At 42.2% G+C, this 288358-nt stretch overlaps 2 protein-coding genes across 3 annotated transcripts; one reads left to right on the forward strand and one right to left on the reverse strand.

Moving 5' to 3' along the window:
• Positions 1-24995: 24995 nt before the first annotated feature.
• Positions 24996-215898, reverse strand: LAMA3 (laminin subunit alpha 3). Its single transcript, XM_074944500.1, has 78 exons — positions 215581-215898; positions 201883-202035; positions 176490-176607; positions 175524-175642; positions 172596-172766; positions 169042-169139; positions 162269-162384; positions 153703-153821; positions 151471-151561; positions 150041-150172; positions 146944-147006; positions 145509-145547; positions 145230-145367; positions 144239-144373; positions 135585-135719; positions 133170-133307; positions 130075-130121; positions 124831-124930; positions 122774-122826; positions 122362-122467; positions 120474-120573; positions 119681-119837; positions 116587-116725; positions 114771-114913; positions 112847-112947; positions 112581-112734; positions 110802-110962; positions 108051-108159; positions 105871-105968; positions 103198-103366; positions 102172-102298; positions 101953-102092; positions 100503-100618; positions 99770-99981; positions 98729-98933; positions 94659-94803; positions 92850-92990; positions 90841-91005; positions 87732-87833; positions 86597-86680; positions 83383-83613; positions 78784-78897; positions 74425-74534; positions 71453-71533; positions 69626-69732; positions 64716-64766; positions 64174-64325; positions 63505-63615; positions 63288-63399; positions 62580-62747; positions 58959-59155; positions 56074-56190; positions 55640-55794; positions 53906-54047; positions 53305-53404; positions 49986-50102; positions 49721-49900; positions 48470-48612; positions 47124-47300; positions 45522-45673; positions 45260-45410; positions 44857-44990; positions 44189-44336; positions 42069-42191; positions 39245-39369; positions 38783-38903; positions 36459-36599; positions 35161-35291; positions 34016-34150; positions 32175-32319; positions 31716-31885; positions 30722-30911; positions 29879-30019; positions 28837-28996; positions 28464-28594; positions 27573-27666; positions 27069-27188; positions 24996-26136 (listed from the first exon to the last, which is right to left on the reverse strand). Exons 1-78 carry the CDS (start codon positions 215887-215889, stop codon positions 25991-25993), a joined length of 10371 nt encoding a protein of 3456 aa, XP_074800601.1. The 5' UTR covers positions 215890-215898; the 3' UTR covers positions 24996-25990.
• A 20041-nt stretch (positions 215899-235939) lies between these two features.
• Positions 235940-275902, forward strand: ANKRD29 (ankyrin repeat domain 29). 2 transcript variants are annotated; one of them, XM_074943118.1, is made up of 10 exons: positions 235940-236537; positions 247618-247728; positions 249819-249917; positions 252641-252739; positions 258660-258758; positions 261779-261877; positions 268437-268535; positions 269299-269394; positions 270675-270773; positions 273729-275902. In XM_074943118.1, the coding sequence occupies exons 1-10, from the start codon at positions 236529-236531 to the stop codon at positions 273810-273812; spliced, it is 894 nt and encodes a 297-aa protein (XP_074799219.1). In that variant the 5' UTR covers positions 235940-236528; the 3' UTR covers positions 273813-275902. The 2 variants fall into 2 exon arrangements, with proteins under 2 accessions (XP_074799219.1, XP_074799218.1); XM_074943117.1 differs by having other exon boundaries at positions 235940-236307.
• The last annotated feature ends 12456 nt before the right edge of the window (positions 275903-288358 follow it).

Raw genomic sequence — 288358 nt, forward strand, 5'->3', positions numbered from 1 at the left:
CCCCAAAGCTCGTCTCTCTCAGCTACAGCCGATAGTCCCATAAAAGGTATTACCTCACCCACCTTGTCCCTCCACAATCCCCCCCCTCGCACAGCTGGGGGCGGCAGGCTTGTATTCCATCAGGCCGCTTGCAGGTACAACACTGCAATTGTACTGGTCACACAGCGATTTTTAAGCCTTTTCACCTGGTAATGCACAGGACAATGTCTCGTGGACCAGCTCCCTTCCAAACACCCGAAATCCCCCTTCCCGGAAAACTTCTTCAAAATATCAATTCTGTGGACTCCAGTGCACAGGCCGGGTGGGAGGGGTAGGGAAATGGAGCAGGAGTCCCATGTGCATGGTAGGAGGGAGTTTGTGCCTGGAGCTTTTCTGAGTTTCCTTCCTCACCCTTTGCATTTTCTCAACTCCTTCTCCCAGCATGCCCCCTCTTCACTGCATTGGTGCACCTAGCACATGCAGCAGCTTGAGTGCTCTCCCGCTGCACAGCCAGCGGAGGAGCTATTAATAGTTCCGAGTCCTTGTGCAGAATCCTCTGTTTCCCTCGTGTGAGGCATAGTGTGTGTCTCAGGCTGCAGCAGCTGAGCCCCCAGAGCTGTGTAGCGGGGAAGTTCAGCCTTTCCTTTTTCTGCATTGCAGCTTTCCCTTTTCAGTGCATTTTTTAATTTTTTTTTAAAGTGATTTTAGTGCTCGTGAAAGAGGGTGAATTCACTGCCTTAGAGACTGAAGGTCTGTAGTTTTTCCTAGAGCAATGCCTTGCAGCTCTCCCTATGCCATTCTGCCAATGGGCACCATTCATGAGTTTAAACCCCACCGCTTACCAGGGGTGCTGGAACAATTTTTATAGTAGGGGTGCTGAGAGCCATTAACCCAAACTGTAAACCTCGTATATAATAGAAACCACTTCAAGCCAGGGGGTGCAGCAGCATCCCTGGTTCCAGCACCTATGCCCCTCAGCAGTGTATCAGTGGTAATGGGAACTTCCCCCGGAAGTTGACTGTGAAGCCCATGCCAGAGCAGCCCCTTTTTTAGTTTAATTTAAAGCCAGATCACGCAGATCATTAAGTGAACTATGGACAAGTGTACCACCATAAAGGTATCAATCCTAACCCCCAAATTTACAATTTAACACACAATTAAGTGCACCCCCCCCCCTTAAACAAGAGACTGTTCTTCCTGGATTCAGTTTTGTTAAGATACAAGACACCACCATCTTCACAGCCCTGAAACTTGCCAAGAAATTTATGAGTGGAGCAAAATACAGATCTGTTTACCTTCAGGGTAGGTACTACAGCCATAGGTACCGACTCTGGGTCTCCAGGGCCAGAGCGCCCATGGGGGAAAATTAGTGGGTGCTCAGCACCCACCGGCAGCCAAGCTCCCCACCTCCCCTCCCCTCTGCGTGCCACATCCCAGCTCCTCTGCCTACCTCCCAGTGCTTGCAGCTGCCAAACAGCTGTAGCAAGCTCCAGGAGGGAGAGGGGAGGAGCGGGAATGTGGCACACTTAGGGAAGGAGGCAGGGATGGGGCAGGGATTTGGGGAAGGAGTTGAATAGGGACAGAGTTGGGGCAGAGAGGGGCATAACCACTATAAGTCTGTGCCTGTGGGTACAGAATGAGGAAAAGGCAGCTCTACGGTATGCTTTTTGCTTTCCCCTACACCTAGAAGGGATGGGATCGAAGCAGCATCACCACCCCTCAACCTGTGCTCCAACCTGGTGCAAAACACTGACCAAGTTAGAATCACACACTGAGGTGTGATTCTGGGGCAGCCGCTCATTGGAGTCAGTGAGTCCAAGAAGCAATGCAGAAATACATGGCCTGTGGGTTTCCTCAGAGCTACAGATATTGAAGGCTAACCCCTATGCTACTGAGGAGCAAACAGCCACCCCTCTATTTCCCAAGTTCTTGTAGTTTCCCAGCCTTTGTGTGACTAACCCAATAACTTTAGCATAGGGGCCTGTGTTCATCACTGTTGTTCTATGGATCCAATGTGTAAGGAGCTTGGAATCCTTGCAGTTTTGTCTTCCGGCCTAGCTTCTCTGGACCATTTTGGCAGAACTACTACTGCTAATCTATGTTCTGTGACAAATGCTGTTGTTACTACTCAGCAGCTAGTTGCCCATCTTACAGTTATGAAATTAATTACCACTTCAGAAAAGCATAAGTCTATGGAATAGTTTTGCAGCATAAGACTGCATTTCACCTGTTCAAGGAGAAATGTAATCTAAACATCAGTGATCAAGCAATGTGACTTTTGCAGTGAGAGTTTTACTGCCTATCAGCCATAGTTTTATAGTGCCTCTATTATAAACTGCATTTCAGCTCTTTAGTGCAGAGCAGATCAGCAGTGGAGATCAGCAATGCTGCAAGTTGCATTGTGTGTTGCATAGTGATAAGGGCTTTAGCAGATCTGAGGATGGATTAAGGTTAGTTTGATTTACACAGGGCACATGGAATTGCTGATTCAGTTTACAAGATGGGCTGTGGTAATGAGAAAACCTAAATGAACTGAGCAACATATGGAATTTGTACCGGTTAATGTGTCCTTTCCACCCCACCTTCCCCCTAAACCACCACTCATTCTTAATGTCACTTTAGTAGTTCATAATCATATGAAGTGCATTTGTATAGCATTATTCTTTTAAAAAAAAAAAAAAAAGAGTATTAATCCATTGTTCCTCAATACACCTAGTTGTAGCAATGTAGCATTATCCCCTTTCAGAAACAGAAGATACATATCCATAGTTGCCTCATTTTCATCTTACTTAGAAATCTTCAAACAGTACCATGCATTTGAATTAAATTTTATAAATAACTGTCAATGAAATGTTGATTTTTGGGGAAAGGATCTCAGAAAACTGGAAGAGAAATACATTTTATCAGAAGTTGGACTTATTTTTGCATAGCTCAAGTCCTGTGTATCCTGTTTTTGAATCTTGAGGTCAGTCTAATCAATTACTGGAATGTAAGAAAAGTTTATCACAAATGAACTCTAAACAGAACTAAATCTTTGTACTGTGGATGGGAATGGGTCACTAATGAGATAATGAGACACTGGAGCCTTTCACCTCTAAGTCACAAATTCAACTTTAACCCAGTTTGGTAATGGCTGAAAATTACCACCATATGTTGGTTCTTCAAAAGTCTATATGAAATTATATGTTTCCAGTCCAGTTTCTAGTGGCTAGATACCCTTACTGTAATGCCACCATCACAGTTGGCTCTCATTAACATGTATGTTGACAGTCTCAACAGAGACAATCACGGAATGTCCCTGACAATTAAATTACCCTCTTTCCCTTAGAAGAGCTCCCTCCAGTGCAGTATGAAGAAGCCTGCTGCTGCCTGTCCTATACTTGTTTTATAGTTAGACAGATCTTCTGCCTTCCAACTATCAGACCAACATTTTTCAAGATCAGTAAAATTCATGGGGCAAACAAGAATTGTACTCTTTAACTAGCCACAATTTTTACTTTAGCTTCCAGGATAGCTTATTTAAAAAAAAAGGATGCTAGCTACATTATTCATATCCTTTAAGAGCTATGAGACTGATTCACAACTACCATGTGTAGAAGAGAATCAGAGTGGTAGCTTATTATACTCACTTTTTAAATGTCTGTGGTCACTTCAGGGGGAGCTGTATCTGTGGACACCCCTTTAAAGTGACAGGCCTGCACTTGTGGAACCCTTCTGCCAGGTGTTGACAGCAGCAGAAAGGGCTGGGTTCATTTTCTAGGGGCTTTCTTGAAGCCTTAACTAATGCCAGCTTGAGCCACCACCCAAAAACCTAGGAAATTACATTTACCACCATGGGCATCATCACAGTTGCCAGGAGGACTGAGGTTGGGACTATTGTTAAAGCCCATTACCAGGTTGGAGTATTGCCTCAGATAATTGGTTGATTTAATATCTGGGTTTCCTAAGTTTATTCTGTTGTATCCTGCCCTCTCTCTCACACCTTAATAAAGTTCTTTGTTTTAACCCCCTAGACTCAGTGCCTACAATTTGGGAAGTACTGTATATTGCCCAATGTAGCTGGTACATTTTGCCATTTCTCTCCTCTTCACACACAGTTAGTTGACCCGGGTTGGAAAACTCCAAGCAAGCTGGCAGTCCAATACTGCCTGGACTACACTGGGGACTACCATCTAACCCAGCTGAAGTATTTCAGCTTTAATTGCATGGTAGGGAGGTCCACACCAGAGTCTCTTGGGTAGGCTGCTGTTGTCTCTGCAGCATCAACCCAAAGCTGCCTCAGCTCTGCTCCAGCCACTGCTGCCAAGGCAGAATCCCCACTCTGAGTGCAGAAGGTAGGGGGCCTGCAAGGATTTTAAAAGTTAATACGTGCCACTTAAGGCTTGTATTAAACTCCCAAGGTTACAGCTTTTCTCTGACCTTGGCTTGCTAAATGCTGCCACCACCCAAATGCAATCCACACCTTGGACCCAGGAAGGAACACCTGGGAATTCCTCCCTCTGGGGTACCTTCAAGCCCTTTCGCCTGCCGCCCCCCAGGAAAACCTGAGAAAGAAAAAGGAAATTAGCTGTGCTACCAGCTAATCAAACATGCACAAACCTCTTAGGACACCAAAAGCCCAATTCCTTTTTAGAAAGGAAAATTTTATTAAAAACAAAAAGGAAAAAATATGTCTGGAATTTAGGCTCTTGCTAGATTTTAAAATAGCAATTCCAAAAATTAAGCACCCAAAATTAAGCTTTCTTGGGGGGTTCAGCTTAAAGGTCACAAGCAAACAAAAGCATCAGGGGTTAGCACAGAGGAGATCCACAAGCCAAAATAAAAAATAAATCTGATTGTGTCTAACTAAACATTCTCTATCCAAATAATTTCTTCTAGGTATGGAAGGTGAATTTTCATACCTTTTTCAAGCCTTACCTGGCATTTCTGCCAAAGTCTCCTTCTCCGGAGAACAGACAAAGGGAAAGTTTCTTTCCAAATTTTAAAAAGTTCTTCCTTCCCATTGGCTCTTTTGGTCAGGTGCCCACTCCTTTTCTTTTACCTGTGGGCTTGTTAACCTTTTAACAGACCTAGAGAGGGATTTTACAGCTAACTGGCTGTCCATCAAAGGGAGCTACTCCCCTCACATGTATCACAGCTACTCTGCACCGTCTATCACTTTGAAAGTGCCACTGCTACTCTGCATTGTCTGTTGCCTCAGAGCTGCCACCACGGCTCAGTACCATCCACTGCCTCAAAGCCACCCTCAGCTCTGAACCATCTACTGCTTTCTAGCAGTCTCAGCTCAGTTTTTAGAAGGACCAGTACTATCTAGGAAACTTAACTGAGTCCTCACCACAAGAGAGGCACACCCAGCATAAGGTAGAAGATGTTTTCCTTCTTTTCAGCTCTGTCCAAGCTCACTTACCCAAATATGCATGACAGCAGTCTCGGTGAAGGTGGCCCCAGGCATATGCAATGTTGACATCTAGTCCTTGTATTTCCCCCAACAAGATCAGTAACATTTAATTGCCCCCAAACTCAAAGTTTAACTGTATTTTTATGAAAATGCCCCAAACTATCATATTCATTCAATCAATTCCCTTTGCCCTTCAACAGATGTTGGCTGAGAGTCTCCTCCTCCGTGGAACCCCTGCTCATCTGGAATCTTAAGCAGCTCTCTGCCAGTCTTCTCCCATTTCACCAATGGGTGACATTAGAGAGCTCTCTATTCTTTAGAATTTCAGGCCACAGGACTTACATCAATACTTCTCTCAGAAGAGAATTCTACAATTCACTTTACTCTTAAACCAGGTCCCCCTGTCATAATAACTGTTTACCACCCTTGTTTCTTCAGCAGGTCCTACTGGGTTTTGGCACCTATTAGATACTTCCCTCCAGGAGCATGAGCAGTATGAAAATGCAGTGAGAGTCAAAAAACAAAGTATTATTTATTTATCCAAAGGCCTATAGCAATCAGAGCTAAAAGGGTTAAAACCACAGGCTTACATGCATACTATCTTACCTAAGCCTTAGCCTTGCTTTGCAAATTTAATAGGTCACTCTTGTCCCGGGCACTCCCAAGCACTGGGGCTGGTGAGATGGTCTGCACTCCTGCAGCTTCTGTCTGACCCTCAGTCAGCATCTCCACCTCCGCATTCACTGGCCATTTTTATCCATTTCCAGACTCCTTTTTCTGTCCTGGGACACCTGAACTTGGGGTATCAAGTTTATGTATCTCATCAGCCTTCCAGAAGTGGTTTCACCATTTTGTCCATTTAAACACCAACAATTGAGTTAGTCATTATCTGTCTTCTTGGAGATGTGTAAAACTGTGATAGGGTTGAGACTCACCAGTGTGGTGCCTCCTGCTGGTACCTCCTGGAATTAGCTCAGTCCATGTGGAGCACCCTCCACTGGTGATGTCCCATCCATCTCTCACCCTCCATTGGCATCTGGACCCACATTGCTCCTTCTCTTGCATCCTCTTCAGGACACTGCCCTCCAACAGCAACCTCTAGTCCACACTCACCCCCTTCCAGGGAGGTTAATAGCTGTCCACACCCCCAAAGTCTAACCCCTTCCATCAGGCGTTGGGTGCAGTCCACTATGGCCACTTCTAACAGCAGGGTGTAATACAAGCAGGAAGGGGGGAACCCAGGCCCACCCTCTACTCTGGGTCCCAGCTCATGGATCCTCTTGCAGCAGCCTCCCTGTCCTCCTTCACTCCCCTTGTCCACCTCTCCTCCCTGGGCTGCTTTCCCTTTGCACCTTGTGGGCCCTTCTATCAGGGCCTGCAGCCTGGCAGGTACCTGGCTAGAGTTTTTTTTCTGCTCTCTCAGGCCAGGCCCATCTCCTCACTCAGGAGACAGACCTTCCCCCCTTGAAGGTCTAAAAGAGACTGACTGCCTCTCCCCTGGGCAGCCTTTATTTAGGGCCTAGCCTGGCCCTGATTGGCTGCTTCTTGCTTGCCTCTGATTGGCTCCCTGCAGGCCCTCTCTGATTGGCTGCCTATCTGCGCAGCCACTCTGGCCTGCTGTAGCCCAATCTAGCATGGGAGTGGGGCAGCTGCCCCACTGAAAAAACCATCCACGATTGAGTTAATTTTTCCCCCCATGTAACAGACAACATGATAGTAATCACATAAACAGAGGTACACACAGTATTTATAAAAAATAATACAGATATCTCCATGGTCTTCACAACCATACAAGGTACAAGACAGTGTAGAATTAGGCCCCCATTACTTTAAAATCCTTTCAAGTACTTGTCACTCTCGTTTAAAGGTCAAATATAATCCAATTGTTAATTTTGAAAAGAGGTTAGAATTCAGGATACAAATGTCACTTTCAGACTGGCCTGTTAGGGATGTTTTAGTTATGTCAGTAATAGCCAGTGAATTTATAAGTTTGAATATTTTCCTCTTTAGTTTATAAATTCCACTTCGTAAGAATGATATGACAAGCCCAAGTGATTCTAAGGAATAATTGTCATTTGTAGGTGGCTAAAGTCACTTGGTCTTTGGTTTTGTGTCTCATAATATACCACAGACGCATGCAGTAATGAAAGTCACTGTCTATTATGTCTTATCACTTAAATATTTATGAGGTGAGCTTTACATCTGTTATCATTATGTGTTTTTTATAAAGCACAGCAGGCAAATGATAGTACAAAACCACACTAATCTTCATAGCTTGCTCTCCACAATTTCATTTTAATGTGATTTGTCATTTTTAGGGCTAAATCCTGACCTTTGGTGAACACATGAAGCACCTAGTGAAGTCAGTGGAAATACAAAATGTGATCCACAAGTCATTTCACTGTAAGCACTCCTGGCCTATTTTTCAGTGGTCTTCTCAAAGCTCACAGAGAGGAAGAAAGAAAAGCCATTGATGAGCCACAGGAAATGGGTACACTTTCAGAGTTGCCTGACCACTCTTAGATGTTCCTAATCTCTACTACTGGCAACTGGTTCTTTTATTACATGCTGCTACAGGACTAAAAAAATTAAGGCTTTTTCCAGATTTACTGTTGCTCTGGACCCAACATTTACTCAATCATACAAAGAGATGAATTCATGGGTTTACTTGTTGCTGCTTCTAGACTTTCTGGCACTGACTGTTCTGCTTCTGTGTAACAAATAATATTTTTTTTAAAAAGTCCATAATATAAAACAAAATTCATTGTCATATGCACAGTCACACAGTTGCTATTTTGTACTGTAACATATGAAGGTGTGTTATTTCTGCTATTTAAAGAACATTAAATAACGGGTTTTTTCAGAATCAACACCAAACTTATGTGCATAATTCCAGAGAAGACAAAGGAAAAACAAGCATTAAATACAAACAACAGCTCTGTTCAGGCAGCAGCCACATGCTGGCCTAGTTTACCAAAATTACTTGGGAAAACTTCTTCCCACACAGACTCATCTTATCTAAGGTACCATCACAATATTAGAATTTTTAAGACAATTTAAAATGTTTTACTTTCAGAAGGCTGACTTCTCACAGAGCTCAGAATTCCATCTTAGCAGGAGAAAATACCTGCTTAGGCTGCTTCTATCACAAAGGACCCTAAATGCTTAAGTCCAGTTAACAGACTGGCCTTATTTATGAATGGATAAATCTCTTTCTCTCTCTCTTTTCTCATTTGCAAATACACCTGCAAAATCATTTTAAAAGTGCCATAATGCTTGTGATGGAAAATTAATTATCTGTGAAGCTGTAGATAATTATGACAAATATTTCAGCCTTAGTAAACTCTGTCTAAATTCGTGTCTTCAAAATGTGTATGTAGTTTAAAATAATAAAAAATGCTTGTAGGTCATAGCTAATAATGTTCATAACAGAATAAATAACTCATAAGCTCACTCCAACTTAGGGTTATTATGTTTCCACAAGTTTAACAATACTTTTTCAGTACATTTTCACAGTTGTCAAGAAGCTTGATGCATTAATATTATTTGGTAGGGAGTTATTTAAAGATTATTCACACTTTTCCTATCTCACTTTGGGGCTTTAGACATACATAATATCTTAAATACTCAAATGCTTTCATCATTTTGTCCCCCCAACCCTGCTCTACAGAAATAGAAAGGCTGCAAAGAGTGAAATGTCACTGCGTGGGAGATTGTTCTGGGTTTTTTGCTTTAATGTATGTGGTTTAATTTTGAGGTCAGATTTTGGTATTCCCAGCACCTGCTCTTCTTCCTGGTTAGAGAAAGGGGCTGGGAATGTTTTGTTGAAAATGCCTGTGACAAAACCAGTCAGTCAACAAACATAACATAGTTTTCCAGCCTTGCTAGGCTGGGACACTAACACATGCTAGCTTAATTCTTTACATTCAAATTACTCCTTTGTGGACCAAGCTGGGAAGAGGTGGGTGACACAAACTTACCTTTTATTTGGGAGAGGAAAGTCAAATCAATGCGCTTAAGAGCTGCTGTAGCTCACGAAAGCTTATGCTCAAATAAATTTGTTAGTCTCTAAGGTGCCACAAGTGCTCCTTTTCTTTTTTAGAAGGGAGAGAGCAATTGAGAGACTGAGTGGATAGCTATATGGGTTCATAGAGCTATGGAGAATTGACCTTGCTAAAGAGCGGGAGCCTTGAATCCTCTGTAATGGATCTATGGACTTCTACCTCCTTTTCCTAAGATTCCTCAACCAATAGTTCCTCTCCTGGCAGTAGCTAAAAGCACATCCTTTCTCTTTTTTCTGAAATATAGTTGCAGGTGGGAACCCCACTTTAAGATCTAGGGAGGAAGAAAAATTTGGGGGTTAACTTAAGGCACAGGACTTGCAGACAAGAGATTCCAGCACAACTTTCCTATGTGAACTTGGATCAGGCATTGAACTTCTCTGTGCATCAGTTTTTCCCCATCTGTAAAATGGTAATAGTAACTCACATTAACCCAGTGTGGATCTTTATCCCTCTCTAGTGTCAGGTCCACATAAAAGATATTTCTCAGTTATGTTTCTTCCTTCAAACTAATAGATCACATTCTTTAGGTCAAGCAGTAGAGACTCATGCTCTTAGAGCCAGAGGTTCATTCCCCACAAATTACTTGATTAGGGTGTCCTTACAGGATAATAATACTTTCCAACCTCAGAGGTGTGTTGCAAGGCTTCCCTACTCCATGTTTAAATGCTCTAAGAATCTTGGGTGGAGAACACTGTATATAAGTGTAAATTAGTGTTCCTAACTCTTTAAATGTGAACTTCTGAATACTATTTTTATTTATTGTCCCTGCTGCTTTCAGAAATGGTGTGCATGTTTCATATTTTATTACTGAATACATCCCAGTAGTTAAACTCTCTCATGGTGATTCATGACACTTACTTCTGGGAGAAGCCTCCTTCTCCCCACCCATACTTATTTTCAGTTTTACTGTTCTGGTAACCAGACATTACTGAGGTCTGTCAAAAGTGGTAGCCACATTATTTGTCTTAATCAGTGAAATAAGTTGCTACATTTCAAATAAAGTGCATAGGAGATTTGGTTCCTCCATTGGACAGTCCTGTTAACAGTGCATCTCAGTAATCCTGAGCTGACAAAGATGGTGAGCTTGCTCCTTTGCATATGCCGGAATCTGAACTACAAAAATCCTAGATCCTGTCTGTTTTAGTTACTTACATTTTAAGAATGTGATCCTGCCCTCCAGTAAGTGGTGTTCTGTGCATCCTTGAGTATATTTAAAAAATCAGTTCTGGGGCCTGCACCTATAAACACTGTGTGCTGACCTTTCCAAGAAGCAACATGTATTGTTGTATACATCATAAAGCAGAATAAAGTCCTAAAACACTCTGAGAGGCAGGAGATGTCTCTGACTGTCAAAGTTATTGTTTCTAGTTGCTGGATTATCATCTGTGAAACAGTGCTGTGGTCTGAAAAGTTTTGCCACATGTGTGCAGGAAAATAACTGCCTGTGCTATATAATTTAAAGGGGGTGAGGAGAATCATCATTTCCCTTTGTAAGCCCAAAGTGAAGGGCTCTTCCTCTATTAAATCTGTGCATTCAAGCAGGATAATTTTCATGCACAATCAAGTGATAGTAATCGCCAGAGGCGACAGCTGGGTAGTGTTGATCATGCTTAAGTAATCTTTATACCAATGCCTTTCATTCTTTCATCTGCTCTTCTGATATCAAAAACTAAGTGTTTTGATAAAGAGTATTTCACCCAACAGTCCCTGAATTTTGACTATAACTATACAGCAAAGAGTAGGGATAATGTTTCTGTCACTTGATGGTATCATTTTTCCTGATCAAAGATAAGATTTAACAGAGGGTTTAACACATTAGAAAGCTAATGTTTGGTCAACCAGAAAAAATACTTCAGTTCAGAAAATTCTAAGATTAAATTAGACAAAGTAAAGATCTTATCTGCTGTTTTTTGCTGCTGAATGAAATCATCAGACCCATACATTTCAGCTCTATACTTTGGGCTAAACTCTTCCTCAGTTACTCTGTAGCACTGTAGGTGTTAATGAAGGTATGGTTTTTTTCTGCTTGCTGTGCGGTTTTCTAAGCGTCTCTTGACTTTTAAAAAAAGTGACCTTCAATTTTGAGCCCTCAATCAGCTCTGGGTTGAGAATGACAGAATTTATATACCTAACTTCTTAGTTACATCTATAAATAAGACATTTAAATTCTATGCAATGTTGTTGTAGCCATGTCAGTCCCAGGATATTAGACCTGAAGAAGAGCTCTGTGTAAGCTTGAAAGCTTGTCTCTCACCAACAGTAGTTGGTCCAATAAAAGATATTACCTCACTCACCTTGTATGTCACTTTTAAATTCTGTCATTTGAACCAAAGATGAAATTCTTGCTTCATGGAAGTCAATGGCAAAACCCCCATTGGCTTCAAAGGGGTTCAGGATTTCACACTCAGGTTGTAGTACCTGCAAAATGTAAAGGTTGGGTTGAGGATCCTTTGAAAAATTGCCTAAAATAGATTCTGTCACCTGTGAACAGAAGTGATAATGTGCAAGAACTAGTGACTGCGTATGCACAAACACGGGCTTTGTTTTGAAAATGTTGCCCTGTGTATTTATTTTCCTTCTGGTGATATTAGTCTTTCCTACTAGATTTAGCACCTGACTTTTCAAATGAAACTTGGCATTTATAGGCTTCCTTTGAACAGGTTTTCTGAGTTTAGGGCAAAATTTTCAAACGTGTCCACTGATTTTGACCACCTCAGTTGATGGATGCACAACTTAGTACACTAATTGATCAGCTTCTGCCCTCCACAGACACATAGCGTGTCCCAAGATGGGCACTCATCACATGAGGACCCAAACTAATGGACACTTGAAAATGTTGGTCTTTGCTATCAAAAAATGCCAGGACCAGTTCCTAACGATGGAGGGGCATTTCCTGGAGAGAGGTAGAACATAACTTATATTTGGAAGAGAAACACTGCACAGCAGTTAAAGTGAAAGGACAAAGTCAAGATTGTGTGTGTGTGTAATGATAATTACAGGTGGAATTAATAGAATAATCAAATATTATTATTTTATTATCTTAATTAATATACAACATGGTCCATATTCAAATATGGCAGAATAACAATATTAACAACCCTACCCTTTTTGACAATGTCCTTGGATCCTGAATGCTCACAGCACCTTAAGCAGAATATTGCCTTTTCACACCATATGTTGCGTGAATGGTTCAGTATTAACTCGTTAGGTGCTCCATATTATTTCACCAACATCACTCCGTGAGGCTTAGTGCCATAAACCATGAAGACTTCTTAGAGTGGGTAGTGAACTGCACCCATTATGAGTTATACACAGCAATAACTCTGACACTACAGTCAGGAAAGTTATACTTTTATTTGCAGACCATTTTTCCCTAAGTATCTCTTCCATACCTGGAACAGGAAGATCATCTTTTTTCCCCGTGTGCTCTTAATTTTTTTACTCTATGAACATTTTTCTCCATTAAATTCTTTCCTCTTTGTTATCACAAATCATTTTACCCCAAATTAAAAGCACAGTAAAAGAACTAAAAAAGGGCCACCGTGGCTTAACAACCATGTTAAAGGAGCAGTGAGAGACAAAAAGGCATCTTTTAAAAAGTGGAAGTCAAATCCTTGGGAGGTAAATAGAAAGGAGCATAAACGCTGCCAAATTAAATGTAAAAATGTAATAAGAAAAGCCAAAAAGGAGTTTGAAGAACAGCTAGCCAAAAACTCAAAAGGCAACAACAAAATGTTTTTTAAGTGCATCAGAAGCAGGAAACCTGCTAAACAACCAGTGGGGCCCCTGGACGATCGAGATACAATAGGAGCACTTAAAGACGATAAAGTCATCACAGCAAAACTAAATGAATTCTTTGCTTCAGTCTTCATGGCTGAGGATGTTAGGGAAATTCCCAAACCTGAGCCGTCTTTTGCAGGTGACAAATCTGAGGAATTGTCACAGATTAAAGTGTCACTAGAGGAGGTTTTGGAATTAATTGAGAAACTTAACAGCAACAAGTCACCGGGACCAGACGGCATTCACCCAAGAGTTCTGAAAGAACTCAAATGTGAAATTGCGGAACTATTAACTATGGTTTGTAACCTGTCCTTTAAATCAGCTACTGTTCCCAATGACTGGAAGATAGCTAATGTAACGCCAATATTTAAGAAGGGCTCTAGAGGTGATCCTGGCAGTTACAGACCGGTAAGTCTAATGTCAGTACCAAGCAAATTAGTTGAAAAAATAGTAAAGAATAAAATTGTCAGACACATAGAAGAACATAAATTGTTGCGCAAAAGTCAACATGGTTTCTGTAAAGGGAGATCATGTCTTACTAATCTATTAGAGTTCTTTGAGGGGGTCAACAAACGAGTGGACAAGGCGGATCCAGTGGACATAGTGTACTTAGATTTCCAGAAAGCCTTTGACAAGGTCCCTCACCAAAGGCTCTTACGTAAATTAAGTTGTCATGGGATAAGAGGGAAGATCCTTTCATGGACCGAGAACTGGTTAAAAGACAGGGAACAAAGGGTAGGAATAAATGGTAAATTTTCAGAATGGAGAGGGGTAACTAGTGATGTTCCCCAAGGGTCAGTCCTAGGACCAATCCTATTCAACTTATTCATAAATGATCTGGAGAAAGGTGTAAACAGTGAGGTGGCAAAGTTTGCAGATGATACTAAACTGCTTAAGATAGAAGACCAAAGCAGACTGTGAAGAACTTCAAAAAGATCTCACAAAACTAAGTGACTGAGAAACCAAATGGCAAATTAAATTTAATGTGGATAAATGTAAAGTAATGCACATTGTAAAAAATAACCCCAACTATACATACAATATGATGGGGGCTAATTTAGCTACAACTAATCAGGAGAAAGATCTTGGAGTCATCGTGGATAGTTTGCTGAAGACGTCCACGCAGTGTGCAGCAGCAGTCAAAAAAGCAAACAGGATGTTAGGAATCATTAAAAACGGGATAGAGAATAAGACAGAGAATATCTTATTGCCCTTATATAAACCCATGGTACACCTACATCTTGAATACTACGTACAGATGTGGTCTCCTCATCTCAAAAAGATATACTGGCATTAGAAAAGGTTCAGAAAAGGGCAACTAAAATGATAAGGGGTTTGGAATGGGTCCCATATGAGGAGAGATAAAAGAGGCTAGGACTTTTCATCTTGGAAAAGAGGAGACTAAGGGGGGATATGATGGAGGTATATAAAATCATGAGTGGTGTGGAGAAAGTGAATAAGGAAAAGTTATTTACTTGTTCCCATAATATAAGAACTAGGGGCCACCAAATGAAATAAATGGGTAGCAAGTTTAAAACAAATGTAAGCAGAGTCAGGATGAGCTCTACCCTGACATCTGGTGGTGAGTCATGGTGGGTTGTGGAAAAGAACTTCGGGGCTGATCTCATTTGCATAGGCACACCCACCCCGCCTAGATGGTCACTTTGGCTGCTGTAGGAGCCCAGTTTTTCTGTTATTGGGGTAGGAATAAACTGTTATTATCCTGATTACATGAATCAAGGACAGTGGAACTATACTTGGCCTTTTGTTATGATGGAGGGACTCACCATCAACTAAGCAGCACTCGCTAGGCAAGTGTCATGGGTTCCAAAACTTAGTGAAGGGAGAGAGGCTGGGGACAGGTATTAATGCCTGGTGGTATGGGCCCCTGCTGAGGGTCCCATATGCTAATTGTGCTATCTCCTCTCTCTACTGTGGAATATCAGAGCTAGTTTTGATTCCAATAGGAGTCTAGTTACAGGCTGCTAAGCTGAAATCACTTTGGGCCAATGGTGTACCAGTACTGAGGCTCCCCTATTAAAAGCTGAAATCACTAAAGAGCTAAAATTACTAAGAGCTGAAATCACTGAGCATTGTGTTAAGTCGCGGGGGGCCTCGAAGCTATATTGCGGAGCAGTTCGTGGGACAGCTGGAGCAGCTCATGGGATGGCTGGTGGAGCGGAGTGGCTGCCAGAGCAGAGCAACTTGTAGGATGGCTGGTGGAGCAGAGCCCCACAGAGAGGTGGGGCAATTGGCTTTGGACCACGTAAGGTGCCCCTTAACCCCTCCCCCATTTCCACCCAGGTTGGGAGGTAAAACTCTGCAGATAAACTTTTGGACTCTGGGGCTGCACTGACCAGGGACAGAGACTTTTGGGTTGTTGGACTTTTGGGACTTTGGGTGACTTTTGGGTTGCTGGACTCAAGAACCAAAGGCCCAATTTGCTTGGGGTGGGTTTTTGCTCATGGGTTGTGTTATGAATCCTGTTGGTGGTATTTCCCCAACATAATGCCACATTGTTTCTCTCTGTTATTAAAAGGCTTTTGCTACACTCAGACTCTGTGCTTGCGAGAGGGGAAGTATTGCCTCTTAGAGGCACGCAGCGGGGGTGTTATATATTTGTCCCAAGTCACTGGGTGGGGGCTCGAGCCAGTTTTGCATTGTGTTATTGGAATGGAACCCCTAGATACTGAATCCGGCCCTTGTTGCTGCCAACTCTGACGGGCAGAAGGGTTACACAAATAAAAGGAAATTCTTCTTCACTCAGCGCACAGTCAACCTGTGGAACTCCTTGTCTGAGGAGGTTGTGAAGGCTAAGACTATAACCGGGTTTAAAAGAGAACTGGGTAAATTCATGGTGGTTAAGTCCATTAATGGCTATTAGCCAGGATGGGTAAGGAATGGTGTCCCTAACCTCTGTTTGTCCGAGGGTGGAGATGGATGGCAGGAGAGAGATCACTTGATCATTACCTGTTCGGCATCTGGGGCACGTGGCACTGGCCGCTGTCGGTAGATGGGATACTGAGCTGGATGGACCTTTGGTCTGACCCAGTATGGCCACTCTTATGTTCTTACTTTACTCAGTTGCACCTCCTCCAGTCAGCATTCTTCTCTCTCTCTCTCTTCCCCCACTACTTTATTATTTTAATAGCTCTTTCACACAACTGTTGGTTTTTTTAAGAGTTGTAACCACACACATACACATCCTATAATCTCACCATTTTTTAAATTGTATATTTCTTTCTCAGGTGTTTCAGTTTACATTTTCCCTTAGGCTCTCAAGCTTCAAATCCTATAAACAATATAGCAAAAAATAGATCCTACAGTGGTATAATTCCCTGTTTGGAGGGGAGAGAGTGAGAGGGAGTATATGTGCACACATCTGTCCAACCCATCAAATCAGCAATGAGTTTGACAGAGGATCATTTCTGAAGATAATACTGAATTGCTGAGAGAAGGATGCTGGGGAAATACTAGTGTGGACTATGAAAGCCATTTCACCTCTGTGCAGAGCTCTTATTAACATTATGATGAACTATTATATCAGCAGCACAGAGATGCAGGCAGCTAACCACACTACACTTAGGTAAATCAATACAAAAAGACTGAGTAACAAAAACATTCATAATAGGGAGTTTCTGTTATAATTGGAAACAGGATAGCTTTCACTCTGGCATGCCCTTTCTTTTATTGAGATCCACTGACAGCAATGCAGAAAGGTATTTATATAGTCATGTACTAAAGCAGGCTAATTATTTATTATGACTGAATTTTATCCCAAGACTGCGTCCATCTTCAAGGGCTTAGCACAACGGCTTTCCTGATGCTGTCATGGCAGGTGCATTGGGAGCTCAGTTGTGCTGGAGCCAAGAAGGTAGCCCTCATCCCCCTCATTTTGCTCTCTCCTTGCTCTAATTAGGTGGATGCCTAGGAGATCAGGTGGTGGAGGAACCAGAGGCAGGGGAGAGTAGATTAACTGGATAGATCAGAGGCAGAAAGAGGAGAACAAGAGAGAGGAGGAGGAACAGAAGGAGAGAACTGCAGGAGGCTGGAGGCAGAAGAAAAGGAACAAAGGGTAGTGGAGACAGAAGCGAAACTACGTGAAACAGAGTGGGCAGAGGAGGGCTTCTGCATAGATGCACGGTAGGACTTCATGACATTAGTGCTATTATAGAAGGCACCATGGGCATGTGTTGTAGATCCCTGTGATACCAGTGTTAGCATCATGACCTGGGGGGGGGGGAGGGGGGAGGGTGGAAGGTCACATGATTATAGTCACTCCCTTATGCATATAACAGAGTTGAAGCCCACCACATTCAGGGCTTTATTGAGGCCTGTAGACATTATTTGACACATTCTACAAATGCTATGCATTCTACTGAGCTCACTTGTACGTGATGTCGATCAGCACATGCCAATGCAGCCATATACTTTCAAGCAGGCACAGATCTACATGTATCTGCAGAGTAGTTTGCCTTCATTCAGATATGTCAGCATATATCTGAACTTTCAAAGGGTTCCAAATGAAAGAACTAATTCACTTCTCCTAGAAATTAGTCTTAACATTTTTGCCTGGATTTGGTAATGGAATGTGCTTGCTTCAGGGCATCTATACTCAAACTACCCATATGTGTAATAACACTACGGTCGGTGCCCATCAGTATCTTTGGTCAGGGTTTCTTCATAGTTGTTAAAGGACACCGGTGCTTCCAAAGAACCATATACTTCATTTGCATTAACTATTGATCTCCCAACAGACTTTTTGGCACCCATATAAAACATACAACTATTTTCGCACAGGTTTTCAAAAGTACGTTTCTTCCTCATTTTTTATTTTCTTTAGGATTTTTGTACCCAAGTTACTATGAGAAATAAAACCACACTGATAAACTATAGCAATTGGAAGTTATAAATTTGTTAATTACTGTATTGATAATTTGAAAATGATCTAAAACATTGCAAACAGTTGATCTTATACATATTTTTAAATGTTTCAGGCCATGATGAAAACCTCCATGATTTTCTTTACTGTATCTGTTTGGCTTTAATTTAATTACTTGAATTGTTTTGATCCTCACCTACTAAAGTTTTCTGGGAAAGTTATGGTAGCAGTAGTTCTGATTTTAAACCACCAATTAATTTGAGTGGCATATGTAATTTATGTTCGTTCAATTGTCATAATTTAAAGGGCCTACCTAATAGTGCAAGAGAGAGGCAGCAGAAATCAATAAAATACATAAATAAGTCAGATGGAAGTGTTACTAAATATACTGAAGAATTTCATTTCAAACACATTTAGGGATTGCTTAGCAAAGATGCTTGCATAATTGCCAGACTCACAGTTAAAGGCAAATCCATTGCCCAGCTCAGCTCAAGAAGGCAGATGTGAGGTGGGTTGGATGAATAATCCCCATCTTCAAAATAAAGTAGTCATTTCATGGAACCTACCACATTCCAATGGCTATAGTTGCCCTGTAACTTCCTATAGGCCTGCCTTCTCTAGCCTGTCCCTACTAGAGTGACCAGACAGAAAGTGTGAACAATCGGGACAGGGAGTGGGGGGTAATAGGCGCCTATATAAGATAAAGTCCCAAATATTGGGACTGTCCCTATAAAATTGGGACATCTGGTCACCCTAGTCCCTACCCCCCACCACTGCCTGCCCTGGCCCCTGTTGCAGGAGAGCTTTATTGATAGATAAGGTGCCAGTAGATAGCACTCAAGAATACACTGCATATTACTTTGGTTTTGTAGGACCAATACAACTTGTTGTGCATTGCCGGTGGCTTCTTATGTGCAGTTCTTCACTTGCAGCTGATAACAACGCTTATTCCACCTGTACAAAGTCCTGGGCTCTGTCACAAAAGGGATGAGGACCTCCCTTATGTTTCCCACTCCTGTATGTTCAGCAAACTGCACCCATGATTCCATTGCCAGTGGACTGCACAGCAGTGAAGGCAGTGGTAGGATTTGTGAATTTACTTGGTGTGATCGTGATCCAGTTTAGTTATACGCCTTTTAAGTTGAGATGGATCTGAGGTGCAAAATTCAGATCCAGAGCCAAACTTCCCTACAGTTTAAAGGTGCTTGGATTCAGGTTTTTGTTTTGTCCAGACGCAGGGAGACAGGGGTCTGCCATGAAGTTCTGAGCCAGAAATGAATCTTCCCTAGAGGCCAGGGGACAGACTTAGGAACCAAACCAAAGGCCCCGCTCCTATCTTTTCTTTCAATGCAAGTAGTTGATCTGGATGAAGTTATGGTGCTTGGATTTAGGTTGATTACATCACTTGTTATACAAAAAGCACTGTTGTTCTCAGAATTGATTAAAATAAGCAAAGGTTCAGTTCTGCCCTATCAAAGCTGCACCAAGGGGTTTAAGCTTAGTCACACAACATTCTTCATAAACATAAGGAGCTCAGCTTTCAATGTGCCACAGAGGAGATACGTGCTTCAGCTGGTATTCTTAATGGGGACAGAAAAATAGGCAGGAAGAGGTGTGGAAAGCTTTCAAGATGACTAATTGCTGTTTGCAGCTGCAGACAGACGTGTTTTAATTAGCTGGTAGTTGCATGCATGTAAATTTGGTTATCTGTCGTAAGAGGCCAGATGTTTTCTTCCACCATTCAAATTGGAGCAAAGAAGAGAAAGAAGGGTCAGAAAGCAGAAAAAAAATATGGGAAAGTGGCAGCTTCACACCATCCTTCTTCCTCTCCCTCACCCCCATGCTCTGGGATCCCTTCTGAGCGAACACCACTGTGTTGCAGGGGAGTGTCTGGCCACGGAAAAGGTGGAGCCACAGCGAATCGGTTCTGTGCAGCTCCCCTGACAACCTGATGCTGGGAAAACTGGCAGGAATGAATGCTGCTCAGTAACAGGAGGACATGTACAGCGAGGTTGTTGGGGGACACGGGAAGCAGTATAGATGTACAGAATCAGAACCTAATTTTTGCACAGATTCTCTGTGTTGCAAGGTTTGATAGCTGGGCCCCTTGCTGCCTCCAGGTAGCTTGAACTCATTGCCCCGAGAGAGGAGCATGTGTCCGTTGCAGAGTTTTTTAACTACTTTATCCTCTCCATGGGTTTTTCCATGGGAGGCCAAGAGGCCCTTCTGGACTAAACAAAATGTTCTTTATTTTGACTCTTCATAACAAAGTCACTTTATATCTATTCCTCAAAAATATTATTATAGTGTTCTTTCAATTTCCAGAAAAAGAACCAAAATCCTTACCTGTGTAAATCAGCATTGATCTGAGATTCAGGCCCACAATCTCTTTGATGGCATTTCAGGCTACTGTGGGAGGGTTTAACCTTTTCATTCCTTTTTAATTAATTCATGGTGAAGATTAGCAGCAATTTTTCCTGGTGCTTGGTTTTTGGTCTCAATACACAGGGATAGTTTGGAATCACTTTTCCCCCCAAGAATGCCAAAGGGCCATATGTCTCCTTTAGCGCCTGCTTGCGAACAGATGCCTCCTCTAGGAAGAGAATGTGAAGTTACAAGAATTGAACATTCAAAATGTTTCCACTTATGGCCTGATTGTGCTCTCACAGCAATGTAAATCTGAAGTAACTCCACTGAAATCATTGGACCATGGTCTCCGCTAGTGTAAATCAGTGTAGCTGTCAAAGTCTTAACCCTTGGCTGATTTTCACTGGCTGAGGATCTGGCCCCCTGGGTAAGGTAGTGGTCCTGTGGAAAAAAGAGTATGTCATCATGTAATTACAGATTTTTTCCGAATGCCTCGGTACAAGGGAGCTGAATTCAGATTGTCCAGGCAACCTTAATTCTGGCATTTCCTAACTTTCGCGTGCTTTACTTTGCAACTTTAATAATGGACTTTAAATGTAGTTTTTGGGTGTGTATGACAATCTGACCTGGAATGCAGCCTTCAATGAAAGATGGCTGAGTCTTATCGTTCTGTTCTGCATTTGTACAATGGGGTTTTGGTCTATGACTAGGGCTCCTAGGTGCTATGATAATACAAATAAATAATAATAGTCCTAGAAAATGATTTAAGGGCCTGATGATCCCCCTCTCCCTTACACTAGTTTTTTATATTGGTGTATGGGAGAGGAGACTCAGGGTCCTTGACTGTTTTACACAGGTGGAGCGCCTCTGAAATCAGTGGAGTTATTACTGGCTCACAACAGTGTGAGTGAGAGGAGAATTAGGGCCTCGATGGTTATGAGCGCATTTGGGACCTTGCTGGAATGCTGAGAAGACTATTCAGTGTGACGTTTTTCGCTATTATTAATGATTTTTTATTATTTATACAGTACCACAAGTGTACTGGCTTTGCTTTACAGACTGAAAGTGACAGGTCACATGGAGTTTACAGTCTAAATTAGACATACCACAGTGGGGCTATAAGGGAAGACAAACAATGGGTGGAGGTAGGGGGCACAGCTAGTGAATTGATTCAACAGTGAAGCTTATGAGACTGTTACACACACCACATGTTAGTTCCTCCCATATACTGATTTTGTTTGCTTATATCTGAACATCTAAGTACAATCAGGAAGAGGGCAGGGAGGGTGTCAGCAATGGAAGGCTATCCAGGAAGTAATGGGTTTTGAGGGAGGTTTGATGAAGGAGAATGAGACAACTTTGCACACAGGGACGTGGCAGTTCTTACAGAAATAAGGGGTGCTATGGAATTGCTTGTGTGAGACCAGAGATGCATCAAAGTGAGCGGAACTGGCAAATGACGTGCACGTGTGGAGGATCCAGCGATGGTCTGTGGGCAGGGGGAGAGGTGCAGAGAGCCTTAAGGGTGAAGACGAGAGACTGAATTTGATGTGGAAGGAAATAGGAAGCCAGGGCAGGGACTCAAGGTGGGAGGGCAAGACAGGATGCTGGTTAAGAAACCTGATTTTAACAGTAGGGTGTTGGACAGAATTGGGAAGCGGAAGAGGCGGTTGCAGGTTTCAGTGTTCAGAGTAGCAGCCGTGTTAGTCTGTATCCGCAAAACGAAAAGGAGCACTTGTGGCACCTCAGAGACTAACCAATTTATTTGAGCATAAAATAAATGTGTTAGTCTCTAAGGTGCCACAAGTGCTCCTTTTCGTTTTGAGGTTTCAGTGTGATTGTTATATTAGCTGTGTCACATTTGCTTCTCGTTCCATCCTCTTTACTGGGAAGATGGGATGCTGGTATGTTGTTTTACTGGGCGTTGTATTTTCATATTTGCCTCTCCCTAGCCTCCAAGCCAGGTATTGAAGGGCTCTCTACTCAACCTGCTTCTTGTTTCTCTTTTGCCAACAGCAGCCTTTTACTTGTTTAGCCAGTGCATGGGTTTAACCAATGTAAGAATTGTGTTTCTGTAAGAATAGACATATTTGCTATATCGAGACCGTGTTCCACTCTCTTATATATGGCAGTTTTATTTTTCAATACTGTATGTGTAACTGGAAGGAGGATGGGCAGATACCATAGAATAGTTATTTAGAAAATATGTATTATTTTTAAAAAGTATCCATAAAGAGCCTGATTCAAATTCCATTGAATTCAGCAGGTCTTTCCGTTGTCTTCAGTGGACTTTGGATCGGGCCCACACATTGTCCTGGAGAATTGCAGAGGGCTTGGTATGAGTGCCTTGGTAATGTTCATAATTATAATGACATTACTAAACTTGGGCTGGATTGTTATCAAGTACTTGGGGGAGGGATAGCTCAGTGGTTTGAGCATTGGCCTGCTATAAACCCGGGGTTGTGAGTTCAATCCTTGAGGGGGCCATTGGGCGATCTGGGGCAAAAATTGGGGATTGGTCCTGCTTTGAGCAGGGGGTTGGACTAGATGATCTCCTGAGGTCCCTTCCAACCTGGATATTCTATGATACTGCATGTGGCCAACTTTTGATCAGAGAATAGGATTGAATCATTCTTGACTTGTATAAAATAAATACAAATTTGCAGGGGTGTTTTTACACCTAAATGAATTCCTAGCAGAATTTAAACAAAAGTAATTTTTTCAGTACATAATTTCTACTGTTGGTGAGCTGGAGCTATTCAAATGAACAAACCCTCATTTTCGGGAAAGAAGATGGTTTCCATTTGGGAAAGCTCAGAATATTTCATACACAGATCAGGTGTAATGTATGATCTGTAACTCACTGTTTAGTACCTGAATTTCTTCTTGTAATCAGATTTCGAAAAATTACCAGCATAATCTAATCAGAAACAGATTTCTTTGTAAAGTAGGGCTTGCCCAGTGACTGTTGGGATCTAAACTCTAAAGGATTTTCAGCAGGTGTTTATCAGCCCATTTTTTTTCTCTGTGTTTAGGTGCATATATCCAAGCTCTTGATTGTTTTACTTGTTGGCACAAGTTGCCCAGACAATCTTATACTATGGGATGACCAGTCAACTATGGGAACAACATGACTGAAGAAATGATGAAAAACAGAACTGACTTTGCAACACGACAATACATATTAGGGCCAGTCAGCTTTTAAAGTAACACTTACAAATCACTAGAGCTTACTCAATAAATCTTTCTAACTATATTTCCAGTCAGCGCTAGAACTAGCCCTGGTTAAATGAAACCAATTGCCAGGGGACTGGAATTCAAGATCTGCCTTGGTTTGTGATACTAAATCGCAACTATGCAAAACTAGGAATTACTTTGAGGACATTCTATGGCCTGTGCTACACAGGAGGTCAGACTAGATGATCACAATAGTCCCCCCCGCCTTAGAATTTATGAAAAACAAGAGCTTGCCCTTTCTGGGCTGTGGGGAGGAGGATCAGACTGACTCATCACTACTTTGTGACTCAGGGAGACTGTTTGGCAGGGAGCAGGGAGCAGTCTGGCAAGTAGGAATTATGGGAATACTGCTGGGGAATTGTTGGAGAATTTTTCCATATCTTTTATGGTTTTTCCTCTCCTGCACTGGGAAATGTTAATGCCAACTACAGTTGTAAAACAACTGCACTTTTCAATACTTTTGGCTAACTTACCCATTGGAAAGCTACTTGAACGGTGTGGAGACACATCCGATATAAATACCATCTAGCTGCTGCCTGCTCTCTGCTGAAATAGCTTAAGGGTTGTTAGACCACTTCCAGGGGTGTGATACAGGTGGATCCATGCAGCACCATATCCTCGAGTCCCTGTCACAGCTCATCCTCTGTGCAGTTTCCTCACGCTCTGTCCACCCCTCACCCCCCCACTATAGAGCAGCAGAAGTACCCTGGCTATGCTGCTACAGAACCCTCCATATGGGCAAAGAGAGGGCTGGCTTTGCCCCTAACAGAATAGCCACAGAAAAGGAGTGACACACAGATTTGGTATAATGGAGGTTTTTTGGTTTGATTTTCAAACACAAGCATTGAAGCCACAAGATTTTTTATGAAATTAATGCTCAAATCCATAAGGGCCCTCTTGCTAGGCAGCATGTTTTACTACCCATACTGCATGTTGTGCCAAACACACAAACATAGACAGGGTTGCTGAATCTTGGGCAGGAGGCACTGGACACATCGTGGAGATGAACCCCACAGGCTGTGGGAGCTGAGGTTTGTTTCTACTGCTCTCTTATGCCACCTCGTGGCTGACTTTAGGAACAACATAAGAGCTTCCAAAGAGACTCGCCTAGCCTTGGAAGATGCAAAGTGAGTGCAGTTTTCAGACAAAGATAGGGGCTCTACACTGGGGATGGGAAGTGGACTAAAATAGGGTGAAAATGCTGGGCTTGAATGAATGCGGTGATTGAAGCCTTACAACATCTACTCAGCCCAGCCCCATATCCATAATAAAAATGCAAACAGGGTTCTGTGGGGTAAGGGATCCTGGTCAGACAAACTTGAATGTCAAACTAAGGATTTTCTTGGTTTTAGTGTTGCAGTTCGTGCTGTATAAGTGACAGTGTGCTCGGTACTTCAGTGTTAATAATTCGGTCTTGTCTTCATTTCATCAGAAAACAAAAAGAGCATCTACTGGTTCTGAAAGCCACAGGAAAAGTTATCCTAATCAGAAGTGTTTCATATCTAAATTCTGTGGACCAGAAACAATGGGCCCAGTCCCACTTACTCGGGCAAGCTGTCTCCTTGAAGTCAATAGGCTTACTCACATAAACCAAGCAGGATTTGGCCGTGGTGAATAACAAGTTAAGGAAAAAGCTGTGTTAAAAGAATTTAGTCTTTACAACCAAATAAGAATATGGAAGTCTTAAAAAGAGCATATTGCATTTATTGGCCCCAGAACTCTTAACACAGCAACAATCTCCCAGAATTCCACTCTTTAAAGTGCTTCAGACTCCATTTATATTATTATTTTTAACATTAATGTACACTTCAGTATAAACACTGTTCATCAACCCAAAGAAATGTATATATTTTTATAAAATTATTTATATTAGGCCAGATTCTGTAGTCACTCTCACCAGTGTAAACTCAAAATAACTCCTGCTAAGTCAATGGAGTTATTTTAATGCTACACCAGGGAGGATGAAAGCAGCATTTGGCCCACTATGTGTATAAACAATACTATTTTATATTTTGTGTATATATCTCACAAACCCAATGAATTACCCAGGAAAGCAATCAAATTTAATAAGGACTCTAAAAAAGCCAACACTTTTAATTAGCTTTGGCACAGGCCACCCTTCCAGAAGATGCATTAACTTGTAAGCCGTTTTGAACATCATAATAGACAAGAGTAACACAGTGATCAGGGAAGGAGAACCCATATTGCAGTAATTCATACAGTACATCAGAAGACCCAACCCAACGAGGGTACAAATAATTCCCTTATTATGTAATGGCAAAGTTATTTGGCAGGGCATCCAGTCAAGCTGACTGCACCATGAACCTCTGAAATTTTGCTGACAGAGACAGGTTTGTCATTTATTTTAATGTTCTGCAGACAGCCAAGGAACGAGTCCCGAACAGGAAGCCACGGTGTTTCCAAATTTGCTGAAAAGACAAGGAAGAAAGAGCAGCTAAATAATATGAGCTGTTTTGTAAAGCACTGAATACAACAGGCTGGTGGCTTTAAAATGTTCCCTTTGATATCTCTGATTATTGAGAGGATTGGATAGTCTTTGCTTTGAGAATGTAATATGATACCAACATTCCACGTTCAACTAAACTACTTTACTATGGTAAATAAAATAATTTAAAAAATTATTGCACATTTTATCATGTTTTGCTGTTGATATGAACTGGGGGAAACCTTGCTATGGGTTGAGTTAAAACCTCAGTGAGATTGATGGGTGTGAATGCACCCTTCAGTTAACATAACTGGAAGGATACATTCATCTCAAGCCCTCACCTATGACAAAAGGAGTATGTGAACCTTCTCAGGAGTTTTGGACTATATGGGTGGAGTGGCTTTTTGTGAGCATTGTTTTAGTGGGGGGTGGGGGGAGGGGGTTTGGTGGACACATGAAAGTTATATTGGCATAGCTACATAAGTTGAGGTATGAAAAAAACTACTCCCCTGACTGATGTAGCTATGCCAACCTAAGCCCCAGCGTAGACATAGCTATGTCGACTGAAGAGTGCTTCTGTTGAGGTAGTTAATGTTGTTCAGGGAGGTGGTGTTCTCACACAGACAGAAAAATGCCTTCTAATGGCGTAGGCTGCATCTATGCTACAGGGCTATGCCAGCCTGTACTGTACACATAGTGTGTGTGTGAGAGAGAGAGAGAGAGAGAGGAAGCGCGCAAGACCCTGCCTACCTGACAAAAAATGATGAGATAATACAAGTTAAGTCTCCTGTCACCTGAGTGTTTTTTCCCTTATAGGAGATGATATGGCCCGTAGTGTGTTTGATTTTTTTTCTTTCAAAAAAAGAAACAAAACACTAGGAGGAGCAACAAAAAATTAACTTGAAGTAATATTACCTGGAACTCTTCCAAAATACAGCGGATGACCCACGTTAGCAGAAAGTGGGGCAGAGGATCCAATGGTGTAGTTGCTCTTTGCATCCACATCTAGGTGCACAATGTTCTGTTTCTGAGTTACTGTAAGGAATTTGGTAAATCAGTAACTTTGCTCCAGTCAAGCATCCACTAGCCATGACCTACTATTTTAAGAAGTCTTTTTCTTGCAGGAAATGTGATTTATAGGGGAAGTTTTATTTCATTATATTTCCAAGTCAAACTGACATATACCAAAATACCTATGGGGATGAGAAAGCGTTCAACGTAAAAGTCCAAAGGTTCTCTTCCCTACATGCAGTCTTAAATAATTAAAACCTGTTATTGTTCTAAAGAGTGTTCTTAGAAAAAACAGCAATGGAATTATTTAGTGTCTAAAAGGTTAGGCATTAGATTCGGGCTGTGGCAGTCTTTTTTGTTCTTCCCACCCCTTCTAGTTTCAGAAGAGCAGGCAAGAGGATCCAGTACCTGCTATGGAGTGCCACTGTCCATCACATAGAGACTGCTGAGGAGTGACGGATGTCTGGAACTCTGCAGCACCATTATTTCCAGAGGCAGTGAGCTGTAAAACAGTCATTTTTCAAGTTACTAGGGAAAAGAAAGAAGTGACAAAAGAATATCCAACTCTCAACAATTTACTGAACTCACTGACTGGTGCATTTCACCAACACTTTAAAAGGCACAGTCAAAATATTTGGACTCCCAAACAGTCTTCCTTAAAGGAAGGGAGATTCCATTTAAAGAGTCCTAAGAGAGGATAGTGTATACTCTATACACACATAAATCCACCCCCTTGCCTCCTTCCCCAGGTTTCCTTCAACTCCCCTGAGACACCCTTCGCTATTGAACAAGATACTAAAATAGAACTGCTGAGATTCTGCAGTGGGTGTGTGCAGAAAGCTACGGAGAAACTACACAGGGAGCTGCACAGAGCAATCGGTGCTCCATGGTTGCGCTCTTCCTAGCAGCCTGGCAAAGGCTAAGGGAGAAGTGAGGGCACATGGTTCCATGATCCACTGGCCTAAACCCTGGTAGGTTTTTGTAGGAGCAGAGTACCACAAGTGCTCCTTGTCCTGAGGAGAGGAGGGTTCTCTGACACTCCCCTTCACTCTGCACTGACTATCATGGAGCTGCCTGATGGAAGCCTGTGTGCATACAATGGAAGCTGCTCATACTGATGTGGTAGCAAATGTAAGGTTCACGCTCCACAGAGATGGTTATAAGACACTATCATGAAGTTTTTAAATGTATTTTTAATTTGGTTTTCTTTTCTACAAAGTTAGTTTGGTGTTCAAAGTAAGGTGTCTCTCTTCTTAGTTATGGTAATACAGTTCAAACAGAAATAAACCCCACACTCACCTTTCCTGCTTCCATGTAAACAGTTAAATAGTTGCCTTGTTTGTTTCCAGTATGGAGTAGGACGCCTGTTAGGCTTCTCACACGAATGTTAAATATGATCTTAAATTCCAAACCCATCACAAAAGAGTTATCTGCAGGTGTGAGAAGGGGAGGAGGGAGAATAATTAGAACAGCACATTAAAAAGGGGAAAAGTATCACCTATATATATACACACACACACACACACACACACACACACACACACACACACATGACATGGAGCTATATCTGTCTGATATAATAAACTGATAGCTATATGACTATGTCTCTATCGATCTATGTGGATTATATAATAAAGACATAGCTCCACGTAGCGATTGCTACACTACTTACCAATGACGATATATCCCTCTTCATTAAAGAAATATATCCCAGGCTCCAAAGAGCCATCCAAACATGGAGGGACCCCAGTGTTCCGATGAGGAGTATTCATGAGCTTTCCATTCATTTTAAAATTTCTCAGGCAACCTACAAAACTCTTTCTTGGTATATTCTGAAAACATATTTAAAAACATGAATAAATAATAATAAATTAATAATAATATAACAATAGATTAGAGCATGCTGGCTATTATTTTAATAACAGATCAGCCAAGCAGTTCTTTAGCATTGTTTGATGGTAGAAAACCCAAGTATGAAATGCACCTAAAGACTGTCCCTGATACAGTGAAAATGTGTACTATGTCATGAAAGAAATGCCAGTAAGCCATGAAAGAGTCAAGCGTGCCAGAAATGTTGAAATCTTGAAAGGGTTATTGCAAAATCTTATTTGTAGAATAGCTGTTTTCCAATGATACATCCAAATGTTGACAATCTAACAGTCTAATTCTGATTTCAAATACTAAGCACTCACCCACCTCCAAACAGCTATTGTGTAGTGATGCACATACCTAACAGGTCATTTTTAAAGATAACAGAGGTAATGCATACCTAAGATTAGAATCAGGTTCTACATCTATAATCCCTCCTAAAATCACAGTGATTAGTTAAGTGGGAATCCCTCCATCTGGTACTGAATACTACTAAATCTAGTTTAGCTGGAGACACCTTAAGTATCTGCTGAAGTGAATGCTCTAAGGGGAAGGGGTGCTCTTGGAGAAAAGAGGAATTTGACTTTTGCAGGTAAAGAGGAATCAGGAGCAGCACATGGCTGCAATCAATTTATAGAGTAAAATGCTGATAATTTATGTCAAGCTGAAGGCTGGGCACACAGTTGGGGAAGGGGTGTGTGTCTATAACTAGGAATTTGTGGACACTACGTATAGATGGCCTTAGTAATCTAAATCCCTCTCATCATGACTGCCCTTTACAATACTTCAGTGTCTTCATCTGCAGTGCAATGAAAAAAAACCACCCCCAAATCTCCATGATTTACCTGTACTTTCAGGGATGGAAGCCCACCCAGATAGACTGGTGGCTTAGTGCTGAAGGTGGAATTACTTGCCAGTTTTCCTTCCCTGGACCTCAGACCATCAATAATAAGATGGCCATTCTTCCCATCCATATTGAATACCACCTTTGTGGGGGAAAAGCATAATTACCATTAGACACATTGGGTAGAATTTCAAAATCACTTATGTGAGGTAGAAGCACAAGTCCCAATGAAAGTCAATGGAACTTGTGCTCCTAAATCATTTTGGTACTTCTGAAAACTCTAACCATCAAGTTATAGACAGTATAGTCCTAAAATCAGCATGCATTTTTGAGGCTCACTTGAAACTAGCAAAAATAAAAAGAAAGTAGGTGGGCAAAATGCTTTTTCAAATACCTTATCGTTCAAAAACTAGGAGTATTTTGCACAGCATCAGTTATCCAGGTTCCTTGTTTTTCATTACTCCGGTATATAACCAGAGTAATTCCACTGACTTTCTAGATGCCTATGGGCATCAGAATAACGCCTTAAACCATAATGTCCCTATCCTACAGACACATACTACCTACCTTAATGTTCCCTTTTTTGGGGAACTTTCCTAAAGTAATACAAGTATTGTCACAATCCTAACTGCATTAGAACTAGGCCACTGCCATGAGACTTTTGACAATAAGACCTGTCATCCACACGAACCTTCAGCAATATGAACTAGCTCCACAAGGTTGAGGTGAATATACTCCCGGCATTTTAAAATGCTGAGCACTTACGGCTGTGCATATTAAGTGCTGGGTCATGTTTTGCAATGGCTCACACAGTTAATTTTGTCCTAAATGTTGTAATACTTACAGTATGCCACTGCCCATCATTGTATTTTGCTTTGCTTTTGATTTTAATTTTCTTTCCTCCAGCACCAAATGAAAAGACAAAACGTCCCTTTGAAATGTAAAGAGCTATATAAGAGCTCTCAGGCTTATTTCCCACAAAAAAAATCAGTCCTCCCGATGATGCAGTCCGTACGTCTACTGAAAAATGTGACCTTTAGTGGAAAGAGAGGAGCAGAGAAGACATTAAAACGTGGCCTTGTTTTGCTTACTGTCATACCTTTCCATAACCTTTAGAAAGATGCAAGGGGCCTGATTCTGCCAGTATAATACCAGTACATCAAAGTGAAATTACTATTAAGTATTTGAATGCTGATGGTGTACTCAGTACTGTAGAGAATATAAAGTAGACAAGGCCAGTGGGTATCTTCACTGTTTGGTAACCACTGAATTTAATTAAAAATCCTCTCTGAACAGAGGGGCAATATAGTGTGTCCTGAATTCTAGTTTTGGCAAATGAAGAGAAGAAGCAACTTTGACAGACAAGGACACTCTTCTGAAAAACCCGGTCATCAGTCTCCGAGAGTTCCATCCCAGAAACCAGTAACAGAAGCACCCAGTCTGGTCTTAACTGTTAGAATGTAGGGGGAGAGTTTTTGACCTACAAACACAAGTCAATTAATTTGTTAACACAATAGTGGCTTTTGGAATCATAATTATGTGTTACACCGTTCACATTTCTGAATGTGGGCTGAAGTTGACAGATTTAGATTCTTGGATTGTGCCTCAATGTGCACTAAATTCAAGCATCTCATTCCAGGCAACCTGTTCAGCTTTGTTCTGTAGAAACAATGATTGGGAGGAAAAGTTCTCTGTCAAGCCCCTAACAGAACAATCAGGGTGCACCCTATTACTCCCAAAGAGATGCACATTGGGAAATCATAACCCTTAGCACCTAAAGGCTCAAGATTCATTGGAGAATACAGCATTAGAAGTTAAGTGGAGAACTGTCACATTACCTGTCTGTCAGTGATGCCTGGGAAAGTGTATACAGCAAATGACTATTGGGAGTGTTGCCAAACTGATAAGCTCCATTGATGAAATTTAGCTGAGTAGGTAAAGCACAGCTTTTCTGGTCTAGCTGCACTTCGGCACCTGTCAGGGAAGCACGGTACTTTTTCTTCTGTAACTGCAAGGCAGAATTTAAATCTTTAATATGTATAACTGAGATAATAATTCAATATACATATTTCATAGTTCCCATCAGAATCAGTCAACACCCTCCTTCGAATGGCTAAAGAACTGTTATCACTCTGGAGAGTTATATATTGAGCATGGGATATGGAGAAGGGAGAGCTTGTTCCAGATGCTAGATGGAAAAGGAATAACATCAGTTCCTCAGCCCTGCCAGCTCATGTTGGTGGAGCTTAAGCCTGAGAATCAGTGTGGATTGGAGTTTATAGTAAACATAAACATACCTTGAAAATCTTAGAGCTGTTAGGATCTGCTAATTCTTTCAGCAGCATTGGCTGGAGTGACTTGTACAGCCTGCAGGCTCCCACGGATACACCAGTCTTCTCAGTATAATTGATTAGATTTTGAACTTGCGGAAGCTGACCTGTCCTAGAATGGGGAATAAACATGAGGAATGAGAATGAGCGCTATAGGAGACCACCCTTTATCATCTCTATTATTTAATGAAAACCACCATATATTCTAGAGCTGCATTGTTTGGACATATAGCCTTACAAGGTAGATCTACTGTCAGTGACAGTCTGTTCAAGGGACATCTACCAATTTTCACCTGTCACAAGAGTATGATTTATATGAGTGATCCTAAACTCTTGGCACAGGCACATCCAGAATTACTGTTGTAAGAACTCCTATATTTTGTATTAGCATGTGATGTCACCAGGAAAGCCCAACCACTTATACAGTAGGTGGCTTATAGAGTCCAGTGCTGTGCCTCTGGCAGCTTTAGCAGGCCAAGCCTAAATAAAAGTATCAGCTGCTTCCTGGGGGGTTGGGGTGGCGGGGGGAATCCTTGAAGATGTTGCATGACCTACTGGGTGGGAAGTTTGTGAAACATGAAAGGAGTCTGTAGTCTGGAGCTCTTGCCTGAAACATCCCACCTCTGCTACAGTCCTACTGCTGAGGTAAGCCACTGCTGTTGCATCCTCAACTGAATTTAGGAGCCTACCAAAAACTACCTACTTGAAAAAATGCTGTTGCCATTGAGAAAAGGGAGCTGGAATACAGTAACTCTGACAGTGTCACACCTTCTGGACTAGAGTAAGAAGGTTTTGCTGATTAGCGATAGAAGAGGATTGGTCAGGGCAAACCTACAGTCTTGCTAAATCAGCCACACTCCCACTCAACTGGATGCCCAAGTGTGAGGGCTAAAAAACTATCAGTTTGTTACTGTGCAACTCTGCCCTGTTGCCAGAAACACTCTTATACCAATCTTCTTTGTGCAAAGGCTAAATCAATGAGAATAAATGTACACATATGTAGGTCGTAAGGTTTAAGGAATCTCTCCAATTTTGGTAAATCACAGATGGACGGACAGGTTAGTATACATGTTGCACAACTTCACAATGCTAAGGCAAAGATTTAATGAAGATAGATACAAACCAAAAATACAACATAATTTTTGTGAAACCAAACACACTCATGCACATCCAAACACTCAATAGTCAGTAGAAACAAGCAGGCCCCAGCTGGGAGAATACCTGTGATAAGAATTAACTTAATGAAAGAAAACACTTAAGGTGAAATTTCTCTTCTAAACTGGGCTTGCAAAGATGTATTTACCATCAGGTGGATGTGGAGGAAAAAAACTGAGTAACAAATGGGTAACATAAATCAGCAATCAGGTCTTTTTACAAGTACCCCCATTTATTGATGTAATTATTTATTTTGCATATACAAGTGTTTCTTGCTCATGCAATTATCTGGCTGCACATGTATTTTTGATGACTATAATTTAGGCAAAGATGTTTGAAAATTTTGGGCCTTGCAATATACGCATTCCAATATAATGATGCTTTTAAACCAAACTTCTAGTGAAGGAATACAATTCAGAGTGATCTTCCAATATATCAAAAGATCAAACTCCATTAAATCTTATAAAAGTGATGAATTGGCCAAATACAAGAATGTATTTGTTGTGCAACAAGGTTATGCATTCAGCAAGGTTTCATGTGTCTAGAAGAAATGCAGATTAGCGAGAAGCAATTCCAATTACTCATAAAGGAAAACAGGACATTTCTCTCTTTACCCCAATGTCTGCTACTGCAAATATTCCCGAGTTAAGTACCTTTGTATAAAGACATTGGAGATGCAGCCTTCAAAATTATCACCACCCAATTTTATAGGTTGACTTAATTTTCTAGACATTCCTTGAGGTTCAACAACCATTGACACAGGCAGGTCATCAACCAGGAGCCTGACCCTGAAACAAGATGGATACAAATAAGAGTGAAAATTTTAGGAAAAACACACTACCAGCTAAATGAATTTTTTTTAAAGAAAGATCTGACACACACATGCCTTCCAGTTACATTTTAATTCTGAATGCGTTTACAGGCCTGGTCTCCTATCACTTCCATGGGTTTTATACCCGTACTAGTTCACTGACTTAACCATATTTAGAATGGTGCAGTACAGTTCGAATGAGAGCAGAACGTCGCCTTACATTCTTTGGGTGAGATCTTGGCCTCAGTGAAGTCAACAGCACAACTTCCATTGACTTCAGTGGGGCCAGGATTTTACCACTTATGCCAAAAGGAAATGGAGTTTGACAAGTTGGACACTGCTACTACAGAAAAACTCTGAACGTTATCATTAGCCCAAGGCTTTAATACAATCACAGGCTATCTTTCAAACCCCTCTTTTTTAGCCAGCACAAGGTTTTATATAACCCTATAGAGACCAGTGTGTTTTAGAAGTCACCTAATTTTCAGTAAATTAGATAAATTTTAGTAAATTGTCTCGTAATCTATATAGGAGATCAATATTGAGAAAATTAGGAGAGATATTACCCTTCCTCCTCAGGCCTGTAAAGCAGCTACATTAGATAGGCTTGCAATTTACACTCAAAGATGTGAAGACTATGAGTGTGAGAAGCTGTCCAACGCTATGTCTTGCCCAACCACAGAGAAAGACCCTTAGTGCACAGAAAAGCAGATTCAAGCCTTTTGGTTTGAAAGCTCAGACTACCAGTGTTGCTGTGAAGTATAGGAGCTGAACTGGAACTCAGCAGGTATTGACATGCAAATATACAGATCAAGAATCAGCCAATGCTTCAGAATGTCCATATTCACTGCTAGCACAATTCAGAATTTAGTTTTAACTATATACCGTTTTATAACCAAACATCAGGTCAAGAAAACATTCTACAATCTTCTCTTTCTAACCAAGGCTTGCATTCCATTCAAAAACCAAACACAGAACTGGACTTACATGCTGCCATCTTTGATTACTGACACATAATGCACTGAACCATCTTCATATTTCTTGCTGGATTGTTTTTCCTCATCTGTCATCTTTACGACTACAAAGCCGTCTCTCAGAAAGATGGTAAGAATATTAGGCTAAAAAAATAAAATAATCCTATAAAGTTATCATTAAATATAGGCAGCTTCAGGTTTTCCTGATATCACCATGAACCCAATTCCCAATGGTAAGTCAGCGTGGCAGCATGCATTGCTCCCAAGAGTTCTTGGAATCCAACATGGCTCCATGGGAGGAAACCTTCCTTCCCACAAAACTGTTCTGGGCCACCCCAAAAGCTGTACCTCTCCCAGGGTAATCTACCAAATCATACTACTCCAGAACCCCTGCAATTAACACAGCTCCTGGAGAAGGGAAGAGACCTGCCAGCCTACACCAGACTTTGGGTTGCAAAAAAATTAAAACGTTATTTAAACGTTTTTTAACTGACTTTTACCAGAGGTAGGGATTGAACTCCCCACCTACTGAATGCCATTGTTTCCTCCAGAAGCACAAGCACACAGGAATTTCTTCTACACTCTGCCCCTCCAGTGGAGTCACTTCTCTCTGCACTTCATATTAGCAAGCAAGACATTTAATCTCCCTTTACCTAAGTTTACCCACACTATCTGAGTGCTGTGAATAGTCATGGTTGGAAAATGGGAACATTTTAAGGCAGTGGTTCTCAACCAGGGGTACGCGTACCCCTGGGGGTACACAGAGGTCTTCCAGGGGATACATCTACTCACCTAGATATTTGCCTAGTATTACAACAGGCTACATGAAAGGCATTAGCAAAGTCAGTACAAACTAAAATTTCATACAGACATTTACTTGTTTATACTGCTCTATATACTATATCAGTGTTTCTCAACCTGGGGGGTCATGATTTATTTTACAATTATATGGTAAAAATAAGAAAGTAAGCAATTTTTCAGTAATAGTGTGCTGTGATACTTTCGTATCTTTATTTCTGAGTTTGTGAGCTAGTAGTTTTTAAATGAGGTGAAACTTGGGGTACACAAGACAAATCAGCCACCTGTAAAGGTTGAGAACCACTGTTTTAAGGGACAGTTTCCACCACAAAAGGTCTCTTCTTTTCAATGAAAAATTTCAAAACTCAATTTTTTTTTACCAGATCTTATTGTGAGTAGAATTGGGCAGGAAACAGTTTTCCCATTCTGCAAGAAATTGAGAGTTTGAAAAATGTTCCTGTCCCAAACAGACATGAGTTTTCTTATCCAGAAACAAAAATGAATGTTTCATACCCATATATTGTAATTTAATAATGTTCCACTGGTTGCCAACGTATGAAAGCTAAATCCGACTTGGAAATTGCTGGGAAATGGGAAACCCTCAGCATTCAAACCCAGTATTCCATTCCTGGAGAAAGTTGCAGATCTCACAAGCTAAAAGGCAAAGAGATGATGAATTAGGTTTTCATGTATCACTTTTTTTACTGGACTGCCTAAGATAAGTTATCAAATTGGTCTCTCATTCTTTTATTCGAGCTAATATACACATGAACGGACTCTAACTGAAAACATATAACAGACAAATTGAGAGTACGGTACCTGAGTTTCCAAGTACAGAACAAGTATATACACTTTGTTGGTATCCATGGAGTCAATCTTGATTTGAACCAGTGTAAGTAAACTGAGGCCCATTTAGTATAATACACGGCTCTGCTCTGTTTACTGTCTATGTTATCAGAAAAGGCCAGATGATTTTATATTCAAAGACAAAAAGTAGGCAGGCAGGGTCGCCGTCCACATGAATGAACTTTGGCCTGGAATGAATACATTCAGATTTGAATCCCTTTCATTCATCCATTAGGCAGTGAGGCCAAGAGTGCTGTAGTGGCAGCAGACTCAACCTCAGTGGAAAGGGAGGAGGAGGAGTGACAAGAGTCTTTCAACAGGAAGTGACTACCATGATCAAACCAAGTGGCATACACAGAGTTGAAAGGGAGTCCCACCCAGTTGGCTGCAGCAGGAAGAATAGTGAAAAGGGCTCTGGGGATGGATTTGCACGTTTGAAGTTGTGACAGCCCTGGGATGCAGACAAAAACTCAGAGGATCCATCGGGGTAGGAAAAGGAAGTAAGAGATGACTACCTATGCAGACCCCATACACAATATCACCCAATGCGTTCCGCAAAGCAGAGACAGCTACTGGTCCACTAGTCACATTTTTCAAGATCATTTAAGAATAAAAGTACATAACTTGAAAATCTGGAGAAATGCTAAAAGACTAGAAGAGTGCTAACGCTGTGCCAGTATTCAAAAACTGCGAGCGGTATGACCTGAGTAACTATAGACTGGTTAGCCTGACATCAGACCTAGGCAGATCAATGGAAAAGCTGATACAGGATTCAATTGATAAATAATTGAAGGACAGAAATACAATTAAGGACAGTCAATATGATTTTATGGAAACAAAAGTCTGATCAAACAAACCTGATTCCATACTTTGATGAGATTACAAGTTTGATTGATAAAGATAACTGCATAGATGTAATATATTTAGACTTTTGTAAGGCATTTGACTTAGTACGTCTGACATTCTGATTGAAAATTTAGAACTATGCAATATCACAGGTTAAATGGATTAAGAACTGGCTGACATCTCAAAAAGTAATTGTCAAAGGGGAATCATCATTGAGTGGGGTGTTTCTAGTGGGGTTTCTTAAGGTTCAATACTAATAGGCCCAACACTGTTCAACATTTTCATCAATGATCTGGAAGCAAATATAAAAATCACTGCTGATAATATTTGCAGATGACACAAAGATTGGCAGAGTGGTAAATAATCCTGAGGCCAGAACAGTCATACATAGTGACTGGGTAGCTTGGTAAGTTAGACATTCAGGAACCAGGAACACAAGCCATAACTAAAAATGGAGGACTGCATCCTGGAAAGCAGTGATTATGAAAAGGATTTAGGGTTCACAGTAGACAAACAACTAAGCATGACCTCCCAATATGATGCTGTGGCGAAAAGGGCTAATGTGATCCTGGGTTGTATAAACACGGGGGTAGTGAAGAGGGGTAAAGAGGTGTCCACATTTTAAAAAAGATGCTGAAAAGTTGGAGAGGGTGCAGGAAAGAACTGTAAAGATGATTTAAGAGCTTGAGAAAATGCCTTACAGCAAGAGAATAAAAGAGCTCCATCTGTTTAATTTATCAAAAAGAAGATTGAAAGGAGACTTGATTACAGTGTGTAAGTACCTCCACAGGGAGTAAATACTGGGTACTAAAAAGGGCTCCTTAATCTAACAGAGAAAGGTATAACAAGAACCAATGGCTGGAAGTTGAAGTCAGACAAATTCAAATTAGGAATACAGCACAAATTTTTAACAGTGAAGGTAATCCGTCATTGGAACAAACTATCAAGGGAAGTGGTGGATTCTCCATTTCTTGATGTCTTCAAATCAAGACCGGATGTCTTTCTGGAAGTTATGCTTTAGCCAAACACAAGGCTGGGTGAAAGTTAATGGCCTGTGATATACAGGAGGTCAGACTAGATGATTTAACCGTTCCTTCTATGAATCTGTGAACAACAAACATATTAAAAGCAACTTTGCAAATTACCTTCCAGTCATTGGAACACTTCCTACTGACACCAATGGTCTCAGTAAAAGTAACAGATGCAGTGACGGGGTTTTTTACATTCTTCATGCAGCCACGGAATGGAGATGTAGAGATATTAAAGCTGGTTTCAGAGAGAAAAATGTAATTTGTTACCTCAATCACACAATAGTACAACAGTCAGTCAACAGAATGATATGAAATAGAAAAATAAAATAGCAGATTCCAAGATGAATCCTTATTGCACACAAATTTTCACTGTCATGTCCTGTCACCCAATTAACAAAGAGCCAGATGATTTTCCACAACTCACAGATTTTGACATATATTTACACATCACATACAACATACAGAATCTGAGCCCAGTCCTCCAATAGGATACAACCAAAACCTTTTACTGATGTCAGTTGAGTGTGTACCCAACAGAAAGGCTGGGCCTGCTGACTTTTTAAAATAGTAACTCACCGTTCCCGCAGAGAAGATGGAATTCCACCCAGGTAGTATGTGGTGAATTTAAAGACATTGATGTTGGCTTTAATCCCAGGATTAATCGAAACTAACTTCTGTCTCCCAGAAATGTATAATTTAATCTGAAATGGACAGATAGTGAGAATTAGTGCACACAAAATAAACAAGAATAATTTAGCACATCAAAATGTGCAAACATAGCATAATACAAATGGTCTAATTTTGTTCTGATTTACACCAGTTTAAATAAAGAGTAACTGCATTGCTTCAAGTGGATTTACACTACATTTTGTAAGTAACAAATGCTTAAAAGAGGTATGTATGCACATTTTTGCGCATGAGTGGTCTAGCAATGAATAGATATAATCATAGTTAGTACTTAGATTATGCATTTTATTTGCAGATCTCAAAGCACTTTTGAAAGAAGAGTAAGTATCATTATGCCTATTTTACATCAAAAGAGACTGAGGTGATGAAAGGTGACGTGACTTTTCTAAGTTCACACAGTGAATCAGTGGCAGAGAGGGAGCAGAACACAGCTCTCATAACTTCCAGTCCTAGCCAATGGAACCCACACCTTTTAGCAAGTGTGGCACCCAAAGTTGAGTGGCAAAACTGAATACTCACATGGTTTGGAAGGACTCTGACTCATGAAGTTCTGAGCGTGAGTGACTAGTACCATTGAAAATCAGGTGCTAAGTTTCTTAATTAGCAAAAGTGTGTTCTGTTTCATTTTACTAATAAGTTTGGGTCTCTGCAGTTTTTCCAGCTACAATCAGAACTTGAATTAGCCACTCCCTTCTCAGTGCATTTCCACACACACACACACACGCACGAAAGCTGCATGAACTATTCACAGTAAACAAGTTATTCATCAAATTTAGCCCTCTTGTTTGTGAGCAAATTGTCTACAAACAGGTTGTGATTTCTACAAATTAATATGGTGTTTGAAATTCCATTCGTATTCTATGCAAACATATCTCTGCCTACCAATTGCTTACAGCTGGTTCACTGGGAGTACTGCTTTTGGCTTTTATATTTGTAAGTCAAAATTGAGCTGTTTTGATTGGACACATAGGTCACATCTTGACTGGATGAGAGTGACTTTTAGAATTAGGTTTCTGACTTAAGTACTCATGTATATGAATTCAAGATGTGCCTTTTGTGAATGTTCTGCAATATTCTCCTAAAATTTGCTGTTTAGGCATATATTCCTGCCAGTAAACATAGTTGTTAAAATATCCAAGGAAAGCTGAACAAAAAAGGGACACAGACAAGCAAAATCATTTTAAAGTTTGAACGTATGTTCACAAATAATTATTTGTAATATTTCCCGAGCTCTAATTTATACATACATAAACACATACACCATTGTTATTTTTACTTTTCAGTCACATTTTTTTATTGTTGAAATATCTGTCTATTTTAACAGTAGAGTTTAACTATACTTTTGGCCAAAATAATCATCAATAAAGGGATCTGATTATGTGTTTCAAAGCAGATTTCATATAAATAGCTCCACAAAATAGCACAAAATGCTTTTAAGCTGATGAGATAAAAAAAGCGGTTGTATAAAGGTCAGTTAAAAGTTTTTTCTTAAAACTGATCTGATAAAAATACCAAGCTAAACATTAAAATAATGTTGGTATTTGCAATTAATATGATAATCCTTAACTAAAGCAATACTGTCAGGGTTTCCTCCCCACTCTGAACTCTAGGGTACAGATGTGGGGACCCTCATGAAAGACCCCCTAAGCTTATTTTTACCAGCTTAGGTTAAAAACTTCCCCAAGGCACAAATCCTTCCCTTGTCCTTGGACAGTATTACTGCCACCACCAAATGATTTAGACAAAGATTCAGGAAAAGGACCACTTGGAGTTCCTGTTTCCCCAAAATATCCCCCAAAGCCCTTTCACCCCCTTTCCTGGGGAGGCTTGAGAATAATAGACCAACCAATTGCTTTTAATAAAAGTACAGACCAGACCCTTTATGTTTAGGACACTAAAATTAATCAGGTTTTTAAAAGAAGAACTTTATTATAAAGAAAAAAGTAAAAGAAGCACCTCTGTAAAATCAGGATGGAAGGTAATTTTACAGGGTAATAAAAAGATTTTTAAAACATAGAGGATTCCCCTATAGGCTCAACTTCAAAGTTAAAAAAACAGGAATAAACCTCCCTCTTAGCATAGGGAAAATTCACAAGCTAAAACAAAAAATAATCTAACGCATTTTCTTGCTATTAGTTACAATTTTTGTAATTTTAGATGTATTATTTTAGGATCTTGTTAGGAGCTGGTTTACCTGGTTGGTCTCTTTCTTTGTCCCAAGAGGGAACAACAAAGAGAGCACAAACAAAACCTTCCCCCCCCTTCCCCCAGATTGAAAAGCATCTTCTTTTCCCATTGGTTCTTCTGGTCAGGTGCCAACTAGGTTAATTGAACTGATTAATCCCTTATAGGTAAGTGATTCTGTACCTCTGGCCAAGAGGGATTTTATATTACTGCATACATAAAGGTTGTTACCCTTCCCTTTATATTTATGACAAATACACTTGCAAGAGGGCAAGTCGTTTGAGTGGTTATGTGCCAGGAATAGTTTACCCACAGAAATACATGATATTGAGCAGTGTAAAGATTAATTTCCATATGAGCTTCACACATAAGCTAGTGTTTTTCTAGCCTAATCATCTAAAAAGAAAGGCAAAACGTCACAGTCAGAAGAATTTGAAATAGGATGTGTAGCTTCAGCCATTATGATCTATATATTTTCAGAAGTTCATGCTACTTTTAATAAAAGATATCATTTGTTTAAATGACATACTTGCTTATATGTTCCATCATTTACAGCTGCTTTATTGCTTGCTATTTCCTTTGGAGGTTGTGAGTCAAGTTTGTATCTGAACACCAGATGGCCATTTTCAATATTCAAACTAATGAAATGATCCTGCAATAAGAAAAAAAACCACGGTGTAATATATCATATGTATTTTTATTGTCTTGTAAATTATTTTAATAAAGTTAAATAATACTACTACTCTTATACAGCATTTTTCACCAGTAGATCTCAAAGCGCGTTACAAAGGAGGTGTTTACAGATGGAGAAACTGAGGCATGGGGCAGTTAAGTGAGTTGCCCAAGGTCACCTAGCAGGCCTCTGGCAGGGCTAGAAACAGATCAGAGGTCTCCTGAATCCCAATCCAGTGCTCTGTCTTCTGGGCAACACTGCCTCCCAGGACAGTAAATAATAACAAGAAAATTTTTGGCAAAAAATAAAAGATAATATAAAACATTCTAGAATGTACTCTTAATGATAAATATAATTAACTCAAACTCAGGAAAATGAATCAACTCAAAAAAGTACCATCATATCGCTACAAAATTTTGATAGCATCCTTTTTTTATTTCAAAGAAATTGCTATAATAAAATTCGGTAACAAGGCAATGATTTATTATATTAACAAACATACCAAATATGTCTATAGCATTCTTATTAGATAAGTAATACAACAGGCGATATTATCATTAGTTCTAGCACCTAACAGATTACCTGAAGCCTCAAAGTTTATAGGAATCATCACCTGTACTCTAAGTTTCTCCTTGCTCTGTTATCTACCAGAACTAGAGCTGGGCAGAAAAAGGTAACTCCATCTGGTGTGTGGGATTTCAATATTTTGAAATTAGGTTTTGTTCCAGTTTGGAACAAATCTGCAAATTTCAAAATTTTCCAAAGAAATGGAATTCAGCCCCAGAGCTGTGGACCCTGGAAGCCTAGACTCACAGCTGACTGGCAGGTAAGCTGTCAAGAAGGAGCTAGGGCAAACTGCACGAAACCAGGCGGGTTTCCACTGGAACTTTGGCAAAAGAAATGATCTCTGCAAAACTTTCAGATTTTGCAGAATCGGCAAATACTAATGAAAATATGTTTTGTTGGAATTTTTCCAATCAGCTCTAATCACAATACCTAAATCAAAAAAGCACTCATCTCAGATACCAGTATAGGGCCAAATGTTCCTCTCAGTTACACTGGTACAACTCCACTGGAGTCAATGGGTTCAACTGGAGTAACTGGGAGCAGAATTTGGCCTATAATTTTGAAAGGTAGGCACAAATGACTATTACATTTTTTTGAGTTACGAAATTCCCTTTGTCATGTACCAATATCACAAAAATAACTGCTTTGATGAAAAGGAAAAATGTATACAGAGTCCTTTTAAAGGAAGGTTTACATTACCAAAATGTCATTTATCTGTAACATGATGCATAACAACAATGTATTTTTCTTACTCTTTTGGGGGTCTCTTTCAGAGCCATATACAGGGTCAAAGCAGTTAAAACTGCAGCCCATCTATTGCATTTTCATTAATGCTACCATCCTCCATTTCCAACTACCTCTCCTAACCTCAGTGGCTTTGGGAGAAGTGAGATGATTTGATCCTTACAAATTATTCGTCACCTTCTACTTGTATGGGGTATTTCAGGGAAATTACTATTGTAATGTATTGTAATTACATTACAATAGTAATTTCCTCTTGAAAGCAAGACAAAGATTTGACTGGCTCAGGAATAGCCTTTTTTAAAACTTATCAGGTCATCACAACAAAACATTGCCACCAACAATTCTCCCTCTGAGCCTGTTTCTTCTAAGATGGAGATGCCATCATTCAAGTGAGTAATGGGGCAATTCTTCACCATACAGTACCTCACACTCTCTATTTACTGCTATAATCAGCATCTGTTCTTTAAATGTCTGTTTCTAAAATGTGTTATAATTAATATTCAGTAGCAATAAAACATAGGACAGAATTTGCTAATCCATTTCACAGATGGCTATGGTAGTTTTGAGAGCTATTATTCCGAGCACTTTCTCAATTAATTTCAGTTTTCAAATTATTATAAGAAGTATATAGAGTACTCAAAAGTTAGAATCACTCCATTAGTTACCTGGTTTTCTGCAAAAAACACCAAGCCTTCATCTGCAGTAGTTTCAATTTCCTGCTCGTAGAGCAAATTAGGAATATTTGCTTCTCTAGCTGTGACAAGTGCATAGCCTGTGCCTTCAAAATAGTTTTGGTCAGACTCTGCTTTATATCTGTAACAATGAAACATCATAAATCAGAATATATGGGAGCAAATAATTGCTACCACATGGACATAACAAGAACCACAATAAATGTAATTTTTAAAAAAGCCTAAAACAAAATATTCAGTAACAGGGGTGACCAGATTCTAGTAATGCCAAATCCTGACCCCACTGAAGGCAATTTCTCATTAACCTCAGTGGGATTAAGATATGGTTCCTAGAGAAGAAAAATCTTATTTAAAATGTTTTAGTGACCTGATATTTCTTTTTAATGTCATTTTAGGCTATAAAGAAGCCAAACATTGTATGCCGTGGAGCTGAGGTGTTTGAATATGTGTCTGGTTATTAGAATATTTGGGTGGCAGGGTATGTGAACTGAAGTTGCTGTGGGTGTGAATGCTTTAGTAAATGGTAATTTGCCCTGATTTTAAGTGGTCACATCAACAGGAAGTACACTTAATCTTAATTTATCAGTGATAACGTTTTTTCAATTTCTTAATGTAGAACACTTGCTGTGTTTATTTCTTACCTACTGCATGGCTCCACTTCAGTGGTATTGAGATTAAATGTCCTCTTGAAGTTGTACAGGCTAATAACATTCTCATTTAGGTTGTCTAATTCAATGCAGCCTTGGTAACGAGGGTAGTCTAGTGCACTGGGAGGCTGCAAAAAATAAAAGAGCCATAAAAAAAACCAACCAAAACATCAACATCAATTTAATAATGTTTACACAGACATGAAAACAGTAATGCTGTAACTATTAAAATGTATTGCGAATAAATGATATTGTTTAAGCTACATGTTGCCATCCAAGAAGCACTGTAACATGGTATAAATAATCAAAAGTATTAGCTATAGAATACTCAATAGTTAAAAATCCCTATTTATGATGATTAAACACTTTTACAGGCCAGAATGATATTTCTATTTACCTGAAAATCTGGTGCGTATCCTCCCACATAAAAGACAACACTGTTGGGATCCAGATTTAGGAGTGTGTGACTGCTCCCACTGCTACTGTCAAAAGTCTTCTTGTCTGAGGTTGCTGCTTTAACGTAATTCAACTTTGCATACTGGTAAATCCTAAAAGCAAAGGGAAAAAGTAAAGGAATAGCGCATTTTATTAATAAAGTAACATCTAAATATGATACAGAAAAAAGGGATAGAGTGGGTTGTATTTTAAGAGTCTTGTACCTTTCAAACTTCACCCGATCCAAAGTAGCTTCCTCAGTGTTACTCTCAGTCACTGATGGGTCCACTTCTATTTCGGCTTCATTGCCTCCCAGGTTATAAACACAAATGAGACGACCATTTCTCACAGCCATACCAATGTAGTCCTTGGAAGCCTAAAAATAGAAGAGCAAATCAACTATCAATGAATGATTGATGCGAGAGCTGGTAAAATATAGTAGAATTACTTCAGGGACACTACAATGCTTTGAAAGCTATCCTCCTAATGTAGCAATCACTGCATTTAGAAACTTTTTTCAGTTTACTAATTTTGGGATGGATGTTTTGTAGCTTCATTGGCTGCTCTGTTTCAATAATAATAATAATTTCAAATCAATTTAAGAGTCCTATGCACTTGGATTGAATGGAGTCCAAACACAACTCTTACTTTTATTACTATAATAAAAAATATTACTTACCAATAAAAATGCTTTCTACCTTTGTAGTGCCTTCCACATGAGGTTATCAAAACACTATATAATACTAATTACTTTAGTCTCACAATGCCTCTGCGAGATAAGTAAAATGGAAGAAACAATATTAAGTCCAATTGCTCCTATTGAGATCCCTGGGAGCAATAATCTTCCATACAATTACCCTTTTATTTCTCCCATACAGAGTATTTCAATAAACCTCAATCAAAGCCATCATAGGCCAAATGTTCAGAAAGACTAGAATCGTAGAACCATATGGTTAGAAGGCACTGCAAGGATCGTCTAGTCTAACTCCCTGCCAAGATGCAGGATTTGTTGGGTCTAAACTATACAAAACAGATGACTATCAAGCCTCCTTTTAAAAGCCTCCAGTGAAGGAGCTTCCATGACCTTCGTAGGCAGTCTGTTCCATTGTTCTACTGTTTTTACATTTAGGAAGTTTTTCCTGAGATTTAATCAGGAAGATAAAATCCACTGCGGAATAACTGCACTTAAACATGTACCTGCATATCCACCACATTTATAGTGAATGCATGTACAGGTGGGTAACTGAGCATACAAACTGATAGGTGGTACCTATATACGTAGGAAAATTGGGGAATTGTGCTAGGTGTTTGTGCAAATGGGAGTGCATGAGCAAGAATGTATTGTTTTGCATATGCAGGAGAGGGAAAATAAAGAGGAAAGGGACTAAATTTTAAATAAGAGGACCATTTATAAACCCAATTAAGACAAGGTTTGTTATTAGTTATACTGCAGTAACACTCAGAGGCCTGAAACAGGATCAGGGTCCCACAGTGCTAAGGGCAATACAAACACATAGGAAGCCCAAAGCAAACAAACATTTTTACAATGAAGTCCATGGTTACAAGTTAGGGTCACTGCCAAGATTAACTGGTGGCATCCATTATTGGGAAGTAACTTTTAAGGCAGAACAGCAGGATAAGAGAAATAGACATTTGCCCAAACAGTTATGTGTCCAGTGGACGAAAGGGCTATGTTTCTTCCCAATAAATGTATTCCTACACATAAAAAAATTAAGCTAATGGAAGTTATCTACATTGACATCCCTTTATACTCCAAAATGCATTTTCTGTTCTAAGTATTGGAGTAAATCAAAAGAAATACCTACATCCTTATTACCCAGGTACATTACAAACATATCTGAAGTCTGTTTCAAGCCGTCTTGTCTTGGCAGACGTCTTTGGAGAAAAAAAGAAAGGGAAGTATAGCCTCTCAAATCCTCAAGATCACTTGGAGGTCGAACCTCTACCCCAGAACGACCATTGAACCTCATGGGAATAGCAACCTACCAAGAAAAACAAATACAATAGGGTAAACATTTCTACCTTTAAATTAAAAAAGGCATCACCTCCCTAACAACACTGGTTTGTGTCTGTGCTAAGTGACCTATGCCTAACAGCCATGGATTGCTACAACACTGCAAGATCAGACTCTAAACCAACACAATTATAGAGAAGTGTAGGTACTACGCTACTATTACTAATACTTAGTACTTATGCAGCACTTTATATCTTCAGAAATTAACTAATCAGTCCCCACAACACCTTTGTATTGTAATTATTATTCCCATTTTACAGCTGAGGCAACAAAGAGTCCAGGTCAAATGGAGCTGTTAGTGCTCAACACCTCTGAAAATCAGGCCTCTTATTCAGATGCCTACACATGGATACAAATGCCTCACTTTAGGCACTTGGGTTGAAATTTTGGTCTCAATGCTTTGCGCCAGCCCTAGATCTCAGGCCCTTTGCTCAGTTCCCTAGCTTCACTGCCTGTCAGGTACTACAACATGTAGCTAATAAAGATATACAACACCAGTATTCTTGAGAAGTTCTCTTCAGGCCAACATCCGAGCAAAATCTTTTTCAGTGTGGACCACATCTTAATGGAGAGTGTCTCGTGGCCACTTGCCCTGTTATTTGTGATCACATCATCCCGTGGCAATCAATGGGAAAATGATACTATCCAAGTAATGTATATTTAGCTGCCTTTTAGTGCAATATAGAGGTTAGAAACAAACATCAGCAACCCTGTGTGACCTGCCAGCTCTCTGTGGATCGCCAGTGAATCACAGATCAGTTTGAGAACCTCTGTTCCGATCAATAGTGACTGGCTTCAAAGAGCAGCATCCAGCCCTCCTCCACTGGAGAGAAGGTCACCACAACAATGAGCCTTTGAAAGGAGAGGAAATACCAAAATGGGAACTGTAGGGATGATCTTGGCTAGGAGAGGGACCTTGGAGTGGGGCAGAAGGAAAGGTATACTATACTGTTGTATCTAGTTTATTCTGGTGCCCACCACCACAGTATCTAAAGTGCTTGCTAAAGCCAACAGATTAATTTTTATGTAGTATCCTTCATACATCATATAACAAAATATTTTGCAGAGGGGATTGAAAGCATCCTTGTGTACAAAAATCCCTCGTGTCAAGCAATAATGGATGTTTTTGTGACAGACCTTGTTTGCAGCATCTCTGGCCTGCTGAATGAGCTCTCTTATGCGGTTTACATTCTCAGATATGTTGCCTATTGGCATCAGCTGTTGGTTGATGCTCTCAATCTTGTTAAACAGATCCGGGAGCTTGCTTGTTAATTTCTTTACTGTTATTGTGATGAGAGAAAAAAATTATTGGGGGACTGGAAAGGAGGAGAGATACACATGCAAAAAATGTCAACTCTGATAGTCTTATCACAAGTCTCACAATATTTGGTGTTTCCTTAAAATCCCAGCTCCTGGAGAAAACAGATTACATGAGAATCTCAGCTTTCTTTTTTTTTTTTAAACCTAAGTTTTTAACCCTCATGGTTGTGGAGAAAAGCCTGGAAATGTGACACGTGTCTAAAGGCTTAAAAGCCAAATAAAAAGAACTCCAAATTTATTATTTTTAAAAATCTCATGATTTTAAAGCCAATCTCATGGTTTTTGGATGCTAGCGGTTGGCCAAATTTGCTATACATATGGTTAGCTAATGTAATTCTCATTTTGCATACACTGGTGTAAATCAGGAGTAGCTCCATTGACACCAGCAGTTATACCGAAGAAAAACACTTTAAATAAAAGAAAAGGAGTACTTGTGGCACCTTAGAGACTAACCAATTTATTTCAGCATAAGCTTTCGTGAGCTACAGCTCACTTCATCGGATGCATACATCTGTAGCTCACGAAAGCTTATGCTCAAATAAATTGGTTAGTCTCTAAGGTGCCACAAGTACTCCTTTTCTTTTTGCGAATACAGACTAATACGGCTGTTACTCTGAAACTTGTAAATAAGCAGAACATCTGGTCCACTGTGTTTCAAACAATGCAGTTGTGCTTACATAAAATACACCATCCAGAAACTCACAACACTTTTCATTGTTATGGTTTAATTATCCACCTTATCATAACACTATTGTTTTAAAAGCCACCTTCATTCAGACGCACCATCTCTTATTATTATTACATCATTAACAATGGGGTTAATTTCACATACTGTATTTTATTTTATTCCATCAGACTCAGATTCTACAGAGCTAAAAACAAATACAGCATATAAGTTCCTTGGGGTAATGACTATGCCTCTTATGTTTTTACAGCACCTTGCACACAGTGGGTGCCACCAGAAACAAATAATAATAATAATTATCACTATGTCTACCTGGTTACTCTGACAGAAATTTGAGAGGCGTTAAACAACACACATTAGCAAAGAGCAAGCACAGCACCCACCTGAATTGTTTGCTTCCGTCAAAGCCTTATTGAAGTCAGCACTCTGAGTGCTTCCATAGGTGCCCTTTATTTTTTCCACATCTGCTTTAATTGGGTTCAGTTCATCCAGTACATTAGCAGTGATATCATTGGCATTTTTGACCATGTTCTTTGCACTGGTAATGACGCTGTCTATGTCATCTAAAACACACACACAAAAGTCGAAGTAAATACTTTAAACAACAGCAGAATCACATAAAGGAGATGTGCTCGGTAAATGACTGACCTCTATTTATCCCACTGAGATCATTTTGAAAAGAAACAAGGTCCGTCAGCATCCTGTTCTTCTTTCCTTCCACAATACCCAGTCTCTGCTTTATATCTTCAAGAGTTGGATTAATATCTGAAAAACAGTGCACTATGAATCAGCCTGGTAGGTGTTATACAAAGGTGCCCTCGGCCACCTGGTGGAATGGCAGCAGAGCTCTGCACTGTCACATGAGCTTTGGGCAAATACCTTTCCCATCCCTGTTAAACAACTTAGGTAGTAGTGCAGATAGTAACCAGTGGTGAAGAAACCCATTCTGACCCTCAGAATAGGAAAAAATGAGTGATTAAGGCAGCTTAAGAGAAGGGCACAGATTTTGGGGATACATTATTATGCATATTCAATACATTATGATTATATATAATGTATATAATGCACAAATAAAAATACAATGTCCCATTATGATTATGACTAGTGATTATAATACTGCCACAAGGGGACATACCTTAGAAGACTAGTAATGAAGAATGAGAATTGTGAAGATGACATTATAAAAAAAGAACCACTACTGCATTCAGAAAACTGCAAGATCTGGAAGGATAAAGACATTTTGATAAAAACAAAACCCAGCATGTATGGGACAACTGTTGTGTCGATACTGCTGTACGGATTGGAGAGCAAGAGTATGAGGAAAGCCAATGAATGCAAGATTTTGACTGCAGAAATGAACTTGCTGAGGGAAATACTCAGAGCTTCAAGACTGCAGAAAATAAAAAATGAAGAGATAAGAAAATGGCGAGGGCAAGATACATTGGATAGATGTGGTGAAGAATGACATAGACCAAGAGGGTTTAAAGATGAACAAAGCTGTGAAGCTGGTACAAGATAGAAGTGGTGGAAGGACTTCATTCGGCCCCTCTGTCGCTGTTAATATGATGGATGGGAATCAAAGAAGTGAAGAAGCCATGAAAGAAGAGAATGGAAAACAGGAAGAAAGAAGAGAATGGAAAACAGGATGAAATATTATACTATGACCTATATACTATAAGATTGTATGCTTGTGTATCTGCTGGGCCACCTGTAATGAATGTATGTGTGTATATGTGTGTGGACCACTGATCTCTACAGGATGGAACATCAGAACTGCTCAAGTGTGTGTGACCATGTCACCCTCTATTGGCTGCATTCCAGAAAGGGTAAATACTCTACTAAGCATGCACCATTATGAATGTTTCCCAGGTTACTGCTAGCACAGAATATATTTACGGATCAAAATAACAGTGCAGAAAGCCTACCTTTGCTTTTCATTAACAGACCTGTCAATATTGTGCAATTTAAGCTATTCAGGGGTTTGGCAAACAGACGTGCATGGCATAATCCCACAGGCGTGTGTTAAACGTAGGATACCCGATAAAACAAAGGGACAAAAGGCAAGTACAATACATGGACCCCATTTCAGTTAAAGATGCTGAGACGCTTTACTGCAGAATCAGATGTTACATTATAATGGCAAGAAATGGAGACACCTTCCCTCTACCTCTCCCAAGGAGAGAGTAGTTTTTGTTTCCATAAGGGCCCCACTGACAATGGCTGCTGAGCGAGTTAATCAGTGCATTCCCTAGCCTTCCCGACCACACCCTTCCTTAGTTAGTGCTGCCCACATTTAGGAGTGCACAGGCCTCCTGGAGCCCCTCTGCAGTGGCTCTCCCAGTGGAAGTGCCTGGTGAATTTAACTCATACTTTATGTCCCAATCTAAAGGATTTTTTAAAAAAACTTCCGCACACACCCATAATAATACAAGTAGGTGCATGCTTATAGATCAGTGGCAATGGTCAGTGGATTATATCTATTATATATAGCCTTTCTGAGTGACTAGCCCCAAACCTTGCCTTACCTATTTTTCCGGTTTGAATATTTTAAATGTAGGTGTTTTAACCAGATCAAAATGTTCCTACTGTATTAGGATTCTGTTCTTGGAGATGATGCTCAACCTTTCTGAGCCATTCAGAGTACACTAAGCAATACACTAAATAGTCTTTGCAATTTGCATACTTCTCTCTCTTTGACAATCACATCTGTTGCAGAGACAAAAGCCTGTCTTTAAAATACACTAATACCTAGTTCTTGTATAGCGCTGATCATCAGTAGATTCCAAAGCACTTTACAAAGGAGGTCGGTATCATTATCCCCATTCTACAAATGGGGACACTGAGGCGTAGAGAAGTTACAGTGACTTGCCTAAGGTCACCCAGCAAGCCAATGGCAGAGCCAGGAATTGAACCAATATCTCCTGAGCCCTAGTCCAATGTTCTATTCATTAGGCCCCACGGCCTACCCTCCGTCTTTCTGGTCAGCAACCAAATCCTATCAATACCACAATATATTTTACAGTCCTTTTTGTAGCATTCTTGGTTAAAGAGCTCTTATTACAATTTGAAACATGTTTACAGAACTACAATGTCTTGGGATTTCCCAAGAAGTATTAAGAACATTAAAACAGCTCTATTGGGTCAGACTAATGGTCCATGTAGCTCAATATCCTGTCTTCCGACAGCGGCCAATCCCAGACACTTCAGAGGGAATTAACAAACCAGGGCAATTATTGAGTGAAGTATCCCATGACATCCATGTCCAGAATCTGGCAGTCAGAGGCTTAGGAACACCCAGAGAAAACCATTTAAAATGACACTTTAGGAATATATTCAATTTTTAATCTATATATAAGATTTAAATTACACTCTATCTCCAGCTTCTATCAGCAGGAGTATCAGGAAACCAGGTTTATTATAAACAATGTGTTAGTTTGAGGTAACTAACCAAATTTACTTCTAAGACTATAAAGCATATAGAATGTAATGGTACTGGTTTTGCTCGGTTTAGGTGACTCACCCACCCTATGACCACAGATCTTAACTTGAGATAGCTATCTTGATGTAAAAACACACTTATTTTTTTGCAGTGAAGACAGACCCTTCTGCTTTATTAGGAGTCTAAGGCTGAACTGAACAATTTAAGAGCGGGACTGCAGCAAATCTAAGAATAAGGTCTTGTTGTAGAAGAGAACTGCAGGGGAGGGGGCAATGGTAGAATTTGGCATCCCACAGTGTGGACCATAATTGAGTTGAAGAATCCACTCCTCACCCTCTTGCAGAAGGAACTTCTAAACCATAGTATCATGTTCCATTATAATAGGTAAGAATGGAGCTACCCTCTCCTGCTTACAGTTAAGTGTGTGCTACAGAGCTTTGCTAAATCAGAACCATAAACAGTGACTTTTAAATGAGAATTTCTAATACTGTATAAACATTCCTGTTATCATCTTGCTTTTTACAGTACCTTGTAATGTCTTTTGTGTCATCTGTGCTTGATTTAATAGATTGCTGCTTTCAGTGTTCAGTCTCTTGGCTTTTCCTGCTAGGTCTTCCCTCTCCACAGTCTGGTGATAAAGCACAGTACTGTAAGATTAGTTTTATAATTGAACTCAAAGCAGAAAAACAAATCAGAAAGAGTAAAAATTAATAATCTAATCTAGTTTAAACAATAAAAGGAACAAATGTTTCCAACAAAAAGAAGATACCCCTCCCTTCACAGCTAGTGCTACTGGTGAAACCCCGAGTATAACACCGCCCTTTGTCCTTAAAAGCAATGTTTGTTCTTAGTGGAAATCTGTGCCTTCTGTCATCTTCTGGTCTACAACCTATGGACCAATAGTCAGACATGGGTAGCACCTAATTGTGACCCATAATGCACATGCAAAACCAACATCTGAATATGCAGAACAGTAATTGTACCTGCAAATGGATAATTTCTACGTGCAAATATACGCCTTGTATGTGTACAATGAGGCATGCACGAGTTCAACTTCAGTGCCCAGCTAATTATAACGATCACCTGTTTGTAACAAAATTACCATCATTTGACAACATAATGCCCTTACCAGTAAAGCTGAATCAGCTGCATTTACAGCTTTGTTGGCTGCTTCCTCGGCTGCACTGACGGCATTAATAATATTTTCATAGGCAGTAGCAGCTTCCATGGCACAGTTAACCAACTCATCATTGCTAGCGTTTCTCTTAATTCTGTGGAAAACAGGGTGAAAAATACAGCCATGGGCAAAAACTACAGACTAAAAAACAAAGAATGACTTATTTTAAACAGCATTTAATCTAAATATTTGCTAATTAATGCTGATGAAGGAAATGCAAATGTTTTACAACAAAACCGACCAACAGCACATAGTATTTTGACATAAGGGGCCAGGTTCTGGTCTCCAGTAACGCTGCTTTACACCAGTCTGGTGCTGCAAAGCAGCTTGTAAGTGAAGAGGTTTCCTGGCGATTCCAACGGCTCAACATGGCCAGCTCTGTGCCACCCCCATCACAGCCCCCAGTGTAAGGGCATTGGTCAGAGAGCTGCAACCTCCAGTTAATCCCCAGCTGCTGGAACAGCCCTTGGCGGGCCATGGACAGCCTAGCATAAGACAGACTCGCTTCAGGGCTGCTCTGTCTTGCACCGGGAAGCAGCCCAGCAGCCCTGGAACCAGGGAAAGATAAGAGACAAAAACCTTTGTGCTCAATTCACCGTGAGCTGTGCAGTGCCAGGTATCCAAGACTGCCTGGTCGATATTTATGACAACACTGTTTTGTTAACTGACCAAGTTGCACGGACAACTGGAAGTTTTCAAAAGGAGGCTGGATCGCCATCTGTCTTGGGTGGTTTAGACACAACAAAACCTGCATCTTGGCAGGGGGTTAGACTAGATGACCTTTGCAGTCCCTTCTAACCCTATGACTCTATGTTCTATGATTCTAACTAGCCAAAATCTCACAACCAGATTTTTGAGCAAAGTCATTTCCATCCAGATGGCATGTTATGGGGGTTACTTTACCTTTTGGGAGTTTTCTTGTTAGCATTAGGGCTAGGTGAAAGCTATTTGCAAAGAAACAAAATAGAGTTCTGCCCTTTTTTGCTTCTTTAATATATATACACAAGGTCTCAAAAACTTTATTTATTTTAAGGGTCCCTCCCTTCCCTACCTATACTTTACCTTAGAAATATCAAGTATATCAAATATTTTGCTCTGACTTTCCTGGAGGATTTGTTGGAGCACCAGAAAATTAGTGTGAACTTTAACTGTGAGCAATTAAAGGGACAGAGGTGACGATTCTTCCACAAAGAAAACTTTTCTCCCAACTGTATATCAGGCATTGGAGTTAAATATATATCAACAAAATCAAGCAAAAGGGAAAAAAGCATTTTAAAAAGTTTGACTAAAAATGACTAAAATTTCCCTCTTTTCTCAATATTCAGGATTGGCTTCCTTGATGCTCATGATCACTCCATTATTATTTATATGTATTTTGGTGATAGCCCAAGGCCCAATCACAATCAGGCCTGAATTGTGCCAGATACTGCACAAACTCAAGTTCCCAGGACCCTGAAAGAGCCTTTCACGAAAAACAGACCAAGACTTAAGACTTAAATGTCTAAGACAAAAAGCAAGCAGAAAAAAAGAAAACTTTATGCACCAAAAAGCCGCAAAATGAGGGACAAACCCAATTTTTTTCTGCCTTTACAGGTCACCTTAAAGGGGAAGTGAAATTATGCACAGTACATTACAATATAGTATATCATGTACTTGAACTGTTCGTTTACAGAAATTAGAACATACTCAGCCAGTTGTCTTGCCAGATCTTGCAAAAACTTGGCATGCTCCTCTGCCCTCACCACCAGTGGCTCTTTGCTGGCTGATAAGGAAAGGATCTTCAGTTTTTCATTCAAGTCCTTCCTTGCTCCATCTAGTTTGGCAGCTAGATTTTCATATTCCTGTGGTTTTATAAACAGAAATCTTATTTTTACTTGCACATATTACAAAGTGTCTGATAGTCAGCACTTCACCCTTAGTCCTGCATGTGAAGTAATCCCCATTTCCTTGCACAGCTGTGTAGAGCAAGGGAAAAAAGAAAACCCCTTTTCACAGACTGCAGTTCATAGGAGTCAATCACATTATTATCTATCCCATTGTACTTTTACTTCAATTAGAATGATGTAAGTTTTTACTCAGTATTTTTTAAATTTAAAATGTCACATTTTGATTAACTATACCTCTTTGCTCTTCTGAAGTAATCCAAGTATGCTGTTAGTCTGGGACAAGGAAGACCGGGCAGAGTTGAGATGATCCAAGACATCGTTCTGTTGTTTATTCATCACTTCAATTTGTTTCTAATGAAAATTGGAGAGTTGGAAAGTATGTGATCAGTTCAGCTATTAGGGGTGGGGGAAAAATCAAATGATCATCTAGCCAACCTAGTTAGCAGCAGCATTTCCAAAGCTCTCATCGGTGTATTATCAAGGTGCCTTTTGGGGATCTAATGACTTACTAATATTCACAGGTATTTGGGGAAATTTACATTAGCACAGCCCAGTTTGTCAAGCTGAGCGAGGAGCCAACTGGAGCTTTGTTTGCCTATCAGTGTATAGACACAGCTAGAGAAGCCCTAATCAACTCCTCACACTGCCTCAAAGCATTGACATCCTGGGCCTCTCTCCTCTCAGCGCTGGAGGATATAAAAACAAGAAACCCTGGTCCCCTCTCCCAAACTTCTGAAAGACTGAAACCATCTCCACAGTTGGACTCCCTCTTTGGGTCTTATCAGTGAGGGAAAGGGAAGGCTCTCCAGCTTGCCCTCTCTGGAAAGCTCTCAGGGGAGAATGAATGAAGATGCTTGGTTCCAGCATCTCCTGCTCAGTGGAGGGATCAGTGGGGAGAAGAGTCCAGCACAGCCCTACAGCAGCAAGTACAATGGCCCTGAGGTTGTGGCAGGACAATGCACATCATAATCACAGTCACATGGTATTTGTATCCAAGTGTGTGCAAGTCATCCCAATAGTAGGGTCTGCAATCAACCCATCTTCCCCTCTATCTATCATATCAAATTTAATCTTATCACAAATACACAAACATTTCAACTGGCGGCAGAGGCAAAGGCAAAAATGGATTAATGATCTGTGCAGATACATCCATCATTTAAGACAGTCTGTAAATATTTTTAGCTATACTGTTAGAGGTGATGCCCTACCCTGACATGTAATATACTGAACAATTGTAATGTACAGATGACAGTAGTGATTCTACTGTCCAAGAAGTGCTAACAAAATAGCTGAAAACTTAGCTTTGATAAAACAATGCAGTGTCCTTTGAATCAGAAATACTATTTGTTTAAGAGAATACAGGCTATCATATGCATACATTCCTTGCATTAATTCCGTGTCCGACCAGTTCTGTTTATTCATTATAACATCTACAAGAGTTCAGGGACTTATTAAATATGTGAAAAGTCTAATTTAATTTTTGCTGCATTAGGCATTACCACAAACAGTGCTGATGAGCATTTCTGATGAGACAGGATGGCAGGCAGCGCTTATTTATCAATAATTAATAACTAGCACTATTTAGTGATTGTTAGGATATAGATATTCAGGCCTGTCTGTAAAGGCCTGTACTTTAAGAATTTAGGGGTATTCTTATCACTTGGCTAGTTCTAGAAGTATAAAAGAAAGAATCAAAATCACTGTCTGCTGGTGTAAGGGCCTTCTCTTACTGTGACAGTTTGAGGCCCTGTTCTTAGGCTAAGGCCTTTGGCTAAGCAGCAGAGGCAGCCATAAGCTAGGAAGCGACCAGTCACATCCTCACATTCCAAACTAGTCACATTGAAAGAAGGTGCTATTGGGCTGTTAGGAATACAATCCTGTCCTGATAATGCCTATCACCTCCAGAGAAAGGGAAGTGCCTAGAAAATGTAAAAAGGAAACAGCATCCTGTCTGGCAAGAACTCACTTATCAATACTGGGATGTGAAATCCTCACTTCTGTATTGTTTTGTCATTATAGTTCCTACTTTGCTATTGTTTGTCTGTATAATCTCTGTCTGGTTCTGTGATTGTTCCTGTCTGCTGTATAATTAATTTTGCTGGGTGTAAACTAATTAAGGTGGTGGGATATAATTGGTTACATAATCATGTTACAATATGTTAGGATTGGTTAGTTAAATTTCAGGAAAATGATTGGTTAAGGTATAGCTAAGCCGAACTCAAGTTTTACTATATAATCTGTAGTCAATGAGGAAGTGGGGGGGCCTTGGTGGGAGGGGGTGGGTGTGTGTAAAGGGGGAAATGGGAACAGGGAATGAGGGTAAGGAAATTGGAACCATGTTTTGCTAAAGGGGGAAATGGGAACAGGGAATGGGAGTAAGGAAACTGGAATCCTGTTTGGTTAAAGGGAGAAATGGAACAGGGACACAGGTGTAAGGCTCTGTGGTGTCAGAGCTGGGAAGGAGGATACTAAGGAAGGAAACTGGAATCATGCTTGCTGGAAGTTCACCCCAATAAACATCGAATTGTTTGCACCTTTGGACTTCGGGTATTGTTGCTCTCTGTTCATGCGAGAAGAACCAGGGAAGTAAGTGGGTGAAGGAATAAGCCCCCTAACAGTGATTTTCATCCACAGATCTCAAAGCAGGTTAACAACAGTGGATAAGCATCATTATTCCCATTTTACAGGGCAACGGAGGCTCAGAGAGGTTAAGAGACAAGCTAAGAACCATACAACGAGACAGTGACAGAGTCAGGAACTGAGCCTAGAGCTCCTGACTTTTTGTCCTGTGCTCAATTTACTACGCTCACAGAAGACAAAATGAATAATTATAGCTGAAGACGGAAATATTCAGAGCAGAGAGTATCCAGATTCTCATGTATATTAAATCCCCTCTACACCACTTTGGTTATATGAAGAGGCCCTTAAGTGGGAGTACAGGACAGTTGTCACACCCATTTCAAGACCTCTTTGCACTGCCAGAGAGGTGGAAAGAGACATTTGTGCAAATGGGAATCGGGCTCAGAATGAACTGAATTTGGCTTTACAAGAAGGCCAAAGGTAAGACAGAAATATTTCCTCCCATCTAATAAGTCCAGTTTTTTAAAAAGTGCTATTACCTTAATGTCTTCCAAGAGCACTCCATTATCTTTGTTTAAGTTTTCAGCCTGCTTCGTTTGGCCAGTTGCTTCATTGAGAGCTTTACGAAGATCATTGAGTTTGGATTCATATTCGTTTAATGAATCTCTTATCGTTTTAACAATTCCATGGTTTTCTTGTTGGTGCTTTTGTAGCTCATTCCTAACACGCTCCAGCACTGCAAGATTAGAATTGAAAAAAATTAACAGAAGCAAAACAAAATTAACTTTATCCTGCGAGGTTCTGCCTTTCAGATTAAATGGCCCAGGCTTGTGAGATGCTGTGTATCCTTAACATATGTAAAAAGAAAAGGAGTACTTGTGGCACCTTAGAGACTAACCAATTTATCTGAGCATAAGCTTTCGTGAGCTACAGCTCACTTCATCGGATGCATACTGTGGAAAGTACAGAAGACGTTTTTATACACACAAACCATGAAAAAATGGGTGATTATCACTACAAAAGGTTTTCTCTCCCCCCACCCCATTCTCCTGCTGGTAATAGCTTATGTAAAGTGATCACTCTCCTTACAATGTGTATGATAATCAAGGTGGGCCATTTCCAGCACAAATCCAGGTTTTCTCCCCACCCCCCACAACACACACACAAACCCACTCTCCTGTTGGTAATAGCTTATCTAAAGTGATGACTCTCCTTACAATGTGTATGATAATCAAGGTGGGCCATTTCCAGCACAAATCCAGGGTTTAACAAGAACGTCTGAGGAGGGGGGGGGTAGGAAAAAACAAGGGGCAATAGGTTACCTTGCATAATGGCTTAGCCACTCCCAGTCTCTATTCAAGCCTAAGTTAACTGTATCCAATTTGCAAATGAATTCCAATTCAGCAGTCTCTCGCTGGAGTCTGGAGTCTAAAACCTCTCCAACGCATTATCAAGGATCTACAACCTATCCTGAAGGATGACCCAACACTCTCACAAATCTTGGGAGACAGGCCAGTCCTTGCCTACAGACAGCCCCCCAACCTGAAGCGAATACTCACCAGCAACCACATACCACACAACAGAACCACTAACCCAGGAACCTATCCTTGCAACAAAGCCCGTTGCCAACTGTGCCCACATATCTATTCAGGGGACACCATCACAGGGCCTAATAACATCAGCCACACTATCAGAGGCTCGTTCACCTGCACATCTACCAATGTGATATATGCCATCATGTGCCAGTAATACCCCTCTGCCATGTACATTGGTCAAACTGGACAGTCTCTACGTAAAAGAATAAATGGACACAAATCAGATGTCAAGAATTATAACATTCATAAACCAGTCGGAGAACACTTCAATCTCTCTGGTCACACAATTACAGACATGAAAATTGCGATATTACAACCGAAAAACTTCAAATCCAGACTCCAGCGAGAGACTGCTGAATTGGAATTCATTTGCAAATTGGATACAATTAACTTAGGCTTGAATAGAGACTGGGAGTGGCTAAGCCATTATGCAAGGTAACCTATTGCCCCTTGTTTTTTCCTACCCCCCCCCTTCCTCAGACGTTCTTGTTAAACCCTGGATTTGTGCTGGAAATGGCCCACCTTGATTATCATACACATTGTAAGGAGAGTCATCACTTTAGATAAGCTATTACCAACAGGAGAGTGGGTTTGTGTGTGTGTTGGGGGGGGTGGGGGGAAAACCTGGATTTGTGCTGGAAATGGCCCATCTTGATTATCATACACATTGTAAGGAGAGTGATCACTTTACATAAGCTATAACCAGCAGGAGAGTGGGGTGGGGGGAGAGAAAACCTTTTGTAGTGATAATCACCCATTTTTTCATGGTTTGTTTATATAAAAACGTCTTCTGTACTTTCCACAGTATGCGTCCGAGGAAGTGAGCTGTAGCTCACGAAAGCTTATGCTCAGATAAATTGGTTAGTCTCTAAGGTGCCACAAGAACTCCTTTTCTTTTTGCAAATAGAGACTAACACGGCTGTTACTCTGAAACTTAACATATGTAGTTTCAGTGTGTCATCCCATCAGTGATAAATGTGCTGCTTTTGGGATCCAGAATACTATGGATAATTTAACATGACAAATCAGCTTTAAACGAAATATGGTTGAAGGTGAACTTTTGGAAATACTAGATTTTTTTAAAAAACATTAATCTAATTCAGCTTCATCACCAAACAAGGCCAGGGAGAAACTGGGTAAAGCCATCAGCTCCAAAAGTCTAAATCTGTATTTAAGTAATGCTGAAGTTGTGCCACAAACTGGGGCTTTACAATCTACTCTTCCCCAGTGATGGTTAAGTTACATGACTGACTCCTATGTAGCACTGAGATAACATTGTCATGGTTAAGCCAAGCAGCAGGCCAAATTCTCGCCCAAGGTGCATCTGTGGTACAATGTAACCAAGAGCTCTGTAGGGCACCTCAGCAGCCGCTTGTTCCAGTCCTGGAGAGAAAACCCCTCCGAAGGAGACCATGTCTACCTTTCTTCTCCACTGCACCTCCTTCCCAGCAGAGGAGTGTGTGACCCTGCCTTCCCACCTGTTAATTAGAGCAATCTGAAGGATAGTATCAAGGGAGAATGGGCTTTTCCCGATGTCCCAGTAGAGATGGCAGGAGTGGGATGGGAGGTATTCCCACCTTGCAGTGTGACACATGGGATATTATGGGCCACAGACAAGTCAGAAATAGAGCTGTCAGCCATGGAGAGAATGGATCTGTTAGCCAAAGCCTTCCTACCATGGCAGAGGGAAATACGGTCACAGATGGAATTCTCTGCCCGTACTACACAATTTTGGCCTACAACCTTAGATATGTATGTGCAGCATGCTCTGCTCAGATGCACGACATTGTGTATGCCAGACAAATAGATTCCATGGAAATCATTGTGCAGTGAATGACATAAAGAATCCTGCTGAGCTCTACCTCACTCAAGGCCTGATCCAGCATCCACTGAAGGCTATGGGAGACACTCCATTGATTTCAGTGGGGCTTGAATTTGGTTTTACTGCACACATAAAAAAGTTGCCGAAAAAATACATATGAAATTGTATTGTATTATACTATTTCAGAAATAACATATGGTCATACAATGACAGACCATATTATAATATGGAACCACATGAAGAGGACACAAGATGGGTGCAACCTTAACTTTTGTACTTCTTGACCTTTGAGTGCTCAACTATACTGCTTTAATAGTTTCTTAATGTAGATTTTTTTATGGACTATCTGCACACACTATATTGTTTTATATAATTTATATTTACGCTGTTTCTGTGCTTTATAATTAGCTAGTGGATAGATGGATATAGGACTTTTTCATTTAGATTCATTTAGAGATCAAATAATGCATTAGAAAGCAGACATCAGGACATTATTTTGATTTTTCCCCAACTTAACTTCTTTCATGATTACATTAAACATTCTTAACCTCCTTCAGAATCACTATGTTCACTTGTACAAAAGCTGATGACTGAAATACATTGCAAAGGTGCGATCAGATGCTGAAATTCTGTATCACTCCCTGAGCGTCATCATTTGTAGTCTCTTATGTTTCAGACATAAGATTTGAACATTTTAAACTAAGCAGAATAACAAGCTAAGAGCTCAAGAAGGACCCCCTTACAGAGTTGAGCTTCTCTTCTCTCCCTCTCTGCATCTGTTTGCAATTGTACAAAGTTGCGTTTTCGCATCTCTCTCATCATCTGTTCTGCTTCAGCCAGTTCCTTGGCAGCATCCCCCACGAGCAATGTGTTACCTCCTGCATTGGTGCCAGCTATCTGTTCCACAAGCACTGAAAAAAGGAAATATCACATTCAAACAGAGAAGATACTTAGATTTACACAAGGGAGACAAATCCCAGAGCTGCTCTTCTTTTTAAGCACATAAAAGTCCAATCTTGCATTCGTTACTGAGGGCTTGTCTATACAGACACTTAGTCCGTGGCAAGCTGGAATGTAAATCTACCCTCACACTAGCCTGCCATAAACTAAGTGTCTGTGTACACCCAGCTGCTGTGCACTAAAAATTCTGCAATATGCTTTGATCTTCTCCACTTTGAAATGGGAGTAGATTAAAGTGTACTAAGGAACTTCCAGTGAGACCAAACACACTTTAGGTTAATTGCATTAAACTGAAATTAATCAACAGTAATGCCACTGAAGCTAGTAGAATTGTACCAGGTTTGAAGTGTGCCCATTGTATCTAACTTTTTATTTTATAAAGTTGATTTCTGAAATCTTCTCAAATTTCAGAAGTTAATTAAAAACATTGTATGTATGGTGACGAGATTTTGTAAAATAAAACATCACATAACAGTAGAAATCACCCTTACCCTGAATATTGATGATGACAATTTGTATTTTTGAAACCAAATCTTTTCCTTTTTGATTAGTCTGACCAAAATTATTAAATAATGTCTCGGCTTTCCTGTAATTCATTTCAGCCTAACAAGAGGGGGAAAACAGCCAGTTAGAGATAGCAAAGAGCAGACAAATTAATCTTTTGTTATAAAAAGAGATGATTATTTTTACTTTGTTTTAGTAAGTCACCTTTTCTTGTAGAGCATTTACATCCTGATTAAGATTGATCAAGTCTGTCTCCAACTCATCTGCCTTTGAGCCCTGATTTAGAACAGCTGAACGGTACCTGTTCAACAAGATCTAAAAATAAAGAAAAAACGTGTACACAACTGAACCAAATCTACCCCCTAGAGACCGTATGGAACTGGAGAACAAGGACTGTATTTCTTCTAATAAGTTAAAATACACTGGGTCAGATCTTCACCTGGTATAAAGATCAGTATCGCTTCATTAATTTCACAGGTGACCAATTTACACCAGCTGGTCCATTGAATCCAATGTATTCCACCAGCAATGAGGGGATCTCAACTGAAGAAAATTCATTGGGTGGGCAGTGCAGAATATAAACTGCCTGAAAATAGTAGGACTACAGGAGGGTCTGGATGGCATAGCCCACAAAAATGAGTCGGGATGGCCTAGGAGGGGGAAGGGCCACTGATGTTTTTAAGAACCCCAGCTGGACCTCAGAGCAGCCAGCCCACAGTGTAACCCCCAGGGAAGAGTAGCAGTGTATTGTGGTGTCAGAGTTTGTCTACATTTGCTTGCACTCCATGTTGTCACAAACTGACATGAAATTCTGGTGTTCAGATGCTAGTCTACACATCAGCTGAAATCTATTTTTTGTAGAAGGTCACTTACTTTTAACTCCTTGGTGCGTGTTTCCAAATGCCTCATCTGCCCCAGTGTGTGGGTGCTTGCATTGACATTTTGCAGCTGAGATTTAATCAGCTGAAGCTCATCACTCATTTCGCTCAAATCTTTCAGCAAAGTAATTACACAACTATCACAAGCTGAAAGGGAAATACCACAAGCAAAGGAAAACAATGAGAACTGTTGCTCTTTTGTGCAAAGAACATTTCAGTGGCCACAGTGAGTGGAATGGAAGCCCTTTGATTCTTTGTCACTGGACACTACATGCATAACAAATGCAACAGCAAAGGTCACAGTACGGAAAGAGACTAAATCCAGAAATAAGGAGGCCCATCGCACTCTCTTGTCTGGCATTTTCACCCTATAACATTTTTTCCCATCTCTAAGTGCTTGGCTGATCCTTGTTTGAACTGGTTCGTGGTTACTGCCATTATTATTGCCTTTTCTAGTTTGTCATCTTTCAAACAATCATCAGTCCACCACCTAAGCCTGAGGCCAGCAATCTAGAGTGAATGAACATTATTACCTACCATCGCAATCTTCATTGGGATCCACATCTTTTGGATCTTGATTTAAGCATTCTGAAATCAGATAAATATAATCAGTAATATATTCATTTTTGTCTTTGTAAAAAAATAATTTTAAACTTTGCACTCTAGGCCATAAAAAATGTGGGGGCAGACTCTGCAAATCTGTTTTTCAAGGATAAATAATTTGCATGTTACAGGAGCCGAAGAGCTAGATTCATTCAATTGGTGTAGAGCAGTGCTACTCAAAGTGGGGGGTCTGCGCACCGGTGCCAGTCCGCAAGCCAACAGCTGCCAGTCTGCACGCACATTGGAAAAAAAAACTGCCGGTCCCCCACATCAGATAGCTTGAGAAGCACTGGTGTAGAGCATTGTGCAGCGTGCCCAGTTATGGAATGTTTGCCAGTATGTGTTTGGGTTGCGGTGGCACAAGGCTTCTTCAGTCTCAACCATACTAGGAGGCTTGCATGCAAAGTGGGCCGTGGTGCTGAGAAAAGGGACATGGCCAGAAAGGTAAGAGATGTTCTGATTCAGCTCCCTCTGGTGGGGCTCCTATGGAGCACCCTAGAGAATTTAAAGCTGCTCTTCTTCAGTGGAACCCCAGAAGAAGGGGAGTTGTCACACAGCTGCTCTACCTTGGGGGTGCTGCCCCCAGCAATTTGCAAATTCCTGTGCTACAGAAGGGTGAATCTGAATGTACCATATACTTCAAAATGAGAAGTTTTCAATGATCTTTACTAAGACTGTCAGAATAAAGATCCTCTAAACTTGGCATGCTATCAATGCTGGGAAAAGAGTAAAATAGAAATCATTCACTTCTGATGCTGATTTTTAGCCACAGAATTCACCTGACCTTTGTGGGTCTATGCTGAAAAGCAAGTCGGTGAGAATGGCATTGTAGGGCTCCATGTTTATCATTTCACCACTAATTTCTATTAAAAATGTACTAACACTTCAAAAATAAATATATATATTTTATCTAATCATTAGATCTGCAAACTCAACCTAGCATTTGAGAGTCAATGGTGTGCACAGGAATAGCTGACTATGCCTGCAGATGTTACCCAGGAAAACATTTTGTTGATGATTCACAGGTAGGAAGAGAATTCAATTCACCATCTCTTAGCTAAACTGGCTCTTCTATGCTTAATGGGTGTAAAATGTGACAAAAAAATTGTCACAAAGAGAGAAAATATGACACAAATATCAGGGAAAAGATCTGTGGTGTAAGATGATGTCATTTTTACATGGTCACTTTTAAGAGTAGAACCAGGTTATAAGCCCCAGTTCAGGAAAGCAGCATATTTAAATGTTTTCCTGACATAAAGCTTTAGTGATCTGTAAAATCACAAGGCAGCTGTACTTTTATAACACAGCTGTTCACTTAAATCTTGAAGTTTTACCCAACGAAAATAATTCAGGTATTTTCTCCTGGTTGGCATAGGGATATGGTTAAGTTTGTATCTATGCCCTCAATATGCCAGTGCTGGACCTCATGTGAAATTAAAGGGATTTAGAAGTATCCAGGATGCTGATTCATTATTTCCCTTTTTCCTCTCCACAAAAAAAACATGGACCATGATTAAGTTTACATGGTAAAATAGAGGCAATAAATGAGACAAGGGTTCTTTAAACTGATCACTAAGGGTTTACTGTGAGGTGCTAAAGCCATCAACTCCTGTTGAAATTTAAGGGAATTGAGGTCACGCTATATCTTGAAGGAGGCACTTAGGACTGGGCGCCCTGCTGCCAAGAGTCAACAACAACTTTCAATGTGCGACTACAATGTTAAAGTTTGACCAAAACTATTATGAGGTCCTTCTGCTGATAACAGCAGCATGGAACAGTCTAGGATCATAGCCTGGAACTTCAGAATACTCTTGGGAACTGCCTAGCTCTACCTTCTCCTTCACCACTTTCTTCTTAGATCACTGGTAAGTTCAACTGATTGGTAGTGGACACTTCACCAATGCCAGAGGGGAGACAGGAGTCACAAGGGAGTTACTCCAAGAGAAGGATGGAATTTATTCTGAATACAGACACACTTGCACTCCTGCTAGTGTATTATCCAGCCACCACTAGAGATATTCCAAGCAGTCTCCAAGAAGTGCCAATTAAGTATGACTTTTATTACAGTCTCTGGCCCAACTACAGTAGCCAAAAAAAAAGATGAAATTAAAGACTTTTACAGCAAAGTGCAGAATGTCACTCATATGACAACCTGCCAAAACATGCTGTGTTGCTGACCGCAGGGGATTTTCATGCTAATGTAGAGAAAGAGATAGCTGATCAGAATATAACGGCAGAGAGAAACTGAAAACAAACTAAAACAATGAGGAGTCCTTGTGGCACCTTAGAGACATCGCCCACCTTGATTGTACGGGCCTCGTTGGCGCGACAAAAAGTAATTTTCCCTCTATTGATATTCTTGTCAACTGTCGAGAATAGGCCACTTCCACCTTGATTGAATTGGCCTCGATAGCACTGACCCCCCACTTGGTAAGGCAACTCCCACCTTTTCACGTGCTGTCATATATATACTGCTTACTGTATTTTTCACTCCATCCATCTGATGAAGTGGGTTTAGCCCACAAAAGCTTATGCCCAAATAAATTTGTTAGTCTCTAAGGTGCCACAGGACTCCTTGTTGCTTTTGTTGATACAGACTAACATAGCTACCACTCTGAAACCTGAAAACAAACGGACTCACTGAATTCTGGTCTAAGAATTCACTTGTCCTCGCAAACTCTTACTTTGGAATGAGAGCTGGAAAAAGGATAAACGCTCTTCAGATCAGCACCATCAAAAATATAAGCCTAATAAAGTGGCATTACTGTAATGACGAAATGGAAAACCAGCATTAGCTAACAAAAAATTCTACCAGATGCCAACAGCAACTCAGATTACCAGCTGTTTCTGTAATGTCTCCGACCAAAACCAACAGTTAAAGCAGTCATCTCAGCCTTTCAGATAACCTGAGCAACACTGGAGAAAAGCACAGAGAGGGAAAATCAGTAGTCACTGATTTTGATTGGTTTAAAACATTGCTAAAATGTGAGAAGGAAAAGTTGCTTTTGGGAGAAAATGACGTGTGAGTTCATTGACATCAGAGAGAAGTCAATGAGGAATGAAAATAAGGTAGAATCAAAGATCTCATCAAGAACAAAGCCCTACTTTCTCTGAACAGGTACCAGTGTCCCAAAGGACAGAAGTAAATACACTTCAAGAAGGGCTGGAGAGCATAAGATCATATCCTTTAATCCACAATGGTAATGATAAAGCAAACAACATACATAAAAGTGGTAAAATGTTCAAAAACCCCTAAGCAATTTAGGACTCTGAGTCCCATTTTCAAGGTCCTTAGGGAGCTGGAGTTTAAACCTCATTGACCTTCACTGAGACGTAGGTTCCCAAAAACCAGATTTACAAATGTGTTTAATGGCTAAAGATGCAGATAGGCAGAGCCCTGCGCAGATACAAATTTATATCCACGGATATAAATGGGTATCCGTGGAACTGCAGGGCTCTCCCGGGAACCGCAGCAGCGAAAGGAGCAGAACACGGGGCTGCCGCTCCCAGAAGCCAGTGCCCCGCGCCGGCAGCTCCTCTGGCGTGGCTGTACTGCCCCAAACAGGAGATGCAGACAGCTGCGTGGAAGGGATGGGGGCAGGGCTAGGGTCAGGGCTGGAGGTGGTACAGCTGCACGAGAGGAGCTGCCGGTGTGGGGCGCTGTCTCCTGGGAGTGGCGGCCCCATGTTCTGCTCCTTTTGCCGCTGCGGTTCCCGGGAGAGCCCTGAAGTTCAGCAGATACTGATTTATATCTGCGGATATCCGCATCCATGGGTATACATTTGTATTCACTCGGGACTCTACAAATAGGTGCATAGTGGGACACACAAAAATAAGCTAGGCACCTAATTCCCACTGACTTTCAAATACCTTTGTAAATCTGTCCTTTAGGAGCTTATGTCTCATTGACAGTCAGGATCTTAAATCTCACCAAGTGCCAAAGTCACTTAAAAATGGGACTTGGTCACTTTTGAAAATTTGACCCATTATCTATTTTTAAAATGTTGATTTTGAGTATCATGTGCTGTGAAGTTCACAACCACAGTACCAGAAATAGAGTTTCCTCTGTGTGTGGCCATACTGTGCTCTTTCTCATGTTCAGAAAGCAAACATGTGAGGAACAGATGTCCAGGGACAAGTAAGTCCCACCCCTAAGATGCCTTTTGAAGGTTCTTTGTTCTTTGTATTTCTTTTGTGTGTTTTTCTATCTTTTTTAGGGCCAGGTTTTCCTCTCAGCTGTACTAGTGAAACACCATTCAAGGTAGCAGGGATGTCTTCAGTGCAATTACATCAGTGTAGCTGGCAGGAAGATTTGGCCCTCACTTTACCTCTTCTTTAGTTCACTTATAACTCATAAGTACTAAACTAAACTGCACATTGGTTTAAAAAAACAGCCTATTTCCTGAAAGAGACAAACCCCTAAGATACCAGAGGAAGTTGTGTTTGGGTATCTCAGGGCACAGTTTACCCCACGTATGACATAAAACAGCGTTTGATCACAGCATATACACTCTGAAGTTACAACTATTCTGTCCCAGGTACATTTAATGAAGGCAAATTAGGACTGCTCCATGGTGTATGCTTCCTAAGCTTATATACAGCGTGGCAAGATATGGCTTTGAGGTTGGCAAAAGAGGTTCAGTAATGTATTCAACCATCCATTTGGTGTGGGATGGAGAAATAGATAATCAATAGTGTTAAGAATTCAAAATTTAACTGCTATTAAATTTGAACTATATTCCTCATAGGTTTTCCTTTACATTCAGTTGTATCAAAACTCTTCCATTCCTTCATTGAAAGACAGAAATCAGTATTCAACAAATTGTCTGTCTACCCTTACATACCTCCAGTAAGACGATCACAGCTAACCAGTTGACCATTATTATTACAATTACACTTCTGACAGTAACCTCCGTATTTTAGCGGATTCCCAAAATATCCTGGAGCACAGCTAGACAAAATAAATATAGATATGTTATTAAATACTTGAAATTGCTTGAAATCCTTTTCTAAGATATATTTTCATTTAATAAAAACCTAGCCTTCCTTATATACATAAAATTATAAAATTTTACATATAAAATTATAAAAATATATAACATTTTCTGGGAGCTATGCCTGAAAATCATGTTGCCTGGTATTGTGATCCTGTCAGATCTCATGTGTCAAACAGAATCATGCTGAACAGGAAACCTGCAAGTAGGAGCTAAAGGAAATGGTGCCAGTGATTCACAAAGGAGTACCCTTCCTTCTGATTCAGCACCGAATCAAAGCTACAGCATGCTGTTAAGGGACACTATGCAGCTGGAGGTGCTGTCTTTCAGTTGAGACATCACAGTTTCTTGGCTACTTGTAATTAAAGATTCTTTGGCACCATTTATAAGAGATGGGGTGCTAGTCTGTGTGTGCTGGTAAGAGTCTAACTCAGACAATTACTTCTGCAAACTTAAATTCCCCCAGCACTTTAAACTGAATAAGATATTCTTCACTGCCTATTTTAAATTGTTGTGTAGTTTGTGCTACTAAACTATTGCAGTGTTTTAACCGAGAAGTGTCTGCAGTAAGGCACACTGGGCTCATTTAGGATGAAGGGCAATATGTAGATTTAACATGATCACTATCGAGCTACAAACGCTATTCAGAGAAGTGTGCACATTCCTCCCAAATCACTGAACATGAAAGGTGAAGTAAACAAACTAATGCATAAAAAGAAAAGGGAAAATGTTTTTCAACTGGAAACAGAACAAAATAAGTGGGGCTATTACTGTTATTACAAAGAATGTTACATACAATAAGACTATTCATAGTGGTTGACTGCTCCTTTTGATAAAATCAGTATATACCAGTTACATATGCTAAAGACAAATTATTCATTTATTTCTGTTCTCTATATTGTGTACGATAAATTACTCCCAACTGTGCAATTATTACAGTTCCCAGCGCACTATATACACAGACAAAATTAGGGTATGGAACAGCTTCCATATAAGGAGAGATTTAAAAGACTGGAGCTTTACAGCTTGGAAAAGAGATGACTAATGGGGGATCTGATAAAAGTCTATTAAATCTTGATTGGTGTGGAGAAAGTGAATAAGGAAATATTATTTACTCCTTCACATAACAAAAGAACTAGGGGTCACTCAATGAAATTAACAGGCAGCAGGTTTAAAAAAACAAAAGGAAGAGTTTCTTCACACAACGCACAGTCAACCTGTGAAACTCTTTGCCAAGGGATGTTGTGAAGGCCAAAACTATAAGGTTAAGAAAAGAACTAGATAAATTCATGGAGGATAGGTTCATCAATGGCTATTTGCCAAGATGGGCAGGCATGCAACACCACACTCTGAGTGTCCGTGTCCTCTGTTCGCCAGAAGCTGGGAATGGATGACAGAGGATAGATCACTTGACAAGATACAGGGCTAGATGGACCATTGGTTTGACCCCGTATGGCCGTTCTTATGTTCTTCTGACAGATATTTATGTCTATATAGCTAGCTAATTTTACATGCATGCATATTGCACACATAATATATAAATGCATACACAGTATTCTGCAGCAATATGCTTAGGTAAATATTCTAATAAATAAATTAGGTAAATAAATAGGCATGTGTGGAGAGAGACTCTTTTTACGCTCCATTTGAAAAGGCTTTAAAAGACAAGTCACTTACCTTTCACAATGTACTCCAGTATAGCCTTCTTTGCAGAAACACTGAACTTCTTCACCATTTGCCACACAGCCAGTTGCAAAACTGTGAGAAGATAAAAAAATTATTTTCATGAAAGCATAATCAAGATGTTCAGATGAGTTAGAACAGGGGCCAAATAACTTTCAGGAATAAAGGGTAATTGGTGATATAAATAACCAATGATATAGTTTAACAACCACAAGACAAATTACAGCAAATTATCCATTGATGCTTCAAATTCTTCTACTAAATTCACTTCTTGGCTATTTTAAATACACTTCTGCCCTTCTAGATAGAACAAAATAGCTTATTCTGGAAAGGAATGCATACAACAAATCTTCTTAACAATAAGATTGTGAAATAAAACAGGTCTATGCAGATATTATTTTACTAAGCAAGAACCAACAGTTAAGTGCTAAAACAGCTCTTTGTTGATTGTGTAGCTCTTTGTACTTATGCTTAGAAGATTTTCATCTTATTTTAAATGAATTTCAAGGGATAACATCAAAGTTTATTATACATCCAGGTGTATACAAATGTTATCAATGTATTTCACATGAAAAAGAAATTAAACAACCTCACATACAAATTATTTAAAGGTAATGAATGTAAAAGTCAAGGTTAATATGGGATTTCAAAGTAAAATCACAATATTAATTTCTTAGCATGGATAGCACGATTTTCCTATCAAAAAGAAAAAGAAAAAAGCCTCCCAAAGTACTAAAGTTCCCACGTAAACATAGTAATTTCATTGAAGGCTCAACAGTTCTAATATAAAATACTGCCCTTTCCTCCCCCGCACATGGAAATCATCAGAGGGTCTTGTGCTAATGGTTGTTCTTGAAAGGTTAGAGCCCACACATGCTAAATCCACTTTTCCTATAACTGACATTTTTATTTATAATAATTATTTAAAACAACAATTTAAAAGTCAGTGGGGATTGATAATTCTTGCTATAAATTTACCTTTACATTTGAAATGTTTAAAAAGAGTATTAAGGAAGAAGGAACCAATCAGCTATGCAGATGTCCAATGCACCCACAAAACTAACAACTTGCTAGGAATTGCACCTAACACTATTTTCCTTTTTTGCATCGAGATAGTAGAGAGGTGCACAACCCAAAAGGGAGCTCTGGGAGTGATGGTACCTCTTGAGCTCCCTAGTACACAGGGGGAGAACTCATGTTGGACCATGCCTACTCTTTCTGACATACCAAGCTAGCTTCACGGTCCTTTGTAGAGGGACTGCTATTGCTTGGCTGTAGGATGGAGTGTGTGCGATGGACATAGCCTACTAGTGTTCCTTCCATCTTTTGACCATTCACCTGGGCCATAGGCGCCTGGATAAAGTAATCTGGTCTATGAAAGACTGGAATCAAATACCCCTTCCCCCACCCACCCTTCCAAAACTATATATTGCTCTTACTTTGGAGGAAAAGTGGATGACTCCACCAATGCTAGGTGGAACATGCCCTGTGCAGAGAATGGTAGCTATCAGATCAATACGGACATATGAATCGAATGCAGGTTTCATGGTTTTCTCAATTATCTTAGGTTTCAGAGTAGCCGTGTTAGTCTGTATCCGCAAAAAGAAAAGGAGGACTTGTGGCACCTTAGAGACTAACAAATTTATTTGAGCATAAGCTTTCGTGAGCTACAGCTTATTTCATCGGATGCATTCAGTGGATTCACTGATGAAGTGAACTGTAGCTCACGAAAGCTTAATCTCAAATAAATTTGTTAGTCTCTAAGGTGCCACAAGTCCTCCTTTTCTTTTTGTCAATTATCTTAGCACTCTTAAAATGAAAGATGAATAAAAATATGTTCAGCTGACCTCAGGCAAACACCTGCAGAAGAAGCCGATGCCATCAGGAACAGATCCATCAGAGAATTCTCTGATATGTGAAAAGCCTGTCTACTACTTACCAGTGAAAAATCTCTTACTTAAGGCTATCTAGCCTCTGTCTCTGCACCTGGCAAATAATGTGTAATGCTCTTAGCAATGCAGCGCTTAGGTTTTATTAGAGCTATTATTTTTTCTTTACCTGAAGACACATACACTTGCACATTTTAACACTGAGCAATCACCACAAACAGGTGGCTCAAAACAATATGCATTTACAGCCCATTTTACTGCTAATGACTTTAAAAATCTAGTAACCTTCTTAAGATCCCAGCAAATATAATTGTTTCTTACCATTCAGTACTGTTTGCTGAGCTGCAGTGTGGTGAGTATGTTTGCACTTGTATGTATGTTTCATCTGTCAAGCTAGTGGAATCTTTCAAATATAGTCAGACCAACATAAATCCACTTACATGTTTACAAGTTTTAATTATTTTTTCTGAGTGCGGGCTTTGCAGAACACTAAATCTCTCTGCACTCACACAAAGGCTTGTTCCCACATAGCCAATCATCTCCTCTCTGGTTTGGACACCAAATGGGACAGCAAAAATAATATCCATGCCATGTCTCAGGAATATGGCTTCACTAGCACAGAAAGAGAGCATGGATTGCAAAGGAGAAATCCCTGTTGAAAACACATGTGTTTCCAACAGTTAATGGAATACATGAAAGCCCTGGGAAACATTGATATGTATGGGGACAGATGCGGCATATAGCTCATAAACAAAACAGGCCCCACCCCTGAAATTCACTGCATGTGGGTGCACCACTGTGCCTGTGCAGAGCCCCACCGAAGTAAGGGGGTTACCTTATGATTGTGCAGTCACTTGCAGGATCAGGGCTACAGTTAGAATCTTGAACTTATTAAAGAAAACAGAGTGAAATAAGTTACAGCACTTAGTTATTATTGTGTGTATGGCACTAGCGTCTAGATGACCCAACCAAGATTGAGACCCCAAGCACAGAGTAAAACACAGTCTCTACCTACTTACCGTAAATAATTTCCACTCCCCATACCCTTTTTTAACTTGACACTATATTGTACAATACCTGTTTGTGTAAGGACAATGGCACACCCTACAGGAACCTTGACTGGCATCGCCAAAATAACCTTCTTTACAGCGGTCACATTTTTCCCCAGCAGTATTATGTTGACAGCCCTTAAAAATGAAACAAACAAGACAATTAACTGTGGCCTAACTTTGTAGGGTTTATTATCATTACCACTAGGAAATTATAGCTGATCTTTTCCAAACCTCTGAGGGTGTATTTTTTTCACCCACAGTTAAGCATTTATTGCAAAACAGACTAATTAAATACTATTAAACTTATTTTAACAGGATACTCAAAGCAGCAGTGCAGTTGCTTAATGAGCGTTGTCCCTTATGTGTGTATCTGTCTTGATATTTTGAGCGAATCCATTAAAAATTCACTAGGTCTGAATTCAGCTTTAAATTTTGCATGTATATTAAATTTTAATGTATATTATAAAATCTGGGAAATTATGAACAGTTTTAAAAACACACATTTAATTGAGTCCAGACACACCTCCTCCCTAAGTCCCAGGAAATTAATTTTAAAATTAGTCTGCTTAATAGATTCAGTTAAGATTTTAATTTCATGTACTTTTCCCAATATGCATGTAATTTGTATTTCATTTACTAATTGGAATGAACAATTAATTAATAATGAACACTGAGAAAACAAATCTAACTGCCGTAGCCAACTCCTCCATGATAAGACTCCAGGGAATAAAACCTCATTTTAGAGACGTTCTTATTCCCATTAGTGTCAATGAGTCATGTGTGTATTTGGTGGGCAGGCGGGACATTGCTTTTTGCTTCAACTAAAATTCTTATACACAAAATAATTGTTAATTTACAGCTGAAGTTGTTCAAACTCATTTTCTAGCAGCCATAGAAATCCAGGAAATTACCAATAAAGCCAATATTTGCATCCACATTAACCTTCAATCACATACCCTATCATCCAAGCATCATAAGCCTTTAACATACTCGTACTCCTCCACTCCACAGCTATACACCCTTAGTACTCCGATGTACAATCTCATCAGTGCGCATATTCTGTTCCTAACAGTCAAATGCACAACCTGATCTCTGACATCTGGATTAAGATGCCGCTATACCTTTGCCTATAGATAATATCCCATTCCAATGGCCCTATAATCTATTACTTGTACATGACACAGTACAGCGTCACTGATAAGTGGAATAGGTTAGAGGATTTGAGAGGCAAGGCTGAACCAGAACTGTGGGTGGGGCATGGGGTAGGACAGCAGGACTTTTGGGGGCAGGGAGGAGAAGCGGACCTTTGGCTGGGTTCAAACAGATGAAGGGCAGGCTGCAGTTCCATTCTCATGAACCTCCTATGGCTCCGAGCAAAAACTCCTCTAGGCTCTGATTTGCAGCAGAGGGACTCCCCTCCCCACAAGTGACAGCAGGCTCCTTTGCCTTTTCCATCTCTTCTTGCACTCAAGCCCCCCCACGCCTTCTCCACCCAAGCATACACATCTCCATTCATTCCCCCTACCTTCCCACATAGATCCATTCAACCCTATTCCTGCACAAGAGCCCATAACTTGTTTTGTGCTTAAAGGAAAGAATGAAAAATATGGCCTGTTTGTGAGAGGTTATGAGAATGGATGTGTGAAGTTCTACTTTGTGGGGACTGTGGTTGTTTTAATTGGTGGGAACCAAATAAACACAGAGTCAGGGCCAAAATTTTAAAAACACACAGTCAGGACCCATTTTAAAATATGGCCTCCTCAAAAGCTGATGAATATTTTCCTTAAAAAATTACATGGAAAATTTACATGAACAGTTATTGTGGCAAATCTGAAGACTAAATTCAATAGTTAAAATGTGAAAGAGGGATTTTAATGCTGCTGCAGTTCAAATCTCAAACCATGCTTAACTCTGGAGTCACTAATGACCCCCGCTAAATATACATCCTGATTGCTGAGGGCTTGTCTACATGGTGCATTAGTATGCAGCCGGGGTGTGAATTCTAGTGAATGCCAGCATCGTGCACACCGACTGGCCACGTGGAGCCTGCTGGTGCCCACTAAAAGTTCCACAGTGTGCACTGATGCCTGACATCTGAAACAGTGCTAAGTTGATACATGCTGGGGAACTTTCTGGCTATGCCTACCCTACGAGTTGGGGGTGCAATTCCCAGCTCAGGTACACCTACTTGTGCTAGCTCAAGGAGAGCTAGCGTGAGTATAAATAGCAGTGTTGCCATGGTAACACAGGCAGCAGCAGCAGCACGGGGTTCTGGTGAGTTTGTACTCAGCATGGCTAAGTTGTGCCCCCCCTGCGTTTCTATTTAGACTCGCGCTAGCCCTATGCGTACGCAAGCTGGGAATCACACCCCTAGTATGTAACATAGCCATAGCTTTAGTGAACGTTAGTACAGTCCACGTGGCCACTTAGTGTGCATCACGCTGGGTGCACCAGAATTTACACCCCAGCTGGTGCACACTAACGCGGCGTGTAGACACACCCTGCAGTGCGGAAGCCAGGAGAAGTCTATAGAAATGGAGGGAATAAGGTTTCTTGTGGCATGGGGAGCCTTTTATAGATTTCATACATTGATCACATTCAATGGACCATATCATCCCCTTTCATCTAGAAGGTGAAAGGAACAAAAATCCTATTCCAATGGCCCTAAAGCATGATGGACGGAAGCCAAAGCAGCAACGTCCTCATCATCCCTCCCTCAGAATTTAAGGGGGCATAGCCAAGTAGAGGGGAGATGTGACTGGAGTTACAGCTACTCTTTTCAGCAGCATCCTTTAAAACTCCAGAGGAAAGTTCCAGAGGACGATATCAGAAACCCTGTCAGCATTAACTCACAACCTCCCCAACAATCTATTCCTATGAGTGGGAAGAATGGGCAGGCTTTGACAGATAGCTCCTGAGGAAACTGGGCTGTTGATGGAAGAAGAGTTCAGGGAGCACAATGGAGAGTGCACAAATGTTTTGATGTCTGCCCCCTGCTCCCCCTACAAACAGACAAACCCCACCCAATGGAGTCAGAAGCTGGCAACTTTGGGCCTGATCTAAAGCCCACTGAAGTCAATGGATAGACTTCTATCAACTACAATGGGCTTCGGATCAGGCCCTTTGTAAGTGTCCTCTGCACTAAGTTTTCCTGCATGACTTTGCTCATCTTATAGTTTGTCTCTAGGGCAGGGGATGTTTTATCTCAACATATTCATAAGTTAATTGTGCTTGCATCTAAATGACATTTTAGGCTAAAAAAGTGAAGTTTACACTTTTCAGCCTTCTCTTGACCTGATCTACACATCCTCATCTCTATCTTTCTGCTGCAGTGCTTTCCTGTCATGGCCTGTCCTGTCTCTCAATGAAGCACATTGTGAGTCACTCCCTGGAACATGCTGAACTGTCTCATAACTAACATTTAACCAAAAGGATTTGTTGAAACAAAGTCAAAGGGTATTGCATATTGCAAAGGAATGTGCTGTAGGCAGGCAGAATTAATAGCTTACAAAAAATAAACAGGGGAAAATAAATCATGAAAGAGAATTTGTTTACATAAAAGGGGTGCAGTTAAGAATTAGCAAAAATTTTCAAGTTGGAATTTTTCAGAATAAACCATAAAAACTAAGGTTTTATTTAATTGTCAAGAATATAAACTAGAAAAACACAGTAGGCCAAATTTCATGCTCACACAACCACTGGGGTTCCTTGACTTCGGTGGGGTTACTCCAGATTTAAAATGGTTATCTGGGAGCAGAATTCACCCCACTGTACCTACAGTTCAATTGCAGATTTGTAATTCATCTAACTTCTCTCCTCCTAGCCCAATCCTGTCTTTTCCAGTACATATTATATGTGTAATTGTAATCTAAGATTTGTTTTCAAAGTGAGCAAGCAAACAGTGTCTTAGTTTTTCAAGAATGTAATTATTTATTTGAATATGGGGTCGGCTCCTACAAACCCTTATGTGCATAGTGCTACGGACTACCCATGAGAGTAGAAGTTTGCTGGACTGGACTCTATAAAATAACTAAGGCCCTGATCCTGCAAACACTTACCCATGTGCTTAATAGAGGGGACTTGGGTAGCATGGGACAACCAGAGTTGTGGGAAGAGGCACGGGAGAAATGTGGAATGAAGATTGAATGAAACTACTGACCTGTGCAAAGTTAAGCATGTGCAAAGTGTTTGTAGGATTGGGACCTAAATGCATACACAGTAAAAAATTCAGGTAATATAATTCAGTCAAAGAATTGAACCAGTTACACAAGAATCATTTTGTGGCAACAATGAAGAAAGGAATGCTATGTCTTCCACAGTTCAGTAAAGAAATGGATAGTCTGCTTTTCTACATTAGTTTCAACAATATTAATGTTTTACTTACAATACATATTCCAGAACCATCCTGGCATCTATTTGAATTTCCATTGCAATTGCAGGGTACACAGCGTCCTGTAAATAATCCTTTATTCTCACGATAAAACCCAGGGCTACATTCCTATTAAGTATACAGGAAAATATATGTGTAAATAAAAGTGGGGGGAAGAAGGATTCCACAGCCTCCACAGGCTACAAAGATCAATATTTTAAAATCTGTTGGCCACACCCAGAAAACTATAGTAGAAAGTGTTTCCTGATAGGCTTTTTTTGGAGCAAATTGTTACTTTCTTAATCATAATAATTTTAGCTTATAAAGTGGCAAGGGAGCAGATGAAAGGGACTCCAGCTGCATATCAGCTGGTGACCAATCATTTCAAATAATTTTATAAAAATAATGCAGCTTTCAAAGTGGAATGGTATCACACAGGCTTTGGGGGTTGGGTGTGGTAATAAACAAGTGGGTTTGTTTCTACAGAGATATACTGGCCAAACCATAGAATCATGGGGGGAGGGACGAGAGGTAGAGGAAAATACCATTACTCCAGCCCATGAACTGTTAAAGCACTTGGGACCTGATCCTGCAAACACTTACGCATGTCCTCACCTTTATGCCATTGATTTAAATGAGACTACTCACAGTACTTAAATTAACCATGTGCATATGTATTTGCAGGATCAGGGCCTTGCTGAGTAGCTGCACTGCTGCTCCCTACTCTGGCAGTGGTATTGCATCATCCTGACCCTCACAGAAGGCTGCTGAGCAAGACATTTCCTGCGGCTAAGCAAAGGGGTCTAGAATTTGGCCTTTAAACAATGACCACAGAAGATGTTAATGTAGATTTACACCAGAAGGTTCTGGAAGGGCTTCCTATAGGCGCTTCATATGTTACAGTGGTTACATAAAATCTTAGTGCTCAGGTAACTACAGTGTATTCTTTAGAAACACTTCCACTGTGGTAACTTCTATATTAACTTGTCATGATTTCCAAAATTATTCTACCTGGAGCTATATGAAGCCACGTTTAGGCAGAGTGAGACAAGGTTCCAAAATATGCAGCCGTCTGATTTTAAAGTACAGGCTTGTCCTAGGGACCGGTGACACATGAAAAGAATGTTCAGTCACTGAAAGCACGCGAGCAGAATTTATATTGTATGTCAGATCAATCAAAGTCAATTTTAAATAGGGAAACAGAGGAGTTGAACTGGAGAAAGATAATGAAAAGGAAGCAAGAGACAACTGTCAGCAGTATTAGCCTGTACCATTTAGGTGCTAACTAATATGCTGATATCAGATCATTACTGGCATGGGAGCAGAAGCAGGGAGAGTGAAAAGAGCTTTCCCCACTATTTGAGCCTCTTTATTCATGGACCAGCCTTAACTGCAGTACCTGTATTCTTCTGACTGCTCCCTGTGGGGGCCTTCTGGAGTACTAGGCACCCCAGAATGGCGTGGCATGGCCCTTCTCCCCAACCCCTCCTCACTGGGAGCTGAACTGGCTGGCTGTACAGGAGATCACATGCTACATCCTTCTAAGAGGCGGTAGGGGAGTGTGATACCTGGGGCACACCGTGCTTTCCAAAATGCCTCCAGGAGTTACCCCTCAAGCAGTGGAGCTCTGCACAGTCCCCATCAGGCCCAAAACATATTGAATAAAATAAGTGGCACATGAACTACAAATCCTGCAAATTTTTGCTCAGATGAGTTGTGCCACTGAGCTCCATGGGACCACTCACGGGAGTAAGGGTTGGCAGAATCAGGCCATACACTGTAGTCTAGTTGCTTTAGGCATGAGTATTTATGAAAGATTCTGAATGAGAATTAGGAATTTATTAAACATACATTTGGCAGAGAAAAACCTCAGCCCTGCAGCGGCACAAGGATTTTAACAGAATACTGCAATGAAAGTTGTTGATGTTTAAACAATGAGAGTTCACCTATGATCTGTCGGAAATTCCACCCTCGCTTTCAGTGGTATGTGGGATTAATGTAATTAAATGTACATAAGGCCTGATCCTGCACCATTTAAATCAATATGAGTTTTAATATTGACTTCACTGGGAGCAAGGGCTGAACCCATAATTTGCCCCACTCTGACTTTTTTAAGATACATTTTAATAAATGCAGGGACCTATTCTCCCTGAATTTATACATGTAACCTACATTATAGCCAACAGGCAATCAGTTTTCCCGCTTTCTGAGGAGACTAGCCACCTCAATATTTGAAATAGCTCAATCAATAGAAATATAGCTTCACAAGGATTATTTATAACAAGTACCTTACAGGCAAAGCAAAAATGAATACACCTACTTTATTAGTGTATCCACATGCATTTGAACAAATCTATGCTGCTCTTTCCTCTTTCAATTTTTACTCTCTTTACATTTAAAATTTGTAACACTAACATACACACTGGAGTACTGAAGCACTCTGATTTGTGGACAACTGTCACCGCAGCTTCATTTTGCAATATTCACTTCATATGAACAAAAAGCTCTTAACCACTCAAAAGTACACAGAAGCTGTTAGACGCTCTGGCTTTTGTGGACAGTGGTAAACAATTTCTGCCAATAGTACACGGATGATCTTTCTTGTAATGTAATTCAAGGTTAGGAGATTTGCATTCTCATTGTTTGAATTTCAAGAACTGCATAACTCAGCAAGAAAAAGAAAAGAAAGAAAGAAAGAAATTACCTCTTTTGGTTTAAAATCCAAATGAATTTGTTGCTGCTGACCTCTGCCCTGCAGGTGAGGAAATGCTAGCCTCTGTTGTACATCTTGTCCCAAGCAATGCCCCAGAGCTATTAACAAGACAACTAGCCATCCTATGTTCTTCGGCCTCTGTATTTCGGCCGTCATTTTGCTTAGCTCTTAGCTTGGCTGTTCACAGACAGTATTCTTTCACTATTCAAACCTTCTCTTATACTCCACCTTATTGTTCAGCTTCTGACTCAGATAAGAGGCTGTATGCTGCGATGGGCCCCACCTTTAAACTTTATACATGAGTCAGGTTGTACAGCACAAATAACAGTTCCTGAGGTTAAACGACCAGACTGTAACTCCTGTAAGTGAATGTATATCTAACATAAGGTGTGGCAGGCATCACCTTCTCCCTACCTAACGTAGTCAGACAGAGCTAGATGATTAGAACAGGAAATCATAGATTGAGTAATACTGTAAAAACGGGAAGGGCTTATGAGCTACATTAAGTCCGTGGTTCGACTGCTTCCTTTGGGCTATCTATTTTTTTCAATGCAGGGGAGGAAAAACGGATAGGAAATAAAGACAGCACATTGCAGGTGGTAGGGTGGGACTGGGAGAATTTCAGTCTATATTAAATGCAAGCCCGAGTGTGCTGATCAGTTGGATTTCACGTATAGCACAGAGCACGGAGTGTATGAATAATAATTTCTGAAAATATTTTCAAAATGATATTCAGCAAACAATGCCCTATTACTGTGGCCAGGAGACAAAAATGAAAGATCCAGACCAATAATACATAGACCTTGTTCAATCAGTCTCTCAGTTGCTGTTCTGCTCCATTCACTACTCTTTCATGCTCATTTTAAGATGTATTGTTTACAGGTTAGTGTAGTAACTGCTACTTTAACTCTTAAGCATTTTTGAACACGTAACCAATTCTACACATTCTGTGCAATCTGTTCTTTGTTTCTCTCTTCCATATTTCACTCTGTTCCCAAGGGTCTGGGTAGTCAGCCTATTATCATTACCAAGAATGGGACCCAGCTCTCCAGAGTCTCCAGTCAAGGTTTGAAGTTTAAAGCTTCACCTCTACTGTTACTGTACAATATAGTCCACTTAGAGAGGTTCATAGATTTTAAGGCCAAAAGGGATCAATATGGTTATCGAGTACGATCTCCTGTCTAATACATGCCCTAGAATTTAACCTGGTAATTCCTGCATTAAGCCCATAAATTGTTTGAGCTATCTTTTATAGCATACCTCTTAGAAAGACATTCAGTCTTGATGTAAAAATCTCAAGTGATGGAGAATATTAGGTGAGTTCCAATGGATAATTTTCCTCACTATTAAAAATGTACAAATAATTTCTAGTGTGAATTTGTCTCACTTCAGCTTCTAGCCTCTGTATCTCGTTATGCCTTTGTCTGCTAAATTAAAGAGTCCTCTATTATCAGAAATCTTCCCCCCATCTACGTACTTATAGACCATGATCAAGTCAACGCTCAACCTTCTCTTGCATAAGCTAAATTAGATTGATCTTCTTTAGTCTTTCTGTACGTGACAGAAAATATTATCCATATAACACACACACTTTATACATGCATAGTCGCAGCTAAATGGAGCACAAATTCCACAGAAGGTATCTAATTCACCTATTCCTCTTTAGAGTGCCTTTCACACAGTGAAAGGATTTTAAGCCCAGATCCTTAAAGGGAGTTAGGTGCCTAAATACCTCTGAGGATCTGGGCGCTAGCTATCAAAACTGTACATAAACTTAATTATAAAGTGCTTAAAATTAACCAGTACTGCTAACAATTAGTCTTTTTTCTCTAACTAAATCAATACAGTTGTGAGCAACATATCAAGAATGATACAGTGAAGAGGCAAAGAAAATTTCCTACCTGACATGAGTCACCCACATAGTCAGGGGGGCAGGAGCATGTCTCTACATTATATGCAATGCTTCCACTTCCTGTACTTGTGGCTTCTTCCAGCCCAACCTCACCCAGGGTTAACCTCTGAGTCTCCGTGTAGTAAAGTCCTCTGATGTGTAAGCCATCTAGTCTAGACAGGATCATCATCAGTTCTTCTCTAGATACCAGGTTATTGTTGCTCGCATGTCTGAAGTTTCCCTGTACATTAATGATATAAAGTAAATATGGCCCTGGGGTGAGTTAACCTCCAATTAGCTTGGTGGAAACAGACACTGCAACAAAAAGGGAGGACGGTAACAGAAAACAATCACCTAGCACCACTTCCTGCAGTCTCAGGGAAGGGAGAGTGAAACAGACGAAAGGAAAGTGGGTAGCAGGTATGTAAAGAAATGAAGGGTGGGAAAAGGAATGTGGGAACATCGAGAAGGGACATAAGAAACCCATATACACACTTTGTATATTTGCTAGCCAAGCAACTGAGACTATGTATCAGCCCCAATTGACTATAGAAGACCTGTGAGGGAAATCTGGAAGTCAGCTGGAGAGCAGCAGAGAACGAGCATTGGTAGGGATGTCTCCCCCAGGAAGAAAGGAGCTGATTAAGCATTTTTGGTGACTGGGAAATGTCAGTTAGTGATTCAAGGAACAGGAGACGTTTTTGGTGCCTGAAAGCCAACAGCAGAAGGAAATGGCGCCACAGAGAGTTGAAGTAGAGTGAGACTCTGTAGGAAGTGGACCTGTGTAACGAGAGGCCTGGACTTGACATGACTCACAGCCATCTTGTGTATGGATTTAGCATAACTCACAGCCATTTCAGCCACCATCATTTGGAAACAAAACTACAGAGTCAGGGGAATTCAGCTTTGGTGTAGGCAGACAGATAGAAAAGCATTAGCTGCAGATGCAGCCCTACTAACAGGAGATAGATATATATTCACAAAGCCATGAGAATGGGAGAAAATGGACAAACTAACCTTGAGTTTCTGTAGTTTCTTCCTGATAATAAAAAAGTATGAGGTTCTGCTGTTGCAAGTGTATCCCACTAACGAAGCATAAAGATAAGTAGACCTTGAGAAGTTATTACTAACTTTAAAAAATGCAAAAGCTAATGAGTAGACTGTCTTAGGCATGTGAACCCTTGTATAGTGAAAATGATTGGTTAGTGCTTTTTGCAGAGCTATGTTTTAAGTAAAATAATTTAAGGCATAGGTAAGAGAGAGCCTCATTTTAATTATATAATGAGGGTCAGAAAAGAAGCACTTTGGAACTTAATTCAGGTTACACCTCAAGATCAAAGCTGCTAGAACTTTTTAACCCCTGCATGACCAGACCGTGTAGAAGTTGGAGTCCCAGACGACATGACCCTGACTAGCTATCGGGAGACATCTATCTGTTTTACTGGGAGTGGTGAGCATAAGATGCTTGGCATGTGTATTCTGTTGATTTGTTGCTAATTGTTAATAAATACTTGTACATATTTAAGGGTATTCACTGTGTGATGGCTCTTTCATTGGGAAAAGGCCTCACAGACCCATAGACACCCCTGAGTCCACCGGGAATGGGTGTTAGCCCTGAGCCCACAGAGGGGTAGTGCCCTGACCCCACAGAGGGGTAAAGTTGGGTATTCACTGTGTGATGGCTCTTTCATTGGGAAAAGGCCTCACAGACCCATAGACACCCCTGAGTCCACCGGGAATGGGTGTTAGCCCTGAGCCCACAGAGGGGTAGTGCCCTGACCCCACAGAGGGGTAAAGTTGGGTCCCTTATGTCCTGAGTACCCACGATGATGGTTATGGGGTGGGAGCCCTATATTACACCTTCAGTACCCACAAGGGCAGGCAGGGGTGGAGCTGTAAATTGTGTTGGTAACACCTGAGGCAACCGGGGATCTGTCTCAAGAGGAGAGAGCTGAAGACCCAAGTTGGGGCTGCCTCAGTCATCCCAAATCATGGAAAAAATCACTGATTAGCCAAAATAGGGGTCCAGGAAAGAACTCACTCTCTCTAAGAGGAAAATCTCCATGAAAGACTCTTTGTTTTTTAAAGAGTAGGCCTTCCTTAGATGTCCAGTCCCTGGAGAGATTGTTCATTTAGTTCAGGGAGGTTAAATGGCATAAATCCATCACTGGACACAAGTTTAACTCAGTGTGGAATTTGGCCTGCCGAATCCTTATTCTGTTGTTGATACCTGAGCCAGAAAGAACCCAGATTGACTCTCCTGATCCCAGTCTGAGTTCGCAGGGCTGGCAGTTAGGGAGGGGAAAGTATTATTTGTAAACTGAACATTTTTGATCTAGAAACCATTGAGAGACAATATGGAACTTCCTGAGCCAAATTTTAAGTGGTTCCTACCAATATTAATAATATCTTACACTTTCAAGACACTTGTCTTCCCATTTGTCATTCAAGTCTGCGACACATATGTTTATATCCTTTAAAATGATCAACTATTTTGTAAGTCTAACTACTTTGAAGTAACTTTTGCATATATGTTGTCCATATTTTTAGATTATATAGGGAAGAGGTAATGTCATATGAAACAAATAGTAAAACTAAAAAAAAAGATTAAATCTTTTTATTTTATTGATTTTCTCCCAAAAAAATATAGGGGGAGGAGAAAAAAGACAAAAAGAACAAAAAAGTAAAGGAAGGGAAAGGAAAACAAGGAAGGGGGAAAGGGAGGGGGAAGGAGACCAATATCTAGGCTTCCCTCCATTAGGAATTAATCAAAGATTTCTAAAAAGGCAGAACAATTGTGTCTGAGATCCTTCTTTTCCAAAATATTACCAGCTCTTTAGCTGCCAGAACAGCCAAGTCAATGTGCCAAGCTTGTATCCCTGGAGACAGTCTGCTCTTCCAACTAAGCAAAATTACTCTGACTCACTTGGCTACAAAGCACTGCTCTAGAGAACCAAGCTTTCCATGAGTTGGAGGGTTTCCAAGATGATGGGACATAACCCAAAACACTGTTCTGAGAACTAATTTTTAAGGAGATACCCAAAATCATATTAATCCTCCTACCTATTTCTAGCCAAAAGGATTGTATCTTGGGACTGTCCCAAAACATGTGAGCCAGTGTGACTCCAGGAGAACTGCATCTCCAGCAGCCGCCTGTTTTGGCAATGCCGATGTACTGTAACCTACGCGATGAAATCTTAAACTATTCCATTTATATTTCTTACCTCAACTAGCTGCAAACGGCTGTAATACTGTCGGTCCGGCAATGGGTTGTTAGGATCCACATAAACAATTTTCATTTGCTGACCCTGTGTAAGAATAATGCTTTCATGCTGAAAGTTGAATACTTTTAATTTGCCGGTGTTGATATGCAGTATAAGCTGCGGAAGCACAGTAATTCTGTCATTCAGCAGATACAACTTAAGTTACACTACTTTAATGGTATTCACTACGACAACAACAAAAAGATGCACTTTTGGGTGAGCATGGGGAGGGAAGCAAAAACAAAATATGACCCAGAAAGGTTTCTGACCTTCAATCCTGATGCAGTGAGACGGTCACATCAGATATCATTCCAATGCTCTATGCAACGTACTTCTCAGCCAGCACATTAGAAGGTTGGATTAAAATTAAAAATGGGCTGAAGAAGCTGTATTCAGATTCCCATCAAGTTTAAGTTTACGCTTTGGGTTTGGATTTGATAGCACGGAAATCTCATGAGAAGAGATACTCTTGTAAGATTTCAGCTGCATTTGAACCAGAAAAGAAGCTGCCCTCCTAGTTTTGTGCCAGGTTCAGACACAGGGATTTAAGTGACAAATTTAAGGATCTAACTTTGGCCCGTAGCTAGTTAAATTCTAATCTGGTTGACCTGAAGTATATTTCTACCCATTCAGCAAAATCTTATGCTTAACTTTACACAGATGAAAAGTCCCAGTGAAATGAATAGGATTAATCCCACATGTAAAACAAAGCACCCATAGAAGTCTTTCCAAGATCAAGGTCCTTCTTGGTAACAGATGTGCAAGGCTATGATTTATCTTTTTAACAGGTGTATTTTAAGGGGAAAATTCCATTTTATCTTTTTGTTGCATTCAAGTCAGATATGTGTAATAAGAAGTTATCTTAGCAAAACAGATAGATATGATAAAGGCTTTGAACAAAAGTTAATAAGAACACTTGTAGAAATGCAGCATCACGGTAGTATATATTTTTAGAATGCTTTACTAAAGAGCAATCTTTTCCAATAGTACAATTTAGATAACTGAAAAAATAGCACTGTGTTGAGATTTCTTGAAAAATATTAAATGTGAAACAAAGTATTTCCCTGATTTCAAAAAGCAACAATATAATACTTACTGTTAGCTGTACATCAGGTCTTTTATCTAGAAGAATCATGCCTTCACTAGGTAAGCCAAAAGATTTCACTAAGTAACTTAGGTAGCCACCATACGAAGAAAGCTATGATAAAATGTTCAAGATGATAAAGAGTTTACTGCAGTTTTGCTAAATACTAAAATCATTTTGTATTTGTTCTCCCTCCCACCCCACTATGCATTGTAAATAGAGTACTTTCTCTTTGCTCCTCTATTCTAAATGTGCAAATATGCATATATGCATTGCTTGAAAACAAAAACTGGAACGAATAGAACAATCATCACCACCACTTTGGAGTCTCTTATTCTGATAGCCAGTTTATATAACTTGTGTTTAAAGAGTCAACTTGAAAATCATATTTCCATCTGAGGATTTTGGTTCTACCATTGTTGTAAGCAACCATTGAGATGGCAATAATCGAAAGAGATTAGAGATGGTTTTTTCTCTATTTTTGAGCTTGTTTATTCTGTGCATTTGATGGCATTGTGTGTAGTACATTCCATTATTCTCCTGAAAGTCAATTGAACCTTCTCTCTCAAACACTGGCACAATGACATCACCCTCATACAGTGCTCTTGGGGGTGGGGAGAGACGGGCTTGCATACATTTTCCTCCCCAGGATCTTCAGAGGGTTTTATCAATAGCAGCAGCAGTAAAGCTGACAATGAAACTGAAGAGGCAACAGACAACCATATGCGCAGAGAGGAAAGATGGGCAGGGAGAGGCCAGTTTGAGCACGTTTAGTGGTGGTTTTCTCAGGCCAGCCCACCCTACGCTTATAAACATCACACCTCACTAGGAAATCTCAGCTCAGTTCTTCTTATGCAGACAGAGCTCCTACCTATGTTAATGTATGTAAAAAGAGGATAATATTGTAATCAAGAGCAACTGTACAGATTTCAGAGAAGAATTTTGTCCAGATTGTAACACAGGTGTTTTACTGCTTTTTCTACAAAGCTCTGCTCAGTGCAAAACTTTTGGAATCAAACACCCAATTTATTTTGGGTTGCTCTTCAGCAGGAAGGAATTTGCGAGAATTGATGGAAGTTCACGAGAGCTAGATTTTGACTAATAAATCCATTTTAGTTGCCACACAAGTCAAACTTGAACCCTTGTCTCTGGAGATGAGTAATTAGTAAAACAAACTCTTTTGGCTGAAAGGCAAGAGTACCACTATTGCTAAATTGAAATCAGTTTTTTTTTTCAAACGGAGCTAGCAACAACATTTTATCAGCCAATTCCCATTGCACTCCACATTGCCTAATCATACAGTTGTTTGTTTTTGACAAGACATGCAAGATAAAGCAAAACGGCTTTATCAGTTTTAGTCTCTTGTGAGTAAACACACTTTTTATTCTGCACATCACAATATCAAACTATGCATGCCACACACATATCCACTATAAATAAAATGGTTACTTTTTGGTCTGTAGTTTTCCTTCCTTTATGTATAAATATGTATTTTAGTAGGCACTGGCCGTGGTCACTATAGTTAAGGTGAAAAAAGAGTTGGCATTGTAACACTCTGGTTTTACAATCCCACAACTTTCCAAAACATTCACTTTTTTAAGATGAGATTTTCCATCCTTGGTCTCTAGCCAAAGAAGATTTTCTTTTTGGAAAAGAGATGCCTCCAGGAAGTTCTGACTTTGGGGAAAGTGAAAATAAAAATACACTTTTGTTATATTAAAAAAAATATTAACCATGGCATTCACTTCTGAGAGGCATGGATTCTTAACTTGTTTGGTTTCAATGTTAACATTTAGCATAGTATATTTCTTCTCTTCCTTCTTTTTTTTAAAAGTTGTAATTAATACAAAGAGAACCTCACAGAACTAATAAGAAGTACCCTAATCAGATCTGCTATTTATCACCTGTGGTGACATTAACCAGTGTGCAGTGGGCCAGCATGAGGTCTATGCACTACTTAAATCCTCAAAATGGGGCAAAAGTGAATTGCACCCGCCTTGAATATGACAAATATCTGTCCTAGTGGCTTCCCACATGTGATGAGGTGGATGGATTCCACATTGCATCTAACAATCAGAGTACTGAACTTACATGCTGTATAGCCAGCTACCATTATAAACACAACTGGGACTGCAGTTGGACAGAGTTATAGGACACTGAAGCTACAAGCAATCAGCAGCAATGTGTAAACTGATCGACATGATCCCCACGGTGGAATGATGACAAGTTTAATAGAAAGCAAGCTGCTGCTTCCCTTAGGAAGTAGAAAGAGCAGAAAGGAGCTCAAAGAAGCTGATGGTTAAAAGAATAGTGTTCTCATACGATGCTCTGACCTGTCGCAATTAGTTAATAAGCACACAGTTACTAAGTAGGAAACACGGTAATACTTTCACACAGCCATACAATTCAAGTTATTATATCAAACAAACAACAATACATTAATTTAATATTCAGACCACCTGGAACTGTTCACTCCTTTCTTAAATCAGCCCTGACAGCAGGATATCAAGAATAAAGGGGGAAGTTTTCAACAGCAGTTGAACACTTAACTGCCCTTTATGCTTTTGAAAATCTCCCCAAAGATGTTCAGTGAGTCTTAAAAGGTACCATGGGACAGGGGGAGGGATAGCTCAGTGGTTTGAGCATTGGCCTGCTAAACCCAGGGTTGTGAGTTCAATCCTTGAGGGGGCCATTTAGGGATCTGGGGCAAAAATTGGGGATTGGTCCTGCTTTGAGCAGGGGGTTGGACTAGATGACCTCCTGAGGTCCCTTCCAACCCTGATATTCTATGATTCTATGACAGCAGCAAGATATGAGGCTGTGGTTCAGAAATTGCCTCAAGAACACCAGCTCCCAAAAACTAGGAACAGAGTCTACCATAGAGTTCATGTAAACATCTCCCCAACATCCACCAGGATGATTACTCCAGCATTATAACTGACTGCACTTTCAATGCTGTCATCAAAAGCAGAGTGCTGTGATTTCAGGAAGGTCAGAGGAGGGTTAGGAATCCATGGGAAAGAAAACAAACATCACTTAGAAAGATAGAGTGGATTCTACCAATGATCTTGGAAAAAACAGAACAAATATTATCACAACAGCTTAGTTAGGTGTTATTTACCTTCTCTCCCAAGTAGGATTGTGGTGCCACCCAGTATAAACTGTGCACAGAGGTAGGCAACTCTTGAACATCAGCAACTACACTATTGCTGCCTGGATTGAAGGTTACGGGGACATCAATGTTATAGTCAGCTGTCTCCATGCGCCAGTTCCTCATATCAACAAACTAATAACAAAATATAAAAGGGAAATTAGGGCATGTTTAATCATTTATTAAAATCTTTCCAGGTTCAGTGTATAGCGTCATTTATGAGACATACCATATTGATTATACAAGGCACTGAGGATAAAATTCACCCCTCCAGAGACAGACATCACAAAGCCCTATGCAACACTTGTGTCCCACTTAAAATTTGTCTCAAAAGGGGCTTAAGTGGGTCATAAGTAGTGCATAAGCCTACTGTTCGCCTTCTGCACAAGGGTGTTTGATTTATTACTATGGACTAAATTCTGTCCTTGGTTATATGTAAACACAACCCCCACTGAGGTCAATAGAAGCTGCATGTACGCAACCAAGGATAGAATTTGGCCTTATATTTTAAGTCCATAAACTATTTTCCCCCTTTAAATAATAAGTCTAAAAAGGTCTTCCTAACTCATCTACTTCCTGAAACCTCCTGCAAATTTCACTAGTGCTGCACTAACCCTATGTCAAAATCACCAGTGCTTTGTTTAGTCTATTGTTTTAAAAAACTGTTTTTATTTTGCAGTTTTAAACAAAAGCCAGAGCAATAATGTTTTACAGAAGTAGATGTCCTCTGCAGGGATAGTGTCCCATACTACAAAGAAAAACCAACAGATCAAATTATATCATTTGAATAGCAGAGGGAGAATTATTTTACAGCATACTTCAGGTCCTGACTTCCTTTACAGCTTAGCTGGAAGTCTCAACATTAGAATTAATTATTTTTTGCTTGGGGTGAGATAGGTGGCATCTATCATTACACTACAGAGCAGAATGGCTATATGGAATTACAATGGCAAAAATAAAAATTAATGCATGTGTCTCAGAATCACTCACAGAACAATCTGACATCGAAATATCCACAAGCTCAACAACAGGCTTCCGTAGGGACAGCAACCGCAGTCATTGGGTGAAATCCTGACTCCACTGACACCAACGAGAGCTTAGTCATTTGCTCCAGTGGGGCCAGGATTTCACCCATTGTGCTTAAAGAATAAAGTGCCACAATCCAGATAACACCTAGTCCACATCTGAGCCTAAACCAAACCTCCAGATCCAGATTCAGACATTCTCAAAGCTCAGGAATATTTGGATCTGTATTTGAACTTTGAGATGTTTGGATCAAAGAACATTTTTTTCCTGTCTTTTATTAGAAATGTTTCTTGTAATGTCCAATTTAAATATTCCCTTGTTTATTTTCAGGCTGTTTCTCCTTGTTTTCAACGCTTATCAGCCTTAAATAATTCCTCCCATTCATTTATGTTATCACATGAGTATATCCCAATTTCCCTCCTCCTCCCACCTTCTTGTGTCATGTTTTTCCCTATGAAAATGAAGAAGGACAGAGCCTGTTCACATAGAGAGCTCATGTTGAATATTACCACAGACCTCTTGCACACTAGCTAGGTCTCAAATACACCTGTAGTGCGTATTTCCTACAAGCAAGGTATCAAATTAATTGCTTCATTAACTTATTGGAAAAGTGTATTGTAACTAGATATCTCACTTCAACAAAATCTTTGATGGCTGTAGCCACCTAGAACAGAGGACTGGCTTCAGCTCTAGCTGAAACAGAGAGGTAGACAGACCATTTCCCACGGGGCAGCACTTTCAGATTCTGCAGGGGTCTTAAGGAGGTTGCACCATAAGTTGCACTGTTTCTTGCAGAGAAGACATCTCATGGGAAACACAACACTTTTCAGTGGTTTCTAGAGAATATTTCCCATTCTCATGATTCAGTAAAATACAATTTGTCTTTTTGGAAGAAATCTGATAGTTTCTTAATGGGATAGATGCCTGTAACTAAAAATACACACGAAATATACCTTAGTTCTACGATTACTTGTGCTGTGACAGTTGCTAGTAGCTCCAAAACAAAAGCAAGAAGTGCAGCCCTTGGGATGAGAAGGATCCAAATAAAATGATCCTTGACGGCAAATGTCACATTGTCTACCTTCAACATTCTCCTGTTAAAGAACAATTGAAAAAAGTTATTAAAGTTTTCCATGTGTTATTGGTCAACCCGCAAAATACCAGGCACCTAAAACAAAGTTCCTACAGGAACATTTAAATATTTATAAAATATAAGAGAATATAAATGTGAAATTGTTACTTATGGTCAGGGCCGGCTTCAGGCACCAGCAAACCAAGCAGGTGCCTGGGGCGGCAAACGTAAAGGGGCGGCAGGAGGTCGGGCTCTCGGGTGGCAATCCGCCCTCAGCGGCGGCGGGAATTCGGTGGCCGCTCCGTCACCGTGCGTTTCATGCTCGGCGGCAATTCGGCGGCGTGGACACAACTCTTCTTCGGTCGCCGGCAGCAATTCGGCAGCCCTGACATCACTCCGCCTCCATGTTCGGCGGCAAGGGTTTTTTTTTTTTTTTTTTGCCGCTTGGGGCAGCAAAAATGCTGGAGCCGGCCCTGCTTATGGTCTTCTGTAAATGGTATTCCAAATGAAATAGTCTCCTCTTGAAAGGGAACTTCTGTGCCAATAACTTATTCATAGCTTTGTCTCCTGCATGCACAACAGGAAGGTTTCCTTTCTAGCTACTAAATATACAGACCCAATTGAATATCAGCAGTCTGTATGTTGGGTATATATAAAAATACAGTTCACTGCAATTGCACATGGAAAAAACTATGTCATTTTTGAGAAGCCTTTCCACTCGATCTGAATAAAGATCTGCAGTGTAATTACTGTAGCTCACTGTTGAGTAATGAACATTGATCAGCCCCAGTTCTGAATACTACGAGGTGATTTCCTAACCAAAATCCTCAAGCTGGTTCTTCCAAACCTACATCTGAAAGGTCACATATGAAACTTCACATTTATAGAGTTCAGTCTATGCAAATCACAGCAATGGTAAACACCATGCATACACTGGGGCACTGAAATGTCAATCACATCAGTGGTTCTCAAACTAGGGCCACGGCTTGTTCAGGGAAAGCCCCTGGCAGGCCGGGCCGGTTTGTTTACCTGATACGTCTGCAGGTTCGGCCGATCGCAGCTTCCACTGGCCACGGTTTGCCGCTCCAGGCCAATGGGGGCTGCAGGAAGGGTGGCCAGCACATCCCTCAGCCCACGTTGCTTCCCACAACCCCCATTGGCCTGGAGTGGCGAACCACGGCCAGTGGGAGGTGCAATCAGCCGAACCTGCAGACGTGGCAGGTAAACAAACCGGCCCGGCCCACCAAGGCTTTCCCTGAACAAGCGGCAGCCCTAGTTTGAGAACCACTGAATTACATCATATGACCAAAAAAAAAAAAAAAAAAAAAAAAAGCCTGAAGCCTAGTGGATATAAAAAAACCCCAAACTACAGATGCAAAACAGAGATATGTGTATGTACATAGAGTTTCAACACATATGTGCACACATAGCATGTAGTACCTTAATGTACTGCATAAATCTAGGTTTCTCTGTGAAACAGATCAACATTAAATGTATTCTACAAACTTCTTAATTGCAGTTTATTTGCAATCCAGGCAAGTGCTACAATTCATTTTTTATATAACTGTATTTAATTCTTATCTAAGAACTGCAAATAACAAATTCACTTTATTATGCCCATTAAATATGAAACAGCCACTGATATGGAAACTGTTATTTGTGAATGCACAAGTATCTTGATTTATCTGACCTTGCAGAGACAAGCTCCTGTCCGTGGATCACAAACATCTGGCTCTGTTCCATCTCTGTTACAATTACAGGGAATACAATCTGGGAAACTGTAAGAGCCAGGACTGCAGCGATCACATTGTCGCCCTGTTATTCCTGGCCTGCACCTTTACCAACAAAACAAACAGAAACATTTAGGTTTGTTTGTGTAGGAAGAAGTTGTCACAGGGGTGGGAATAAAATAATGCAAAGGATCTGAAGTGATTGTCTGGTCTTTAAACAAAAAGAAAAGGAGTACTTGTGGCACCTTAGAGACCAACCAATTTATTTGAGCATAAGCTTTCATGAGCTACAGCTCACTTCATCGGATGCATAAAGTGGAAAATGCAGTGAGGGTGTTTTATACACACAGACCATGAAAAAATGGGTGTTTATCACTTCAAAAGGTTTTCTCTCTATTTGAGCATAAGCTTTCGTGAGCTACAGCTCACTTCATCGGATGCATAAAGTGGAAAATGCAGTGAGGATGTTTTATACACACAGACCATAAAAAAATGGGTGTTTATCACTTCAAAAGGTTTTTCATGGTCTGTGTGTATAAAACATCCTCACTGCATTTTCCACTTTATGCATCCGATGAAGTGAGCTGTAGCTCACAAAAGCTTATGCTCAAATAAATTGGTTAGTCTCTAAGGTGCCACAAGTACTCCTTTTCTTTTTGCGAATACAGACTAACACGGCTGCTACTCTGAAAACTGGTCTTTAAACACCACTCATGGGGATCAGCTGAAATAGATTACCATTTTTCTCAAAGTGTAAGGAGTATTGCAGTGCCTAACAATGGTCACTCCACCCAGTGGGGGTGGTTTGATTTTCAACACTGCAGGTGTTGAAGTTGGGATTCATGTTCTGAAGCTGTTCAGCATCTGCAGCAGGGAGGTACCACCTTGCGAACACAGGGAGTCTGACACCCGCACGCTGTATCCCAGGCAGGAGTCTGTATTCAGAAGAGCTATAGAGCTGACAGTGAGTGGCCATTTACCAAAGCACCCAGTTGCTAACAACAAGATGGCGTTTCCCAATGAAAAGATTACATAACTTACAGGGCTATAGGATACAGATATTCAGGCCTGTCTGTAAAGGCCTATACTCTAAGAATATAGGTGTATTCTTATCACTTGGCTAGTTATAGAGGTATAAAAGAAAGAATCAAAATCACTGTCTGCTAGCGTAAGAGCCTTCTCTTACTGTGACAGTCTGAGGCCCTGTTCTTAGGCTAAGGCCTTTGGTTAAGCAGCAGAGGCAGCCATAAACTGGGAAGCGAATGGTCACATCCTCACATTCCAACCTAGTCACATTGAAATAAGGTGCTATTGGGCTGTTAGGAATACAATCCTGTCCTGATAATGCCTATCGCCTCCAGAGAAAGGGAAGTGCCTAGAAGATGTAAAAGGAAACTTAGTTTGATAGCATCCTGTCTGGCAAGAACTCACTTATCAATAGCTGGGATGTGAAATGCATCCGATGAAGTGATGTAGCTCACGAAAGCTTATGCTCAAATAAATTTGTTAGTCTCTAAGGTGCCACAAGTACTCCTCCTCATTTCTGTGTTTGTTCTATCACTGTAGTCCCCATTTCCCTATTGTTTGTCTGCATAATCTCTGCTGGTTCTGTGATTGTTCCTGTCAGCTGTATAATTAATTTTGCTGGGTGTAAACTAATTAAGGTGGTGGGATATAATTGGTTAAATAATCATGTTACAATATGTTAGGATTGGTTAGTTAAATTTCAGTAAAATGATTCGCAAAAAGAAAAGGAGTACTTGTGGCACCTTACAGACTAACAAATTTATTTGAGCATAAGCTTTCGTGAGCTACAGCTCACTTCATCGGATGCATTCAGTGAAGTGAGCTGCAGCTCACAAAAGCTTACGCTCAAATAAATTTGTTAGTCTCTAAGGTGCCACAAGTACTCCTTTTCTTTTTGCGAATACAGACTAACACGGCTGCTACTCTGAAACCAGTACAATGATTGGTTAAGGTATAGCTAAGCAGAACTCAAGTTTTACTATATAGTCTGCAGTCAATCAGGAACTGTGTGGGTGGTGGTGGGGAAATGGGAACAGGGAAATTGGAATCATGTTTTGCTAAGGGGGGAAATGGGAACAGGGAATGGGGGCAGGGAAATTGGAATCATGTTCAGCTAAGGGCAGGAATGGGAACAGGGACACAGGTAAGGCTCTGTGGTGTCAGAGCTGGGAAGTGGGACACTAAGGAAGGAAACTGGAATCATGCTTGCTGAAAGTTCACCCCAATAAACATCGAATTGTTTGCACCTTTGGACTTCGGGTATTGTTGCTCTCTGTTCATGCAAGAAGGACCAGGGAAGTAAGTGGGTGAAGGAATAAGCCCCCTAACACTGTAAACCTTGTTTATACAAAATTGTTCACAATTGGCTCAGATACAAAGCCTGAGTAACTTGGCTTTCTCTGCGTGAAGGGTGATATAAGATGAAATCCAACCCCAAAGTCAGGACATGAGATCACAGAGCACCTCCTTTGGTGAAAGCAGCAATTCCCCTCCCATAGCCCCTACTCCAGCTTCTGGAGTGGACCTGCATAGTCTGGTGAGGCCACTGGATCTACAGAAATGTGGATCTTGTGACCTAGCCCCTCATCACCATCTCCTTGCTAGCTTCTTCCCACAGCCTCCCTCTGCAACTCCAGTGCAGGGTTTCAGGAGACCAAAGGCTCTGTACAGGAAAACACTTCCAAAGTCTAAAAATATTAACATCTGCATCTCTAGGTTTTATCTGTACTGGAACTGTGTGTTTAAAATCCCTTGGCAACCGGGGGTGTGTCTTTGGCTCTCAGCACTCACATTTTGAATATGTGGGTACCCAAGCACTGGGAATTTACAACTAATAAATAGTTTTAAAGTGCTGGATTGAATACAATGGGCTGCATTTGATACAGCACATGAGCACAATTAAGCATTTCACCATACACTGGGGGAGGCTTGTCACACTCTAAGTACATTACCCACATATCCTCATAATAGAAAGTAAATTTGCACATAGAATTAGGACTTTGGACTTTGCTGTAATCCACGGAACTGAATATTTTAATCAGCATGTAATGGCTAACTTGGCAGTTTAATAATTAGTGCTTTGCAGAGAGAGAGAGAGAGAGAGAGAGAGAGAGAGAGCTCTGCTATACCATCAAGTATTGCTCATTTACCTTCCTCCATAAAGTACTGCTCATTTAGACAGGACACAGGAGGTTTACGCTGGACATTCGGAAAAACTTCCCAACTGTCAGGGTGGCTAAGCACTGGAATAAATTGCCTAGGGAGGTTGTGGAATCTCCACCATTGGAGATTTTTAAGAGCAAGTTAGACAAACACTTGTCAGGGTTGGCCTAGATAATAATTAATCCGGCCATGAGTGCAGGGGACTGGACTAGATGACCTCTCAAGGTCCTTTCCAGTCTGATGTTTCTGTGGTTCTCATGAGCTTTCACTAACTGTCCAACAAGTGAAAAATATCACCATTATGGACAGATCACAAAGTCTTGGAGGCCATGGGCCTGTCCCTGTGGAAATGTGTGCACCCTTGGGGCCCAGCACACTAATGGGATCACTCCCAAGGGACTGGTTACAGGCTGGGACATAAACCAGACCCTGTGAATCCATGAGAAGAGTATCTAGTAGTTAGAGCACATGTCTGGGAGTCGGAGTTCTGGTTTGTATTCCTGGATTTGACTCGAATTTGCTGTGTGACATTGGGCAAGCCATTAGAAGACACAGAGGGGTTCAATGATTTACTCAAAGTCATATGGCAAGTCAGTGGCAAAAATAGAATTAAAGCTCAGGAGTCCTAATTCCCACTAACCAATTACCAGAGCAAACCAAGTTTGTACCATTTTCTAATCCCAGGATAGCAGCGCATAAATCTCTTTATATCAAAATAACAATACATCCACCCACCCCTGCAAGTATGTAAAAAGACAAGTGAATCAAACCACTCAAGAATTTTCCAATGTACATTTTTAACATTAGTAATAACAAGTTTAACCCAATAATGCAAACTTACTTGCACTGCCCGTTGTTTTTATCACATTCTGGGTTTGCCACATTAACTATTCCTCTGCTTGAGCAGTTGCAGGCTTCACAGCCAACAAGAGGGTGGTAGTTGAAAAATTGTCTTTCACATGCTTCACACTTGGGCTTCACCGTTTGAGGAGGGCAAATACATTGACCAGTTATGTCATCACAAAGACGTCGGCCGCAGTTGCATACTGGGTTGGGGGAAATGTTTTACAGATTAATCATATTCAGTTTAAAGAAATGACTCTCATTCCATTCAAGTCAAAACATATGGGGCCTCATTCTCTTCTCCCTTTCACCAGCTTTACATTGGTATCATTTAACTGACTTCAACAGATACAGCAGCATAAGTGAGAAGAGAAGCAAACTCCTGGAAATTAGCCAGGTAACAACAACTAAGGTTTCAAGGGGTAGCCTGAGACCTTGGGCCTTTTCCACAAAATTGTTCCTCAAATTCAACACAAATATTATTATTTAGTACTTCCCAGCATGATTTGCTACACATTGGGCAAACCACTGTTTTGGTGAGAATGTCACCACTTTATCAATATATTCAGTGTATAATAGAATATCCAGGAAAGGCAGATAGTCAATGTTACTTCATGTAACCAATAAATCTGTCAGTGCTACCAGGTTAATGCTACACCCTGCTTATTCATGAAAGGGTTTGTAGCCATGAGTTGGGAAACAACAGCTGGTAATAAATTAGAAAATATTATTTACTAGGGAGTATAGAGTAAAACATTCAACTCTGGAGGAGTGGCATTTGGGTTCTGTCCAGAAAGGCAATGAGCACACTGGCCCTGATCCAGCAAAGCACTTCAGCGCATGTTTCACTTGAAGCATGTGTGTTTAAAGTGAACGGGACTACTCGTGTTCAAGTGAAGTGCATGATTAAGTGCTGTGCTGGATCAAAGTTACATTAATCAGCACCTTGTAGGATTGAGCCCCATATGCAGAAAATGAAGCTGCAGCACATATTAAATAAGGTCACAAAATACTTCCACTTAGAACAGAATGTACTTACATTTGCAGAACGGAAATCCATAGTACCCAGTTTGGCATCGGCTACACCGACGGCCAATGACGTTAGGTTTGCAACTACATTGTCCCCCTAGAGGGTTACAAGCCGAGCTAGTGGCACCTGCTTTATGGCAACTGCAGGGCAATGCTCCATCGTTGTAAAAAGCCACTAATGACCTTACAGAATCCTTACAGAATGCTGAAGATGTTACTGGGCTAGTGGAAGAAAAATATAAATCATGTAAGAACTGGTCTTAGGAAGTTATAATGACTACATTCTGCACTAGCTTAACGAATTAGGAGACTTATTTCTACTATAGTTCATTTGCATAATAGCAATATCAATGTACACGCATGGACATATGTAAACCAATTCACTAGTACTGAACTGATTTGACATCCATTTTAGTAAATAATTTTTTCAAAGAAAGTATCTTCTGTTCAGAGATACCAAGAAGATAGGCACTTTAGCAAGATAGACAGCACGGCTTTTCCGTTTTTTTGTACAATATGAAATGGTACTCCACCTTTAAATTTGACTAACAGAGTGCAGTCGTGGAAAAATGTAGACCCATATTTTAATACCCTTTGTAAGTTTAATGGCCCAGCATAAGCCATGTAAAACATGCCCATATAGAACTGTGATAGGTATGGTATAAGTGTTTTAATATACAGTAAAATATTAATAATTTACAACTTTTTGTAAAATGTTCAGTGTCTTAGAAAGTGATGCTTACTCAGTATAAAAGCTGTTTCCTCCACACTGGTTGATAAAGTCAAACGACTTGTCCACAGTCCTTTTCTGAAGTAGGCTATGGCTGTAACTGTCTGCTGGAACAACTAAAACGTGTTCCTTAAAACAACAAGAAAACTAAACTGTATATTTCATAGAAAAGCAGAAGAAACGAACCAAGGTGTTTATCTATAGTTAAATACATTTCCAGTATCATCCCTGGATTATTCTACAAGATGCAAACTCCTGTGTAGAAGAAGTTGGTAGGATGGAAAAATCATTGGAACAACTGTTTTCATAAGCTGCGTGTTAAGCTATTTTCAATTATTTCGAATGATGATGGGTTTCTCCTCCCAAATTCATATGAAGACTGTGTTCAAAATTCAGCTGTCTTGAAACAAGACAGTTCTTTAGATTTCTTACACAAATTTCTACATTTCTGAAGCGTGTCCCATGCTTTCTATGGACTGTAGGAGTATATGTCTGAACCTTCGGTATTAGGGGCAGGAAAGCGAAGATGGCTAGGCACAATATTTGTGGAAGCTCAGTATTTCCCCATGAGCATTTTCCTGGGTCAGACCCCAGGCTAATAGATGCCTACTGTATTGTGGAGAAAAATAAACTACCAGTCATATTAAAAGTTAGAAGCAGAACTTGATGATTAAAGTCATGTGCCACAGACAAGCTGTTGTTATTACAGTATTGCAGGAGTATCCCAAAGTCCCAGTTCGGAATGGGGTTTCTTTGTGCTAGGTGCTGTACAAAGACAGGGTGAAATCCTGGCTCCATTAAAGTCAACGGGAGTTTTGCTATTGACTTAATGGAGGCAGGATTTCTCCCTCAGTACAGTACAGTCCCAGCTCCAAACAATTTACAATCTAAGACAAGTTGCAACAAGTGGATTTAACACCGGAGTCAGGAGAGTGAGGATTATACTGACTTGCTCTGGCCCTGATCCTGCAACTGGTAGCTTGTGGGCAGAGGCTGCTGTGCCACGCTGAACCCCACTGATTTCAGTGGGACCACTCACATGCTTAAAAAGTCAGCCACATGCTTAAGCTCCTCCCTATCAGGGCCTAAATGACTGTTTCAAGAGAAGAGGAAGATTAACATCAAAGAGAGACAGATTCAGAGCTTGCTGAAAATTCTGAAATTTGATTAAATTTGTCATCAACATCTTTGATTAAAAAGGGTAAAAAATGTTGTGAATGTTTTCACCCCACTTTTTTATCAGATTTGTAGTTGGTCAACATTTGGACCAAAAGACAAGACAAGACAAGACAAGACAAAAGTGCTCCCTATGTTACAATTAGCTCTTTAAAAAATACAAAATAAATTAAGAAAAACTATTGCATTCACAGTCATCCATTTCCAAGTAAATAGTGAACATGAAAAGCTCTACTATTCAAGAGGTAAAAAGAATACTTTCAAATCTTGAGGTGTAACAAACTTACTACGACCAGTGTTTTTGCATTAGGAATCTTCACAGTAACAGAAACCTCAGGCCCAGGGATATCCAGTTCAATCTGATTTTCTGCAATCACCTGGTCTCGACAGCCAAAAGCATGAGGGCAGAATGAAGCACTGAAGGAACCTAAATGAAATTTTAAAATCTAGTTTGCTAAAATGCTGAGAAAGAAAAAAGAGCTGAATTAATATTAAGCATGGCTCACCTGACCATAGGCGTCCCCCATCCACAAGCACCTGCACAGGAAATGTTGGGTGCGCTGACTGCTGGAAATGTACAACAAATACATATCTGCCCAAACTTGGCACTTTCCCACTCAGAATAAGCTGGTTCTGCAGAAACAAGGACAGCTAAGCTTATGCATTTGTTTTATTCATTCATTTTTACTATGGGCCTGCTCCTACCTGCAATGGGAGTTGAGGGAGCTCAGCATCTCTCAAGAGGGAAAAGCATCTTGCAGGATCTGTCCCTATGTTTGCATACTCATATCTACATAATAAAACAGTAAAGCATGTATCTGTCTATGCCAACAGACCTAGACAATTGTGATGTCAGAGGTAACTCAACCAATCACACCCTTACTCTACCGCTAATTTGCATGCAACAATGTCATTGGTTGTAATAAGTCAGAGAGATGAGGGAGACTGCAGAGATGATGGATTACTTTGTCCAGCTGCCACAGTTCTTCACAGGTTGTTTTGCCACCCCTACAACTCAACACAAACTCCCCAACGCACTCCAGATACCCAAACAAATTAACACAAAATCCTCAAGCACAACCCCCACGCAAATCAACACAACCACCCACAGAACACAACCAACATACACAATAACCCCAAACACACATACCCCCTCACTGCAACACACATCCCTCATTTGTCACACACACAAACCAGCACAAATCCCCCAGCACAACACACACAATCGCCCACCCTCACTCATACTTACTATAAAACTATACACCTGAGCGGCAAAGCCGCAAGACATCACAAGTCTATTTACATTATAAAATATGTTAATTAATGCGCACAACCCAGCAAAACGGTTTTTCATTCGTTTGGTTCTGAGTCCTTTGTTTCTGTTTATGAATATTATCTATCGGACTTCCTCACCCCAAAAGCTTGGCCCTAAAACACCATTTAGCTTTAACTCTCATGTTGTTCTCAGTCTATTTAACATCACTGACAACTTACTTTGTGCCTTAGAAATAATACAGTCAAATGTGATCTACCTGTAATGAGGTCAAGATTACTCCATTAACCCGGTTAACAGAAGGGAAAGGGACACTCAGTGGATTGTACGGTACATTTCTCTGCACTTCTGAAATTTTCCCATTCTTGAGTGCATCCAAAAGCAAGGCCACCGGCGGAGTTTCATACACTGAGGGAATGCATGATGCACTAAAAATAGAATTATAGTAATTATTTATGCAGTAGGGAAGAATTTCTTATGCAAAATAATGAAGTTTTAGGCCTAGTGGTGCAGAACAAGTATGAAATAAAAATTAGTCAGAGTGGTAAAAGTTAATGCAGGGGTGGCCAACCTGAGCCGGAAAAGGAGCCAGAATTTACATTGCCAAAGAACCACAATAATATGTCAGCAGCCCCCCATCAGCTCCCCCTCCCCACACCCAGTGCCTTCCGCCCACCGCAGCCCTGCCGATCAGCGCCTCCCCATCCCTCCCTGTACCTCACGATCAGCTGTTTCGTGGCGTGCAGGAGGCTCTGGGGGGAGGGAGAGGAGTGAGGGCGTGGCAGGCTCAGGGGAGGGGGCGGGAAGGAGTGGAGTGGGGGCAAGGCCTGTGGCAGAGCCAGGGGTTGAGCAGTGAGCACCCCCGGCACATTGAAAAGTTGGTGCCGATAGCTCCAGCCCTGGAGTCGGTGTCTATACAAGGAGCCGCATATTAACTTCTGAAGAGCTGCATGTGACTCTGGAGCCACAGGTTGGCCACCCCTGAATAATGCATTAGAATGAATACACTTAAAAACACATTAATAACTAATGTCACTGTTTTGCATTCTACATAGTTAATATCAATTAAGCAAAATGAAGATGTATGGATTTAAATCACTGAATGGAAGTGTAACTAAATTTACTCAAAACTTCTGTATCATAAACAGCTTACCTGTTAAATGTTTGTTAAACAAGATGCAAAAATACAACCAATGGTTCTGAACACGTACCTAAATTTTAGTGGGTCAGGTTAGTTACAAATTAAAGAATGTAAACTACTAGCAAATATCCTGATCCTAAAAATACTTGCATACGTGCTCAACTTTAAACATGTGAGTAATTCCACTGAAGTCAGTGGGATTACTCACATACTTAAAAGTTACCCACATGTGCAAGTATTTGCAAGATTAGAGCCTAAGTAGGTATATGGAGAACATATCTCCCTAAAAGGGACTCTATAGACAACCCAGAATGTTTAACTATCCATTTCTAGGTGCATTTACTTCTGACCATCTGGATTGAAAAAAATCTTTTTTAAGGCTTCAAGTGAAATTCTAATTGGTAATTTCATTCTAGTCACTCATGGATATTTATTCACTTCTTATAAGCATGAGGCAATCATCAATCTCTGCTCAAGAGAGGCACAGAACTGGAACAGCAGATTTGTTTCCAGTCCAGAACTGAGGTGCATTTGCCAGGCCTGTGTGGGAAATCTCATAAGGCATCTGCTCATCAAATAACTAAACTGAGCCAATGCCGTTAATCTTTCAATTTCATGAACATTAAACCCATTTATAAAATTAAATATGAAGCCAGCTAATAATATATTTAACAACAGAACAAAACTGTAACATAAATTATTTATGCTGGAACTAAAGCAAATATGAAAACATAAAAACAATGTCCTTCCACAAAACCAAAAATAAAGGTATATATTCATCATATCTTCATAGTTGTTTAATTTTATTTTTTCAACCAACCTGAAACCAACCTTTTATTCAGATTCAAGGGTTTCAAAACTATATTGCTGTGAAGTCCAGGATTTCCTATATTCAGTTCTCAGGAACTAGTCCCAGCTATAAAAGACTGATTTTTTTAGGATAAGCAGGGGCTGAAAATGAAATGCTGTGCACCATGTGGAAGCCAAGAAAGATGACGTATTGGACCTTAAAAGCTCTTCATTCTGATTACCATCCTGATTTTTCTCCCATCCACTTCAATTCAAATATTATTTTAGCAGCTACTATCTTGAGAATTATTAGGTTTAGTCAACAATTCTTTCTACCTTCTGAAGACTTGTAAATTACAGTTACACTCACTTTAAGCCCCCTTTGCATTTGTCAACATAGTAGAAAAAGACCTGCGTGTAAAGAAGTCTTGAAATGGCATACATCATTAATATCTAAGTTCATGGGAAGTAGCTGCTAAAATCCTAGCAGAAATGAAGTGGTGAAGAGAAGTTCAGAATGAAACTCATATCAGAATAATGGTCATTTAAGAACATTCCATGATTTGCCCAGGTAGAAACAATGTATTTCTACATCTTGGATATCCAGGATACTGCACTTTATATAATCACATTTCTCCCATGGCACAGCAGCCTCTGCCCACAAGCTACCAGTTGCAGGATCAGGGCCAGAGCAAGGCAGTATAATCCTCACTCTCCTGACTCTGGTGTTAAATCCACTTGTTTAGGTTTAGCATACAGTAGTTTAGCATACAGTAGTTCAGACAGGCTAGGAATCTGCTACTGAGGGTATTAACTAAATCCTAGACTGTCTAGATTAACACAAACTTTTTATCAAATATTACCCTGTAATATCTTGGCCTACAATCATCTCTGAGTCACAGAACAAAGTTTCAGTCATAAAGACATTGAAATACCACTCAATGCATATGTCTGCCTTTTCAACGACTCTTTCATAAAAAAGGAAGGAAGCATGCAAATTACCTTTGATTAAGAAAGCTCCCAAAAGTGGCTATGCAGTGTACTTTAGGATCCACATATTCTAGAGAAAATTCTTCAGCTGATACAATGCAAATTTTGTGCTGCAAAACACACACAATTACAATGTACAATGCCCAGTTAACACTGTGATCTTTTTAGTCAGCTGCAAATAAAGGGGCCAGACCCAAAGAGGAAAGATGATCCAGTAGTTAGGGCACTAGCTATAACACTAGGAGAACCAGGTTCAAGCCTCTGCCCTGTCACAGAACTTCCCTACCTCACAGGAGTGTTGTGAAGATAAATGCATTTTTTAAAAATAGCGAAGTGCTTTGGTATTTACATAGTCCCCATTACTGTAGTATCTAAGAGGAGCAGATCTTCAGCTATGTCCAGAAAGCACACCGCACAAGTTTGGAAGGAAAGGCCATAACTCCCCCATTTGCTGTCTTATGACTTTTTGGACACAGGGTGAAATCCTGGCCCCAGTGAAAAGGGAGAAGCAGCTGCTAAAATGAAGTCAATAGCAAAACTCATTATCAGTGCGTCCAGGACTTCACCCACTGTGTTCAGAGTTAGTCTCCAGGCATATGGTAGAGCAACCTGACTTAATTTCTCCCATAAGAAAAGTGATAAAAATGAACGTGAAAAAAAAATTTATTTGTGCATGAACTACTTAAAAAGGAAGCAAAAAATGCCAAAGGAGCAGCAAAGAAGCCAGCAGCAGCCTACTGTAGAAATATTGGGACAGCCCAGCCTGTATTTTAGCACTTGTGAATGGGAAATACAGACTCTGGAGGGTAGAGAGCTAAAAATTTCTTTCCATATGCAGAGTCAATTGAAGATGCCTGTCCTCAGAGTAAGGAATCATTGGAACCCAGACAGTGGTGGAATGGGGCTAGGCTCAAATAACACTGCAGTGAATAACACCTTTAGGAGGGGGTAATAAAGGGAACTGTTGATAGTTACTCACTGTCTGGATTTGGACAGCTCATTTGACTCACTGTGAAACAAAAGGAAACAGGCTGCAAGAAGCCCTTGGGTTTTTATTTATTGAACTCTGACTGCAAGAAGCCTGTTTGCCTTTGCTATTTGGACCAGCCCTCTGTGCTCCAAAATTGTGTGTTGCTTCTCGAATCTCAATCCTTGGTATATCTGACCTGCCTGAATCTTTAACTCCTAAGCTGCTGGGGCATTAACTGCATGGTACTGGCAGTCAGGAGTGTCCTCCTCACCCCCACACATAAGCACGAATACATTTTTGTCTTCACTTTGAGCACTGGGAAACCACATTTTCTGCAGCTAAAGAAAGTATTCAGAAACATAGGGCAAGTAGTATAGTTTTTTTTTTGTATAGAATTAAAAATAAAATAGATAAAAAGCCTCTGATCTAAGTCAGCCCAACAGGTGGTGGTGGTATTCCACATCTTTAGGATATGAATCTTGTTGACACTACTGAAAGCTAACAGAGATTTCAGACAGTATTTGGTAACACTGAACAATGCCTTGCAACAAGAGGATATAAAGCAACTGGCATCCTATGTTGTATATAACAATCTTAGGCTAGATTCTATTATCATTCCTTGGACATATCCATGGAGCTGCTCTGGATTTACACTGGATTTTCACAGAGAACAGAATCTGGCCCTGTATCTCTAAAATGAGAAACACAGGAAACAACTTAAAAGAAAAGTCAGCCCAGGAAAGAAAAATTATTCATGTGACCAAAAGATGGCAGCAAAGGTTTTCTAATACAAAATTTTTAAAAGCCACTTGTGTTTCAAAAATGAAAGCCTGCACAACCTGAAACTCTGAGGGAGAGCTGGGAAATTCCCATGAAGAATTTCAGAAGTAAAAAAATTAAAAGGTAAGGAGAAAAAAATAAGCTCATTGATAAAGTATGAAAGCTCCTAGATGATACTTCCTTTAATTGTACATACAGGAGACATTTAGGGAAATAAAATAAAGCAGAAGTATGTTGGTGATGCCTTTGCCAAGAAAGGAGAATTTTTTTAACACTTTGAAATTGAGCTTGTATGAATCCTAGCAATCCTCAAACTGTATCCTAATCACCATCCTCAAGCACTTAAAATACACCATTTAAAAAATCATCACAAAGCATATAAAAAAAGGAGAAAAGAGTCTCTTTTTATTTTCTGGGAAAAGTATTACAAGAAGAAACTTACCAGAAGAAAATTTATCACTGATGCCTTAAGATGTAACTTTGCATCAGCTAAAAGGTCATAGACTGCAATGCGATTCATATTATCAACCACAACACTGCGACAAAGGAAGCTGCAGCAGAAAGTAGAATTAAAAATTAGCCTCCTGCCAGTGCCATATTTTGTATTGCACATGCTAGTGCCAACATGTTTATTTTTTCTCCCGGATAATGGACAATGAATACCCTCAGTCACTGATGAAAATGCAGCATCTCAACAGATAGACCAAATAAAGGGGAGGAGCAAGAGAAGTCATGTGTAAAGCAGTGCTTCCACTTTGGCATATTCTATCCATAGCCCCAAGCCCAGATTTTAGTTCAAGTCTCCACTTGAATCATCACTGTATGCAGGCTTTGAAATGGGCAGCAAACATTAGTCATTTTTGGCAGCTTTAGTGCTCTGTAACATGCTAGATAAGCAAGGCCTTTCATTTTATGCTGTTTTTTTTACTGAATAATTCTCTGGGTTTTACAAAAGCTATTATTTGTTTTTTAATGAATTTCACCGTAATTTTGGACAACTGATCTACATGAAAATACTCTTTATGGTAAGAAAATCCAATACATTACATTAGATAGATATGGTTACGTTAATAATCAGTTAGTCTAAATGTAAATACAAGGGTGTCTGTTAAAGCAAGGCAATGTAGTGGAAGATACAAACACACACATACATGCAGGTGTATGTATACATTAGTGCTTGAGTCCTAAAAAAAGAAGTACCAGAACTCCCGGGACCCGGCTTCCGGCTCCAGAAGGAGAGATGGTGGCTTGGTGACCTGAACAGCTCAGGTAACTGCTCTGACTTCCCACCTTCCGAAGCAGGCCCAGAAGTGGATGAGACAGAGGCAGCAGCCTGAGGAGATGACACCTTCTCCTTCTTCACCTCTTCGGCTTTCAGGCCTGCTGTGGGACTGCTCCGGAAGGAGAGATGGTGGCTCGGTTACCTAAACCACCAGGTAACTCAGCCACCATCTCTCCTCCTGAAGCGGGTAGCTAGGTCTGGGGGTTCACCTGGGGTCTGCCCAGGTTACCAACCCACCATCTCTGATTCCAGAGTAGGGAGCCAGAGTCCCGCTGAGGTCCATCCAGGTTACCAAGCTGCCATCTCTCCTACTGGAGTGGGAAGCCAGGGAAGAAGTACTCTTACTTTTCTCCATTTGTTGCTTTTTTTCTGTCCTCCTGTACCCCAGTATTAACCCTGACATGAACTCAGAAAACCATGAAGTCAGTTTTTTTGCACCAATTTTCACCCTTTTTTTAATTTTTGTAATAAACACTGATAAATTCCCAGGAAATTTTAAACAGAATAAAAACCGAAAATGAAGGGCCTTGCAGGTAACAATGTACTTAGTAAACACTCTTTCAGGAGCCAACATTCTTCAGTAGTTAAGAAAGCTGCTGCATTCTACTGCCACACACAGCCTGCAGCATAGAACAGCCACGAACACGCACACAAAGGCTAGCTGATCCTTGATTTTAAGGGGGCGGTTTGTACAGTAAGGTGCTACTCAACAGGAGCAAGTGTGGTGGAATTGGACCCGTACTGATTAACATCAATAGGGCTAGGCTTTGGTGAGTACCTGCTCACACACAGAATCCTACTGAAAGCTTTAAGATCAGCCTTGTGTAGGGCTGATGTGGAGCTGTGCCACCACAGGAGGAGTGCAGGGTTCCTGCCTTGCTGAGGGACAGGAAGAAATGTAATACATCACTTTTTGGAGTGTAGCATATTCCTCCTCCTGTATGCTCACACAGCTCTGCTGGCCAGTAGTTTGGAGCGGGGTGGAGCCAAAGTTTGTAGGGGGAGGGGACATTATCAGGTACACAGTTCCTCCCATACTCCTGTACTTGGAGCTACAATCTATGAGGGTCCTACTCCTATGCAGAAGGCTTCTCAGGGGAGCCCAGGGGGTAGAGAAGGAGCGGGAAGCCTTTGCATAGGACTACGGCACCATCAAGCCCCTATTGCCTGTAACTAGGTATGGTACAATTTATTAAGACGAGCATTAGGGGTTACATCTATGAGTACGTCTACACAGCAGCTGAAAGGGTGCTTCCCAGCTATATAGACAGACATGCACTAGCTCTCCTCGAGCTAGCTCTGAGGACCCAGAGAACTAGAACCTAAGTCTGCAGGGCTCTGGGCGACCAACACTTACACACCACCACCTGGCAGCCTTGTACCAATAGACAACAAAATGCTACCTCGTCACTCTTAATTCAAAAGGCAGCCATTCCTTTACAGTCTGTTGGCTGTACATATTGGCCTAGAATCTGTATTGGCTGTATTAACTTTTCCTGATAAGTTCTACAGGGGCAGTGCAGCCTTAATTTCACATGGAGAGATGATGCATATATGGAGGATGTGTGGCTCATGGGACTCTGTGCTTAATAATTCATAAAGATTTATAACTAAATTTCAAGATGCAACATTTTATGTGAAGATACAGTGCCAAGTTAGCTGAAGTAATAGTAATATTAAATGCACATATGCCACGGTATGGAGCATGGTATAAAAACCTAGATGAAGAGAAGGAATATAAACTGCACAATTCAAATGTACAGATCAGATAATAACTTAAAAACCCTAGAAAATAAAACAAACTATACACTATAATTTACATGTATTACAAAGAAATCTTTGATTAAAAAGTATAAAATTCCATTCCACCTGATAATTTAACCATTCTATAATTATTTCTGAAATCCCTACCTGTATTTACAGCTGTATATGTTCACTCTGGCCTTCAGGACAGGCCCAGGACTGTTCACTATCACTTCAGCAGTGTATAATTGATCATCTTCATTAGCATATTCAAGAACTACCACATAGCGACCGACTTGGGGAATGTTCAGTCTCAGTTGTAAATCAACCTATTGGAGATTCAACAAGAAAATAAGCTTAGCATCATTGGGAAAAAAATCAGTCAATTTATATATTAATTTTCACAACATTAAGCTGCTTTTCAGAAATAAAACTGCGGTATACAGAGATTACTATGCCTGCCATCAAAATGCAGCCATCTCTGGAAACACCTGCCCTTATATTAGTGCCAGGAATATTATATGACAGTTTTGGACAAAAGAATCTTACTCTATCCAGTAGACATAACAGGAGAAAGAATTTTTATAGGTAGAATGTACTTTTCGAAATTTTGCCAGGACATGGGGCTATCATCATTCCTGTCCACATGGAATTTTTAATGCCAGGTCAATACTGTTTTTATGTCTCAACTGAAAGACAAAGCCTCCAGTTCTCCTTACAAAATGCTGGGCTGAGAAGAAGGTTGTTATCTAATAAATAACCAACAGCACTTTCTGAAGCATGAAGTCTTCCTTGGAGTCCTAAGCAAACTACTTGAAAAATTTTAAAATTTCTATTTATTGAGATACTGGCATGAAAAGTGTTATACAGCTACACCTTCTATTGTTGCTGAATTCAGTATAATTCTTCTGAACGTTAGCATTTTCATCAGTATTCCCTTAGGCCCTGATCCTGTGAACACTTAAGTATGTATATGAATCTGTTTATGTGATTAGTCATTTTGATTTCAATGGGAGAACTCACATGGCTAAAGCTAGGAACATGTATACGTGTTAGAAGGATCAGGGCTTTTGGTGTTTGACTGTTCCTGCTTCAATACAGATTTTCAAGAATGAGCTGTGCCAGGGGATATTAACAGGAGACAAAAGGAGTCATTATCTTTATGTGTTGTTCCCATGTACATAATTAGATCATATAGGTTAGTGTTATATTTTTTCAATAAGGTACTACTACAAAACTTTATATGATAAAGCATGAGACCCTGTTTTAATGGATATACTCTGGCATAATTGTTCTGCTTCTTTGATTTTTTTTAAAAAATGCAACCATTAATAAAACAAATGTACACAGATGTACATATATATATCTAAGAAATCACAAAATGCTAAATTTTACATTACTTTTGTGTGTTATTGTTACTGCTCAATGATACAATTTGTTTCTAAAACAGACAGTTTGACAGTACATGAATTAGCTGAGGGATTTCAGTGAAGGATTCTTTACAAAACCTTTTGACCTTTGATAGACTAAAGCATTCACTTACATCCCAGTTGTATATTTATTGCAGCCATGTGTGATATTAGTCGATGAACCAGATTCTGATCTTCAGGCATGTCCACATTGGCCTGCAGTTTGGACTAATGGGGCATGAGTAGGTAGTGTGCACAAAAGTGCAGTGCTGTAATTCCCCCATATGGATGCTGCGGATGCAAACTTAAAGGTCCCTAGCTCGCACTAATGTAGTCCCTTTAGTCCAAACTGCAGGCCCGTATAGACATGCCCTAAATTACACTTCTATAAATCCCAAGTAACTTCATGGAGGCTAATGGACTCGCTATGAATTTGTAGAGAAATTGATTCCAACAAATTTACAATTACCTAATTTACAATTGGCAATACAAACATGACTATAATTAGTATCTGTTAGTATGTATACAGGAATCTGACCTCTCTTCCACTGATGTGGGACATCACTGGATGCTCTGGGGTTGGCTGTCGGACAGCTATTTTTCTGTACTCTCCACCAAGCAAGAAATGTGTCGCCTCTGAACCGAGGACACAGGAAAATCTGGCTAGTGGTAAATGCTGATAAAGCAAGCAGCTTTAAAACAAAGCAAAACACGGTGATATCATAATTACCAATTACAACATTAAAGGAAAATCATTTAATGTAGTCCAGGGTAATCAGCTTATTATAAAGTGTATATACTAACTTATCTGTCGTAGCACGTCCTGAATAGGTGCAAGGCTCTGTAACTTGTAATTGTAAGATGGGCGCTTCATAGTAATCACTAGGTAACAGCACCATGTAATCCTAAAAACAAAGAATGTGATTCATACAAGAGCACACAGAAAATTATAAAATGTACATCTCTAAAATGTACATTTTACAAATGTAAAATGTACATCTCTAAAATGTACTTCCGGGGGTACATCAACTCATCAAGATATTTGCCTAATTTTATAATAGTCTACATAAAACAAGCTAGCAAAGTCAGTGCAAATTAAAATTTCATATGACTTGTTTATACTGCTCTATATACTGTGCACTAAAATGTAAGTACAATGTATACATTCCAACTGATTTAATTTATAATTTTATGGTAAAAATGAGAAAGTAAACAATTTTTAAGTAATAGCGTGCTGTGACACTTTTGTATTTTTATGTCTGATTTTGTAAGCAAGTAGTTTTTAAGTAAGGTGTCACCTGGGGGTACGCAAGACAAATCAGACTCCTAAAAGCGGAACAGTAGTCTGGAAAGGGATGAGAGCCACGGAGCTAAGAGACCCAGGTTTCTCAGCTCACGGCTGCAGCTGACTCTCAAATTTCTGTGCAGCCAAACCACTAGAGGAGGACAGAATGCCACATGGTTTAAGCATGGGTTACATAAACACTTTATGTACACAATTGCGTCTGCACACTATTCACCTGTGTATGCAAGATGTTGAATTTACATGCACAAAAACATTTGTGCTTGACTAACATATGCAAATAGGGTTCTCCTATGCGCACCAAACTGATTATGCATACAAATTCCGTGAATTAAGTGAAGTCAAACAGTCATTAAAAGAAGGCACATTTTAAAACTCTGGCTCTACTGATCTATCAATTTTAATCTATATACTGATGTTTATTTGATTTTAAATTTTTATTTATTGAAGTTTTACTATAAAAATAAATAATATGATTTGTTAGGACAATCAGCAAGTCCCCTTTCAAAATTATGGACAGAAAAGACAACAAAACCTAATAAATATTGCCATTATAGATAAGAAACAAGGTTTAATAGTACTCTAGACATTATGTAGTTTATTCCATATATTTTAGTACAGTCATTTAGTACAGTTGATGATTGAAGGTGTTCATTTCTGATTCATGCTAAAAAATGTTTAAAAATACAAGTTGATTTTGGCATGATTTCACTGTGATTATATATAGTTTGGGTGTTTCATAAGTGATCACTTGAAACATTATGCCTGTGTTATACTTTGCACTAACTTCTGAATCTTTATGATGGATAGTTTGCCAATTTTGTAGGCAGTGGAAGGAGGTTGCAGCATTTAGAAAACAACTTATTAAAGGAGGAGTTCCTCATATTTTCTCTGAGAGAATTCCCTGTCATAGGATCTTCATCACTAATTAAGGGGTTGATCCATGAAACACATGAAAGCTTGGATTGCTCTCATGAGTGAAGTGACTCTTGTGGGCTTTTTCAGAATTGGGCTCTAACTCTGTGGAAAGAGTTTCAAATTATAACTGACACAGATTTTGGATAAGACATTTGGATAGGGCCAAAACGTGATGATTACAGCTTTGTATAAGCACCTGTGAATTTTTTTTAAAAAGTACATCCATTAGAGAGGCACAGTCTAAATATATATAAAAGTCTGATACATACAAAACAAGGGCAGGTGAAATTCAAATAAGAGAAAAAGAAGTGAAATGCAGAATTGTAAAATTTCACAATTTTTATTTCAGAATGACACTGTGCTCTCCTGTACTATTGAGTTTCATGTCCTTTACAGGGATCTTCCTGGCACCTAACTCTGAGGTGGTCCTTTCATTCTCTCCCAAACTCTCCCAAATAAATTCTACTCTCAAAAACTTAAAATATTTTGTCTCAGTCACTTTCTTACCAGGAGGACTCCCTCTGCCATAATATTGACAATCCATGTTCCTGGAATAAGTGAGAATGGATCTGCAAAGCCATTTCCTGGGACAGTGACAAAAGCCGGCTTCTTACTGGGTGGGAAGACAATGTCTTTGCTCTGAGTAGCCCCTGACAGCAAAAAATAAATTAATAATAATATTAGATTATGTCAAATGACTCAATTTTCTCAAGGCATAAGACTAATGCTTTCATTCACTAAAATCAGACTGACAACAACTGATCAACACTGATCTTTCAGCATGCGTTAAGAATACACCATATAATGTACATAGTAAGCCATAGATCTATGTGATTATTGTCCTCTTCATTCTCACTAGGCTCAAGTGAAGTGATTTAGAAAAATAGGAAACACCTCTATTTCCCCCTGAACTTTTGCCACAGCTTGGGAAAGTTCTGAAACATTTCCTTCCTTTTCCCTTATTTTTTGTTCCATCTGTCTCGCACTGCTTTAATAAAGACAACAAAGGGCCAACATTGTGGAATTTTTAGTTGACGCAAAGCAGCAGGTAATGGAAATTTTAGGAGACAGCCTGTTCTCATGTGATTTCCAGCCAAATTCTGCAGACTCAAGAGGTTCTGATAAGCATCTACAATTTTAGTTACTAACTGTAACATAAGAGGACTTCTGTTCCTTTGTACAGAGTTAAAATACAGAAATACCATAGCTGCAGTGTCCCTCATGGAAGAGAAGAAATGGGAGTCAATTGCAATGACTCTAGAGAGCATTCTTTATTGAAACCACTGATCACAGACAGGACCCTTTGTATTTCCTTTTGGCTCTCATCTCCCTGCCCAATTAACGCAGCCTGTGCGGCTGTGTCGCCACACAGAGTCTCTCAGAGTACAGCAGCATGGCAAAAACAACCTCTGCAGCAGTGAGTACCAGAGCCTGGGTCTACAGATTCGGGCTCACACTATGGCACTAAAATTAGCCTCTACCCCTCCCACACATAGAGGATCTGGAATCGTTATCTCCATAATGGTGTGAACCAAAACCAACCACTCCAAATTCTGTTGACATCTGTAACCAGATCCAACATTTGTGGATCAGGATCCACTGTCAAATATTAGTCACTCCGTGAAGACAGAAGCCAAGCAGCTTTTGAATACAAATATTATTTGTAGCATCGAAAAGCAACTGAGTCCTGTTATACTTGCTGACAGCTTCACCTAACTGTCAGTATGAACCACCTATGTCAGAACTGAAAATATTAAATTTGGTAAACTAGACATCTAAAAAAATATTAATAATGAAATCAATAGGCATCATGCAAAAACAGGCAGCATTAGTCACAGCAAAGTACACTAGAAAAACACATAACACTCGAAGTTGTTAAAAACAATACATTTAAAATGATATTATTAGTTGAACTTGGCTGAAAGTATGAAAATGCTTCTCTGATCTAACACTGAGTCATCTGCTCTCTTCTGCCGTTACGTTTTACCTACCTGTTTCAGACAGAGATTGGTAAGCAGTTATGCGGCCAGATACCATTTCAATTCCAGGGTTAATATGTCTCAAGATAACATGAAATAAGTAGAGGTTTGATTTTTCCACATTCAGAGTTATCCTCACTTCATTCTGTAAAATGGAAGTTAATAAACACAAACAGCCATAAAGTGCCAAATAGATAAACAGTTAGAAGCCATGCAAGCAAAATGCTAAATTTCTAGAGAAAATAAACACACGCACATATACAGACAAATATGTACAGAAACAGCGATTCTGGTGTATGATGGGCGAAGACAGGCAAGCCTAACAAGAAAATTAATTCACTTACAAGTATAATTAGTGTCAAAATGTTTCCCCTCAGCAACTGAGATCCTCCCTTTAGAGCTCTTTGAAACCAGGCTGACATAGTGGAGTACTAGGTGGAAGAGCTTAGAGGAAGTCACAGTGACAGGCACAACCACCTCTGGCTGGGAAAAATAAAAAGAAGGAGAAAAAAAAGGAAGAAAGGAAAGTAAATTATTTAACATACTACCACCCAAAGAGAGAAAAGTTATAGAAACCATTTAGCGAGGACAAACTCCATAACAGGAAAGAAAAGTTATGGTAGCATACGAAAGAATATAGAACAAAACACTCTGCTGAGGTAAAACACTGATATTGAATAGTGTCTTACCCAGCTAGTCTTGGAAAAGCAGAATTAAAGGCGCATGTTGACACTAGGCTGTGAATGGTGGACAGTGCTTAGTTGGAATCCTGCAATTGCTCACACAATGCCTTAAAGCAGATGTATTGTAACAAGGGTTGCCTGTATTCCTGGATTCCAGGATAATAACCCAGAATTACCCATCCAAGTCCTGGATCCTACACAAAATTCTAAAAGCACACAGAAGTCTCAGAATGTCATTGCACTTTCTTCTGATCCCCAGCAAACCTCCTAGCCTGTTACATTCATGGTGGCTCTGGTTATATTTTTGCCCTTCAGATGAACTGACATTTCTGGAACCAAGTGCCTCTTCTCAGCCACTGACTGGCAATGCTGCCCCCAGAAGACAATTCACACGGCAGCTTTGCACGTAAAGCTTGCACAGCAGTAAAGCTTGCACAGCAGTAGCAGCAGAGTGGGAGACTTATGCAGACAGGCAGAGTGGTTCAGTGATTGGTGGTGGAATAGCAAATGAACAGACTTAGCATGACCTCAAGGGTTCCCCTTGCCTTGTTCCTCCATTCTACCTTATGCTTCCTCTCTTCATGGTTCACACCTCCTAAGCCTCTCTCTCTCCCTCTTTTCAACATGCCCAGGGGACTGTTCCCTTATATTACCACCACCTTCTCGGTCTGTTCTCCCTTTCAAGCACACACACGTTCCACTTCCCCTGCCTTCCAGAACAAAGATCACCCAGTAGGGTTGCCCCTTCTAAGACCTCACCTTCTCTAATCTCTGAAAGGTAGCTAATGGCTAATGCCACCAGGACAGGCCTTACACGCCATTTTCAGAGCATGTGCTTATTGGTCATCATTAGAGAACAAGAGTATTTGTATATAGCCCTCCCCTTTATTAAAATAAAAAGGAAAGCAGGAGAGCAGAAGGGAATCTAGAAATGGGAGAGCTATAGAGGCCACGTATACAAATACTTTAGGTATAACAGAGGGCAGAAGGAAATAGGAGAGCAGAAAGGAAAGTTCAACAGAAAATATGGAAAAATAGGAGAAGCTTTTACAACTATTTTTGAAGGGAGGAGAGTGATCATTCAGAGCACTGAGGCTGGGAGAGAAGCAGAAGAGGAAATATCAAAAGAATATATATTTGACAGAGAAAAGGCAGATAGAAAAGAAGCCTGAAGCTTTACTGACAGAACAGTGTTTGAGACATGATGGGAAGGTTTGAGAGCATAGACAGGAAATCAAGAGTGAAGAGACAGAAGGAAGATACATGTGGGAAAGGGTGGACTGTCTTGTGTTTAAGGTAAAGTGTGGGCGGGGGGTGTGTGTGTGCTAGACCAAGGTCTGGCACAGACTTGGGTAAGTTGCTTAGGCCAACATTTTAAAATTTGGATGTCAAACTGAAGTATATTAAAACACATTAGTGGCATGACAGTGCATTCGCACCTCCTGCTAAGGACACACACTGACTAATTATTTCACCTGAATGACAACACTGCAAGCTTTTAGATTGTCTCCTTACACAAAAGTTGTAGCATTATTATATCATGTAACAATGTGTCAGTCCCAAAGAAATTTTGGGATAACTGTTTGATTTCCCTGCAAGACATGGGTAAGCTATGTCAAAATCCAGAATGCCCTTTGATATAAGGAGTGTGCAGGTAATTCAGCTGTCCTACAAGGATACAACTATCTAAGGCTCAGATCCTACAAATAGTTGCATAAATGTATAGATTTACTCATGCAAGTGAAGTTATGCATATGTGTATTTACAGGATCAGGGTCTAAATTATTTATAAGAACAGCCATACTGGGTCAGACCAAAGGTCCATCTAGCCCAGTATCCTGTCTTCCGAGAGTGGACCATGCCAGGTGCCCCAGAGGGAATGAACAGAACAGGTAATCACCAAGTGATCCATACCTTGTCACCCATTCCCAGCTTCTGGCAAACAGTGGCTAGGGATAGCATCCCTTCCCATCCTGACAATTCCACTACCTTCTTCATAAAATGTCAAGTGGATATGAAACAAAAGCAGGACGGTGTAAAGTGGAAGTTAAGAAATCAGATCTTCAAAGAGTAGCTTTTGTGAATGTGGGTGATTTCAGAAAGTTAACAAAAAGAGCCCCAGAGTGAAAAAAAAATGAACAAAGAGTGACTAATGAAGAGGAAAAATGAAAATAATGACTTGGCCAACGGTTATGTACTTACCCTTCAGTTTATGGTTACCCAATTGGTCCTCAGATACCCTACCAAAGCTGGACATAAATTTTCTAAGAACTGTAAATCTAATTTGCACCAATTTAATAACAGAGGCACACATTCCAGGACAGTGAACAACTAGTCTTTACTGCTTAAATTTACTGTTTTATAACTGTTAATTCCTTTGCTCTGAATTCAGTGCAAATCTTCTAATTCCTGCCCTAGACACAGCAGATGATGGACACTTTCTTTCTCTGATTTACTCACTTGGACTCTGCTCATGATAAACTGACTTGTAAACAATCACAAGACTGTAATATTCATGCACAGTCACATTCTTGATTGGATGCTGCTGCTTTATTCAACAATCAACAGGCCATATTTGTTACAATGCAAATATGTCAAGCCTACTGAAGTATGCTCCTGTCTCTCACCCACTGTAGTAGCAAGGGCATACTTTATTTTGACCTCCTTCATGACTTTACATTCAGGTAGCAATATTAAGGAGACATAAGCCCCAACCACTGCATTTTCATCCAGCAGCATTGAATCAATGACGTACTTGTATGGAAGACATCCGTGCATATCCTCTCCAACTAAAGCCAGGAAATTCCTGGGGGTCATAACCAAACCAAATGCCTCTTCCACTCGCAGTGGTACCATCTTCGATCTCAAACTTCACGTGGTGTAAATCAGGGAAAAAGTGGTTCTTTTCAGGCCTTTCATAAAGAAAAAACAAACATGGAGGAGCTATTTATTTTCTCTGAATATCTGAATTTCTCCATATAAAAACATTGTAACACCTCCCTGTCAGCAGTCATACTGTTACCAACAAAATACAATTACAACTGCTGACTGCCCCTCAAATATCATTTTGGAAGTAACTGTGTTTTGGGTCATCTGACAAATTCATGTGTTACCTCACCACTTGTGAGTAATGAGACCAACCTACCAGCTAATTTATCAGCAAAACATGTGGAAAAAAATGAAGGAATCCTGGGCAGTTTTAAACGATTGTTTTGAAGCATGAACTGTGGTTACGTCTGCACTTGGAGCTGGGATGCGATTCCCAGCTTGTGCAGACATACACTAAATCTACTTCAGCTAGCTCACTATAAACAGTAGTGTAGCCTTGGTAGCACGGGCAGTGGCAAGTGGTGGGCGGGGCTTGATGTCCCAAGTACGTACCCCAGGGGTCTGAGCGGGTTTGTGCTCAGGGCTACCCTGCAGCTCGCCGCTGCCTGTGCAACCATGGCTAACTCAAGCAGGACTAGCACGAATACGTCTATGCAAGCTGGGAATCACACCCCCAGCTAAATGTGTAGACGTAGCCTAAAGGTCTCAGCAAGACTTACTTCTGACAGGTCATTCCCACTATGTGGTTTCTGCACTGGCAGGCACCTGATGGCTCGCTGCACACAAGACTGACAGATCCTCCGACATCACATTGGCAGCCTATCAGGTATAGAACAGAAGCTTCATTTTTCATCAGAAAATATAATAAACATTACCAGAAAGCACACCTCACTTCCCTTTAATTCAGTGGTTCTCAAGCTGTGGCCCAATCAGCACACAGCTGCAGCCCACGTGACATCCTCAAGGCCGTACAGGTAGTATTGGATGCGGCCCACATAACATGTTGTGGGCTGCATATGCCGCCCATAATGGTAAATAGGCTGAGAACCACTGCTCTAATTAAACCACCATTAAGTGGCAATGCAAATTTCCCCCTTCAGACTCCCTTGTGAGATTTTGAAACAAATGTTGATGCAGTTGTACACATTTCAGTTATTTCTAGTTTCTCATGAGGGGTTCTTTTCCTGGTCAAAATACTAAATAGTAAATACAAGCCACACTTACTGTTTGCTGTGATTAAGGTTTACCAATATAAGCATTCAGCTTTTCTATTCAATGGGACGGATTTCTATAATGATGCTTAAAATAAGCATGCAGTGGGAATACAGTGGCAGTTTATTTTTTAAGAAAATAAAGAACAAATGCATGTAAAATACAAAACAGTTTATTTTTGAGGGACAGCTACCACAATGTTTTGATTTGTTGTACAAAAATTATATACAGTATATAATCATATACCTGTATATACATAATTTTTGAAAAAATACTGGATAAACTATGGACTTGATACAGCAAACAGGACTTCAGTCACAAATTAAGGACATCCTTAAAAGTATATCTAGGTCAAAAAATGCAAAGCCGAATGCTTCAAGGTTCTTAACTCTACATACACATCAAAATATAAGTGGCCTATTTTTCTGATGTGCTGAGGACCCATAAATCTCCTTGGAATCACTGGAAACTTTAGGTGCTCAACCCTTTGACAATCAGACCACTTTTACTTAGGTACTTTACTTTTATTATCTAGGTTTGATCATTTTGGCCATAATTTATAACTCCATATACTGAAGAAGGGATTGCTTAAAGAACTGAAATGATCTAAAAATATATTTTAAAATCTCAAATCATTAAGGGACTGATCCAAATCCCAATGAAGTCTACGGGGATGTTTCCAGCAATTTCAACATATTTTGGGCTAGGCCCCAACAGAAAAGGCTTAAAATGACATGCAAGTACATCTCGGGGTGGGGGGGGAAAGCAGTTTACAGTCTGCTAGGATCTGAATTCAGCATTTCACGGTTTTCCTGCAGCAGCTGATGACATTACAAACAGCTAAGCACACCATGGAACTGCAGTTTTTATAGGCATCAGAAGAAACAAATAACCCTGATCTAAGGTTCCGAAAGGAAAGTAAAAGTAAAAATAATTTTCAAATATCTTGTTTTAAAGTCTATTTAATTGTGATATTTAGGTCATCACTTCACAGGGCTTTCCACTTCATTTAAACATCCTCCAAGTGGGGAGTAGGAAAGGTATCAGCCTTTGTCAGAGAGGCTCTGTATGCTATAGAAACAACTGCCTTGTTCTCTGTCCCTTTAGATGGAAATAGGTGATTTAATTGGTGCAGAGAGCCTTAAGGAAGATGACAGAATATTCATGAGCAAAACTAATTGCTTATGAATGAGCTCAGTCTGCACACTAAAACTGGGGTTTGCACGTCTACATTTATGACATGCACTCACAAGTGATAGTGTAAAAAAATGCACATACGGGTGGTTTAGTGTTCAAACAGAGGCCTGGTTCTGAAAATGTGACCCTTGGGATTTTAAAGACATTTTATTTACCATGTGTAACTACTCTGTTGGAAACACTCATTTTCCATTTTACCTTGACACCCAAAGTAATTCCTGTTTTCCAGAGCATAATAGCCAGCTTCACAAGTGTCACAGGAACCTCCACAAACATCAGGCTTGCAATGACAGTCACCATTCTTCTGCGGAGAAAATGATTTGATCAAGATGGTTTCAACTTTTTGTTCAATATTTCTTATTCAGAAGGGGAAAAAATCCTGACCAGAACAAAGAAGATATTTTCAGGATATTACTATTGCCATCTGTCACCTTGAACAAACAGTCTAAAGGAAATGTGCTCGAGACCCTAAAAAACGTGCAGGGAAAGTTTTATAGAATATATCTGGAATGTCACCAGTTATTTGTCCATACAAGGACAATAACCATTTCTAGAATTCTACCTGAGTGTTAAAATAATTCCTTTTTATGCAACCTTAATTTCTCTTTACCTGCTGACATTCTCCGACTCCACTTAGTGTTCCCGTCACATCACATTGGCACTCTGTGAAGACAGACACATTGACCTGAATTTCACCTTCCTAGGAAGCCTTTAGACCAGGGGCGGGCAAAGTTTTTGGCCTGAGGGCCACAACAGGTTTCCAAAATTGTATGGAGGGCCGGTTAGGGGAGGCTGTGTCCCCAAACAGCCAGGCATGGCCCAGCCCCTGCCTCCTATCCGACCATCCCCCCACTTCTCAACCCCTGACGGCTCCCCTGGGACTCCTGCCCCATCCAACCCCCCTGTTCCCTGTCCCCTGATGGCCCACCTGGAACTCCTGCCCCATCCACACCCCAGACCCCTGACCACACCCCCGAACTCCCTTGCCCTCTATCCAGCCCCCCCTGCTCCCTGTCCCGCACTGCCTGGAGCACCAGTGGTTGGCAGCGCTACAGCCACACCGCCCAGAGCACTGGGTCAAGCCACGGCTCTGCAACTGCGCTGCCCGGCCACCCAGCGCATTGTGCCGGCGGCACAGTGAGGCTGCAGGGGAGGAGGGACAACGAGGGAGGGGCCGAGAGCTAACCTCCCAGGCCAGGCAGGAGGGTCTTGTGGGCCAGATGTGGCCCGCGGGCCGTAGTTTGCCCACCTCTGCTTTAGACCAAAAGCAACAGAATCTGAAATAGTGATTCATTGAGCATTAATGTGAATTTTCCTCTGGAATTCACACTGCCTTCTGGAGCTCTAAGACATGAAGGAGGAACACCTACTTCTCAGTGGTACAGAATACACTGCTTTTTGGCAAGTGTGAGAGCAGAAAGCGGGTAAGGCCAGGCTATGACACTCCCTCCTTACTGCCACATTGTTGATGCCTTGCACTCCAGATGACGCTAGCACAGAGCAAGCCCTTCCCTCAGGAAAGCACAGGAAATACAGCTATGGCCAGTCCCTGAATTGTAGGAGCATAATGGGATGAGGGGAGAGGAAAAGGAAAGGGAGAAAGGTGAGGGCTTCTTGTGTTCTTTACTCCCGTACATAACTGGGAGTTACCAGCCACACACTGGTCTGAAATATTCCAATTTGTGTTTGACAAAGACAGACTTGAATTGAGATTGAGGAATTCTACACAGAACAAAGAATGATATTGCTCTGATCGTTGGAGGTACTTATGTGGCGAGAGAAAAAGCTCCTTCTGTCAGAGTGATTGACTATTCCTTATTTTGCAGTGCTACCCTTTGGGACAATTACAGCATGCTTCATGAAATAGAAATGAGACAAATATCACAGGAACCATCTTTGCTGACATAGGTGCATTGTGCAGCCATGGAAGTGCCCCTACTGACACTGGGACTATGGAGAGGTGATGTGACTGGTCCCTGAGGAGAAGATACAGACTGAGCTATATCTGGATTCAGTGCTGTAAAGACAGTGGTGGTAGCTCTAGAGCTGGCTATATATCTCATCTCTCCAATCATTGGGAGGTTGCTATGAAGCAATCCACTAGAAGAGAAACATACGGAAGAAGTGGGACTTTAAAAATAAAATTGTTGCTCTGCAATTTAAAAACAGATGGTACACCACATCCTCACTAAACAGCAGCTGTCACACTGATCTTACTTAGATATAAACAACGGTAGGCTGTGCAAATTGTGAAGCCAATAAGAATGCTTTCTCACCCTTGATAATTTAGGAGAATACACTATCAGAGGAGAAAGAACATTTTCTCCAAACTCTTGGGCAAATTCTGCTCTAAGTTATAATGGTGTAAAGTCTGCATAACGCCTTTGAAGTCACAATGGGATTGCACCTGATTCATACCAATGTAACTGAGAGCAGAATTTGGGACATCATCATCAAATGTTGGTGCCAGGATAGGGTCTGAGTTTTGAAAACAAGTGTAAGAATCATGGGTAATTTGGTACCAAATGTCAGCAGTATGAAAAATCTGCTGTTACGATACAATAACCAACATAGAAGGTTTGTGTCACTAATTATAGCCGACGAAGATCGATAAAAAGAGTTTAACTGTCTTTGATGACCTGAAGAAATGCATGTACGAAATCTTACCTGTACATCCATCAGGGTTTTCTCTGGCCAGATTCCAGTAAAGTGGTTTGCATCTGCTACATATAGGACCTTCAACATGCTGCAGACACCGACAATAGCCCTGATGGCAGAAAAGAATCAAACATTGGGCATCCCAGTGTTCAGATTATTTTAAATAATGAAAAGAATGTTCTTTGAACAATGAGGCACTACTGAGATTTCTTCCTACTATGGAACTCTAAGGAATGTGAATAATGTGCAACAAAGGGGGAAAGCACTAGCTTACATCGTTCTTGTTTATCTCCAAAAAGGATATTTTACGTAGTATTCAAAAGGAAGCATGCTAAATTACATCCAGAAGACAGGATACAGAACTTTTACTATATTGATATTTAAACAATAGATGCCAATTCTTGGGAAAAAACATCTTTGCTTTAGTATACTAAAATTCACTGGGCCCAGGAAAGCGCACCCGGGTTCGTTGACCAAGTGAAGTCCCATATTATAACACTGTAGGCCTGGCTTGACATGAGTCAGACATGGATGTGGCCTTATTTCTTGGGAGACAGGATTAGGGACGTGTAGCGGGGTGGTCACCTCGCTCTAGCCCTGAAGGGGTTAAAACAGCCCTGGGAGAGGGCTGCCCTGGGGAGCCAATAGTAAAAGCAGCCCTGGAAAGGGCTGTGGTGAGGGAAGAGGAGTGAGACCAGCTGGGGGAAGCTGAGTGAGTAGCTGACCACAGCTGTGGCCAGCTCAAACAGGGCCCAGCTGGCCCTTATAAGAGGGCTGTGGGCCAGAAGCAAGGAGTCTCACTCTAGTCCTGGAGTGGGAAGGGCTAGCTGCCTGGGAGTAAGGTACCTGAGGTAGAGCAGTGCTGGAGAAGGCCAGAGGGAGTGCAGGAGCTCCAGCCTGGTAAAACCCCAGGCTGAAGGCCTACAAAGGTACTGGTGCTGCAGAGGGGCAGCCCAGAGACAGGCAAAGGCAGCAGGTCCTAACCCCTTGCCAATGATGAGTGTCCATTACTCTGCAGTCTGCCCCAGTGAGTGGGGGCTAGATGATGACTGGCAGTAGCCACTCAGGCAAGGTGGGTTTAGAGGGCTGGGGGTTCTCCTGGGAGGGAAGACCCAGAGTGTGGGGGTACTGCTGGGGCAGAACCCTGAGGAAAAGGCCTCTGGGGTCCAGGAGGGACATGGGGCCAGTGGCAGGTGAGACACTGGCCTGCAGAGGGTGCTCTGAAGGCTGGAAAGAGCTAATTCCCAAGATGACCAGCAGGAGGTGCTGTGCTGGTGAGTCTTGCATTGCTACAGTAGGTAAACAGAACAGCAAACTGGAAACAGAATGTTTGTGCTTTGATAGGTTAGTAATATATCGGACAGAATGCCTATCTTCTCTAAGATAAGAGTGAATACCCAGGGAACTGGTAACAGTGGACAAAATAAGCCAAGAATGTGAGATGAGGAAAAGCGTAAGTCCTACACAGTTAGTTGACAAAGCATGCAGTACTGGGATTGGTTCCCACAAAGTAACCAAGCCAATCCCAAAATGTGTGATGTATAGTAAATGTATATACAATAAAGGAAGAGGTTTTCTGTGTAACTTTGAATGTGTGGTATGGACAATTTAGTCAAAATCACTAAGGGGGAAAAAGGGGTTTCCATTTGAACTTGGCTGCCTCTGAATGTACAAGATGGGAATGTAATCTAGGTACAGTTGTGGTTTAAAAAAAAAACTAGAGCAACACAAGGGACATTAAGCAAAATAGTAAAAAAAAAAAAAAATACATCTGTGTACTTATGCAAAATTTTAGGGACCTAAACACTCCTAGTGTCTAAAACCCCATTTTGAATGTTTAAAATGAATTGCCTTTTAAAAAATACCACTAAAAATCCTTTTGAATCTTTCAGTCAAAGTTATAAAAACTGACACACACACTTTTTGAGCAGCTGTCAATGTTTCTGGGTAGTCTTTGCTAATTTTTTTTCCCCCTCTCATGTCAAACCCAAGTAGCTGGTGTTATCTGGCTTTGCTTTTTAGCATTTAATCATTTGAGTACCTCAATGTTTTTATAAAGTTCAACACTTTTTTTTTTTTTAAAATAAGGACTAGAAGATATGGCTGTGGCTATGACAGGGATGGCCAGAACCAGGACAGTAGGAAGAGACTCTAAATCCTTCTGGATTAATAAAATAGCAGCTAAAAAGGCTGCAAAAGAAAACTGAGGCAGGCGGAGGGGTACTCACAAAAATAGCAATGTTCAGAACACCAAACCTTAATGTGGCTCTACGTAATCAGGCAATCACTTTGTAGAATTTTCATCTACTCCTATCAAGCACTTCATATAAAAATTAATATGGCTAACAATTTTATGGCAAATAAAGGGTAAAGATTGCACTATAAGAAGAAAGTGCATTCCCATGTAACATGTAGTGTATATCGTAAAACAAATGAAATTAAAACATGCTATTTAATTAAAATCTCATAAAGGCTCCAAAGAGAAGCCACAATAGGTTATATTTTCTTTTTCAGATGGCTGTGTGTTTGGAAGCAAAAACCAACCCAGCACCACAAAAAAGCAGTAAATATAAAATAAAGCTTAACCATTAACATTCTTATCCAAAAAATCTGTTTATCTGTAGTATAAATTATGAGAAAGTGAAAACCTATATAGTAGTAGTTTATATGTAAAAATTGTATTAAAACTAAACAATTATATAAAAACAAACCCAACTAATAGCTTAAAATTAAATATTTAATAGTATTAATGTGCTAAATGTTGTTAAATTTCACCAATCTGCAGTCACTAACATTTAGTGAAATATAGTTAAAAACAATTAACACCTCATAAACAATAAAAGTAAACTTTAAAATGCATAAGTCTGCCAAGGTTTGTCATAACATGATTATAACGTGCAAACAAAGTCCAAACCAGTAGTATATGTACTTGGTGTTTTTAAAAGGACCAATTTGACAAAGCTGAAAATAATTGAGACATATCAGCTGGGAGGAAGAATTTAATCAAAAATGTGAATTATAGGACTGCCTTGAGAGGTCATTTAGTCCAGTCCCCTGCACTCATGGCAGAACTACATATTATTTAGACCATCCCTAACAGGTGTTTGTCTAACCTGCTCTTAAAAATCTCCAATGATGCAGATTCCACAACCTCCCTGGGCAATTTATTCCAGTGCTTAACCACCCTGACGGTTAGGAAGTTTTCCCTAATGTCCAACCTAACCGCCACTGCTGCAGTTTAAGCTCATTGCTTCTTGTCCCATCCTCAGAGGTTGAGAACATTTTTTTGCTCCTTCCTTGTAATCATTTTCAAATACATAAAAGGTTATGTCCCCTCTCAGTCTTCTCTTCTCCAAACTAAACAACCCCAATTTTTTTCAATCTCCCCTCATAGGTCATGTTTTCTAGACCTTTAATCATTTTTGTTGCTCTTCTCTGGACTTTCTCCAGTTTCTTCACATCTTTCCTTAAAATGTGGTGCCCAGAACTGGACACAGTACCCCTGTTGAGGCCTAATCAGTGTGGAGCAGAGCGGAAGGATTACTTCTCATGTCTTGCTTACAACACTCCTGCTAATACATCCAGAATGATGTTCGGTTTTTTGCAACAGTGTTACACTTTGACTCATATTTAGCTTGTGGTCCACTATGACCCCCAGATCCCTTTCCGCAGTACTTCCTAGGCAGTCATTTCCTATTTCTGTGTGTGCAGCTGATAGATCCTTCCTAAGTGGAGTACTTTGCATTTGTCCTTATTGAATTTCATCCTGTTTACTTCAGACCATTTCTCCAGTTTGTCCAGATCATTTTGAATTATAATCCTATCCACCAAAGTATTTGCAACCCCTCCCAGCATGGTATTGTCCACAAACTTTAGAAGTGTACTCTCTATGCCATTATCTAAATTATTGATGAAGATATGGAACAGAACTGGATCCAGAACCGATCCCTGTGGGACCCCACTCGTTATGCCTTTCCATCTTGACTTAGAGCCACTGATAACTAATCTCTGGGAATGGTTTTCCAACCAGTTATGCACTCACCTTATAGTAGCTCCATCTAGGTTGCATTTCCCTAGTTTGTTTATGAGAAGATCACGTGAGACAGTATCAAAAACTTTACTAAAATCAAGATATACCACATCTACCACTTCCCCTCTATCCACAAGATTTGTTACCCTGTCTAAGAAAGTTATCAGGTTGGTTTGATACAATTTGTTCTTGACAAATCCATGCTGTTACGTATTACCTTCTAGGTGTTTCCAAATTGATTGCTTAATTATTTGCTCCATTATCTTTCCAGGTACAAAAGTTAAGCTGACTGGTCTGTAATTCCCTGGGTTCTCCTTGTTTCCCTTTTTATATAGAATGACTATTGGGAATTGCTTAAGAGCACTTCAGAAGATGCCCAAGAAGCCACAATCCCACAAATTGAGAAAGAAGGCCATATTGGTTTTAAAAAAGACCTCGTTTAGAGGGGAAGTGAAGGCAGCTATAAAAATTAAAAAATATATTACCAATGGAAGAAAGGGGAAGTTGACAGTAATGACCCTAAATCCAAAGGTAGAAGTTGTAGAAAATTGAGAAGGGAAGCAAAGGTCTGCAAGTAGAAATCTATGGCCGCCAGCATTAAGGAGAATAAGAAGGCGTTAAAGTATATTAACAAAAACAATCCTAACAATGGTATTTGTCCCTTACTGGATTGAAATGGTAGAATAATTGGGGAATCATTATTCAGGGGCGTGTTTTGGTGTGTTTTTATTATATGCAGGTAAGAGAAGTTTAACAAGTTTTTGGTTTTGCTCATTTAATGGATGCCGTATTTTTTCTGCTAGCTTTTGTTTTAAGCCTTAGCTATGTTCCCACAGCATCTTATGTTGGCTTGGTTATAGAGTGACACAATTTCAAACAGCTTAGCTTTTATGCCAATTTTACTAAGCTCCCTCAGGTTTTGTTGCTGCTCTACTTTGTGCAAGTCACGATCACTTGTACCAAAGCTACCATTAATTCTTTTTGCGAATACAGACTAACACGGCTGTTACTCTGAAACCTGTCATTAATTTTTAGTTCTGTGACCAGTTCCTCTCTATCAAGACTAGGTGTGTAATATAGAATTCCCCCCATGTCTGTTGCAACACTTCTTGAGTTAGGAAATCATCTATAATATTTAGAAATTCCAAATCAATTTATTCAGTAATTACAGATATAGTGAATCAATTAACATTTATTGTAAATACCAAAAATATAATACTTACAGTATGGGAATCAAGAGTACCAGCAGGGTCACAGTCATTGTTTGCTCCTTTATGTAATAAAAAAAATAAACATATGATCATTTTTTGTAAATGAAGCAATGGAGCAGTTGCAAATTCCAAACTTTTCTATAATAAGGTTGCCCAGGGGTGATTTTGATATTTTAAAATGAGTTGAAGTCTTTAATGGTGACTGTGTAAAAGGATAATTAGCATCAGTGCATACTTTAGAACTTTTTTTATATGTAACCATCAGGATTCTTTGCAAAAATATGGCAGGGATGGGAAAAAGAGTAACTGAATCTCCACTACATGCATCTGACGAAATGGGTATTCACCCACGAAAGCTTATGCTCCAATACATCTGTTAGTCTATAAGGTGCCAAGGACTCTTTGCCACTTTTACAGATCCAGACTAACACGGCTACCCCTCTGATGAATAACCAACGGTATTTTTCCTAAATCTACAATGCCACCAGCTAAAGAGTGCCAAATTCCCTCAGTGCAGTTTATGAAACATGGAAGTGAGGAATAAACAAGATCTATTATGGGAGACTTCAATCACCCTGCTGTCTGCTGGGAGAGCAATACAGCGGTGCACAGACAATCCAAAAACTTTTTGGAAAGTGTAGGGGACAACTTCCTGGTGCAAGTGCTGGAGGAATCAAATAGGGGCAGTGCTCTTCTTGACCTGCTGCTCACAAACCAGGAAGAATGAGTAGGGGAAGCAAAAGTCAATGGTCACTGCCACCCAGGTTCCCATGAGATGGTTGAGGTCAGGATCCTGACACAAGGAAGAAAGGAGAGCAGCAGAATACGGACCCTGGACTTCAGAAAAGCAGACTTTGACTCCTTCAGGGAACTGATGGGCAGGATCCCCTGGGAGAATAACATGAGGGGGAAAGGAGTCCAGGAGAGGTGGCTGTATTTTAAAGAATCCTTATTGAGGTTACAGGAACAAACCATCCTGATGTGCAGAAATAATAGTAAATATGGCAGGCGACCAGCTTGGCTTAACAGTGAAATCCTTGATGATCTTAAACACACAAAAAAGAAACTTACAAGACGTGGAAGATTGGACAAATGACCAGGCAGGAGTATAAAAATATTGCTCAGGCATGCAGGAGTGAAATCAGGAAGGCCAAATAACACTTAGAGTTGCAGCTAGCAAGAGATGTTAAGAATAATAAGAAGGGTTTCTTCAGGTATGTTAGCAACAAGAACACCAAGGAAAGTGTGGGCCCCTTACTGAATGAGGGAGGCAACCTAGTGACAGAAGATGTGGAAAAAGCTAATGTACTCAATGCTCTTTTTTTTTTTTTTTTTTTTTGCCTCTGTCTTGACAAACAAGGTCAGCTCCCAGACTACTGCACTGGGCAGCACAGCATGGGGAGGAGGTGACCAGCCATCTGTGGAGAAAAGTGGTTTGGGACTATTTAGAAAAGCTGGATGAGCCCAAGTCCATGGGGCCGGATGCGCTGCATCCGAGAGTGCTAAAGGAGTTGGTGGATGTGATTGCAGAGCCATTGGCCATTATCTTTGAAAACTCATGGTGATCGGGGGAGGCCCCGGACAACTGCGAAAAGGCTAATGTAGTGCCCATCTTTAAAAAAGGGAAGGAGGATCCAGGGAACTACAGGCCAGTCAGCCTCACCTCAGTCCCTGGAAAAATCATGGAACAGGTCCTCAAGGAATCAATTCTGAAGCACTTAGAGGAGAGGAAAGTGATCAGGAACAGTCAGCATGGATTCACCAAAGGCAAGTGAAGCCTGACTAATCTAATTGCCTTCTATGACGAGATAACTGGCTCTGTGGATGGGGGAAAGCAGTGGACGTGTTATTCCTTGACTTTAGCAAAGCTTTTGATACGGTCTCCCACAGTATTCTTGCCTGCAAGTTAAAGAAGTATGGGCTGGATGAATGGGCTATACGGTGGATAGAAAGCTGGCTAGATCGTCGGGCTCAACAGGTAGTGATCGATGGCTCCATGTCTAGTTGGCAGCCGGTATCAAGCAGAGTGCCCCAAGGGTCAGTCCTGGGGCTGGTTTTGTTCAATATAGTCAATGATCTGGAGGATGGCATGGACTGCACCCTCAGCAAGTTTGCAAATGACACTAAACTGGGAGGAGTGGTAGATAGGATACAGAGGGACCTGGCCAAAAGAAATCTGAGGTTTAACAAGGCCAAGTGCAGAGGCCTGCACTTAGGATGGAAGAATCCCATGCACTCCTACAGACTAAGGACTGAATGGCTAGGCAGCAGTTCTGCAGAAAAGGACCTAGGGGTTACAATGGACGAGAAGCTGGATCTGAGTCAACAGTGTGCCCTTGTTGCCAAGAAAGCTAACGGCATTTTGGGCTGTATAAGTAGGGGCATTGCCAGCAGATCGAGGGATGTGATCATTCCCCTCTATTCAACATTGGTGAGGCCTCACCAGAGTACTGTGTCCAGTTTTGGGCTCCACACTACAAGAAGGATGTGGAAAATTTGGAAAGCGTCCAGTGGAGGGCAACAAATGATTAGGGGACTGGAACGCATGACTTATGAGGAGAGGCTGAGGGAACTGGGCTGGTTTAGTCTGCAGAAGAGAAGAATGAGGGGGGGGATTTGATAGCTGCTTTCAACTACCTGAAAGGGGGGTTCCAAAGAGGATGGCTCTAGACTGTTCTGAGTGGTAGCAGATGACAGAACAAGGAGTAATGGCCTCAAGTTGCAGTGGGGGAGGTTTAGGTTGGATATTAGGAAAAACTTTTTCAGTAGGAGGGTGATGAAGCACTGGAATGTGTTACATAGGGAGGTGGTAGAATCTCTTTCCTTTGAGGTTTTTAAGGTCAGGCTTGACAAAGCCCTGGGTGGGATGATTTAGTTGGGGATTGGTCCTGCTTTGAGCAGGGGGTTGGACTAGATGACCTCCTGAGGTCCCTTCCAACCCTGGTATTCTGATTCTATTAGATCATCCAGTCCATCTCCCTGATGTGTCCTGTACATGTTCCATGTTTCTATGGAGCTATCTATACAGTGGAGTGCTCTGGGGAACACAATGGTAAAAATGTATGCATTTTGCATCAAGATCAAGTATCTTATATCGTAAACCTTACCTTGGCAATAGGGGAAACTGTAGCCTTCTGAAAGGCATCTGTCACACTGCTGCCCTGTAATGCCTGTTCGACACTCACACTGCCCTGTTGTTGACTCACATGTGTTCTGATAGGAACCATGGGGAGAACACTGACAAGCTGAACAAAAAATCATTATTTGGTAAGATTCTAGCTACATTTAGTAAGAAATAACCTGTTTCGGGACTGAAGTTTTAAAATTTAACATCTTATCTGGAACATTCCTGATTTTCTTTGCAATAAGACTGTTTAAAAAAAAAATGCACCCATCAATATGAAATCTGAGTGCCTTATTTCACACACGAGTTACATGATTTGATTTTTCCCTTCTTAACAGAAGCAGTTAGGATTATCAGGAACTTCACTGCACTCATTCTTCTGTTCTTTGCTTCAATCCAAGGGCAGACTGAAGTGGGGATTGGTTTGTTTGCTGGTTCTGTTTAATGTTACATATAGCTTAAGGCAAAGGCTTTTTCTAGGCTAGGATTTAAAACTGAGATAGCACATGCTACATTCTAACATCAGATCTTTAAACCTTGACTAGGAAGGGCTAAAAAGGGGGTCTTGCCTTTTACCCAGAGAGCAGTCACATTTGTGGTCATCTTCATGTTCCTGTTCACACTATTGACCCCAGTATTGAAATGACTTACACACATGCTAAATTTATGCATTGAGTAGTCCCACTGAAGTGAATCAAACTACTCGGTGTGTGTGTGAGGTTAAGCATATTTCTTTGCAGGATCAGTGTCTAAAGTTGAAACTGTTAAATACAGTTCTTGTAGAGTAGCAATTAGTTCCCTAAAAGTTGTTGGAATTTTGTCCTGAGAAGTGGTTATAGCCATACTGTAAAACAGAGGTGGGCAAACTACAGGCCACATCCGGCCCGCGGGACCATCCTGCCCGGCTCCTGAGCTCCCGGCCAGGGAGGCTAGCCCCCAGCTCCTCCCCCACTGTCCCCCCAGCCGTGCGGGCAGCACGGCTTGTGCCCGCCCACCTCCCAGGCTTTCCAATAAGCCTGTCCTGCCACTCTGAGGGGCATGGTAAGGGGGAGGGGAGTTGGATAAGGGGCAGGAGGTCCCGGGGGGTAGTTCCGGGGCAGTTGGATGGGGTGGAGGTTCGGGGGGGGGGCAGTCAGGAGCAGCAGGGGTTGGATGGGAGGGGTGTCCCAGGAGGGGGGGACAGGGAGGTTGAATAGAGGGTGGGGTCCTGGGGGGGCAGTTAGGGACAGGGGTCCCAGAAGGGGGTGGTCAGGGGACAAGAAGCAAGGGGTGGGGGGTTGGATGGGTCAGGGAGCCTGTCAAGAGGCAGGGGTGTGGATAGGGGTTGGGGCAGTCAGGGGACAGGGAGCAGGGGGGGTTGGATAGGGGGTGGGGTCCCAGGAGGGGGCGGTCAGGGGACAAGAAGCAGCGGGGGTTAGATGGGTCGGGGGTTCTGAGGGAGATAGTCAGGGGGTGGGAAGTGGGAGGGGGCAGATGGGGGCAGGGGCCAGGCTGTTTGCGGAGGCACATCCTTCCCTACCCAGCCCTCCATACCATTTTGCAACCCCGATGTGACCCTCGGGCCAAAAAGTTTGCCCACCCCTGCTGTAAAACAATATAGCTCCTCTGGTACTGCCAATCTGAAATAAATTTTATTTTTTAGGAAACAAATATCTCTGTTAATGATGCTCAGTGGTACCAGGCACGTGACCACCACACCTATAACCACGCACATAACAACCATGTTTAAAGTACTTAAACACCTGATTTTAATTAGTGTAGACAGGGTCTGAATGTTTCATTCTACTTAACTTTACTGTCTCTAGGTTTCTGTAATATCAGTCATATAATTCATTTTGGGTCTAATCAGTAGAACTGGTCAGGTGAGTAAGGTTACTGAGATGAGTAGGTTTGCAGGATCAAGCCCTTTTAGGTCTCATGTAGACTAGGAGTTAAGGTGTGATGTTGGCACATGATGTTAGGCAATGTATACTTTAATACACAACAAACTAGTTGAGTTAAAGCTGAGGCTCCCTATTGCCCCTGCCCCACCCCAACTATTGACCAAGTTAGAATTGCTAGAGGCAGCAAGCATTGTCTACATTAGACTTTTAAAACATGTTAGTTAACATCATACTTTAAATCCCAGTCTAGACAAGGCCTGAGAGGTTAATGAGGCTTTTAAGAACTATAGTTGGTAGCCTCATCTGCCTGCCCCACAGAGCTTCTATATACGATGTGCTAAATAAACAGGGGGAGGAGAGAACCATTTACTGTTTCTGCCTAAAATGACACTCACTCTTGCTTTGATTCTTGCAGTTTTACATGGAAAAGCTTTTGAGGGAATTAACTGATTTTTTTTCTTTATAACCGAAAACAAAAGGAAAGCAAAGCAAAAGAAGGAACTGCTGTTACTCACGCAAGCAGCTGGGATAGCTAAAATAACCTGGAGCACATTGGTTGCATCGAAGTCCAGCATAATTTTTATGGCACCGACACTGACCACTAGGCCCGCATGTATTGTCCAATGAGCCAAGTGCATCACAGTTGCACTCTGCACAAGGGAAAATCACAAACAATTATTCATGCAGCTATTTGTCCAAAGCAGTAGTTATTTTAAAATAAAATGTTCTGAAAAATTCACCTTTGGCTCAAACAAACACAAGACATTCAGCCAAAACCATGATTTTACCAGCAAAAATGAACATCTGCAAACAGTGGCTTAGAATACAATTGCCTGATCAGCCATGATATTAGTCTTATTGCAATGCTATAATGTATTAAAGAAAGTTTTAGTTTGATCATTTGCAAACTACATACAGGATAGAAATTCACCTTAAAACTGAAGGAAAATTATTTGAGGAAATTACTTAGTCTTAAAAGAGAGCCTCATGCATTAAGTATTGAGGAAGTAGAGCAGCATTTGATATGGCATAATGACTAGCTAGCAATTTATTAGGATAACAATTTGATACAGTAAAGAGAAAAGGAGTACTTGTGGCACCTTAGAGATTAACAAATTTATTTGAGCATGAAGTGAGCTCTAGCTCACGAAAGCTTATGCTCAAACAAATTTTAGTCCCTAAGGTGTCACAAGTACTCCTTTTCTTTTTGCGAATACAGACTAACGCTCTGAAATTTGATACAGTGTTCAAGTTAACTGCTGACCAACTTTAGTTCAACAAACTCTCAAATGAATTGCTGCCACAGTGTAAAAAAGCTAGTTTATGTGCTGTGAAGTAATGTATAAGAACTAGCATGTGGTTTGTGAATCCGTGTCAGAATATAATTGCTAGCCAGCTGGGTGTTTTTACTGGAGTTACAGCTATTTTAAATGTTGTTTCCCTGTTCTATGTATGTTTCTGGTTTCCCTCTTTCAGTTCCTCTCTGTTCAGCAGCCAAAGCTGTCTTACTCTGCTGTGTTTGTTTTCACAGGATTAAGAGAGGCAGCAAGACTCGCTACCCAGTCAATATGTGAGGGAGAGAGCTGCTAAAGCAAACCCACATCCCATCTCTCCCAAAAACATCTTCAGTGGCACCAATGCCTAGAGTTGAACATTAGATTGTAAACTCTTTGGGGGAGGGCCTGTCCTTTTTGTTCTCTTTGTACAGCATCTAGTACAATGGGGTCTTGGTCCAGGACTGGGGTTCCTAGACACTCTACATTTAACTTTTATTGTAATGCTGTAGAGTTAAATTCTCTTTTCATTTAAATGTAGTTACATCAGTGTAAGGGCTTGATCCTACTCCTAGTGAATCAATGGTAATGCTCCCATTGACTTCAATGGGGCAGGATCAGGCACTAAGTGAGGAAAATCAGGCCCAGGCTAGTTTGCATAGCTGGAGGAACAGTGATTTGATCTTCAGTGGGATTGGCACACAGATGGATAGTATTGTTTTTTCTCACCCCTCCTCTTAATCGAGTTTTCCAAGGAACTCTGCTGTTGCACTAGATAAAAAAAAATCTTTCCGAACATCCTGCCACGTCCCATTACATCAGTTTTATGATCATGCATAGGTAAACGATGGTTAAAGAAGAAACTGTCACCCCTTTTTTACTTTGGCTGCATGTCCCCTTTTAGTTTTCTCTTATGTTTAATTATCTTTTACAGTCTTTTTTTGTGACTTGTTTTTGCATGATCTCTTACCACTTTTATGTTTCATTGCAGATTTCAGCGTTAAAAGTTTAAACCAGTTCAATATGGGCTACATTTGCTACACTAAATTGCCAGTTGATTCACTTCCAACTTAAAAAAATTATAGCATGGACATAGTATTTTAAAACCACTGAACTGTGTGTACCAGTGTAGAACTCTGATTTGATTTTTTTCATTAAAACATTTTAATGTACTCCAGATCTGTAAAAGGGAGAACCATATGGTAATTCTTTACTCCATCCATTTTGTTTGACTCAAACTAGTACTTTGGATTTTTCTTCTAAGGAGCATAAAGAATTCTGTAGTCCTTTCATAGGCATATATTTAGAACGTAAGCCCATAATGAAGGTGGCTGTTGCATTTACTAATACAAAATAATTATTGTGACGTTCTGTACCCCCCTATGTTCAACCTTTTTACAAGAGTATGATACATTTTGTACAAAGTATGCCTTATGAGGTATCATTTGAAAAATCATAATCTGCTGAACATTATTGTACTGGTAAAATCTGTGGCAACATTGTATGTAAGGTTATAAAATTCTACTCTGTCATGTTCCAAGTTAGGGGAAACAGCTTCAGACCAGTTCCCCAGAGACAAAAGGCTAGACAACATCTCAGCAAGGTGTCAACAAAATCAAATGGACTAGCATCTGGTTAAGCGGCCATTCTTTGTCAGGAAGAAGGGTGTGAGCAAGAACTTTACATATTAACAGTGAAACAATGGGAAGTTCCCATCCCCCAGACCTCCTGCCTCCAGAATGCCAGCTGGAGATGATCTTCAAAGGGAAAAGAGAACTGTAAGAAATGGCAAGAGAAGCCCCAAAATACTCCTCCCTTTCTCTCTGCTCATGGGCATCAACAGAAACTGGAAAGACAGGGGACTGGGGGAGGAGTCCTGACTGAAAAAGTTCAGCCAGTAATGATTAAAAAGATATGGTGAGAAAAACCTTTCCTTTTGAATAGCTGGATAAGTTAGATATTAGTTGTTTTACTTTTTATTTTCTTTGTAACCAATTTTTACTTTTATGCCTGATTACTTGTAATCAGTTCAAATTTTTCTTTCTGTAGTTAATAAACTTATTTTATCGAAACTAGTGTGTATGGAATGAAATGCTTGGGAACCTCCATTTGAGATAACAGGGTTTGTGCATATCATTTTCTATTATTGAAATGATGAACTTTCTATGAGCTTGTATTGTCCAGAAGGAAACTGCTAGGCAGTACAAGACACACATATCTGAGGACAAGTCTGGAACTGGGAATTTGCTGGTGTCCCTCCGCAATATAACTCAGGCGTGACTGGCTAGAGCATTCATGCAACATAGCTGGGAGTGATTTTGCATGCTGGAGACTGTGTGTGAACAGACCAGGAATGGTTGTTCTGACAACAAAGCAGTGTAAAAGGCACCTCAGGTTGGAGAGTTGAGGGGACGCAGCTGTTCAACAGTCCAGACTGTACCCTGGGTAACATCACAATGATACAACAACGAGGAAGCGAATTTTCCTGTATCTTCCTATATGCAACATGTTCATGTATGCTTGTGTGTACACATCAAAACTTACTGTGACATGAGACCTCACCTTTTCTCTCACTGGGTGAAATTCACCTCAGTGCTGAGGGCCTGTGCCACTTAAATCCTGAATTAACAACTTCACGCACTAAACAATATAGAGACATCTTGCCTGAAGCAGGCACTCTCTAACACAAACTGGTGACAAAAAGAGACTTGACTGCTTTCTTGTACAGACACAAATAGTTACAGGGGAGTTTTGCAAGAGAGTTTGGGGGGGGGGGCTAGATACTCTTCATTAACATTCCCTAAGTTTAAGGCAATAAACACCCCCTGATAAAAACATAACAATAATTGAAAGAGATGCAGGAGTAAAAAGATAATGCAGACAGAAGTCCAGCAGCAGGGTGGGGGCTATCCAATTTATTGCATTGAATGCAGCATGTATGACTACCTGCCTTATGGCCAAGTGACATAAGTGTACATTCTGTGCAAGGAGATCCAGGCCCCCAGAGACCACATATGGGCTTTGGAGACCAGAGTGGCTGAACTGGAGGAGCTAAGGGGAAAAGAGAGGTACATAGATGAGACTTTCTGGGACACAGTAGAACGGTCCCATCCTCAGTCTGACAGCGTCTGTGCAGTTGAGGAGGATGTAAGTCTCAGGGAAGGAGAGCATCAAACTGGAGCACAGGGAAATGATCCCATAGTTGGGACCCTCTTTCCAGATGATTCTATGGCAGGGAATCTCAAACTTGAATCACCAGGAGGGCAACATGAGGACTAGTACATTGGCCCGAGGGCCGCATCACTGACACACCCTTCCCCCCCCCCCCCCGCTGCCCCCGGCCCTACCTCCACTCCACCCCTTCCATGTGGCCCTGCCCCTGCCCCACCCCTTCCCCAAAGTCCCCACCCCAACTCCACCCCCTCCCTGCCCCTATTCCAACCCCTTCCACAAATCCCTGCCTCTTCTCTGCCTCCTCTCCTAAGCGCGAGGCTCCCCGCTCCTCCCTCCTGGAAAGCGCTAAGTGCCGCCAAACAGCACCTGGAGGTAGGCAGAGGAGCAGGGACACAGCACACTGGGGGGAGGGGAGCTTAGCAGGCCACAGGAAATGACCCCGCGGGCCACATGTTTGAGACCCGTTCTATGGTATCCTCTCTCACTGAGGATACCTCTGCAGGGGAGGGAACTCCAGTTATTAGGAAGAGTAACAGTAATGGGGGATTCGATCATTTGATACATAGATAGCTGGGTTTGTGATGACCACGAGAACCGCATAGTGACTTGCCCGCTGGGTACAAAGGTTGTAGATCTCTCGAGACATCTAGACAGACTTATGTGTAGTGCTAGGGAGAAGCCGGTGGTCGTGGTACATGTAGGTACTAGTGACATAAGGAAGGTTAGGGGAGAGGTCCCAGAAGCCAAATTTAGGCTGCTGGGTATGAGATTGAAGCCCAGGACCTCTATGGTAGCATTCTCTCAAATGCTTCCAGTTCCCACGTAGGGCCAGTTAGACAGGCTGAACTGCAGGGTCTCAATGCGTGGATGAGACGATGGTGTAGGGAGGAGGGGTTTAGATTTATTAGGAACTGGGGAAACTTTTGGGAAAGAGGGAGCCTAGTCAGGAGGGAGGGGCTCCACCTAAACCAATACAGAACCAGACTGCTGGCACTTAAAATTTAAAGGGTGGTAGAGCAGTTTTTAAACTAAGGGCTGGGGGAAAGCCGACAGGTGTGGATGACCACGTGGTTTGGACAGAGACATCCCTCTAGGAAGGCTCTATTAACAGAGATTCTCTATGTCCTAGTAAGAAGGAGAGGATGGAAGATAAGATGTGGGTAGGATCCATTGAGAAACAGTCAAATGAAAAAGAGTCCCATTCAATTACATCACATAATGGCAGACACCTAAAAAGTGACCATTTTAAAGTGCTTATATACAAATGTTAGAAGTCTAAATAATAAAATGGGTGAACTTGAGTGCCTCAGATTAAATGAGGATAACCAGGATGGTGATAGTGACTGTGAAATGCTTAGGGAGATTAGAGAGGCTATAAAAATAAAAAAAACCTCAATAATAATGGGGGATTTCAACTACCGCCATACTGACTGGGTACATGTCACCTCAGGATGGGTTGCAGAGATGAAGTTTCTTGACACCTTAATTGACTGGTTCTTGGAGCAGCTAGTCCTGGAAACCACAAGAGGAGAGGCAATTCTTGATTCAGTCCGAAGCAGAGCACAGGATCTGGTCCAAGAGATGAATATACCTCTACTGCTTGGTAATAATGACCATTATATAATTAAATTTAACATCCCTGTGGTGCGGAAAATACCCTCACAGAAGCCCACGATGGTAGCATTTAATTTCAGAAAGGGGAAGTACACAAAAATGAGGAAGTTAGTTAAACAAAAATTAGGGGTACAATGCCAAAAGTGAAATCCCTCCAAGGTGCACGGAAACATTTTAAAGACACCAAAATAGAGGCTCAGACTAAATGTAGACCCCAAATTAAAAAAACATAGTAACAGGACGAAAAAAGTGTGACTGTGACCAAACAACAAAGTAAAAGAAGCAGTGAGAGGCAAAAAGGCATCCTTTAAAAAGTGGAAGTTAAATCCTAGTGAGGAAAATAGAAAGGAGCATAAACTCTGGCAAATTAAGTATTAAAAGTATAATTAGGAAGGCTAAAAAAGAATTTGAAGACAGCTAGCCAAAGACTCAAAAAGTAATAGCAAAAAAATTGTGAGCACATCAGAAGCAGGAACCCTACTAAACAACCAATGGGTCCACTGGATGATCGAGATGCTAAACAAGCATTCAAGGATGATAAGGTCATTGTGGAGAAACTAAATGAATTCTTTGCATCGGTCTTCATGGCTGAGGATGTGAGGCATTCTTTTTAGGTGACAAATCTGAGGAACTGTCCCGGATTGAGGTGTCATTAGAGGAAGTTTTGGACCAAATTGATAAATAATAAGTAAGTAATAAGTAATAAGTCACCAGGACCAGACGGTATTCACCCAAGAGTTCTGAAGGAACTCAAATGTGAAATTGCAGAACTACTAACTGTAGTATGTAACCTGTCATTTAAATCAGCTTCTGTACCAGATGACTGAAGGACAGCTAATGTGACACCAATTTTTAAAAAAGGTTCCAGAGGAGATTCCGGCAATTATAGGCTAGTAAGCCTGACTTCAGTACCGGGCAAACGGGTTGAAACTGTAGCAAAGAACAGAATTATCAGACACATAGATGAATTTAATTTGTTGGGGAAGAGTCAACATAGTTTTTGTAAATGGAAATCATGCCTCACAAATCTGCTAGAATTCTTGAGGTGGTCAGCAAACATGTGGACAAGGGGGATCCAGTGGATATAGTGTACTTAACTTTTCAGAAAGCCTTTGACAAGGTCCCTCAACAAAGGCTCTTAAGCAAAGTAAACTGTCATGGGATAAGAAGGAAGATCCTCTCATGGATCAGTAACTGGTTAAAAGATAGGAAACAAAGGGCAGGAATGAATGGTCAGTTTTCAAAACAGAGAGAGGTAACCAGTGGTGTCCCTCAGGGGTCTGTACTGGGACCAGCCCTATTCAACATATTCATAAATGATCTGGAAAAGGGGTAAACAGTGAGGTGGCAAAATTTGCAGATGATACAAAACTACTCAAGATGGTTAAGTCCAAAGCAGACTGTGAAGAGTTACAAAGGGATCTTACAAAACTGGATGACCGGACAACAAAATGGTAGATGAAATTCAATGTTGATAAATGCAAAGTAATGTACATTGGAAAACATAATCCCAACTATACGTATAAAATGATGGGATATAAATTAGCTGTCACCACTCAAGAAAGAGATCTTGGAGTCACTGTAGATACTTCTCGGAAAACATCCACTCAATGTGCAGAGGCAGTCAAAAAAGCTAACAGCATGTTGGGAATCATTAGGAAAGGGATAAATAATAAGACAGAAAATATCAGATTGCCTCTATATAAATCCATGGTATGCCCACATCTTGAATACTGCATGCAGATGTGGTCGCCCCATCCCATATATTGGAATTGGAAAAGGTAGAGAAAAGGGCAACAAAAATTATTAGGGGATGGAACAGCTTCCATGTGAGGAGAGATTAATAAGACTGGGACTTTTCAGCTTGGAAAAGAGAAGACTTGGGGGAACATAACAGAGGTCTATCAAATCACGACTGGTGTGGAGAATGTAAATAAGGAAGTGTTATTTACTCCTTCTCATAATACAAGAACTAGGGGTCACCAAATGAAATTAATAGACAGCAGGTTTAAAACAAACAAAAAGAAGTATTTCTTCACACAACGCACAGTCAACCTGTAGAACTCTTTGCCAGAGGATGTTGTGAAGGTCAAGACTACAACAGGGTTCAAAAAAGACCTAGATAAATTCATAGAGGATAGGTCTATCAATGGCTATTAGCCAGGATGGGCAGGGATGGTATCCCTAGCCTCTGTTTGCCAGAAGCTGGGAATGGGCGACAGGGGATCGATCACTTGATGATTACTTGTTCTGTTCATTCCTTCTGAAGCACCTGGCACTGGCCACTGTCAGAAGACAGGATACTGGGCTAGATGGACCTTGGTATGACCCAGTATAGCTGTTTTTACGTATAAGCTTATAGTCCATGAGTACTGATCAGTACCCGCTCTCTGCATCAGGGCAGTAACGTAGGGTGTGGGAGTTGGATATGTGGGCCACATTCTTCCCTCAAAAACAACTGTGCAACTCCAATGACGTCGATGGGCTTTCATGACAGAAATAAGACAACAGAGACTGGTCCGGGGTCTTTCATTTGCTCTCAAAATACACATGGAATGACTGACAAGGGGAAAATGGATTCTTATTTACAAAATAAAAAGCAACTTCTTTGTACATTTTACAAAACAGAAAGTTTATAAGGATGTAAGTGCTCTTGCTAGCAAAGACCCTCTTCAAAAACAAACAAATCCTTCATAGCACATCTTTGTATACTTCATTTCTTCCGATGTCAATGATACTGCTAGTGCTGTAAACATCTATGTGAAAAGAGTTTTCATAGCCTTTTATTTTTAAAAAGAGCATTTGAGCGGATTGTTGACCTCCACTACAGGGTTCAATCTGTCCATGAAACATAGAGAAATATAAAAATAAGATCTAATAACTAGATTCCGAGGCTTGCCTGCAGTTAGTGTTCTAAATAGTCAAGAGCAGTGAAAGGACAAGGGGAAACTCTGAACTTTCACCATACAGAATGTAAGAGAATCTCACCTATTTACAATAATGAATACTGCCCCAGTCAATGCAAAAACAGAATCTTAAAGTACGGTCATTCCAGTCCAGACTCTCAGGGGCCAGTTCAATTCTATACGTATCACCTGCAGTCTTACCTTGACAGATGGGGAAAGAATGGTAGCCAGGACGACAGCTCTCACACTGACGTCCATCTACCTCAAAGCGGCAAAGACATTTTCCAAGGAAATCACAGATTTCAGGGAGGGCACCAGCTGAATTACATGTACACACTAAAAACAAGAAGTGAATTTTAGACGCAGCCACTGCAGAGATATTCCTCTTCCTCTTTCCTAAAAACATTCCCTTCTTGCTAATCTCCAGTATAAAGGGCTAGATTCTGCTATCCTTATGCTGTTGATTAGCTCTATGGATTTAGAAGTGATTATTTGTGAAGAAAGGTATTAATCAGCGTGAGTAAGCATGGCAGAATCTGGCCCAAATGTCAGTGTCAAGGAAGTACCATCGTGTTCTCGTTCTGGGCCAGATGGGGCAGTACTCTACACTGGGAATAGTTCCACTGTTTTCAAGACTACTTGTGAAGTAAACAACAGTGGTCTGGTTTTATTATCTCAGTTTGGAGTGGGACTACTGAAATACATTTTAAAAATTCTCTATAGACTATTACCAACACCAGTATGTAGGTGAATAGTAAAAGTATTTTAAAAAAACGAACAGCTTTCTATCACTGACTGTAGCAGTCATAGCTTGACACATCAAAGGGGCATTGTCAAGTCAAACTAGGCCCAAAATTAAGGTTTTGTAAAACCAAGGTAACAGAATTTTTTCCGTTTTTGTTAAACTGTCATCAATCACATATTATTAAATCCATAGTCAAATCAGAATCTGATAGATGCATCATGCATTAGATAATAGTCAATAAGTTGAAGGTACCTGTATGATTTAGGGGGGAAAAACCCTCTTCTGGACCTTTTTCACTTTTTGCTTCCTATCACTCTATGCTGAATCACTTACTAAAGTCTCAGTCCTGCAAAAGGACATGACCCTTACTCCCCCTGAGCTCTACATAGAACAAGGATGCATCCACAGGATCAGGGTCTTATTTATAGAGAGAGTATTGTTGCTTACTCTGACAGAAAGGGTATTGAAAATACCCTACTGCACAGGCATCACAGGAAAGCCCCTGAAATCCAACTCGACATCTGCACTGTCCTGTCTTTCCATCACAGTTGCCATCCAGCACTCCCGAGCCATAGCACTGGCAAGCTAAACAGCACATTTTGTAAAAGGAAACATTTTCTGCATTATAGTCTTGAAGTTCACATTACACTTGGATTTAAAATGTTGGCATTTGTATATAATTTGGGTTCAAACTGTAAAAAAAAAAAAAACAACTATGGAACTTACGCTGGCATTGAGGGCCAAAAAATCCTGGTTTACAGCCATCTTCAAACATAAACAGAAGAAAGAAAGAGCTGAACAAAGCTGTAGCACAAACCTATAAAAACCCTTTACATTTTTGTGTAGCATAACAGACCCAGGGTTAATCCTGGTTAAAAAACAGTGCTATTACTCTGTAACTAATACAATTACTTACATGCCACTCGCACACAAATCCCATTTTCAAAACGTGAACAATCACATATTTTTCTGCCAAATTCCTTTATAAACAATGTTGACTGGAATACAAATTTACAATTTGTATAACCATAGGAGCACCCATCAAGATACAAGTCTCTCTCTCATGCCTCAAACTTTGATGCTACTGGCTAAAACTTGAGCAGCTGTAGTTCTGTTTCTTCCCATGCAGATTTATTCACTTAGTTATCACTCTTTGCTATTCTTTTCATTTTAGAAATATGAACGAGAAGGATTTACCCACAGGGCTATGCAGGTTTCTGCAGAAAGCCATAATTCTGAGCCATAGGTCTGTCACGGAAACTATGTTTGAGGTCACACATCTAGTGTCATTCCTCCCAGAATAGATGACTGCCTCTAAATGAACAGGCTTTTGGGTGAACACAGAGGGATCTAGCACTCTACAGATATTTTCAGGAAAACAACTAGGATCTGTAAACATGGAAATGGATTTATGTTGGTCTGATTATATGTGAAAGATTTCACTAGTTCAACTGATGAAAGTCCTTTTGTCAGCCCAAACATCAACAGCAACTCAGCGAAACCTACTGAATATTAAGCAGATATTACATTTTCTAGGATCTTAAAAAGAGTGCTAGATTTTTTAAATTATCAGCAGCAAAATGCAGTTTAAATACTTATTTACTTGAGTCACATTTGTAGTGTTCTGCAATGTGAAAGTATACACTTGAGAGTGGGCTTACTGCAAAGTGCCTTGAATTGAATGGAACCTTTCCATGGATTTCAACTGGTTTTGCATTGGCCTTTAAATAAGAAACATGTAGCCGTTACAAAATCAAAGTGTTGCATTCCCAAGGGCATTATACAGTATTTGCCAGGTGCAGGAGAGACCAGAAGTAGAGGTCAGGTAGCCTTAAGGAAGAGATTTTTCACTGTCAGACAGCTGACAAACTGTTCATATATCAGAGAATCCTAAAATGGATCAGTTTATGATGGTGTCAAGCAAAAAGGCCAGCTTCTTCTGCAGGTGTTTGCCTGCAGCCAGCTGAACTTATTTTTACCCATCTTTCATTCTGGGGTCAGCACATTAAATTGTTTAATATAAGCATGAATATATGTTGAGTTTCTGGTAAGAAGATAAATACTGAAAAAGACATTACTGCAATAGCACCAAACATGACAACATAACAAGAACAAACATTTCTGAAACAACACCAAAAAGAAAGAAAAAGAAAGAACTTGCCTTTAATACCACCACCCTCAGGGTATTCTGGATTTGGAGTAGTAAAAGGATAAATAGGAAGTCCTTTAAAATAAAAAACGCTATTAGGAATACTGGTTACAAATAAGATCCTAGATTTCTTTCACTTAAGATCATGCCATAAAACCAATGTGTTTTCCAGGGTTGTGAGTTCAATCCTTGAGAGGGCCATTTGGGATCTGGTGCAAAAATTGCGGATTCGTCCTGCTTTGAGCAGGGGTTGGACTAGATGACCTCCTGAGGTCCCTTCCAACCATGGTATTCTATGATTCTATCATAAATAATATACGGTATTTATATGACAGCAGTAACCATGTTCAGTTTTTATATTTGTTTTCAAGGAACTGACAATAGGGAACTGGTAATAACAAGACTTGGAACCCTTCACCTCCATGTTCCCAATTCAAATCCAAACCAGGGACTGATTATTCCTTGAGAGGGGACAACTATGGGAGACCAACTGTCTGCTGGAAAATCTACATGGTACCTTCCTGTTCCCCCTCCTTTTGCAGAGGGGTTTCTGATACCATTTACTGGGTAGAGATGCTGTTTTCAATGCTACTGATTCGGGAGCTGTGCAGCCACTAATTCTGTCTTCTGTTCCTGTCCTCTACTCTGCCCTGTTCTGAAGAGATGGAGTTAACAATGGTGCTTGCAATAACTCCTGGGCAGATTTCCATTTGGAAATCCACCAGGTAAGCAAAGGGAGATATGCCCTGACAAGATTCTCCTCTGCCAGCTTTGATTATGGACCTGACTCAAAGCCCATGGAAAGACTTCCATAGACTTCAGTGGGCTTTGGATTAGGCTCCATCTGAGCAGCACTCTGATGGGGTGTATTTGGCCCTTGCGATTCCTTGCCAGGGGCCTTTCAGTCCTGCTGCTCCCTGCCCCAAGAAGCAGTGAGTTGAGAGGAAAAGAGCCGTGAAAGTGGGTCCTCCAGCTTGCCTAGGGAGGACTCTCTGGAGCAGCCATTTTGGAAACCACAGAGACCAGGTCCTCCATGGGCTAGAAGGGCTAGCAACAGCCAATCATGTCCTGTTGGCCCAGATAAAAGGAGCAACCAGGCCTTAGTAGTTCAATTGGGATCAGAGGAGTAAAGAAGGGTGCTCCTAAGGTGACCAGATGTCCCGATTTTATAGGGACAGTCCCGATATTTGGGGCTTTTTCTTATATAGGCTCCTATTATCCCCCACCCCCATCTCAATTTTTCACACTTGCTATCTGGTCAGCCTAGGTGCTCCTCTCTGGCCAAAGGAGCCTGACAATCAGACAGAGTTTACAGCAGGGATTCAGGGGGAGAAGGACCTGAGGACACTGGCCTGGTGATCAAAGGGCCTGGTAGGAAGAGGCCTAGGGAAACAGCAGGGAAGGGTTAAAGTTGAGCACTGTACAGTTGCTGTGTGTAGAGTCCCTGGGTTGAAAACTAGAGTAGCAGGCGGGCCCGAGTTCCCCCACCAGTTACAGGTAAAGTGGTGTATACCTCAAGTAGGGGACGGGGCTTATTTGGAAACCTGAACAAAAGGCTGAATTTAAAGAGCTCAGAGCCACTGCTGAAGACCCCAGCAAGGGCAAAGAGACCATTTATTGGACTCTCTAATACCCCAGAAGGGGTTCATTTGGACTTTGTGACTTGGCCAGAGGGTCAAGCCACTAAACACCTACCAAGGTTGTCCAACAGGCTGCAGGGGGCACTAAAGGCAAGAAAAGGACTATGGTACCCCACCCAGCCACTCAGAGATGCCCCAGAGATGAGCGCCCCTTAAATCAGGACACATGACCCTACAAAGTGAGCTTTGGATAATCTAAGTTGCATTGTATTGGGAAGATATACTGCGTTGCAGAAATTGGCCTGCACCAGCATTCAATTTCTGACATTTCTCTTTCTACTGGATTGTGCACATAGGTCCAGTTTTACAACATAACCTGGAATATCACAGTGGTGAACCAAGCCCAAAGTTGCTGATCCAGGGCAATATGTAATCACCCACCAGAAACACAATTCTCCTTTGGGCTAGAAACATTTCCAGTGGGTCAACTTTTTTGAAATCCGCTCCTAGTGCCATTGCTTTTTTATACAGTAAACACAATTCTGGTGCTGTTACTTTTTTCTGGATTATATTTAATTTGTTCTTGAGAGAGGCTTTTGGGGTGCACTGCTCTTCTTTATTTCAACAGTAAACACTCCACTTTAAAGTAACAGCCTATTTTTTTTTAAACAATGTATCTAGACACAGTTTAGCTGCAATTTTGAATAGGGGCAAATTCTACATACTCGGATGCTTCCATGCCACATCATTTTTAATTAATGTATTTATTTTATTTTCACTATACACACAACCTTGCTCCAATCACCTTCTGACAATTCTTAAATATACAGGTATGACATAAACCACTCCTGTAACCCATCCTTTAACTATTAATCAGTGTATCAGCAAAAACCTAGCAGGAAAAGATATATTTAAGATCTTCACAATTTCCCACTAGAGCCTTCCCAATATGCAGGCCCTGCAGAATCCCTAGAAAGTTAACAAACTAAGGCTATTTTGGACTATGGGGGGGAAGGGTTAAAACTATGGGGTTCTCAAGGAGAATGCCTGGCAAGCTGTCCCCTTTCTCTTACAAGAGTCATGTTCTACTTCCGGTACCAATTCAGGTGAGTTAAAATCCCCATTTTATAGCTAGAGAAACTCAACCACAGTTAAATGACTTCCTCAAGACCTTGCAATTTCTCCATGGCAGAGCTGATATTAGAACTCATGAATTTCCTGGCTTCAAGACTTGGGCTCTATCCACTTCAAAAGTATCTTAAATGAATGTCAAAATCTGGGAATGTAGCTAAATCTCTGATTTCTAGCTTAACTTCTGTTCTTATCCATTGTGTACAACAGGGATAATAATACTTATTTGTCTCACCTGGGTATTGTGATAATTTATTAAAGTCTGTATATATTTGAGAGTATGAAATGATGACTGTTTTATATATGTGCAGTGTAATGTATAATGACTTATAATATAGATGCTTATTAAAATGACTAGAAGCCTGTGAAACAGAGATACGTCTCACTTCAATACTTACGGACACAGAATGGGAAACTATAGTATCCTTCAGCACATTGTTCACAGTTTTCGCCATGGAAATTCACCTTACAATGACAGCGACCAGATCCTTCCTCACAACCATCTGAATGCTCCTGATTACAACTGCAGGCTAAATAAATAACAACAGTTAAACACTTTCTTCAAATTAACCGATTTGTTGCTTTGGCAAAGAAACATAACATTGTAACTATTGTGACAGGGTCAGGCCAGATGGCTACAGGAGAGTGACAGAAGTTAGATATATTAGCCCCAGATTAAGCAGGTCCCTTTCCCCTGAATAAGATAATGGACTGTTGCAGAACAATCAGGAAGTTGCTGGAACCAATTAAGGCAGGCTAATTAGGACACCTGGAGCCAATTAAGAAGCTACCAGAATCAATAAGGACAGGCAGACTAATCAGGGCACCTGGTTTTAAAAAGGACCTCACTTCAGTTAGTGAGATGCATGTGAGGAGCTGGGAGCAAGTGGCGTGCAAGAAGCTGAGCAGTGAGTAGGTGTACTGCTGGAGGACTGAGAAGTACTAGCGTTATCAGACATCAGGAAGGTCCTGTGGTGAGGACAAAGAAGGTGTTGGGAGGAGGCCATGGGGAAGTAGCCCAGGGAGTTGTAGCTGTCGCACAGCTGTTACAGGAGACACAGTAGACAGCTGCAATCCACAGAGCCCTGAGCTGAAACCCAGAGTAGAGGGTGGGTCCAGGTTCCCCCCAACTCCCTATTTGATATAAGAGGAGTTGACCTGTGGGTCCCACCAGAGGGGAAGGTCTCTGGCCTGTCCCCCGACCCATTAGGTGGGCCAGCAGAAACTGCGGGGATTGTTCTCCTCCTTTTCCCCAGGCTGGCCAGTGATGAGGTTAGCTGAGTGAATGGCAGGTTTGTGCCACTAACAAAAGGAGCCAAACTGAGGACTGCCGTGAACCTCTGAGGCGAGCAAATCCGCCAGAAAGCGCAGAACCCACCAAGGCAGAGGAGGATCTTTGTCACACTATAGAAGTTTCAATTGTACTTGTGAATTAATCATTATTTAAATAATGCTACAAATTAACAATTACATATTACTTCACATCTTCAAAGTGCTGAATAAATTAATTAACCCTGGGAGATAGGTAAGTATTATTATTTACAAATCCCTTAACTCAGAGCTGTATTTTTCTGCATATCTTCCTATCATCACCTCCAGACAACATTGGTGTTTGCATGCCACTGCCTCTCCTCCACCTGTGCAGAAATCTTCGTCCATGCCTTTGTCTTTGAACTACTGCAACTGCCTCACAGTAGGAGTCTCACTAAAAGTCAATGGGACTTAATCACTTAGGCACTTCAAAAAATTTTATCCCAAATAACAAAGCCCTTGCCCTGATTGATAGGAAATACCAGTGTGAGATATAACCAAACAGAGAGAGACTTACGTATACAGCCGTCAGCAGCTCCCACTGGAATGCCGTAAGGACGATAGTACCCCTTTGCACATTGTTCACAGTTAATTCCAGCTGTGTTATGCTATGCAGAATGAAGTAAGAGAAAAATATAAGATGAGAAAGGAAAAACAAGCAGAAGGATACATAAGCAAATACAGGACTGAAAGATTGTAATTTAGGTTCCTATTATGTACAGTCAGGATCCGTATGAGAAGAAATCTAACAAGACTGCAATAAAGAGTGCATTTTATTCTTGTTCTTTACCTCTCTGATCTTTGCATGATATTATGAATCAGGGTAATAAACACATGGAATTTTTAACAATTAGTACATTTTAAACATTGCACAAAGTCCCTAAATCAACCTTCTGCTCATTTAAATCAGGGGAAAAGCACTGTCATTTTTATACTATTACCAGATATTTCTTTAACTTTCTTTTCATTTTGCCTTTTTATCATTACACACATACATACATATATAGTTTGACTACAACAGCATCATGCTGTTTCCATATTGAAAGATACATTTTTGTGACTAAATTACTCTCCAACTAAGATTAGAAACTTCAAATGAAAGCAAAACTATCAGTCTAGAAATAAAATTAAAAGCACAAAATAAAGTTTCTGTAAGTAGAGGAGACAGCTTTTTAAACATCTTAACGTGTCTTACACTCACAGAAAACATACTGTTCATGAATTTGAATTACAACAAATTTCTTGTGTCATAGGGTAAAGTCCCTAGTGGACTTCAGGGTATCTCTGTCTCTTTTCCCTTTCAAAGCAACATAGGGGTTTATGTAAAGGGGAAATGGAAAGCACAGTTCTCTCTCGTTAGCTAAATCTATGTAACAGCAATATATTGTCGGACGCAGATATATAATACAGAATATATGGGGCACTGTTGTCAGACCTGAAAGAAACAGGATCTAACTATATGTGTCATGCATCAGGTTCTATTAGTTCTTCATTCAGGCATGCATTTCCAACACTTTTTTCCATGACACAAATGGAAAAAGTAAAGTAAAATCCATGTGCCTTATTTATGAAGAAAATGTTATAATTAGATTTCATGGTTAATTCATTTAATGCAATTTAATTTCCACAAAATCAAATTACAGACAATTATCAGTTGCAGGCCTCATGGATTTAGGTCAGGTTTGCTCTTTTATATACTGGGAGCAATTTAGGAAACATGATCTTTCACGAATAAAGAGCTAACAGGAAGCACCAATATGACAAATCTTATAGCACTGGTTGAACAAAGCCCTACATAGAAATGTTAAGTGAAAGACAAAGATCTCTTCTTCCTCTCTTTAATAAAAAGAACTTTTATTTACTTCTGATTGCCTTTTGGGCAATAGCTGATTTTATTTTAGCAATAAGATGGAAAAAAATACTCAAACTATAGTTGCACTGCACACTTCCTTTCCTTCTTCCTTAATTTTTGACAGCACAACTATACTTCTTACATGTACAGCGTGCATCATTTTCTTGATTCTGTGTCATTGTTGTTCTTAAATTGTGTGACTGTATTTTGGTCCAAGCAGGTGTGATTTATAAATTAGTAAACAAGTTCCAATGGCTTGAATGAGGAAAACAACAGTGGGATGAGAGAGGGAACAGGCCTTGGTTGGAAGCAGGGGTCATTATCTATCCATCTATCTTAGGGTTTTTTACCATTCTTCATCACTATAATATCTGAGTGCCTTCCACATAAAATAGATTGGCAATAGCAAAGTCTCTAGTGGACTTCATGGTGTCTGTCTCTAACCCTTTTTAAAAGAATGCAGGCATTATAGTAAAGGGAACTGGGGGAGACCCAGCTTTCCCTCTTCAACTATAGCAAAGGGAGAGCTCCTTCCCTCTCCTCTCCCTTGCTTGGAGGAGCACTGCTCCCACACAACTCCCTCTCCTCCTTGGATGGTGCAGTGAGAGATCCCCTCTTCATCCAATCTGCTGTAACCACTGAAGTAGGGAACTACAACAGTGGGTTCTCTTTAAAAGTGTGATCGTTGTAATTAGGTGATCCCTTTTCTGGCCTCACAGAATATGAATTACTTTCAGTGACTTTTCTTCCTGGCTGGAGCATGAGCGATTATGTCATTGTAATGGTACTATTCAAAATGGCCATCTCAAAAATGTCAGCCTGAGAAAAGTAAGTCTTCTAGATACACTTTCCAAGTCACATTCATGCATAACCTATGAGATCAAAGCACCTTATTACCTGGCAATCAATGCAGACCCCTCCACCTTCATACCACCCACGGACGTTTAAGCTTCCTTTGCGTCGATCAACATCAGAATCATAGTAGCAATCAGTAGCATGTCCATGACAGTTGCAGGCTGAGGAAGTAATATTACAAGTCAGTTTTCATTATTATGCTGTAATTCAGTAACCTATTATAAACAAAAAAAGATGCTCAAATTTGTATACATTTTTTTTAAATCAGCCAAGAGCCTTTCACACTAAAGCCAACTTGAGATCATCTCTAAACATAAGACAGCATGTGCTACCAGGCTTGCCAGAGAGAGAGGCTGTGCCCCCCTCAAAAAAAAAAAAAGTTAACTACCTTTCTGTAACTGTTCTTCAGGATGTGTTGCGCATGCCCATTCCACTGTAGGTGTTTGTGTGTACCTTGTGCACAGCTGTCAGAGATTTTTTTCCCTTAGCAGTACCTTTGGGGGCAGTGTGAGCGCCCTCTGGTGTCCCGTGCTACTGCACACAGATACAAGGGCAGCACTGCCTGACCCCCCTCAGTTTCTTCCTACTAGAAAGACTCTGATAGAGAGAGAAAAGAGGCGGGTCGTGGAAAGGACACGTGCAACACATCTTGAAGAACAACAGTTCGGAAAGGTAGGTAATCGTTTTTTCTTCTTTGAGTGACTGCACATTTCCATTCCATTACAGATGACTCACAAGCAGTTCGAACTCAGTGGTGGGCTCAGAGTCTACTTGAACAAGGACTGAAGGACAACTAGTCTGAATCGTGCATCTTCTCTGGATTGATGAGAGATAGCATATGAGAGGCAAACATATGGAGCGATGACCAAGTTGCCACCCTACAAATATCCAGAATGGGAAGCCTAGCCAGAAAAGCCACAGAAGCCGCCTGCAACTGCATCAAGTCAGCCATCACTTTCTTCAGAGGTGCAACATCGGCCAATCGGTAGCATAAACAAATACAGCCAGAAATCCAGGTAGAGATTCTCTGGGTGGCCCTTTGCTTGGAATGAAAAGGTGACAAAGAGTTCAGAGGAAGACCTGAATGTTCTACTCTCCTCCAGGTAAAAAGCCAAAGCTCTAGTAACATCTAGTGTATGGAGCTTTTCCTCCTCTTTGCTTGAATGGGGCTTTGGAAAGAATGTTGGTAAATAAATTGCTTGATTCATGTGAAATTCAGAAACCACTTTAGACAAGAATTTAGGGTGAGGCCAAAAGAAAACCTTGTCCCTAAAAAAAATTGTATGGGGGGCTTTGATACCAAAGCTTGCAGTTCCCCTACTCTCCTGGCAGAGGTTATAGCAACCAGGAAAATTACTTTCATTGACAAGCGAAACAGAGAACAAGATGCTCGTGGCTCAAAGTGGGGACCCATCAACTTTGTTGGCACCAAATATACACTCCACTGTGGACCAGACTATGAACGCAAGGGTACAATCTGAACAAATCTTTTAGAAACCTGATGGACGGGGGGTTGAACAAATTGAACAATTATCCACAAGCAGGTGGAACTTTAGGATCTTATCCCACAAGTTGCAATCACATTGACCCAGCAGAGCTTGCTGGTTCATGATTCTGAGCTGTAAACCTTCTGTGGAATAAAGTTTCCTGCCAAACAGATCTAGGGTTTTTTGCTTTCTTTCCCTTCAGAGTAGAGGCCTGGTGTCCTTGCCTCTCCTTTTTGTTTGCAGCTGGAACCACCAGGGAGCCTGGCAGAGGATGGTTTTAAAAGTGTTCAAATTCCTGTGATGGGACATATCTCTTCTCCGCTCTTTTGGCAGTGGGGGAGGGGGGCAGAAAAGAAGGAGTCTGCCATAAAACCTTGATTCCGGGCTCCAGGATAGCCTCATTAATAGGGAGAGAAGGGTCCTGCAGATGCTAAAATGTCCACAAGCCTGTGTGATCTTGTACCTCTTCTGGCTGGATATCCAGAGCTGCAGCCACCTTCCTCAACAAGTCTTGATGAGCTCTAAAATCATTGTGCGGGTGGAGGGGAGAGGTAGATTCAGCCACTACTGCCTCATCAGGTGACAAAGAAGAAGAGGCTAAAGGTTGCTGAGGAGGTCCCTCCTCCAATTCTTCTACAGTGGAGTCCTGGGCACATGGCTCTGCCTGCTCGGTACCAATCCTAATTCCAGCGGAAGGAAAATGGAGACCTGCCTGCAGATGCTCCTGAGCTGTGCCTAGCTGATGAAGAAGTGCAGAAAGGGAGCAGAGAGTTTCTGAAACATGGAGGGAAGTCTCAAGGGGTTCAAAAGGACCACTGGTACAGAGGTGGGGCCCAGCCCTGTGTAGGCCACTTAGTCATAGAATGTTGAGTCGGTGGATGGTACCACAGTGGGCAGGCACCCCACTGGGGCTGCTGGGTATCCTCAGGTGGGGAGAGAGGTTCCAAGGCTGGAGAAGGGGGTATTGGAGAAATCATCACTGGCTTGCCCAGACACAGTTCTCCATAGGGATATCACAAGTATAGAAATGGTCAGTACCGAGCAGTGCTCTGGAGCTGAAGCCAGGACTATAGGAGCGTGTAGTTCCAAAAACGGTGCTGTTGCAAGGCTTTTGAATCGTGAGAGAAGCCAGTACTGACAAGTTATGCAACTTGTCAGTGACATCAGAAAGGGCTCCTGAGTCTGCGGTACCAAGAGGTGCACCGATCTTTCAGGGATTGGTCTCAACGGACCCTTCCTGCATTCCAGAGTCAGCAATACCTCCTCACTCACAAACTGCTCCTGGGGTTGTGACTTTTTTGAGCTCCCCTCCAAGTCCTTGCAAACATTCGGCAATTTCCTCTCAGAGGGTCCTGGTACCAAGTCCCTAGGAGACCTACGCAGTGTCTCCCTAGGCACCGGGGATGCAGATCTGCCTTAGGACTCTGCCAGAACAGGAGGAGCACTCCTAACAGACTCAGACGTGCTCGCTACCTGTTCAGAGCAGAAGGATTCCAGGGTGAAGTGCAGGTACTTGAGTCTGCCAGCCCTGTCCTTTTTTGAATGGGGTTCGATCCGTCTACAGATGTGACACTTGTCACTTACATGCACCTGTCCCAGACACTTGAGGCAGCTTGGGAGTGGGTCAGTTAACGGCATAGACCTGACTACATGAACGAAAGGCCTTGAATCCAGGAGAATGGGGCACCAGTTCGGTACCAATCCCAGTACCCAACCTGGCACCAGTAACCCTGTAAGACGGTATTCTAAACTTAACCCTATAAGTAACTATTTACAGATATACTATATACAAGACTAAAAACTAATGCTCCAGCTACTATTTACGCTAAGGAAGGGAAGATATGAAGAAACAAAGATCACAGCTCCAGCAACAACTGTCGCTGGTGGTAGGAAGGACCAGAGGGCAGTCGGGAGCAGCATGGCCCTTTATACTTGTGTGCAGTGGCACAAGATGGTGCTCATGCTGCCCCAAAGGGTACTGCTAAGGGAAAAGTCTCCGAGACCTGTGCACAAGGCACGCACATACACCTATAGTGGAATGGACATGTGCAGTTACTCAACAAAGAACTATATATTTGAGGCTAAAATAAGTTATAGGGATGTTTCTTGACCGGATCACCTAATCTGGGTGGGGTATTTTTCAAAATAAAAAATAGGCAAATATTATTCTATTTTTTTAACTTACAAAAATATTCACATCTGGGCTGGGGCTTGTGGGCTAAATCTTCAGTCAGAAGAACAATTGTGTATGCATAACAAGACTTATATGCAAAAAGAAAAGGAGTACTGGTGGCACCTTAGAGACTAACAAATTTATTTGAGCATAAGCTTTTGTAAGCTACAGGTCACTTCATCAGATGCTGTAGCTCACGAAAGCTTATCCTCAAATGAATTTGTTAGTCTCTAAGGTGCCACAAGTACTCCTTTTCTTTTTGCGAATACAAACTAACATGGCTGCTACTCTGAAGGCTTATATGGAGGAACTCACAGAGCCCTAATTGTAGTGATGCCAGCAGACACAACTAGTCTATTACCAGAGGACTATTCACTGCAGAGATATGTTCAAATCAAAAAGTCTGTCACATTTTCTAGTATTATGGATTTGATCCTGCTCCCATCTATGGCAAAACTCCAACTGACAAAGTAGTAGGCTCTAGGTCAGGGGTAGGCAACCTATGGCACACATGCCGAAGGCGGACGCGAGCTGATTTTCAGTGGCACTCACACTACCCAGGTGCTGGCCACCAGTCCGGGGGGCTCTGCATTTTAATTTAATTTTAAATGAAGCTTCTTAAATATTTTAAAAACCTTATTTACTTTACATACAACAATAGTTTAGTTATATATTAAAGACTTATAGAAAGAGACCTTCTAAAAATGTTAAAATGTATTACCGGCACGCCAAAATTTAAATTAGGGTGAATAAATGAAGACTCGGCACACCACTTCTGAAAGGTTGCCAGCCCCTGCTCTAGGTGATCATATAACAACAGACACAATTACTTCACCAAGCATTAGGGGTGGGGTGACTGTGGTAAGTAACTCAGTTTCCTAGTTTATATGGGTTTAGAATCTCAGCTATGATGTGTTTTTATTCTGTTTGGTTGGTAGGGTTTTTTTATTTTTATTTATTTATTGGGCCAAATAAAGGTAATGCAGTTGTACTCACACCAGTTCTGAATCTTGTCCAACTCTAGAGATTGTGTCCTAACTTTTGACCCCTTCCTGACTGAAGTAATTTTCCATGCAGTGAACAACATACGATCAAAGAACACTTCTCAAGGCCCACTAGACTACATATTCTGTCAGCATATGCAACATAAACATTAGCCCAATGGATAGCTCCCTGACCTAGGAGTATTGTTCACACACTGGAAAAAAAATATGAGGTACATCAGGTAATGTACTGTAGCCTTTTGTGAATATCAGCCTCTTTGTAGTCTGAAAAATATTACAGGTCCATTTATATCAAGCTGGTAGGTCTAAATCCAGCAACAGCCTTCATTACTTTGTCATAGCCTTTTTCTAGAAGTAGTCTAAGTCCCAGTACTGACCTAAAGTTCTTGCCTTGGTTGAAAGGTGAGGGTTAATCTGAAAATAGCTCAACACTTGGAACAGTTTCTGCAAATATGTCTTGAGTAAAGGATGGTGGGTGGATAGAATTCCTTATCTAATTCTTTTCTCTTGCCCTGTTACCCCAGTGCAAACTAATGAGTAGCACCTCCCAAACTGTCCATCAGGCACAATATCAGTCTATCGTAATCTCTTATCTTCATTCCCTCAAACCATCTAAAAGCTTGTGCTCTCCTTTCTCCAGTTTCCAGACATCCAGAGTTGTAACATAATTCAGAGTAGTGACTAACCAGAATAGCAAACAGATGTAACAAACCAGAGGCTAGCCTGTGCCTTTGTATTACTTGAGCGCCTTACCCTTACCTTTACTTAGCTTACCGACAGTGCTTAATTTGTAATGAAAAAGGTGCTGGGGCTCAAGCAAGTTTTTTATATTCATAACTGATGCAGCAAGCCCAGAGGCTATGACCTACCAAGCCTAGAGGTGCAGGGCTCAGTCCTGGCAAGTCCTAGCACAAATTAAATACTGCCTACTTGAATCTCTTCATCTTTTTCACTGAAGAGGAAGACAGGAAAACCCTCTCCAATTTAAATAACTCAAGAAGATGAAGAAGATATTGGCTTCCTCCTTTTCCACTTTCATTTGAATATTAAGGGATCAGTGACCTGCTTAAATAAGAATATTCCAAGGAAATCTTCCTAGAGGATTCCAATGGTTCTGCATCAGACTTAGTGGGGGAAGTCTCCTTTCCTCTAGCCTGGCAACTAGGCAGAAGGGCAACCCCACAACAGTCTTAGCGACAAAGAGGGTTCCTTGCAAGGAAAACCCTAGAAACAAGGGCTAAGGACCCTAGGCCTGCCCAGATTTGCTTTGTGTCTCAGAAAGAGTTACAGTAATAATCCTATTAAAAGGAGTCCATCCCAAGAACAATGCATTCTTCCTTACCCAGTCTTGCTATCTGTTTGTATAGTTAAAGAAGTGGATTCTCTAGATAATCCTCCATAACCTGATATTCCTCTTATTCCTCATATCTAAAGGGCAGGGCCATCCTTACCCATTTGCAAAGTTCGCAGCTGCGTTGAGCACCAGGAGATTTAGGGCACCAAATTCCCTGGTGCCCTGCGCAGGTGCATGCTGCTCCAGCCCCTGCCCCGCCTCTTCGTGCTCCTGCCCCTCCCTTCCCACCCCTGCTCCACCCCAGCCCTGCCCCCACTCCCCTGAGCTCTGCAGCAGGGCCGGGCCTGCACTCACCGGCAGTGAGAAGTGCAGCAAACCGGCCCTAGCTGCGCAGCCGGTGAGTGCTGGGGGGTGGTTCCCCCGTACCTCCCAAGCCAGCCCCGCCCCTCCACTCCCCCCCCCACAGAGGTCTGGGGCCCCACACACACCCCCTGCGGGGGGCGGTCTGCGTAGGGCCCCAGAATATCTAGGGACGGCCCTGCTAAAGGGTCTCTGGAGAGGGAACCCTTTCCCTTCTAGAGTGTGACATCCCTGCTGTGAAACAACCTGGATGAGTAAAGTCATGGGCCACTTTTTGTTGTGCTGACAGGAACCAGAGCCTGAGCTTATGGGCTCAGATCTGATTTACAAGCTGTGCCCGAAGAGCCTTTGTAGCTCATTTTCCAGTCCATACATGAAGTTCTTCAAGAAAACTAAACAAGATTCAGAGGGAAATAGCTGGGCCAAAAGCTGCCAAAATGGCTGGGCTACCTTTGGTTCCCCTGCTCTTAGAAAAAGCAGGAAGGGAAAGGAAAGTGTCAAAAAAACCCTCAATGTCATTAATGGCCAAAGGCTACTGGAATCCTGAGCCCTCTACTATGTCTCTTACTATAAGGTCAAGTTACCTGCTTTGATCCAAGTAATGGCACTTTTACCAGCAGGTAGATAAATACCCTTCACACATCACAATACAATTTCTTGAAGCTTTGATTATTTGCTGAAAAGTACAATATTGTGGACGGATACAAAAATTTGCAGGTTTGGCAGGTCTCCCAGTCTCCCATTGATTTTTCTGTAGGAGAGTTGGGAGTTCCTACAAGGGATACAGAGATTTTGTGAAGACTTGCAAGGTTGCTCTAAACTCCTGACCTACAGGCTGTAAATGAAGGCTGTCTTCAGCTAGTGAGTACTATCCTCAGTGAATAACTTAAAACACACACACACTTTCAGGCTAAAAGGATCCCTTTTTCAGTTAGCAGTAGATGTTAAACATTTTTGGCTCAGAACCTTATGAATTATAATGTATTCATTGACCAAGTCATAACATGCCTAGTTTCTATCTACTGCTTCTACTTTTTTTTGTCTGCCATTTTTACTATCACAATTTTGGCAGATCACCTCTGAACTTTGATTAAAATAAAACCACTTCTTATTTCCCACTTCTTCAATGATATAAATACACATCAAGTTGTAACTTGTCAAGTAGATGTGTCAAGTAGAAGTCACAACATCTGCCTTTTGGCCTGCCAAGATGATATGGGAGAAGAGAATCCTGTGTGTGTTCAAAAGAGGGGAATACACAAAGAGAGCAAATGCTATAATCACCTTAGCTACAGTTTTCATGCCACATGGTTACACAGAGTCTATGGCCAACAGCACAGCCTCTTCAAGACCCAGAAAAGGGCCCTAGTGGTCATGGTTCCCCATGTCCCAGTTTTCTTAACAAAAGAATGAAATGTTTGTCTGAAATGAGCGAAGCTTGGCTGCAAAGGAGCTCCCCCATAGGAGCTCAAGGAAAAGAAGACAGAATATCTGAATCCATTTACCAGAGGCATATGTCAAGAGACCAGGTTACTAGAAAGGGTGACTGGTGTTGCTCTGAAGAGAACAACTCTTCACTCCCATCTATGTAGTTTTGTTCAGAGTGAGCAGATTGAAGATCCAAGAATCTTTTGAAGAGACTAGACTGTGTGCTGACACTCTTAAAATAAGAAAGCACACCTCTTCCCCAAAAGAGGGTTTTCCTTCTAAAGTACCTGGTTTACAAGAAAAATTTTTCAACTGGGCTACGTCACAAATCCATGTACAGTAAATAACTCTGATTCGCTTTCCAACTCAATATAATGTTTCCTCACTAAATATAAAAGGAATACGGATCTAAATGCACTGTTATGAATATTTCAGTGTTCCACTAAATGAACTTGGGGTTCACCAAAATTAGGCTTATTGTATCAGGCAAGGTAGTTCTATGGAAGTTTCCTTCTCCTCTAACCACCCCCACATCACCAGTGCTCAAAATCTAGGGGTTGGATTCAAAGCCCTGCTGGGCACAATTTAGAAAAATGATAATAAATATGTAAATGGATTCAGCCATATTCCTCCAGGGGTGCAAGATTCTGGGCAATCCAGCTAAAGGGGAGGTGTGAAAGAATGGGAAGGTTTGAGGCAGTGCCAGGCACCTGCAATCTCTGTTCTGCTGGGGGCTTTGCAGCCAGTCAACACAGCTCTGCTATTTTGCATGAACATGTATGTGCTGGAGGTACCTCCCATTTGTACATCAAAATCTGTATGAATTGTCACCTTTAAATTAGCATATTTTCATGCTACTCACATTCACACTCATTTGCGTTGTTGGCAGTTGCAGGTTGCCATTGTTTCTGATTATATCCAGGGCAGCAGCGATCACAGGTTTCCCCACAAGTGTTATGCTGACATTCACACTGAAACCTGGATATTGAAAAGATTCTCGTTTAATTGAAATAGGATTTAAAACTATATATATTTTTCTTATTTTACCACAATCCAAAATTTACTTCTAACGTGAAAATGGCAAGACCAAGTGTAAAGGGGACACAATGTAACACTAAACCCTTTCACAACCATCCTAGCATTCCTCACAATAGAGTATCTCACTCACACCATTTTGTGCTTTTTAGCACAAATGATTTATAGAGGTCATTTGTAATTGGATTAAATAAACAATGGCTTAAGAAACCATATCCTGAGAAGATATTAACCCAGGATGATATGCCATAGTTGCAAATATATCTTATTTTAGCTCTTGATCCAAGGCTCAAGCTTGCTGTCCTACACTATATCAAAATGTTTGTTACCGTTACACTCTGGACTCAATTTTTCATTACGTTTTCTTAAAAAAATTATTAGAGCTTTATAACCTACTATGATGGGGTGACCTTCCCACACCGGCTCTGAGAGAGTTGAATTAGGCCAGGTGAGCCCAATCAGTCAATTAAACTGAAAATAGGGGAGATGTTAGCTGTGTGGAGGGTGCTAATTAGAAGGAAGCTCACCTGTGAAGGAACATATGGGGCTTCTATAAAGCCAGGCATCAGCTGCAGTTTCTATCCCTGAGGTAAGGGAGAAGGAAGGGGAGACAGAAACCCATAAGGAAGGGTTTACCTAGTAGGCCTAAGAAAGAGGGGTCTGACTAAGAAGGTTGGTGAAGGAGAAGCTTAAAGAAGCACGGGAGGAAGTAGTCCAGGGAAGAGAGCAGTAGGGTTGCTGAACACCCGGACCTTAACTGCTCACGATAGGGCCATGGACTGGAACCCAGAGTAGAGGGCAGGCCCGGGTTCCTGGTACTGCTTGGTGCACTGAACGGGAAGACTACTTCAGTCACTGTGGGAGTAACATAGTCAGGGCTGCAAGTGAGATGACTGCCTGATGCTCCTTGAGCAGAGAGACTTTGAAAGACTCCCCTAGAAGGAGAAATCAGTATGACCTGGCTGGAGGGCTGAGTCACGAAGAAGCCGTACCACAAGAGGAGAGCTGCAATGATGGAAGAGAAGAAAGGGGGCCTGAATTGGGCAGAGCTAATCCCCAGAATTGCCAGAAGAGGGTGCCACCCCAGCGGTGAGTACAGTGCACCATTTCACATATCTAAGAGCATAACATCAACTTATTCATAAAAATAATGCAAACTAAGGACTATTAGATCATCAGAAATAACCCAAAGTATAAAAATTAACAGTCATCCTCCCAAAGGAAAAATTTTGTATTTATTTTGACTTAATCAAAGTGCCTATCTAAGGGCTCAGTCCTGTAACATAGAATCATAGAATATCAGGGTTGGAAGGGACCTCAGGAGGTCATCTAGTCCAACCCCCTGCTCAAAGCAGGACCAATCCCCAATCAAATCATCCCAGCCAGGGCTTTGTCAAGCCTGACCTTAAAAACTTCCAAGGAAGGAGATTCTACCACCTCCCTAGGTAATGCATTCCAGTGTTTCACCACCCTCCTAGTGAAAAAGTTTTTCCTAATATCCAACCTAAACCTCCCCCACTGCAACTTGAGACCATTACTCCTTGTCCTGTCCTCTTCTACCACTGAGAATAGTCTAGAACCATCCTCTCTGGAACCACCTCTCAGGTAGTTGAAAGCAGCTATCAAATCCCCCCTCATTCTTCTCTTCCGTAGACTAAACATTCCCAGTTCCCTCAGCCTCTCCTCATAAGTCATGTGTTCCAGACCCCTAATCATTTTTGTTGCCCTTCGCTGGACTCGCTCCAATTTATCCACATCCTTCTTGTAGTGTGGGGCCCAAAACTGGACACAGTACTCCAGATGAGGCCTCACCAATGTCAAATAGAGGGGAACGATCACGTCCCTCGATCTGCTCGCTATGCCCCTACTTATACATCCCAAAATGCCATTGGCCTTCTTGGCAACAAGGGCACACTGCTGACTCATATCCAGCTTCTCGTCCACTGTAACCCCTAGGTCCTTTTCCGCAGAACTGCTGCCTAGCCATTCGGTCCCTAGTCTGTAGCGGTGCATTGGGTTCTTCCGTCCTAAGTGCAGGACCCTGCACTTATCCTTATTGAACCTCATCAGGTTTCTTTTGGCCCAATCCTCCAATTTGTCTAGGTCCCTCTGTATCCTATCCCTGCCCTCCAGCGTATCTACCATTCCTCCCAGTTTAGTATCATCCGCAAATTTGCTGAGAGTGCAATCCACACCATCCTCCAGATCATTTATGAAGATATTGAACAAAACCGGCCCCAGGACCGACCCCTGGGGCACTCCACTTGACACCGGCTGCCAACTAGACATGGAGCCATTGATCACTACCCGTTGAGCCCGACAATCTAGCCAACTTTCTACCCACCTTATAGTGCATTCATCCAGCCCATACTTCTTTAACTTGCTGACAAGAATACTGTGGGAGACCGTGTCAAAAGCTTTGCTAAAGTCAAGAAACAATACATCCACTGCTTTCCCTTCATCCACAGAATCAGTAATCTCATCATAGAAGGCGATTAGATTAGTCAGGCATGACCTACCCTTGGTGAATCCATGCTGACTGTTCCTGATCACTTTCCTCTCGTCTAAGTGCTTCAGGATTGATTCCTTGAGGACCTGCTCTATGATTTTTTCGGGGACTGAGGTGAGGCTGACTGGCCTGTAGTTCCCAGGATCCTCCTTCTTCCCTTTTTTAAAGATTGGCACTACATTAGCCTTTTTCCAGTCATCCGGGACTTCCCCCGTTCGCCACGAGTTTTCAAAGATAATGGCCAATGGCTCTGCAATCACATCCGCCAATTCCTTTAGCACTCTCGGGTGCAACTCGTCCGGCCCCATGGACTTGTGCACGTCCAGCTTTTCTAAATAGTCCCTAACCACCTCTTTCTCCACTGAGGGCTGGCCATCTACTCCCCATGTTGTGATGCCCAGCGCAGCAGTCTGGGAGCTGACCTTGTTCGTGAAGACAGAGGCAAAAAAAGCATTGAGTACATTAGCTTTTTCCACATCCTCTGTCACTAGGTTGCCTCCCTCATTCAGTAAGGGGCCCACACTTTCCTTGGCTTTCTTCTTGTTGCCAACATACCTGAAGAAACCCTTCTTGTTACACTTGACATCTCTTGCTAGCTGCAGCTCCAGGTGCGATTTGGCCCTCCTGATTTCATTCCTACATGCCCGAGCAATATTTTTATACTCTTCCCTGGTCATATGTCCAACCTTCCACTTCTTGTAAGTTTCTTTGTTATGTTTAAGATCCGCTAGGATTTCACCGTTAAGCCAAGCTGGTCGCCTGCCATATTTACTATTCTTTCGACTCATCGGGATGGTTTGTCCCTGTAACCTCAACAGGGATTCCTTGAAATACAGCCAGCTCTCCTGGACTCCTTTCCCCTTCATGTTAGTCCCCCAGGGGATCCTACCCATCCGTTCCCTAAGGGAGTCGAAGTCTGCTTTCCTGAAGTCCAGGGTCCGTATCCTGGTGCGAACCTTTCTTCCCTGCGTCAGGATCCTGAACTCGACCAACTCATGGTCACTGCCCCCCAGATTCCCATCCACTTTTGCTTCCCCCACTAATTCTTCCCGGTTTGTGAGCAGCAGGTCAAGAAAAGCTCCCCCCCTAGTTGGCTCCTCTAGCACTTGCACCAGGAAATTGTCCCCTACGCTTTCCAAAAACTTCCTGGATTGTCTATGCACCGCTGTATTGCTCTCCCAGCAGATATCAGGAAAATTAAAGTCACCCACGAGAACCAGGGCGTGCGATGTAGTAGCTTCTGCGAGTTGCTGGAAGAAAGCCTCATCCACCTCATCCCCCTGGTCCGGTGGTCTATAGCAGACTCCCACCACTACATCACTCTTGTTGCTCACACTTCTAAACCTAATCCATAGACACTCAGGTTTTTCTGCAGTTTCGTACCGGAGCTCTGAGCATTCATACTGCTCCCTTACATACAGTGCTACTCCCCCACCTTTTCTGCCCTGCCTGTCCTTCCTGAACAGTTTATAACCATCCATGACAGTACTCCAGTCATGTGAGTTATCCCACCAAGTCTCTGTTATTCCAATCACGTCATAATTCCTTGACATCACCAGGACCTCCAGTTCTCCCTGCTTGTTTCCAAGGCTTTGTGCATTCGTATATAAGCACTTGAGATAACCTGCTGATCACCCCTCCTTCTCAGTATGAGGCAGGAGCCCTCCCCTCACAGACGTTCCTGCCTGTGTTTCCTCCCGGTATCCCGCTTTCCCACTTACCTCAGGGCTTTGGTCTCCTTCCCCCGGTGAACCTAGTTTAAAGCCCTCCTCACTAGGTTAGCCAGCCTGCTCGCAAAGATGCTCTTCCCTCTCTTCGTAAGGTGGAGCCCGTCTCTGCCCAGCACTCCTCCTTCATGGAACACCATCCCATGGTCAAAAAATCCAAAGCCTTCTCTCCGACACCACCTGCGTAGCCATTCATTGACTTCCACGATTCGACGGTCCCTACCCAGGCCTTTTCCTTCCACGGGGAGGATGGACGAGAACACCACTTGCGCCTCAAACTCCTTTATCCTTCTTCCCAGGGCCACGTAGTCCACAGTGATCCGCTCAAGGTCATTCTTGGCAGTATCATTGGTGCCCACGTGGAGAAGCAGGAAGGGGTAGCGATCCGAGGGCTTGATGAGTCTCGGCAGTCTCTCCGTCACATCGCGAATCTTAGCCCCTGGCAAGCAGCAGACTTCTCGGTTTTCCCGGTCAGGGCGGCAGATAGATGACTCAGTCCCCCGGAGGAGAGAGTCCCCGACCACCACCACCCGCCTCTTTCTCTTGGGAGTGGTGGTCGTGGAACCCCCAACCTCAGGACATCGCATCTCATGCCTTCCAACCAGCGGAGTCTCCACTTACTTCAAAGTCTGTGACAATAATGAAGACACTTATGGAATACTTAAGGTAGTGGTTCTCAACTCTGGTCCACCGCTTGTTCAGGGAAAGCCCCTGGCGGGCTGGGCCGGTTTGTTTACCGGGCCGGTTTGCCGCTCCAGGCCAATGGGGGCTGCAGAAAGCGGCGTGGGCCAAGGGACATGCTGGCCGCCCTTCCCGCAGCCCCCATTGGCCTGAAGCGGCGAACCGCGGCCAGTGGGAGCCGCAATTGGCCGAACCTGTGGATGCGGCAGATAAACAAACCAGCCCGGCGCGCCAGGGACTTTCCCTGAACAAGCGGTGGACCAGAGTTGAGAACCACTGACTTAGTGGTATCTACACATAATTAATATATATATATATGGAATTGTTTTTTCCCTTGCTACAGAACGTTGTGCTTTTTCCTTGATATTACTATAGTCACCAATTCTAGTCAGAAAAGGCATCATATAGATGGTCAAGGGGATTAGTAACAGAATCTAGTGCATTTACTTTCTTGTTGGGATCTTTCAACATAATGTCCAAAAGTCCTGGTGTCTGAATCTTATCTCAGTTATTCTGCTGTAAAGCTGGAGTAATTCCACTAAGATGCTGGCCCATTATAGAATCATAAGACTGGAAGGGACCTTGAGAGGTCATCTAGTCTGGTCCCCTGCCTCATGGCAGGACTAAGTATTATATGTAGCTGTTTGATGGCTTATGTGAAATAAATTGGTGATCTCACACCAGGTTCTCAGTATCCAAAAGAGGTGAGTTTAACACAGCAGTTCCCAAACTTTTCACTAAGGTGACCCATCAACTGAAGTTATGTTCCTATGTTCAACTGCATTTTGTATTTTTTTTTGTGACCCACCGTTTACATATATACACCTTCTGCCTTAGCACAATCTCCACCCCCACTAATCCTGAGCCAGAGAGAAGGGCGGGGGGCAGAGGGAGAAGAAAGGGATGAGGCGGCTGGTGAGTGATTTAGTTGGGGATTGGCCCTGCTTTGAGCAGGGGATTGGACTAGATGACCTCCTGAGGTCCCTTCCAACCCTGATACTCTATGATTCTATGAGCCCACCCTGCACTCCTCACACAGTGGTGGCTCCTGTCTCATGCGGCTGGGCCCAACTCTCTCCTCTTGTGTTGTGACTTGGTGCATGAAGTCACAATACCACTCAGGTTTGGCCTGGTCACCCCTCCGTCATGATGGAGGGGCAACTGGGCAAAACCTGAGTGGCACTGCAATCCCACACACCAAATCTCAACACGTGGAGCATGGAACCGGGCCCAGCCCCATGGAATAGGAACCGCTGCCACAGGATAAGTGCAGGGTGGGCTCACTCTCCACTACCCTCCACACCCTGGGCCTGCCCTCCACAGCAGCCCAGGAGAATGTTTATTTGCCTGCGGCCCCATGACCTTAGATCTAGAATCTTTCCACAATCCACAGGTAGGTGGAGACCCACCTTTTGGGAAATACCAGCTTAACACACTATTGAGTCTAGCAAAGCCGCATTTTAATTTTAAAAAGACCTAATGCACACTCTTTCATTGTTAAACTTAATCAACACAGAATACCTCTCAGCATATCTTCATGTATGCCTTACCACACTCTCACTTTAAAAACATTATAAAGAAAACTATAAGACATCCTTATTTTATCATTAAAAATCGTAATTTGAAAATACCTGTGCATTGGTTTATAGTCTGTGAAATTAGCATGCTGCTCAGTTTACTTACTGGTACAGGTTTTCAGTACTTTTTGCATTACAGACTTCAGCATGACCATTGCAAACACATCGTCCACCAATACTGATGTCCTTTATGCTGTAGTAATACTGTAAAAAAATCAAGAGTTATGTGTACATCTTTCCTTTGCCTGTAGGATAGCAGCCATAGTAACATCAGAAAATCATTACTATCTCATTAAATCTTGCTTATCAGAATATTAAACAAACATATCCATAAAGGGCCTGATCCAGCTTTCCTGAAGTCAACAGCCAAACTCCTACTGACATCCATGTTGCAGATCAGGCCCAGATTCATTAATCAAAGCCATTTCACACTAGCTCAGTGTTACCCACTGAATAGATACCGCACAGACAGTGGTATTTCACCATTCCCCATGCTGTCTTTATAAAGCGTCCTGGCCGATTCTAGAACTACAGCCCCTGGAAGTAATAGTTCAATCTCCATTCCCAATAAGTTGATGACCGTTCTGCTGTGTAACTGCCAACAATGGCGCCAGTTGTGATGGTGAGCTAGGATCATGCCAAGGGAACTCTAGGAACTGAACTGAGCCCACCTGCTCGCTTGCAATTATGACTGACATGACCTAGATTTGAACTAGTGACCTAGAGTTGAAAAGCTTCATATCTCACCACCACTCCCTGCAGTCATTCAGGCTGTGGCAGATAACGATTTAGTCATTTGGACTGACAGTGTAAATACCACTATTTATAGTAACTTCTGAGTACATTTAAGAAACTTAAGAGTAGATTCTTCACTATGCTCAGCGGCAAGGGAAGGCTGCAAGGAGCCTGTTGCAGCTCCCTGATCCTCAGCTGCCTGGCCCCAGTGCACGTTAAAGGGGCAGCTCTAGTTTATGCCAGGCACAGCTGAGCTATCCTCCGCTATGTCCTCTCCTCTAGTCCACCTCACCCCGAGATGTCCTCTGCCTCTCCTTACGCCAGGAGAGGGGAGATGGCTGACAGAGAGCTCCCTGCATGGGGTACTCCTCCATTGCCCCTCTCTGGCTGCTTGCAGGCTACTTTTTGCCACATAGGTGCAATAAATTGGCGTTAGTAGACCAGAGAATCCAGGCCATATTTTTACTTCCTGGAATAGTTCTATTTGGATATACACATTCACATCTAATCACATCTAATGTGGTTTATTATTATTCTTCACACACACACACACCCTCCCCATGCTTTCAGTGTCTTGGTCAAAATTAAAATGGTCCCTGACACTTTCTCTGGCAGTATCTCATCGTGTGTTAGCTCCATAATGATTACTTGTAACTCAGTCTCTGGTTTCTTCCTACTTTGTGGCATTACACTGGATTAACAGTATTATGCCCAAATTGTCAGAATTCAGATACCACATTGCTTGTGCTGCAGATAATTTTCAACCTTATGAAGTCAATGCATAAATTGAGGAAGTATGGCAATTCTTTGTACAGAGGGAAGGGGATGGGCTGGTTTGGTTTTGTTTATACAATAGGTTTAACACAATGACTCTCTCCTAGAATGCTGAACTACTGCTAGTTTTCAAGGGCATCTGATATGAAAAGTCTTGACACTCTCCCTGTCAGCAAGTTAATGAAACACATTATCTTATATACCCCTCCCATATGTCCTCTCACCATCAAATTAGACTATTTGATTACATCAGGAAGAGTTCCTTAGGCTGAAGTTATAGTGTTTGGCAAGCAGCATAACAAGTACTGCATTTATTTTAGCCTGTAAGTAATATCTTAAATAAAATCCTACAGTTGCACTTAAGTCTTACATAATGTATGCTGCCAAGCAACTGGAATGGGTAAGTATTTTTTTGTTGAGGAGACCTATATGTATTTGTACAGTCCTTAGCCAAATGGCACTGACTGGAGCCTTTGGGTTCTGTTGCAGTATAATTGATAGGTAAATAACCACACTGGGTCAAGAAACTCTACAAATTCCAATGAATAGAGATTCTTATGGATTATTCCATCAAAGAGTCTGCCCCTCTCTTATTTCCCCACAGAATGGGCAGCAGACTTCTAAGCTGTGGCACTTCCCAGGGGTACCCAGGGTTGAGACACACTTTGCTACCGTCTTCTCTTAGTGTGAGGAAACCTTGTCTGTGTCTGCCATGGGTCAGCTCCCAGCCATGGGCAATGCAAACACTTCCCCCTAGACCTTGCAGGACTCCCTGTCAGCCTACAGGCCTGCAATTGGCACACCCCAACCCTCAATCCAAGCATCTCCCTCGGCCTCCAGCCCCTGGTCCACTGGACAGTCACAGTATTCACAGATTGGCTGCTTCCACAGAAGCAGTATACCCCACCTTACCAGTTTCACCTTGGATCACAGCTCTGCTAACACACAGCATTTAGATATGTTTATAGTGAAATTAAGTTCATTTAACAAAGAGAGATTCAAATAATAGGAAGCAGAAGTACTGGAAACAAATGGTTACATATGAAATAAAATCATATCATGCATTCCAGAGATTTGACATGAGTGTATCTAGTTAATTATGTCTTGTACAATATTGTTCATCCAAAATCCTTGCAGCGCTTTGCAGCAAAGTTGGCTGTGACCCATCTTTCATGAAACATTTCGTTATCCATCTCTTAGGGGACAAAGGGAATAGGACCTTCTGATTATGTGAAAGATGGATCCTCCTAAAGAGCTGGAGTTGCTGGTCATGTGATCATAGAATATCAGGGTTGGAAGGAACCTCAGGAGGTCATCTAGTCCAACCCCCTGCTCAAAGCAGGACCAATCCCCAATTTTTGCCCCAGATCCCTAAATGGCCCCCTCAGGGATTGAACTCACAACCCTAGATTTAGGAGGCCAATGCTCAAACCACTGAGCTATCCCTGAAAAACTGTTTTGGGCAAAGGTATCGTTTGCTAGAATTCAATTTCTGGCACTAGAAAGTGTTTTTCTTTTGTTTTAAAGCATACCTTTCTCTTTTTCTCTTGCTTAGTATCACATAAATCTCTCTTGGTTAATAAACTTATTCTTAGTTTTTAATATAAACCATCTCAGTGCTGTTATATTAAAGTTAAGGCATGCATCCCCAGCTGAACTAACAGGCTGTTGTATATTCTGCCTCTCTTTGAAGACAGGGAACTTGGTTAATTTCTGTGAGTGTCCACTGAGAGCGACTGGACACTGCAGAAAGATGTCTCTGGGGAACTCAGGAACTGGGGTTCACTGGATGTTACCTGCAAGGCAAGATTTAGACTGACAGAGACTCAAGGGGTTTGCTAGCAAGGCCAACAGATTGGCATGGCAGGGAGCTGTCACACAGTTTAAGCTCCAGCACAGCTCTTTTGCTAACGCAGAGAGGTAACACAATGGCTTACAGTTCTGGGTGCCCTGAGAGCATCACACTCCCCTCTACACAACTCTGATCTGTCCCAACTAGCTTCCCTCTGCAAGTGGAGCTGGAGGGGATCATCAGGACCATACCCATTTTTTGTTGTGGTTTTGCAGACTAAAGACATTTGTGTCATTCCATTCACTGTAATGGAATGAAGGGCAACTGTTGAACATCCATTTATGAAAAAAGTTACTTACTCTGCGGGTTACAGTGGGGTCCCGTTGAGCTTTGGCTATCAAGTGTCCAAGAAGGGTATTGGTTCTGAGGAAACGCAAACGGATGTTTGTTGCCTTGGTAAATTCCCTAAGTATGGGAGAGTGAGTGAAGTTTTTTACTCCTGGACGACCATTTACCAAGGATACCACAATCTAATAAAAGAGCAAAGATCTTTTTGTCAAAACATAGCAAACAGTTAACATCAGCAGTGGGGAGCCATCCATAGGTTTCGATAATATAAACATCCAAAACTTTGCAGATTGCTCATTTCTAACCATGTCTAGTATTCATGGGAGTAAGGTTACAGACTCGGGCCTCTAAATTTCAGTGAGAAGTAACTCTTCTATTTAAAACAAAATTTAAATGCTTTAAGTATATAGCATAAGTGTCTGTAAATGCTAATACAGGCCGTACTGCTCTGATTTAGCAGGATGCTCCAGCAATCATAGGTTCTATGAAAATTATGAAAATATTTACAGCAAAACCTGAATATTGAAAAAATTCTCATTCACTTCAGGCACAATTTACTTATGTTACACATCCTGGTCTTCAAGAGCTTCATGTGTCTTGAATGAATTATGTCAGAGAGTACTGAAGAGATACATGCAATTTTACAGAAAACAACAAAAACAAGTCAGTTCCTAATACATTACTAACAGCAATGATGTCCATAGGACTTTTACCTAAGTAAGAACTTCAGGATATTGCCCTTTTACCAACATGCATTCACTTTTGGGTTAAGGCACAAAAATTCCTGGAATACATTTCAGTTAATAGCTACAGTGCCTGAGAGTGTGTTCATGTACTTTTGAAAGTGAGTACTTTCCTCGCTTACAGACAGCCCCACAACCTGAAGCAAATACTCACCAGCAACCACACACCACACAACAAAAACACTAACCCAGGAACCTATCCTTGCAACAAAGCCCATTGCCAACTCTGTCCACATATCTATTCAAGGGACACCATCATAGGACCTAATCACATCAGCCACACCATCAGAGGCTCATTCACCTGCACATCTACCAATGTGATATATGCCATCATGTGCCAACAATACCCCTCTGCCATGTACATTGGCCAAACCGGACAATCGCTACGCAAAAGAATAAATGGACACAAATCAAACGTCAAGAATTGTAACATTCAAAAAACGGTCGGAGAACATTTCAACCTCCCTGGTCACTCAATTTCAGAGTAGTCGCAATTCTCCAACAAAAAAATTTCAACAACAGACTCCAACGAGAAACTGCAGAACTGGAATTCATTTGCAAACTGGACACCATTAAATTAGGCTTGAATAAAGACTGGGAGTGGATGGGTCATTACACAAAGTAAAAACTATTTCCCCATGCTAATTTTTTCCCCTACTGTTACTCACACCTTCTTGTCAACTGTTTGAAATGGGCCACCCTGATTATCACTACAAAAGGTTTTTTTTCTCTTGCTGATAATAGCTCACCTTAATTGATTGGTCTCATTACAGTTCATATAGCAACACCCATTTTTTCATGTTCTCTGTATATATATATCTTCCTACTGTATTTTCCACTGCATGCATCCGATGAAGTGGGTTTTAGCCCACGAAAGCTTAGGCCCAAATAAATTTGTTAGTCTCTAAGGTCTCCTTGGTTGGTTTTTTTTTTTTTTTTTTTTTTTGCTGAGTACTCAATGTTACTTTAGAATTTCCCTCCATGCGGGAGCAGGTTTGTATAATAATTCAAAACAAATGCTTCAATGCTCTTATTATGAAAAAGAAATTGATGCCAGCATCCCAGCAATCATAAGTGAACCCTAAATTAATAAATCAGAGTGTGTGTACAACTGAGCAAAAGCTATTTATTTGTTTATAACTGAACAGATTTCAGATACAGTTTATAGTAGCCACTTGGAAACATGTAAGTACATAAGATTGGATCACTGAAGTTTCCAATTACAACACAACTCCTTTAGAAAAAGTCATACACCATTTAACAGGGGATAATGCAACAGGATTCTAAAAGAAATTAATCTGAAAATCCATAGAATTTAATAGAAAATGCTAATCTTTCTATAAGCTTTTGGACCACTCTGTAGAAATGTTCATAGACCAATATAAATCAAAACTGGAACACTGGATCCAAATCCCCAAAACTTTCAAGAAGTTTGGATCTGGATACAAGCTTCATCACAAGCCTCTCTTTGTAGTGGCATGTCACATAACATCCAATTCTAACAACCATGAATAATGAGGAAGTTTGGATTTTGATTTGACACAGGCCTCCAATAAAAGATTATGTTGGAAAGAATGATAAATGCAACCACTAATAAACATTCATCTAAAGGGAATATAAATCATATTTCCTAGTGGTAAGAAGCATCTTGCTAAGCCAGAGTAGTATGACGTGTGTTAGCTTTTACAGACACACTTATATTATACTATAAATTTACAGCATTTTTGTTTTTTTTTAAATAGAGTTTCTGCTCATTGAAATTTAGAGGTCTGATTCTGCAACCTTTACTTCCATCAGTAATTCTCACACAATTAGACCCATTACAGTCATTGTGACTACTCAGAAAACAAAGCCAAATTTTTCATACTTGGATGCCCAAAGTAAGTCACCTAAATTATATTCATGAAGCTAAACAAATGGCCTAAGTTCAGAAGTTCTGAGCACTCATTTCTCAATGGGAGTTGTGAATGTTCAGCACATCTATAAAAATTAGGACATCTTCTTAAATGCCTGAATATGGATTTACATACCTGATGGATTTACATAGACACCTACGTTTGAAAATTGGCTTAAAAATTCAGGTTTTATTGAAATAGCAAATGTTTTATAACAACATACTAATAAGCAACCACTGTATAACACTGTTTATTTCCAATGTGAAAAATTAAATTTCCCAGTCTTCTGAAAAGCACTTACCTCACCATTTTCAAGAGGCACAATTCGAGAATACTCTGTAGTGCAAATAACATCATCATCCCTCCTAATACGAGCACTAACTTTTTTTCCAAAATGTTCCAAACAGTCTGCTTTAGAATCTAGTAAAATAAGAAATCAATTTTTTTACATATTGAAACATGCATTATTGTGCTACATAAATCCATAAAGAACTATCCTCATGTTTTCTAATAGATTATCTCCCTGAATCAAATTACATCTCTGTATGAAAATAGAAATATTACTATAGAAAAATGAAAAATATTAAAAGCAAATGAACAGATTCTTCTTCACTTTCTGCCCTAAACCATTCTTAGGGTTTGGCAATGCACTGAAACAGCTTCCACATATCACTACAAAAATGGCTGCATTGTAGGGTGATTGTACATGTATTCCAGTTTAGGTTTATAAAGAAGACTGGAATCCTGGGGGGGTGAAAGGCACTATTAAAAGACATGAACAAGATAAAAGGAAAAATCCCAAGGGCAGTTTTACATTTTTGCAGTACTATATTGGGTTTTAATAATGTGTTCTCTACCAGTTTAAATGAAAGTTGTCAGATTAAATCAATATGCCTTGCTTTGAAAATTTACCTCATCAAAGACTTCTCTCAGTAGAGAGAACTATATATAAAGCAGTTGCTCTTATGGCTCTTTGGAAGAAAAATTACTGGCAACAAAATCCGTTTGACTGTATGTCTCTGGGCTAATTTAAACAAAAAGATTCTAAACTTTCAAACCATGTCATGTTAATTTTGCTGATGAATGTAAGGACAGGGCTTTACGGAGGATAACTAGTTAACAGTTATACCAGACCCCTTCCAAACGCATCTCACGTTACCATACTTTATTCAGGGAAACCACTAGGTTGATTTTTTGTTTCTAAATACTACAAATGATTAAAGCCTCTCCCCTATAAAACTGCAGGGCTGCAAGAATCAATACTCACAAGCAAAATACTGCCAAGGTGCATAGGTTCTTCCAAAGTCCACTGATCTTTCTAACACCCAGAGATCTGGGCGAGGAGAATTTGCAAACTTGATAAGGATGTAAGCCACATGGAAGAGCTGGTAACAAAATATATATACATTAACATAAGTAATGCTGGAAGTAAACAGCAGAGCTTGTTAAGTTGTGTAAAATCAAGTAAATAGAACTAACATTCATTAACAACTTGTCTTTGTAGAACAGCAAGACAGTAAATTGTTTTCCAGTTCAGTGCCCACAAAAACAACAGGGCAGATTCTCAGCTGGTGAGTTCAGTGGAGCTATACCACTTGGCACTATGGCCCAACACACTGAAAAATCTGCAGTGTGATTATGCTAAATGCCATCTTTTCTATATCAAAGTAGCTCAGTCTAGTATATGCTTAACTACATGGATGTGTTAGAGTAATAGAATTCAACAGTGAAAGACTGGAGAATCAATTAATTAATGAATAGAGTCACAAAATAATCACAGTGCCCCATTCTGATTATCCCATTGCAATACTTGTGTCACTGACACTCAACATCATCATGATACAGTCAAGTAAAGTCACAATGAAATCCTTAAAAAACAATGTCAAAACAAAAAGAAAAGGAGTACTTGTGGCACCTTAGAGACTAACCAGTTTATTTGAGCATGAGCTTTCGTGAGCTACAGCTCACTTCATCGGATGCATAGCATATTGCAATATGCTATGCATCCGATGAAGTGAGCTGTAGCTCACGAAAGCTCATGCTCAAATAAACTGGTTAGTCTCTAAGGTGCCACAAGTACTCCTTTTCTTTTTTCTTTTTACGAATACAGACTAACACGGCTGTTACTCTGAAAAATGTCAAAACAGCATCTCACACTTACTTTGTAGCTCTCTCTAGCTCCACTCGATGATGAAGGGACTGTCCAGTCTTCTCACTACACTGACACATCTGGGTAATTTGTGCCATGGTAAACCTTACAACTTGCAGAAGTAAGTCTTCCCACAGCCATGTGTGTATCAAGGTACACAGGGAGCAGTCATGTGAATGACATTCCACTTACTCTGAGACCAAAGACAGTTTGAACAGCTCCTAATAGAGCCTAGTCTCCTCCCCAGACCTCAAGGGGCCTCCTGCATCTTTGTAAACACATGTAGTGTGTTAGACCACAGAAGGCTTTAAAAAAAAAATGTACTCCCAAACACTATAGCAAGAACAGATTTTACCAAAAAATAAGAAACCTAACTGTAAGCACTTTGGAGGAAATGAAGCAATTCCTGGGAAAGCCAAATGACATGAAACTTCAAACATCAAGACTTTACAGTAGACAACTGACTAAATATGAGATGTCTTCATTTATTTCAAAGGTTAAAGTAAAATACAAAGTACTTCATACTATGGACATGAAATTTGTCAATAAAAAACTACAAACAGAAGATTAAGGCCTGAGACCTCTTTTAAAGGAAAACACCATTTAAATGCTACTGTCAAGACTGTACATATCTTTCCACGCTACTTTAAGGAAAACTCCACCGTCACATATGTAAATTAAGCTTTGCAACCGACTTTGCAAACAAGTGCATGACCAAGTGCTCTCTACACTAGTGCAGAGTGAACAGGTGACAGGTGTAAAATGCTACCAATCCAAAATGGTAACTTATTGTACCCACTTTGAACAGGTGTAACTGACCACACAAGGTGCAGGACAATGGAGAACTGGATCTTACATACAACTGAAAGAATAATTAACAAAGAGGAAGCTACTACCTTGACAATAGCATGACACACAGAAAATGAATCTCAGCATTTGAATGCCCTCAGAAAAAGCAAGAGATTTTCAAAAGATGCCATATGGTAATGTCTTTTTTTAATTTAATAAAAAAATACACTGCTGTTAAATAAAATGATTGTAAAGATGAGTTTGATTACTTTTCATTACAAATTATACCGTTTAAGTGCCTTTTGCTTTTCTCATAAATTCAAACAATGAGTTGTGTTTGCTGTTCCTCAGACTACACCATCAGCCTCCACCTCCTGCTGGGAAAATAACAATACAATGGCAGCTGTAACTGAGACACAACAGTGACATTCATAATGAAATACTAAGTCAGGGGTGGGTAAACATTTTGGCCCGAGGGCCACATTTGGGTGGGGAAATTGCATGCAGGGCCATGAATGTAGGGCTGGGGCAGGGGGTTGGGGTGCAGGAGGGAGTACGGGGTGTGGGAAGGTGTGCGGTATGCAGGAAGGGGCTCAGGGTAAGGCGTTGGGGTGGAGGAGGGGTGCGGGATGTACGAGGGGGCTCAGGGTTGGGTTGCAGGAGGGGGCATGGAGTGCAGGAGGGGGCTCAGAGCAGGGGGTTGGGGTGCAGGGAGGGGTGCAGAGTGCGGGAGGGGGCTCAGGGCAGTGGGTTGGGGTGCAGGAGCAGTGTGGGGTGCAGCAGGGGGCTCAGGGCAGGGGTTTAGGGTGCAGGAGGGGGATCAGGGCAGGAAGCTGGGGTGCAGGGTGCAGGAGGGGTTTGGTGTGCGGGCTCCGGCCCAGCACCGCTTACCTGGAGCAGCTCTGGGGTGGCAGCGGCGCTGCACCACTAAGGCAGGCTCCCTGCCTGTCCTGGCCCTCTGCCCCTCACGGATTCGGCTGGCACCACGTCCCTGTGGCACCTAGGGCGGGGGAGGGCAGAGGGCTCCGCGTGCTGCCCTCACCTGTGGGTTCCACACCTGAAGCTCCCATTGGTAGCAGTTCCCCGTTCCTGGCCAATGGGGGCTTCGGGCGTGGAACCCACACGTGAGGGCAGCACGCGGAGCCCTCTGTCCCTGTCCCTGCCACCGCCCCCCCCAAGGGGCCACAGAGACATGATGCCGTCCACTTCTGGGAGCGGCACGGGGCCCGCAGCACCACGGGGCTGGCAATCCCGCAGGCCAGATCCAAAGCCCCGAGGGGCCAGATCCAGCCCGTGGGCTGTAGTTTGCCCACCCCTGTACTAAGGCCTGAATTCAGCATGGGATGTAAGCATGTGTCTATCTTGATGTCAACAGGACTATTCACATGGTTAAGACAGACCCATGCTGTGCTTAATTTATGTCAGTGCTTGCCAGGACTCAGCCACAGCATCTCTAGGTTTGGCAGTTCATAGCCCCAGCAGCACCTGGGCCTTGCTGCATCAGTTATGAAAGTAATACAATTGCAATAGCTCCAGCACCTAATTACTTGAGCCCCGGCACCTATTTCATTACAAATTAAGCACTGGATCCATGCTTCAGTGCCTTGCTGAAGTGAGGCCTAAAACAGCAACTGTTATTTCTAAAAACAATTTTGAAAGTTCAATTTAATTATATATTCTTAACAAACATTTAACTATCTAAGTTCCTGATCCCATTGACTTCAACAGAAGAAGGATCAGGCCATAAGATATAATACCTAATCAGTACAGCTTTCCTTAAACCAGTGGTTCTCAACTCTGGAAGGATGGCCAGCACGTCCCTCGGCCAATGCCACTTTCTGCAGCCCCCATTGGCCTGGAGCAGCGAACCGCGGCCAGTGGGAGCCGCGATCGGCCGAACCTGCAGACACGGCAGGTAAACAAACTGGCCCGGTGCGCCAGGGGCTTTCCCTGAACAAGCAGTGGACCAGAGTTGAGAACCACTGCCTTAAGTAAACAACTTTCCTTCAAGTTCCAAAAATTATTTCTTTTGCTTCTTTGTAAGACAAATTTCTGTCATTACAAGAAAAAAAAATTCCAATCTGAACTACTCAGAATCTTCTCAACAATGACCCTTTTCCTGATAAAGTTTCATACCAAAAGTTATCAGTTTCAGCTTCAGAAAGAAAACTTGAAAGATTATTGGATCCAAAAAAACTTATTGAATTTGTTAAATAAATCAAGAGACAGAACATGATTAAAATAGAAATTATATTTTAAGAGATTTTTTCCCCTCAAAGCTTCTATATTTTATGTCACTTTTCCAGATACTATGTGCTGCCTTTGAAGTAACAGAACGTCTGCACAAAATCCAAATACATAGCAGGTGAAAACATGCCACTGTATAATTTCTCTATATCTATTAAGACATGCTGCCAAAGAGAGATAATTTAAGATCACCATAGATTGAATGAACTTCTAATCTTTCAACATCTACTACTTGGAAAATTCCACATTAAAATGCTACCTATAACTTCCATGTCTAGTGGTTTGTTCTGAAACCACACACACAAAAAGTTGCATTAAAGTGGTCAAACGAGCCAGCTAAAATCATTTCTTATACCCATAAGCTATCTGCTATAGAAAAGTACGCTTGAAAAGAGGATGCATGTTTATTGAGTAGTGAATGTGTGAGGTTCCTGACAAATAGTTTGAGCTTCTTTCAATTTAAGACAGGCAATGTGTCCATATCAATATGGGAGGACAAGGATTACAGTGATATGATCAGTAGTGGCAAGAACCCATCTGGAGGTTCTAATTCATATCTGAATATAGGCAAATCCTATAGAAATGAGTTTCTAGGGAGGGATTTAAATGAAAAGTTGGGGAATGGATTAAAAATCTGTATGATTCAAGCCACTGGATAAACGCAAAGGATTATTATTCGCAAAAAGAAAAGGAGTACTTGTGGCACCTTAAAGACTAACAAATTTATTTGAGCATAAGCTTTCGTGAGCTACAGCTCACTTCATCGGATGCATGCAGTAGAAAATACAGTGGGGAGATTTTATATACAGAGAGAACATGAAACAATGGGTGTTACCATACACACTGTAACGAGAGTGATCAGGTAAGGTGAGCTATTACCAGCAGGAGAGAAAAAAAACCTTTTGTAGTGATAATCAAGGTGGGCCATTTCCAGCAGTTGACAAGAATGTGTGAGGAACAGTGGGGAGTGGGCAGGGAATAAACATGAGGAAATAGTTTAACTTTGTGTAATGACACAATCCACTCCCAGTCTTTATTCAAGCCTAATTTAATTGTGTCCAGTTTGCAAATTAATTCCAAATCAGCAGTCTCTCGTTGGAGTCTGTTTTTGAAGTTTTTTTGTTGAAGAATTGCAACTTTTAGGTCTGTAATCGAATGACCAAAGAGATTGAAGTGTTCTCCGACTGGTTTTTGAATGTTATAATTCTTGACATCTTATTTGTGTCCATTTATTCTTTTACGTAGAGAATGTCCAGTTTGGCCAATGTACATGGCAGAGGGCATTGCTGGCACATGATGGCATATATCACATTGGTAGATGTGCAGGTGAACGAACCTCTGATAGTGTGGCTGATGTGATTAGGCCCTATGATGGTGTCCCCTGAATAGATATGTGGACACAGTTGGCAACAGGTTTGTTGCAAGGATAGGTTCCTGGGTTAGTGTTTTTGTTGTGTGATGTGTAGTTGCTGATGAGTATTTGCTTCAGGTTGGGGGGCTGTCTGTAAGCAAGGACTGGCCTGTCTCCCAAGATCTGTGAGAGTGATGGGTCGCCCTTCAGGATAGGTTGTAGATCCTTGATGATGTGTTGGAGAGGTTTTAGTTGGGGGCTGAAGGTGATGGCTAGTGGCATTCTGTTATTTTCTTTGTTGGGCCTGTTCTGTAGTAGGTAACTTCTGGGTACTCTTCTGGCTCTGTCAATCTGTTTCTTCACTTCAGCAGGTGGGTATTGTAGTTGTAAGAAAGCTTGATAGAGATCTTGTAGGTGTTTGTCTCTGTCTGAGGGGTTGGAGCAAATGCTGTTGTATCGTAGAGCTTGGCTGTAGAGAATGGATCATGTGGTGTGGTCTGGATGAAGCTGGAGGCATGTAGGTAAGCATAGCGATCAGTAGGTTTCTGGTATAGGGTGGTGTTTATGTGACCATCGCTTATTAGCACCATAATGTCCAGGAAATGGATCTCTTGTGTGGACTGGTCCAGGCTGAGGTTGATGGTGGGATGGAAATTGTTGAAATCATGGTGGAATTCCTCAAGGGCTTCTTTTCCATGGGTCCAGATGATGAAGATGTCATCAATGTAGCGCAAGTAGAGTAGGGGCATTAGGGGACGAGAGCTGAGGAAGTGTTGTTCTTCGTCAGCCATAAAAATGTTGGCATACTGTGGGGCCATGCGGGTACCCATAGCAGTGCCGCTGATTTGAAGGTATACATTGTCCCCAAATGTGAAATAGTTATGGGTGAGGACAAAGACACAAAGTTCAGCCACCAGGTTTGCCGTGACATTATCGGGGATACTGTTCCTGACGGCTTGTAATCCATCTTTATGTGGAATGTTTGTGTAGAGGGCTTCTACATCCATAGTGGCTAGGATGGTGTTTTCAGGAAGATCACCAATGAATTGTAGTTTCCTCAGGAAGTCAGTGGTGTCTCGAAGATAGCTGGGAGTGCTGGTAGCGTAGGGCCTGAGGAGGGAGTCTACATAGCCAGACAATCCTGCTGTCAGGGTGCCAATGCCTGAGATGATGGAGCATCCAGGATTTCCAGGTTTATGAATTTTAGGTAGCAGATAGAATACCCCTGGTTGGGGTTCTAGGGGTGTGTCTGTGCGGATTTGTTCTTGTGCTTTTTCAGGGAGTTTCTTGAGCAGATGGTATAGTTTCTTTTGGTAACCCGCAGTGGGATCAGAGGGTAATGGCTTGTAAAATGTGGTGTTGGAGAGCTGCCTAGCAGCCTCTTGTTCATATTCTGACCTATTCATGATGACGACAGCACCTTCTTTGTCAGCCTTTTTTATTATGATGTCAGAGTTGTTTCTGAGGCTGTGGATAGCATTGTGTTCTTCACGGCTGAGGTTATGGGGCAAGTGATACTGCTTTTCCACAATTTCAGCCCATGCACATTGGTGGAAGCACTCTACGTAGAAGTCCAGTCTGTTGTTTCGACCTTCAGGAGGAGTCCACCCAGAATCCTTCTTTTTGTAGTGTTGGTAGGGAGGTCTCTGTGGATTAGTATGTTGTTCAGAGGTGTGTTGGAAATATTCCTTGAGTCCGAGACGTCGAAAATAGGTTTCTAGGTCACCACAGAATTGTATCATGTTCATGGGGGTGGAGGGGCAGAAGGAGAGGCCCCGAGATAGGACAGATTCTTCTGCTGGGCAAAGAATATAGCTGGATAGATTAACAATATTGCTGGGTGGGTTAAGGGAACCACTGTTGTGGCCCCTTGTGGCATGTAATAGTTTAGATAGTTTACTGTCCTTTTTCTTTTGTAGAGAAGCAAAGTGTGTGTTGTAAATGGCTTGTCTGGTTTTTGTAAAGCCCAGCCATGAGGAAGTTTGTGTGGAAGGTTGTTTTTTTATGAGAGTATCCAGTTTGGAGAGCTCATTCTTAATCTTTCCCTGTTTGCTGTAAAGGATGTTGATCAGGTGGTTCCGCAGTTTCTTTGAGAGTGTGTGGCACAAGCTTACAGCATAGTCTGTGTGGTATGTAGACTGTAATGGATTTTTTACCTTAAGTCCTTTCGGTATGATGTCCATCTGTTTGCATTTGGAAAGGAAGATGATGTCTCTCTGTATCTGTACAAGTTTTTTCATGAAGTTGATAATTATTATTATTAATTATTATTTTATTACTGATAAAGTCTAAATAAAATATATGGAAAAGGCTTTAATCATTCAAAATCTTCACGTTCCAAAGATGAGTAGTGGCAAGACTAGGACTTTGAGAATGAGTTCCATGCATGGGGTTCCCATGGTAATAGACCCAGAATGGGAGAAGGTAAGAAAGGGGTATCAAGTAGGGTTGCCAAGTTTCTATTTGCAGAAAACCAAAACACCCTTGCCCCACCCCATGCCCTGCCCCTTCTCCGAGGCCCTGCCCCTTCTCTGAGGCCCTGCCCCCTGCTCACTCCATCCCCCCTCCCTCCATTGCTCACTCTCCCCAACCCTTGCTCACTCGCTCATTTTCATGAGGCTGGGGCAGGGGATTGAGGTGATAGAGGGGGTGACGGCTCCAGCTGCGAGTGCGGGCTCTGAGGTGGGGCCATCTTCTGACTTCATCTTTTTCTTTGAAACTTCAGCAGAGGCTCTCCCAAGATCCACGTGCACATTGAAACACATTGGCAGAAAGGAAGGCCTGAAGTGCATGCACAATGGTGCGTTTTTATGTGCAATTACTGCAGCTGCATGTGTAAATCAGGTGACAACATGCATAAACTGCTTACTGAGGCACCGAACTAGTCATTTGCTCTTTCGGTCCCATAGGTTACTCACAAAATTGCATTGCTCTGTCTGGAAGCTCAGCACTTAATGTAAGTGGGATACCTGCTACTCTCCGTTACCGGTGGCGCTGTCAGCCACTCATAATATAAAGTCAGGCGCAAAACAAGCTTAGATTCCAATTCAGCAAAAACCTTTGCATACGCGCTTAACTCTACACATGTGTACAGTCCTAATGACGTTAATGGGACTTCTCAAGTTCACAGCTTTAAGTATGTGCGGGTATACACTACTGGGGCCTTATTGACCATACGTTGCTTCAGTATCTTATACTTTAAATTTGTCGCATACATCTCCTTGCCCTTTCTCCCTTAATAGAAAACTAAACCAAATGTTTTGTTCACTTGATGCTGAAAACAAACTATTATGTAACAAAAATGTGGTATAAACCAAATGAGCATTTTGCCTGTGTACAAAGAAAAGTTTAACAAGTGTTTTCTTTTAACTTAGTTCAGAAACTAGTTTCTTTTAAAACTGGTTTTAAACACTAATTTACCTTTCAATAGGAATAAAAACTGTGGGAGCCTAGTATGCAGTCTGCATAATAGCAGGAATAAAACTAATTTCAACCAGGAATGCTGGTGTTAGATGTCTAATTTCCAGCTATCAAGATAAGAATCCGACAGTGTGCTTAGATTTATGTAACATAATATATACAATTCATATAATCTAATTGAGAAGAAAAATATACTATGTACTATTGAGGACCTAAACCTGGCTAATTTGTCAATCTAACTGCAATTGTTCTTGTAATCTTTTCAGCTATTTGTTATTATTTGTTGAGTGATGACTATTGTACTTAGCATTGTACATTATGCAAAAAGACAACAGGATACCTACCCTGCTCATACAAAATAATGGCCCAATCCTACAAATACTGACTACAAAGAGTAGTAGAAACTCCTTACCAGCAGACACATGATCTAATTGTATTTGTTACCTATAGAATGTGAGAGAGGGAAGAGAGTATGAAGATTTTCTACACATATAGTAACCTACCCAGATAAGGGCCCAATCCTGAAAAATGATGAGCACCTTTTGGGAGGTGCTGAGTGCCCTCAATAACCAACAAGAATTGAAGCCCTAATTCAGCAAAGCACTTAAGTACCAAGCACATCCTAGTCTCATTGATTTGAATGGGTGTTAGGCACATGATTGCCTGTAAGTGTGTGCGTAAGTGCTTTGCTGAATTAGGGCCTCCAGCACCACCCAGGTATCAATCTAAGATCAGACCCTAAAATGAGCAATTATTTTAAATTAGTCTATTTATGATCCCATGCATTTTGGTTACTGTTGCCAAATCCTGTGATACTGATATAAATTAAACTTCTGGTTTCTTCAGGGATGGAATCAAGATTATTTCCATCATTCTTTGTTAACATCTCAGCAAGACCTAAGAGCCACCACAGTTATCTAAAGGAGTAATTACCATTGCTGGAAATTATTATTTGCTAAATCCCAAGCCACAAATTTTGCATCTGAAACTACAGTACAAAAAAGCCAACCCCAGGCAAGCTGAACCAGGTTTCTTACCACATTTGCTTACCCAGAAATGATGAATTCTAAAACTCAAGTTCCATCTGCCAAAACCACAAGAAGAGATCATTCTTCCCATTAAAATTCAAGTACCCACTTGTGTTTACATTTACAAGACTTAATATGCTTTCAACGTTCATGTCATTTTAATACTAGCCACTGATGCTAGACCAATACAGAGATCCACAAGTAGAAGCAGCTGCCGCACAAATTGCTTTGGGTTTAAAGCCCCTTTCAGGTAATGGTGTAGATAATGAAGTCAGTGATTGTAAATAACAGCTCCTTACTCCTGCAAAGAACTACAGCACAATAATGTCTTTTTTTATTTCATTGTTTGCATTCAGTGTTTGTAAAATGTGCCTCACTGACAACACTAGAGATTCCAATCCTTTGTTCACTGAACAGGAATGGTATCCCACCAGTAGTGTAAGGTTCCCCATACTTCTTGGCCAATGAGCCTTCTCCATGTTCCGGAAGAAACACTTCCAGAGGTGAAAGGGTAGTTCAATATCCAGGCCCATTCAGCCCTTGGTCTTTCTGTTGAGACAGTTGACAATTGTGCCATTTAGTGACTGTTATAACTATGTAGTTTTTTCATATAGTCACTTTTCCATTGGAAACTGAACTGAGACCAAACTCAATGTACATAATAATTCTTACATATTGACTATTTGTTCACAGAACAGCAAAGCTATTCATATGAGTAAGGATTTGTGGGACTGAGCCCACAGGCAGGAGATAAAACAAATCCTTTTATGAGGGCTCAAATCTGGAGGGACAGGGAGAATGGCAGCGTTGTCAACACTGACAGAAAGCAGGGGGGAGGAGGAGGTTTGGCAGGAAAGATCAGGGGTTCCATTTTGACCCTGTTAATTTTAAGATGACAGTGAGATATTCAGGAGGAGATGTCAGTCAGACATGTTGAGATGTAGGACTGGACAGAAAGCAGGAGCGGAGACTAGAGGTACAGCTATGAGTCATCATCTTAAAGATAGTAATTAAAGCCATGTGGGTGAATGAGATCCAATGGAGAACAGGAGGGGATGAATGACAGGGCTCAGTACGACCCATACAGAGAGTCAAAGTAAAGGAAGTCCTTCTAGAAAGGATGCTGGAGGAGCCACCTAATAGTTAGGAGGACTCGGAGAACAGAAGAGGGCAAGGACATGAAAGCAGAGTGAGAACAAGATTTCAAAAAGCGTGTGATCGTCATGATGCATGTATTCAAAAATGTCTTTCTGTCTATTTTACATGAGAACAATCTCATATCTGCCAACATACATATTTAATGCAAGTGCGAGCAGACAGATTTATGCAACCATGAGAAAACGAACAGTAATGAAATATTAGAACAGTTAATGAGATTTTATAATTAAAGTTTTATTGCTTTTAGAAAAAATAAAACCAGCTCCACCTTCAAAGATCGTATTTGAGTAAAAGAGGGTATATTTACATTGATTTATAACTGGTAGTTCAGAGTAGCATCTGATGTTTATAGTCTTAGTGTGGAATCCATGAAATCACTTGGATGCCTAAACCCATATTTAGATGCCTAAGTCCCACACTGAGATGCACAAAATTCCCACTGAACCCTGTAAGCGCCTAAACTCACTTGGCACTTAAGTTTTTCAAAATAAAAGTTCCCTGGGTGCCTGAGTTTCTGCCTCTGGGCATGCGCACTGCTGCCTTGCTTTAGGCATCTGGGTGCCTATCTCTCATCTAGGCCCAGGAGTGATTCACAAACCAGGGGAAGGAAGACAGGCGTTCAACCACCTAACTTGCCCATGGAGCTTATCAGGTGGACATGCTTAGAAGGCACTGTCCAGACTGGACTCCATTCAAAATCCAGCCAGAGGAGGAGCTGGTGCCACCACCCACCTTATAACTTTTAGCCCAGTGGTTCACAGGAGCTGGCTTCCTCTGGGTCCCGGGGGTGCTCAACCCCCAGTTCCACCCCAGGCCCTGTCCGCACTGACCCCTTCTCCCAAGCCCCCACCCCACCTCTTCCCACTCTGCCCCACCACTTCCTGTCCTCACTCCACCCCAGGCCCACCCCTACCCACCCCTTCTCCCAAGCCCCCACCCCCACTACACCCTGCCTCTTCCCGCCCAGTTCTGCCCCCTCCCCCGAGCACGCCCCGGCCCCGCTCCTACCCCTCACCCCCCCCCCCAGTGTCTCCTGCACTCTGCAGAACAGCTGATTGTGGTGGGTGAGAGGTGCTGGGAGGGAGGGGGAGGAGTTGAGTGGTGGGGCCGCTGGTGGATAGGAGGTGCTGGGGAGGAGGGAAGGAGCTGGTTGCTAGTGGGTGCTAAGCACCCACTAATGTTTTAGTGGGTGCTTAGGGCTGGAGCACCCACAGAGTTGGTGCCTATGTAGTGGTAAGAGTATTCATCTGGGATGTCGGAGACCCCAGTTTCAATTCTCCCCTCCCGCACAGAGCGGGAGAAAGGATTGGAAGTGGGGCCTTCCACCTCTCAGGAGAATGCTCTGACCACTGAGCTATTCTGATATGGGTCTCCATCAGTCTTACCTGTTGAAGCTGTTGCACTGTGGATAAATAAATAATGAAAGAAGGATTGGAGCAGAGGCATCTGACCCAGGGTCTCCCGCTCTCCAGCTGGGTGCCCTACCCACTGAACTACAGGGTCTCTCTCTCTCTCTTTGGCTCAATCACTCTTTATTTATTTATCTGGTGGAACAGCTTCAACAGGAGAGACTGAAGGAGCCCCACAGCACAATATCCCACAGTTCAACATTTAGAGCACTAGTCTGACAGGTGGGAGACTTCATTTCCAATCCTTTCTCCCCATCCTGGATCTCCCACTCCCGGGTAAGAGTTCTAACAACTTGGCTAAGAGTTATAAGGTGGGTGACACCATCACCAGCCATTTTGCGTGGAGCAGGACAGGTGCCTAACTCATGTCCAAAAGAAATTATGTAGGCACCTAAGCCAGGAGAGGGGTTTCTGTTCATGGATCATTAGCAGAGCTAGGCGCCTATCTCTGAGAAAGGAGCGGGACTTATCATACCTTTGTCTCTCATGGACTAGCATAGGCAGGGAGCCATCTAGTATGGTAGCTTTTGTGGATCATATTCTTAGCTGCCTATCTATCCCCATTCATTGTAGGGGGAGCCTAGGTGCCTAAGTCAGCTTTGTGGATCACTATGCTGTTCCTTTGATTTTCTAGGCACCTAAAAGCTAGGTGCTTATAACACTCAACGTTGCAATGTCTAAGTCTCTTCGGGGATTCTATCCTTGTGAAGTAATAAATGGACCGTTCATTATCAGATAGTATCTTTAGATAGTCAGTCTGTTTATTTATATTATAATGCTAAGTTGAACTAGAGCTCATGACTGGTAATGCTATTACTGTAGTACAATCAAATATTGTGATGTGATCCCAGCAGAATGTTTAAGCTAAGTACAGCAGAATCTCAAAGACAGGAACACCAGAGTTACAGACTTACCAGTCAACTGGACACCCTGTGGAACTGGAAGTAATCTATCAGACAGCAGCGCAGACAAAAAAAGCCTGCAAATACTGTACAGTACTGCCTGGGGGATTTAGCCCTGGGGCTCAAGGCTTCAGCCACAGGAGGGTTGGGACTGCACCCGGAGTGTGGGGGAGGGATCAGTACTCTGGGCAGGGGGTGGGGAGGCGGCGCGGGGATTCTGACCATCAGGAGCACCAGAACTCAGAGCTTTAGATGGGGGGAGCGCTAGGGCTTTAGGCTTCAGTCCCACGGCTCCACTCCCAGCTTCAGCACTGCGGGGGGCATGGGTGTGCCAGGGCTCAAGCGCCGGTTTCAGCCCCAGCACTCCCGCACCCGTAGCTAAAGCCCTGAGCCCTGGCACCCCTACCCCCCACCCTCCACTGCTAGGCTGAAACTGGGAGTGAAGCAGCAGGGCTGAAGCCCCTGTACCCCCGCCCAGGTCTAAAGCCCTGAGCCCTGGTGCTCCCATGGAGCAGAAGCCCTGAGCCCCCCACCCAGTGCCCTGGCGTCCCAGTATCAGAAGCCCCGACTCCCCCGACCCTGTGGCTGCAGCCCTAACTCCCTTCTCCCCCTGTGGCTAAAGTCCATAACTCTTATTCAGAGTTACAGAACATTTCAGAGTTATGGACAACCTCCATTCCCGAGGTGTTCGTAACTCTGGGGTGCGACTATAAGTCAGGATAGATGAGTCTTTGGATGGGAGACCTTCAAGTAACATCTGAGTGCTATAAGAAATTATGTTTGTGATTCAGAAGGTGGGACTCTTCCTTCTACATAATAAATATATGTCTGAAAGTGATATTAGGATTTGCAGGATTGACTGCTTCGTGCATGGTGAATGAACGGTGCTATCTTTTGGAAAGGACAATAAAGCAGCGGTCCTAACCATGTGTCATGCTTAAAGATCTGTGGCACTTTTTGCAAAAGTAGTAGAATTAGCACCCATGTCCCCACACAAAGAAACCTGTAGAGATGAGGAAAACTCCAAAATCACTTCAGCACTTGGAAAAGTTTTTCTCCCAAAGAATGGATCACAAGCCTGCCCCCAGACTGCCAGGATCCCTTAGACCAGTGGTTCTCAACCTATTTACAATTGTGGTCCGCATATGCAGCTTTCTGTATGTTATGTGTGTTGCATCCACACAATATGTATACTACCTGTACATCTACCAAAAAAAAAAAAAAAAAGATTTAGTATTTGTTACATGACAGCAGTACGATTCAAATCAATGTAGTACCTTTCATTTCAACACCCCCAGTAAGGGACTGCCCCCCCAACTAGAGAATGCCCACATCACCCAACTCCCCCTGGGACTATCCCCCCCAGCATTCAGACCTCCACAAACACTGGGCTGGCACACCTGCCTGCCCTGCAGAGACAGGGTGCCCTGTCCAGGGCAGAATACCCTCCCTCCCCGCTCCAGGAACTAACCTCTCTAGCATCCAGTCCCCCAGCCAGGGTCTGCCCCCAATGCACCCAGCCCACCACCTAGCAACTGCCACCAGGAACTCCCATCACCCAGCACCCCCCCAAGGAATGCCCCCCAGCACTCAACCCCCCCATCCAGGGACTGCCCCCAGTCACCAGTTCCCCCACGTAGAGTCTAACCCCCACGCACCAGCTGTACTCCCCTCCCCATGGCCCTAGCCCCCTTCCCATACCCCAGCACCCTTCTCCCTGTGTGCCCTGCAGCCCTAGCACCCTGCACCTTCCCTCCCTGCACCTGCTGATCTCCTACCTTGGCTACAGCCCACCCGCCGCTGCAGTCCTAGTGCCGGGAAGCCTGCTTCAGCCAGGGTCCCTGGACCCAAGACACTGTGAATGCGCTGAGCACCCTGGCCTCCTGGTGATGCTGCTGAGTCCAATCCTGCCAGGAGATTGGGGGGGGGGGCTGATTCCGCTGGGCCCAATCCTGCATGGGAGCGGATGCTGGGCCTGATCCTGCACTGCCCCATTTATGCACCCCCATCCAAGACAGGTGCTCCTCCTGCCATGCCCTAATTACGGTCCTGAGGATGTCACATGGCCACAGCTATGTGCTGACTGTGCCACAAGCAGGCCACAGGTTGAGAATCACTGCCTTAGGGAAAGAGCCAAGTGTGGGAGGGTTGTGGGGTGCCTCCATGCCAACTCTAGGGCTCCCAGTGTTCCTTCTCATACTCCCAGGCAACACAGCTCCTTTGGAAATGTACTCCCACAACTTACTCTGCAAGCTGATGCTCCCAGAACCAAGTTTCTCTTATGCAGTGAGAGGCAGGGGATGGGAAAGTTTGTATGATCTTTTCTGCCTAATTGCTGTGGTACTGCTGAGGCAGTGATATACAGCCCTGCTTCCAGGCCCCCGAAGTCCCCAATTCTTTTCCATGAGGATCCCAACCCCAGAGAGAGCCAGCCAAAGGGACAATGCTACACAGAAACCTCTACATGTGGGTCTGTGAGAAAGCAATGTAGCCCATTATGTCAATCTGAAAATCCCCCTGCAGGTTCAAGAGAATATAATACTGTTCTTCAACTGCTGTCCTAATGTTATATATAGAACTCATCTGTGCTCTTCAAGAGCTGCTGCACACCACACCAGAGCTAGCTGCACTTCCATGGTGAGTGAATTGATTCCTGAATATCCCTTACTCATTTCACAGAGGAGTTTTTTGTGATGCTTAATTATTTAAAAATGCTTTAAAATCTTCACTTGCAAAGTGCTATAGATGTGACAATTATTATTTTTTGTGAATTGAATCTTACAGTCATTGACCAGGCAAATCTCCAATGGGAGCTTCGCCTGGGAAAAAAGACTGCAAGACTGGACACTTATTTTACACAGAGCTCTGTGTAAGCTCAAAAGCTTGTCTCTCTTACCAACAGAAGTTGGTCCATCCACATTGCCTTTCTAATACCCAGGGACCAACACAGCTACAACACTGCAAACTACTAATATAAAGTGTCAGATTTATGAGAAGAGATTTAAGAGAAGAGATTTTAAATCACAACATGTAACCAGACAGCTGATTAATAGTCTCAGCAGAGCCTTGCTAATTTGAGCACATAAAGGGTTAGTCATAGAGGACAGATTCAACCCACAAAAAGTGCCTAGTGTAAAAGCACTTCACACTATTTGCCAAGTTGTGAGTAATGTTTAAATATTTTAAAACCTTCATTATCATCAGAACTTGTAAAAACCTCAAGTCTTCCAAAGATCATACCACTGGCTTAAGGTTCTTGGGTGGTTTGAGGGAGGTGTGAATACTAATTAACATTAAATTTAGCTGTAAAACTGGATAAAAGCAAGATCACAGTGTAAACCAAGAGCTGAATCTCAGTTGCTGAGCTTTTCTGCTTGTGGTTGCGTAATCTTCGGCAAGAGCTCTCTGTGCCTCGGTTTCCCTTTTTTTAGAAAATAGGGACCATAATAGTTTATAGAGGTGATGTGAGGTTAATTCAATAATATTTGTGAGGTGCTCACATACTAAAGGGATTCATACCATAGAAAGTAAATACATAACTACTGTATTGCAACACAGTTACTTGGAGAGATTTCGTAACCATTTTCATGGTGCTGTTGGTCTATTTACAGCCCATATAAGGTACAGACGTGATAATGGAAAAATAAAATCTGAAAAATGTTTTCCTGATCTGAAGGCAAGCAGGGACCTGATCCCTGTTGCTAGATGAGGGCATCACGTTTGCTGAAGCAATTAGTTTCACCAAGTACTTTAGGGCTATGCTCTCCGCTCATTGGAGAGGCCTGTTACACAGCAGGTTGCCATGCAGTGATTTTCTGGAAAGTACTCAAGAATAAAAATCCAAGTCCAACATGCAAGATGAAAATTCTTCACTTTTATGAGAATGTATTTCCTGAGATGCCAAATGCTCCAGCAATACAGCACTAAAAAAACAAACAAACAGTAAACTACATTGTGCTCAATCTTTTTCTTGGAGATTCAGGTCCACCACAAATCATTTCTCCTCATATTTTCTATGCTGTTCTGACCTTTTACTTTGGGGAGATGACTGTGTCTGTGTACATAGGCACACATGCATGCAGAATTCACTCCTGAGACAATAAGGCCAGCTGAAATCCACAAGAACTCCACTGAAGACAATGGAGTTACTGCAAATATACACAGAGTAAGGGAAAGCAAAATTTGATCCATATGCATCTATGCACAAAGGAATCTCAGCAACATTTTTTGAATTGGTCTTCTAGATATTTCTCTAGCATTATCACTGAAAGATGAACTATAAATCAGCTTTTAACAGTGTTTCTCAACATTTTCCATACCATGGTTCTATGTTACAATAGAAAAGAGTTTCAGCCATCTAGCCATAAAGGAAGGCAGTGTGGTCATGACACACTGACATCTGTCTGTTAACGTCAGGTTAAGAACCTATGGTTTAAAGAATATATCATACTTTACTTAAAGAGAGAAAAATAGTATTTTTGACATAGCAAATGTCCACTCCATAGCTTCCATTTACCATAGAAGTTTATTTAAAAGATTATATGGAAGAAATTACATAGCACATTTTTTATTTAGTGCACAAAATCTTACTGCGTCTGGACATTTGAGCATTTACATTACTGTCAATAAAGCACAGTAAAGAGACCAAGCATAACTAAGAGCAATGACAAATCTTTTTTAAGAAATCATTTTAGTTGTCAGACATCCTTTTCTCAGCAGCCACCATTATGCTGCTCTCCTGCACCTTCACCTCCTCTTTTCAGAACAGAAAATTTTGAGATACTTAGGACAATATTAGAGCAGCGACTGATGGGCATTCGAAGAGTTTAATCTCACTGGAAGCCAAATCTGAAGACACATCTGCTAAAATTAAGCAACCCAGGGAGTCAAGTGCAGATTAAAGAACTTCAGGCAGAGGTTCTGGATTCAAAGAGACAAAAGATGCAGAAACCAATTTTGAAAGAAACTGGTTGCTTCAGTGATTAAAAGCAAGAGTGAGGCTGCAACAATGCGTATCAGCAACCTTAAAACAAGCTAGGAACAGCCACAGTGTAAGTAGACATGTTATCAGGAGGGAGAGATTGCCTCAGGTAGCAGCATTACGCTTGTCTTATTTTTCAGGAGAATGGTGATTGATTGGAAAAATATAACTATAATACACCCAGCCAGAAAGGAAAGCATGACAGGATTTTTGCATTCAGGAGTCTGAAAACACAAGGGCTGCCCTCACAATAACAAAATGTTACTTTCTGCATAGGCAGATTTTGAGATCCTGAAGGGATTTAGACTTTCAAAACCATCCCAGTCTCTCATGAAATGGAACCACCAGTGAGTGGTTTTCTGTTTTAACCAGCTTTCAAACATTCTCACAGAACAGATGTATAAGAAAAATGTCCTCTGAACAATGACATTAACATAGGAAGTGAGCAACTCCATGGAGTCTTAAAATGTATAATAGCAGGAACACGGCACTTGAAAAGCATTTAATATTATGTATAACTCTGCTTCCTCTAATTGTGGGTATTTGATGACCAATTCATAACTGAGCCACTGTTGTTCATTAATACATTTACATACATTAATATACTTATTCTTGGTCAATATGATGGGAGTGCGGTACAATTTGTGCACTTCATCAGCGGGGAGATTTGCACTGCGTTAAAATAAAGGGTAAAGCAATTGTCCCCTAGCATGGTTAGACATATTCCCCTCTTTCTTTCAGTATTACAGCCCCCCAGTTCTACAACACTTTTAAACAAGTGACTAACTTTAAGCAGGTGAGTAATTCCATTGAAACTAATGGGTCTATTCACATGTTTAAAATTAGGCCTGTGCTTATGCACATTGCTGTATTTGGGTCCACAGCCCTTACCACGTCTTCTCCATTAATAACACTGTGCAAATGGCTTTTATTAGAATGTTTTATACACATCAGACTGATGTGGAGCAGGTGTGTGAGTATCATGCAAAATACTAAGAGTGAACCTCAGATTCAAATTGATCCTGGGGTTGAAGGAGAGGAGTGGGACTAAGTCTATAAAGTGGGAAAAGAACCCACCGACCTATCTTTCCTACATACCCCCATGTCTACAAGCATTCCCCACTACCACAAGACCCAAGGCCATCAGCCTATCAGCTCTTGGGGTTCCTTATTTCCCAAGCTCGGGAGCGTGCGGCCATCTCTGTCAAGTGTGCTGGAGTAGCAAGGAGAACAGAGCCTTCTACCCAGAAAACCTTTATCGACTGGGAAATAACCACATATACCAGGTAGTCTCTGAAGAGTCTGATGGACAGAGAGCACACAGCCTGCATCCTTCCCCAAAAATACGAAGGGAGGGGTGCATCCAACATCTAAAAGAGCAGAACATGGATCAAGCATCTGCCACCAGATTCTCCATAGACAGCAAAGGTTACATAGCAGGCCCAGTGCTTTTAGTAGAAGCAAGGAGCATCTGGGGGGTTAGAGCCTGGGGTGAGAAATAGGCAGGATGCTCCTTGGGACCTTTGGGGATTGGAGACCTTCAAACACAAAGAGGTTGGTAGATTGCAAACCAAAGGGTAGGGTTCAGTTTGCAAACTACATTATCTCACATACAGAATGCTGCAGGGTGCCCACAGCTCTAAGGTTCAGGATTGTTGTGCTGCGTTTCAGAGAAAGGGAGAAACTGGAATCTAACTGTCTCACAAAGCCGCTGTTTGCCTAGTGAGAAAATCTATTTAAAACCTATCAACATTAAAATAAAGGAAAGAACAAAATTAAGAGATATTTCCTACATTCACAAAAATAATTATTGCATTTATGTGTTGGAGTGAAAAGATCCTGTCTGTACCTTAGAAGGTAAAGGAAGCTCACACATCAACATTAGCTGTATACTTGCTTCTGAATATCATGTTACCATTGTGCAGCCTTAAACTGACGAATTATTAAACAATGTTATCAATAGCAGGCAAAGCAGACGTCCTAAACTTTCTATGAATATGTCTTCATTGCAGAAGTTTCCAGAGCTCTTATTCAGGTGTTGTCCCTAACCTGGCTCCAGTCCACACACAAAACCCTCATATTAGCAGGAGTATTGTAAGCAAGACACGAGAAGTAATTCTTCCACTCTACTCTGCGCTGATTAGGCCTCTACTGGAGTATTGTGTCCAGTTCTGGGTGCCACATTTCAGGAAAGATGTGGACAAATTGGAGAAAGTCCAGAGAAGACCAACAAAAATGATTAAAAGTCTAGAAAATATGAAGTATGAGGGAAGATTGAAAAAACTGGGTTTGTTTAGTCTGGAGAAGAGAAGACTGGTACATAAAAGGTTGTTACAAGGAGGAGGGAGAAAAATTGTTCTGCTTAACCTCTGAGGATAGGACAAGAAGCAATGGGCTTAAATTGCAGCGAGGGCGATTTAGGAAACTTCCTAACCGTCAGGGCGGTTACGCACTGCAATAAATTGCCTAGAGAGGTAGTGGAATCGCCCTCATTGGGGATTTTTAAGAGCAGGTTGGATAAACACCTGTCAGGGATGGTCTATAATACTTAGTCCTGGACTAGATGACCTCCTGAGGTTCCTTCCACTTCTGTGATTCTACGATTTCTAACTTGGATATGGCTTTTCAGTGAAATTAACTCTGCAGTGAAGACATGGTCTGTGACTAGGGCCCTACCAAATTCATGGCCCTGAAAAACGCGTCATGGACTGTGAAATCTGGCTAAAGTAGGAGGGTTGCAGGATTGCCATCCTGACTTCTGCACTGCCTTCAGAGCTGGGCGGCTGGAGAGCGGTGGCTGCTGGCTGGGAGCCCAGCTCTGAAGGCAGAGGAACCGTCAGCAGCAGTGCAGAAATGAAGACGGCATGGTATGGTATGGTATGCCCACCCTTCTGCCCCGCCGGCAGCAGCAGCAGCGCAGTAGTATGGGTGGCAATATCATACCATGCCGCCTTTACTTCTGCACCGTTGCTGGTGGTATTGCTGCCTTCAGAGCTGGGCTCCCAGCCAGCAGCCACCATTCTCTGGCCACCCAGCTGTGAAGGCAGCACAGAAGTAAGGGTGGTAATACCGTGAACCCCCCACAATAGCACTGTGACCCCTTTTTTGGTCAGGATCTCCAGTTTGAGAAACGTGGACTTAAGGGCTTTGCATATTTATATTTTTAAATACATATTCATGATTTGTGTCAGCCCCGTGACATTTAAGATTTAAATATCTGTAAGTATGAAATTCAAAACTTTTAAAATGCTAGGACTGTGAAATTTACCAAAATGGACTGTGAATTTGGTAGGACCCTACCTATGGCTCTTTCCATAGAGGTGCAGTGGAGAAATGAACCAAGATATAATACTGACATGTATAATTCATTTAAATTTGTTTTAAATAAAAAAATTCTATAAAACAAAAATCACAGACGTTTAGTTTAGCTACTGAAAAACCTCCATTTCTGCACCAGTTCTGCACAAGTATATTAAAGGGCTCCAAAAACATTGCGGAATTAATGCTGAACACTTGTGTGAGGTATGGAAGTATTAACCCCATTTTACAGAAGAGGAAACTAAGGCACAGAGAGCGATTTGCCCAGGATCACCCAGGAATGTAAGTGGCAGAGTTGCATACAGAACCCAGCCTTTATCTTTAATTAGTAGATCATGATCCTCCCCTTATAATCAAGTCACTTGAAAGCTTATTAAACAAAAACTGAACAGCCTATATGAACAATGTCAATGAATAGTTACTGTAGTCAGAAAGAGAATCTTCTGTAGCACAATTTACTTTTATACACAAATTTCCAAAAATGGCCACTAACGTTGGGTCCCCAACCTGAGACATGTTGGCCCAGATCCTCAAAAATATTTAGATGCCCACTGATTTCAATAGGATTTAGCTGCCTAAATATCTTCTGAGGATGGGAGTTTGTGATGCTCTGTACCTCGGGGGAACACCCTACATCCCCACGTGTTATCCAATGCAAAGTTTGTCATGTTGGGTGTCTTCGGAAGGGTCATAATGCAGTGAGCATAGCTGTTATAGTGATGTTATAGTAATTGTTATAGTAAGGTTAGAAGTTATAATTTCATTTATATAGTTATGAGGCTGAAAATGTATCCTCATGGCTTAAAGCAAGCCCATGCAAAAACTCTCCAAGAACAGAGAGGCAGTTCACACCTCGTCAGGGCATGTATGGGACAAACCCAGCCCAGCCTCACAGGAACAATGGACACTGGCTTAGGCAGCAACAAAAGAATCTGTTAGACCTTCCAGGGAGTCACATCCTTCCTTCGGGCTGAGGTAATGCTCACCTGACTCTGAAGGGGAGAAGGGCAAAGCCAAGAGGAAAGAAAAGACATGATAAAAGGGAGAGACATTTTGCCATGCTCTCTCTCTTCCACCTATATCTACAGACACCACCACCACCAAGCGACTGAAGCACTGATCAAAGGGGAGAGCCTGACTGAAAATGAACCAGCCAGCCTGTGGTGAGAAGCATCTAAGTTTTAAGGACATGAAAGTGTTAAGATTAGCTTAGAATGCGCTTTGCTTTTATTTCATTTGACCAAATCTGACTTGTTATGCTTTGACTTATAATCACTTAAAATCTATTTTTATAGCTAATAAATCTCTTTGTTTATTCTACCTGAAGCAGTGCTTTTGGTTTGAAGTGTGTCAAAGGCTTCCCTTGGGATAACAAGCCTGGTACATATCAATTTCTTTGTTAAATTGACGAACTTATATAAGCTTGCAGCGTCCAGTGGGCATAACTGGACACAGCAAGACGGAGGTTCCTAGGGTTGTGTCTGGGACCGGAGATATTGGCTAGTGTCATTCGCTTGCAAGTAGCTGGGAACAGCTTACATGCCAGAGGCTGTGCGTGAACAGCCCAGGAGTAGGGTTTCTCACAGCAGAACAGGATAAGGCTGGCTCCCAGAGGCAATGATTGGAGAGGCCTCGCAGATCACCCGCCCAGATAACACCAGAGGGGAACGTCACTGAGCTGTTAGTCCTGATTTTCAGAAGCGCTAAACACCTGCAGCTCCAACTGAAATCAGCAACTTTGAAGAATCGGGGGGAAAGGTGATTCAATCTGGGTACAAAAAAACTCAGGCAACTAAAAGCAGTGACCCCTGGAAGCTCGAACTTTCAAGTTATTCTCAGATAGAAACACAGAGCATCACAAAAAGATGTGGTATACAGATGTCCTCCCGCCCTCCAAAAAAAAGCCTTCTGTGCTATCTAACTATATTTAGTTCAATTTTCTATTCCTATTTCTTGTTTTGATCTCTATTATGTTCACCTGTTTTTATACTGAACAGAAGCAAAAGAAAATATACTTTTAAAGCATATAAAACAGTAGAGATGTAAATTAAGAAGGATCCCACTAAAGATTTTATTACAAAATCTCATACACGGAGATATGCATAAAACTGAGGAATGTTTTCCTTACTTCTGAGTTGGAAACCTTAGAGAAAAGAATCGTGCATATAAAAAGTACAGGCCAGAGCTATCAGCCTGTTTCCAGAACTCAGACAACGGCAATATTATGAAATAACTGAGAACGAGAAGAGCACTATAGGCCTATTTCGAATTCCACCCCAAGTGAACAGTTCCCACCTGGTTTTTCATCCCATTCAACTTTCTATAAACTGAGGGCCATATCTGCAAAAACTTACATTTCTAACTTTAAGCATGAGAATAATATCATTGACATCAATGGAACTACCCACATGCGTGCTTGCAGGATAAGGACCACAGTTTGGATCAGAAAAATAATGCTTGGCAGAAGCTTGCCTAAGCTCAACAATGGCTATTTTATTTTTAATATACAGTGTGTAATGCAGTAGTAACATGTGCCTGTTCAAAATTTGTTTTGTGCATTAGAGATTTTAATATCAGTAAGGCTACGTTTTAGACTCGGGTATTTTTAGTAAAAGTCATGGACAGGTCATGGGCAGTAAACAAAAATTCACGGCCCATGACCTGTCCGTGACTTGTACTATATACCCCTGACTAAATCTTGGGTGCTCTGGGGTAGGGAGCAGCCTGGGGGCACTGCGGGTGCTCGGGGGTTGGGGGGGGCGGTGGTGCATGTCCCGGGACCCCCACTGCTGCTGGGGGGCTGGGGCGGTATGGCAGCCCAAAACCCCCACTGCTGCTGGGGAAGCGGGGTGCGGTGGCCTGAAACTGCCCCAGCAGCAGCCAGTGCGGCGGACCCACAGGCTGCCCGAGCTGCTCAGGTGATCTCCAGGCCAGACACCCCACCCCCACCGGCCGCTGCAGAAGTCACAGAAGTCCCGGAAAGTAACAGAATCCATGATTTCCGTGACCTCTGTGACAGACTCGCAGCTTTAATCATCAGTAAAGATTCACAGGCTTCTACATCAAAACACTTATTGCCTAAATGATAGAACCCTACAACTAAACTGGTTCAAAGAAACATTTCTAAGAAACCACTCATTGGACAGATCTGGACTGAGGCTTAGCAAGGACATAATGGGAATGAAGACTATGGGCCATTTTCTCAGCTGGTGTAAATTGGCATAGCACAGCTGACTTTAATGAAGATGTGCCTATTTATGTCAGCTGAGAATCTGGCCCTACAGCTACAAAGCTGAATTTACATATGCAGAGTCTTTAGTGTTAGCTACTTGCTTCTCCCCTGCAGGGGAAGCCCGAATATTTGTATTAACACCCATCTACCTGCCTCTGTTGTGTCTTTCTTTCTGGGCTACTCTAAATCAATAGTTTTCTTCTTTTAAGGCAGTGTCCAGCAGAGAGCAGAAGGCTTCCTGTGAATGGCTAACGGAATCCACCTTCAGCTAAAGTAATCCTCTTCCAACTATTGTCATCAAGAGAGTGTGCAGCATGAATTTCCCCTGGAGCCATGGGGGAAGAGGTTATGGAATAAAAGGCAGAGCCTGAGTTCTAGGGGGGTGATCCTATGCAGCTTTAGATTAATTGATTGTGTTTAGATTCTAGTAGCGCCAATTCATAGCAATCAATATATTGTCTGTGGCAAGAACCCACAGTCAACATTCCTGAGAAAGATTAGTCACTTAAGTAAAGTTAAATCTGTAACAATCACAGAACATAAACCACAAAAGAATCACATGGCAGACCAAGATTCTTAATTCAAACATTTTCATCTTTCTACTGTAAGGCCTTTGTATTGATACAGAATATGGCCAAACCCATTAACGCTCCAAATAAAATGATCACATACTCACCTGTCCAAGATCTAAAGTGACATTCACTTCATTATACTGTAAGCCTAAAGAGAGAGGAGGACTTTGCCACCAGCGTTCAGTTCCATCAATAGCATTGGTTATCGGGTGAGCTTTATTGGGATCAGCTGCATTGCAATAGTCACAAAACTGTCCCTGAAAGACAAGAAAACAAAAGATTTATGCTCAGTTTGATCTGACTTAGAGTATAGACACATCTTTCCATTAAACTATAAATGATGGATCCTACTGCTAACTATGATACTTAGGTAGGGCTTTGACTGGGTGTGTGGTAAGATTTTGTTTTGCTTTTGTATGGTGTATTTCTGGTTCCAACCTCTTTCCAAAGAAACTACAGTAGAGCATGTTGATATTAATAAATTTACTGACATTTTAGTAAAATTATCAAAGGCCCACTTTTGCAATGACATCAAGATATGCACACAAGCCCCAATTCAGCAATGCATTTACGCATGTGCGAAGTCCATTTTTATTCAAGAAAGCACTTAGGCCCAGATCCTCAAGGGTATTTGTGTGCCTAACTCCTATTGAAATCAATGGGAGTTAGGCACCTAATGACCTTTGAGGATCTGGGCCTTAACCCCTCATTTAATTTTAAGCACATTCTCAAAACCTACACTTTTGCTGAAGTTGCCATCAGGTCTGTCATTATGTTTGTAATATTGTAATCCATTCACTGGAGCCAAAACTTTTAAGGGGTTTCAAACTATTTGCATACTGGATTCTGCATGTGGACTTCTGAGTTAGCAGATAACAGGGTAATGCTACAGACATCCCCCGAATGTTAATAGCAGCAGATTCTGAAGAGTACACGTTATGCCAGTGATACCACAGTCTACAGTATTTTGGGGTTCTCCATTTTCATTTTCGTAGTAGGTGACAAGAGTAGACCAGAGATTTAGGTTTGGTTTCTTTCATTTAAAACAGTCTTTATTAAAAACCAATAAACAACATGCCTAAACTGCTAAAAGGTGAAACAAAACATAGGAAGCAAAATATAACACTAACATACAAAACACACCAAGGAATAGCTGAGACACTTTTCCTCTCAGAATCTCCTCCCCTCCAAAAAAACCCATCTCTGATGGGAATTTTAACTTCCATCTTTCCCCCATTCATTCTTCTAAGAATTGAGAAAGAGGGCCTGTTTATAAAAAACCCAAGACTCCTTCCCATTTCCCAGCATGCTCCAGGAGCAGAGTAATCTACATTTCAAAATAGTCAGTTCTCTACTGGGATTCAGTTTCACAGCCTGCATTATTACAAGGTTACTGGCCCTTCCACTCCTCTCAAAATGAACAATTCCAACAATGTGTAAGTAGTCCTCTGTATACGTGTTAGTTCTCTTTATCTATGCTCTACGGTACTTATATGGCCCTCAGTGCCATAGTATCTAAGCTCCTCACCATTTTTTAAATGTATTTAATCCTCACAACACCCTTGTGAGCAAGAGAAGTACAGTAAAAGCTGTTTTATCCAGCATGTTGGGGGAATGGGGGACGCCGGTAAGTTAAAAATGCTGGTTAACTAGGAGGGAGGGAGTTTGGGTGGAGGAGGGGGCTCAGGGCAGGGGGGTGGGAGGGGGCTTGGGGTGTCAGATCTGGGAGGCGCTCACCTCAGGTGTCTCCCCACAAGCGGTGACTTGTCCCGGCTGCTCCTAGGCAGAGGCACAGCAGGCAGCTCTGCGCGATGCCCCCGCAAGTGTTGGCTCTGCAGCGCCCATTGGCCACGAACCTTGGCCAACGGGAGCTGTGGGGGCAGCGCCTTCGGGCGGAGACAGCATGCAGAGCCACCTGCCGCGCCTCTGCCTAGCAGCAGCCGGGACAGGTTGCTGCTTGCAGGGAGCTGCCTGAGGTGAGTGCCCCCTGGATCCGGCACCCCAAGCCTCCTCCCGCACCCAAACTCCCTCTCAGAGCCTTCGCTCTGCATCCCTTCCCACACCCCAGCAACCTGCCAGCCTTGCGCCAACTGGACTATAAACCGGACTTTGAATGAAGATCAGAAATGCCGGTTTATAGAGCTTTCCAGTTGGTGACGTGCCGGATAAAACAGCTTTTACTGTATTAACATACCCATTTTACAGATAGGGAACGGAGGCACAGAGAATCATAGAATTTAAGGCCACTAGGGACCACCAGATCACCTAGTCTAATCTCCTGTATATCATAAGTCACCAACACCCACATACCAAATCTAGAGATAGAGCAGGGCAGATAAAAAAAATCTGGGTTTTTTTATTTAAAAAAATCAGATATTTTAATTTAAATCATATTTTAATGTAAACATGGGTTTATTTTAAAAAATGAATCTATTTAGAATTAAATTTGAAATTATGACAACCTGTGTTAAAGCTTAAACTCATTATACTCTATTAAAGTCACTTAAGTTAAATAAAAAAGTAATATTAAGCAGTACATTTTTGCTGCCAAGTTTTAAAGAAAGTCAGACCACTGAACTGGCATGGAAATCACTGCCTAAGCATCTGAAACCAGAGTTTGTTGAAGTACTAACTCTTCCTAAAATCAGTGAATCTCAGAGACAGATTCCTCTGCCATATTTTGGCCTCGAGTACACTGTTACTAACACAGGTTCAGTTCCACCACTGTTAACATTTGGCAGCCCTAGCCTAGACTGGTCAGCGGCTAGTACCAGCACTTTAAGAACTGTTTTAATTAGTTTTCCTTTGCACAAGATTAGATGGCATAGTATGCAAAATACTGGCAGCAGCTGGCCTACAGCAGAGTTCTTAATGTTGGCTTGGAGCATGTCTACACTACGAAATTAGGTCGATTTTATAGAAGTCGATCTTCAGTAACTGATTTTATACAGTCGATTGTGCATGTCCCCACTAAGCGCATTAGGTCAGCGGAGTGCATCCTCAATACCGTGGCTAGCATTGACTCATGGAGTGGTGCACTATGGGCAGCTATCCCACAGTCCCCACTGCCCATTGGAATTCTGGGTTAAGCTCCCAATGCCTGATGGGGTAATAACATTGTCATAGGTGGTTTGGGGGATATGTCATCAGTCTCCCCTCCCTCCCTCCTTGAAAGCAATGGCAAACAATCATTTTGAGCCTTTTTTCCTGGGTTATCCATGCAGACACCATAGCATGGCAAGCATGGAGCCCGCTCAGCTGCACATTGCTTTTGTGAGCATTGCAAACACCTCGCGCATTATCCTGCAGTATGTGCAGAGCCTAGCTAGGAGTCGCCAGCGTGACGAAGACTGTGAGGAGGACATGGACACAGATATTCCTGAAAACATGGGATGTGGCAACTGGGATACCATGGCAGCATTGGGGCAGGTTGATACAGTGGAACGACAATTTTGGGCCCAGCAGACAAGCACAGACTGGTGGGACTGCATAGTGTTGCAGGTATGGGATGATTGCCAGTGGCTGAGAAACTTTCACATGCGTAAGGTCAGTTTCATGGAACTTTGTGAGTTGCTTTCCCCCACCCTGAAGCGCAGGAATACCAAGATGAGATCTGCCCTGACAGTTGAGAAGCGAGTGGCGATAGCTCTGTGGAAGCTTGCAATCCCTGACTGCTACCGGTCGGTCGGGAATCGATTCAAAGTGGGAAAATCTACCATGGGGCCTGCTGTGATCCAAGTAGCCAGGGCAATCAATACCCTTCTGCTAAGAAGGGTAGTGACTCTGGGAAATGTGCAGGTCATAGAGGATGGCATTGCTGCATTGGGGTTCCCTAACTGTGGTGGGGTGATAGACGGAACGCATATCCCTAACTTGGCACCGGACCACCTTGCCGAACAGTACATAAACCGCAAGGGGTACTTCTCAATGGTGTTGCAAGCACTGGTGGATCACAAGGACCATTTCACCGACATCAATGTGGGATGGTCGGGAAAGGTGCATGATGCTTGCATCTTTTGGAACTCCGGGCTGTTCGAAAAGCTGCAAGAAGAGACTTTCTTCCCAGACCAGAAAATTACCATGGAGGATGTTGAATTGCCAATAGTTATCCTTGGGGACCCAGCCTACCCCTTGCTCCCATGGCTCATAAAGCTGTACACAGGCAGCCTGGACAGCAGTAAGGAGCAATTCAACTATAGACTGAACAAGTGCAGAACGGTGGTAGAATGTACCTTTGGACGTTTAAAAGCACGCTGGCGCAGTTTGCTGAGTAGGTTAGACCTCAGCGAAAGCAATATTCCCATTGTTATTGCTGCTTGCTGTGTGCTCCACAATATCTGTGAGAGTAAGGGGGAGACGTTTATGACGGGGTGGGAGGTTGAGGCAGATCGCCTGGCAGCCCATTTTGAACAACCAGACACCAGGGCTATTAGAAGAGCACACCGAGACACGCTGCACATCAGAGAGACTTTGAAAAACAGTTTCATGACTGACCAGACTACGGTGTGACACTTGTGTGTGTTTGTCCTTAATGCAAAGCCGCCCCCTTTGGTGAATGTACTTCCCTGTAAGCCAATCGCCGTCCCACCTTCGACCACAGCTGGCACAGGAAATAAAGTCCCTATTGTTCTGAATCCATTCATTCTTTATTAAAAAAAACTTGAGATCACTGACAACGCTGACTAATAAAAGGAAGCCTGGGTGTACAAAGGGTTTGCTGGTGGGGTGGGGTGGGGTGGGAGGGAAGGACAAGGCCACATTGCTAATTGTAGCCACACTAGAAATCAAACTTGTGTGAATGACAGCCTTCTGTTGCTTGAGCCATCCCCTGGAGTTGAGTGGCAGGGTGCCCAGAGCCTCCTCCCCCCCATGTTCTTGGGCATCTGGGTGAGGAGGATATGGAACTTGGTGAGGAGGGCAGGCAGTTACACAATGGCTGCAGCAGTGGTCTGTACTCTAGTTGCCTTTCCTGCAGCTCCACCAGACGCCTCATCATGTCCGTTTGCTCCCCCGTTAGCCTCAGCATCTCCTCCTGCGTGTTCCGATCATGCTCACTGTATGCTTTCCTGGCCTCTGCCACCAAATGCCTCCAAGCATTCAGCTGTGCCCTGTCAGTGTGGGAGGACTGCATGAGCTCTGAAAATATATCATCGCGAGTGCGTTTTTTTTTTGCCTTCTAATCTGCGATAACCTCAGGGACGGAGTTGATGCGGGGAACATGGAAGCATTTGCAGCTGCAGGGGGGGAAAAAGGGAGAGTAGACTTTTAAGAAGATACATTTCTGAGAACAAAAGGGAGACTCTTTCACAGTGAATCAAGCAATTCACAGCAGACAGCACATGTGTTTTAGGTACAAGGTTGCATTTTGCCTTTTATATTGAGCGCCTGCTGGTATGGTGACACATCACACACAGCTGAGCAACTAAATTCGGTTTGCAGGTAACCATGGCAAGCCAAAGGGTACGTGGTATTGGCTTCTTCCGTGTTCATAACATGTGGGAATGGTTTCAAACTGCAGCGCCCTCCTTTCCCATAGCAACCAATGCCGGTTGTGTTTGCTGATTAAAAGGACGGGCTGCGGTTGCCATTTTAAAGGAGGGGCTGCGGTTTTGGGGTAGATGTGCAGCACACCCCCTCCCACCCCCCGCATGGCTATTCTCTGGGATGATCCCTCTTAGCCACGCACAAACAGCCCAGCATGCCCAGGGGATCACCAAACAGAGGGGATCACTGTTCCCTTACAAAACTTCCCGTATTTCAACCAGGTGACCATGAATGATATCACTCTCCTGAGGCTGACACAGAAAAATAAAGACCAAATGTTGCATGAATGCGACCAAAACCCAGGACCATTCACTACCATGCTTTGTGCTGCAATGACTCCAGACCACTTGCTACTGGCTCGGTGTGGTAAAATGTCCTACCATGAAGGATGAAATAAGGCAGCCCTCCCCAGAAACCTTCTGCAAAGGCTTTCAGAGTACCTCCAGGAGAGCTTCATGGAAATGTCCCTGGAGGATTCCCGCTCCATCCCCAGATACATTAACAGACTTTTCCATTAGCTGTACTGGCCGCGAATGCATCCCAATTGTTCAGGGTAAATCAAACATTAAACACAATTGCTTTTAACCCCTGTAGTGTCGTTACAAATGTGCACTCACCAGAGGTGCCTTCTCCACCTTCAGAGTCTGGGAACAATAGGCCCTGGGAGGGTATTGGCTTCAGGGTGAGGAAAAGGTCCTGGCTGCCAGGGAGAATGCATTCTCCTCCTCCTCTTCCTCATCCACAAAATCCTCATCTGTGTTGTGTGAGGCTGGTGAGGCTTGCAGGTGTCCACGGAGAGTGTTGGGGTACTGGTAGGGTCCCCCCCTAGAATGGCATACAGCTGATTATAGAAGCAGCCTGTTTGGGGTTCTGACCCGGAGCGACCATTTGCCGCCTTCGTCTTTTGGTAGGTACTGCTGTGCATCCCTGGTGTAGCCTCTCTCCACCATGCCCTGCATGATTTTGGCATATATATCAGCATTTCTTCTGCTGGATCGGAGTTCTGCCTGCACAGATTCTTCTCCCCATACTACAATCAGATCCTGTGTCTCCCATTCACTCCATGCTGGAGCTCGTTTGCGATTCTGGAACTGCATGGTCACCTGTTCTGCTGAGCTCGCCACACTGACCAAACAGGAAATGAAATTCAAAAGTTCCCGGTGCTTTTCCTGTGCACCTGGCTAGTGCATCGGAGTTGAAAGTGCTGTCCAGAGCAGTCATATTGGAGCACTCTGGGATAGCTCCCAGAGGCCAATACCATCAAATTGCACAGCGCTGCGTCTACACTACCCCAAATTCGACCCAGGAAGGTCGATTTTAGCACTGCTCCCCTCGTTGGGGAGGAGTACAGCAGTCATTTTTAAGAGCCCTTTAGGTCGGCAGAATGGGGTTGGTTGTGTATAAAATCAACCTAACGTGGCTAAATTCGACCTAACCTCGTAGTGTAGACCAGGCCTTGGTCTGCACTAGCAACTTATGATGGTATAACTACATTGCTCAGGGTGTGGGAAATTCACACCCCTGAGCACCGTTCTACCAACCAAACTCCCCGTATAGACAGTGCTATGGCGACAGGAGAGCTTCTCCTATCAATACAGCTACTGCCTTTTGGGGAGACGGAATACCTATGCTGAAGCTCTCTTGTCAGCATAGATAGCATCTTCACTGAAGTGCTACAGCATCACTGTAGACAAGACCTGAAAAAGGTGAACTGGTGTTAACAAAAGTGGGAAATGTTGCAAAAACTAGCGTAAACAAGGCCTAAAGTGGACATTAACTTATACTAAAAATTTCCTTCAAGTTCTGTCCATGTCAGGCTGTGTAATATGTTTTGGTGCTGAATCATGAACTTTTGACAAAATGCACCCCAAGAAAAACCAAAGAACATGCAAATCTGGAGAAATGCCTTTTAAGACAATTAAAGCATTTATTTATGGAGGCTGCTATCCAGCCCTTTAAATACATAATTAAAACCAAGTTCTGGAGATCCCCTGTCTCTCTCTGATAATATATAAAACCTATTATACTTTAAAGGAATAATAATGAGAAAATCTAATTGGCTTCTAATTTATCTGCTAGTGGGGTTAACCAAGCTATAGTTTTTCCTTCATAAAACTGTATTCTGCTATCCAAATACTGTTAAATAGTTAAAATTAGTAAAGTCAATTTCCAAGGGTCTCTCTCCCCATCACATTCTACTCCAGTAATGTTATTTTTTTATCGACCCTACCTGCCTGCTCTTCATTTTTCCCCCCTCATTCATGTGTCAGTTTATCATTTCGCCTCTTAATTCTGTTATACTTCATTTTTGGAACACTTCATCTATATTTTGCATGGGGATCTTTTTACTCAGGACCATTATACAGGCTTTTCAAGTTTTTTTTTCCATTGATACATATAATTTGGCTGCAAAACTAAGTACAAAAAAACTTCACAAAGCAAAAAAAGGACAGACAAGGAAGTGTAAATAACTGTCTTTCGCTACATACACACACACCAGCTTTTCCCCGTTGTGTGTCCTTTCAGTTAAAATTATTCTGCTTCAGACAAAATAAATACATATCTGGCAACTTCATATAGGATATCTACAGAGACAACATTAAAATAAAACAAAAACATATAGTCACATCTGTCCAGGTCAACTTTGTATGACTTTAGACCCAAATACTTTAAAGAGATCAACTAGCACAGACCCTTTGCGAGCACAAGTTTTTGCAGAATCTGAACCTTTGTCATGAAAAAGAAAACAATAATTTTTTAAGGGAGGCTTGTATCCCACACACTATGAACCTTACATACAGAGCGCAATTTATTTCAGCTACCAATATTTATGTATCTATCATTCTAATGATTTTCTAAGGACTTGACTATGCTAAACTTCTTTGGGAAATCTCCCACCATTACACTAAAACTAGTGCAGCTCCACTGATGATAGCAAAGGTGAGAGCAAGAGTGGAGACAGGACACTCATGCATGTTCACCAGTGTTTTTACCACCATATCATCTAGACCTACTCTATTCAGGGATAATTGACACAGTGGTAAAAACAGCACTGTCATCATGTCTACTCTTCTGCCCCCACCTCTGCTACCACAGATGAAGCTGCCCTGATGCTGGTACAATGGCTGGAGATTTCCCAAAGAAGTCTAGTGTAGACACAACCTAAGACACCTATTGTGGTATCTAAGGGTTGTGAACATGTATGGGGTCACTGTATACGTAGATTATAATAAAGGCAGCCCGTGAGCCTTGTCTATACCAGAACATTCTGTATCTGCCATCAGCAAAGGGTGCAGCACCACAGTGTCAACAACTGGTTAGCGCTTGTGATACAAGGCTAAGTTTGTCACTATTTCAAGAAGACTTCATCCAAGACTTAATGTAGTGTTGAAAATGATTTGGTCCTGTCTACACTAGCATTTAAACCATTGTCAACATCAGTGCAGGTGCAGCTGCCTCCCTTTCTGACAATTCCTGAACAAGTACAGCATACAATGCTATAGGCTTCACAAGAAATGATGAATCTGAGTTTGTGTCAGTCAATACTGTGTTTGTCAGCCTGGGTCAGGGATTAACTCTTGAGAATGTCAAGGATCATTTAGAAAAAAGGCATGGACAAATCCCCATGTACATAGGCTGATGAACTATTCAGGGATTATGCAATAACATGATGCTCCTCCAATCATGCTAGAACTTGGTTTGGTTTTACTTATGTACAGAGGACCAAGGTAAACCAGGGTGCTACTGTAAACTCAGGCTGTGCATTAGTGAGGTTTGCCAATGTAGACACAACTTGTCATACTGCACTAAGGGTCAGTGATACCATTTTCTATCACAACCAGAAAGAACAATGTGTAATAGTGACCAGAGCATGGTTTTATAACAATATTGAAGCATAAGTCTTTAAAAGAAATCCATGTCCACACTGGTCATGCTAGAACTATGCAGCAACAGCCTTGTTTTAACACAGTTCTTGCTAGTGTATTTTCAGAGTTTTAAACTACACTCTGGTGATAGCCTTAAAGTAAAGATGAGAGTGAACAGAAAACTGAATTAGGACTATAAAATGCATGTGTTGGGAGATGGGTTATTTTAAAGAAACTGCAGCATTTGAAGATCTGAACTCAAGATTTAATAATTTTCCCAATACATAATTCAAAGAATGATCCTGCAACAGCTGGAGTTTCAGTTATGTAAAGTACATTCCACAAGACCTGCCAACAAAACAGCGAGTAAGAAATGAAGGAAAATAAATTGTTGGACAAACCATTCTCCCTTGCTTCCCACTGGCAATATCTACAGGCATTCCACACTGAAGCCTGTCTGGTAGATTGCACGTGTCTCGATTTCAAGAGACTGAGCCTCAAGACATTGTTTGATTTTGGCTTGAATTCATCACCAGGGCAGGTGTGCATTTGCTAGTGATTTAATTATCCTCATCTCCTGCAGTTCTCCCAAGTGTGAAGAATGGTGATCTCAGTTTGAAAACTGAAACTGCAACAAGCAATCTATGGAAGTATGCCAATGTGCACAATTTACACCCAATGAAGATAAAGGTCCTATCTACACAACAGAAAAGAAACACGTTGCAGAACTTGGTTACACAATAATATCTGACAGTTACGCGCCCCGCAGCAGGTCAGGTACGCTACCAAATGCTAATTCACATCTGCGCACTATTACTATCAGCCAATCCCAGACACACCATTTATCCATCATTCTGAATCACTGAAATGCACAGCACTGCACTGAATCTGTTCACTGAAACTCATCCTAATTTAGCGAATGGCCAATTTACCAATATGCTGATTAAGGGAAATAGACTGTATGCTATACTGTGGGTTGGAGAGTGCCTTACAGGCTCAGCCCATGCCAGGTAGTTGAGTTGTGTGGAGGGGCCTCAATGCAGTGGAAACCCCAGAAGGAATGGTGGATGACTCTCACTGAATTCTTTCTGGAGCTCCCTGGGAGCGCAAACTCCAGTAAACACTATGCCATGCAGCGAAAGTGTACACTAAGGGTGCCAGGTTAGCACCAGAGTGCAAAGGTGGGACCATTCTGCTCCTCCTCATCCTCTTTGGGGAGGCTAGTGATGGCACTAGCATAGAGCAGTGACTCCACTCCCCATCCACTTCGTGGTTACCCCATGAACCGGGCATGAGTGGGAGAAGCTCCTTGGACCCTCTCCCCTTGCACTTACAAACCTGTGCAGGGCCAGCCACAATCCAGCCCTGTACATACCTCAATAGTAAGGCATAACAGAGGGAGTTAAGTGCACAGTATCACCTTAACCTGGAATTTGTTTGTTATTGTGGCTATTCTCTCTCTGTGAGTTTTTAAAGACATAGTACTGCATGTAATGTGTGTGTGTTTGTTTAAATCTTATGAGCTAAGATTTCATAGGAATTTAATGCACTTTTGTTCATTTTTGCAAGTCTAACCGAAAAGATAGATTCTCTTCCCTTATTTATAGTGTATTAGAACTTGAGAGGTGGAGCAGTTTGATAATATGTACATTGTGCTCTTATCATATTTTCTGTGGCTGGATTTCCCTGGCCTTTTGGAAGAATTTCCAACCCCTCTTGAATCACAACAACTGCTGGTAAACTACAGAAGTATTCATGTTATGTATTTCAATGGGGCTTTGTTGAAACTGGAGAGAGACTCTGCTGTATCCACGTTTATACAAATACTGTAAGAAGCAAAACATGTTTCCTTGAGCCAGGGCTGAGCTATCAGTAATTTTTTCAGGAATTTGGATTAGGCACAAACCACAACTGGCCTCTAACCCAGGACCTGTAAGGTAAATATTTAACAAAGGGAATTCTCCTTCTTTCTATCCTCTCCCTACATACAGTAAAACCTCATTAATTCACACTTACAAGTGGTATTAGTATATAAAAAGACAAAAGACAAGAAAGCAAGGATACTGCATCACAGAATTAACTTTGTTTACTGATTTGATTTTATTTGTAGTTTATATTTAATGACTTCTAATACTTCATATAATGTTAGTAGTATGAGATCACACTACACTATTCTGCTATTAAAGCACTGCTGAGAAATAAGGAGAGATTGCTGCATTGTCTGTTCAAATTATGTGGTGTCTGTGTTAAACAAGTATCAAACAGCAAGGTTCAGCTGAATATGTAAGGGAGAAGGGATAGCCTTATGATTAAAGCACAGAACTAAGAGCGAAGGTATTCCTGCCTGTCACAAACTTCCTCTGTGACCTTGGTCTAGTCACTTAATCTACATCCCAGTTTTCCCATCTGTAAAACAGAAAGTTGTGCAGTTTGTTAGTATTGGTAAAGCACTTTGAGATTTTCTGATGGAAGGCATTATAGAAATATAAAGTCAATTGAAAATAGATTATAGTGTGATATGGAAGAAAGGCACTATTTACATGTGTTGAGGATAGCATACTCCTCTTGATCTTTCCCCTGAAAAAAACTATGGAGAGAAACTCCCTCCAAACAGGAATGATTCTTGAAATAAAACTGACACAACATAACCCCCTCTTCAAGTTCCTGTAAAAATGACTTGCCTAGTTCTTCTATCAATTGTAGTCACAAGTTTGACCCCATAATTCTGTAACAACCTATTTTAAATCCTATTTTGACCCTCTTCTAACTCTCTCCCTCACTCCTACCCCAAAACAAATTCCTTTGAAAGTCCTAGAGAATGTTTGTCAAACTATCTCCAACATCTCCCCTGTAGTAATGTATTGTCAGAGCTGATACTGTATGTCCATTGCATGTCAGTGGTTAATGTTCCTTTTTCCTCACCCTCCTGACAGACAAGTTCACACAAGTTTCTTCCAAACCACCTGGGGAAAGTGTATTTCTATCAACCCACCCCTGGGAATTTTGCTTTCTTTTTTTCTCTTTGTGGCTGTCATAAGGTGCACAGAGGTCTCTTGACCAGATAGGTCAGATCAGCATCTGCAGCTTTATCATCATCCTTTCCTACCACATCACCCCTCACACTCTCTTCTCAGAGAGGAAACGCCCCCCGTCCCCCACCACCACCACCACCACCACCCCGACTCCCACAGGAATCTCTGGCATCATCCCACAAGCAGCTCAAGGGGTACATTATGAGGCTCAGGATTCAGTACTTGTGAAAACCAGGACATACACTGGGTCTTCTTAATACAACATTAAAAGGCACTTCCCCCTCCATAGCCTAGAGGGCCCTTCCCCGATGCAGCAGTTGTTATTACACACCTCTGCCTGCACTGAAGAATTGGGGATGGGAACAAGCATGAAAGCCGTAAGGCATCTGATCTACTCTGTCCAACCCTTCAGTGCTTGGGAGGGATTGGGACAGCAAGGTGATCCTGCACCACTAACTCCTGCACCAAACAGCTTTCCAGGCTGGTGGAGTGAGGGGAGATTGCTTTCCAAACTCTATTCAGAAAAACTGAGTAAGTGAGATTGAGCAGCTGGGCTCCTTCCCTGAGCACAGAGGAAACTAGGATCCAGAGGTTACATATGTCAGCTCTTCAAACACCAAAGCAAGGGTGTGGGGAGGGAAAACACCCAAAGATACAGGAGCATACATGTGCCCCTCTTCTCCAGCTCTCTATATTTTTTCCTACAAACAGTAATGTGATCACTGGGTCCTGGCTTGTCTTCCTGCCCCACAATACAACCTGAGCCGCTTTAAAATATTCAGGGAAACATGGCTGAAAGTAACCGCCACCATCAGTTGCTTACTGGGTGTTAGTCTTTAACTAGAGGTCAAACAATATTATACTGCAAGCTTTGAGGAGACTACAAAGTGCTCCCTGTGGGCAGGGGCTGTGCAGGCGAGGTGCGGTCCTGAGTTCAAGTGTCACCTCTTGCCTATTCCCTAAAGAAGGGCCCGCACGCCACCACACCCAAACACCCTTAGACTCTGGGGGAGCTGAGATTCCGGTGGGCACTTTGCCAGGCGGGCCCATCTAGGCTTTTAAGCCTAAGCTAACCTGGCCCTTCTTGAGCTCAACCCCCAACCGCTCCGCTCCCCTCCCCTCGCAAAATCTCTCCGGGGTGTGGGGAGGAAGTGGCGCCGCGCGGGCCACCGGCCGGGGAATGAAAGGCAGGGAGCAACGAGGCTGCGCCCAGCGCTGCCTCCGGCGCGCACCTGTCCCGCTTCTCCAGGGCGGGCAGCCCGTGTGCCATGCCCCGGAGGCCCCTAACCCGTGCTAACCCGGCCCCCCCCGCGTGTCCAGCGCTCTGGCCGGGGATCCCCGCCGCAGCCAGGGGAGGTACCTGGATGGTGTGCCCCGCGGGGGAGGCGGCCGGTCCGCCCACCAGCTTGCAGTACAGCTCCGGCCGGGGCCTCCCGCCGCCGCTCTCCTCCTCCCCGCAGGTGGCCGTCGCCCGGATGCTGGCTGTCTCGGCCAGGTTGAAATAGGGCGGATGGAGGCTGAGCCCGAGCGCCCCGGAGTCGGGCGGCCCCACCTGGGCGGCCCCGGGGCGCAGGGTGAGGAAGAGGGGGAAGACCACGAGGAAGAGCCCGGCGCCCGGCGCCAGCGGTGAGGGAGATACTCGGCTGCCCTGCAGCGCCGCCGCTGCCATGCTCAGCCGGGTCCCCCGCCCCCGGCTCCTGCCCGCGGTTGTCCCTGGAGCTGATGGGGGACAGCCGGAGGTGAGAGGCTCCCTGCGCTCTGCCTGCGCCGCTGCTGTGCGCGGCTCGCCCCGAGGAGCCGGGGAGAGAACACCCCCCTCTGGTGCACAGAGCGAGACGCGCAGGGCAGCGGGCGCAGGAGGGCTGCTGGCTGGGAATGAGGCGTGAGGCATGCAGGAAATATGTGGGTCCTGAGGACTACGAAGTTGGGCGGGGAGGGGAGGCTGGCAGCACTCTTCTGCCGGACCAACAGATGGTGTCTGGGAATCTGGCTCCCAATCCGCAGAGCGTTGGGGTGGGGTGGGGTGGGGTGGGGTGGGAGGGGGGTTCTGGCTGGGTCCATTAGAGCCCTGGTTTTCAAACTTTTTTTCTGGCGACCCAGTTGAAGACAATTGTTGATGCCCGCGACCCAACGGAGCTGGGGATGAGGGGTTCGGGGTGTGGGAGGGGCTCAGGGCTGGAGCAAAGGGTTGGGGTGCGAGGGTGAGGGCTGCAGGATGGGGCCAGGAATGAGGGGTTCAGGGTGTGGGAGGGGTTAGGGTGCGGTAGGGGGTCAGGCCTCTGGACTGGGGCCGGGGATGAGAGGTTTGGGGGGCAGGAGGGAGCTCTGGGTTTGGGGGGGCTCAGGGCTGGAGCAGAGGGTTGGGGTGTGGGAGGGGGTCAGGGCTCTGGGCTGGGGGTGCAGGCTCTGGGGTGGAGCCGGGGATGAGGGATTTGGGTTGCAGGAGGGAGCTCTGGGTTTGGGGGGGGCTCAGGTCTGGGGCAGGGGGTTGGGATGTGGGAGGGGGTCAGGGCTCTAGGCTGGGGGTGCAGGCTCCGGGGTGGGGCCGGGGATGAGGGGTTTGGGGTGCAGGAAGGGGCTCCGGGCTGGGACAGGGGCTTGAGGCACGGGCTTACCTCAGGCAGCTCCCGGTCAGTGGCGCAGAGGGGGTGCTAAGGCTGGCTTCCTGCCTGTCCTGGCACCATGGGCTGCGCTGCACCCCAGAAGCGGCCAGCAGCAGGTCCAGCTCCTAGGCAGAGGTGCGCCTGGGATGCATCCAGCATTCGAGGTGTGGATGTACCAGGGATTTATATAGTGGCATCATGATATTTTTCTGTCTTCTTACCTATCCTTTGCCTAATGGTTCCTAATGTTATTTTTTTGACTGCTGCTGCACATTGAAGCAATGTTTTTAGAGAACTATCCACAGTGACTCCAAGATCTCTTGCTTGAGTAGTAGCAGCTAATTTAGAACCCATCATTTTGTATATATAGTTGGGACTATGTTTTCCAATGTGTAGTACTTTACACATATCAACATTGAATTTCATCTGACATTTTGTTGCCCAGTCACCTGTTTTGTGATATCCCTTTGTAACTCTTTGCAGTCAGCGTTGGACTTAACTATCTTGAATAATTTAGTATTGTTTGCAAACTTTGCCACCTCACTGTTTACCCCCTTTTCTAGATCATTTATCATAGAATCATAGAACTGGAAGGGACCTCGAGAGGATATCTAGTCCAGTCCCCTGCACTCAAGGCAGGACTAAGTATTATCTAGACCATCCCTGACAGGTGTTTGTCCAACCTGCTCTTAAAATCCCCTATGATGGAGATTCCACAGCCTCCCTAGGCAATTTATTCCAGTGCTTAACCACTCTGACAGTTAGGAAGTTTTTCCTAATGTCCAACCTAAATTGCCCTCGCTGCAATTTAAGCCCATTGCTTCTTGTCCTATCCTCAGAAGTTAAGAACAAATTGTCTCCCTCCTCCTTGTAACAACCTTTTATGCACTTGAAAACTGTTATCATGTCTGCTCTCAGTCTTCTCTTCTCCAGTCTAAACAAACCCAATTTTTTCCATCTTCCCTCATAGGTCATGTTTTCTAGACCTTTAATCATTTTTGTTGCTCTTCTCTGGACTTCTCCAATTTGTCCACATCTTTCCTGAAATGTGGCGCCCAGAACTGGACACAATACTCCAGTTGAGGCCTAATCTGCTCTGAGTAGAGCGAAAGAATTACTTCTTGTGTCTTGCTTACAATACTCCTGCTAATACATCCCAGAATTATGCTTGCTTTTTTTGCAACAGTGTTACACTGTTGACTCATATTTAGCTTGTGATCCACTATGACCCCCAGATCCCTTTCCACAGTACTCCTTCCTAGGTAGTCATTTCCCATTTTGTATTTGTGCAACTGATTGTTCCTTCCTAAGTGGAGCACTTTGCATTTGTCCTTATTGAATGTCATCCTATTTACTTCAGACCATTTCTCCAGTTTGTCCAGATCATTTTGAATTTTAATCCTATCCTCAAAAGCACTTGCAACCCCTCCAAAGCACTTGCAACCCTCCCAGCTTGGTATCGTCCGCAAACTTTACAATGTACTCTCTATGCCATTATCTAAATCATTGATGAAGATATTGAACAGAACCAGACCCAGAACTGATCCCTGTGGGACACCGCTCGTTATGCCCTTCCAGCATGACTGTGAACCACTGATAACTACTTTCTGGGAACAATTTTCCAACTACTTATGCACCTACCTTATAGTAGCTCCATCTAGGTTGTAGTTCCCTATTTTGTTTATGAGAAGGTCATGCGAGACAGTATCAAAAGCCTTACCGAAGTCAAGATATACCACATCTACCACTTCCCCCCATCTACAAGGCTTGTTACCCTGTCAAAGAAAGCTATTGGGTTGGTTTGACACGATTTGTTCTTGACAAATCCATGCTGACTGTTATCACCTTATTATCTTCTAGGTGTTTGCAAATTGATTGCTTAATTATTTGCTCCATTAACTTTCCCTGTAGAGAAGTTAAGCTGACGGGTCTATAATTCCCCAGGTTGTCCTTATTTCCCTTTTTATAGATGGGCACTATATTTGTCCTTTTCCAGTCTTCTAGAATGTCTCCTGTCTTCCATGATTTTTCAAAGATAATTGCTAATGGCTGAGATATCTCCTCAGTCAGCTCCTTGAGTATTCTAGAATGCATTTCATCAGGCCCTGGTGATTTGAAGACATCTAACTTGTCTAAGTAATTTTTGACTTGTTCTTTCCCTTATGAATATGTTGAACAGCAGAGGTCCCAGTATGGATCTTTGGGGGACCCCACTATTTACCTCTTTTCTATTGTGAAAACTGACAATTTATTCCTACCCCTTGTTTCCGATCTTTTAACCAGTTATTGATCCATGAGAGGGCCTTCCCTCTTATCCCATGATTGCTTTGCTTAAGCCTTTGGTGAGGGACCTTGTCAAAGTCTTTCTGATATGTAACTTAATATTTTTATTTTTATGGACCAGGTTCTGACAACTCCATGCACACTGAATAGCACCTTCCTCCGGGATGAGCAGTGCCATTGAAAATAGTGGGGACACTTGTAGAGGAAGGTCTACTCCATGAGTAAGGATATCAAAAATCTATTTATTAAATATATACCACAAAACATGAAGGTTCAAGCTTATTCATAGTTCAGACCATATCTTAATAGAAATTGTCTCATAGACATACACCAGTCCCATGCATGATCTCCCCCAGACTGGCTTCCTTTTACCATCCACAATTACAGGGACCACCTAGCACACCAGTCCTCTTGTCTTCTCCAATGCCTGAGGGCTCTGCAGATTCTGCCATCACAGAGCACCACTCTGCAGCACACAAGGGTGCAAAGGCTACCTACACAGGCTCTTTGCAGGTTGTTCCCGCTCATACCTCATCCAGCAGGCATGATTCCTTTGCTTTTCTGATCTTGTTTTGAGTATGGTTGGGGCTTGGTTTCAGTAACAATGAAGTTTTTCGAGGGAGCTAAAAAACATCATTCTAAAAAGGCTCCACCACATTAGTCAAATTACCATGCTGTATTTAATTCCAATTTAATTTCATTCTCTTTCTCACACAAACAGTGCTCATTTTACATAACATTTGCAGGAGTCTAGCACAACCCTGTGCTTAATCCATGATGTATACATACTCAGTCTGTGTCTACACTACCACTTATGTCGGCAAAATTTATGTCACTCAGGGATGTGTATATTCCACCCCGAGTGACATAAATTATGCCAGCATAAGTGGTTGTGTGCACAGCGCTATGTCTGTGGGAGAATGCAGCTAGTTGGGGGCAGATTAATTATGTTGACGGGAGAGTCTCTCTAGTGTAGACATAGCCATAGAATACTTTAACAGTGATTCAAGAGGAGTTAAGTACTTCAAAACATTATGAGGGCTTTGCTACATGCCACGCAGTACTTGCAAGGGATATCCTCAGTACAAAGCATCAGCCAACTGCCAGTGATTTTGGCTGCATATGAACAGCGCCACCCAAGTGTGCCTTGGTCTTGTGCCATTGTACCTGTTAGCACTAATGATGTCCAATACCCATCTATGGGAGAGCACTTTCATCTTTAGAACAGAAAAAGTTATCATTCATTAATGTAGGATGTCATGGCTTTAAATACAACAAAATCTGATTTTCTTCTATCCACTGATAATGACAATTTCTAGAGGAGTGATACTCAGACTGCAGTGATAGAGGAGCCAAATTAGTGATCAGCATTACCCAAAAGAGCCACAGTAGTGTAAATTCATTGTTTCATTTACTATATATATATAATTCTCACAGCAAAATGACTGACCAACTATTCTACAGTTGGTCAATAACATAGTAAAAGCATCCTGATTGGTTAATAGCTTAGATGCGTTGGTAATTAAATCACCATTTTTTTAATATCGTGTGCTGCAAAGAGCCGCAGGAGATTCATTGAAGAGCCACTTGCGGCTCTCAAGCCTCAGTCTGTGTATCACTGTTCTAGAGCAAATTACAGGTTTCTTAGACCCTAAAGAAAGAGGAGGTATTTTGTGTCATTTCTTCATCATGTACCAGCTCCAATGAGACTACATGTGGTCCAACAGTATTAGAGGTCTGGCTCACAAAAGCCATAGGAATATCAAGTATTATTGACATTTCTTGGTCCAAATGCTCCATCAAAGGACACACTACCACCAAATTCTCTCAGAGGAGAGATATTATGTTATCATAAAGAGCATCAAGTGGTCTTTTCAACTCATTTGGTGCGGCTGTTAAGAGGCTTGGGTTGTACCCACTAATACAAATAGAAATCTAAAGGTATCTGACCTTGGTGGCCTTAACATGCATAGCCACCACCTAGCAACACCATCCTACTGGAGTTGCCTTGCATCAGTTCACATCCTGAGTTGGGAGGTGGCGGTAGAAAGCGTGGACCCAAGAAGTAAATACAAATTTAAAACTGAATTTAATAAAATCTGGACTGAGCTTGTACTTGGTGAAAAGTAGGTGCTCGGGGCTTCCCTGGAACCCCACCACAAAGTTATTGAGAAGGATGTCAAGTGACAAGACCACAAAGAAACACCTGATTAAAAGAATTACATAGTTATGGCAAACTCTTTTTGATACTGTGGGCTGGGTGCTTTGTCTATCAGTTTTTTGTAAGATGTTGTCCCTGTGCATCGTCTGGCGTGCAAGGAAATAGTTTCTCCCTTTAACTGAGAAGTGTGTTTGCTTACTGTGATCTTCTGCCAAAAATTTTGGAGGAATTCATTTACTTTTTAACTTTTAGGGTAACTTGCAGAGTCCTACAAATGTGATTCCAGTGACAGCTTTGTTGATTTTAAAGACAAAAGGCTCTTTCATGTCAGAATCTGAAATTGTTGCAAACAGATGCTGAAGAAATATGTGATGCCCTGTTATTTTCTTTAAGATGACCAAGGGAGCAAACGTGCACTGGTAGCTCCTGAAGAAATACAGTAGAAGTCCCATGCTGCCTTGAAGCGATCTCAACTCAGAACTGTAAGCCACTGCAGAAGAGACAGCGGAGCATCAGCTTGTGGGTTGAGGAGGGAACCTCCTGACCCTTTTCTAGGGGCATGTGTTGTGGGCTGATAGCCAGGCCTACACTGTGCCTCTGGAGAGGCAGGGATGTGGTAGGAAGTGACCCAGGGAGTAGGCTGTGTGGTACTCTTGTCCAGGTTGCACACCTGAACTGCCTGCCCAGGGCCTTCGGTTGAAACCTGGTGGAGCAGGAGGGCCTGGATTCCCCTACTGCCAACCCCTGCATTTGAGCAACTAAGTGCCACTGCTAATCCTGGATTTAGGCCACTAGTTGCTATTGCTAGCCAGTGCTCTGACCACTACAGGATGTGGTTTCGGGAGATGGTCCCCCATCTCAGGGAGTCATCATGCATGAGAGTGAACCTCTGAGCAGAAAACACCCTATTCTCTCCATCCCAATCACACTACCCTTCCTTTTCCTTCTCCACCTCTCCTCAAAGCTACTAGGAGCTGGCATCCCTTGACTCTTCCTTGCCACCAGGATTAAGTCTGTAACACACCTAGGTGCACTTATATCCATCAAAAACTTTGTTGAATAAGTTTAAGCAATTTTGTGCCTTGTACACACACATCAGAATTTGTTCCTTGGTTCTTATTCATTTATTGTCGATATTTGGTTTGTGTATAGATAATCCTTAATGATGACATATTTTATATTTTAAATATATCAAACAAATGTAAGAAAAATGTAAGAAACTGAAAAATGTTGGTTTCAAAGTAATTATATTCGTGTATTTTTAGAGTTTAATTTTGTGTCCAGTGCAAGGTAAATTTTATAAATATTTATTTATTTACTTATTTTAGAGTAAAGAAACTATGTCATCTTGTGCTGTCATCTCATAAGATGGGTTTGGCATGTTTAGAGCATAGATAGGAACCTCAGGTGAAAATCAGAGTTCATCAAGAGGTGGTGCTCATGAGTAATTTCATACTTAGTTCTTATATAATATTTTTCATCCATAAAGCACTTTGCCCCAGTTTTAACAGGTGAGGAAACTGAGCCATAAAGAAGTTAAGCCAATTATCGTAAGTCTCATAGCAGTGAAAGAACTAAGAACAGAATTCCTGACTCCTAGACTATTGTCCTAGCCAATGTACTGCATTGCCTCTCTAAATGTTGTAGGTGGTGCTCTTTCTTCTGGGACAGTAATGAACCAATGCATGAGCAAGGAACTAGAGTCTTTCAGTTGAGATGAATGAGTTTCTAACCATTTATGATCAATAATGATCTTATTGCAGTGTGTGTGTCCTGGTCAAGTCACATATTTACACTGTCTCTTACCAAAAATTCAATCCTGAAAGGTACTAAATACTTCCTGCAAAGTGCTGAAAACCCTCAGCATCCACTGAGTTCAAATCAACCTTGAACACTTAGGTAGACTAGAATTTTAATACATGACCTGAAAGAATCAAACCTTAATTGTGTCCTGGCGTTTCATCAAATGAATAAATCATTTTTAAGTCTGTAACACACCTAGGTGCACTTATATCCATCAGACACTTGGATGGATATAAACTGTTGTTATTCAAGCCTTAACTACACATAGACTTGTGCTGGTTTAAGTAAAATGGGTGTTCCACCAGTTCATTACTAGATAAAGTTAAACTGAAATAAACCACTCAAGCTGAAATAAGAATATCTACACACAGACTTGCACCAGCATACCTAAATCTGTTCAAAACACACCTTTAGTAAACTGGTGCAAACTTGCATGTAGAGATGCATTACAAGGATGGGAAAAGATAAAGTAAAGAACTTTTTGCTCTCGCCTTCCTCTCTAGCTTGGGGCACGGGTCACTTGCTGGAGGATTCTCTGCTCCTTGAAGTCTTTAAACTACAATTTGAGGACTTCAATAGCACAGATATAGGTGTGAGGTTTATTGTAGGAGTGGGTGGGTGAAATTCTGTGGCCTGCATTGTGCACGAGGTCAGACTAGATGATCATAATGGTCCCTTCTGACCTAAATATCTATGAATCTATGAGAGGATCTGTTTTACACTAAGGTGCATGATATCTTGAAATTTCTTGTGAAAATCCTTATCTATCTAAGGTACTTATATGGCCCCCATTAGCACCTCACCATCTTTAAAATATTTCTCCTCACAACACCCCTTTGAGGTAGGGGAGTATTGTCATCTCCATTTTAGAGATGAACGGTTGAGGCACAGAGAGACTAAGTGACTTGCCCAAGGTCATGCCAAAGTCTGTAGCAGAGCAGGGAATGGGACCCTGATCTTCAAATTCCAGGCTAGCATCCTAACCACTGGACCATCCTTCCTCCTCTTATCAATGCAAGTGTCTCATGAAATGCCCACTTCTAGAAGAACCAGAACAACAACTATGTTAGTCTGGGCAGTTCCTGTTTTCAATTTCATTCAGTTTCACATGGACCAGATGTTCTCCACCTTCCCTTAATGTCATTTATTAACTCTGTTGAGTAAATTATTCCAAATGTAAAGTGCAGATCAGAGGGCAGAATCTGGCCCTTATAAATTAGCATTTTCCATCTATATTTCATTTGGAAAAGTTACATTTATTCAGGAAAGGGGAAAGCAAGAGAAAGTAAAAGAAAGGAAAAGTTCACGCTGAATCATCCTACCTCTGATTAATCAATCCGCTATCTCAGCTGTGATACCAGAAGCAGATGCTGGCACTCATTACTCATAAGAATAATTTTTTAAAAATTAATTCTTGATTTAATCTCTAATCTTTCTAATCAATCACATTTTCCCTTGGCATATAAATAAATATGCATGGGTGTTTAATATTAGTTAGTTACATGGAATATAAAAACAAGTTAAATGAGAACAGAATCAGGCGCTCAAAGTTGTACCTCCATCTGGAGTAAGGGGAGAATAATGGGCTTAATCCTATGATATGCTTAAGTGCTTTGATATAGGGTTGCCAATTTTAGTTGGATGTATTCCTGGAGGTTTCATCACATGACATAATCTTTAATTCCTGGAGACTCCATGACAGTGTTGGCAACCCTAGGAAAGGACTTAATCACCTGCTTAAAAGTTAAACGGGCATTTACATACTTTGCTGAATTGGGGCCTTAAGAACATGCTTAGCTTTAAGCATGTCAGTAGTTCCACTGAAGTCAGTGGCACCATGCATATGTTTAAGACCCAGGGGCGTGCACAAGGTAGGGCAAGCAGGGGCACACCGCCACCCCCCAGTAATTGTTGGGAGCATAGAACTCCTCTAGCCCGGAGGCCCTGGTGACAGGGAGAGCAAGCTCCTCCTGGCCCCAGGGCTGCGGGGAAGAGAGCAAGCTCCTGCAGGAGCCGGCAGGGTGGGGAAGAGTAGAGCGAGTTCTTGCCGGAGCAGGGTGCGGGAACAGAATATGCCCCCCAAAAAGCAGTCAAAGTTAAATTGCTGCGCATGCCCCTGTTAAGAGCTTTGGTGGATCAGACCAGAGGGCTCAGTTCCTTGCAGGACTGATCATATATCATATTGACTTCAGTAGGGCCAGCATTTCACCCATAATGGCTATAATGTTTTACATCAAGAGGCAGTAGTTCTCTGGTATCCCCAAACTATCCCAGCCAGAGAGAGGGTCTAAATCAGCCCCCAGATATGTCTAGCTGGTAGTGATGGGGACTGGGTTCACATTCTGCAGCTGTCGTTCATCTTTAATCATACCACACTGTAGCTAATCTAAGACTCTCTAAACAAATGACGCTTGATTGTCCTCTGTGGAGCTAGGGGCCTTACTGGAGCTGGGCCCATTTCATTTTAATATGAATATAAATATGGACATTAATAATTAGATAACAGGATCAGGCCCTTCAAGGCTGTCTTTTGAATTGGAGGCAAAGGTCCCACTGGGAAGAGGGTTGGAAGCTAAGTCTCTGTTTGTACTTTTATACCCAAGAGGAGTGTTTTATAGCCAGTGTGAAAATACTGGCTCGTGTGTACATTTTAATCATGTATTGCTGTACATAAAGAAATGCTGTCTTCATACTGGTCAAAGTTCTATACGCTCTGCTAGGTTTTTTTGTTTTGTTTTTGTTTTTTTTAATTAATTTCCCTCTTATTCTTGGCTTTCCATTTGTTCCCATACCTTTTCTGGGAGCTGTTTAATTGATTTAAAGTTCCAAAACATGAAAGGCTCTTCTCTGAGTATCATGGCCACGTAGATCCTGCTCCTTTATCTGGGAAGCGCATATTCATTATGGTTGACTCCTGTCCCGAGTTGCCAACCAAACATCTGGGAAAAATAAAATGTTTAATCTCTTGTATTTCATGTCCTGTTTTTTCTCTGCTGCTGCCAATGTTCTCTCTTTGTCATAAAAGTCAGGAAAAGTAGCTATTTTTGTACCCCTTGCCGCTGCCTTCTGAGACTTACCCCACTACACCATTTCTTCCTAAACAGCCTTTTTTTTAAACAAACATCCATAATAGTGGTAGTATTAGCTGGCATATGAATTCCAGAGAGTTTACACACTTAATTCTCTGCAAGATTCTCCTATGGTCTTTTTTTTTAATTATTCTAGGCACTGTATTTTCTGCCATTTCTGAGTTCTGTTTCCAGAAAGCAGCAATTTATCAGCATTTTGGTTATTTTCAGCTATTTTGTTTTCACAAACCCAGATTCTGCCTTTATTTTTCTTCATCCTTTGCTCCTGTCTTACTTTATACTCAAATTGCCCAGCTTTAAAGAAGAAATTTCTACCTAATGATTTAATGAAGATGGGGGTCAGATCCTCAACTGGTATAAATTGTGAAGACTCCATTGACATCAATAAAGCTAAGTCAGTTTATACCAGCTGAGGATCTGGCCCAGAGTGTTTTCCATAAATTCAAACTGATTCCATTAAAGCATCATGTTAAGATCCACTTTGTTGGGTATGGGCAAACTGGTGAGCTTAGAGAATATTCCTAATGGAAAAGTCCCAGGAAATTTAAGGGAGAATGATAACTTTGCTATAGAATTTTTAAACCAACCTATGGATTTCTATAACAGGGATATAACATGCCATTCAAAGTCTATAGGATGGTTTAAAAAGCTGTAAAAAATGTTATTTATAAATGAGATGGATTTTTAACATACTTTCTGAAAAACCCTCTCGGTTTCATCTCTATTAAACTTTATAGGACCTTTCCATAGGGGGTATGATACTGCTAGCTTCTTGGCTCTGCTTGTGATATAAACAAAAAGCACATGATCTGTATAAAACTTTTAATTTGAGGCATATCTCCATTCAGTTATGGCCCTGTGGTTACTTGGCTAGGTTCTACTCTTTTAATAAGTAGATTGCTGGCTTGACTGGCGTAGTGTAAAAATTGATAAATTGATCAAAGCTGTGTGAGGAACAAGCCGGTAGCCATAATGTCAAGTTTTGTCATCTGCAACACAAGTTTCAACATAATGTGGAGCAGTAGACCTCAGACCACCATCTTGCCATAAGAGGGGTGTTTGGAGACAAAATTAATTTACACACATTGTCTATGTCTTTATACATTATTATACCGAGATATACCATATTCTGTACACACAGACATGCATTCACTCCCTCTCATACATTCAGTCTCCTGTCAAACTCATCCATGTTCTCACTGACTCAGACTGTAAGGCCAGACGGGACCATCATGATCATCTAGTCTGGCCTCCTGCACATCGCAGGCCACAGAACCTCGCCCACCCACTCCTGTAATTGACCCCTAACCTCTGGCTGAGTTACTGAAGTCCTCAGATCATGATTTAAAGACTTCACGTTACAGAGAATCCACCTTTCTGTCATTCCCAGTCTCATGCTCCCTCTTCCTCTCTATAGTGAATGTTCAAAACAATGTGTTTTCTAGTCATTTGCTTTGAGGATTTCCACTCTTGTGGTAAGCTTTGCCATATCTACCAGTTCAGTTCTACAAGTGAGTGCTGGGGAGCCCATACAGGGTGTATGGAGCCCCACATGCTGTGCAGCTATGCTCTGCAGAAGCTTCTGTGCTGTCATGGAGTCGGGTTTTGGGGGCTAGCAAGGCATGGCCAAAGCTACATAATTCTGCCATCCAAAATCCACCACAGTGAGTGGAAAGGCAGAAGCCTTATGCTTGCTGTAATGGCTACAAAACCAGTTTCATTGCTGCTATCCAGCCTTGAGAGAAGAGTGTAACCCCCTCACTCTTGCAAAATGCCTTGTGCCAAGTCTGCATACTCAGGCTTGGCACAGGGACCAGAATTTGGCTCAATGTCTTAAAAGAAATCTATTCTTTCTTTCAGAGAGAAAATGGGCATAATTTCCATTATTGTGAGCAGTAGTTAAGGACATACATTGTGTAAAGAGTAGTCAGTAGACCCTAAATGAGATACTATTATTCCTAGCTATTGCAGCACATATAATACATAAGGTCATATATTGGTCTCAGACTCACACAATATGTAAGCAGATTGGCCCCACTCCAATCCACACAACATAATCCACACAACAGATACACACAGACTAGGTAAGAAAGATGATCGTGGTGTTACTTCATTTTAATGTGCCTTTACTTTTCAACAGCCCTGTTGGCCCCAAGACCACAAATCTTATGTTTCCCATGGCTTCCATTTTAATATTCATTTTCACAAGTCTTAGTTAGGCTCACCCTGATGGGGAAGCCTATGAACACAATAGCAGGAAGCTCCTTGGTGAAGACTCACAAACTTCAATTCGCTGCTTTGGCTGAGCTGACTGAGGACAGATAAATAACTAACTCCAGACTGAGTCATAAAATCTACCTATACAGAGAACAAAGGCGAGAGGAAAGGGAAAAGTTGGCAGAAGCATTCAGTTACAACCTGAACTACAATGTACCAAAGCTGTAAAAATATACATAAGGAAAAATACCAACCTTGGGAGGGGACAGATAAAATATTTTTAAACAAGCTGTATCTTTATATATGCTAAAAGTAGGCATTTAGGAACATATATACTAAGGATGAAAATTACTCAAAAGCTAAGGAGGGAATGTGGGTTAAAGCTTAAAATTGGGGACTGGACGTTAGTTTCAGATCATGTTCCCAGCTCTGCTATTGATTTACCTTGTGACCTTGGGCCAGTCACTTAACTGCTGTGGCTAAGTCTGTGCTAGCCTTTTTCTACAGATTTGCCACTTGTGTACTCTCACTGGTGCAGTTTCACCAGTGGCTACATCTGTGAGAGCACTAATACATTCAGAGCACAGCCTCTTTAACCATCATGTTGTCTAACTCCGCTCAGACCAGGTCTAGATGAAAAGGAGGCTAAAATGACAGCTTGTCTGTCCGAACGCTCCCACCATTACTACCACTGGTGGAGCTGCAAATATGAGGGGAAAAAGCTAGTGTGAGTAAGGCCTTTCTGTCTTTCAGTTTTCCTGTCTACAAGAGGCAGATAATTGTTCGTACCTCACAGAGTGGTTGTGTGGCTTAATTAATATTTATGACTGTCTTTGAGATTCTTGAAAGAAAGGCGTTATCTAAGTGCAAGTTATTATTACTACAGTTCAGCAAGAGAGAGTGATAGCTGCATGAAGCAAATACAAGGCCAGCACCACAGTCCTGGTTGATGACATGGAACAAAATAGAAAATCACTTATATTATGCAATTGGGCCATTGTGTGTATTATGCTTCCAACTAGAGCTAAACAAATAACTTGCAACAGATACTTTATTCAAAGAATGTGGCCTCTTTTTCTGTTGCTAGAAGGTCTGCAAACAGACCGTGAGGGTTTTTTTCAAATGCATTTGAATTTATTTGAAAAAAGTTTTAATGAATTTCAATTCGGCTTTCTATTTCAACTGTGTTACTCAGCTGCGATTGGTCACATAAGTCAATCTGACATGATTTCTGTTCTCTAACTAGATGAGCATAAATGCTATATTCAGATTTCTGGAGTATGTGCTTGTGGAAAATGAATGTAGTTTTCTGTGAACATTTGAATGTGCAAGCTCAAAATTCACTTTCCATGAACACTTGCACTAGTAAAATTCAATTGCACAAATATCTGTAAAAAGCAAATAAACAAGAGGAAAGAAAACAGTTGCGGCAAATTCATCCAGAAATTCAAATCAAGATTTATCGCAATTATTTTGTGCATTATTTACTCAGAGAGCTAATTTGTCTTTCCCTTCTAGATCACTAGCTCATGTCCAACCCACATCAAAAAAACAACCAGACATCAGTTACATGGCATGCATGAAATGGGTTAGTGAGATCAGTATAGTTCCTAGTGGCCAGGTAGCCTCATCATAGAAACTACCACCGGATTTGGCACTGATTTGGCACTGATTGTCCTATTGTTGGCAGTCTTGACAGAAGAATCAAGGACTGAATGGATGGGGAGAGACTGCCTTCTGATCATAAAGGTAATCTCTCCATAATAGGATTAAGACACATTTTTAGGGTAGTGAAGGGAAACTTGTGCTATCACTGCTTGACCTTTGCCTTTTTTGGGCCCAATTTTGTCAGCCCTCCACTTCATGTGAACAGAGTTTATGGGATTAGGCCCTTTGTGGAGAAATATTTGACTTCAATTAGAGTGTGCCTGAGTTCAGACCTCAGGGTTTGATTCTAAAAAAAACTTTTATTATTATTGTTGTTTATTATTAATTATTATTATTACTATTTTTAAATAACTACATCCCAAAATCAAGAGCTAATAGCACATTGTTTACATAGTACATTTAATCATATACTGTAGTTCTGTATTTTTATAAAGATTAAGGAAGAAAAATACCAGCACTGACAGATTATGTTACAGTCTTGTAATGGAAGGTTTGTAATTGATAAGTCAAATGGAAATTTTTGTGTTTTATTGACTGAATTATCAGAGTTACTTTTGATGGGGTAATGAAAATACAGATTATCCCAGAAATGTATTCTCTCAGGACATCTATATCTGTTGTCTTTTATGGAAAGAGAAAGAAAGAGATTAATTATGATCTCATACTGTAATTGGTTTAATCTTTGGTTACATGGTTTGAAAGGTTACTATTTCACAAGTATAGACATGATGTAACCTGCAGGATCCGATGAAGTGAGCTGTAGCTCACAAAAGCTTATGCTCAAATAAATTTGTTAGTCTCTAAGGTGCCACAAGTCCTCCTTTTCTTTTTGCGGATACAGACTAACACAGCTGCTACTCTGAAATCAGTCTGGTATAAGTAACTGACTCATTTAGCCAATGCAGTACAAACAATACATTTTAAATGATTAACAGCATGCTAGATAGATCCCATTGTTCCAACATTAGCCACCACAAAATTAGATGTACGGTGTTAGGATGCAGATTTCGTGATATAAAATTAAACAAATCCTAAATTGTTGCCTCCTTTGTTACAAAATTAAATTAGTGCCTAAATGTATAATTTATCACAAATATTAGTAAAAGAAAACTAATTTTCACAGATGGAAACAGAACTTAATCCTCAGCACAAACCACTAGTCCACATTTCTGACCTCAGCATACTCCATCAACCTATGTCTTGCATTTTAAGGTAAATCATATTGTTAATTTAAAGAAGAAAGGCTTTAAAAAGATAGTAACTGAAACTGCTGCAAGGGAAATTACTCTAAATTTTAAATCAATTTTCTTTTATACTTTTGGATAAATCAATTTGTTTCTGCAATATTCCACAGAAGTATTTAGACTCTAGATTATCTAAATAATGACATGCATTTTATCATTTACATGTGGCAGGAAAGAAGACAATGCAAGTACAGATATAACCAGTAAAGCTGTATTAAGAGCTCTACTTTTTCTTTCTTAAGTTCCTAAAAGAAGAACAGAATGTATGTAAAAAACCATCATGGGCTCTATCTAAATTACCATTGCCCTGTACAGAGGAGGACCAGGGGGAAAAATAAATCTGTGCTTCCGTAAAAGACAGTATAGGAAGGAAGATAACTCTATGAGCACAAACATATTTTCAAGTGAGACTCATATTGTCTTTGTGATAGATGTAGCATGTGGTATACCAACAATCCCAGGTCTGAAAATCTTTAAATATGACACACATGCTTACAGATATACACTACCCAAACATACATATCTGTCTATTCATGTAGGCATTTATATCGTAGCTATCACCATTGTCTCCGAACACTGTTAAAAGTTATACAGACACACTTGCTTACTGATACACATTTTCCTAATATAGCTGCACACACATGCAACATATAAACCCATGGAAGATTGGATCTAGATCCATAAATTAATATTATAACTGTTCTATATCACCGTAATGGGTCTACCCAAAATTTGAACACTCCTAATTTCAGGGATGTTTGTGTTCAGGTTCATCTACACAAGATCCTAAAGAGCTGGGCTTGATGAGGATTGGAGTGCATTTCTTTCAATTATTAATTTTAAAGATACTTTTGATTTGTACAAAAGTAAGGAACTAATCTTATTAATTACTATTATGAAGCACTATGCTGTGAGTGTGCATCTTGCTGTACTATAGATGAATTGTGCCAAACAGATAACGTATCCCTGGAGATTCAAACACCTTATAGTCTGAGCAACTGTCTAGATTCAAGTACAGTGTGAGGAGAAGCCTTGTCCACACAGTAGGGATTTGCCTAAAGAGTACGTAGGGTATCTTGATGCTTTTTTCTCTATCAGAAAGCTAGTGTTTTGGCTGTTGAATGTCACTTGGCTGGCATAAGATTCACAATAGATTGCATGAATACTGAGATTTTCCAGGGGTGGAGCAGGAAGTTTGTACAAATGACAAGTATTTTCCTCATCAGTGAGCAAAGAAAACTGTGTAGTCATCAGCTGGATCAGAGTGAGGATGATTCTAGCTATGTGATTTACTTTATTCATTCAGTGCATTTTACATTTCAGATAGAACCAAAATGATCATCCATGTCTATACATCCATCTCTGATCAAGATTAAGGTTAGGCTGACAACAGGCCATACTTTAGAGATGGAGAGGGAAGCATGGCTGGAGCATGAGGTTATAATATATCTGCCTTCATCTAGAATGCATGTAGTTTGTTTCACTATATGCACAGACTTACTTAATTTTGCCTTAGGAAAAAAATTCTGCAGAAAATCCTGCAGTTGTAGACATGTAGCATAAGCTATTTGGATCTCACGGCAATATAATCTCCTCTCAATAAACACATGGAACTCCCATTAATGTGAATGCAAGTTACATGTGCATCTCAAAGGGAGAACAATATCCCTAAGGGCCTAGCATAAATTAACAAAAGCAAAGAAATTCAAAAACCTCCAATCTTAGTGCATGCTGTTCTGTCTATCTTGGATCATACAGGTTTTCAAGGAGGTCTGCAACATCCAGACAAAAGAGGGCATGTTATGGACAGTATTTCAGCATCAGTTTTAAAACTCCTCACTTTTATGGATTTAAAATTAAGCCCTTAGGTAAGAGTCTCATCTCCCCCTAATGAATGTGCATTTTTCACAGAAAAAGATAATGGAGTTACACACCCATGCATCCACACAAGAAAGGAGATTATTACCATAATGTAGATTATTGCCTTTGGATTTCCTTTTTTGGAGTAGTATTTCTTCACAGTACATTCCCAAATCTTCTGCCAGGTCTTTTGGAGCTGTACTAATTTGAATGGAAGTCTATGTCCAACATTAAACATCTTTTATGGGGATGACATCAGAAGCACTGAATTAAGATGAAGAATGGTAAAGCAGCTGGTTAAGATGTGATAACTGTTGATATTCTCAAGGCAGTTGGAGATCCTGCAGTAAGTGGCTTTCATGGATTACTATATGTTTACTGGAACCAAGCAAGGATACCAGATGACTAGAGAATGGGGTGATTGTGCCTCTTTGGAAGGCTAAGGCTGATGCAAATGATCCAAACACTTATCGCGGCATCATTCTCTTGAGGCAGCATTTCAATGTCCTTGAGAGTCCTTTGAAGGCAAGACTGACGTGCAAGGTCGTGGAAAATATAGTAGCAGAGCAACATGGCCTTAGGAAGGGAAGGACTACTATAGATGCAATATGTACAATGAGATAGAAGTTTGAAGGAATGATAAATGGAGGGTGTAACTCCTGTGTTGCATTTATTGGTCTTGAGATAGCATATGACTTGGTTCCACAGAAGCTGGAGTTTGGAATATTGAAATGGATCGTAAGGGAAATGGAGATGATAGAGCTGTTATATTGAGAGTCAAAAGCTAAGACAATAATATAAAATTTCGGAGAGTTTTGATGTGATGGTGGGATTGAGATAAGGCAGTGTTCCGAGTCTCCTTCACTTCAACCTAGTATGGAGTTAATTAGTAGGACAACGAAGCCTGTAGAGAGAAAACTAATGTATGCTGACGACCTGACCCTTTTGGCTGACAGCAAAGAGGAATTGGTAAATATGGTATTAGAGCGGGCATCTGTGTTTGAAGACCATGGTTTGAAGGTAAACACAAAGAAAACTGAAGTTATGCAAGTAGGGAAGGTGGAAGAAGAGCTGTTGATTGAAGTTTCAGGAGAGAAGCTGAAACATAAGAAAGAATGTGTGTACTTGGGGCATACAATTAGTGTCATCAGAGAGGGGTCTGGAAAATTGCAAAGAATGCAACGTGCCTGGGCGGCAGTGAAAAAGTGGCAGGGGTACTGTGGGACTGGCAATTAAGCACCAAACTGAAAGAAAAAGTGTATTGTGTTTGTGGGTCTTACAGAGATGGAAGAAAAGAAGAAACAGGTAGCATGAGAACAGCTGGCAAGTGGACATGAGGTGGTATGCAGGGAAGAAATTAGGGGGAAGATGAATTTGGGACTCTCAGTGTTAGGCTGAGTAGGGCACATTTGAGATGTGCTGGACATGTGATAAGTATGTGTAGCCCAAGGTCCAGTCTGCTTCAACAGCTGCCTTGGGAACTACAAGTTGTGGACTACAAACTGTGGCATGTTGGGAGAGCTTCCTGGTTCCTGCCAGGAAGTCACCTCTGCCCCTCCAAGCAGGAAGTCTCTGCACTGACTGAAGCTGGGAGCAGGAGACAAGCAGTAGAAAAGAGGCTGAAGTGTAATCCTCTTCTATGTTTTTTTTTTTGTTTGTTTGTTTGTTTTTTTTTTACAGAATAAAACCTTGTTCCTGGTGGTTTGTCTGAGTGGGTCTGGTCTGAAGCGAACACACACAATGCAGACCACACAGAGACACTTCAGGTCCAGCTTCCCAAAGTTGTGTAAAAAGTCACAAGGCAGACTTTCCCTATGTTGAACACCTTCATATTGGGCCAATGAACAGGAGAGGGGCTAGAAATGGAAGAACCAGCAGTAAAGAAAGCATGGGAGGAAGAGGGTGGCATGAAAGGATGTGCAAGACTGAGCATACAATGGAAAGACTCTGTCAAAAGAAGTTTGACGAGAAAAGGAGTGGAACTCCAAGACCCACAAATGCATGCCACGGACTGGAAGGAGTAGCAAAGAATTGTGGGCATGTAGATGGGAAAAGAAGTCAAGAAGTGAAGTTTCGTGGGGGTGACATCAGTGCATCTATAAAGGCTTGTCTACACTCAGATTTTGTACCACTTTAACTATATCTGTTTGAAACCACTATAAAGTCACATGGTACACCCCTTAGTATGGATGTGGTCATACCTGTATAAAGGTGCTTATGTAGCTTATTCCTGTAAATATAGGGGAGCAACCTATAGTGAAATAAGGCACCTTTGTACCACAGTGAGTGCATTCATATTAGGGAGTTGTGCTGATTTAACTATTTTGGTTTAAAAAAAAAAAAATCGCAACCCTAACTGAAAAAGTTAAATTGGTGTAAAAACTGCATGTGGACTAGGCCTAAGGGTTAGAACAAAACAAAAATGATAGTATTATAAAAATAGCTGTGTCTTGTTTTATCTTTGATCATATTGCTCATCTACTTGATATCAAAACTCCACCTTTGGAAGGAGGGTGTAGTTTGGCGCAATATGCTTGCATTTTCATGGGTTTGGGTTTGTACAATGCATATGTCTGTCTGCATGTGGTTAGTGTATATCAATATTGTCTGATCATGCATACATTTATATTTGGGAAGTGTATATCATTAAACATCCAACTTTATAGGCTGCAGGCGTCTGCACACATTTGAAAACTGTATTATCTGCATGCGTGTGATGCATCTGTACATATGTGTGTTCACTGGGAAGTATGAAGTGTGGGAGTCAAGGCGGAGGCATCTGTGTGTACTTCGCAAAGCGTCCATCGTTGGGCAGACAGGCTTGCATGATGCACCGGTGTATGTATGCCTTGGGTCCACAAGCCTGCACTGTTCTATGCTGTGACGCGGGTAGACGGCATATATGTGTCTGGATTCCCGAGCGAGTGGACGGTGCAGCGTGTAGCAGCTCTCCGCGAGCAGCTGCGATCTCTGGGGCGCGATGCAGCCTGCAGCCCCTGCAGACGCTGTGCTCCGGTCACTCTGCAAAGCGAGTCTATGATCGCCACCCTGCCAAGTGGGCGAAGGGCTAGAAAGTGCGAGATCGGACAGCCGGCTCTGCTCGTCCCCCGGGCTAGCTCGGAATGAGCTGCTGCGGTGATGTGCAAGATGTCTTTCAAGGTACGCTTTGCTCACTGCACTGCCGCGCTGGGGAGATCCCATCCCGCCCTCCTCCTGCTGCCGCTGCCGTGTCCCGTTAGCTCTGCAGATGCTGTGGCTTTAGCAGGCCTGGCTGATCGGCTGTAGTCTGAGTCTGCCTCTGCTTCTCTGTATACGGCCTCGGCTCTTGTTTCCCTCTGCCATGCATATATTTCCTCCCCACGACCTTCCCTCTGCAGCCGATGGTCCTGGTGGGTAATAGGCACAGCTGCAATTGTTGTATTTCATAATATGTTGATCTTCCTGTATACGAAGCAGGGAGGAGCGGGGTGGTTAAAGTCTAAATCTATGTGGACTTTGGTGAGTCACTGTGAGGTTAAGTTTAGTATGGGATAACTCTTGAACATAATGGGTGCAGATTGTTGGGGTAGTACTGGGGTGTGGCGGTGAACAGCTATACTTAATACAGAGCACAAGAAAGGGGGCATAATGCAGGAACTAACTTTAGATTTTTTTCACCTACAAATCTATAAGCTATTAGGTCTGTTTTACATTATATCTCTTTACTTGTTTTATACTTTGTCACAAAAGCCTGTCTCTTTGTGAAACTCTCCATAGTATTTGTTTAAAGAAAAAGCAGGATTGTTTGACCTCAAGGGAAACAAGAAGTAACTCTGTAGGTTTATGGGGTACATAAATCTTATTATTTTAGGTGTTAATGGAACTAACCTTTTATCTAAAAATTAAATGTATTAGCTCTATAGTTTATATATAAATATTAAGTTAAGTTAGTCTGTACATTTGCTTTAGGACAGTCAGAATATACACATATGTATATTGTGTGTTTATTATTTGTAATCTTAAAACCCTTACCTGTCATTTGCAAAAAGAAAAGGAGTACTTGTGGCACCTTAGAGACTAACCAATTTATTTGAGCATAAACTTTCGTGAGCAACAGCTCACTTCATCGGATGCATTGAATTTTAAAACAGATAATTTTAAAAACTGAATTTACTTTTTCCCCATTTGTTTGCCATTTGTTTACAATCTGCATTCCACTCAGTTAGTGAAATTAGACTGGTTAGTCTCATTTTCTGTTTCTAGTCAGTTTTGCTTTTGTGAACAATGTTAAAACAATGATGTTTTAATTGAGTTTCCATATCCCAGTGGAAAGTTTATATTTAAAAACCTGAGTAGGCCTTGTTCAGAGTCATCCCAGTGGAAACATGCATGAGGAAGGATCGCAAGATCTGTCCCTTGTACCTGATCTCATAAAAGAAAACCATAGATCCAAAAAGAAGATTAATAAGACCAATAAGAAAGGAGGAAAGCAAGAAGCAATTTATAGATAACACTGGAGAACATTTACTCTGGACATATAGCTCCTGGCTAATTGTGCAATTTTCATATCATTTACCTACTCTTCACCTATTGATTGCCATCTCAGTATCAAGCCTTTGCATTGCTTTGATTGATTGTCATCATTTCCCCTCTTTCCTGTAAATTCCTTTCTTTGCTCCATTGTCTCCTACAGCACCTGCCCTTTCTTCTGTATTGCCTTTCTGCAGCTCCACTGTATTATTTTAATTGTGGTAGTGCCTGACATGTGCGAGGTTCCAAACAGTTCCTACCCTGAAGAGCATACCCTTTCTTACAATGCTCTTCACTCTTATTCTCACCCTTGAATAGTCCATGGTCATGTCCCTTCAGCCTTCTGTTGTCCTCAAAACCCTTCATCTTACCTCCCTCTTCTCTGTTTCCATTATTCTTCTTATCCTTCTGCTAACTTATCTCCTCCTTTCCGGCCTCACAGATATTCATCTCATTTCCCTCTTTCTCTATCTCTCATTCTCCTGGATGCTGGTAACAGCTGTTCGACATAATTACAGCCCTATATACCTACATTCTCCTATCTCAGCCAGTCCTACCTCCTGCCCCACCCCTCAAGCTTTGCTCCTCTAACTTTGTTTCTGACAGCTGCCTCTCTCATGCCCTACTTCCCTTTTCCTGCCCCTCAGGGATTTACTCTTATCTAGCTCTCTGTCTGACTAATATAACTCTTGCAAATTCCATCTCCCCACCCTCACCCTTCCCTGGCTATGTCTGTGGCTGCCCTGTTTTATGGTGTTCTCTCCTTCTCCCACTTCCCTGCCCAGAAGGCTGCAGTGCATCCTCTCTCCCTTGGCTGTTATCTGTCTCCCTCCTCCTCCTCTTCCGTCTCCACCTATGAATTACACGTGATTTTGATTTTCTTGTCCATATAATATTTCATATGACTCATCATTTCTCCTAGCAGCTCCTCTGCACTTTTATGTGCTTAAGTCCTCTTCTGCATCTCCGCCTACCCCCCTCCTCTCTTTTTGGATATTATACATGTATTTAGGGGCCATATTGACAGTATCCGACAAAGTCCTCAACTCCCTTCTTCACACTCCCACCTTTCATTGTATCCTCTTTGTTCCAAGTCTCCAGCTCTACTTCTTGAATCCCTCAGCCAAACCCCCTAGCTTCTAGTGGGCCTGATTCAGAGGCAATCGAAGGAAAAGGGAGATTTTCCATTGACTACGTTGAGCACTGAATCAGGCCCAGTCTGGTTAGATCCCTTTCTTATCTTGTCCTTCTCTCTTATCTTCAACCGCTCTCTGTCCTCTGGCTCTCTCTCTCCATCTTCAAGAACACAGTTGTTTCCATAACTAAGAAACACACCCTCTCTATTCAGGTTTCACCCCATCTGTCTCCTCTCAGGACAAACAGCATGTCAGAGATAGAGCAAGGAATTGAACCTGGGAGTTATAGAATGTAGAAAGTATTATTTTTCTTCTAGCTACCACTAAGCTGATACATAAAATTACATTTATTTTACTTTTTTCCTTCACTGCCATCCAGAGATGGACTGTCTGATCTAGAAAATAACCACGTGTTTTCTCTTCAGCATTTTTGAAGAGGTGCTTATGATGGGTGCCAGTTTAAAATGTATACAGTACCCCATATCGCCTTTAAAGTTTACTGAAAGTATATGCGATCTAAAATATCAGCACAGCCATAGTTTAGAATAATGCTTAAAACATCTTGATGAAGTAAAGGAGATCAAATCATATCCTGGTGCTAGAACAAATGGCATATTGAAATAAATAAATCACATTTGCACCAAAGCTACCAGCTGATAACTTTTCCATTATTATATTCTGTGTCACAATTGTCAATGTTAGGGATTAGTTATATACTTTAAAGATTCTTTTTTTCTAGGGTTTAACTAACTTTATAAATATGTCACAGTTTTATCTAACAGTTTTATCTATCCCTTGTAAGTTAGTAGTACTAAAAAGAATAAAACCAATTGTTCAAGTCAGATATTTTTTGTACTGCACCTAGCACAATGGAGTCCAAGTCCTTGACTGGGGCTCCTAGGTGCTGTGGTCATACAAATAAATAATAAAGATAGGACTGAGTCAGGAACTGAGCAATAATGATCGAGGCTTGTGGCATTTCTTGGAGATTAAAGATCAGTGGGGAGGAGTTCATTGCTCAAGGATCATTAAATCCAGCTGGTCAATAATCCCAAAATAAAGCCCTGCTCTAAAATTACTATTGCCCTACAATCTGAAAATGAAAATAAAAAACATAAATGTATAGATCTTTGTTTTTAACTTAGTGGTGTAATTCCAGTTGGTAGGTACAGGGCATTTTTGTAGGATTAATGTCCTGTTCACTGGTCAGGTTGCTTGAATCATCTCTGTACATTCCATTCAGCTTAGAACATAAAATAGCAAATGTTTTTTCTCATCTGACTGTTACATGCTTGATGCTCTAGGTCAGTGGTCCCCAAACTTTTTACCTCGTGCCCCCCCCCCTTACTCCTGTCTGCACCCCTTTCCCCCTCCCCCCAATCAGGTTGGGAGTTGGGGCTCGGAACAAGGCCACGGTTGGGGCTGAGGCTGGAATTGCAACCGAGCTGGGAGCCGGAGGCAGAGACTGGGGCCACAAATGGGGCAGGTCTGTGGCTGGGAGCGGGGCCACAGCTGGGCTTGGGAGAAGAGCCATGGCCGAGCCATGACTGGGGGCATGTCTGGGAGTGGGGCCAGGAGCTGGGGCCGGAGCAGAGCTGGGGGCAGAGCGGGCTGCATGGCGCTCCCTCCCCGCCTCCTCTAGGGGCTGGTCTGGGCCCCGCCTTGCCCACCAAACATTCCTCCACACCCCCTTAGAGGGCCGCACACCACAGTTTGGAGACCACTGCATACTTAGCTTTTGCAAGGAATGTCTGGCTATATACAGCATGAGGAGAGGAAAGTGCATTGCTAGCATGGCAGCTCCAACCTGAGGCCGGGAAGCAGTGCTTTGAAAAGCCAGATTCATGTTCTTGGTACACATGACAATGCTGCCATGGCTTGGATCTGATCCAGAAGGTATGGGGAAGCTTTTGCTGGAGGGTTAGTGCAGGATTTATTCCCTAGCAGGGCAAGGGAAACAGTTCACAGGCAGAAGGAATGAGGAATTTCATGAACCACAAGATTAAAGGCTCTGGGTTTGATTCTTCTCTCACACTGGTTTTATGCTGGCACAACTCCTTTGATTTTATTGGAGTTATTCGTGACTTACATCAGTGTAAGTGAACAGAGAGTTAGGCTCTCTGACTCCTTCTGCTTAGTCCCTGAATCCTGATTCCAGATCCTAGCTAATCCATAAAGGCCCTTCTGTAGAAGTCAGACACAGCAGTATGGAGTCAGACAGCCATTATGAGTGGTGAGAAAACTGTGGCAGGTGAAAAAGTCTTTCCTACAAGCAGCAAACATTGCAAGCCCCAAAAGACTTTCAAAACATTTAGGGTCAGAGTGAAATGATAAAACTAATCCAAGGAGCATTGTCCATCAACACTGAACTCCCTTCCAGAGGAGCTGAGAATAACTACAAACCTCATCACCTTCAGGACAAAATGTCAGATCCCACCTTTTGCAATAAGTTTTCCAAAAACATCATAGCAACAACAATGTTCTAAAAACAAACAAACAAACAAAAACTTAACTAACTAGACCATTGGTTCCCAAACTGGGGGATGCGCCCCCCTGGGGGGGCGTGAAGAAATTCCAAGGGGGGCACGAGGCTGCCTGGCCCTTGAGCTTCCGGCGTGGGCAGCACAACTTGCCTGGTAAGGGGGCAGGGAGCAGGGGGAGGAGGGGTTGGATAAGGGGCAGGAGGTTCCAGGGGGCAGTCAGGGGACAGGGAGCAGTTGGATGGGGCGGAGGTTCTTGGGGGGCGGGGCGGTCAGGAGACAGGGAGTAGGGGGGGTTGAATAGGGGGTGGAGTCCTGGGGGCTCCAAGGATCGGAGGGATTGGACGATGGTAAAGGAGGGGTGGGGGCCGTGAGGGTTTCTTGAAAATTAAAAAGGGGGCGTGATGCCGAAAAGTTTGGGAACCACTGAACTGGACATCTTCCTCTGTTTAGTAGGTAGGAGAGAAACGGGCAAGATGGGTCAACTGTGTAGGTCATCTGGCTGGATTTATGTAAAATTGTCCAACGGCACGAGTGCGGTAAGAATAGATACACCATCACTCTTCACCAATGGCTAGCAGGGCAGGCTGAGACAGTTAGTAGTTTTGGGCCAGACTCTGATTCCAGCTGGTGTCAATCTGGAGTTAGTCGATTGTAACAGATCAGAAAATCTAGCCTATTGTGCAAATTTCCATGCTCCTTCCCTGCCTCCTGCCATCCATCTCTTGGTATGTAAAAGTTCAAACCACTTTATGAAGTGTCTTGTGATTTATGAAACGGTTGAAACTTCTCATGCAGTTACCAATTATCCTAATTGCTAACAGCTATAAAAATAGCTATGTCAGAAGGTAGCTGGCCCTCTGAGATCTTTTCTTAAACACTTCAGCCATCAAAACAACAATGTTAAGACAACATAATAGAAACATTAAAAAAAAGTAAAAAAAAAAAAAAAAAAAGAGACCATACTAGTACAAGACAGCACAACCCTTCTCTTCCTTCCAGCGTCAGGTATTCTCTTGAGAGGAGAGCCTCAACGCTGAAGACTTGCCCCATTCACCAAATACATTTGGAGTCTAAAGTCCAATCTAAGCAGAAGTCAGCCATGACCAGTTGTTATTGCTTAATTCCATAATAGGTGCTGCATTCCTCCATAGAGAGTCCATTACATATGCTGAAAATTCTACTTCTGGTGTCCTTCCAAAATGTGGACACAAACACAGCTCCTTGATACACAGAAATGCGTTCCTCCATGGAAAACAAAAAACAGAGAAAAAGGAAAACAATCATTCTACATCAATAGCAAAATCCTCACAGTCATTACGTAATACTGATACTGCATACCCCTGACATACTAATTAATCAACCATACTTTTGGTCCAACATAATTTCCTCCGCCCTATACAATAATCTTTCCAATTCCCACCATATCATGAGCTAAAACACATTTCAACATCCTCTTACTCCTTCACAATTTTGTCCTGAACTTACTCCTGACGGCCTCTGGGCCTATGCACTGGGCTCCTCCCCCACCTTCAGAGGAGAGAGGCCCAATCCAAACTCAATCCATGTTAACCTTGGATGTGCCTCCATCACTTCCTCTCCTTCACCAGCGCTCTCCCATCCCTCTGTACTGATGTCTGCTGTTGTTGCTCTTCTCCCCCAACTTGGCATAATAAACCTGGATCACATCCAGCATCTCCTCTGCGTCTATCTGGTATACCTCCTTTCTATATTCCTCAGTCCCAACATGTCCCAAGCTGCCTTCCTCTCCTTTCTGTAGGCAAAAATCTGGTGCCAATTGGTCTTCACTCTTACAGCAGCTATTTTCCCTTTAATTTATTCTTAACCCTGACATGAAGGCTCCTGATATTCTTCTCCCCATTCTTTAGATTATCACTCTTACCCTGACTTTGGACTCCCCTTGCTAGTATTGTTGTTTCCTGCATTAACCAATCCTCAATCAATTTAGAAGAAACTGTATTGTTTCTAAAAAAGAACTGTTACTTTCTTTATGTCTGTAGCGGTTAAAGAAACAACCACCACACACTGCCAGTGCCCTTTACCTCGTACCGTCCCATAGTGCTTCTAAACACTCTCCATCAGAGAGTTGTTACGAAAGTAGAGGTCAGCGTCCCTTGACCTTGGCAGCTGAATAGCCATTAGGAGGTCCAAAGGCACAAACCCAATGCCTTTCAGTATAAGTTTCTGTATTAAGAGATCTCTTTCTGGCATTGGTGTTAGAGAAATGTATAGAAAATGGACCATATGCATCCATGCCTAGCTCCAATTAGTTGTCCCTGTACCCATACTTCCCTTCCCCCACCCCCATACTCTCACACTCAGCCTCCTACCCTAACTGTTGGCCACCATCCCTTCCTCTCAATCGCTTCAAGGTCTCTGCAAAAGATAACACCAACCACACAGCACCTCACTTAGTAGTGGCAAACGCAGCATCTGATTGCAACCCTTAGCTGTCATTGTCCTTTTCCATGCTAGGGGCCTAAGCTCCTGAGAAGACCCATGCAGTTCCTTGCTCTGCTGCTGCTGCGTTCATACCACACCGACCTTTGCAGCTGTCCTACCGTCCCAGAGAGCCCAAGCAATAGAATTGCCTGAGTTAGCCCTGTCTTCCTGAGTCCTCGATTTTTTAGTAATCCTCCCCTTTTGCTTGGGAGACTCTTGTTCCCTAATCAGGCAGATTATCCTGTTTGTCCAGTTGATCCGCCTTCTCCAATCCCACTCCTTTCTTGTCCTCCTCTTCAAAATCCACTCTGGTTCGTTCCAACCCGCTCACTTTCCTCTGCTCTATGTCCACATCCCCATCTCTCCTCAGTGCAGCTCTCAATCCAAGCGCCGTATGAACAGCGACTGCCTTCACCACCAGCTCCATACTAGGCTTTCCTCTAGGCACTAGTGACTCATCAGGCACCTGGGATGCTGCTCACTGCACCCCAGGCCTCTGTTGTTCCTCTGGCACTGCAAACATCATCCACATCAGCTGTTGCTGCCAGTTCTCGTGACTCACTCTCCACCACCAGGTATGAGAGGGTGTGCCCAGCTTGTGTCCCTATCCTCCCTCCACATTCCCTGCTCCGCCTGGTTCCATTGGTCTTCCTGCTCCACTATGGAATTTGCTACAGCCACCATGCTCAGTGAAGCCCACCCAGATCCTGTGGCTGTTACTGCTGTACAGCTCTTTGCCTTCTCCAGGATCTTTTCCCCCAACCTCTCCAAACTATTGGCCCTTCTGAATCCCAACATCCTCCTCTGTCCTCTAACCTGCTCACTGCTTTCAGAAGTCTTCTGGTTTACTAGTTGTAAGAACTCCTCCTGGTAGGGTGGGCTCCCCAGAGAAGCCCTTCTCCCCACCCACAGACTCAAGAGACAGGCCCCTTCTTTCCTGGCTCAGTCCTCCTGGACTGTCCCAAACTGCTCTCCATACCCTTCTCTTTGTGCCCTTGCACTATTACAAACCCTCCCAAAACCTTCTTCTGTCCTCTTCCCTTTTTCATCCTCCTTTTCCTTTTCCTTCCCATCCCTTGAATGAGAGCCTTCCAGAAGAGAACCCTGCAAAGCCCCTGGGTCTCAACCCTAGAGCTGCAGAGCCTCCAGACTCAACAGCCATCTTGCTCACATCCATAGCTGACCCTCTGAAGGGGTCAAAGGCTCAGCCTACCTCTGACAGATTCCACAAGGGGGAAATGAGGCAACTCAGGTTCTCCTGGGAATAGTTAACTCACAGAGTAATATGGATGCAGTGTAGTTGTAGCTGTGTTGATCCCAGGTGGGTGAGGTAATATCTTTTATTGGATCAACTTCTGTTGATGAGAGAGACAAGGTGAAGAAGGGCCCTGTGTGGCTTAAAAGGTTGTCTGTCTCACCAAGGAAGTTGGTCCAATAAAAGAAATTACCTCACCCACCTTATCTCACTGAGAAATTTAGAGGCAATTAATTAGACAAAGAAGTACTTGAGCATGCTAAAAGGCTAAGGACCTCAGTTAGAGGGAGATTCCTGAGGAGGGGAGTTTCCAGGGAGCCTGAACCAAGCAAAACTGTGTCCTAGGGTAGAGAGCCTGAATTAGGTGGAAGCCATGCTTGCAGGGCAGGGAGATTGAGCTAGACAGAATCTATGCTCCTGAGCAAGGGAGCCTGAGCCGAACAGAAGCTGTGTTCCTAGGGAAAGAAGCCTGGATAAGCAGAAGGCAAACTCCTAGAGCAAAGAGCCTAAAGTGGGAGCCTGGAAGGAATGCTTTTGGAGAGGGGAGAACCCTAGTGGGAGAATGACAGCAGGCACACAGCCCAGCCAACCCCATTAGTATTTGGAGTGGTCCTTGGAGCCTCTGGGGAAGTGCTCTCTAATACCCAAAGCTGGTTTGGACTTGTTTATACTCTGGGTGGAAGGAAATCAAGGCAGAATTCACCTGCAGTGCTGCACCCAATCATAAGGTGATTGCCAGGGTGACTTTCCACTCCTTTACAAGCTAGTGCTAAACTAATTAAGTACACTGAGTGTGACAGATCCAGGACACACATACTAGCGAGCTTATGTCTGCAGGATTTTGTGAGGGAAAGAAAACTGCATCGGAGCTCTGATGTGTTTTTCTGTTTAAATATCCTCCTATGTGGCACTGAGCACTCTCAGCAGCACTAGTGTGCCATCGCTTTGCTCAAACGTCTTTGCTGCCTTCTGCATGGGCCAGGAATTAATGGGTTGTCTGTACCCTCTCTCCCCTACTGTCCCCATGCAAGGCAGTGATAATTCGGCCCTTGACATGGGGTGTCATTGAGATACTGGCTGTGTTCCTAGGATTGAGACCCAGGGAGATCATTACTGTAAAGTGATGTCTGTCTGTACTTTAACTGTTCAACTGTACTATCTATATCGTGTAGCATCCGTATTTTGCTATTCTGTCTGCCCAGGACGTTGCTATACATGTCTAATAAATGCTTTTATAGCCCTCTGAGGGCATCGTATTTAAGGGGCATCATCTCAAAGACATATCACACGCAAGAGAATCTGTGTCTGAGGTGCACATCTGTTAGGCCCCACTAGCTGATTAGAGAAGAGAGTGTTTGAAACATAGATTGTCTTCAAGACAAATTGGGGGATTTTGTCTGAGCCAGGTGTCCTTGTGAGACTCAGACCGAGTACATGCTGCCTGAATATGATCTTGAAGCATTGGTGGGAGGGGTTTGTATATGAAAATTAGCTTTTTCAAATTTTAAAATCATCTAGTGTGAAGAAAGACTCATTCTGATTCTAAGTATCAATTTTGTAAGGTCTCAAATTCAGCTTACAGCCCTGTAAGCATCCATGACTTCAATACACACAACTGGGATTTTTTAAGTTAATTTGTTTTTAAGTGAAATGTTAATGTTAAAGATGACAACTGATAAAAGCTCTGCAACACAAACCCTCTCCCCACTGATGTTTAACCATGCTTGGAAAGGGTTGCTCAGTTTGTACTTTAATGAATGCCCCAGACACAGGCCACTGAAATGTGGGATATGCTAATATGACGTATTTCAATATATTGTCATCATGTTTCCTGCATTGCTTCTCTTTGACTCTGATATCACTTCCTCTCTTCTTTGTCTTGTCCCCTCTCTTTGTCCCCCTCCTTTTACTTTCCCTTTTCCATCCCTTTTTATCCACTGTAGTTTCTCCTTGCTCTTTTCCCTTTCCTGGGTCTTTGCTGTTTCCCCGTCACCTTTCTACCTATTATCTCCTCTCTTGTGGAATGGTAGCATTTCTCGTGCAGCTCCCATACTGCTAAGTTTGCTCTTCTCCACACCCCATGTCCTGCGCACAGTTGACAGCAGAGTGCTAATTAAGGGGAGCAGACAACCCAGTAGTATGGAAGATGCGTGACCAGCATGTTTCACGTTTTGGGACTTAGAGGTAGCAGGGAAGGAGGTGGTCAGGAAACTGGCTGAAAACCAGGAAGTCCCACAATGGGACATTTGAGATGCGTGGTTGAGACTTCATGATGATCCAGTCTTTGACTTCTCTGCTGCGACTGGCAATATGGGTACCAATTGTCACTGTTTGTCACATTTAGTTGTGTTGTGGACTCCTTTTCACTGGGAACTGGACTAAGATCACCAACTCACATTACCTAGGCCACCAAGAGTCAACCGAGTATAATGACTTTCAGTCAGTACTGACATGGGACAGATTGGAAACAAGATAGGGGAGCTTATAGAGGCCAAGGTTTCTAACAAAGCAAATTAACCCTCTTGCCCCAACCTGGTTATAAAAGAATGACACATTGGTTTGAACTGAGAGCATGTGATATTTGTACTTGTTCTGAAACAGATTTCAATCCTTTTTGTCTTAACAGAGGGAAACACCGCTCGCAAATGCTGCATTCTGGGCTGCAAGGAAAGGAAACCTGGCTCTTCTTCAGCTGTTGTTGAACAGTGGGCGAGTAGATGTGGATTGCAGAGACAGCGTAAGCCCTCTATACGTGCACGCCAAGAACATATGCTTTACATCACTTTACACAGCCCTCTATGGCATTAGTGATTTTACTACAATCATTTGAGTGTCTTATGTTACTTAAGCAAGATTTAAAACCTTTAGCAGCTATGAAAGCAAGTTTCAAAGCTGAGTTGTAACAACGTGATGAATTATATCAATCGCCGGTTTTGGATGCGGTTAAGAAATTTGTGAACATCCAAAAACCTATCTTAATTATTTCTTTGTTGCACTGGCTTTGCACTAGTGTAAATAATTCATGAGGTGCAGAGCAATGCAGAATCAGGCTTAATAAGATTTCTTAGTGAAGATAAGCCCAGATACCCTGCAAATATATATGTGATTCTTTTCTCTATGGATGGTCATAACTTTTATTTCAGAGTAGCAGCCGTGTTAGTCTGTATCCGCAAAAAGAAAAGGAGGACTTGTGGCACCTTAGAGACTAACAAATTTATTTGAGCATAAGCTTTCGTGAGCTACAGCTCACTTCATCGGATGCATTGGCATCAGTGGGAATTAGATATGAAATTAGAAATGGGCTGAAATCACAAATGCCCTGTGTCCTGTTGCTTCTGCATAGAATATACATACAAGGAGTGGGCTGTACTTGGATTTCCAAAAAGGCAGAGAAAAACAAGGTTAAGAGATTACCTGAAATAGAGCAAGTACTTTGTGCTTAGTTAAAAATGTGAGCTGTTGAGAGACACTGCCACATTGGATGATTTTAGTGCCACACTGGTCTATAACACAAACCTAGCCAACTTCGCTCACCTTGAAAATAGCTTGGGGGAGATTTTAGCACAAAAGGGAGTTAGGTACTTAACTCCCATTGACCTTGAAAGATGGACCTTACTGCCCTTTTGCCTTTCAGAATCTCCCATGTTGTATTCTAGGGATCAGTCCTGTGTGTGTTTTTTCCCAAGTAGAATTTTGCATGTGGAAGGATGGTGAGAGTCAAACTGGAAACAGATGGAATGTGAAGAAATCAGAACAATTATTGGTTGATTAATTTTTATCAAATTGGTGCTTAATTTTGATCCAGGTTTATGCAAAACACTGAGAATCTGGCTTGCTAACTCGATTAGGCCTTTGTTTACTATAACAGAACTACAAGTTTTCTAGACTAAAATATTTTAATGTGATGTAGGGTACATGCTCTTTCACTAGTAATGTCTCACATTTGCAAGCATGATCAGTACATACATTTTTCAGAAGGGGGGTGAATTTCATCCCTATGCAAATGGCCTCTGCACAACACGTACACCGCTCTTCTATTCCAGAAGGCTTAAATTGAATTTAACTAGTGCATTGAGCTTGTGTGGGTGTCCTTTGCACAGGGTTGAATTCTACCCACAAAGTAGATTTCTGGATATGGAAGTATATTTGATATAATTTCAAACACTACAGCATTTAAGACAGTGTGATCTGGTGGTTAATGCAGGAATTAGGCATCTGGACAACTTGGGTTCTATTCATGACTTTGTCTCTGACCTCACTGTGTGACATTGGGCAATACCATTCAGTTCTATGTGTCAATTTCCTCCCCTATGAAGTAGGGTAATGATGCTAATCTATCTTTGCAAAGCTCTTTGAGATTCCCTGACAAAAAAATTGTATTTTAGTGAAAGGTATTATTGATTATTTTTTTATTAATAGGGGCCATAACACGAGATCATTGCATAGTAATTATATCCTACTTGGGCTACACTGTTAAGTTCTGATCGTGCAATGGGCTCAGTGCAGAGGGAAGCTTGTTGTAGGATTGGGCTTAGCACTGAAGGCAAGTGTGTGAATGTTTGTTGCTGTAACTACTTTTATTTATTTGATTCTTCACTTGTCAAAGGATTTTAAATGGCAAATGTTTAACTTTTTTTTTTTTTTTTAAGGTAATTTGTTGCCCCACAATTATATAAAGGGGAGAACAGTTTTTGTTCTCTGGGGAAATTATAATCAGTTATCATGAGTATCCCCCAAGTTATGCTGAGAAGTTGTTTGTTTTAGACAGGCTGATTTATTATTAGAGGTAATAGTCTAACGTACTGATTTGTTTTTCCTTATGCCCAGCTTGGCACAACAGCTCTGATGGTAGCTTCTCACTATGGCCACATAGAATGTGTGCGGGAATTGGTGTTACAAGGAGCAGATATCAATCTGCAGAGAGAGGTAAGAAACGTTCTGCATTTAAAAAAAAAGATTGCAAAAGCAACCATTACTGACTGGAATGGTAGAAACCATAGAGGAGTATTACCAATTGCTTATCTGTTTGTTGCTATGCAGTATACGTACAAACAATATCTATTCGGTAGGTTCTCCTGAGAATACATAGGATTTCAGAATTTTAAATTGAAAAATGAGGTGCAGGATCTACTTCTAAAAATAATCCATCAAGAGTTTCTAGTGCACCCAGTTTGTATGGACCACTTTCATCCCTACTGCAACCCCATTGACACCAAGCATGCATTGACCATTCTATTCATTGTTGCAGTAACATGCAGATTTCAGAAAGTGATTAATAAGGAGAGGTTGCCTACCATTAAATTAAAGAGACTAGCCATAACAATGGAGTTGGCAGAGTTACCCCAGGAATTATTCTGGCCCAGTGTGCTTTGTAATATGTTCATCTCAGTTGGCAGCAATAGACTTTATCACACATCTGAATCTCACTAGCCTTGGTTGGGTGACCCCAACACACCCCTAGTCCCAGATTTTCCCCCCAGACTTGTATATTCTGTACCACCCAGCCCCCTCCTGGACAGTAAAAAATATTTTAAGTCCATTATTCCTTTAAGGGAACAATGTGCCAGCTTATTATGAATAGTTATTCAGACACTTCAGTTCTAATATACTGGATTAGATAAAAGTTTATTAGGAGAGAGATTAAGTGAGTGCAAGTAATGAGGAATGAATGTCAGAAATGGTTACAAGAAAAATAAAGATAAGACATTCACTAATATCTAACTTAAACTATATCAGATTCAAGCAAAGTTTCTCATGCATGCTTTCAGCAGTAGCAGTCTTACTGACCAAATCCTGTAGGTCAGGATCCCTCCCCCAGAGCATTTCCAGCTGGAAGCAAGGCAACAGACACTGTGTGGAAGGGGACTCCATGCTGTTCCTTTGCTAAAATGTAGATTTCCCCCCCCCCCTTCCCCGACCTCTTTCCTGCCAAAAAATGGCCACTTAGCCAGGTGTAAACAATGCTGATGGACCATTACCTGCTGAGACAGCAGTTTACCCATTGTCTCTGAGAAACTGGTCTGGCTGCTCCCCAGACTTCTCTGGAATGCATACTTTTAATCACAATCTCAGCTTATGTTTATAACTTCACATGTAAAGCTGCTACGTGCATTTTGCCATGTTATTATTGATCAGCAAATTATGAGGTTGTAAAGGAAATGATACCTCACAAGACATGGCTTGTACAAAATTATTACAGTAGTATGTGGGGTGTGAACACAGAGGCATATTCTGTCACAATAGGTATCAATAATAATAATCTCTGGTAATTTTTGTATCCCAGAAATTTAAGTCTTAAAGGATGGATTCTCACCTTGATTTATTGATATTTTAGTGACAGAACTAGGGGTGGAAAATATTTGGGCTTTGATTCTTCGCTGTATGTGAGCTGAGTTTGACAGTGGGAGTTGATTCCCTGATTCAGGCCTGCCTGGCATCTGTGCAGGATAGCATTGGCATAAGTTAGGGCTGTACAGGGACAGTGGTGGGGACCTTGCGCCAGTGGAGGATAAATAGGGGAGCTCTGCTGCGTGATGCCCCCTCTGTTCTTACCTATACTCCACTCCCAGTACATCCCCTTGTTCCCCTTTCACAAGGGGTAGAGAGGTACCTGGTGCAGGATGTGGTGGGAAGTTCTCCTGTGCAGGGGGAATTCTCCACTGTCTATCTTCAGCCTGTTTCAAGCCACTTTGCTCTGTTTATGGTGACTGACTGGACTGGAGAATCTGGTCCTGAATTTTTCAAAAAGAAAAATATATTTGGGGGGCAGAGGGAAGGTGAGGTAGGAGAAGGAAGTCTGTAAAATATCATCAGTAGACATGGTAATGGTAATAGCCTTTAAGATTTAATCAGCTGGGATACAAATTACCAGAGAATCATGCTTAGCTCACTTTGGGCTTTGTCTCACTTGAACACACAGGACAAGGAAATGAGTAATATAGTAGAGGCTTCACGCAGAAGCCCATTTATGTGAATGGAATGGGAAATATGGATTTTATGCAGATAAACAGAATGTGGGATAAACATCAGTAAGGATACGATTCTGTCACAGCTTCTGTGATTTTTCCAGGATCTCCAGGACTTGTTCTGGGGAAAGGTTGGAGCACCTATCGACCCCGGGGCTGCTGGAGCAGCGGCCACCGGAACAGCTGATTGGCGGCCGGCCCCAGGTGCAACAGGCCAGCGGCTAACCCCAGGCACAGTGGCCCTCTGGGGCTGGAACAGCAGTGGTCACCCCCTGCTGCAGGAGCAGGGCCAGGGCTGGAGCAGCTGCAAGCCCCAGCAGCACTCTGTGTGTGTCCTGTCCCCTCCGCTCCCCTCGGGATATTTTTAGTAAAAGTTGGGACATGTTGGGGGCTTCCGTTAATTTTTGTTTATTGCCCATGACCTGTCTGTGACTTACTAAAAAATACTCATGACAGACTCTTAACCTTAAACTTCAGACATTTCAGTGCAGTGCAATGAGAAATGACCTCCTCCCCTAAGTTCTGTTGTATCCTCTACAGTCCCAAAGATCATCATGAGTCTGTCCAGCTATTGTTCAGTTATTCAAGTTCAATCCATTTTAATTCTGTTTAAAAATTAAGTGCATACTTTTATTCACATTTTATCCATGTTTGTTTGAAATATGTTTCCTTTTTTGTTTACAGTCAGGCACAACTGCTCTGTTCTTTGCTGCACAGCAAGGCCATAATGATGTTGTGAGGTTTCTCTTTGAATTTGGTGCCTCTACTGAATTTAGAACTAAAGTAAGATTGGTCTGCTTTATTTCCAAAATTTAATTCTGCATTAATGGCTTGTTTCCTCTTGATCTGCGACATGGCATTACAGCAAGAGGATCATAAAATAATTTCCCTGCTTGCACATTTTCTAAGCTATGAGTAATACAGTCCTCTGGCAAAATGTTAATTCAAGGCTAGTTTTTATTGTCTAGGCTTGATAGCTTGAGGTTGGTACCATTTCATTACAGTGTATATTTTCAGACTGTGAAAGCTGCAGTGAAGAGATCAGTCCCTCCTCTCATGCTGTCCCATAATATGAGAACAAGAGGTCACAAAATGACATTGTTGACAAGTAAATTTAGAACAAATAGAAGGAATTAACGCAGTGGTGAGTCTGTGGAATTCACTGCTGTAGGAAGTTAAAAAGCGCTGCTTAATCATGTTTATATATACACTACATGAGTAGTATGCGTGTTAAGAGAGGGGTAATTAAATCTGTTTGCTTGATACTTTAGCATGATCATGGAAGAAATCAGGAAATTTTTCCCTTCATGTTCAGCATTGCACTGGTGGCACTGTGTCTATCATTAAGGCAGCCTGATACTCCTTTTCTTTTTGCAGTTATAACAGAAAGTACTTGTGGCACCTTAGAGACTAACCAATTTATTTGAGCATAAGCTCTTGTGATGCATCCGATGAAGTGAGCTGTAGCTCACGAAAGCTTATGCTCAAATAAATTGGTCAGTCTCTAAGGTGCCACAAGTACTCCTTTTCTTTTAGCGAATACAGACTAACACGGCTGTTACTCTGAAACCTGTTATAACTGCAAAACTTTCATTGTTTGAGCTGAACTCTTCCAGGCTGGGTGTCAGCCTCAGATCAAATATTTTTTAGAATGTTTTAATCAGAACAGTTCAGCTGTTTCAAAGAATGAGGCTAGTGAAATTTTCTTTGCCGATGTTAAAATATTCTGATGAACTTTTCTTTGAAAAGCTCTAGCCCCTCACCCCTATGCTTTAGGGCAGAGGCTTGCAATTTAATAGGATGGTAGCCTTACTATTAAGGATGCACCTTTTGCCATCCCATGGAAAATCCACCCAAATCTGGCCAAGTGATAAGCCTTTGAAATATTGCAGTTCATGCATGTTCAATAGAGATTTATTTTAAGCAGCTAAACCCTCCAAAGATTCCCTCCTCATTGAGCATGCTCCACCCTGTCCCAGCTCCTGTGTGACTGGACTGTGCATGTGTCAACCCCGCAGAGCAACTGAGCGTGCTGCAGCCCAGAGCTGTGAGAGGCTCAGAAAGACTTTCCCTGTAATGGCTGCTCCCAGCTGTTCCAAGCCAGGGTGGTACATGGTTCCCTTGTTCTCCGTGACCTTTCTGCTGGCACTCAGGAAGCTGTCTTATTTGAATGCAATGGGGATGAAAGCTAGGCTGAGGGGGGAAGGAAGGAAGGGAGTAGATTGGGACAGTGAGACTGGGACTGAGGGGGCGGGAGAGAAACTGGGACTGGCTGGGCAAGGAGACTGGGACTAGGAGCTAAGGAGGGCGGGATTGGGAGATGGGCAGGGGAGGAGCACCCTGGGACTGGTTGGGTAAAGAAACTGGAAGCTGGGAGGGAGGCAGGTGAAGGTGGGACTGAAATCAGGTGGGAGGAGTGTTGGCAAAGGAGACTGGGTGCTGAGGAAACAGACTGGGACTAGGATCCAGAGTGTGAAATGGGGGATGGGACTGGGAGCCAGTTGGCAAGGAGGTGAGATAATATGAACAAATGGGAAGCTGGAGGTAGGAAGGCAGCTGCAACTGGCAGGACAAAGACTGGGACAAGGAGCTTGGGAGAAGATGAGGGGACAGAAACTGAGACTGGATGATGAGCCAGGGAAGGGAGCTGGGACTGGGAGCCAGTCAGGTCACACAAGGAGCTGGGAAGGAAGGAACTGGGAGTGGGAGTTGGATGGTGAGACTGGGACTTGGACTCTGAAGCTAGATGTGGAGACTGACTGGGATGTTAAATCTGAGGAGTAGAGACTGGAACTGGCTAGGCAAGGAAAAAATGGGACTGTGACAAGCAGCCAGGGGTAGGGAAGAAACAGGCCTGGGACGAGGACAGTTTGGAAAGAACAAAGCAGAAGGGGTCAAGTTTAGGGGAAATGAGGTAAAAAGTCTGGACCCACTGGAGCACACTCCCCTCCACAGCTTGCAGTGGAATCCCAGGTTCCCAAGTCTCACCATTCCTCTGCAGTCAGAAAATATCTGTGAAACCCACTGGCAAAGTGTGTCTCTCATCCCCCTCTATTGCTGGTCCGCATAGGGTATGATAAATATGAACTGATAGCAGTAGTAGGTTATTTAATTTATTTAGGTCAGAAGGGACCATTATGATCATCTAGTCTGACCTCCTGCACAATGCAGGCCACAGAATTTCACCCACCACTCCTGCAAAAAAACCTCACACCTATATCTGTGCTATTGAAGTCCTCAAATTGTAGTTTAAAGACTTCAAGGAGCAGAGAATCCTCCAGCAAGTGACCCGTGCCCCACGCTACAGAGGAAAGTTACTCCATTAGCTCAAGGGGCAGAGGTCTGTGCAGTGGATTTAAAGATTCCAATACGGCTGATGACCCATGTGTCATTATACTGACACCCACATGATGGAATTTGTTTCTACAGTTTGCTTTTCTTTAAATCTAGCAAAGTACACACACAACTCCATTAAAAGGACACGGTTACAGGGTTGCAGTCAAGCACTCAAAAGTTAAGAAATGCCAGAATTCAGATTGTCTGTGGAACCTTAATTGGGCCCTTTGTGCATATGAAGTACAATATATTTTTAAATACATGATCACTGGGATGCTTTAGGGGTCAACCCAGACCAATAAGGGATTATCACCACCTTCCCTGTAACCTTGTGTGCTGTGCAGCTTTGGCTCAGATCCCTGACATGAGAAGCATCCTCAGAGCACTGTGGCCTCACCCTGGCTGCCACTAGTTTGGTTACCCCTTCCAGGATGACACCAACAGCTCTTCTAGCCCTGTCGTGTCCACTCACAAAACCTTACAAGTTCGCTGCTCCTTTAAAGAGACATTTCAGAGTAGCACCCATGTTAGTCTGTATCAGCAAAAAGAAAGAGGAGTACTTGTGGCACCTTAGAGACTAAGGCATTTATTTGGGCATAAGCTTTCGTGGGCTAAAACCCACTTTGTGCCCTGCACCAGCCAGTTAGTTAAGCTGAGGATTTTACTCTTCAGTTTGAAACACTGCACTGGGATGGCTGTGTAATAAAGCAAGATTAAGTCTATTAGCAAAGAACAGCTATTTAAATGATACCAAGCAGAAGTAATTGGGATAGAAATGGTTACAAAGCAGCAAAAATAAAAATACACTTCTAAGACCCAAAGCTAACTTAGAGCCTTTTGTTCCAAGCAGTTTTCTCACCACAGTTCTTCTTCCAGCATGGCTGGCCACTCCTTAGCCAGGGCCCAACGTGCTTCATTTCTCAGTCTCCTCAGATGAAAAATGCCAACATAACTCTGAAAGACATAAGCAGAGAGAGAAAAAGCTAATAGTCTTGCTGGAGGAGTGTAACAAAGCCAAGACTCACTGTCATTGCACCTCCTGCTGGTTGTCCTGGGAATTAGCTCTTTCCAGTCTAAGGAGCACCCCCTACAGGCTAGTGTCTCACCTGCTGCTGGTCCCATGTGCCTCCCAGACCCCAGTGCCCTTTACCTTGGGGTTCTGCCCCAGTAGTACCCCCTCACTCTGGGTCCCCAACCCTCTAAACCCACCTTGCCTCAGTGGGTGCTGCCAGTCATCATCTAGCCCCCTTTCACTGGGGCAGACTGCAGTCTATAATGGCCACTCATCATTCGCAAGGGGGTAGGACCTGCTGCCTTTGTCTATTCTCAGGCTGCCCCTCTGCAACCCCAGTACCTTTTCATAGGCCTTCATCAAGGCCTGCAGCCCAGTGGTTTACCAGGCTAGAGCTCCCCAGCACTGCTCTGTTTCAAGTACCTTACTCCCAGGCAGCTAGCCCTTCCCACTCCAGGGCTAGAGTGAGACTCCTTCAGCTCCTGGCCCACAGCCCTCTTATCAGGGCCAGCTGGGCCCTGTTTGAGCTGGCCACAGCTGTGGCTGGTTCCCCAATCAGCCTAGGTTTGCTGCTTTCACTCCTTTTCCCCAGCCACAGCCCTCTCCAGGGCTGCTTTTATCCCCTGTTCTGCAGGAGTGGGGCAGCTGCCCTACTACAAGGAGGCAGGAAGGTTTCCTGGAAATGCAGTTTCCACTCTTGTTCAGTGTGTTAAGTGGCCATCCCCACAGTGATTTTCCTGATGGCTTGGTCTGCCTTGCACATAGATGTCATTTCATTGTCTCTCCTTGCTCAGTTTACATTGGAGACACATTCAGGCAGGTGGAACCCACATTCCTTTGTCTGGGACAGTGTGATTTAAGCCCTGGCTGCCAAACACCTTTTAAGAACATATTTCCAGCACATATTAATAATTTTTCATATAGCACCCCTACATACTCCATGCAGTAATACTAAAGACCAGTGTATTGCCAGTTCACATATGATACCTTACATGATACATTTTAGATACAGATTATCACAGTGAGTTGGGGTACACTGAGTTCATCAGGGCTAACTGCTACATATGGGGGAGCCCCTGGCCCTCTGAATTGGGGTGGTCTTAGGGTCACAATCACATACTGTTCCAATACTGCTAAGTCATCCTACCCTCTCTCCCACAACCTCCCAGAGACAGACCTGGTTACCGCATCCTCCCCCTCCCTGCTCTTCTGTTGCTGCTGCTGGAACACCCTTACCCTCTGCTTTGGGAACAGCTCTCACCTTCTGCACTGGTAGCTATTTGAGTGGTGTTGGGGGATGTCTCTCCTGGGAATTACCCTTTTTCGGCATGGGCAACAGTGTTTAACAACATGGCAAGCCAGGCATTTTGTTGCTAGTTACTGCTGGTGAAGTTTCTGTCCTAGTGTCACTGCAGCTCTTTTCCATCATGGCAGTTAAGTTACATGTGAGGGAGCATGTCATACCCCGATTTTGTACACTGACTTAATGAATAGCATCATGTCTCCCTGTAGTGGTTGACTCACAGTGCCTATAACAACCTGTGATTGCTGACACCTAGAGAAATTACCTTTAGCTGAAGTGGTAGGGACTTAGAATCATAGAATATCAGGGTTGGAAGGGACCTCAGGAGGTCATGTAGTCCAACCCCCTGCTCAAAGCAGGACCAATCCCTAAATTTTTTTTGCCCCAGATCCCTCAAGGATTGAACTGGGTTTAGCAGGCCATGCTCAAACCACTGAGCTATGCCTCCGTCCCTTGTGCCTATGGTCTGTGATCTGAGTGTTGTGTGTGCTTCCACAGTTCAATACACATCTCATCTAGCAGTACAGTCCTGTGTCTGACTTCCCCTGCTGCCAGTTCTCAGGCAGGGAACCAGTGAGTGGGAGGCAGGGCATATCAGGAGGTCAGGCTAGGGCTAAAGGAGAATTGTGGTTGAGGTGGATCTAGTGACTGCTAGAACTGAGGTCAGCAGCATGCAACTTAGTCCATTGGATCAGAGGCCGGGTGTGCTGGCAGTCACTGTGTGGGGTAGGGTGTTCTGTTTATGAGAAGGACAAACTAGGAGTGGGGAGGGAATTAAGTTCATACGAGGGGAAAAGAATCAGAGCAGAGTTTTCTTCCTTCCCATTCCTCACAAAAGAAACCTCAGGACAAGAATTCTCCTAGTGACACAGCTAAGGTCTAACTTATGGGGGAAAGACTCAAAGTACAACTCACTGCAATTCACTGGCTAGATATTGCATATCTTCTGTGAGCCAAATTCTGGTACTCAGCACTTGCTTATGTCTTACGGACCCGTTCTGTATAGTATTTGCCTTCTCTTCTTATTGTGCCCATTCTTTGCTTGTTTGCAGGATGGCGGTACCGCTCTGTTAGCAGCTTGTCAGTATGGCCACACGCAAGTGGTGGAAACTCTATTGAAGCATGGTGCCAACATACATGATCAACTATGTGTGAGTTCATTGGAAGTAGATATAAACACCACTGACAGTGGAACAAACAAAGTGTGGGGTGTTACAGTTCAGCTACTACAGATTGTCTTAGCACCAGTGCAGTAAGGCATTTGCCAAAGGTTCTCTTTTTATACATTTTTAATGTAATTGTTATTAATTGTGTGTTCGTTATGATACTGGGACAAAGGTACAAAGCCAAGAAGGGAAATTTAGTTGATCTATATTACCAAGTTACGTCATCTGAACCACATCATTCACGGCTGTGAAAAATTTCACTCTCTGTGCGATGTAATTAAGCCAACCTAAGCCCTGGTATCGATACGGCTACGTCAACGGAAGAATTCTTCTGTTAACCTACCTGACATCTTTCAGAAGTGGATTTACTACAGTGATGGATGAATCCCTTCCCTTGCTGTAGTAAATGTCTATTCTGCAGCAGTGGCACACTTCTACCGTATACATCTCCTTTTGTGTATTGTGGCTAAAAGGAAAACTTTCAAATCTTTGGGCCTGATTCTCCCTGCCCATTGTGTCATTTTTTACAGCTGTTCAAAGTGAGTGTCAAATGCTACCACATCAGAATGGTAGTGTTTACACGCCGGAGTAAATAACTACATAAGGTGCAAGGCAGTGGAGGATCAGGCCTTTAGTTTTTCTCTTGACATGCGGATATCATTACAGGTAGAACTGCAGTTACATTTTCTTAACATCATTACATGCTGACATTCAGTTAAAGTGAAGATACTGGGGGAATGTACCTCTTTCACCTGATAGTGCTTTGAAAACAAATAAAAATAAATAACTGGTACAAATGACTTGATGGACATAATATAGCTGGATTTTCAGAGAGCTGGAAGGGGCTAATCAGGCCCTGGATGAATCCCCATCTGATTTACTGTGGTAGAGTTGCGTAATAAGCATAATAAAACAAAAACGCGTGGCTTTGCACCCTCTGCCACCCTTCCCTAACTCAAGTCAACCCAGACAAAAAGGAAGTCATCCTCTGTGGGGTTATGATGTTCTCTCAGCTAACTCTACTGGAGCTAAGTCCCATGATGGGAAGTGCTCCCATGAGGTGCTAAGTCCCTTCATCCCCCCTCATTTCACAGCAGTGTTCAACATCTTCCAGTTTCAAGCCCTAAACACACAGTATCCCCTGTGTGTAACATACCTGGCTATGACTTCCTGTTCCATGTTTGCTGTTGCATAGTGATTACTTTTTTTACCCTGAGGGGCCATATTTAGCCATGTTTGTCACTTCCTGGTAGGGTGTGCGCTATGTATTTCCACTGAGGTCTAAAATAACATTTGCCACATTCAACGCATGCACTTAGATGTGAAGGCAATAAAGTAACCTCCCTGCCATCTCTCTAGGAATGGAGCAGCATTCTCAATTGTATTTATAAGCTTGTTTTGATTACCCGTAGCCATTTTTTTTAGAAGTTGTGCAATAACACCCTTATGTAGGCAGTTAAAAAATTAAAATAAAAGAGAATTCAGAGGAAAACAAGTATTAGCTCTGCTTCTTTTGCATAGCGCTGCTGAATTAAGTTTGCAAGGTGGTGGTGGTGTCTGGCTGCCTACTTGATTGGCAAGCTTCCATGCAAGAGGGAGTTCAAACCCACGCTTGTCAGAGCAATTATTCTAAAAGCATCAGGATTTCACTTTCAGTCTTTAAGCTGACTAAATGTTAGCAGTGTGGGGAAGAGAAGGAGCCCTAATTAAAAGGAAACCTTTTTTGCATTGATTGGTGCTGTAATAAAGAGCGGTTTTCAGATTACTAAACATTATTTGTTCTGAAAGAGGAACCTGAACAGAAGGACTCCTGTTGTGTCTGTCTGGTGCACACAGCCTGCAAAAGGGGCTAAACACAATTACCCAACCCTGTGCGCCTGCCAACTAGCCAGACACCATCTAGCCTTCAGTGTGCCCAAGTAACCCATACATTACTTGTATGTTGGAACAAGTCAGTGTGCAATCGAATATAATAATCTAATGGCTTGTCCACGTAGCACATTACTGCATGGGAAGCCATGGTGTGAATCTACAGACCACCAGCTTGCCACACAGTAACATCCTGTGTGGACACTGCTACAGCGCAGTGAAAGTACCAGAGTGTAGCTTAGCGTATTGTCCTTTCAAGTAGTAGCACCTCAGCCGCACTCTGGGACTTTCACTGCACTCTAGCTATGTCCACCTGGGATGTTACTGCACAGCAAGCTGTGCACTGTAGATTCATATTATGGCTTGCCATGTAAGCAAGCCCTAAAACCCATGAAGTGTAAAAAACCTAGCCAAAGAGAAATATGGGAAATAAAATCCCGTCCATCAGACACTTCTTCTGATTCCCAAGATCTCAACCCTCTTGGCATCAGGGGCAAACTTTCCAAATCTGGGACCTGAAGCAAGGACCACTGGCAACCCACTGATGCTGGATCAGGTCCCTGGTGATTGGAAAAAATAAGGTCTTCTATTGTCTAAGTAGCGCAGCTGAGTATAAACAACTGCAGTTAGTCCCAGTGTAGTGATGTACCACCAACATGTAAGCAAGGGGCTTTTGCTAAAATATTCCCCTTAGCCTGTGATAAACTTAGTGTGCCAGGGGAGAATGCAGTTACAGAGGGAGGGTGGAGCGGGTTTAGCATCTTATTAATTTGTTTACCCATTTAAACCAAAACACTTCCTCTTAACCATAGGGGAAACAAAATTCCCTTAATATGCACTTCACTGGGAACTACACAGGCAGAGACTGCATCATGTCTGAATGCCTGTCTCCAACACCAATGCAAGTTTCCACTCTTAGCTAGACAAATAAAACATTACAGCTGACTGAAATTTTGAAACCTTTTTTTCATTGGAAAATGGCCTTTTTTCAAAGAAGAAGCTAAAAATGTTTGACTTTTGGAAACCTAACACAGAAAATGTTTTTGGATGTCAAAAGCTGAAAACATCTACAATTATGTTTTGATGTAAATATCTAGTGTAGCTTTACCAATTAAGCTTTATTTATTTTTACTCAGGATGGAGCTACTGCACTTTTTCTGGCTGCCCAAGGAGGTTATCTGGATGTCATCAGATTATTGTTATCTTCAGGAGCAAAGGTCAACCAGCCAAGGCAGGTAATGTTCAGCATTGCACTACCAAAAGCAGAGACGGCATTTAATTAACATTCTCTTGCTAAAAATATGGCTGGAATTTTCAAAGGCCCTAAGGGAGTTAATCTTTTAACTGAAGCTGGGCACCTAATGTCCTCAGGCCCCTTTGAAATTCTATCTTAAAACACTAGCAGTCGATAGTACTCCACATATCCCCTGCTAAAGTCAACCAGTCAGACTTATGTATTTATTAAAACCCAACCACAGCTATGTCTTTGGTATCAAAGTTAATCTTTGATAAAAGGCTTTGACTTTGAGTTTACTTCATGCTGTCTATACACACTGTAATAATCAGTCATAAATTGTAGTTTAACCTCCTTAAACATTTGGTACCTGTACAACTGCCATCCCTGTTTCAGCTTAGTTGCTCTCTAGGTTCTGATGCATTACCATATGCATAACTTTAAGCATGAGAGTAGATCCACTGAAGACAGTGGAGCTACTCTCCTGCTTTGTTATACAATGTGCTTAGTGCTTTGCTGGATCAGACACTACTGCTCTGGGGGCCTAATCCAACTCCCGTTAAAGTCAAGTGAAGTTGATTCAGGCCTCAAGGGAATGCAAACATTTTAAACTACATCAGGAAGTAAATACAGATGAAAGGTTTCTAACATATCCATAATTTTGCCTCCTTGTATCTGAAGAGGGAGTCTTAATAGGTCTTAATAGGTCAGCCATTTTTTTTGCCTTTGGATGCTGACATCAGCACTTAGATGTAAAATGAGCACTTATGTATCTAGCTACCAATTTGAGAATCCAGATGGGGATTTGCAGATCCTACTTAGATACCCATATTAGAAAATGGGGTTTCCCAGGATGCTTGATTTTACATCAGAGAGTCTCACCTAAGGGTTGCTAAACCAGTTCAAATAAGCTAATCTACCCTGAATCTTCACCACACTTAACCTGTACATTTAAAAATATTTGGATAATGTTCCCTTCTTGCATTGTTCATGTATGTCTCTGCTAGCTGGCTGAGGTTTACTGGTTTCAGCTGGGTAGGAAATGAGGAAATAGGAGAAAAATGGGATGAGAGAGCCCTAATACAGTGCAGAATGTAGTATGTGAATAGGCTGTCTAGCTTTTCCTATATTTCCTGACTTCCTACCCAGAAGAGCCCAGCAAGTCACAGCCGGGCAGCAGAGAATTACATGTACTGCTTCAGCAGCTTCTTTGAGGGCCATGGGTGTCTTTTCATTGGAAAAATCTCTGCTGCTACTTAGCACAAGGAGATAGGACCATCCATTCATATACCTGTATATCCGCATTGAGACCATCCTACCCCTCTGTCTGTACCCTCCCTCAGCCACCAGTTTATCTTTATAGATAGAAAGGTTGGCAGGTGTTCTCTGAGCTGATGCTTAAATTACTCCTTGGCTACAGTCTCTCTGGCTTTGTCTAGACTGTGATTTGTTAAAAGGTGGTAACTAACACATTCTAGGTATCTAGGGCAGTGTATACTTTAATATGAGCTAAACCAGTCGAGATAAAGCTATGGGGACAGCCTAGCTTTAACTCGACCATGTTAAAGTGTACACTGCCTTGTCTACACTATATTCTTAGCTAACATGTCAACTAAGTAAGATGTTCTAACACCTAATAATAACACACTCTTAAACTCTAGTCCAGGCTGAGCCTCTCTGTCTTGTCTCTATGGGTATGTCTATGTAACCCATGCCCTAAGTTCCCTGTAAACCGCACCGCTGCGCAGCAGCCTATTTAGCACCGCGCAGGCGCTCAGAGAACCCGCCCGGGGACCTGTCACCTGCCGTGGCTGGGGGAGGGGCACCCTGGCCCAAACCCAGGTGACCTAGCTTAGACCCAGCTGCGGCGGCCTGGCTCCAGGGCAGCACGACCTGAACCTGCGTGGCCCAGCCGAGGCGGCCCGGCCTGGACTGAACCTGGGCGGCCCAGCCTAGACCCAGCTGCGCCAGGGCAGCCCTGCCTGGCCCCAGCCATGGCCGGGGCAGCCTGGCCCCAACCCAGCTGCTGCCGGGGCAGCCTGGCCCAAACCTGGGTGGCCTGGCCCAGACTCAGCCATGGCCAGGGCGCCCCTCCCTGAACCCAGCCCGGATCTCTGGGGTCAGGGGAGGGGTGCCTATCCTGTGGCCCCAGCCCCAGAGCTTCTGCGGCAGGGAGCGGCGCTTCTCCCCAGCCAGCCGAGGTGCTGCTGTGGGGGGAGAGAGCTAGGGGGAGTCTTCTCTCCCCGCTGTAGCCCCAGAGCACTGTCCTGCATCCCAAATCCCTCATCCCAGCCCCACCCCAGAGCCCACACCTCCAGCCGGAGTCCCCAACCTCCTGCCCCAGCCCTGAACCCCTTCCCACACTCTGAACCCCTCGGACTCACCCCCACCACATGAATTTTGTTATGTGCACCAATATGGAGGTGATGTGTCCTCCATATTGGTGCCCATAACAAAATTCATTCTGCACATGGGTGGGGAAAATGAGAGGGAACACTGTATGCCTGCAGGGTGTGGTGCTCTGTATACTTCTGGTGGCACCTAAACAACCTAGAGATTGATGAATCTGTTATAGCCTTGGTTAAAATCCATGGGGGCTTTAGCTCATGCAGTAGAGGCTCATGCACTAAGTTTCAGAGGTCCCAGATTCGATCCCGCCCGCCGACAACCGGGGTCTGTCAGCATTACATCTGCACAGTAATTAAACACCTGTGGCTGGCCTGGGTCAGCTGACTCAGGATTGCTGGGCGGGCTCGGGCTGCGGGGCTGTTAAATTGAGGTGTAGACATTCGGGCTATGGCTGGGGTCTGGGACTCTCCCCCTGACGGGGGGTCCCAGGGCCCTGGCTCCAGCTCGAGCCCAGGCATCTCTACAGCAATTTTACAACCCCACAGTCTGAGCTCCACGAGCCTGAGTCATCTGACCCGGACCCACCACTGCTATGTTGCAGATCTTTTATTCCAGTGTAAAAGTACCGTAGCAGTCTAGACCTAGATCGGTGCAAGGTTCCTTTTGGCCTTTGCTAAGTTCGGTACCTAGTGACCAGCTGCTAAGTTTAGCTCTGGCTAAATTCCATGGTGTTTATGTCTGGAATCTTTGTTTGGGCCCATCTCTAATCTGAACTGTTTTCTTAACAAATGAAAAGCCCGTTATTATCACTCTGATAATTAAAGAAATGGCTTGATGGGCTTTCATCACTTCCCCCGCCCCGCCCAGAAAAATTAGCCTTGGTTCAAGTGTGAGAAATATCCATCCAAGAGTGATATTTAAACAGCAACTGCAACATTGCTATATTGCCATCACTGATGTAGTAAGTATTTCCTGGTGCTATGTTGCATTGTATATAAGGCTGGCCTTAGGCTTTGTAGGTCCCTCTGTGAAGTAAAACTTACCAGACCCCATCCTTCTCTTTCCCCCCTCACCACCAGTCCCTCTTTCTGTCTTGCTCTCGTGAATGTACATCTCAACATTTACATTATTTAATAATGTAGCTTTGGGACCAATTTCATTTGTTTCTTCCTTAACAGTATAATTTCTGCCTGCACAGTCATCCTTTCCTTCCTTGTGACGTTGTGACAAGGTCTCCATGGGGGCTGCACTGACATTCTTTTGCCATCATTCGGTCTAGACAGAGCTTTGGGAGCAGCATCTGAAGCCTGGTACAGGCTAGCTTTCTTTGCCGCTCTAACTCCAAAACAAATATCAGAGGGATAGCCGTGTTAGTCTGTATCCACAAAAACAACGGGGAGTCTGGTGGCACCTTACAGACTAACAAACCAAGATGGTTGTTTGCCAGTGAGGTTCACATGAAGGGGGACATGCTGCATCACACCAAGTTTTTAGTCTTAGATGCCAGGGGACGATCAAAATATTCAGTCTCTGAAAATTCAGCTTTTAAAGGGTTTTTTATATTATTTTCCATATAACATGCGTTGTTTGTGTGTGTGTGTGTATATGTATAGACACACACAATAAAACCTACAGACATTTTACGTGTGGATCAGGAAAGCATTGTTATAAGTAAGGGGACAGAACTGCAACTGGTGTAAAAGGCACAGCTCCATTGACGTCAGTGGAGCTATGCCAGTTAACACCAGCTGAGGACCAGACTCTTAAGGTTACGCAGCGCATCTGCCATGGGGCTCCTTAGTGGTAGTGCCATGAACACCATGGCTACTACCTTGATTTGGCCCATCCTAAAAATCAAAAACCACATCCAAACACTGGTGAATTGTAAAGTCCAGAGCCACAAAGCGGTCTCTTGAATTAGTGGAGTAAGATAAAGGTCAGCATAAATGTATGTCAGGAGGGAATGATATGATGATAGGTTATAGGGCTGTTAGGTGTAGCCAGATACAGTTTGTCTATTTGTTTGCAATCACATAAGAAAATAAATATAGTTTTAATATAGGTAATGTATTTAAAATGCCCTATATTAGAAATATAATGGCCATATCAGGTCCAGCCAAGCTCTGTTTGGGAAAGAATCCAGTGGCGATGGGGAAGAGAAAGGCAAAGGTAGCTTAGAGCCACCTTTTGACCTCCCCCAATCCCAGGGCAGCCAATGGCGGCTCTTACTGAACCTGGCTGGTAACACACACCTGTGAGCTGTTACACAATTGGGAATGGCTGAAGTGCAGCAGCACTTTGGCAGTGCTCACTATGCTGTGGGGTGGGAGTGAAATTGTTTAGACTCCACTGCGCTGGCTCTGTGCTACTGAGGAGTCCTGTATACAAGGGAAATTCTCAGATGGCTTTTTTAGGGCAGCTTCATGTCTTTTTTTTTTGCATCATGGACCTGTGCAAAGGGGACACATGTCAGGGGCCAAGCAGCTGGCCTAACGTGTAAATATTGTACCTATTTGGATGGTACCACTCTCCTCACCCATTGGGGACACCAATCTCGGAGGAAGAAGCTGCAGCTAACAATTTGCCTATGTACTGTATCCTGCTCTGCCCCCAACTTCATTTGTTTTTGTCATCTTCGCGTGTAAGCTCTTCAGGGCATGCACAGTCTCCTACTGTGTGTTTTAACAGCACCTACCATAATCAGTGCCCTGATCCTTTGGGCACTACTGCAATATAAATAATAGTGTTATCATTTCCTTCTGCTTCTTTTTATTCATATAGGTAAAACCTTAACTTAGCCTGAACTAAAGCAAAGCTACCAAGTCCCCTGTGCTAAACTTGTCTCGTCGTGTTTTGCAGTTCTTACATACGTAGAACCACAAATTGCACAATACGTGTTCTATGTGCAGATTTCCCTGTTTTGATGGGGCTTGGATCTTTTCCAGACTTTCCCAGCTCATGACTCTGGTGCCATATCCTAGCGCTCTCTGCTGGACAAAGTTTAAAAATGATCATGAAACACTTGAGTCATTGAGGGGGGAAAAGCTGTACATTGGAGATGGACAATTTTTGCCATCCCACTTGTTAGCGTGAGTTATATATATGCTCTGCATACAAGAGAGCCTTTGAATTTTATTTTTGGATCACAAAGAAAATTCACTATGTAAACAGGATGTATACTAGGATGTGGGCAGCCACTGTGATATCAATGAGAACATAGATACAGAAATTATTCAAGAAAAAAAAAGCTCCTTTTTTTTTTCATTATTACTGTGTATTGGGCCTTAACTATGAAACCATGATTTCAGGATGTATCGTTGCTCTTTCTGTGCATCAGAAAAGACAGAAATGTAAAGGCTAGGCATGTATCAATGGGAGGAATGTTCTGCCCATTCTACCAAATGTGCTTAACCAGTTTCCCACCAAATGTGCTAAACAGCGAACTGGTGAGCACACAGTTGGTGAGAATAAAAAGGATTTAACAATAAAAAGGAAAGTAGGGTTCTATGTATGTAGTGTAAAATGTTCAGCTTGGTTATGCATGGGGAATTAGGTTTGATACTTCCATTCCACAACAATGGGAGAGGTCTGCCTAATACACTCAGCTCCCAAATGGTGCTTAAATGAAACCGTCTGTGTCTAGTTATGGCAGTGGTCCCCAAACTTTTCACGGTCGTGCCCCCCCCTTACTCCTGTTCCCCTTACTCCGGCCCCTCCTCCGCATGGAGCCAGAACCAGGAGCAGGGCCATGGCGACAGGGGTAAGGGGGCTGAGGGCAAGTCTTAGGCCAAGAGCGGAGCCGCAGCAGGGAATGGAGCTGCAGCCAGGGGCTGAGGCTGGGGGCAGGGCTGGGGCCGGGGCTAGGAACGGAACCACGGGTGGGCCGTGGTCGGGGGTCAAGGCTGCGGCTGGGAGCAGAGCCGCAGTCAGGAGCTGGGGCTGCGACAGAGCTGGGGGCAGAGCAGGGCTTGGTGGCACTCCCTCCCCATGCCCCATGGGGGCTGGCCCAGGCCCTGCCACGCCCCCCCCAAACATTCCTCCGTGCCCCCCTAGGGAAGCAAACCCCACAGTTTGGGGACCACTGTTTTTATAGCAATAAGATTTTATTAAGGGATCCAAGCTCAATCCTTCCAGTAACCAGAATCTAGCAGTGAGCTGTCAGAGAGCAGTGTCACAAAGTGAAGTCTATATCAGTCTTGTTTTGCTTGAAGGACGGGACGGCTCCTTTGTGGATAGCATCTCAGATGGGTCACAGCGAGGTAGTGAGGGTAATGCTGCTCCGGGGAGCTGATCGAGATGCCACACGGAACGTGAGTAATTTTCACTTTTGGAGTGACTCTTAAAGGGAGACTGCCTCCAAGTTAAAAACATTCTGCATTTTCATAGCAACTTTCATCAGAGGATCTCCGCACACTATACGTCAATTAATTTAGTCTCAGACCACCCCGGTGAGATAAGAAAAAATAATGATGCCTAATGTACTGTTGGGGAAACCGAGGCAGAGACACATTGCAGTTAGCTCAAGATCACACACACAAATTCTATGGTGGACATGGAAATAGGACTTACATCCTCAGGAATCTTCTAGGGCCCCAAAGCCATCTGCATGAAAGCATTACATCTCTGTACAAGTTTGGGGATCCCTGTATCCCCTCTCCTTGTCAGGCAGTGCAGCTCCAGTGAGCCAGGATGCCATGAGCTGTCCTTTCCCTCGGTCTCTGGGTCCATCCTTTTGTAGGGGTTCTTTAGTGTAGGAGATGGGGAAAGAAAAGTTCATATAAATTCCCTGTGGTGTTAGAGATGAGTGAGACTGAAGATGATGCGTGTTGTCCCCAGCTTTACCCCTCCTGCATTCTCCCTCCCTGCTCCCCATTCAAAGATCCCTGGATTTGCAGATGGCCCACCATGAATTCCAGAGACAGATGGAATGATGCTGTGGAGGTGGATATGCAAAGATCATGCATGGAGGGGACTATCCCTTCATGGAGTCAGAGGGGACAACTCTCCATTCAGTCAGAGAGCTTGTAAAGCTGTCATAATAACTGAACCCTTTTCTTTCTTTCTCCATTAAAGGATGGTACCACTGCTTTACTTAAAGCTGCTAACAAAGGGTATCATGACGTTATAGAGGAATTACTCAAATTCTCTCCTGCACTTGGCCTGTTGAAGGTATGTACTGAAGTACGTTGATATTGGCATATAGAGTTTGAGAGGCAAAAGGCCTGCTTCTCTACTACCTTCATTGACATCAGTACAGAGCGAGTGTTCTGATTTGGTGCTGATTCACAACCATTTTATAGGTATTTATGACTATGAAAAGGGAAGACAGTGAAAATCTATATTCTTTTGATTTCAATACTCTTTAAATATGATTAAAACTCTTCTTTAAAATCCTACATACTAAGCTTTGGGAGGAGGATGCATACTGTGCTGTAGATAGAATTAAGCTTTGTTTTCTGCTATTTTTGTCTGAAATAAATGATTCATGCAATTTTAGTGCCAAATCCTGCCCTCTGTTGCACTAATGTTACTGAGGGTGGAATTTGGCAAAGCAAGTTAGACTGCAAACTAGAATTCTAAGAGTGCTATTCCAGACAAAGCAATTCTGTATTTGATTTAGTTCTCTTTGAATGAATGTAGAGGCTTTGAAAATCGGCTATTTGCGGGCAGATTTTTAAAAGCTGATTTCATATGCCCATAGATTGCAGGTGCAAATATTACTGGCATGATTTTGCAGCTATTTTGGGGCGTAACTAATGTCACTTGGAGGTGTTAGTACCAGATTTTCAAGTAGAAACAGGTACTTAAACAATCAGGTGACATTAACTGTGGGTAGTTAACCACTACTGTATCACTCATTACAAGTGCAAAATTGCACCCCCAGTTATTTGCATTTTCAATTCTGTGGCCCCAAAAAGGAGGCAAGCCTGTGGTGAAAGGTCTGGCCCCAGCTCTCCAACATATATATTGAGAGAGAGAGAGAGAGAGAGAGAGAGAGAGAGAGAGAGAGAGAGAGAGAAGCAAAAAACCCACAAAACTGGTTTGCCTAGAATATATTTCAAGTGATTTTATTTTGCTTTCTAAAGGCTGAAGTTAGTCTCCAGATCAACCTTTTGTTGTTTATTTAACATACTTCTAGTCTACTGAAAAATAGAATTACAAAAAAAAACACTACTACTTGGTAATGTCAGCTTGACTCTTATTTACACTAACACGCCTTGAATTACATTTATACCCACTTTAAAGCCCCTGTACATTGCCAGGAAAGAGACTCATTGTTAAGGCCCTGTGTCTTTATGTCTGATCAGATCACTTTGATGGCCTAATCTCTATAGTGTTGTTTCTCTTTTCCTTATACGCAGGTCTGTTCTTTGCTGCTGTTTCTGTTTTTGTTGTTTTCCCCCCATGCACCTGGTACAAATGTTTAGATGTATGTTTATATTTTCTAGAATGGGACTTCTGCTCTCCATGCGGCCGTGCTGGGTGGCAACATTAAAGCAGTAACACTACTTTTGGAAGCGGGAGCAGATCCTTCTCTTAGGAACAAGGTACATTTTGGTGTTTTATCCAGAGCTTGTAAAATGTACCTGTGAAAACATTAAACATTGTTTCTTCCATGTTACTACTAAACTCATTTTGAACAGCGGCAGTCCGCACTTTTGCATGTTGTCTTTGCAATGTGCCTCAACCCTCATCCAAAGAAATTATTCTCCATGCCCATTCAATCTTTAGTTTCTCTATAACACTAATTACAAGGATGCCAATTAGTGCCACTAAGGATAGTGGTATTTGTGATGTGGACATTAACCCAAGAAGAATTGGACGGGGACTGTGCAGTCATTCAATATAGATAGACCACCAAAGATTAAATTGTCACAACTTTCCGTCATACCAACTCACACCAGTCAGTTAGAAGTGAAAAGCTCTGTATACCATTACTGCTCCCCTGAGCTATCCAATCTCACTAACTCATAAACTCTATGTTGGTGTGCAAACTATATTTGAGAGAAACTATGACCAGCTAATATTCTTGGACAATCATAAATTACAGATATCTATGCACCAGGACTGGGTTGCGCCACCAGAGTTTAGATCTGGATTCAAACTTTCCCAAACCCTGCGTGTATTTGGATCTGAAATTTTGGATTAGTTTTAGATTAGATTACATTTTGGATTAGAAACAGCAGGTTGAAATCATATCTTATTTTCAAACTTTATATAGCAGGGTCCTTGAGATGATTCAACTTCCTGGGTCTCCCTTTATTAATTATACTGGGGAGACAGAACAAATCACTCAGATCCCATAATTTATTACATGAATTCAGCACTTTTCATGTTTGCAAATTGCCTGCAAACAAGTTTTTACTTGATTCCATTAAGTATGTTATAATATGTATTGCATATCTTATGCAAACGTTTCTTCCTCTGTAGTTTGTTCATGAGCTATTTGTTGCAAGTACACCTCTACCCCAATATAACGCTGTCCTCGGGAGCCAAAAAATCTTACCACATTATAGGTGAAACCGCGTTACATCGAACTTAATTTGATCCACCGGAGCGTGCAGCCCTGCCCCCCCGGAGCGCTGCTTTACCGCGTTATATATGAATTTGTGTTATATCAGGGTAGAGGTGTAGTTGCTATCAGGTTGGGTTGGTTAGTTGTGATTGGACACAGGTCACATGGTATTGTTTTCTGTTCTCTGAATGAATGAGTGAACATTTCAGAATCAGGTTTCTGGTACAAATATTCTTGTTTATGAATTCATCAACATTTATTTTCTGAGTATTCTCTAACAGTTGCTTAAAATATGCTGTTTCCATGAACACTCCTGGTAAGCTCATTTGCTGAAATACAGAAGAAAAAGGCTGCAAACAGGTGGAACAAAGTCTCATTTTAAATCAAGAGAATAGTCACATAAAATATTTAAGTAGTCAGACAGGTTTGATGTAGGGAAAGAGAATGATTTCTAAAGCATTTTAAGATTTACCATATAAGAACTAGGAATTATAATTATCTTGAATAAGGGAAATAAAATTTACATATACTATTTCTATCACTTTCCACTAGATGGAAGCAGAGTCAATCTCTTTAAAACAATAGTTTATATTTTATTAGTAGTTCATGCTTTGTTTTGATAATATCCAAACAGATGTGCCAGTTTTTGCAACTACTAACAGTTATTTGCAGAGGGTGATAGAGTCCTTTCCTTGAGCTTTATTCTATAGTTCTTTCCCCTCCTCCCCACATTGGAAAATATTTGGAAAATAATATGCCATTTGGTGTAGTTGGGTGGATTTCCAAAACAAGAACATTACTTTGAAGAAATATCTCCATTATATCTAAATGTTAATTTCTACAGGTCCTATTCCCATCGTTTTTGTTTTCAGTGGATATAAAGTAGGAGACAAAAATCTTTGATACTCTAGTCACTAAGAACCTAATACAAAGCCCATTTGCTGCTGGGGTTTTTTTTGTTTGTTTGTTTTGTTTTCCCCCATGCACACAGTACAAATGTTAGATGCCCATTTACTTCTGCGGGCTTTGGATAATGTCCTAAAGATCTGCCCCTGCTGCCATTGAATTCAATGGCAATATTCTCTTTTGCTTCTGTGGGACTGTCATAGGGACTCCAAAATCCCACCCGCGCAGAGCCTGTCAGCTGTTCAAATTTCACATAAGCCTTATTTTGAGGACTTGAGTAGAGCTTACATGTTGTATAGGCCTTGTGTTGACCCCTTTGTAGAGGACCAAATTTCACTTTTAAGGCCTCTCTACACTGTCTAAAATTTGAAATGGTTTTAAAAACTGGTCCACTAAATGATAAAGGAGCCATAGAGTAGACCAGGCTTGGGTAACCTGAACAGCTTGTGATGAAGTGGGTTCAAAACAAGCGTATGGCAGGATTATAGGAAGTGAACACAAGGAAGAAAGAAAAGGAGTACTTGTGGCACCTTAGAGACTAACAAATTTATTTGAGCATAAGCTTTCGTGAGCTACAGCTCACTTCATCGGAAGAAATTGTGATTACTCTTTCAGGGCTAGATTTTAATTAGCCCTAATAAGACCACAACAGGTAAAGAAGGGGGGCAGGGCAAGTAAGGTGAGTGTGGCCACATTAGGGGTACCCAGAGCCCGGCATGTGGGGATGGGGCTTGAACAGGAGCTACATGTCAAATACCCTCCCCCGATTGAGCAAATGGGTAGAACCACTGCTCTTCTGCATGCTAGCCTATGGAGCTGTCCAGACCTTTAGGAGGGAGGGAAGTAGCATCCAAAAAAAGGGGGTGAAATAATGTATTCCTCCTCAAAGCGTACAGGGAAGGAACTGTGTCTCAGCTACAGTCACTGTTAGGTAGGGTTGAGCCTAAAGGTTCATCTTAGCCCATAGTAGCTAGAGTGCAGCCTACATTTAAACACAAATGATGCTTTATTGCGCCCAACGTTTTCTCGAGGACTTTAAATTCTGCCTCGCATTTTCTAATCATGCTGTTTCTTGTTTCAGGCAAATGAACTGCCAGCAGAACTAACACAAAATGAACGCATCCTCCGGCTCCTCCGGACAAAAGAAAAGCACAGGAAAAGCTAACCCAACTTTGTGTCGGATGTGGTTTGACAGAGAGGAGCCAGGTCCACACTGGCACGAAAGCAAATCTGGTTTTGAAAATGGCTTATTGAACCTGATTGCAGAATTGATTTAGCATGATTTAGCAAGGTCAGCCTTCAACACAGAGCGGGGGTGCACTAAAGCTTCAGTTTTGCACCATTAAACTCAATAGGAGTTTTGCCGTTGGCTTCAGTGAGAGCAAGATAGGGCCCTAAATGCCTTTTTGCACCACAGGCCTGTCTATACTTGAAAATCCCAGCATTCCCAGCAGTGCTATAAATCCTAAAATGTGTGTAGTACACCTTATAGCCACACACAAGTGCTCCAACCATTTCACAGGCATTCCTACTACTGTTATGACTGCACTTGCTGAGATCAAGTCCTAACGCCTCTTTGTGTACCTGTTCAGTTTGAATCATTCAGCTTGTGTAGATGGGAAGCACAGATGTTCCAGCTGCACTGGTTCAATTAATCTCCTCAGCACAGTCCCCCAAGGCTTCAACCCACCCTTCAGTGATGGCTTTGGCAGTTTGGAGACCAGGCTGTGCCCCCCTTCCTCCCCGCGGCCATTCCATGCAGGCCTGAAAGCTGAGGGGTGCTCATCTGGTCTCAGCTGTGCCCAGTAACTCCTTCCCTGTTTGCAGCCACATGTAGGGCAGGAATATAGGACACAAACCAGCCTATTGAAATCACAACTTTATTTAGAACAAGGAATTTTTTATTGGCCAGTAGGAAAACAACCCACAACACAATGGGGAAAAGTTAGGGAGCGGAAACACCACAGCATCTACACACCCACACTAGAAACTTCAGTTCCATATGTAATGGACTACCTTACTCTGGAGTTGGCATGGCATGGAGGTAACTGTTTCCTCTGTATCTCATATTTGCTTGAGACCTGAAAAGGAGACTTAAGTGAAAACATATCCCAGGCTACCCCCTCCCCCATCCCAAGTAAATCCTAGTTCTCTTGCTTACCAGGAGGTGGGGGTTAAGTAACTTCTGGTTCTCCCCACTATCCTTGAGGATCAGAACATCTGCTAGGGGGCAGCTCCCTGAGGTGGGGGAGGAGGATTGGAGAAACTGGCTGTGTGCCAATGGGTACCTCAAAGGGGTGTCCTCCCTTCAGCCCCTGGCCTTGACTGCTCTGTTTGGATCGTAGAGGGAGACACAAGAGAAAAGGTAGGTGTTACTCAAGCAACAACTCATTAAAATGATCCAAAATTTACAATTTACCCCAAAAGTTATCAAGCAAATGAGAGCAAACTCGTTTCCTCCTCAGATTAAACTCTGACCTGTGTAGTACCACAGTCCATCCAACAGTGGGTATGGGGGAAGCTGGTGGCCTTCTGCAATGTAGTTCCCTTTCCCTCCTAACATATGCTCAAATCCATGGACAGAACAGAGCCACTGGAAACAGTCACTGTGCAAACCAAGCGTAGCATGTTGTTAACATATATTTAGCTGTGAAGCATACCTGTATGGGTGTTATAAATGTACAGTATACATTGTACACACAAACACATGTATATGACATGGCTTAGTGTTCACCAGCTACTATGCAATGCAGCTGCTCCAGGGACCTGTGCCTGGAATTATGGGAGAGGGCCCATTATGAGCAGGTACATCAGCAGTTGGTAGGCCATGTGTAATGTGGGCACATTATACTCCTGAGGGCATTCTGTGCCAAAAAATTTTAAAAAATCTGTGCATAATATTTTAAAATTCTGCAAATTTTATTTGTTAAATAAATGTGAAGGCTTCAGCATGGCATGGGGGAGCACAGGCCACTGGCTGCACAGAGGTGGGAGATCACTCTGCAGCTTCTCCCGGGACACGGACTCACTGGTGAGGCTGCACCCAACCCTGACACAGTGCAAGGATTGGGCCTTCCCCAGAAGCACCCCAGGGCCTGCTGCTCCATGCGAGGTGCACCAGGTGTGGGCAGGCAGGTTCAGCACGGCAGGATCCAAGTGTGGAGGGGCTTAGTGTGGGGGGATCCAGGTGTGGGTTGAGAGGGTTCTGTGTGGGGCCATGTGGGTGTGGGCAGCTCAGTGAGGGATTCAGGTGTGTGGGAGATCTGTATGCACAGGGACTTGTTAGGGGGTTCTGGATGCAACCATAATGGGATGCTGCAGGAGGGTCCAGGTGAAGGTGGTTGGGGCTCGGCGGGGAGGGAGTCTGGGTATGCGGGGTGAATAGAGCTCGGGGGGGGGTCTGGGTGTGGGAGGATAGAGCTTGGCAGGGGGATCTGGGTGTGGGAGGGTCCAGATGCTGGGGGATGGGGGACTGGGCTCGGTGGGGTTGAGATCCAGGTGCAGCTGGTTGGGACTAGGTGGGGTGGGGATCCAGGTGACTTATCAGAGTGGTCCAGGTGCAGGGGGAGTGGGGATCCTTAAGGGGGTTCTGGGTGTGGGGGTGTGAGGCTCCGTGGGAGGGTCTGGGTATGAGGGGTCTGGATGCACAGTGGTTGGGTGGATGGGAGAGCAGCTCTCTGTACAGTGATCCTTCCCTCTGCAGCTGAGGAGCGATGGGCGCAGGAAGTGGGGGGTCGGGGGCTTTTGCAGACTTTCCTGCAGCTGGGGGCGAAATCTCGGGGTGGGTCTGACCCAGCCCTTGATGCTGTGCAGGGGAAGAGGAAGTCCTGTCCTCCCCAGCCCAGCCAGGACTAGCAGCTGAGCCCAGCGCAGGGTAGGAGCCACCAGCCAGGTCTTCCCCAGTTCTGCCCCCTGCCCCACAGATATTTACCTCTCTGCTAGCTGCCGTGGGCACCCAAAACATACTGCTGGGGAAGGTCGCATGACTGCTCTTGTGGCTTCCCTTTGCTTCCCCGTCAGAAAGTCATTTTTCTGCTGGGAAGCAAAGAAATCTGCAGAGACATAAATTATGCACATTCGCAGTGGTGCAGAATTCCCCCAGGAGTAACATTATACCAGTGTGTACAGTAGAGGCCCATTAGTGTGGCCACAACAAATGGCTGCATTAATAAATAGTTCTTGAACACTCAGCTGCAACATTTAACCTTGCTGTGCTTCAGACCTCTAGTGTAGCTGGGACCTGATACAGCATGGTTAAGGTTCTGTAATGTGGATAGGACCTTGACATGTTTTAACCATGGCCCTGTACCATGTTACATCAATATACAGTAGTTATTGTAGTCAGTATATACACGCCCTAAATCATGTTAGTCAAAACCAAAGTTACAGATTTCCCTTGGTGAGGTTCAGACATGGTGCTAACTCAGTATGTGGACACAAACCATTCTGCCCACCTCCAAATCATGGCAAGTTGCTTCAAAGTGTTAGTGTGGACGGGGCTTTCGTTCCCAAGGAAACATGGACTGCTGCCCTTTTAAAATTAGGCTGCAAGTCTGATCTTTAGTTGAATCATTGTACTTTTCCTTTAGTGAATAAAAAAGAGCCACTTTACTATTGCTTGAGGGAATATAGTTCACTTTAGTGCAAACTGTTTCCTCCAGTGTATGGATCATAGCCATAATTATTGCAAAACCAGGAATCTGGTACTCAGTGCAACTTAATTGTTTTCTTGAGGGCAAGGGAGGTGGGGGAGAATCCAGGTCCTGGTTAATAGAAGTGAATGCACCTTTGCTTGCAAGCTACTATTATTATATATGGTATTAGAAGGGAAAACGGAATGCTTTCCTGTTAGAGTAAGAGATGGTACCAGAACAATCTGCCTGGTTGGGTAATTAACAATGTGCTTTCATTGAATTAAAGCAACACTTTTGCCTAACTGAATCTTGTAGACAAGCTAGTATGGGATTAAAGAATTATGCATAGATACTTAAAGCATTGCTGTCTCCATGACACTCAGGATCTGACCCTGCAAGAGGCTGGGAAGTACTAAGCACCCTCGAATCCCAGTGACTTCAGTAGGAACTCGGGTTAAGGGATTCTAGGCAGCCCTGACCCCTCAGAAGTAAATCTCTCCCCTCCCTGATCACCTAGAGCTTCTTCAGAGCAGCAGTGGGTGGAGGTGAGTAGAGGCAACCAAAATCACGCAAAGAGAAGCCAGTTGCGAGGCACACAGACAATCATTTAAAGCCCTCAATAGCCAGCCTCGGTGGGCGAGTCAAGGATAAACACACCTTAGTTATGCAGTACTGGACAAGCCACAGTCCCAAAGCGAGGAATATTTGGCTTCTCTGACTCCAGAAGAGAGAGGAACTGGCCACTGATAGCCCTCTTTTCTCACACCCTCCTGATGGCAGGTCAAAGTAGAGAGGATAGAGTAGCCAGCAGTGGCCCTATCTGCAGCTGGAATAAAGGAACTGCGAGATCAAATCTCAGGTGGCCAGTTAGTGCAGGTTTCTCAGTGAGTACTTGTCTCCAGTCCTGCCCAAGATGGGCAGAAATCAAGGAGGGGACTGTTCTTGGCCTCTCCATGGGTGTCTGCTCCCTGCATTACTACAGGACTTTTCAGGTTCTTGAGTGTGTTCCCCCTTTCTTTTACATCTGGCTAACTGTTGGGGCAGGGAGGCTCTAATGACACAGCTGTTGAAGAATGTCTGGGATTCTTGCTGCTATGAGGAAGCCCTAAGGGCCTCTTTTAGAGATGTCAACAGCAGAGAGTGCACCTTATCCCAGAGTCTCCTTGATCCCCCCTTTTAAAATAGAGCCATGCTGGGCTTTGTAAAAATGGAGGATCAGGGGGAAAGTGACTTCAGCCAGACTGGGATTGAAAAACAGGAAAGATCCCAGCACTTTGAGTATTTATTTGAGCTCCATGCCTCTGAAGGAGGCTGTTTCAGGCTCAGATGCCCAGGAGGAAAACAATCAAAGATGCACTGTGTAAGTGCAGATATGCTGCTGCAATTTCCAAGCCTACCTCCCCATGCAATGAAACATCCCTCCTCACAGTGAAAGTGTTATAGTACTTCTGTACACTTAGATACCCCCTTTCGTCTTCACAGTGTTGCACACACGTATACTAATAGGATTTGTTGATTATTCCAAAGAGGGGACCTGCTTTCTCTTTGTTGCTGGAGAGAGTCAGCATTTATATTAATCACAATAATAGAATCATAGGACTGGAAGGGACCTCGGGAGGTCATCTAACACATTTCCTTGGCTTACTTTCAATTTTTGTAATCTTAGATGAATCATTTCAGGCATGTTTTTAGGAGATCTTGTCCCTGCTTGGTCTCTCTCTCTGTCCAAGAGGGAACTAAGAGAGCACAAACAAAACCTCCCCACCCCAGATTTGAAAGTATCTTCTTTCCTTACTGGTCCTTTTGGTCAGGTGCAAACCAGGTTATTTGAGCTTCTTACCCCCTTACAGCTAAAGATTCAGTACAGCTGCCCAGGAGGGATTTTATGCTACCCTTATCTGTATGTGTATGACAGATGGAGATTCCACAACCTCCTTGGGCAATTTATTCCAGTGCTTAACCACCTTGTCAGGAAGTTTTTCCTTTTGTTCAACCTAAATCTCCCTTGCTACAATTTAAGCCCATTGCTTCTTGTCCTATTCTCAGAGGTTAAGAACAACAATTTTTCTCCCTCTTCCTTGTAACAACCTTTTATGTACTTGAAAACTGTTATGTCCCCTCTCAGTCTTCTCTTTTCTAGACTAAATAAACCCAATTTTTTCAATCTTCCCCCATAGGTCATAGGTCATGCTTTCTAGACCTTTAATCATTTTTGTTGCTCTTCTCTGTATTTTCTTCAGTCTGTCCACCTTTTTCCTGAATTGTGACACCCAGAACTGCACACAATACGCCAGTTGAGGCCTAATCAGCGCGGAGTAGAGCGGAAGAATTACTTCTCGTGTCTTGCTTACAACACTTCCGCTAATACATCCCAGAATGACGTTCGCTTTTTTTGCAACAGCGTTATACTGTTGACTCATATTTAGCTTGTGGTCCACTCTGACCCCCAGATCCCTTTCCACGGTACTCCTTCCGAGGCAGTCATTTCCTATTTTGTATGTGTGCAACTGATTGTTCCTTCCTAAGTGGAGTACTTTACATTTGTCCTTATTGAATTTCATCCTATTTACTATTGTACATTTTGTCTGAGGATTGCAAAGCACTTTACAAACATTATTAGCTTCGTAAGCTTCAGAATGTATCTGTGAAGTAGGCAGGGAGATATATATGAATCACTTCATCCACCACTGAATTGCATTCACTTCTGGGAGGATGGAGGTGGGAAGAGAGCAGCAGCTGTTTAACCGCTCACTGCAGCACTACACAACAGTTTAGGCCACACATTAAGGTATACTGTACCCAGCTAGAATAGCAGTGGGAATGAGGGTAGGCAAGTGAATTTAAATTTGGCCAGGACTTCAGGGCTAATACCTTACTCTCATAAAAAGTGCCGTGGGGTCTCTCATAACCACATGTGCTTGGGACCTTGGTTTTACATATCACCCAAAAGACAGCATCTCCGGAAGTACTGTGGCCCTGGTTTGGCCACTACGCAAAGTAAGATTCATGGGGCCCCCTCCAATACCCCTGTCCACCTGTGACCTTTTCAGGCACCTCATGACCTCCCCTCAGCAATGAGTGAGTGCACAGTCTGTTAGAGCATGTGCTAGGAAGCTAGGAAGCAGGCCTCAAACACAGTGAGTAAAAAAGGAGGAAAAAATCTCTAGCACCACCCCTTTCAAGCACTAGTGTCAGACCATAGAAGGAAGAGAGGATGAGCATGGAGGAAGGGCTACAAGGCATTGAAAGAGCTGACGTTCAAAGACTTGGTACTGTGCTATCGGGGCCCATGGACACAAAGCTCTCTGTGACCACATCAACTTAAGCCCACCACCACAATGCCGCCAGTAATGTGCTAGGGGACATGTTTGGTAATGACACGGGGAACAGTTACACTGATTGAATCATAGCACCACCACTTCTTGCAGCACCTAGGTCTTCCTTGGAGGTCACCTAGCCAAGTACTGGCCCTGCCCAACCCTGTTTAGCTTATGAGAGCTGATAGGAGCAGAGCACATGGTGGTACAGCTGCAGGCCATAGTAAATGCACTTTATGAACTACAGTGCTAGTTTGCCTCAGAATCAGGGCCTAATTGCAAGAATAATCTAGCTTTCTTTACTCATCCAATCATAATGAATATTGTGGCACTTTCATTTTAATTAAATTGTCCTTTTCATAGGTTTCATTTCCCCTTTAAAAAAGTCACAGCTATAGTGGTAACACATGATTCAGCCCACAGATCTGCAACCACAAACTCGCCCTCAATTAACACAGGTAATTCATTACGAATGCCCAAAATACGAAGGGCCATCTTGATCTCTGGGGAAACCCTACTAACTTAAATGATAAATTTGGTCCATCTCCTTTTGCAAAGGCCTTTCTATATGTTTTGTGTAGTGCACAAAATTTGTTTTGAATAAAAGGTCTTAAACAGCTGGGCCATGATGCTTGAATTAAAAAAAGAGCACATGACAAATGTGATTCCAAAGTATCAGGGTCTTCTGAGGTGCAGATAGTTAATTTACACATATAAATTCCCCCATGTGGATCAAGAGGTAAATAACCCTAATTAGGCCAGATTCAGTGAAGTCCCATTAACTTCTACTGGGTTGCACAAGAAAATAAGCCGCACAGAAATAGGTCCATAAGCATTATATTTAAAATTAACATGGGAAAGGAATAAAATAGCTTTAAAAATGTTTGTTTGGAATCCTTGTTTTACTGTAGTGTTGCACTACATTAGGCATTGGTACTGTATTTATACATAACACACACATGAACAACCCCAAAGACTGCACAAGGCTCTGGTTTTCAGCAGGGTGCACACGTAGAGATAAATGGAGCTGTACCTTCTGATAACAGCTCTGCATTTGGTCCATAGAGTTTTGTTACAATTTAAATTCTTTTCTGAATTCCACTGTTCTCTTTGACCTGCAGTGCTGTATATTTTATAAAAACCTATGCACATTTATGTTATTCAATGAAATATAACTATGCTACACTAGGTATATTGCTTTGTTAGGGCGCACTTTTCCATGCCATCATTCTAATTAAAATGACTATGCTACTCAGCTTCCTTTTACTGTTTTTATAGTTCAGGGGTTATTTGCTGTCCTCCTGTGTATGTTTGTTTCCATATGTAATAGCAGTGTACAGTTTGTATATGAATAAGCTTAAACAGTTATAGAATACAGTAAGTGATTTTCTAGGTCCTGTTTTTCTTAACACCATTCTGCTCCAGCCAGTTCATTATACCTTCAGTATTTTTCAAGCATCTGGAGATGAGTTAGGCACTCCATAAAACTAGTAAAGGCAATGTTCCTGCCCTGAAGAGCATGCAGACTAAATTCAGTATGACAAACCAAGGGCCTGATCTAAAGAGCATTGAAAGACCCCATTGACTTTAATGTCTTTTGGATCAGGTCCCAAACGAGGGAGAGGAAAGAAAAATAAATGTGAATAAGCTCACACTGCTACTCGGTAAGTCATATACACCACACGTGCTGACTTTCCATTGTGCTTGGGGGGGGGGAAGTGGGGTACTCGACCCCGGCTCTGCCCCAGGCCCTGCCCCCATTCCACCCCTTCCCTCAAGGCCACACCCCCGCCCTATCCCCACCCCTACTCCACCCCCACCCTGCCTCTTCCCACCCTGTTCCGCCCCCTTCCCTGCGCGTGCAACATCCTCACTCCTCCTCCCTCCCCACCCAGCCTCCTGCATGCCACAAAACAGCTGATTGCGGCAGGTGGGAGGTGCAGGGAGGAAGGGGGAAGTGCCGATTGCTGGGGCCCGCCAGTGGGCAGGAGGCACTGGGAGGCGGGGGAGGTGCTGATAGGGGGGCTGCCGGTCGGTGCTCAGCACCCACCATTTTTTCCCCGTGGAGTCGGTGCCTATGGTATACACATCTTGGTGGTTCTGCTCCTTTTTTTAAAAAATGAAACAAAGTTTTGCACTGATCTCTCCCATTTCAATTCAAAGAAATGCCTAACCCCTATTGCTATGCATTCTGTTGTATTCAGTGGATTTTAACTTGTGACAAAGTTCCTCCTCTGCCTTGGTGGGTCCTGCACTTATTGGCGGATTTGCTCGCCTCAGAGGTTCACGGCAGCCCTCAGTTTGGCCACTTTCGTGGTTCAGATCTGCCGTTCACTCAGCCTCATCACTGGCCAGCATGGGGAAAAGGAAGAAGAACAATCCCTGCAGTCTCTGCTGATCCACCTAGTGGATCGGGGAACAGGCCAGAGACCTTCCCCTCTAGTGGAACCCACAGTCCAATTCAACTCCTCCGGTATCAAGTAGGGAGTTGGGGGGGATGGAGGGAACCCGGGCCCGCCCTCTACTCCTGGTTCCAGCCCAGGGCCCTGTGGATTGCAGCTGTCTACAGTGGCTCTTGTAACAGCTGCGTGACAACTACAACTCCCTGGGATACTTCCCCATGGCCTCCTCCTAACACCTTCTTTATTCTCACCAAAGGACCTTCCTCTTGATGTCTGATAATGCTCGTACTTCTCAGTCTTCCAATAGTACGCCTTCTCACTCTCAGCTCCTCGCATCTCTTGCTCCCAGCTCCTCACATGCACACCACAAACTGAAGCGAGCTCCGTTTTAAAACCCAGGTGCCCTGATTAGCCTGCCTGTCTTAATTGATTCTAGCAGTTTCTTGATTGGCTGCAGGTGTTCTAATCAGCCTGTCTGCCTTAATTGTTTCCAGAAAGTTCCTGATTGTTCTGGAACCTTCCCTGTTACCTTATCCAGAGAAAAAGGACCTACTTAACCTGGGGCTAATATATCTGCCTTCTATCACTTTCCTGTACTCGGTGTCCCCGTCCGGTTCCCTTCGTTTGACCACACTCCTGTCCCTGTTATTTCATTAGTTGTCCCGCGGATTTATTTGGTATCCAGGTCCTGTGGATCCCCCTCTTAGGCTGGGGGGGGGGATCCTTTAGCAGTGGACGGGCTTCGCCTGCCCACTTCCAGGATCCCAATAGGATTACTCTCCTATAGCCATCTGGCCCGACCCTGTCACAGTATTTTAATTTTTCTTTACTCTTCAGGATTCTTTCTCCTACTGTAGCTACCCCTTGCAACGCTTCAGTTGCTCCTTCATGATGAACTGTGTCCCAGCAGTAAAATCAGTATGTGATGCGCCCTAATTCTGATCAGCATCACTCATCGACTTTTTGGGCTTAAATAGGTAGACTTCTAAAAATGAATACAGGTTTCTGGTGTTCTTTCACAGTTATACTGTATCACACAGTGTTTACACTTTGCTGCCAAATGTTAGTCTCCAAACATCAAAGATGAAAGGCAAACTGAAATACTTCCCTTAAGAACTTTTATTTCCTCTTCTGTTGCTAAAGTGGAATTTTGTGGTCCATGTGACAGATGTGACATATGGAATATTCCAAGACATATGGAATATATCAGCTTTATAAGTGTTTTATGGATCTTTATGGGTTGGCTAGTGATTGTATTACTGACTAAGGTCGCTAAGGGCTAATTAATGCAAATCATTAATGCAGGTAACATGTCTGTGGAAGGTTCACTCCCTGGGGGAAATAACATATATGGGTTTCACTTAGTTTAGGATGCCTGGAAAACAAAGAACAGTGAAGTGTATAAAGTGATCACCTTGATCTGAGAAAAGGGCCACACGCTTTCCAAGAAATGACAAATATGAACTTGTGACCAAGAGTGACAGACCCTGTGGAAAGGGTCTGATGTACTTTGAAATCTGCTAGGGTCTCCATGTGGAAGTTGATGACCCTTTGTAAGCTAGACATGCATAGAAACATGTTTTTTTAAGATATATTTTCTCTGTAATGCTTCTGTTCTGAATAAGTAATACTTTGCTTTGTGAAGGCTTGTTGCTCACTGGTTGACCCTCTCATTGCCCTGAGAGCACAGGATGGAAGTTGCTGAACTAAAGTCAGACTTGAGATAGTCACAGTGAACTTCAGGAGTCTGCAGCATAAATCCACCCTCTCCCCCACAATGTGATTCCTCCCTGAGAGAGGTCTCAGGCTTCTCACCATCACCTAAGTGGAGTACCTAAAGGAGACCACAAAGGGGTCAAAAATGCAGTTACCTGGTAACTGTGACACTCAGTAATTGTTTTATTTTCTTCACAAACATTTACAAATCAAAGCTGGTTACAATATCTCTATCCTTTTGCTATGTTCTGACTGATCTTACGACTCTCCCTCTCCATATCCAAGGAAGACAGTGGGTTGAAGATGAAAAGCAAAATTCCTTTCAGTGAAGAATTCTCTAGGGGCGTGTTTTTCACAAAACCAAGCCTCCTTCAGGAAAATGAAACCAGTCATGCCCCTTTCCCAACCCTGCCATGTGCTAAAGGCCTACACGTCTTCATTTATAAAATATGTATGCTTTCTTGCCCCAGCTAACCCTTCATGCCAAACACTGATGTAGCAAAAAAATCACTTTCCTGTACTTGGTGTCCCCGTCCGGTTCCCTTCATTTGACCCTTTGACCACACTCCTGTCCCTGTTATTTCATTAGTTGTCTCCCAGATTTATTTGGTGTCCAGCTCCTGTGGATCCCCTTCTTAGGCTTGGGGGGGGGGGGAATCCTTTAGCAGTGGATCCACTTCCTGGATCCCAATAGGATCACTTTCCTGTAGCCATCTGGCCTGACCCTGTCACAGACCCTTATAAAAGTCTAAATTGCCTTTGTGTGCGATGCTCCAGGCTTTTTGTCCTATTACAGCAGTTGTCTATTGGAATGAATTGTGTTTTCTAGAGATTGCATGCATCCTTATCAAATATTTCTACAGGAGCAGTGAAATAAAGAAGACTTAAAAAGCTCAAGCTATTTAGTTTATCCCAGAAAAAGTTGAGGTGACTTATTCGTGGTTTATAAGTACCTACATAGGGAAAAGATTTCTGATAACAGAGGGCTAGTTAATCTAGCAGACAAGGGCATAACAAAATCCATTGGCTGGAAACTGAAGCTAGACAAATTCAGACTAGAAATAAGGTGTTAACCATTGGAATAATTTACCTAGGGAAGTGGTAGATTCTTCATCACTTGAAATCTTGAAATTAAGATTAGATTTCTTTCTAAAAGCTATGCTCTAACTCAACTAGAAATTATAGATGTGATGCAGAAATCACTTGGTGACCTTCAATGGCTTGTATTATACAGGAGGTAAGACTAGATGATCACAATGATCTCTTCTGGCCTTAAAATCTATTGAATCAATAGCGGTTTCTGATTTGCCAGTCTAAAGAATTAAAGAGACCATAAAATTGGTATAAAAACCACGAGTCCAGTCATAGTGTGAGAGCACTGCTAGATCAGGAAAGAGCAGGGAAAACACCTACTTGTCAAAGCACATCCTTTTCATCATGCTCCCATGGACTGGGAGCAAACTGAAGGGATTCCTGGATTCCTGGAGTTGTTAGCCATTCACAGGTATTGGCAAGGGTTCAGTATGAATTTCCTCAAATGTTCAGTGCTTGTGAATTGTGTCAGTTTGACAGCACTTCAGACTGAAGTTCTTTATCCACAGAATGTGTACAATATGGGCAGCAGAAGTGCAGAATTTCCTTAGTCAAACTCTGATGAAGCGGTGAAAAATTATACTACTTTGCTTTTCTATGGTGCTTTCCTTCTGAGAATCCCACAGAGCTTTATAGACTTTAGGCCAAATGACATCACTGTGAAAAAGGAAACGAGCTGCAGTTTACAGATGAAATTGTAGCAGAGAGGTTGTGATTTGCTTGGATCACACAACAGGTTTGTAGCAGACTTGGAAGAGAACCTATATCTTCCAACTCTGTAGGCTTTGTCTACACTACACTACACAGCTTTTAGCGACACCACCATGTCGCTAAAAGTCGGGGGTGGAAGTATTTTGCAGACAAAATACTTCCACCCCCTACAAGTGGGGTACATGTTGTCGAGAGCGCTCCTGCCGACAACGAGCCGTTTACACTACCACTTGCTGTGGCAAAACTTTTGTCTTTTGGGGGTGGCAGTGTAGACAAAGCTTCAGTCACTACTAGAAAATGGTTCCCACCCACATTTTACTACAGCTGATCCCATTCCAGTGACCTCAGTGACAGACACAGATAAGACATGATTAAAAATTACAACAGGGCCTGCAATCGTTAGATAAGTAAATAAGGGCAGTACACAGGTGGTGAAACAGCCACAGAAATGTGCAGAGACAGATATGGTGATCAAAGACACATTGTAGCATTAGATGCACCAGCACTGGGCAAACGGTGTATACATTTCTGCATAGGCTGAGGCAAACTAGGGAGGTGAAGGTATTTCAGTGCCTAAATGCATTGGCCCAGATCATCAGAGGAATTTAGGTACCTTTGAGGAATTGGTCCATTATGTCTTCTTATACAACCAGGTGATTGCTTGCAGCATCAAGCAGATAACAGGCTCTCTCTTCTATAATATATGGCTTGTTGCTTCCAGCTAGGAACTTGGAAGCTAACAGCACTTGACAAAAGTATTAAGTACACTGAGGAAGGAGTAACAAAAGGTGTAACCCTTCCATACAGATGAAGAAGGTTAACACAGACAAGGCTACAAAAGGAATGTGTACAGAACCAACTAGCAAACACCAATTTTCTCAGGATTGGCAGCATTATTCTGATTAAATCTGAAAATCAGCCTTGGAATATGCTGTACCTGTTTGGATTTACTGTAGTAGGAGGCGGGTGTGACATTAGTTGAAACCTACTAACTCACTTGTTGCATCTTGTCTGAAATTGCAAGATCTCCAGGGAGAGAACATGCCTTCCTGTCTGTTTGTGGAAGCCTAGCACAATGTAGTCCCCAGTTCCTTCCTTGTGTCAGGATCCTGAACTCGACCATCTCATGGTTACTGCCTCCCAGGTTCCCATCCACTTTTGCTTCCCCTACTAATTCTTCCCAGTTTGTGAGCAGCCGGTCAAGAAGAGCTCTGCCCATAGTTGGTTCCTCCAGCACTTGCACCAGGAAATTGTCCCCTACACTTTCCAAAAACTTCCTGGATTGTCTGTGCACCGCTGTATTGCTTTCCCAGCAGATATCAGGATCATTGAAGTAGCCCATGAGAACCAGGATGTGTGATCTAGTAGCTTCTGCGAGTTGCCGGAAGAAAGCCTCATCCACGTCATCACCCTGGTCCGGTGGTCTATAGCAGACTCCCACCACGACATCACCCTTGTTGCTCACACTTCTAAACTTATTCCAGAGACTCTCAGGTTTTTCTGCAGTTTCATACTTGAGCTCTGAGCAGTCATACTGCTCCCTTACATACAGTGCAACTCCCCCACCTTTTCTGGCCTCCCTGTCCTTCCTGAACAGTTTATATCCATCCATGACAGTACTCCAGTCATGCGAGTTATCCCACCAAGTCTCTGCTATTCCAATCACATCATAATTCCCTGACTTTGCCAGGACCTCCAGTTCTCCCTGCTTGTTTCCCAGGCTTTGTGCATTTGTATATAGGCACTTGAGATAACCCGCTGATCGCCCCTCGTTCTCAGTATGAGGCAGGAGCTCTCCCCTCTCACACGCTCCTGCTCGTGCTTCCTCCTGGTATCCCA

This window comes from Natator depressus, chromosome 2 (assembly GCF_965152275.1).
Source record: "Natator depressus isolate rNatDep1 chromosome 2, rNatDep2.hap1, whole genome shotgun sequence".
Classification (NCBI taxonomy): domain Eukaryota; kingdom Metazoa; phylum Chordata; order Testudines; family Cheloniidae; genus Natator; species Natator depressus.

Excerpts from the sequence above, each read along its gene's own strand:
- LAMA3 (XM_074944500.1), bottom strand. The coding sequence starts at position 215,889 with ATGGCAGCGGCGGCGCTGCAGGGCAGCCGAGTATCTCCCTCACCGCTG. Across the intron at positions 135,720-144,238 it reads TTCTTTCCCCATCTGTCAAG|AGTGCAACTGTGATGCACTT; the intron begins GTAAGACTGCAG and ends TCCCTTGTGCAG. Across the intron at positions 133,308-135,584 it reads TAGCTATCCCAGCTGCTTGC|CTTGTCAGTGTTCTCCCCAT; the intron begins GTGAGTAACAGC and ends TTTTTTGTTCAG.
- ANKRD29 (XM_074943117.1), top strand. The coding sequence starts at position 236,287 with ATGTGCAAGATGTCTTTCAAG. Across the intron at positions 252,740-258,659 it reads CTACTGAATTTAGAACTAAA|GATGGCGGTACCGCTCTGTT; the intron begins GTAAGATTGGTC and ends GCTTGTTTGCAG. Across the intron at positions 270,774-273,728 it reads ATCCTTCTCTTAGGAACAAG|GCAAATGAACTGCCAGCAGA; the intron begins GTACATTTTGGT and ends TTCTTGTTTCAG.